Source organism: Saccopteryx bilineata, chromosome 6, assembly GCF_036850765.1.
Source record: "Saccopteryx bilineata isolate mSacBil1 chromosome 6, mSacBil1_pri_phased_curated, whole genome shotgun sequence".
Classification (NCBI taxonomy): domain Eukaryota; kingdom Metazoa; phylum Chordata; class Mammalia; order Chiroptera; family Emballonuridae; genus Saccopteryx; species Saccopteryx bilineata.
Window position 1 is genome coordinate 204,958,083 of NC_089495.1, and position 211,249 is coordinate 205,169,331.

General features: G+C 52.0%; 8 protein-coding genes, 2 long non-coding RNA genes and 1 other non-coding gene across 32 annotated transcripts; 5 read left to right on the forward strand and 6 right to left on the reverse strand.

The window, feature by feature from the left end:
* Positions 1–278: 278 nt before the first annotated feature.
* Positions 279–26,217, reverse strand: XKR7 (XK related 7). The gene is made up of 3 exons (XM_066235677.1): positions 25,637–26,217; positions 2,809–3,011; positions 279–1,600 (listed from the first exon to the last, which is right to left on the reverse strand). The coding sequence occupies exons 1-3, from the start codon at positions 26,215–26,217 to the stop codon at positions 645–647; spliced, it is 1,740 nt and encodes a 579-aa protein (XP_066091774.1). The 3' UTR covers positions 279–644.
* Positions 26,218–28,077: 1,860 nt separating this feature from the next.
* On the reverse strand, positions 28,078–40,703 carry LOC136309227 (uncharacterized). Of its 2 annotated transcripts, none has more exons than XR_010726263.1 (3): positions 40,531–40,703; positions 38,089–38,237; positions 28,078–28,192 (listed from the first exon to the last, which is right to left on the reverse strand). It is a non-coding gene; the product is annotated as an uncharacterized lncRNA (long non-coding RNA). The 2 variants fall into 2 exon arrangements; XR_010726262.1 differs by lacking the exon at positions 28,078–28,192 and adding an exon at positions 34,622–35,001.
* Positions 40,704–40,841: 138 nt separating this feature from the next.
* On the forward strand, positions 40,842–46,185 carry PDRG1 (p53 and DNA damage regulated 1). Of its 2 annotated transcripts, XM_066236836.1 has the most exons (6): positions 40,939–41,001; positions 42,338–42,413; positions 42,973–43,132; positions 43,393–43,467; positions 44,769–44,849; positions 45,380–46,185. In XM_066236836.1, the coding sequence occupies exons 2-6, from the start codon at positions 42,399–42,401 to the stop codon at positions 45,460–45,462; spliced, it is 414 nt and encodes a 137-aa protein (XP_066092933.1). In that variant the 5' UTR covers positions 40,939–41,001; positions 42,338–42,398; the 3' UTR covers positions 45,463–46,185. The 2 variants fall into 2 exon arrangements, with proteins under 2 accessions (XP_066092934.1, XP_066092933.1); XM_066236837.1 differs by lacking the exon at positions 42,973–43,132 and having other exon boundaries at positions 40,842–41,001.
* A 1,874-nt stretch (positions 46,186–48,059) lies between these two features.
* TTLL9 (tubulin tyrosine ligase like 9) lies at positions 48,060–81,364 on the reverse strand. Of its 8 annotated transcripts, XM_066234390.1 has the most exons (16): positions 81,301–81,364; positions 81,053–81,134; positions 80,596–80,818; positions 76,614–76,657; positions 72,910–73,002; positions 68,022–68,133; positions 67,141–67,326; positions 64,196–64,264; positions 62,375–62,465; positions 61,027–61,067; positions 59,720–59,807; positions 57,456–57,514; positions 56,388–56,584; positions 54,958–55,071; positions 53,887–54,011; positions 52,728–53,080 (listed from the first exon to the last, which is right to left on the reverse strand). In XM_066234390.1, the coding sequence occupies exons 3-16, from the start codon at positions 80,611–80,613 to the stop codon at positions 52,962–52,964; spliced, it is 1,356 nt and encodes a 451-aa protein (XP_066090487.1). In that variant the 5' UTR covers positions 80,614–80,818; positions 81,053–81,134; positions 81,301–81,364; the 3' UTR covers positions 52,728–52,961. The 8 variants fall into 8 exon arrangements, with proteins under 8 accessions (XP_066090490.1, XP_066090494.1, XP_066090491.1 ...); XM_066234393.1 differs by lacking the exons at positions 52,728–53,080; positions 81,301–81,364 and adding an exon at positions 48,060–48,736 and having other exon boundaries at positions 81,053–81,292; XM_066234394.1 differs by lacking the exons at positions 52,728–53,080; positions 81,301–81,364 and adding an exon at positions 52,384–52,702 and having other exon boundaries at positions 81,053–81,292.
* Positions 73,572–73,647, forward strand: TRNAT-GGU (transfer RNA threonine (anticodon GGU)). The gene has a single exon. It is a non-coding gene; the product is annotated as a tRNA-Thr (tRNA).
* Positions 81,365–81,467: 103 nt separating the features above from the next.
* DUSP15 (dual specificity phosphatase 15) lies at positions 81,468–90,121 on the forward strand. Its single transcript, XM_066234401.1, has 7 exons — positions 81,468–81,699; positions 82,453–82,486; positions 84,065–84,147; positions 86,300–86,349; positions 87,325–87,399; positions 88,547–88,718; positions 89,583–90,121. Exons 1-7 carry the CDS (start codon positions 81,679–81,681, stop codon positions 89,853–89,855), a joined length of 708 nt encoding a protein of 235 aa, XP_066090498.1. The 5' UTR covers positions 81,468–81,678; the 3' UTR covers positions 89,856–90,121.
* On the reverse strand, positions 83,301–88,637 carry LOC136307710 (uncharacterized). The gene is made up of 3 exons (XR_010725993.1): positions 88,522–88,637; positions 84,745–84,836; positions 83,301–83,437 (listed from the first exon to the last, which is right to left on the reverse strand). It is a non-coding gene; the product is annotated as an uncharacterized lncRNA (long non-coding RNA).
* A 1,473-nt stretch (positions 90,122–91,594) lies between the features above and the next one.
* On the forward strand, positions 91,595–101,449 carry LOC136307707 (interferon regulatory factor 4-like). Of its 2 annotated transcripts, none has more exons than XR_010725992.1 (8): positions 91,595–91,952; positions 95,874–96,063; positions 96,339–96,436; positions 97,239–97,347; positions 97,467–97,532; positions 97,770–98,144; positions 98,767–98,865; positions 99,098–99,234. XR_010725992.1 is itself a non-coding variant. In XM_066234398.1 (8 exons), the coding sequence occupies exons 1-8, from the start codon at positions 91,722–91,724 to the stop codon at positions 99,176–99,178; spliced, it is 1,269 nt and encodes a 422-aa protein (XP_066090495.1). In that variant the 5' UTR covers positions 91,598–91,721; the 3' UTR covers positions 99,179–101,449. The 2 variants fall into 2 exon arrangements, 1 of the variants encoding a protein (XP_066090495.1); XM_066234398.1 differs by having other exon boundaries at positions 91,598–91,952; positions 98,747–98,865; positions 99,098–101,449.
* Positions 101,450–101,464: 15 nt separating this feature from the next.
* On the forward strand, positions 101,465–103,008 carry FOXS1 (forkhead box S1). Its single transcript, XM_066234399.1, has one exon. It carries the CDS (start codon positions 101,666–101,668, stop codon positions 102,761–102,763), a length of 1,098 nt encoding a protein of 365 aa, XP_066090496.1. The 5' UTR covers positions 101,465–101,665; the 3' UTR covers positions 102,764–103,008.
* Positions 103,009–112,279: 9,271 nt separating this feature from the next.
* Positions 112,280–128,584, reverse strand: MYLK2 (myosin light chain kinase 2). 2 transcript variants are annotated; one of them, XM_066236707.1, is made up of 13 exons: positions 128,512–128,584; positions 128,313–128,412; positions 125,666–127,862; positions 124,481–124,758; positions 122,205–122,310; positions 121,647–121,740; positions 119,487–119,596; positions 119,258–119,399; positions 115,526–115,596; positions 115,316–115,444; positions 114,600–114,752; positions 114,319–114,451; positions 112,280–113,212 (listed from the first exon to the last, which is right to left on the reverse strand). In XM_066236707.1, the coding sequence occupies exons 2-13, from the start codon at positions 128,362–128,364 to the stop codon at positions 113,132–113,134; spliced, it is 3,546 nt and encodes a 1,181-aa protein (XP_066092804.1). In that variant the 5' UTR covers positions 128,365–128,412; positions 128,512–128,584; the 3' UTR covers positions 112,280–113,131. The 2 variants fall into 2 exon arrangements, with proteins under 2 accessions (XP_066092804.1, XP_066092805.1); XM_066236708.1 differs by lacking the exons at positions 128,313–128,412; positions 128,512–128,584 and adding an exon at positions 128,124–128,287.
* Positions 128,585–146,218: 17,634 nt separating this feature from the next.
* TPX2 (TPX2 microtubule nucleation factor) lies at positions 146,219–194,626 on the reverse strand. Of its 11 annotated transcripts, none has more exons than XR_010726064.1 (18): positions 194,547–194,626; positions 178,688–178,863; positions 176,393–176,503; positions 174,871–174,997; positions 173,849–173,977; positions 172,435–172,560; positions 170,321–170,442; positions 169,005–169,153; positions 167,828–167,999; positions 165,979–166,120; positions 164,992–165,208; positions 159,242–159,334; positions 157,354–157,527; positions 156,869–157,015; positions 154,142–154,253; positions 152,933–153,120; positions 148,942–151,150; positions 146,219–148,515 (listed from the first exon to the last, which is right to left on the reverse strand). XR_010726064.1 is itself a non-coding variant. In XM_066235387.1 (17 exons), exons 2-17 carry the CDS (start codon positions 178,791–178,793, stop codon positions 151,040–151,042), a joined length of 2,223 nt encoding a protein of 740 aa, XP_066091484.1. In that variant the 5' UTR covers positions 178,794–178,863; positions 194,547–194,626; the 3' UTR covers positions 146,219–151,039. The 11 variants fall into 11 exon arrangements, 8 of the variants coding, with proteins under 8 accessions (XP_066091484.1, XP_066091485.1, XP_066091478.1 ...); XR_010726062.1 differs by having other exon boundaries at positions 146,219–148,805; positions 148,918–151,150; XR_010726063.1 differs by having other exon boundaries at positions 146,219–148,805; positions 148,883–151,150.
* Positions 194,627–211,249: the final 16,623 nt, after the last annotated feature.

Consider the following 211,249-nt stretch of genomic DNA (forward strand, 5'->3'; position numbering starts at 1 on the left):
CAGCCGGCCTGAGCCCCTCAGACGTCTTGGGGGCCTTCCTCCTAACCCAGCCCTCGCACGTCTGCCCGCCCTAACTCTCTCCTTCCATTTCTCTGGCCCAGGCTCCAGGCCCTGGCCCCGTGGGGACTGCGCCCCCTGTCCACCAGACGTGCCCACCTCTACCCCACATCTCTCACGGCCTCCTTTGTCCTCAGAGACCCCCGCCACAGGGGCAGCCCACCGCCCGCACCCCCTCAGGAGCACAGGGCCTCCATCAGGGACTCTAACAGTGCCTCTTCTCTGAGGGTCCACCAGGGCTGACACGTGGGCACCTGCAGGCAGGGAGAGGGTGGGCCCCCAGCACCAGAGGCGGTCTGGAGACCTTCATGAAAGGGGGCAGCTCACGAGGAGTGTAGCACCAGTTAGTTCCCTGGGCCCGGGTTAGGGGCGGGGGGGTTAGAAAATGGGCCACAGGGTGGAGAACAGGGCCGCGAGCTGGAAGCCCCACAGGCTGCGCCCTCCCCTGAAACAACCCAGTGGTGGAGCCGCTCTCCCTTCGGACAAACAGACCCGAAACCTTAGCCTGGTGGCCCTGCAATCCCGGGCTCAACCCTGTGGTCGAGGTGGGGTCAGCCAAGCCCATCCCTTTGGGGGGGAGCTGTGGCCTACACTGTGGTCTCATACTCCAGCAGCTCCTGGGAGGCCCCCACGCTCCGGTACTGCACCCGCGGCGTGACGGGGGAGGAGTACTCCAGGGCCAGGATGGTCTTCCGGAGCCGGCGGTCAATGAAGTGAGCGTCCCACGCGGGGTACTTCTTCCGAGGCAAGTCAATCCGAATGACAGGCGCCTCTGTCCGCAGGGCACGGGCCACTGGTGTGGGAGGCACGCCCGGCCGCACCTGGAAGACGGGCAGGGTGGGGGTCCCGGCACGCTCGCCCCCCAGGGAGGCCCCGTCCCGCTCGGCGCCTGTAGTCCTTGGCAGGGACCTTGGAGGGCTTGTGACAGCGTCGGCCGGCAGGCCACAGGGCTCCGGGGCTTCGGGGCAGATGCAGCCAGGCGCCTGGGGACCCAGCATGGGTCCGTTGGGGTGCAGCAGGCAGTAGTAGACGCACATGAAGAAGATGCCCAGCGCGAAGCTGGAGGCCACCACGCAGACCAGGAGGAGCGAGTGCGGGTCGGGGGAGAAGCCGCGGCCGGCGTACCAGCAGCCGGTGAGCGCCGCGTTCTCCAGCAGCACGATGCCGTAGTAGAGGCTCATGCGGCGGCGGCTGCGGCCCTCCTTGACGTTGAACCAGCAGAAGATGTAGATGATGCCCACCACCATGTTGTAGATGATCTCCTCCCACTTGGACATGCAGAAGTCCGTCTCGCCCTGGATGACCCAGAAGGTCATGACGCACCAGTGGGCCACGATGAAGATGCCGAAGTAGAGCTTGTAGACGCTGGCGAAGAGCGCGAAGGCCAGGCCACGGGCCGCGATGGTGAACAGGTGCCACAGCACCTGGGCCACCGCGCCCTTGTAGGACAGGGGCCGCTTGTCATCTCGTGAGTCCCGCAGCACCTTCTGGTAGGAGGCCAGCGTCCAGGCCAGGGACACGAGGGAGGCAGAAGTGGAGAGGGCTGCGGAGACAGGGCGGGGGCGGGGTGGGCTGGGTTAGGGTTGGGTCTGGGTTGGGGTCTGGGGAGAGGGGAGGGTTCCGGGTCAGGAGCTGGGTTCCGAAGAGGAGTGAGGGGAGGGTCGTCGTAGGTGGTCTTCAGGAGTGGTGAGAGGTGAGGGTGGAGCTGGGTACTTCTGCAGGGGTGGGGCACAAAGGGAGAGGGACGGCTGGTGGGTGGGTCTTCACAGGGGCCCGGCCCAGGCCTCTACTCTGGGACTGTCCGGGTTGAGGGGCTTGGCAAGAAGAAGGGAACTCAGGGTCTAGGACTCTGGGAGTGGAAAAGGAGGTAAAGAATGGGGGGGTCACAATGAGGGCATGGAGGACCAGGAGGGGACTGTTAGAAGCTCTAGGTCACCAGGATGACAGCAGGGTGTGAAGGGGGATATCCTAGCTAGCCCGGCTGAGGGGATGGGACGAAAATCTAGGTTGGCAAGAGTTTTGATGGGGGCTCAGTCTCCTGGGCCAGAGGCGTCCAGGGGGCCCTGAGAGGTGGCGATGGCCTGGCTGGGAGGAGCGGGGGGAGCCCCAGAGAGAGAGGAGCTATGGCCTTTCTCTACCGTGGAAGAGGTCTGCCTCGTCTTGGAGATGCGGAAGGGGCAATGTGGGGTGAGTACATAGGACCCACGCTAGGCCTGGGAGGGGTCCCCACGGGGCTGGCGGGCAGTGAGAGGTGGAAACCGATGGTGACTGGGCAGGTCTTTGAGGCAGGGGGTCCCCAGGGGACACTGTCTGGAGAATGAAGGGGGCAGGGGCGGGCCTGAGGTGTGGCGATGGGGTCCAGGGCCTCTCTGTCCTTAGCAGAAATGGAGTCTGGTCTGCCCTGACGACGGGGAAGGGAGAATGGGGAGCCACCCAGGGGCTCTGAGAGGAGGCCAAGAGTATCTCCTAACGCCGGGTAAGTGCGCCACTGGAGGGGACATGGGGGTCTCCAGAGGCCTGGAGGATGGCGGGAGCAGAAAGGCCAGGGCCTGCGACACCTTGACAGTGAGGGGAGGGTCGAGGGGGTGCACAGGTCATCCTCAGGGGGCCTGAAGCAGGGCGAGTTGACACTAGGCAGTTAGAATACTGACTACCGGAGATGAGTGAGCCCAGGTTGGCGAGGCCGGGATGCGCAGGGCATCCTCCGAGCCCGGAGCGGGAGCCGGGAGGGCGGGGCGGGGTGGGGCTCACCGGGCAGCAGGTCCGGACGGCCGCCGCGGTGCACCAGCAGGCTGAGCTGCAGCACGAGCTGCGGCGCGCTGCGCAGGAAGGTCTCCAGCAGCCGCAGCATGCTCACGTCGGCGCTCTCGAACAGCATCCGCCAGTAGAAGTGGCGCCGGAGCCGCTCCCCGCGCCAGCGGCTCTGCAGCCCCAGGTACACGGTGCGCAGGTACCTGCCGGAGGGACGCGGCGCTCAGGCACCCGCCCCCGACTCAACCCGCGCCGCCCAGCCAGCACAGAGGGCAAGCGCGGACGTGTGCAGCCCTGGGCTAGTCGTCTACCCGGGCGCTGAGCCTATTATCACAACTCCTAAGACGGGCAGTTTGAAAGGACCACTTCCGGGGGCTGTGGTTGGGAAGCTCCCAATGGGCTCTGTCGCTTTAAGCAGTGACACAAAGTAAGGGCTTAATGTGGCATCCTCATCATCCTTGTTCAGGCACACTGGGGTCTGCTTTCTTCACAGGGTGCCTGCCACCCTCGAGTGCCCTGAACTCCCAATAGCCCCATTGTCTCCCCCATTTAATAGATGAGAAATCTGAGACCCAGAGACACATGTCATTTGTCCAAGGTCACATAACTAGGAAGCACAGGAACCAGCATCCACACCCAGGCAGCCTCACGCTCTAACCACTAAGCCACTCTGCCTCTCCCTGTATGCCATAAAGAGTTTGCCCACACAGGAGCAGTTCCGGGTGCCAGCCCCCACCCCCAGCCCCATTCTGTTGCCACCAGCAGCTTCCTGGCCTGTTTCTAGTCCCACCTCTGGGTGCCCGGTTCTCCCCACAGGGCACGGGAAAGCTGCTTAGAGGTCCCCGGGCATTTGAGACCTTGCCCTTCTCCTGTCCCTCTCCCAACAACCTTCATGGCTCCAACCACTCCACACACATCACAGATTCCAGCTCACAATGTCCCCCACCCCTACCCCGGGCTTTTGCAACTGCTATTCTGTCTGCCCGGGACACCCTGCCCCCTCCCCCTGCCGCACGCCAGCCCCCCGCCCTGAATAACTTATTTCATCCCCAAGGCTCAGCGTATGCACGTGGCTTTGTCCGTGTCCACTCTCCACCTGGAGCAGGGGTCTCTGGCAGGCTGCCCTCCGACCCAGCACTGTTCACAGTGGGTTGTGCCTGCCTGCGTATGCATCCATCTCCCCCAGACTGAACTCTGTAGGGAGGATTAGGTCGGCCTGCTCGCTGCTGTATCTTCCGTTCTAAGCACACAATAGATGCTCGACCTGTGTCTCGGCTGAGTGAACGACTGCGGGAATGACTGAAAGCTTGTTGAACTGCATGGAACTCTGGAAGCCCAGCACGGAGCGCAGAAGGGACCCTGAAGTCCCAAGTTCATCTGCTGTGTACCCCTTGAGCAAGAAGACCCTCTCTACACCCTCGTTGATCCCCCCCAAAGTGGCTGTGAGGAAGAGGATGAGAAGACACTTTGCAACTATGAAGTGCAGCGCCCATCGGGTGACAAGGGGCCTGTCCACACAGATCTCCGGGTCTGATTTCCTCCCTCTGCCATGGCACTTTGACCAACCAGTCACACACGCTGGCCCCAGTCCCTCGCTTCTCTGATCCGTGGGGCAGACATGCCCCCTGCGGAAACCGGACAGGTCTCCTCTAGAGAGTGATCTCCTCAGAAGCCAGGAGAGAACATCCCAACAGACTCAGTGACCCTACTGCCTGAGTCAGAAACTGGGGAGCCAGGGATTCCCAGATAGGAAGTGCTGGCATCTTTCAGAACGCTGTCTGGAGGCCAACGGTATTCCACTGCGTGTTCCCAGCCCAGGGAGGAGCCACAACGCTCCCTGGAATTTGGGATCAACTGATAGACCCAGAGATTTTCCAGTGAGTCTTCTGGTCTTAGGGATGGTGTGGCCCTCTCTGGGCCTCAATTTCCCCATCTGCCAACAAGAGGGAAGAGTTTGATGACTTTGGAGATCCCTTAGGAGCTAATGTTCTGGGACCCAAACTTTTCCCTGAAAATGTGGCTGGAAACATCCCATTTAGGGCTCTCCTCCCTGTGGCTGGCCCCTCAGTCTCCCACCCAGTGCTGACGTCCCGTTAGCAATGCCCAGCCCCGTGCATTTACACTCTCCGCTCACACACTTGCATGGCAGGGAGTCCCCACCTCCTATCACAGAAGCGGACGCAGGGCTTTCTGCTTCTGAGCAGCCCCAGACAGATTGTGTTTCTCTGAAAAGCAGAAATTTGTCTCCCTGTATCATTCATTCTCTGGGCCTCTACCTACCTTCCGAATAAGGATCCCTGCAGCCAGAATCATTCATTCACAGAGCAAGTATATTGTGACCGCTAGCTATGCACCATGTCCTATGCCCTTAAGTGTCTCCTACCCCCAGGGGAGAGAGAAAAGATAAGAGCTAAAATAGATGCTCTAAGATGCTGTGGAATCCAGAGAAGAGATGGGTAACTTTGGCTAGGGCAGGTGGGGGTGGGGTCAGGGGAGACTTCTTGGAAGAGGAGACATTTGGTCTCAGTTTTAAAGCACAGGTAGGTGTCTGAAGGCACACAGGAGGTGCAGGGGCATTCCAGGTGGAAGAACCAGTTGAGGAAAGACATAGAGGCATGAGAGACCGTTGCCTTTAAGGGGAGTGGCCAGTGGTTTGCTGACCTGGAGGAGAAGGTTTCATGGACAGGGGCATAAGGGAACTGGAACTGTGAAGGCATCAAATTCTGGACTGAAGAGTTCATATTTTATTCCAAATTTGAATTCTATCCCAGAATCAAGGGTGATGTGATAAGCTCAGTGGCTTAGAAAGCTTGCTCTGGAGGCCGGCTTGGAGGAAAGCCAGGAGAGGCTGGGGTTGGGTCCAGGCCTGCAGTGACAGGGCTGAGCCAAGGCCAGGCACAGAGCAGGGGCGGAGGACAGACCTGGAGACGGCCAGAGGTGGGGGGGGGGGGCAGGAGGGAAGCTTCTAAGAGCCCAGCACACCGACTCCCCTGCCCAGCCTCCTCCTCTCACCCCCCCTCCCCCAATTACCTTCCCCATTCCCACGACTCTGGCTTTGACGAGGAAGGAGAGACCAGCTGGTCCAACGTGGAGGGGCCTGGAGAGCTGGGGGAGGGCGACACCCTGGAAGTTTCTCTCAGGCTGGAAGACCATCTGTTTCCTGGCCCCGGTCAGCATGAGGGAGGCCCCAGCCCAGCCGGCTCCCGTCAGCACCTGACAGGCTGCCTGCCCACCTCTCCGCCCACTCCTGCCAGCTACCAAAGCCCCGCACCCCAGCTCAGCACGGACAAAGGGCGCACCCAGCCCAGGACCAGCATGGGCCGGAGCAGGAAGGGGAAGGAAGAAGACCTCTGAGGCCCCGAACTGCGGGGCCAGCGCGGAGTGCAGGAAGACCACGTCGCAGCCTGGGGACGGAGGGGCCTGGGGCTCAGCACATGTGGCCCGCTTTGGCAACAGAACCGCCCTCTGCGGCTGTCCTTGCCAGCCACACTGCCCGCTTACTGCCAAGGGCCTGCGGGGTTTTTATGGGCCTAGGAAAATGCTTGAGGCCTGGGGGGAAAACACTGGCTCTGAAACACAGGGAAAAATGGCAGAATCAAAATTAATAAATGTTTAATTAAATGTCTGCAAAACAGAACATGGTATCAGCCAGTCAACTTGCAATTTGGCTTTTATCTGCAATTTGGTTATATATAATTTATATTGGATGTTTGATATGGCTGCATTTTAATATATGTGATAGATACGGGGCCCACAAAGGTCTTAAAACATGCGTTCTAATTTCCCTGAACCTCAATTTCCCTTTCTCTAAGAACGGGCCAGCACTCGCCCTCCTGCCGACATCACAGCTCCTGTGGGGAGGATCAGACAGGCAAGATGGCAAATTCTGAGTTTGTGGGCTTGCTGCCCTGCATGCTGTGTGACTTTGGGTAGCCTCTCTGTGTCTCTGGGCCTCATTTTCCTCCTTGTTGTGAGCATCTATAAATGCAGAGTGCTGTGCACATGAGGGGGCGGGGAAGTATATGCTAGACAGAAGCCTCTGGCTCCTCCTTCACCAAGCAACCTCTCTTAAAACCTCCTCCAGGAAGCCAACCCTATTGCACTCTCTTTGGAAAAAAGTTGGAAGAAATTAATCTTTACCACGAACGGGGCTGCCACCCCCCCCCCCCCCCAGAGAGGGAGGCTCCATCTCAGGGAAAGAGTCCAGCCTCGGAGGAGTGCCTCCTCTCACCCCCAAACGCATCCCCAACCTCCTTTCTCTCAACTGCCACCACCCTGGTCCAGGCCACTGTGCTTTAGCCTTTTCAGTGGGCGCCCTACAACCCCATGGCAACCAGCAGTGTATCTTGAAAACCTGTCAGAAACCTTCTCAAAAGCTTCCAGGGGCCACCCATCACACTGGGAACAAAACCCCAGCTCCGCCCCGTGGCTCACAGGCCCTGAACTGCCCGGCTCTGCCTGTGCCTCTCCTCGCAGACGGCTGCTGCGTCTGCTCTCAGTGCTACAGATCTGCCCCCACCCCCAGCTCCTCAGACTCAGCCAGACCGGCCTCAGCCTCAGGGCCCTTGCACTTGCCGCCCGCTCTGCCTGGGACTTCCCTTCCCCGGGTCCTCCTGCGTGTGGCCAGCTCCTCAGCCGACATTGCGTCACCTGCACAGAGAGGCCGCCCAGGTGCCTCTCTCTCTCTCTCTCTCTCTCTCTCTCTCACACACACACACACACATACACACACACACCGCGGCCTCCATGTCAGGCCCTCTGCTCTCATGAATCATTCTAGTCTAGCCCGGGGCCCTCTCGTTTTCTTAACATATACTAGAAAACAACCCCTTTACTCACTTATACATTTATTTTTATTTTTATTTTTTTTGTATTTTTCTGAAGCTGGAAACGGGGAGAGACAGTCAGATAGACTCCGGCATGCGCCCGACCGGGATCCACCCGGCACGCCCACCAGGGGGCGACGCTCTGCTCACCAGGGGGCGATGCTCTGCCCCTCCGGGGCATCGCTCTGTTGCGACCAGAGCCACTCTAGCGCCTGGGGCAGAGGCCAAGGAGCCATCCCCAGCGCCCGGGCCATCTTTGCTCCAATGGAGCCTCGGCTGCGGGAGGGGAAGAGAGAGACAGAGAGGAAGGAGAGGGGGAGGGGTGGAGAAGCAGATGGGCGCTTCTCCTGTGTGCCCTGGCCGGGAATTGAACCCGGGACTTCTGCATGCCAGGCCGACGCTCTACCACTGAGCCAACCGGCCAGGGCCTATACATTTATTTTTTATTTGATCCCCATGGCCCCATGAGGGGAGGGACCCTCTCTGTCTTAGTCACCACTCTGTCCTACATGAGCACAGGCACTTGATGACCGTGTGATGAATGAGTCAAGGGGAGTGTTGGCATGCATCTCCCTCCCGACCTTGGGCCCCGGACTTCTCTGTCTGAGTTTGCATCGGGCCAGGACACCTGGCAGGTGATGCCTGCCCTCACTGACCCGTTTCTGTCCTTTCTCCTCCAGGAAGCTTTTGCTGACGGTCCTCAGCCTGGCTGGGTCTAGCCAACTTTGACAGCTCCCAGCCTTCAACTGCCTAGGGCCAGGCCGTGGCCGGTTGGCTCAGCGGCAGAGCATCAGCCGGCGTATGGAAGTCCCGGGTTCAATTCCCGGCCAGGGCACACAGTTGAAGCTCAAATCTGCCTCTCCACCCTTCTCCCCTCTCCTTCCTCTCTATCTCTCTCTTCCCCTCCCACAGCCAAGGCTCCATTGGAGCAAAGTTGGCCCAGGTGCTAAGGATGGCTCCACGGCCTCCGCCTGAGAGGAGCCTAGAATGGCTCCGATTGCAGCAGACCAACGGTCCAGATGGGCAGAGCATCACCCCCTGGTGGGCATGGCGGGTGGATCCCGGTTGGGCACATGTGGGAGTCTGTCTGTCTGCCTCCCTGCTTCTCACTTCAGAAAAATATAATAAATAAATAAATAACTGCCCGGGGCCAGCGGGAGCCAGGCTCTGACAGGCAGCTTCACCCCCACCGCGCCCCCATTTTCCAGGCGAGGAAACAGGTGCTCAGAGGTTGGTTTTGGACCTAACCCGCCACCTCCCTGCAGCTCAGAGAAGCAGCACGTCTGGGAGGAAACAGAGTGGGTGTGTTGCTGAAGGTGCGGCTGGGGGCCAATTAGACCCCGTCTACAGAGGAAAGGAGAGAAGCCAGCAGTTCGGGTGTGGGGTGCTCCCCTCAGGGGCCCGGGAGGCTGTCACTTCGGAACCCCACTGCCTCTGTGAGCCGGCGGCTGGGGCAAGAAGTGGGCAGAGCCTGTTTTCTCCTCCCAGACGCGGCTGCCCTCCTGACCCAGGGCACCTCCCAGCACCGCCTAGGGCTGAGGGCTCCTCTCTGATGGGAGGGACGAGGAGATTCACCTCCCTGAGAAACCAGGACGCTACAGGGCCCAGCGTCTGGGTCATTCTTTCTCCCACCTGTTCCGTGTTCCTGGGTTGCCCCGAGTGTCTGGGACTAGGTCAGAGTTTCTGGCCCTGACCTTTGTCCCTGTGCAAATGGGCAGACCTGTGTCCGGCTGAACCTGTCCCCTGTCTGCCCTCAGGTCCTCAGCTATGTCTCTTCTGTCCGTGGCTCAGATCGGCCTGGCGTGTTTGGCCCTGAATGCAGGGACAGCCTATGTATCTGTTCCTCAGTTATTGTCAGTCAGCTGATCCATGTGTCTGTCTGCCAGGCTTTCCCTGGGACCCTGAGTCAGTCCGCTGGGCTGTACCTTGGATTACGGGTCACGTTGTCCCTTAGATATTATGTCCGTTTGTTAGTCCCCTGACTTGGGATTATGTGTCAGCCTGTCTGTCTGTCCATAGAGGCCATGGACATCAGTCTGTCTGTTGCCTGGATGTCAGGATAGCCTGTCTGTCCTCTTGGACACCAGTCACCTTTTCAGTCTTTCAGTCTGTCTCATGGATACTGGGCCTGCCTGTTGGTTTGTCTGTCTGTCTCCCGGCTGCTGGGTCCATCTGCTGGTCCGCTGCTCAGCTCACGGCTCAGCGAGCCCCGCTTCCCGGCTGTCCCCGGCCTGCTCCCCCTCGCCCCAATTCCAGGTCCCTCTCTGTCTGCCTGCGTCTCTCACATCCCAGCTCCTCCATCTGTCGGGCTCCGTGTTTCTGAGTGTGTGTTCTCGCCCCTCTCCACTCCCCCTCACACTCTGGGCCCAACACACAGCAGCTCCCAGAGGCGCCCCCGTGCCTGCTCCGTCCAGGAGCCCCCACTCCACCCCGCCTCACCAGGTCCTGGTCTCCGCCAGGGGCCAGGCCGGCAGACCTCTGGCAACGAGCAGGGCGGAGCGGGGAACAGGGGGCTGATGGGAAGGAGCAGGACACCCACCCCAGCCGCCAGCTACTGCTCTGCGGGTCTGTCGGGGAACAGTGTGCAGGTGTTAATAATAATGTTAATAGCTCATATTTACAGAAAGTCAACTGAGTGACAGGCTATGCTAAGCCTTTTTATACCTATCGTCCATTCCCCACAGCAAATCTTTGAGGTGGGTGCTATTAGTACCCGCACGGAACAGCTGAAGAAACTGAGACCCAGAAAGAGACGGGGCTTGTGGGAGGTTACACAGCAGGTTAGTGCCACGCCTGGGACTGAGACATGGGTCTCCACGGCCCCTGCCCCAGAGAGGGCGCTTCAGGCGCATGGAGGTCTCCAGTCCGCATAGTGCCACCGCCCAGGAGGACGCGTGTCAGACGGAGACAGACCTGACAGCTCTGCTTGGGGTTCCGTGGGCTTAGAGGAAACAGCAGGGGAGGTGACCAGTGACTGGACAGTCAGGAGACTCAGGCTCGCGTCTGTCACTGGACACTCTGGGGATGTCCAACCCTGCTGTGAGCCCCAGTCCTCCTCTACAGAATGGGCCCGGGGAGCCCGATTCTTGCCTGCCCCGAGGAGTTCCCATCAGCCCGTCTTCCCACCCCACCAACTCTGATAACGTTAAGGCTCAACATCCGTGTCCTGAGTACAAGCACTTCCTCCACCCGATGTCACCACGTGGGTTCAAGCCAGCCAGCCTCAAGCGGCGGCAGCCTCCGTCCACCCCAGCTGGTGTCCTTCCGTCCATCCCTGCCCTCTTGGAACTTACTCGTCACACGGCAGCCTGGGGGACCCGACAGAATCTTAGACCAGGGCATGCCGCTGCCCACATCTCAGAATAAAAGCTTACCGGGACCTCTGAGGCCCAGTGCCATCTAGCCTGTGTGCACCTCCAGGACCCCTCTCCCTCCGCCCTCCCGACCGTATGCCTCTCCAGCTGCAATGGTCTTGCTGCTTCCTGAAGGCCCCAAGCTCATTCCAGCCTCGGGTCCTCTGCTTAGAAAGGGCTCCACTAACCTCTGACAAATTCTTATTCTTTCCAGCTCAACTCAGTGTCACCTCCTCCAAGAGGCCCCCCTGGATCTCCTTCCAAAGCACTCTACTCACCCCTCTGGCCACTTTCATGTTATTCTGTTTGCCTTTCTTAATACCCTGTTTTCCCGAAAATAAGACATCCCCTGAAAATGAGACCTATTGCAATTTTTTTCAAGCTTAGAAATATAAGGCCTCCCCTGAAAATAAGACCTAGCACGTCCTTAGGAGCAAAAATTAATATAAGACGCTGTCTTATTTTCGGGGAAACCGGGTAACGACACGTATCACACCCTGAAACGACCTAAGGTGCTTGCTTACAGAGATCGTCTGGTTTCTCCAGCGGTGTAGGGACCATGGCTCTCCTGTTCTCTGCTGTGTCCCTCTGCCAGGCACATAGTTGATGTTCAATGTACCTGTGTTTCCTGAATGGGTGGGAGAAGGTGGGAACGTGCTTTACCAGCTCTGCTTTATAAGCTCCCCAAGTACAGGTAGACAAGTGCAGGGGGAAACCACCAAGGCTTGGGAGTCAGGGAGACCCAGCTCAGGCTCTGGACCCACCCGCTGTCTGTGCAGCCCTGGGCCAGCTGCTTCCCTCTCTGAACCCCTCAGCTCAATGCCCCCCCGACGGAGTAGCTGTGAAACCAGGAAGTGGTGATAGAGCCCTGGCCGGGTAGCTCAGTTGGTGAGAGCGTCCTCCTGACCCGCCAGGGTTGCAGGTCAGATCCCCGCCGGGGCACATTCAAGAGCCAACCAGTGGATGCATAAATAAGTGGAACCACAACTCAATATTTATCTCTCTTTCTCTCTCTCAAATAAATTAAAAAAGAAATGGAAAGAAAGGGGTGGTATATGTGAAATGCTGGGAGGCCTTTCGGACCTCGGGGCCCCAGCAGGGAAAGGAGGCCTCCCAGGTCCCGGTGCAGTTTCTGGTGGAGCGAGGCCCACCCCCGGGCTGGCTTTCCCTGGTGCTCGCTGAGTCTGTCCAGAGGGGAGAGGTCAGGGAAGTACTTTCGGGGCAAGTTCACAGGGAAGTGTCTTCTTTGGGGTCTTTGTCCTCCCCCTGAAAATAACTGCCCCTCATCAAAGACCTTTTGCATATACTTTGCTAAAATCCTCATTGCAGCCCGTAAGGTTTCGTGGGCATGATCCCCATTTTCCAGATGAGGAAACTGAGTCTCAGAAAAGAGATTCATCTGACATGGATTCACCCAGCATTTCTGCACACCCACAATGCACAGGAGTGGGGCTACAATGCTGGTGGACACAATGATGAACTAGACAGTGGTAGTCAACCTGGCCCCTACTGCCCACTAGTGGGCGTTCCAGCTTTCATGGTGGGTGATAGCGGAGCAACCGAAGTATAAATAAAAAGATAGATTTAACTATAGTAAGTTGTGTTGTTGTTTTTTTTTTTTACAGGGACAGAGAGAGAGAGTCAGAGAGAAGGATAGATAGGGACAGACAGACAGGAACAGAGAGAGATGAGAAGCATCAATCATCAGTTTTCATTACAACACCTTAGTTGTTCATTGATTGCTTTCTCATATGTGCCTTGACCATAGGCCTTCAGCAGACCGAGTAAGCCCTTGCTCGAGCCAGTGACCTTGGGTCCAAGCTGGTGAGCTTTTTGCTCAAGCCAGATGAGCCGGCGACCTTGGGGTCTCAAACTTGGGTCCTCAGCATCCCAGTCCGATGCTCTATCCACTGCACCACCACCTGATCAGGCTAGTAAGTTGTTTTATAAAGATTTATTCTGCTAAACTTAGCGAAAATCCGACATCAAGTACTTGGTAAGTAATTATTATTATATGCTTTAACTTGCTGTAACTCTGCTTTATAAATTTTATAAAGTAAAGTTACTTTCCTACTTTATAAATCACCCTGACTGTGGAACAGTAGAAAATTTTACTACTAACAGTGATACAAAAGTGGGCGGTAGGTATAGAAAGGTTGACGACCCCTGGACTAGACAGACCCACCCCATCTGGTTGTTGTCTGTGGGGAAACTGGACATGAATTAACTCATCATGGAGACACGGAACCACAAACACATTCCATGGGTTCCAGACCTACTGTAAACAGGCTCCTTGCTCCAGCACTGAGCACAACAGGGCTACCGGAGAAGGCCTGGCTCAGCGTGGGAAAGGCGTGGCAGTCAGGGAAGGCTTTCTGAAGGAGGTGGCCATGATCTGAAGCAGGCGCGGGAGCTAAACCAGGTGAAGTCAGGAGGGAAGGAAGTTTCTGGCAGAGGAACAACATGGGCAAAGGTCCTGAGTGGGGAGGAAGCAGTAAGTGGTTAAAATATGGCTGTTAGAAAGCAAGAGATGAGGTGGGCTGTGGTGAAGGATGTGGTCTTTGTCTTAGAGTGCTGGGAGCCCCAGGGAGGGTTTAGACAAGGGAGAGGTAGGGTTAGATGGGACCCTGCATTTCAGAGAGAGCACTCCAGCTGTGGGGAGCAGACTGGGAGGAGGTGAGGGTGTAAGATGGGAAGGCCAGTCACCAGGTGGGAGGTGAGGATGGCCCCGACCGGAGGCGGTGAACTCCAGTGACACTGAGCAAGGATTTGGAGAAGTCACTTGCCCACAGTCAACAGCCAGAAGCGTCCAAGTTGCACCTGAAATCAGGCTGGTTGACTCCCCATTTGATCAGAGGGTAAATCAAGCTGAGCCTGGCCCCGGGGACCCAGATGCTGCCTGTGGGTTCTCTAGAAAAAGACACCCTACCTTACCTGCCCTGTGGCCCAGGGAGCTCCTGTGCGGAACGGCCCTGCGGCCTCCTCCCTGTCTGCCCACCCCTCGATGCCCAGCGCTCCTGCGTGAATTCTAAATAGGACATTCCCGGGGTTGGCAGCCAAATGAGTCATAAATGCCAGCAGAGAATGTGATTTTACACGCCCGGCTCCCGTTTTGTGTGCGGCTGGGAGCTAGGCCGTCTCTCTCCTCCTTAGCAGCCCCTGGGGAGCCATAGCACCTCTTTCCTCGCTGGGCTGAGGCCAAATACTTTCCAGCCACTAATTTTAGCCTCAGTCAAAAGCTGAGACCCTGTCCCGTCCCACCCACCGCCGGCAGCACCTGGCTGGTGCTCCTCTTTTTTGCTGAACAGCTAAGCAGGCAGTACCTCTCTCGGAAAGCCTTTGGGACCAGGTTCCCACCTCTTCTCTTTCACTGTGTGATGGCGGCTCAATCTCCTGCCCTCTCTGGCCTCACTTTCCCCATCTTTGAAATGGGTGCACAGCAGAGACTAAACCCAGGGCCTCAGACTCTAGCACAAGACTCTTCGTCCCCCTCTTTCTCTCTTCCTGATATCCCGTGCAGAGTTGGGACATCAGGAGCCAGCCAGAGGAGTGAGGGTTGGATTCTACTCTCCTGGTGGCTTTGGTCACCTGAGGGGACTTGGAGAATCAATCAAGGCAGGGAGAAAGCACCCCTCCTCTCTGTCCCTGGTCTGGGCAAGAGATCGTAGATGAGAGAGGGGCCCAGCTGACATCATCATGAAGGACTCAGGGAAAGACTGAGGGCAGCCCTGGTTAAAGCAGCTGGCCGCGGCCCTGGGAGCGTGAGAGCCAAGTGTGGCTGGAATTTTCATTTCTCAAGAATAGCTTGGAGGCCTGACCTGTGATAGCGCAGTGGATAAAGCGTCAACCTGGAAACGCTGAGGTTGCCGGTTCAAAACCCTGGGCTTGCCTGGTCAAGGCACATATGGGAGTTGATACTTCCTGCTCCTCCCCCAGTTCTCTCTCTCTCTCTCTCTCTCTCTCTCTCTCTCTCTCCTCTCTATAATGAATAAATAAAAAAAAAATCTTTAAAAAAAAAAGAATAGCTTGGAAATGAGGATAAATATGCAAAAACATCACCCCAATGTGGGAAGGCTGGCAACTGATTTTTAAAAATATCATATAAATTTTAAAAGAAATTATCATTCCTTTTTTAGGTGTGATCACAATATTAGTTATATTTTTAAAAAGTCTGTCTCTTTAGAGACACACTGAAATATTTATAGACGCAATGATAGGATGTCTGAGATGTGCTTCAAAATAACACGGAAAGAAAAGAACTACTAGACTGAGGCTCTCCAACACCTCTGTGCCCGACACGAGCCACATCCACATACTTAACTTGACATCAGTTACATTATAGTCCCTCCGGCACGCCAGGCACATTTCGGTTGCTCGACAGTCAGGGTGGCTAGGGGCTACTGTATCGGGCAGTGCAAATAGAGCATCTCCATTACTGTGGAAAGTTCTAGTGGCTGGTGCTGGCCTGGATAAAGCAAGGTTGGCTGGGGGGTGGTACATGGGGGCGTCATTATCCTGTTCTCTCTACTTTTATATATTTAATTTGTTTCCATAATAAAACGTCTCATTACACAGCAGGGGAAAATCTACTGCGTGGGCCATGCAAACACATTCTCGGGCTGGATCTGCCCGTTTGCGACTGATTTGCAACCTGTGGCCGGGCTGTCAAGCATCATAAAGCCCCCAGGTGAGATCCACAGACTCTTAAACCTGTAAAGGGCTTTAGAGATCCTCTAGTTTATGCCCCAGGCCCACCCCCCAGAGACCAGCGACAGCTTCCTTGCCAAAGTCAGCCGCTTCTGTCTGCCCGCCTCTGTGATGTGGGGCTCTTGCCCTTGGGAACTGCCCGCCATTTCTGGGCAGCTTGACTGTCAGGGTCTTCTTGCTCCTATTCAAATGGATTCCGCCTCCCTTTAACCTTGGCTTGTCATCTGTCCTCACACCATCTCTGGAGCCACTGAACAAGTCACCTTCCTTGAGGTGGGGGGGTCAGTGGGGAAGAGTTCATGAGCATCAGGACCCCCGATTCCCTTCTCTCGCCCCCCACCTTGTTACTAAGCAAGTAGGATGGGCTGCAACTTGAGCCAATAATAATAGTGACAGTAGTTAACATTTTCTGAGCCTATACGATGCGACAAGCCCCATGCATTTATATTATTTTAACTTTTATTTATTGAGGGCTTTTTTAGAGAGAAAGAAAGGAAGGGAGAGAGAGAAAAACAGAGGGAGCGAAACAGTGATCTGTTGTTCCACCCATCCACACAATTATTGGTTGATCCCTGCATGTGCCCCAACCGAGGACCAAACCCACAACCTTGGTGCATTGGGATGTCGCTCCAACCAACTGAGCAGCCTGGCCAGGGTTTCTCCCAATATTTTTACAAGAACCTTAAGAGGTGGATGCTATCCTCCCCATTTCATAGATGAGGCTGGTGAAGCGACTTGCCCAGGGTCACACAGCTAGGAAGTCCTGGAGCCACGAGCTGCCCCAGGGCCCCAGCCTTCAGCTTCCCTGCTCTCTTGTCTGAGTCCTGGGAAAACTCATCCAGGATCAAGCCCCCTCCTGGACTTTACAGACAGGGTAACTGAACCGCAGCCAGTGAAGTGTGCTTTGCTCAAGATTCTGAACAGTTCACATGAACACTTATTCAGCACTTACTGCATACGAGGAATTTTATTTCCTCCATCTCTTAAGCCAGAACTGCCTCCTGAAAACTCAGCTCGGGGTTGTTCCCTTCACATCATATACAGGTACAAATGCGTTGCCCTTCGCTGGCATTTGTCTGTGACAGTGTGGAAGGCTGTGGGTGCAGGCCTGGCAGACAGACGTCAGTGCCTGTCCGCAAAGGCAAAGGGCTCGCACCCTGCCTGAGCTCCCCCTCCATCAGCCGCAGACGCAAAGCCTTGCTTCCACAGACTTCAAGTTCTAAGAGCCTGCTGCGGACCTTGCCAGAGCCAGCCGGGTGCAAGGCCACCAACAGCAACAGAAGGTCTGCACTGCGCCAATCACCAAGGGGGACAGAGAGGAGACAGGATAAAGCCTCAGTTCCCCAGAGGCTTGGGCTCTGGTAGGAAAACCAGGCAGGTGGGGCAGATGATCACAACAGAAGATGACCGAGACTGTGGGGCTGAGGAGGAATGAGTCACTGTGTCGGGGGGAGGGGGTCTGAGAAGAGGAAGAAGCCAGAATGTTAACAGTGGGTCCTTTATATTGAAATCAAAGTTAAAAATTTGATTAATCATCTTTCTGATTTTTCTTCTTCTTTCCATAGCAATACACGATTAACACACTCAACTACTGGAAGGCTGTATTGCTTGGTGGTTACACACGGGGCTTCAAATCCTAGCTTTGCTACTCACTAACTACGAGGCAGTTAACCTCTCTGTGCCACTAACTCAATGCGTGTTAGCATTATTGGCCCACACTGCAGATGTGGAAGGCACGTTCCACATAGTAATTCAATAAGCCTTCAAATGGCCACTGGTACAGGGATGTCATGATCCCATTTCACAGAGGAGGAAACAGAGGGTAAGTGACTTGCTCAGGGTCAGATAGCTCATCCGTGGCAGAACTAGAGTTTGGGCTCCACAGTCTCTGTTCTTCCCCACATTCTCTACCCAACGGGATTGTGCAGAAGAAGGATCTAATCGGAGTCTCTATAAATGGTAGCTATAATTTTCAGTAATATCTGGCTTTTTAATAACAATTGGATGTGTGCATGTATTTCTTGGTTAATTAAAAACCAGAATAAAATCTTCAAGCCAGGCCCTGGCCGGCTGGCTCAGTGGTAGAGCGTCAGCCTGGCGTGCAGGAGTCCCGGGTTCGATTCCTGGCCAGGGTACATAGGAGAAGCGCCCATCTGCTTCTCCACCCCTCCCCCTCTCCTTCCTCTCTGTCTCTCTCTTCCCCTCCTGCAGCCGAGGCTCCATTGGAGCAAAGGATAGCCCAGGCGCTGGGGATGGCTCCTTGGCCTCTGCCCCAGGCGCTAGAGTGGCTCTGGTCGTGACAGAGCGATGCCCGGGATGGGCAGAGCATCGCCCCCAGGTGGGCGTGCCGGGTGGATCCCGGTCGGGCGCATGCGGGAGTCTGTCTGACTGCCTCCCCATTCCCAGCTTCAGAAAAATACAAAAAAAAAAAAAAAATCTTCAAGCCATACAAGACCTAAGGAGGAGGTAGCACCCTCCTCTGACTTCACCTCTCCACCCCCGGAGATCATGAGCGGAGGGGAGTCTTCTTCAGATCTTTTCTGTGCTGCCTGAGCTTTCAACAAAAGGGTGCTGCTCTTTTACAAACAAAGAAAACAACCAAGCAATTCCCATTTTAGATGAAAAACAACAACAGCACCAACTTTTGCCTGATCACAGGCGCATGTTGGGTTTGCTTGGGGAAAGCTTCTCAGAAGAGGCGGCATTGGAGCGTGGCCTTGAAGGACAGGCAGAATCTCACGGGCAGGGGAGGAGGACAGAAGGGCGGCAGGCAGTGCTCAGGGCTGTGAAGGATGGAGTGTGTGGCTCAGTTTGAGGGAGTGGGGCTGGAGCAATAAGGAGAGGGAAAGAGCAGGAGGATCAGGGCCTGCTGCCAGCCTAGAGCATTTAGACTGGCTTGAGGGGCAGAAGGAGCCAGTGCGGGCCCTCTGGCTTCAAAGTGACATGGTCAGACCTGGGCTCTACCCTTCTGGCCACCGGTGGAGGGGGACAGGGTGGGTGAAGGGGGGAGCTGCAGGCTGAGCGGACTTCCCAGGGGAGGGATTCCTCGGCCCTAACAAAGGCAGGGCAGAGAATGGAGAGACCAGAGTAGATCCCACCCCATCCTCCTTCCTCTCCCTGGGGGTCCTCGCCCTAGCTTTGGGTTCAAAGCCATTTCCTGGCAGCCGTCCCTCCTCCCCCAAAGGCTTCTCCGGTGTGGTCTTCATAGATCAAACAGGGGACGCTGGGCCTCACTGCCGCCACTGTGTCTGTCAGGAGCCGCTCTAATGGCCTGTTGCTGCAGATGGGCCGGGAGAGGGGTCTCGGGGGAGGTGGGCGGAGCGGATTGCCACAACCCGCTTAGTGGGAGCAGGAGGAAACCTGCGGGGAGTCGCCGAGTCCAGGGGCAGCAGGCGTGCGCCAGCGCGGGCCGAACAAAGTCTTAGGTAACCTATCAAAAAGGAGGAACTCGAAGATGCTCAGGTTGAAATGATGGCGCGAGGGTTGAGCCAGACAATTCGAAAACCACTATGGAGTCCAACCCTGTCCCATTTTATAAATAATAATACAAACAGTAATGGCTAATCAGAGTTGAGCACTTCCTGTATTCCAGACGCTGTGCTAAACGCTATAAAATTTAGTTTACGACTCCCCCAAGCCACATGTGATAGGTACTACCATTAGAATGTCCATTTCCCAGATGAGAAAATCAAGGTACACATATTATACCATTCCCCCCAAATCACAGAAAGGGGCAACACAGAATATGGCCCATTCCAGAGCGGGGGTTCTTGACCATGAACCTTTAGCCCCAGGGGGGAAGCTGACCAGGGGAGGGAAGACCTCGGGCCCGAGCTGCCTGAAACAGACCCGCCCGCTGCTACTGCAACCGGCCCAGCTCCCATCATCTCGCAGCTGGACCATCGAGAAGTTTCCTCACGGGTCTCCAGGCTCGCCCTGGCCGCCCTCCAGTCCGTTTCCCGTCCAGCAGCCAGAGGGCACGTGGTGAAATGTTAGATCGAGTCCCCCGCCCGCCTCCCCTGCTCGTGTCCTCGTGGACTCTCCGCTTCACGCAGAGTGAAGGCGCAAGTCCTCCCCGCGGCCTAGGAGGCCCTTGGTGACCCCGCCCAGCCAGCAAGTCCACCGCACTCCACGCTCTCCTCCACTCTCTGCTTCTGCCACAGGGGCCTTCTCCTCACTCCTCTTCTTTCCTTCCCCTGGAAGATCCTTCCAGAGACTTCCATGCAGCCAGCCCTCACCCCGTCCAGCCCTCTGCCCACATGCCGCCGCCTCCCAGAAGCCTGCCCGTCCAGCCCTCTGCCCACATGCCGCCGCCTCCCAGAAGCCTGCCCGTCCAGCCCTCTGCCCACATGCCGCCGCCTCCCAGAAGCCTGCCCGTCCAGCCCTCTGCCCACATGCCGCCGCCTCCCAGAAGCCTGCCTGTCCAGCCCTCTGCCCACATGCCGCCGCCTCCCAGAAGCCTGCCCGCACCTCTTCCCTGGGTCTCTGCAGCCTGCCCTGTTCCACTTAGAATTTTCTCATAGCACTTCCTGCTCTGGACACCGACCCATAATGTTTTTATATTGTGTGTGCTGAATGTGACCAAAGTTTTGTTCCCCAAAATATGCCTTTTGGGATATTGATTTTGAGCTGGTTATTAAGAAACAAAAGCCCCAGAAAGAAACTTTGAGTGCCCCGTCCCCTTTACCTGCCTACAAGGGTTCAGAGAGAAGAATCTGTTGTAGGAAGGGAATTCACCTCAGCACAAATGAACTAAGTTGTTGCAGACTGGGACAGTCCACGCACAGACCTGTTCCCTAGGTTCCCTCTGTGTCCCATTGCTTCCGGGTGGCCCAGCAAGGACTTGTTACCATGTGCTGTCTTCGTGAATTGCCTGTCTTCCCTTCGGAAACCCCAGACCCCTGCCTCCCTCCTCCTTTGTCCAGGATGTGTCTTCACGTCTCCTATCTCACGGGACGCCTGCAGGCACATCTGTAATAAACTTGAGACATTTTCTCCTGTTCATCTGTCTCTGAAATTTGATTATTAGCTCAGCTGGAAGAACTTAGAAGAAGGTAGGAGGAAAGTTTGTTTGGTTTTTTTTGCACCCCACACAACATAATATCGACTATATTTTATTCATATTGTTGCCCCCATGAGACTATTGAGTTCCATGAGAACAGGAACATTGTCTGGTTCACTCCTCTATTCCCAGAGCGGAACTCAGTGCTCGGTATACAGCAGGTGCTCTATAAATATTTACTGAATGAGTGATTGCAGATTACACGAACAGCTGCCGTGCCCTCATGGATTCGGGAGTCTTCAAGGCCCTCTTGCCCTCCTGCCCGTCCCTGGCCACCTGCTCAGTGAACACACCTCCTCCAGCAGGGAACAAAGCCCAGGCTGATGGCACTGATCGCTGCCAACAGCTCTGAACAGTGAACAATGGGGCCCGGGCCTGTGCTACACTGGGCACACATCTCATTAAACCTCACAGCAACCCAAGAGGAATACCATGATGGTCTCTGATTTGCAAGGGGTGAAACTCAGGCACAGAGCTTATAGGCCTTACCAAGGTCACAGACAGGAAGTGACAGCACTGGGATTTGAACTGAGGACATCTGAATTCTGAGTCCGTATTCTTAACCATTATTCTAAGAATATGGCTTCCCAGAGAGGAGACGCAGAGGCTGCCTTTCACACCAAGGAGGTGTGAAACTCATTTCAGGATTTCTCTTGAGTGTGAGGCTCATGAGGAGGCCGAGGGAGCAGTGCTCAGGCCTAGACATAGAGGGGGGTTTAGACGGAGGGCCTTCACACCCAGTCTGCCTCCCTCCCTCCTCATTCCGGGGTCCCCAGGTCCTGACAGCCTGGGAGGAATCCCATGCCAGATCGGCTCCCACTAATTAGCTTAGCAAGCCATGCTTATCTGGGCAAAGCTGGAGCCCAGTGAATTCAAGATTAGGGAAAGCAGGATTCCTGGCTCACGGCTCTGCTGCCACAGGGTCAAAGGAGTCAGGTTTAGGACTTTAATTGGCTTAACAGCCCTGAGTGGCTTAACTGCTCAGAGGGTTAGAGTGGGGGTGCAGGGAGGGATGAAAACACAGGTTGGGGTCCAGCCCACAGCCAGCTTCATGTCCCACCCACCACAGGACCTGTGTGCTGTTCTCTTGGGGGTTCGATCTGTCCCTGTACACAGCCATTGTTCTGGGACCCCACCCCCATGCAGCGGGGGCCATGGTGCCAGGGACAAAGCTTGGGCTTGGGAGTTGGGCAACACTGGGTTGACACCTCACCTCTCCCCACTTTGTTACTTGTTACTTGACTTTTCTGAGGCTCACTTTTTTTTGCCTGGAAAATGGGTATATCAATTGCTCACAGAGGGACAGTTTCAGGGTAAAAAGAGATCTTGTTCCTGGAGCTCATCACGTGGGGCCAGCTAGGACAGAGGGTGTGTGGTGTCCATGAATTCCTTCCCCTCAACTCCCTCCTCGGAGTTCCACTTTGTGTTTAAAATAATAATGCCAACAACACTCACTCTGCAGGGTTGTCTGGGAACAGAACAAGAGAGGACCTTATCAAGTTGGAAGAGCTAGACCAGAGGTCACAAATGTGTTTCCTCTGAGTGACACTATTTTTAAAAAAATCTTAATTAGGAGTTTAAAATTGGAAGAATTCACACACAAAAAAAAATCCCAATTTTCCATTTCTCTTGAGAAACCAAGAATTGAAACACCCCATCCACAATTTCTCATTGCCACCGTCGGCTGGAGCTAGGTGGCAGCTCTCCTCTGGGACACTGCTCACCTCCTGATGCCATCATCTTCACTGGAGCCCACATACTGACACAGGTCTGTGTTACCAGGCTCCTCAAAGCCTCTCAGCTTTTGATCCAGCATTGTACAAGTGTGGGGAGTTGAAAGATTTCTTTGTGAGTCAAACTATTTAATTCAGCATTGGGGGCGTGAGATCGGGAGGTGAATCTGGCCAGTTTCCCAGCTTTGATCCCGGAGGGTCAGACACACTTCTCCTCCTTTACTTCCCCAGGTTCCACCACTCAGAACATCTGCACCAAGTCCTGCTGAACCGGGCGGTTCACTGTGGGAACACTTCATGTGCTAAGCAGACATGTTGTGCCAACAGGCTTAATTTCGAGGAATGCTAGCCCTGCTGGCTTCTCTATACCTTGTCTGGATTTTCCTCCATTTCGCCAGACCTTCAGCCATTTTAGAAGCTAAAGTTTTTGGGACAAGGGCCCAGAGGGTTCAGCGCTGGTAACTAGACCCACAGTCAGAATTACAGAAAAGGGGAGGCTCTTAAGGTCATCAGATCTAATATTCTCACTTGACATACAGGGAAACTGAGGCCCAGATGCAGGAAGAGCCTCGCCCAAGGTCACCTAGCAAGTCAGTTACAAATCCGGAGGGAGACACAGGTCTCCGGATGCCCCGCCCCCCTGCAGTACCTGCCTCATGGTATCCACTGTCTCCTCATCCTTCCCGCATGGTCCAACTCCTGCCCCCCCCCCATTCTTATCAGTGCAGCAGAAGCCTTGACTTTCTATCATCCTGGAATCTCGGGACCTCAGACTCATAATTCTCTGAGCTTGGGGGACACATTAGTGGCAGAAGCACAGGGTAGATAAACTGAACTTGGGCTTTGAAGGCAGAGAGTCTTGAGTCCCAGCTCTCCTACTCCCTTCGCTGTGTGACCTTGGGCAAGGATGCACCCTCTCTGAGCCTCTATTCCCTCATCTGTTAAGTGGACATGACAATACAACCACACCAGAGGTTTCTTAGGTGGGATACAGGAGATGAAACAGGTAAAAAGGCAGACCACAGGCTTGGCACAAAGTGAGTGCTTTATAAAATACTTATTAGAGACCTGTATAAGAGGGCTCTTATGCCCCTTAAAGCATAAGTGAAATGGTGCGTATGTGGTCAAAGGGGATGGAGCTGGACAAATTGGAGCCCACATGCCCTGTCTAAATTGTTACAAGCCAGGTACTGCTCGATTCTTTTTTATTTTTCCAAGAGAAAGTAGGACTTCTGGATTTCTGAAATACTATACGAGCCAAACAAAATACTTCCAAGGGCCATTAGTTTGCCACCTCAACCCCTTTACTTTACATGTTGGGGAGTGGAAACAGATAGCCCTTTACCTAAGAAACTATGGAGCTCAATGGACCCTCAGCTAGCCCCAGCCATTCCCCTGAGGCCCCACTCCACACTCCATAGTCACTTTTTGCCCTATTTGAGGGAAATTCATCTTATGCTCAAGAGAGAAGTATCAGTTTCTTGCAAGCAGATTCTGAACAAGGGGTGGAGGGGGTGTTGAGGTAATCAGTGAGTCGAGGGGCAGCTGGCCCACTTTAGGCTGGAGGAAAGGGGATGAAGGTTTGGCTACCAAGAATAGGAAGTTACCATTTCAGAATCTAAAAATATCTTTCACCATCTGTCCACTCAGGCACAGAATGACAAATGCAGATTAGTTCCTGGATGTCGACATGAATATTTTTTATGTGTCAAGCTGATAATAATAACACCACCTTGTGTGGATACAACTTCACTCCCCCTTTTCCCCCAGGGCAGCTAAATGGAAAACACACATCAATCCAGGCAAAGCACAGATAGGGAAACCAAGGAATAGAGACATTTGGCAACACGACAAGGGTGACACAGCAAGTGAGCAGCTGGGACAAACCCCGGGTGTCCTGTTTGCAATCCTCAGACTAGAACTCAATCTTCTGAGTGAGGTGGAATGTGTTAACAAGTAGCGGAGTAAATATAAGATCAGCAGTCAGAGCCCTTTACCTCTCTCCCGTGACTCTGACTTCTTCCCTGCTTTCCCTGCCTCTGCGATAATCAAAGCCATCTACTACAGCCTTAACACACGGTGCAGTCTGCAGGGCCTTCACCCAGACCCTCTCTCACCTGACGACCCCACCAGGCAACACAGATATGACAGCAAGCCAATGAGACGAGGAGGAGGAATCTCCCCACATCTCACAGGTGAGGGGGCTGTGCCTTGGCGGGAATAGGGGTTTTGCTTGAAACCACAGAGTCAGAAGTTCCTCCTGTCTGTGCTCAGCGCAGTCTAAGTTACCAGAGCAAGCTGGACTCAAGGGGAACCCTAGGTCCTGAACCCCCCCTGGCTACCCTAGTTAGCTCCGCTCTGCTCCGCTCCACTCAGCAGGCACCCCAGTCCTGACCCAGGAAGGACCCTGGAAGGAGGCTGCTTATACAAAGCCTTGGTTTTGTCTTATTGTCCTGGGATTAGAGGACAGTTAGTGGCCATCTAAACTCAGATTCAAGATCCCCAACCCCCCTGGCCCTGCTGGGGTGGTGGCGGGAGGTGGACATGGGGTGGGGGTGGGGACCTAAGAAACAGGAGCCAGACAGCTTCTCAGTCGGGCCCAGCACACCCTTTCCCAAAAGTCTGTAAAGTTTGGGCGGGATATTCACTTAGCCTCCTCAAATCTCATGTTTCTCCTGGGAGGTTGGAAATGGATTGCAAGTCTGAACTGAGGCTCTTTTAGAGCAGGGAGGGACTTCGGAGATCCTCCCTAAAGCCAGGCTCGGCTGGCAGGGAAGCAGGAAGGAAGGCGTGGGTCAGGGCTGGAGGGAGCCCTGGGGCTCTGTTCTAAGCCTCACACTCAACCTCCTCGGCCCAGGGTCCTGAGTCACCCCCTCCCCACCTCCTCCTCTCCCTCCTTGCTCCCTCCCCTGGTCCCTCCATGACCAAATGAGAGGACGGCACTGGGGCTGGTCAGCGTTTGAGGGCAGAGGTCAGGGAGGAGCTGGCAGAGAAGAAATCGGAGCTGCATTAGGGTGGGGCGGGGCGGAGCGGAGGTCCGGACACGAGGGGGACCTGGAGAGGCCAGAGGAGGGCTGGGTCGGGAGGCAGCCCCTCCCCACCCCCACCCTCCTCGGAGTCAGTTCCCGCCACCTGCGCTTCTCCTACCTCCAGACCTGGCCGAGCTGCAGGAGGTGGACGAGGGTCTGCAGCAGCCAGATGCAGAGGCGGCAGCAGCGGCGGCGGTAGGCGCCGGCCGAGGCGGGCGCGGGCCGGGGCAGCTCCCGGCTGCCTCCTTTGGTCCGGAAGGCGACCGCGCTGTCCTTGGTGCTGACGGCGGCCCCGCCGGCCGCGCTGTCCTTGGTGCTGACGGCGGGTCCCGGGGCGCCCGCGGGCTCCGTGTAGTCGTAAACGAACCAGCGGAAGCTGAGCAGCTGCACCACGAGCGAGGGCAGCAGCACGAAGAGCAGCGTGAGGCCGAAGTAGGTCCGCTGACCCTGCAGGTAGTAGGAGGCCGCCAGCCACAGGTCCGTGGCGCCGTCGGAGAAGAACACGAGCAGCGCGCACAGCACCCAGCAGCAGTCCCGCAGCTCGTAGCGCGGCCCCGCGCCGCCCGGCCCGCTCGCCCCGGGGACCCCGGCCGCGGCCGCCGCTTCCCCGCGCCCGCCCGCGCTGCCCCGGGCCCCCCCGGCCGCCCCCTCCGGCCCCGGGCCGGCTGCGGCCGCCGCTCCATCAGACTTCGCGGCCATGTTGGCGGAGCAGGAGGCGGGGAGCGACTTCCGGGAGGCGGAGGGGGTGGGGTGCGGAGTGAGGAGGACCCTATGCGGGTGGCTCCCGCCTCCTCCTCCTCTTCCCTTTTCTCCTCTTCCTCCTCCTCCTCTCCGCTTCAATTATTCATTGCCCTCGGCTCGGCACCACCCTCGGCCCTCCCTCACCCCGCCGCTGGGGCTGTGGCCGTGGCCGGATCGGAAAGCACCCCCTGGGAAGGGAGATGGAGCGGGGAGGGCAGAACATCCCAGGTCACCCTCTCCTTCCGTCCTCAGAAGTGTGGGGTCCCGGCCACATGCTCTCTGCCTTGACCCCCGCCGCACTCCACTTCCTTTCTCTTTTCTTCACCGCGCGCCTTCCATTCATCTCCTCTGTTTACCTCCAGGGGCCTGGGTCTGAGGAGGGTGGAGCACCGGGAACTTACAAGGGGCTGCTTAGGCGGGCACCCCAATAACTCTTTAGCAATCACTCGATGCTAACAAGCCACTTCCTAGTTTCCAGAGTGTTCACGTATTGTTTCATCTCTTCTTTGATCTTGAGAGTTCCTTTTTCTTCTCTTCTTCTTACTGTGTTGAGGCTGAGAAAACTGCAGCCCTTAGAATTGCTGTCTCTTCCTCCTCTCCCCTTTCCCTCCTCAGGGGCTCCCTTCATCTGGCCACGGCCCTGGGAGCTAGGGGCAGGGAAAGGGGCAGGGAAGGCAGCAACCTCAAGGAGGAGGGATGGGAGGAAACACCAGGTGGAGGAAAGAGCTAGTGCAAAGGCCTGGGCGTGTTTTCAAGGAAGTCTGGAGCACAGTTCCAGGGAGGTGGGAAGCTGAGACAGATGGAGCTGGAGAGTTCTGAGGGATGATATCCTAAAGGGCCAGAAGATGGCTTCATCCAGGAAGCAGTGGGGAACTACTACAGAACTGGAAGCACAGGGGTAATGTGATCAAGTCAGGATTTTGAAAGAAGACCCTGCAGCCAGAAGAGAGAAGCGTGCAGAGTGAAGCAGCCCGGGCATGGAGAGACCAGATAGAGAACAGACTAGAAATCCAAGGGAGGTGATAGGGTCCCTCATACATCCTGAATACCCCAGCTCCCCACCTTCTTTGCTCAAAGTGGATATACCAGGGCATTTATACAGACGCTCATGCCCGGGTTGGGTAGCTCTGTTGGTTACAGCATTGTCCTGATACACCAAGGTTGTGAGTTCGATCCCTGGGCAGAGCACATACAAGAAACAACCAATGAAGCCTGACCTGTGGTGGCGTAATGGATAGAGCATCAACCTGGCATGCTGAGGTCGCTGGTTTGAAACCCTGGGCTTGCCTGGTGAAGGTACATGTGGGAGTTGATGCTGCCTGCTCCTCACCCCCCTCCTCTTTCTACTCACTAAAAAAAAAAACCCCAAGAAATAAAACAACCAATGAACACATAAATAAGTGAAATTGATTTCTCTCTCCCCTTTCCTTTTTCTCAAATCAATCAATAAAAAAAAGTTTAAGAACACTCATATAGCTCTCTCTGTTCAGGATTGTTCTAAGTACTGTATAATTACTCATCTTATCCTTACAATTTGTGAGGTAATTTGCATTTTCTTCTATTTTACAGATGAGGAAACCAAGTCACAGAAAAGTTAGATGGTTCATTTGTTTGGAGTCACAGAATAAGTGCTAGAGCCAAATTCAAACCCATAATCTGGCTCCAGACTAGGTTCTGCTATCTCCCAAAGGGAGGATGAGAGTTAGATGAAAAGCAGAGGAAGGAAGAAGGGAGGAGTGGAGGGTTGCAGACCACCCGCCTCAGAGCCTCAGAGCCTCAGAGCGGCAGGAAAGGGGAGCCGAGGGAGACAGTTACCCAGGACCACGGAGGAGCAGCCATCTGCGGCCCTGCGGCCCTGCATCCCTTTCACATCCAGGGACTGTTCTGATCCCAGCAATGCTTGGGAGGTTGGAGAGCCAGCTGTCGCCCTAGGCTGAAAATGGAGGAGGAAAAATGAGGGATTAAGGGGGTTTTCCAGGCTGGATTCCAAGCTGACAGTCCATCCAAGGGCATATGTCAGCTAGTGGGAGTTTTTGTAACTTGAGCTAAAAGAGTCTGCATCCCAATGTGGCAGTGTGATTTATGCAGGAGCAATCTCTTGCTCTCTTTCTCTTTTTTTCCCTCCTACAACTCCAGGCAGGGGGGCCAGGCAGAGGAAGGGGCTGACCCCAGACCCCCTTATGGCCCTGAGCACGTTCTGCATGTGTCTGGATCTCTGCCTCTTCACAGGTCCTAGATGGGGTCTGGCGGAATCAGATTCTCACCTCTGTCACCCCCAGCAATCCCCAGTCCCATGGAGGGATCCCGTCTACCTCCTATGTCTCTCTACATCCCAGGATCAGCCTGTTCAAACAGGTAGTCCAAGATATACATTTATTTCTGAGACTTTGGAGCCAGGAAACCAAGGTTCAAAATCTATTCACCCCTTCCTGGCTCCATGATCTTGAGAAAGCCACTCAATTCCTCTTAAGAGTCAGAGAAGAAAGTAAAATGAATGGGTGGAGGGTAACTAGTGCCTTCCTCCTAGGGCTGTGGTGAGGATAATTAATGTTAATTATTCACTGGGATGCTGCCTCCCACAGGAAGCCCTCCTGGATCCCCCACCCAGCTGTGCCCTGCTCTCCCTCCCTCAGAGAAGTCTCCCTGACGCTCCCCTGTGAAGTGCTTCCATGATACTTTATCTTTTCCTTCTAAACATCAGTTGTTTTATGTTTGCCTGTTTGGAATTGCCTGGGACTTCCATGAGAGTTAAGACCATTAATCTTTTTGCTCTTACCTTTTTTTTTTTTTAAAAGGTTTTATCACCTACAGAGTGGAGGGGGGCTCAGTCTTTCTTAACCCTCAGGAAAGACATTACTCAACTCCTCTCTCATCTTCTTGGTGCGGATGTGTGTCCCCGCCCTTTTCTTTTTTTTGGATGAACCCGAGGTCCTGTTTGTCCCTGCAGACCTTGAGCAGTGCCCTGGCATGCTGCTCACGGGGTGAAGCTCCACGCCTCTCAGACCACGTCCTGTGCAAACGTGGTGTGCTGGGTGGAGTGCCCACGGCGGTGGCTGTGCCCTGGCTTGCTCATGTTCTCATTGACCCTGCGACCCTTGTTGAGGCCCAGAGCCGGGGGCAGAGCCATGTCTGCCGACCCCCCGTGGCTGCTGCCCTGGAAGGGTTCATCTAGTCTCTTCACCAACCGTGATAAGGTGCCAAAGAACTGTAAAACTTAGCACTAGCAACGCCACTTTAAAGAGGAAAAGTCAAGCCTCTTACCCCACCCTTTCTGTGGAGAAAGGAAAGAGAAGAATGCAGGAGCTTCCTGGCTTATAAGGGCAGCTGGGTCATCTAGTCATAGTTTAGCTGATTCCTAGAATTCTCTGAAAGGGTGCTGGGGCCACTTGCCACACAGAGCAGAGAAGATAGAACTTATCTGAAAATTTTAGAAAACAATGTTTATGTACCATAATCAAGAATTCCTATCCTCAGACTCACCCTAACGTCATGAGAGTAACGTATACCTCTAGACAAAGGGATCACAAGCCCCTCCTTACCCAGTCTAACCAGTACTCGATCTTGTATAAAAGCAGGCTTGGAACTGTATTAGGCCCTCCATGATTTGGGATTGTGCCCGTGTAGCTAGCCGGCTAATTAATAGACTCCTAGAAAATTCGTCTGGACTTGGTGTCTTAGTGGAACTCACAGCTTACATTACAACACAGCGACGTGCTGAGCACCCAGTGCTATGCCTGGGGCTTAATAGGCATCCTATAAAAATCACTGATTGAATGAAGGAATGATAAATAAATGAATGAGTGACCAATCTTATGAAATAGGTTCTCTTATTCTCCCCATTTAATAAGCAAGGTAACTGCTTCAGACAAGGGCAGTGTTACTCCCTACTGTGTGTTAGGAGCTTGCTAAGAACTTCACTGATATGACCACATGTTATCTTCAAATCAGTCATTTCGGGGAAGCGAGGCAGTTGGGACTCAGGGCAGCGTTGTTACTTGCCCAACACATTAGTTAGGAAATAGCAGAGCAACTGGGGGAGGTAGCACAGAGGAAGGATTTGACGGGGTACGGGGTACGTCAAGTGTGGGAGTGACCCGCCTGTCGCTGGTACTGTAGAGGGGACTCTGCCCTGAGCAGTCTGCACTGGTGTGTTCTGAGTGGCCTGAGACCAAGGATTCGGATTGGGACTAATAAGCAAGTACAAGCACAGTGTTCCAGTGACGGGGATGGTGCAGAATGGCTCGGGCCAAGGATCCGCAACGGGGTTGAGCCGGAATCATTCAAGGGCTACACACAGGCTGGGTCTGGCTGGTATGGAGGGAGAAGGGGCCACCACAGCTGGTCAGAACTGGACAGGTCCTGTGAGGTCTCATCCAATTCCCCTGAGCTATTCTCTCATTTTACAGATGGGGACACTGAGGCCCAGAGAGAAATCCCATATTCCAGCAAGTGGCAGAAGCAGATCCGGAGCCTTTCCTTAGTTGCCAGGGGCGTGGCCTCTGAGCTTCTCTTGAAATCACTCGGGAACAGCCCTTGTCCCGCTTCCTCAGTTCGCTGAGAGCTCAGTCCGTGCCTCTTGCACCTGCAGCTTGGACCAGTTTCTAACGCTATTCCTTTAGCGCCTCTGCAAACCAGGCACACAACAACTGACGCAATGCTGTTTATAACAGCAAATATTGGGAACAAACCAAATACCCATCAGCAGGGGACTGGCTAAATAAATCACGGACTTTCTGACAATGGAACAGCATGTGGTAATGGAGGAGGTGATGAAGCCCTCTATCTCCTAATTCAGAGAGGCCTCCATGGGGGAAGCAGGGGAGGGAACAGGAGACAGAGCTGGGGGAAAGGGGGAGTAGTTTATATTTGTGTTTATGTCTATTGTATACAGAAACCTTGGAAACGTACACAGAAAACGAGATCACGGAAGGGGACATTGGGCAGAAGGGGGACGAGGATGGGAGGGGGACTTCATTCTATGCCTATACATATATAATTTTTTGGAATCATGTGGTTGTGTATACCTATTAGTAAAATAACATAATAATGGGGACTGCTGAATGTTGTCATATGGGGACAGGCAGTCAGTATGGTCAGATTTTCTAGTTATTCAAGAGAAGCCAGAAATATGGATTATATTGTAAAATGTCTTCATTTTGAAACGCTGGCTCCATTTTTTTTCCCCTCAATTTTTTTTTTCTTTTTTACCAGGGATACAAGGACGTGCATCCCTGGTAAAAGGGTGACTGAATACAGCCCCTCTGGAGAGGAGTGTGGCGGTACTTAGGCAAACACTTTTCAGGCCAAGTAAATAGGTCAGTGGGTCAGATACGGCCTGAAGGCCACCGGTTTTCAGCCTTAGCGCTAATGGCTTTCCGATCCCAGGGCTGGAGTTCTGAGCGCCCCAGGTCTCCGCCACCCCCTCCCCAAGTAGGTAGCTGCAGACAAGACAAGCGTCTTGTTCTGACCCTTTCCTGGCACCTTCCAATCCTTACCCCTTGGGGCTGTGACGTTTAGGGCTTTTAACTCAAGATCTGGACAGCAGAGAGGGGTTATGAACTCTCGGATAATTTCCTCCCAAGGGGCCCTGCAGGTTATCGAGGCCCAGCTGCCTCCGGCTGCCCACCCATCTGTCCCTGGGAGGGGGGGACAGGAGAGGGGCTGGCAGCAATGGCGATGGGAAGGAGATGCCACTCGGAGCCTCAGACACAAAAGGAGAGACTGCGAGCAAAGCCATGCGGGGGCTTGTGCTGAGATAATCCACCAGATTCCGAAACAGCAGAGCTGGACAGGCCCTAGGGGCTGCCTCGCCCACCCCCTTTGCTGCCCAGATGGGGAGACCAACCGCTGTTCCCCATCACAGCACCCCAGGTCCTGCCCTGTCACCTCTCTCCGGAACAGCTGGACCCAGAAGCCTCTTCACTGCACTCCCTGCAGCCTTCGCCTCCCTTCCTCATGCTCCAGCTCCACCATTAGCCAGAGGGGCCTTTTTTAAAAGAGGAAATGTGACCAGGTCCCATGTCTGCTCAGCACCTTCTGGCTACCTCCTACCACACTTTGCGCCCAAGTCCCCAGCCCTGCTTACAGCCTCTCCCGCTCTCCTCTCTGCCCTGGTCCGTCCCAGCCACACTGGCTCTGTGCCATCCCTCGAATGCTTCAGCCTTCTCCCTCCACTGGCCTTTGTTTCTGCTCTTCCCCAGGTGCTCACAGGCTCCTCCTTCCTCTTCTCTAGAACGCTGCCTCTTCAGAAGTGTCTTCCCGACCACTGTCCCTTGACACACTATCCCCTCAGCGGCCTTATTTTTTATCCAAAGCATTGATCACTACATGATGTTATAACACAGATTTATTGGTTTATTTGCTTCTTGTCTAGAATACAAGATCTGTGAAGGTAGCAATCATGCCCACATGATGCCCACCGGGGTGTCCTCAGCACTTGGCAGGGCTTGGCGCAATGGCAGTCCTGAGCCAGCTGTGACAATGGAAAGGTCCAGGTCTACCATTCAGGTGGCAGCCAGTCCTGATTCTGCCATTACCTGCTTAGGTGACCTTGAGCAAGTCACCTCACCTTTCTGGACCTGTTTTCCTCATATGTAAAATGAGGAAGTCACTAATTCAATAAACCAAGATGTCTTCTCTGTTCTGATGTCACTCTCCTCCTTATAGACTCTAAAAGTCCTTTAAACAAACAGTTAATACGTTCACCTGCTTCAAAAGTCAAAGGTACAAAGAGGACACATTTGTCCCTGCTACCTTGCTGACACCCATTTTACAGATAAATCTAGTCACTCAACCCCACTCAAAAGAGAGGAAGTCTTAATACCATATTCTACCCTTTCCAGGGGAATGAGTTCCTCCTGAAAGGTTCCTCTCTGAAAGGTAAAGAAGTAGAGGAGAGAGAGAGACAGACAGGCAGGACTTTACTTCCCTCCCTAAGGTATGCTTAGGTCACAGCCTCACTCAACTGCTCAGCAGACCTCTCCTGAGGCATCTCTGGCCTCACTGGGCTCCCAGGCTGATAAGGAAGCCAAAATCATGGCAAAAAATCGGTCCCAAAGAGGAAAGTGATCGATGCCCAAGGAAAAGGAGGACAGAGATATCTGAGAGGTAGTGACCGTCCTGCGGGGCCAGGTCGGGGAGGGAGTGTCTTCTAGGGAGAGGGACCTTCAGGGAGGAGTAGCGTTCCACAAGTGGAGAAGGCAGGCCCAGGTGATTCCCAGCGGAGGGCGTGGCCAGAGCACAGGCAGAGGAGCGGGAAAGTCAGGGTGTGTTTGGGAGCTCGGGTTCAAGAAAAGCGGAGGAAGATGAGGTGGAGGAGAAGGTGAATTCACAGACAAGCACCAGGAGACGTCCCTGTGGGATCACTGCAGCCGCACCTCCTATAACCGTGAAAGATGGGAAACAACTTCAAGTCCATCCACCGGAGAACGTTCAGTAAATCCAATACTAATGACCACCACACTGGCAAGCTGTAGGGAGGTGAAGAGCGCCTAGTGGTGGCAAGGACGTGCATCCCTGGTAAAAGAGTGACTGAGTACAGCCCCTCTGGAGAGGAGTGTGGCGGTACTTAGGCAAAAGAAGCAGATGCATGGCCTGTGATAAAGGAACAGCACACAAGGGTATTCAGAATGGCCCTGTGTGTGTTGATGAGGATAAAAAGGGGAACTCAAGCATCCACAACCCAAGAGGGAAGGGGAGTTGGAGGGGAGGTAGAAGAAGGTCAAGGGGGTATAATCGGTGTTGGAAAGAGATTTGACTTGGGGCGGTGAACACACAGTACAATATACAGAAGATGTATTATAGAGTTGTACACCTGATACCTGTATAATTTTATTAATCAACGTCACTCCAATAAATTCAATAAAAAGAAAAGAAAGAAAGCATCCACAACGAAGGGAGGGGATAAGCAAAATGCGAGGGAAGCAGTCTGGGTCCCTTCAGGAGTGGCCAGGGGCAAGGAACGAAAGGTACACAGATCAGAGAAACATTGGGATGAGCAACCCCCCCCCCAAAAAAGAAACACCCAAAACTACAGGGAATGAACGCCACTTACAGCACAATGATATTTATGTGCATTAAGAAGATATACCCAGATTATCAGTATCTACTAAAACTGAGTATCCCCAGCAAGCCCATTCCCAGGTATACACACGACAGAAAGGCACAGTCCCGTGCCTGTCCCCAGGGACACATACACGACTGTGCACACTGCACTCCTTGTAGCAGCACAAGCTAGCAACCACCACACGTCCACCAACGGCAGAAGTCATCCCACGGACTGCTCTACGGCATCGAGAGCAGGCGAGCTACAGCCACAAACAACGAGAGGGGTAAATCCGTGACGTGGCGAGGGAAAGAAGTCAGACACAAATGAGCACACACTGTGTGATTCCATTTGTATCAAGGTCAAAAACTAGTAAAGCCAATGTCCGGTGTTAACAGTCAGGGTGTCCCTGGGGCAGTGGTTGGGAGGGCTTGGAGGGGGCCTCCCGAGGGGCTGCTGATGTCCTTGCTGCTTGATCCGAGTGCTTGCACCCATGGGTGTGTCAGTTTCTGAAAGTTCAGGAGCTGTATACACTTACGATTTGTGCACTCTTCTATGTGTGTTATACCTTAGCAAGAAATTTTAAAATACACAGACACATAACGCAACTGCCATGCATTGTGCAGGCAACCTCAAACACTTAAAAACAGACGTCCGACACAGTAGAGAGGGTTTCAATGCGGTCAGACTGTTTGGGGCTATGGGGAAAAGGAGAAAATAATATAAGCAAGAGCAGGTCTTTGCAGACTAATTCATAACCATGTGTTCAGAACTGAGAGGTGGGATTAATTAACCCTCTGCACTTCAGTGCATGCGAGCTAAATGTAAGATTTAATTCAGAAAGTTAGAGAAACAAGTGAACTGTGGTGCTTATGCTACAGAATATTTTGCAGCTGTCAGCAAATAGGAGATGTCTGGCCGGTGGTGGCGCAGTGGACAGAGCCTCGACCTGGAATGCTGACCACCGGTTCGAAACCCTGGGCTTGCCCGGTCAAGGCACATACAACAAGCAACCAATGAACAACTAAAGTGAAGCAACTATGAGATGAAACTTCTCCCCCCCCTCCGCCCTGTAAAATCAATAAATAAAATCTTAAAAAAAAAAAAGAAAGAAAATCGGAGACAGAGAGAAATATACCCATGAAAGATGTCCAGGAGCAAACAGGCTGCAGAATGGTGCGTCTGTGTGCAGAGCCCCCCGCCCTGACCCTGCCACACACATACTGGTCCTACATCTGTTCTCTGGGCTCCTCACTAGTCCTTAAATGAGCATCACAGTTCTGAAAGACACACCCAAACTGGAGCTCTGGGGAACTGAGACGGGGGAAGGGTGTCAGAGGGGAACTTGAGTCTGCTCTGTAATGTTTTCAAGTTAGGTAAGAACCTATTTATGGGATTCAAAATGAGTGGATTTAGTATTAAAGGCAGGGGTAAAGACCAGCTCAGGGAGGCCTGGGCTGTTCTGGGCTTACATTCTCTCTCAGGTCACTTCCCATCTTTTCAAGTCAGGCCTTGGGCCCATCTGTTGCCTGATGAAACTGAGGCGTGGGGAGTTGGAAGACATGTCTCCACCTGCCATCCCCATCTGGCTGCATGACCTTGGGAGGTCCCATCCCCTTTCCGGCCTCAATGTCTTCATCTGCCTAATGGGAATCAGACGTCTGTGCTACCAGGGGACGTGGGAGGATGAAATGAGGGCACGAGGAGAATCCCATGAATATGAGGGATTATTCTCTGGGTCAGGGGGGGCAGGGAGCAGAGGCCTCCCCTCCACCTGCCAAGCCCACAAGGGCACAAGGGAAGTGAAGGGAGGAGCTGGGGACCACCCAGGAGAGCAAACGGCCCATCTGTGGGACAGGGGCAGGTTGTCAGCAGCTGGCCTGGACTGCTGACAGACCAGGGCCTGTGGGGCAGCCACCCAGGCTGCCTGAGAAATGGACAGGAGCCAGCTTCTTGCTGTTCTCAACCTCAGGGCAGTCATGGCCCTGTCACCTCTCCAAGTCCTCCTCATCACCTCCCACCCCAACACACACACACACACACACACACACACACACACACACACACACACACGGCTGTACCACATTTGCCTCTTTTAGCCCATCCTATCTCCAGAGCCAGAAGGCCCTTCCACAAAGTAAACCCCATCACGTCTCACGCTTGCTCAAAACCCTCCCACAGATTCGCATTGATCTGAAAACAAAATCCAGCCCCCTTACTTTAGCCAACAAGGTCTGGCATGACCTGCCGCTCCCACCCCACCTCCAGCATGGGGGTTAAGAGTCCGGCTTCAGAGAGAAGCTGCCTTGGTTAGAATTCTGGCTGTTTGTTTTTTTTCCCCATTCATTCATTCAAAAATGTTTATTGAGAACCTAAGATAGGCCAGGTACCACTGTTCTAGGCATTTAGGATACATCAGTTACAAATGAGACAAAGGTGCCTGGTCTGGTAAAGCAGAGGACGTTGATCAGGAACGCTAGGAGGGGCAGGGGTTGGGTTGCATTTTAAAATAGGGTAGTCGGGAGAAGCCTCATCTAGAAGGTGAAAGTTAAGCAAAGAGGTAGGAGGTGAGGGAAGTAGGCATGTAGACATCAGGGGAAAGTGCAGGCAGAGGAAGCAGCCAGTGCAAAGGCCCTGAGGTGGGATGGTACCTGGCAGGTGTGAGGAACAACAAGGAAGTGGGGAGAGGAATGGGAGACGCCTCAGAGCGGTAAGGCAGCTCATGTGGGGCCTTCTGGGATGCGGGGAGGAGTTTTAACTGCGTGAGATGGGAGCGTTGGAGGGTTCTGACCATAAGGGAGTGGGTGAGGCAGACTGGGAAGGAGAGCAAGCCAAGCAGGGCCGTGGACGTCTCGTGGGTGGCTGCTTCAGCCTGATCCCACTGGGGAACTCGGAGTGTAATTATACTTCAGAGTGATCCACCCACACCCCTGCCAGCAGCCTAGGCAAGGGGGTGGGCTTTCAAACCCCTGAAGCGATGGGGTACAGCTTGTGAGGGGGGTAAGTCACCCAGGAGGCTCCAGACCCTGAGGGCAGTCCACCCCAAGGAAAGAAGCGGGTGCTGGTCACCGAACACTCACCCAAAGGAGGCTCACAGCAATGGTAAAAGGGGGGATGGGTGCAGCATCGTTCTTGTTGGCTCCAGTCCCCCAAACACCACAGCCCCAGCAGCCACGTCCCCTTTGGGGTATGAGACATACCCCAGTGTGACCAGGTAGTTTATCTGGTTAGAAAAGACTTTTAGGGATCCCTCCCACCCAGGACTGTGGAGCAATTCACCCTCTGCCATAATCTGACCGTGCTGCAGTCCAGCCTGGCACACCTTCTGGGGTGGGGAACCACTTCTCCTTCAGTCAGCTCTGTTCATCTTTAGACACTCTGGATTCTGGAAGATTGTGCTTCATGTTCAGTAAACAACAACTAAGCACCTACTGTGCGCCAGGCACCATTCTAGGTTCTGGAGACACAGCCCCAACAACACAGACACGGTCCCTGCCTTGAGGAGCTCCCGCCTGGAGAGGGAGGTAATTAGAGGGAAAAAGATGGTGTGGTACGTGCCACGGCGGGGGAGCCCAGGAAGCTGCGAGGGCCAGGGGGGACCCTTGACCCGGGGGAGGAGGTGACCCTAAGCTGATCAATGGAAGATATGCAGGAGTTACATAGGTACAAAGGTACGGGGAAACATTAATCTGGGCTGGTGCAGAGTGCTTGCAAACTCCCTGAGAATTCCACCAGCACTCGCCATCCCCACTGCGACCCCTGGTCCGGCGACCATCCTGTCTTACCTGGATGACTGCAGTCGTCTCTGGGCTCTTCCACGGAGCAGCAGAGAAGCTGGGGTAGGTAGCCACTAACTCCTTTCTCCTCCTGGTTGAGGGTCACTCCTGTGGGCATTAACTCGCTGCACGCCCCCTCGACGACCGGCATCCACGAGCTGAAAGCAGCAGGAAGCCGCAGGCAAGTGCAGCAGCCGTGTCTGCACGTGACCTCCGGGGACGGCTTTACCAATCAGGGCAGGGGACCTGCAGCCCCTTCTAGAGCCCCCTTCCCCTTTCTGACCTTGTCTCCCTACCTTCTCTCCCTGGCTCACTCAGTCCCACCTGCACGAGCCTTACTGGTCTTCCACTTCTGGCCATTTGCATTCTGTTTCCTCTGCCTGGAATGCTCTTCTCCCAGACACCCACATGGCTCACTCCCTCACCTCCTCCTCCACCTCGTTGCTCAGATGACACCTCTTCAGAGAAGCCCTCCCTGACCACCTTATCTCAAAGAGCCCCACCCCATCACTTCCTCCGCAGCATGCCCTGCTCTGTGTGCTCCAGAGCAACTATCATCACTTAACATGACCTCTTCACTTGTCCATATGTTTACTGTCTGTCTCTCCCACCAGACTGGAAGCTTCTGAGGGCATGGACCATGCCCAGTTTTGCTCATGGCGGAATCTCTAAAATGAGGCCAAGGTAGTCAGTAAATATTTACGAAATTGACGGTTCTGAAACAAGAGTCCTCTCGGGTCTGTCTCAAAGTCTTGGATATGACTACCCAACACCTCCAGCAGAGGAGGTACCCTCTAGGGCAGTGGTCCCCAACCCCCGGGCCACGGACCGGTACCGGTCCGTGGGCCGTTTGGTACCGGTCTGCAGAGAAAGAATAAATAACTTACATTATTTTCATTTTATTTATATTTAAGTCTGAACAATGTTTTATTTTTTAAAAAATGACCAGATTCCCTCTGTTACATCCGTCTAAGACTCACTCTTGACGCTTGTCTCGTAAGTTTGACAATTATATTTAAAAATATCACAGTTTTTACGCTGGTCGCATAATTTTATTTTGTGCATTTATCCGTCCCACCCTAAAGGCTGGTCCGTGAAAATATTTTCTGACATTAAACCGGTCCATGGCCCAAAAAAGGTTGGGGACCACTGCTCTAGGGGACAGTCACAGCCAAGAGGCTGCCAATTTGGGAACCTCCCTCCACTCACCCTTCCCCACCAGGCCCATCTGGCAGGGGCCAGCTCTCTTTGCACCCCATGGCGGAGGAGATCCAGTTCTGGGGTCCAGGCCCCAGAGACGCCTGCTGAGTCATGTTTCTTCTCTGGTAAATGTCTCCCTCCCACCCCCTTTTTTTCCAGGGCTTGTGTGTGCATTTCTGAACCAGAAGGTGTTTACACAAAACATCCTGGGTTTGGCGACAAATTCACCCTCAATGAGAAATCCTTAATGAATCTCCCTTTTCCCCCACACCAGGAGGCTGAAGGGAAAATTAGCTCTACCTCTGGCAGCTGAAGGCAGCAAAAGGCCAGGCAGCGAGAGGGTGTCACTGAGACTCACAGGGCCACCATTTCAGGGAGGGCTTTGTTTCCCCAGGGTTCAGACAGCTGTGGTACGGAGACCAGAGAGCCCCTAGACCCACGTTTTCTCCTGACTGTCTCCTGCGTGACGAGGCATGGCCCTTCTCCCAGCCTTGGTCTGCAGCTCTGAAATGGGCGGGAATAACCCACCCGGAGGAAGGTGGTGAAATTCAAGCAAGGCAAGGGGTGTGAAAGAGCTCGGTAGAAAGCTGGACTCCGGAGGCAGGAGGTCCGAATTCTAGTATCAAGTCTGCCGTGGACGTTTTGAAGATCTGGCCGCTCTCTGAACCTTGGGTTCTCAGGCTGTACGCTGCGGGGTTCGGGCACCCTCTGGTTTTGAAGGGCAGCCACTCTTGGCCTATCTGCCCCTTCCCCGGAGGTCCTGGGACCCTGCGGCCCACACCAATTTGCTGCCCAGCTCTTACAGAACTTCACTGCCCACTGCCCATGGTTTTCCAGCCTCTTCCTTGGGTTGCAGGCAACTACCCCAGACACTGGGCCCAACACAGGGACCGAACAAACAGTGGTCAAACCAAATTGAAAATGGATTCCTGCCTCTCCTAGAGAGATGATGACAGAGATTTCTTTTCACCCCCACTTCATAAATTAGAAACTTAAGGTGTCAGAGGGGAAACGTAAGTCACACTGCCACGTGGGCTTCTTTGGTGCTCCTCGCACAGAACGATTTCTATTTCTCTAGCCCATCTTTGCCTGTCATAGAATGCAATTATTATTATTATTGGTCATTAATTGCCAGCTTTTCCCATAGGGATGACGTTTCAGGAGGGCAGGGGCCTTGTTTCGTTCATTGTTGCACTCAGTTCCTAAAACGGCCTGACACGTAGCGGGTGCTCAAGAAGCACACGGCCTCACCTGGGGTGGCGCAGTGGCTAGGGCGACGACCTGGAAAGCCGATGTCGCGGGTTCAACCCCCGGGCTTGCCTGGTCAAGGCTCACAGGAGAAGCAACTAGGAGTTGATGTTTCCTGGTCCTCTCCCCCTGACTTTCTCTCTCTCCCTCTCTCCTCTCTCTAAAAATCAAGTAACTGGGGACACGGCTCGCTCGGCCTGCAGAGGCGCTCCATCCCCAAGGGTAAACACTGCCTCTCGCGCTCAGCCGACGCGCATGCGTAGCAGCCTGCGCGCCGCCGTTCCTCTTTTAACTGAGCATGCGCGCTGGAAGCGCTGTCAGAGCGGCGCGTGCGCAGGCGGAGCCGCCTCGGAGGCAGAGCTCGTGGAGTCGAGTCTGGGGGGCACCATGCTGTCACCCGATGCGGAGCGGGTGCTGCAGTACCTGGTGGAAGTGGAGGAGCTTGCCGAGGCGGTGCTGGCGGACAAGCGGCAGGTAGGAGCCGCGTCCGCGGCGCGGCGGCCCGGGTTCCGCGGTTGCGGCCTGGTGGTGAGGGGTGAGCGCCGTAGGGAGGTGCGCGGGGTCTGGAGTTCGGCCCCAGCACCGGCCGGCGGTGGTCTCACGGCGGTGACCACAGACATATGGCAGTTGTATGTAATGTGGGCAAAGGCTGGGCACGGCGCCGCGCTTCACCCGCTTCTCCAGCACGTATCAGGGGAGCGCCCGCTCTGTGCGAGCCATCGCCTCTCTTCACCCTTCCTTTGCCCCTTTACTGTGCCCTCCGGTCCCGAACCATTAGCCCCGGAGGGAGAAGAGGAACAGGAAAGAGGTCTGAGGGGGTCTGTGATTGCCGTGGGGTGGGGTGGGGGGACTCGGGAGGAACGTGGGACCCCAGGCATGGCGGGCCTTGTAGACCTGCAACAGGGAGCTGCGGTCTGGTTGTAATGGAAATGCCGAGTGTTTGGAGGGAGTTCAGGGTGGTGGGGAGGGGACGGACGGACGAAGGAGGAGGTAATTGGATTTAGGCTTTAAAAAGATCCTTCTGGCTGCTTTGTGGAGCACAGAATGTAGGAGGGCGAGGGGCCAGCCCGGGAAAGGGATGGGTTTGGACCAGGGTGGTGGTGATGGAGACAGTGGGTGGGTCAGAAATGAGAGCTGGGCTTAGTAGGTCTTGATGATGGTTACAAATAAGGGCAAGGGAGTAGGGGAAGTTAAGAATGATTTATGACTCCTCATCTTCAATTGAATGAGTAGATGGCTGGTTGGTCAGGCACTTCCTGATAGGGGGAAGACTTGGGGAAGAGCCTATTAAACACTGCATCAAGGTGGGGGACGGAATGCATTTGCACATCAGTCCATTTTACATGGGACACTGGAAGTAACGCAGGAAGGATGCCTTGTGGTGTGTGTGTGTTTACAGAGACAGAGAGAGTCAGAGAGAGGGATAGATAGGGACAGACAGACAGGAACGGAAAGAGATGAGAAGCATCAATCATTAGATTTTCGTTGCAACACCCTAGTTGTTCATTGATTGCCTTCTCACATGTGCCTTGACCGTGGGGTACAGCAGACCAGGTAACCCCTTGCTTGAGCCAGCGACCTTGGGTCCAAGCTGGTGAGCTTTGTTCGAACCAGATGAACCCGTGCTCAAGTTGGCGACCTCAGGGTCTCGAACCTGGGTCCTCCACATCCCAGTCTGACACTCTGTCCACTGCGCCACCACCTGGTCAGGCTCTGTGTGGTTTTAATAATAAAGAGAGATGGGTCTGTTGGGAGGTGACAGTCTGGGGCAAGAAGTAGCTGAGTCCCCTCCTGCCCCTGTGTTTTTCAGATTGTGGACCTGGACACCAAAAGGAATCAGAACCGAGAGGGCCTGAGGGCCCTGCAGAAGGATGTCAGCCTCTCTGGTAAGTCACGGCTTCCTCGCTACAGAGCCCAGACTGCCTGTTCAGTTTTCCTAAGGTCTTTGCCTTATCCCTAATAGAGGCAGGAGGCTACAGGTATGTGACACAGGCTGTGGCTCAGGGTTGCAGCTGCTTGTCTCCATGACAGGCCACGAGGGGCTGGCTTTTTGGTGATGGCCCTGAGAAAGTACTGGGGGTATAAAAACTGTGGTTCTGCCTTTGTGCTCTACGAGTGGATAGGACAACATACATACATAACTGGAAATTGTGAGAAAGCTGAAGAAGGGACAAGGCGAGGGAGGGATAGGTGTTGGAAGAGGGGACAGGGTCTTAGAGGCCAAGTGGCTGTGACAGAGTAAGCAAGGGGGGAAGGGCATGTGATGAGGCTGGAAAGATGGGCAGAGGCCAGGCCATAATGAAGGAAAGAAGTCTGAATTTGTGTTTAAAGTGCATTGGGAGGTGACAGGCTGGGGCAAGCCTTCCGGTTGCTTCTCACCTCACCAGGGTAAAATCCAGAGTCCTGCAAGACCCCATGTAAGGCAGACCCCCTTGAACTCTCCAGATTCATCTCGACTCTCCCCGTGACTTATCCTCACTGGCCCCCTTGCTGGACCTGACACCTCAAACACATTACTGGTCTTGGCTGCAGGGCTCCCACTGTCACTTTCTTCCAGTCTGTGTCCAGATGTCACATCATCAGGGAGGCCGTCTCAGATCACCTGGTATAAATAACAAGTTCCTCGGCTTCTCTGGCGTTCTCCACCCCCCTTGCTGTGCTTTAAATTTCTCTGCAGTGCTGAGACCTGTCAGGGTCTGACAGGTGATATCTCTGCCTGTATATTCCCCCTTTCACTGTACTTAGCTCCATGAGTGCGGGCACTTCTGTCGTGTTCTGCTGTGTTCTCAGCATCTAAAACAATGCCTAGCAGGTAGCAGGTGCTCAGAAATAATTTGTTGAGGGAGTGACCATTTGCCATTTCAGAAGATGTGATGGTTTGCTTCGGGAACATGTTTATCAAGATGCCTCACCCTCTGACGAAGGAAATGATTGAGAAAGGTAAGGCCCCCTGGGCATGGGTCAGGGACACAGCTGCCTCCCCCACCAGCCTCTTACATAACACAGAACTGAGAGTCAGGCTTTGGGCAGCTTGATGAGAGGTGGCTGTGTTAAAGGCCGTGTTGAGACTAATGTGGGTTTCAATCCCTGCTCTGCCAGTTACTTCATCATCTCTCAAGGGGGAGGGGTGCATCTGTAGCACAGTTGTTTTGAAGCTAAGAGAAGACAGTGTGTGTGCCTACATGATGCTTGTTTATGAGTGTGGAACAAGTTCGGACACAAGTAACAGAAAATGCAACAAATTGAGGCTTAAGAAAAGTTGTTTGTTTTTCTCATGTAAGAAGTTGTCCAAAGGTCAGCAATCCAGGACTGGCCCAGCCACTCAGCAGTGTCTCATGGTGGTTGTGTCATCATTGCAGGCCTCATGTGCGCATGTCAGGCTGGAGGAAAGGCAAAGGACTTTCTTCGTCTATGGCTGTCCTCCGCAGGGACTTCTGCTGACATCTCTATGGCCAGAACTAAGTCACACGGCCACCCATAGCTGCAAGGGAACCTGGCATAGTGAGCTTTTATTTCTTAAAAGAGATACTGGATTGAAATGGGGGTTGGGAGAGGGAGCCCTAGGGTCTGACACAGCCCAGGCTCTCGACAGATGTGGAAACAGCAGGTAGAGCAAGTTGGGTGACATCAGCCAGTTGCATTATTGAGTTTGGTAGCCTCTACTTCTCATAGTACAGTTTGCTATTAGGAGTAGTCTTTTAAGGTAAGATAACCTTTTCTATTCACTGTGGTTAATTAGGTTTCACTTGAGCATTCAACTTGCCCATGATTGTTGCCATAATCATGCTTTTCTAAAGACCCCTTGATGGACTTGGATTTATGAACTTCCTTAGCCACCTGTTTTCCAGCCATCTTAGGGTAGGCTGGGTGTAGATTCTTCATTTTATTCTTGCAGTTGACTTTTCCCTAATTTCACTGTGGGTGACATAAGATCCTGATGTCGCCTTCCCTGTGTATTGATCTGCCCCAGGTACTTTGCATAATGAAAATGGGTCAGGACTGAGAGTCAGGACTGGTCTGCTCAGCTGATCCTGGGTGCACTCAGGTTGTGGACAGGTCACATTGCTTCTCTAGCCTTTGGTTCCTTCCTCAGTTAATAATCTGAAGTCATCTTTTCCTTCCTGAATGCTAAGGGCCCTTGCTTTCAAAGGGGCTAGGGAGAGGCTGGCCTCCCTGACTCCCTTTGGGTCATTCTGTCTGTGGTTATAACTTCATCCTGTTTGCCCACCTCATTTTTTCAGATCAGGATCATCTGGATAAAGAAATAGAGAAACTCCGGAAACAACTTAGAGTGAAGGTCAACCGCCTCTTGGAGGCCCAAGGTATTGGCCCAGGGGTGTGGGGGTAGGAAACCAGGAGGGGAGAGAACCGTCAACATGGACTTAAAGGCAGGGTTGGGAAGCCCCTCCCAGGTAGACAGTGGCCTGGACAGCCTGGGGGAGGCACGCAGCTGTGGGCGGTGGCAGCGGTTGTCTCTAGCCATCCTGAGATAGAACAGACAAGGAAGTTTGTGGGTCTTCTTCCCGACACAAGTGCTTTCACAAGCTCTAGGATGGCTTGGGGTATCCGTGGTTTGGGGACCAGGATAGCTCTGGCTCAGGCTGGATTTCTAGGTAAACCTGACTCCTCCAGGTTGGTCACAGGGGTGGCCAAAATCTGGAGGTTTCTGGGCAGCAGTCATGATACTGCAGGTTCTCGGTGACTCAGGACTGGGGGTTAATGTGCGTAGTTCAGCACGTTGCAGATGTGAGCATGAATGCAGTGTAAGCTCCCTTCCCAGGCCTGGCTGCAGGCCCAGCAGGTGGGGCAGCAGGAGGTCCGAACTCACTGACTGGTGGTCTTCTCCCCCTAGGCAAACCGGAGCTGAAGGGTTTTAACCTGAACCCCCTTAACCAGGATGAGCTTAAGGCTCTCAAGGTCATCCTGAAAGGATGAACTTCAAGAACCAAAATAGGGGACCTAAGGCCAACACCCCCACCCGCCACCCCAGGGTCATGTGTGATCCAGAACTCTCCAACCTTGAAACCCGCAGGGACAGGATCTACCCTGCAGGGCGACAGACATTGGGAATCTGGCCTGATGTCTGTCCTGAATGCCGCCTCTTTGTCACCCCCAGCCTGCCAGTGTCTGCCGGGCCTGACCATTGGGGCTGGATGGACACAGGACCCATTGACAGGCCCTCGCAGCCCCAGTGGTGGGTGGGGACAGCGCCTGTGGGGGTAGGAGAATGACTGCGACAGACACTTCTCAACAGTGGCCTGCTGTTTAAGCGGCCCGGGCAGGAAGACGGGAGAGCAGTGGGAGCTCCGTTCCGGCATTCCTCAGCACGGCAGACGGACGTTCTCAAGCAGCGTGTGTCACAGAACTGGAATAGAGCTGGAGGCTCCAGGTGGTGTCTGAGCGAAGGAGAGAACCTTGGTGCTCTGTGGCTCGCCACACCCATCTGTGGAGCAGACATACCCCTTCTCCCCGCGCTCCATCGGGGCCGTCTTTCCTGCGTGCTCCCAGACGGAGCCCTGAGTGGGTGCCGCATGCGTTCAGGAGCCCACTCTCGGGGGTCCTGGCCCTCAGTGGTCTCGGATCCAGCGACCGTGCTGAGGGCTGCATGGCAGCTCTCCTGTTCATTGTTGTCTCAATAAATGTAACCAATGAAATGGAGGGCAGCCTCTAGTCTTTCCCTCATATGTTCCTTGAGGGCACTCCGCTTCCGTTAGGATGCCACCTGTGCAGGGGCAGTGGTTCCTCCTTGACGTGACAGCAGGATCAGACAGGTGGCAACGACTGCCAGTCGGAGCGGGCGTGCCGTGCCCCTCGCTCCGCTCTCCTGCCGGTAGTTACGTGGGCACAAGGCTGGCATGGCAGAGCTCACGGTTTCGTCAAAGGAACTAGCAATTTGGATTTTTAACTAGCAATTTTTTCTTTTAAATGTTGCTAACTCATTGAGAAAAATTTTAAAACTTTGGTGTTGGCCAAACAAAACACCCTGCATAAGTCAAATTTGGTTCAGAACTGTGGTGCATCCTCTTGTGATTTTTTAGTAGAAATTTCAAAAGAATAGGGAGATGGAGTTGGGAACTAAATGTCCACAGTGGACTAAAGGAATTGTTGGCCCCGGGTAGTGGGGTACCGCACAGCTATGGTCAAGAATAAGAGCTTTTGAGTACTGATTTGGAGCAAACTCCAAGATTAAGTGAGAAAAGCAAGGGGCAAGACAGGTGTCTAATAAAAGCTGGAGATTTGTACACAATCACCAATGGCTCCCTCAGAACACACTGCGTGGTTGGGGTGGAAGGTGGGACATGTTGCTGTTATATTGCATACTTTCAAATATAAGTTTAAAAGTAGAGAGTAGCAGCATTCACGCTGGTAGCTACTATCTGGTCGGACTGCCTCACTCACAATGTCTGTCTGAACATTGCCCCTACCTGTCTGGCAGGGTAGGTGCTAGGCCAAAAAAAGAGCCAATTGGATTCTGCTGGGAAGGTGGGACCCGTGCCTGGGCTCTGAGCTCGCCTCGGTTGCAGGGATAGAGCAAAATTGCCCACTCGGGAGGCAGGAGGCCCAGCGTGGCCCGGCTTCGGGCCTTCCCAAGGCTAACTGGTTCTTAAATAATTTCTGGTAGAGCTTTATCACTGTGACCTTTCCGACGGCAAGTTACCCTTAAATCTCTTTTCCCAGAAATAGAATTTTGCTTTAAGTTCTGTTAGATTCTGAAAGTAGGTAAAATAGTTGAGGGAAAAGAAAAAGCTAACTAGTTCACTTCTTGGATTTACCAGTATTTTCCTTCCTAAAGCCCTTCCGCTCTCTGAGCAGTCAGATTCTGTTCGTTGCAGCCGAAAGAACTGTCCTGAAGAGGGAGAGGCAGAGGGAGCTGCCTGGGATCCCGCGATAGGACCCCATAGAGCAGCACGCCCGCTTGTAACTCCTATTTAACCAAGAGGAGGCGTAGGAATGTGGAAAATGCAGAAATTCTTACTTGCACCCAACTCCGTAAGCCACCTCTGCCTGTCAGCCAAGACATTTTGGTTTAAAAAGCTCAACTCCCGCCTGACCAGGTGGTGGCGCAGTGGATAGAGCGTCGGACTGGGATGCAGAGGACCCAGGTTCGAGACCCCGAGGTCGCCAGCTTGAATGCGGGCTCATCTGGTTTGAACAAAATCCCACCAGCTTGAACCCAAGGTCACTGGCTCCAGCAAGGGGTTACTCGGTCTGCTGAAGGCCCATGGTCAAGGCACATATGAGAAAGCAATCAGTGAACAACTAAGGTTTTGCAACGTGCAATGAAAACTGATTGATGCTTCTCATCTCTCTCCATTCCTGTCTGTCTGTCCCTGTCTATCCCTCTCTCTGACTCACTCTCTGGCTCTGTAAAAAAATAAAAAGCTCAGCTCCCAACTTCAAGCAGGAAGGCCCAGAGAGGCACCTGTGTCACCCAGATGATTTACACCAGCACACCTTTGTGGGGGCCCTTCCTAAGCCGCTCTGCCTTCCTGGTCCATGTCCATCTGAGAAATGGGGATTCTCTGGCCTGCTGGCTTTCAGCTGGTCAGCAGAGCTCCGTGGCTTCCCTGGACATGCACGGTCAGGGTATTACCAGGAGGGGAGACCCACAGGGCTCAGCCCTCCAAACCCCCAATAAACACAATCTAGTAACTGCTTGCTTTGCAAGCACAGCTTAAGACAAGTTCCCTAGCCCATGAATCCTTGCTCTTGGAGGCCTCTGAGTACTAACCTCCTGAGAGACCTCAGAGGGTCAAAGCCAGGAGGGTGAGGCTGCAGCCGATAGCACCCTGAGCCAGGCCCCTTGCCCAGTAACTACGAGTAGACCTGTGCTCATTTATTGGACGTGATCTCTCTGGGGTAGAACTTGCTGAGTTTTTCTCTTTGGGCCTGTCCACCAAGCCAGCTGGCAGGGTTAACACCTGTCCAGTCCGGGAACTGGCTGTCTCCTGGTGCAGAGATGCCCAGGGGTGGGGTGGGGGAGTTCAGGGGGCCCTGCAAGCAGCAAAGGGCGCTGTGGCCCAGCCAGAGGGAGGGAGGCAGGCGCTCTGAGGTGCTGCTGTGCTGAGTAGAGAGGGGAGGGGACGGGCTGGCATGTCACCTCCCAGAGTCTCTTTCCCAGGGGCTGGGTGCTAGCTGGACACTTTCTTCTGGCCTTGAAGGTTGGAGAACAGCTGCTTCAGCTGCTCTTTTCGGTCATTGACGCAACCTGGAAGGGAAGCGGAGCGTTGGCTGGGCGGGCCTGTCCTTAGAAAGGGCGTTCTGGGGCGTGGAGCGGCCTGTGCCTCCACTCCCCGGTGGGAGCAGGGGACAGCAGCGGTGTGACCGCGACCACTGACGGCTATGGTTTGCGTACTGCACTGCGTGGCCCTGAGGCCGGTCATTGTCCCTCTGGCATCAGCTTTCTTGTCTGTAAACCAGGTGCCTGCCTATGGGCTGCATGCAGGGATCACCAGAGGGCGGCCGCGTTCACTGGGGACTCACCACAGGCACTGCTTCCAGTGTGAATGCGGCAGTTCAAGCTCTCACCAGGAATGATGTGTAGAGGAGAAAACCGAGGTTCAGAGAGGCTAAGTGATTCGTTCTAAATCACACAGTAAGTAGCAGATCTGGGGTTTGAACCCAGACTAATCTAGCTCTAGAGGCCAAGTTTTTAGCCACTGCCCCACACTGCGTTCCTCCTGGCTCGACTCAGTGAATGGGCATTTAAAGCTAGGAATGGGCATACCGCCCAGGACCTAGCAGGTGAAATGCTGGCTTTCTTCCCTTATCCAACCCGTGTGTCGGGCACAGATGGCGAAGGGATGAGTCTCCCACACGCGGCCCCTGCTGTCATGGAAGTCTGTCCCAGGCAGGCCACACCGAGAGGCCAACATGTGCTTCGCAGACCCTCCCCTCCCGGCACATTCGCGGTGCTGCCCACTTCCTGTTTGCTCTCAGAGCTGACCCTGGAAGCAACTCCACGGTCGTTTACTCTGTGCCAGGCACGCTGATGGCACTCACGAATGCTGCGGAGTGACTGAATCCACACAGCCACACCACTGACCTGGGGGTGTCGGCCATCTTTCTTAGCAGCCCAGAGCCCCATTCCTAACTCCTGGGCACACACCCGTCATCTTGGCTGCACTGAGCTAAGAGCCCACTCTGCACCCCCAGGTTCCGTGGAACCCTTGCCTTAACAGTAACTGGCTCATTCCTAACCCCCAAATCTTCGTGTCCAAGGCAGATCTCTTCTTGCAGTTCTAGGTCATCTCTTATTTATCTGCCGATCTTTCCAGCAGGAGACCCCTAGGCACACCCCTAACCCATTCCATCATACTCTTCCCACCCCCAGCCAGCCCTCCTGTACTGAGACATGCCACTGGACACTTGGGAATTATCCTAGAGACTTCTCAAGCAGTGGCTGTCAGGGTCACCTGGGAGATTTAAAAACGACCGATGTCCAGACCAACCGCATCCTTATCTCCAGCAGACAACAGTCTGTTTTAAAGCTCCTGTGTGATTCCAATATGCAGTCAAGGTGGCGAGCACTGGTCTGGATCTTTGCCAAACAGGGTCCAGAGACCAACAGCATCGATAGCTGAGGTGGCTTGTCAGCAAAGAGCTACAACAACCCCTTGCTTTCCTATGTGGGTACCTCTCTGCAAGGTGACTGCATTTCCTCCCAACAGGTGGACGAGTCTGTTTTCTTGCTCTGTGAATCTGGGCTGGACTAGCTTTAATTAATGGATTGTGGCAGAATGACATTGTATGACCTCTAAGCCCAGACTGCAAGAGGCTTTGCTACGTCTTCTCTTGCCTTCCTGTCACCCTGGGGCTGCCACCCTGGAGGACAACTGGCCACCTACAGAGAGAGCCCCAGCTGACAATCAGCATCAACCACCACACGGGTCAGTGAGGCCATCCCAGGCCATCAGATCTCAGTAAATCAGGTGCCTGCAGCCCTGTAAGTGACTCTAGGTGACACCTGAAGAATGCATAGCTCTTAAGAGACTTGTTTAAAGCTGTGAGGTTTGGGGAAGGTTTTTTACACAGTAACAGTTAACCAATAGGGCATCATCCAGGAACTTGTCAGATATGCAGAATTGTAGGCTCTGCTCCAGACCTACTGAATCATAATCTTCATTTTGACCAGATTTCCGGGTGATTGTGTGCACAGCTTGAAAGCACTATGTAGTCATCCTCCAACAACACAATGTGGCAGGCCCCAGGGACCTGCTATGGAAAAGCCATTCAGCGACCTCTTCTCCTTTGCCTTTCTCAAGGCAAACTACTCAACACCCCGGGCTTTCTCACAGCTTGGGTGGCCCTGTGAGCCAGTTCTGATGGATAAGACGTCCCTGGGAGGGCTTCCCTTCTGGAATAAACAGCCAAGGCTTGAAGGAAAAGCTTCAGTCCTTCGGCCTTCCTCCTTTCTTTCTGCCTGGGACCAGGACGTAATGTCTGGAGTTGGAGCAGCCGTTGTGCAACCGTGACACAACAAGCAAGAGCACCCAGGCCACCAGCTAAGTGTGGCAAAGCAAAAAGAGGAAAGAGCTGGGTCCCTGGGAACACCACACTGCCATAGTGTCACCCTGGACCGCCAACCCCCCCCCCCCCCCCCGACTTCCTGTGGCTTGAAACACATTAGTCTCTCTCCGGCTATTAGTTGGCTTTTTTGCTGCTTGCAGCCAAGCCCAACCCTAAATCATACCAAACGCTAGAAAAGATTTAAAACCTTCTTTTCATCAAACAGCAACAACAGCATACCCTCTCCCTCCTGGAAGCACACCAGAGCCAGTCCCTCCCTCCTCTTCTCCCCCCACAGGCGCGAGTCTCCTGAACTCTAAGGGACCTTATGAGACTTGCGACCAGGGGAGCAGTGGGCAGCGGCAGCTCGTCCTGGGCTACACCCCCAAACCTACCCCCAAAGCCCCTTTGCTCTGACTCTCCAGTGGGCTGACAGCAGCCTGCCTGGGCTCACTCCCCTCCCCCCCCAGAGGTTTCTAGAGGCCAGAGCAGCCCCGCCGGGCTTCTCCTGTCTCTGCTTCTAGCCTAAGCCCTTCCTTGTTGCACTGTCCCCGCCTTTAATAAATGTACTTTAAAAAAAAAAAAGATGCCACAAACAACATTTTAAAAGCACATTACGCCCTGGCCGGTTGGCTCAGCGGTAGAGCGTCGGCCTGGCGTGCGGGGGACCTGGGTTCGATTCCCGGCCAGGGCACATAGGAGAAGCGCCTATTTGCTTCTCCACCCGCCCCCCCCATCCTTCCTCTCTGTCTCTCTCTTCCCCTCCTGCAGCCAAGGCTCCATTGGAGCAAAGATGGCCCGGGCGCTGGGGATGACTCCTTGGCCTCTGCCCCAGGCGCTAGAGTGGCTCTGGTCGTGGCAGAGCGACGCCCCGGAGGGGCAGAGCATCGCCCCCTGGTGGGCAGAGCATCGCCCCTGGTGGGCGTGCCAGGTGGATCCCGGCCAGGCGCATGCGGGAGTCTGTCTGACTGTCTCTCCCCGTTTCCAGCTTCGGAAAAATAAAAATAAATAAATAAATAAAGCACATTACAAACTAAGTAAAATGTACACAATGAGCTTGACAGAGAAGTAATATCCTCGACATATTAATATCCAAGGCCTTTATACATTTAGAAAAATGTAATCAACCCACTGAAAAATAGATTGAGGAGGGACAGCTAACAAAAGAATTGCAAATTAAAAAATCCAACACCTCTCCAGGAATCAAGTGAATTACAAGTTACAAGTTGGTAAACTTTTTTTTTATTTTTTTAATTCAGAGCTGGCAAATTTGTGTAATCTTTCTAGAAAGCATTTTGGCTGTAATAAATTCACCTCTCTGACCCAGGGATTATATTTCTAGGAACCTTTCCTAAAGAAACAGATTTTTCTGTTGAGCTTTATGTGAACAAAAGGTTTGTCGTGGCATTATTTATAAAAGTAAAAAATTGAAGTCATGCCATGTGCTCAATTATAAGAAATTGGTTCAGCAAGCCTGGCGTCAATCCAAGCTGGAATCTCTGTAGCTGTACGGTAATTTTGTTTCTCACTGTGCTCAGGGAAAGAAGAGCCTTGCAGTCAAGCATTCGGGTTTGCGAGTCAGACAGATTGGAATCCAAGTCCCGGCTCACCGCTTAGAGCCCAGACCTCAAGCACGTTGCGTAACATCTGGAGACCGTTTCCTCATCTGTAAAATGATAATAAAATCTGCCTAGAGATGTAATGAGACCATGTACGTAAGATATTTAGTCTAGGCCTGACAAGTGTTTCCAAAAGAGAGGCTCTTACTGATGTTGTTGAATGAGGCGGAAAATGCCATGTGGAAAAGTGGGACTCAAACTCCAGCCCTGCCCTGGCTGGTTGGCTCAGTGGTAGGCTGCTCTGGCCTCTAGAAACCTACGGGAGGGAAGTGAGCCCAGGCAGGCTGCTGTCAGCTCGCTGGAGAGTCAGAGAAAAGGGGCTTTAGGGGTAGGTTTGGGGGTGTAGCCCAGGACAAGCTGCTGCTGCCCACTGGTCCCCTGGTTGCAAGTCTCATAAGGTCCCTTAGAGTTCAGGAGACTCGCACCTGTGGGGGAAGAATGTCCTAAGTTCAATTAGTGGTCAGGGCACAGAGGAGAAGCACCCATCTGCTTCTCCACCCCTCCCCCTCTCGCTTCTCTCTTTCTCGTCTCATCGCCTCCTGTAGCCATGGCTCAATTAGAGCAAACTGGCCCCGGGTGCTGAGCATGGCTCCATCAGGCGCTAAAAACTGGCTCTGGAGCAAGGGCCCCAGATGGGCAGAGCATCGCCCCCTAGTGGGCTTGCCGGGTGGATCCCTGTCCAGGCAAGTGCCTCCCCTCCTCTCACTAAAAACAAAACAACAACAAAAACCCTCCGGCCCTATGCCAATTCCGTAAAAGAAAAAAATCTGCATATACGCATCTTTTAAAAGCTGGAAGGAAATACGCCAGATTGTTAAAGATGGTTATGTCTGGATGGTTTTTTATTTCCTTCTTTAGTTTTCAAATATTCTACAATAAGTGTGAATAATTTTTTATAATCAAAGAAAATTTGCAGTTTTTTAAACACCAAGTTTAAAATCAAGTGAAGTGCTTAATTTCTCTTAAGCGAGAGTGTGAGTTTTGTTGTTGCTTGTCTTCCTAAGACTTCTGAAACCTGCGTCCTGACAGATGAATAAAGCCTCTCACTATGTGTCAGACGATGTTCTAGGCACATACCGAGATAGAAACTAATCCCCATTTTACAGACGAGGAGCAAAGAGGCTGAGTCCTTGGCCTGAGGTCATACAGCCGTGCCAACCTACCAGTCCTAGCCGACCTGGCACCTCCCGAGACACATCCCCAGTGCCCGCTCCCCACCTGCCCCACCTACCGAGGTGTGTGTTGGTCACGAAGCTCCCCGCCTCTGACAGGTCAAGAAAGCCCTCTTCTCTGCTGACAGGGCCATCGTTCCACATGAGATCAAAGCCGCCCACTCGCTTCTCCCTTCCCGTGAGCCTGCACAGACAGGGGACACAAAGGGTTAAAGACGGTGCTCCCCGTGGGGCCCAATCAGGTTCCCACGCTGTCAGAATTCCGTCCTTTGTCCACCATTCACTGGCTGTTTCCCAGAGGCCCACACAGGTCTCAGAGGGTCATCCCCCATTTTTGTCCCTTGGCTCCAACACTGGCCCTAAGTACTTCTGCACTGTGGACTAAACTCTGCTGTCTTCCCCGGACCATAAACTCCATGAAGGCAGGGACAGGGTCTGTCCCGTCCTTTACTGTGTCCTCAATGTGTGGCACAGGGCCTGGCACACAGTACAGGCTCAGTGTTTGTTGAATGAATAAGTGGACACCTGAGGTTCCCCTTGCTTAGCATCCGTTTCACGTTCCTTCAGCCTAAGGGAGCCTCTGTTTCTTTCGAGAACATCCTCCCTCTCTCGCTGGGGGGTGGGCACAAGACCGAGACCTGGTCAATCAGAGTCACAGTGATTGGTTCAGAGATGAGAGTGTGGCCCAACCGTGAGCAATGAGAGTCAGCCCTCACACTCTTGCTAGAATAACTGAGAAACTGCTGAGAGAGAGGGAAGAGAGAAGGGGTGAGGGAGACAATGGGAAGGAGGGAGAAACAGACCAACACAGACTGAAGTCAGACCCTGGATTTTTCCATGATATACTCATTGCAATAACAATATATAGTCTCCTATTGAGCTCTTCCTGTAGCTAGGTGCTTGTCAATAAATTATCTCGGTGACTTAACCTAACAATCCTGAGAGGTAGATACAAGTTCCCATTTACAGATGAGGAAACAGGCTCAGAGGCGAAGGGATGGTCCAGGACCCCACAGTCAGGCCAGTGTCTCTGAGGGCTGCTCTGGTCCCGAGGTTCTGAGCTCTTTCCCTCCCTCGGTGGGGGCCCCCACTGTCCTGTCCAGGGGGCATGAGCGAGCCCCCCCCCCCACCTGGCTTCCATATCCACGACGTGCAGTGTGTCTTCCAGGAGACAGCTCTTGAGCTCATAGTCCTCCGGGCTGCTGGCTGTCAGCGATGGGGAGGCGTTGACCTCCAGAAGCCATCTGGGAAAGAAGGGGTGTGGGCCTTAGGGTTACCTGACCCCGGGGGCCCCTGGGATTTCACTCAGAGGCTAGATAGATGGGATGCCTGGGCCCCAACCAGAGCCATTCTCTCCGCTTTCCATTAGAGGAAAGGTTTCGGTGGCTAAAACTTTTCAAAAACGATTGTCACAAATTTGATACCCCCACAGGGGCCAGGCTGCAGTGAACCGGAAAGAGCATTCCACATCTAAAGGATGGCGATGGCCGGCTCCAGGGAGGCCTGTCCCGCAGGACAGTAAGCCCAGAACTGCTACATCATCCGAGCTTTCCAGAAAAGCCAGAAACGCAGAGTTTTCTGTGAACACCCCAAGATTTAGAGACTGTCACTGAATTTCAATGAAAAAGAAACAAAAAACATTCTGAAGTCCAAATTCAAAGTGTCGGCAGGCCAAAAGCTACCCAAGGGCCTTCAGCTCACAGCCTCTTGTTTTGTGCAGGCCGATCGTTTACAGCCAGGGCCCTGGGCACAGAGAGGGGAGGGCACGCCCAGCAGGGCAGTGGGAGACTCGGGCCCCACTTCTCACTATGTGCCGCCTCCTCCAAGCTGTGTCCCCCATCGGTGTCCACTCTACTGCCCATGGCCGCATCTCAACCCAGGGGGCAAAGGGGAGAGACCCGCTGGTACAGAACCGAACCCCATTTCTCTTAAACCTGGGCCCGACTTCAATCTTGCTCTATGACTCCTACTCCTAGCTCAGAGACCCCTCAACACCACACAGTGACCCCGGGGAAGGGCTGGGTCCAGGGGCCGTGGTGCTGGCAGGGGAGCGGCCCAGCCCGGGAACTATGACCCTGGGCCTGGCTCTGCCCTTGACTTACTGTGTGACCTTGAGCCCCCAGAACAACCCCACTGGCATCACAGAAGGGCCACTGCTGTGGTCCCTGCCATCTCAGCTTTGTTCTACGCGTCCACAACCTCATAGACCCTGGCGCAGTGCACCAACTTCCCGAGAGAGCTCAGCATGGTGACAGTTCTCCCCTACACAGCACTAAGCATCCCGAAAGCGCCGAGGCTGGAACCTTCTTGCCTGGCACCAGCGGGAGTGGACCCCTGACTCGGGAGATATTCAGCCAAGGCCTCAGTGCCAGGCATGGGGCTCAGAGCCCTCTACCTCCTTCATTCCTCATAACTGTCCTACTGGCACAGCCACCATTTTACAGATGGGCAGACTGAGACGACAGAAGGTGTGCCCAGCGAAGGGCAGAGCTGAACTCAAAGCCAGAGTCGGGTGCAGAGTCGCCCCTGGCTGTCCGGGGCCACTGGGCCGGCCACTTACGGCTTGAGGTCCTGGTCTACGAGGATGTCATAGCCATACAGCTCGAAGCAGTGCTTGTCACTGATGATCACCTTCTGCACGCTCTGCAGGCTCTTGATGAAGATGTTGTCCATGTCGCTGAAGAGCGTCTCCACCGCCTCTGGCCCATGCTTGGACGCCAGGTACTGTCGGAAGCGCTGCAGCATCCATTTGCAGCCCTGGGACCCAGGCACCCGTGTTGGGAGAGGGAGTGTGGGTTAGCCAGGACCTGGCCTGCCGGGACCCTCCAACAATCACCATCAACCTGGACCTCAGGCTCGGAAAGAGGCGCCCATCCCCGAGTCTGTGATTAGGAGAACCCCACGTGTGTCCCTCCCCTTTGCGGAAAGACTCTGCAAGCCCAAGGGAAGTGCTCGACTAGAGTGCGTGCGCCTCTCTTTCTAGAGCATAGCCTGTGCCCCACAACCCCAGAAGTCCTCGCCCAAATGCCCTGCGCAGGCCTCTCCCCTGGGCTGCCTCCTTGAAGACAGCACTGCCCCTGTGTGCATCCTAAGCCCAAGGAGTGATCAACTGCCATTTGCGGTAGGGCTAGGGGGCATGCAGGAGGCCCCCGCTGTGTGGGTGTGAGCTGGGGACCCGCTCTCCCTGTGCACCTCTGTTCTGGCTTTAACTCCAAGAAGTCCAAGAGTTCTAAATTTGATCCTGGCCTTGCAGGTTATTAGATAGAAGATGAGATACAGAGATAGATAGATAGATAGATAGATAGATAGATAGATAGATAGATAGAAGATAGATAGATAAGGATAGATAGATGATAGGTAGGTAGATGATAAAGACATATCTGTCAATGCAGGAAACACTTTTTGTTAGAGGATGTGTTACTCTGATGAATAACTTAAAGATCCAGACACGATGCATAGGCCTCCATTTGTACTCTTGCCCTGGGCCCAGCAAATGGGAAGGGTGGGCCTGAACTCACTGTGAGTAATGAGCCCAATGCAGGCCTACCCCGGCTCTCTGGCACTCTAACTCGCCACCCCAGCCAGTCCCAGAAGCTGTACCTGGATGGCAGATGCCCAGCTTGCTCACCTTCTCTGGGTGGTAGTCGGGGGACAACTTTTGCACAGCGACATTGGTGAGGTGAACATCTGGCAGAGGTTGGTGGTCAAGGACCGGTGTGGACAAGAAGGGTGAGTCCTGCTCCCAGGAACCAAACTAAGACCCTTCCTCAGGAATTGATGGGGAAGGCTACAAAACAGCCCAGAGGTCACATGTGTGGGCTTCAGAGTCAGATGGGCCAGGTTTCAAATCCTGCCTACATGTTTCCTGGCTGTGGGCACCTGAGCAAGTCACTTAACCTCTCTGAGCCTATTTCTCCCCCTCTTAAACAGGAGTACATAATAGTACATTGGCCTCACAGAGTTATTTGAAAGTTCAGATACCATTCTGTATAGCACCTCTCATAGTGCCTGGCATAGCTGATATTACATTATGATTTTTCAGCTCAAAAGGAGAACATTTTCTAACAAGTAGAGAGACTAAATATCAAACAGCCATCTCAGGACATTCCAAGCCCTCTGTCACTAGAGGGGTTCAGGCTGGGTGGTCACCTTGTAAGTATATTGGGAAATGATCCAGCCTTGGGGTGGGGTCAAGATGGCCTTTGAGGTCCCCACTCTGAGCGTCTGCCTTTTGCTGTCATCACCATCGTGACCCCAGTGAGATCCACCACACGGTAGCTTACAGAGCATGGTCCCGTCTTCTCACTTGTTCCCCAAATTATTCCCAACTCGAAGAGACCTTTGAGGCTCACAGAGGTTAAGGAACAGCCATTCAGAATACCACTTCATTCAACAACCATGGCTAAGGAGGTTGAGTCCTCCCAAACCCCATGAAATGACCATAAGGTGTGACCTTCTCCGGGACTTATTGAGACAGCTCACATATAGGAAAACAGGCTCTCAGTCACTGACCTTAGTCTAATTCTACTAAAACATATGTTGCTCCATGTTTGTAGCATGTTGAACTGGGGAAGGTGGCTTCCACTTCTAGAGAGAGGTGAGTATCTTTTTTAGGATCCTAAAATGTCTTCGTTAAGAGATTTCCAAAGGCTTCCTCCCACACACATTTGTCTGAGAGTTTTTCTAGTCTTAATTTTAAAAGAATAAGCACATAACAAACCACAAAATGAATGGATAAATAAAATGTGTTACATCCACAAAAGGAATGTTACTTGCCAATAAAGAGGAATGAAGTACTGACAAGTGCTACAACACGAATGAGTACTGAAAACGGTAAGCTAAGTGAGCTAAACGAAAAGTTAGACACCAAAGACCCTATACTGTATGAATCCATTCACACTGTATATCCAGAATCCGCAGCAGAGAAACAGAAAGTGTCTGCTCAGGGCTAAGAGCAGGGGCGGGGCTGCTGGCGGGGAGGAAATGGGAAATGACAGCTACCGAGTACAGGGTTTCTTTTGGGGGTGATGAAAATGTCCTAAAATGACAGTGGTGATGGTTGTGCAAATATGATAAAAATCATTGGGTTGTATGCTTTTACGGGGTGGATTGAGTGCTATGTGAATACAGCTCAAAAAAGCTGTTACTAAAAATAGGAAAACAGGAGGTTCAGGCAAAGTGAGTTGCTGGCTCAATGGTTCAAGCAAGTTGGCCCCGGGGCACTGAGGATGGCTCCATGGCCTCCACCTCAGGTGCTAAAAAGAGCTCGGTTGCTGAGCAACAGAGCAATGCCCCAGATGGGCAGAGCATTGCCCCCTAATGGTCTTGCCAGGTGGATCCTGGTCAGGGTACATGCAAGAGTCTGTCTCTCTACCTCCCCTCCTCTCACTGAATAAAAAAAATATGCATATAAGGAAAATACAGATATAATGTTTACCGAAAAACAACAAAAAACTGTACAAACCTGGGAGAATATGCATCAAAATCATAAGCAGTGATCTCTAGAAAACGTGGCTAGACATTTTCTTTTCTTTTTTGTATATTTCTGCACTTTCTGACTTACCTTTAAAGAGCTATAGTATTTTTATCATGAAAGCTATATTCTTTAAATGGCCTAATTTTTATTATCAAAGTAGTGCAAAGCGATTGTAAAAACAATTCGTCATGAAAGGAAATGCGCAAAGTTGAAAACAAATGTTTCCTGACCTGATGCTAATCGCCCGCCGTTTTCAGAGTTGAGAGATAGGGACTATCTTTCATACTTCCTTCTAAACAGAAACAAACTTCCTTAAAAGCAAAAACAGGGTTACCAACACACCACTTCTAGATCTTGCTTTTCACATGATAGTCTTAATAGAGTTCTTCCCATGACAACCAATCAACCCAGGATACACTGGTCGTCGATGCTGCTGAGGGTGAAGCGGGTGTTGGAGAAGCGGGCGAAGCCGTCCCGGTACAGCCAGGCCCGCAGGGGGATGTACTGTCACAGAGGTGGGGCCAAGGAAGAGAAGGGGGGGGAATAAGTGCTCGGGCTTTCACCCTTCCTGCATTTTGCTCCTGCTGTTCCCTCTACCTGGCATGCCCTTCCTTCTTTCCCACATCAGCCTCCTTTGATTCTTCCCCCTCCCTCCTCAGGGTGAGGGTGGGGGCAAGATGCGGAAGAAAACAAAATTAATGGGCTTCTTTTCTGCTCACCCCCACTTCAGGGTGTATCCACAGTTCCCAGTAGACAGTGGGTGGGCCTGCCTCCTTGGGCCCAGCAAAGAGTAGTGTCCCATGAAGGTTTCAATGTTTGTTGAACGAAAGAATGAATGAATGGGTGGAAGGAGCCCAGCACCTCCCTGGCTGAGAGACTAGGTTCTGGGGCTAGGCCGCCAGGACACTAACCCGAGCTCTCACAGCAGTGTGACCTTGGGCAAGTCACTCAACCCCTCTGTATCTGTTTCCTCATCTGGAAAGTGAGTAATAGAACCTACCTCCCCGGTTATTAGAGGACTGATTGAGATAAAACCTGCAAATACCAGGGCCTGGGATTAGTAGGTGCTCGGTAAACGTTAGCTGTGGTTGCCATGGATGACAGAATGAATAAAAAAGGACACGTGTCGGCCTAGCGTGCGGAGGACCCGGGTTCGATTCCCGGCCAGGGCACATAGGAGAAGCGCCCATTTGCTTCTCCACCCCTCTGCCGCGCCTTCTTCTCTGTCTCTCTCTTCCCCTCCCGCAGCCAAGGCTCCATTGGAGCAAAGATGGCCCGGGCGCTGGGGATGGCTCTATGGCCTCTGCCTCAGGCGCTAGAGTGGCTCTGGTCGCAACATGGCGACGCCCAGGATGGGCAGAGCATCGCCCCCTGGTGGGCAGAGCGTTGCCCCTGGTGGGCGTGCCGGGTGGATCCCGGTCGGGCGCATGCGGGAGTCTGTCTGACTGTCTCTCCCTGTTTCCAGCTTCAGAAAAATGCAAAAAAAAAAAAAAAAAAAAAAAGGACACGTGGAGGGCAGACCCAGACACTGGGGTGTCTAAGATGGTAAAACTTAGATCCATTTTCCTGCCCCACCTGCCCTCAGATGTCACCCTGGGCTCTCCCAGGTGGGCAAAGCCAGACAAGTTCACACAGGTGCCCCCAGAATAGGCTCTGCCTCTGTCCCTGAGTCCAGCTGCCCCCGCCCCACCACTGGAGGGGGGCACCCGCCTTAGTTACGCACCGACATCACCAGCACATAGACACGAAGGTCAAACTTGCGGCCTGTGAATCAAGGAAATAAGGAACTCATGTAATGGTGATTGTCAGGCACTGTTCTAGGTCTGGGGGATATGACAGTGGAGCCGCATATGTGAATCCCAGGTGGGGAGGGCTGGGGGTGAGCCAGATGTCGGGGGCAGGACAAGGGCTGGAATTTAGGCGTGTTGGGTTCGAGGTGCCGGGAGATGCCCAGGAGGGGCTGTCGGAGGCTGTGGCACATCAGGATTTGGGGCAAGGTCTCGACAGAAGGCTGGGAGTCACTGGGTGATGTCTAAAGCCACAGAAAGAGGGTGGGGCCACTGGGGAAGGAGGGGGAGGAGAAGAGACCCGAGGACTGCCCCTGGAGAAGGACATCATCCAAGGTGAGAGGAGGCAAGTGAATCAACAGCATTCAGTGCTGCCCCTGCCACCAGCGGGTCCCTCTCAGATGACGAGACCCTCCGGAGTCACGCCCCTTCACACACACACACACACACACACACTGCCACAGGCCTGGGTGTGCAGACCCCATTAAGGAACGGTAGATGTGCAGGCGCCCTGGGGAAATCTGCACAGGCTCCACGGGGAGGGCCCAGGATGTGTGAATAGGATAAACACCACTGGGCTGTGCGCTTCAACTGGGTGAATTGTGCGGTGTATGACTATTAAGCTGTTATTAAAAAAAGGGAAAAGAGGACATTCTGGCAAAGTGAACAAAGTGAAAGCTTCCACGGGTCACATAGCTATTAAGTGGCAAGGTCAGCATCTGAACCCAGGCAGCGTGGCTCTGGAAGCCTGCACCCACTGACGGACCGCGGGCAGATTTCTCTGCCAGCCCCTTGCAGGCCCTAGGCCCTCGCGCTCCCTCTCCCTCCAAATCCACCCACAGGTGGCTCCTAGCTGTCACTCAGCCTTCAGCCTCCCGTCACCTCCCCAGAGAGGCCTCCCTCCCTCTCTGTCCCATCACCCAGCTCCATTTACTTCCTAGCACTCTGGAACGGTCTCATTTCTTTCTAGTTTTTCGCTGTCTGCTTATGTGGGGCATAAACTCCATGACAGCAGGCTGGGCGGCCAGCACCCAGGACAGTGGCTGGCCATGAGTAGGCTCTTTATAAATACCTGTTCGATAACTGCACGAATGAGTTGGTTCTTGAAGAATGAGGGGCATTTTAGTGAACAAGGGAGTGGGACGGGCATGCCAGGCGGAGGAGCTGCACAGGCCACCGCGAGGGGGTGGGAGACCGCAGGACAGATCTCCCTCCATCTCTGCCGCCCTTCACGCCCGGGCAGGCCCCGCCCACAGGTCAGGCCCCGCCCACAGAGCCGCTCACCTCCTATCAGATAGGGATTTTCGATATAACGCTGAGCTACATAGTTCTCCACAGGCATTTCTTCTTTCTGGTCATCCAAAAATTTTGAGTCCTAGTTGTAATAATAATAATTATTGTTAACATTCATTGAGCACATCCTGTGTAGTAGGCATTGTGTTAGGCACTCTCCCTGGGGTATATTGTTCAGTCTTTAAATCAAGCCCATCAGGGAAGTACTAGTGTTATCCCCATTTCACAGATGAGAAACTGAAGCACAGAGAGGGGGAGCCGCCTTCCCAAGGTGACACAGCTAGCCAGTGGTTCAGCGGGAAGTGAACCCACACAGACTGGGGCCGGAACCTGGGCGTTTAACCCAATAAGGTGGCCAATGGCCACATGGGCCATGTGCATTTAACTTCATTAAAAGTGAAATTACATACTACAACATATACGAACCTTGAAGACATAACTGAGTGAAAGAAGCCAGACACGAAAGGACAAATATGGTATGACTCCCCTTAAATGAGGGACCTTGATTAGTCCAATTCATAAGAGACAGAAAATGACACAGTGGCTTCCACAGGCTGGAGGGAGAGGGGTGGGAAGTCAGTGTTTAATGGGGACAGAGTCTCAGCTGGGGGAGATGAGAGGTTCTGAAGATGGACGGTGGTGACAGTCGCACAACAGTGTGAATATAATTAATGTCACAAAACTGTACACTTAACTATGGTTAAAATGGTAAATTTTATGTATATTTTACCACAATTAAAAAAGGAATAAATTAAAAATCCAGCCCTTCAGTCACACCGGCTACATTTCAAAGGCTCAGTGTCAACACGTGGCTAGCGGGCACCACACCAGAAAGCACAGGTGTGCACCATCCCCCACTGTAGAGAGGCCCACTGGTCAGGGCTGCCCAGAGCGCTGCAGAGCCCCCCGGAAGTCCCTCCACCTTCTCTCCGCTAATTCCCAGCTGGCCAGCCCTGCCCGGGAAACTGCGATGGCCTCACAGCCTGTCGCAGCCTGCAAAGGCCCTTCCCGCCCACACTGTTCCCTTCAGAATAACTCGGGGAGGAAACTGAGCCAAAGGCAAGCTCACAAGCTCGGTGAGGTCACATAACTGAACAGTGGCAGGCAGCCCTGGAACTCAGGTCACCTGGCCCCCAGGGTGGAAACTTTGACACCTCCCACCATCCTGCTGCCACAAATATTTTAAGAAAGAGGCAGCCAGGCCTTCCCTTCCTGGGACCCGCTGCCCCCACATGCACTCATGTGGCTGGCAGAGGGCTGGCCGCACCCTGGGCCTGCTGGGCCTCCACGCCAGCGAGCTTCCTCCCAGCGGCGCCCTGACAGTTTCGCGGGAGGAGCAGGACACCCGTGGAAGGAGGAAGCTCGTTCACTGAGCACCTGCTGCGAGCCCACCAGCCTGCTCCTCTCACCCACTGCACCACTGTCATCTCTCAGGGCCAGAGGGGTTCAGCAACCTCCCCAAGACCACATAGCTCCCGAGTGGTGGAGGCAGGACTGGAACCAGGATTTCTACCGCACTGTGTCCTGGGACAGGGCAGAGGCAGGGAGGGGAGGGAGCTGCCTCAGGCTCAGTCCAGGACCTAGCAGAAGTCAGCCAAACTCCGCCCAGGCAGGAGAGCAGGGGCTCCAGGTACCGAAGGCTTCTCAGGTTTAGGCACTAACCCATCGCGTTCTCAGCAGGTACTGCTACTATCCCTTATTTGCTTGAGAGATGAAATCACTTGCCCAAGGTCACAGAGCTAGGAAGTGGCAAGGTCAGAATTTGAACCTAGGCAGTCTGGTTAGGGAGGGAGGGGAGAGAGGCAAGCTCACCTTCCTCCAGTCCATGACGTCCTTCAGCCTCCGGAAGAGGAAGATGCCCTTCCCCTGGGACCCAGACACCTGGGGTGGGGTGGGGTGGAGACAGAACAGAAAGGTCCGCATTCAGCTCTGCTCTCCGTGGCTCCTCATTAACCCCTGTGCCTGGGGCTCCTTCCCGGCACCTGTCTCCATCCCCCTCACGGGCCTCCAGCTATCCCCAGAGGAGTGGCCAGCCCAGCCTCAGGGGCTGGGACAGAGAAGGTGCTGAACCTGGTGGGAGGGAGAGAGAGGCAGAGAGGAAAGCGAGAGACCAGCTTAGCTCACAAAGGCATCAATGGCATGAATAATACAAAAGAGCAGACGATTAAAAATCCATTTCTAACAGTCCTGGGAACATATCATCCAATTCTTTTTTTGGAAATCAATTTGCCTTCCTAATTAGGTTTTCCTTCGGCTAATACTGAAATCAGTCTGCCTTCACGGAATGCCAGCATAGATAATTCATAGCTGCACAGAGAACAGGGGCTGGCGGAATCTTTAATATCACGCAGGCCAGCCAGCACCAAGGCAGTACTTCCTCCTGTGACGGCCTCTCCCACGGTCGGTGGTCGGTCGTCTGCTGGCCTCGCACATCCCCAGTGCCAGGCGCTCACCTGCCCTGCGCCCCGCCACTGCCCGTTTGTTGCAGAACAGCTCTACGAAGCAGTCATCCAGAGGTATACAGTAGGTGTCTACTACATGCTGGGCATCGTGCTAGAGCAATAAAGGAACCAGCAAGGAGGAACCCAGCAAACAACTCTCATTTCTCTCAGTTTCCCTCTGGGCACAGCCCGCGGCCTCCCCTCAGCCCTGCTGAACTTAGGGTGTTAGAAGCATGCTAGCAGCTTCTACCCAGCCTTCCTGTGGGGGTCTGACAGCGCTCTCAGCCCCCTGCTCCCTCCCCTATCCTCTCACAGGCCAAACTCCGGCATCTGTTTCTCAGCGGACCCAGAACAGTTTGTTAACTGTTTTCAATATAGTTGCTTCTCTTTATCATCAGATATACTTTACTGCACGCTTTTATAAACACTGTCCCGTGACAGGGTCTGCAATGCACCAGATGCTAAAGAGCAGAGGCATGGGAACAGTTCAGAACCCCTGCCCTTTTTCAAGCTCCTGGCAGTTGGTGTCTCTGTTATTTGCTGCCCAAAGCATCGGAGCTCCTAGGAAATATCAGTGAGAAGGTGTGAGAAGTTAAGGTTGGGGTAAACTCATAAAACAATATAAAAAAGTGGTTCTTCCTGTCCTGCAGTTTGGAACGAGGCCCCCAAAGCTGAGAACCCAGGCCGCCCAGACTCACACCTGAGTAAAGGATTAGCCTGCTCTGCGGGCACAGAGAGACCGACAGGTGGGGGCCTGACAGCCCAGACCTCACAGCCAGGCACCTGCCCCGGCCACACCAGGGAGGTGGCAGGAGCCAGCGAGCTCCCCACCGTCAGGCCTGGCCCACCTCCCTGCCAACCCAGAGGGCTGGGGGGAAAGGAGGCTTAGATGGAAATGAGGTTTGGATGTGTACACTTTAACTCTACACTGGGCTTTTTTTTTTAATTATTTTTATTTATTTATTTTAGGGAGGGGGAGAGAGAGAGAGAAGGGGGGGGAGGAGCAGGAAGCTTCAACTCCCATATGTGCCTTGACCAGGCAAGGCCAGGGCCTTGAACCGGCAACCTCAGCATACCAGGTCGATGCTTTATCCACTGCGCCACCACAGGTTAGGCTACACTGGGCTTTTAAATTCCATACACAAGGGTTTGTTCCTACATTCCCCGAGAGTAACAGCCTAACTCAGCCCCACAGCAGGGCGGCGGGATCAGACACCGTGGGAGCGGGGTGCTTTTGTAAGTGCTCCAGAAAATTCTGACGCACTCGCAAGGCTGAGAAGAACTCCTGCACTGACTCACGGTGCCAAGTGGGGTCCAGGGACTGGCAGCAACGGCTCGCTCATGAGCTCCATTTTACAGACGAGGAAATGGCCTCAGAGGGGTTGAGTGGCGCTTGGGGTCACACGGCATATCAGTGACAGATACAGTTAGAACCCAGCCTAGTCAGACTAGAAGCACAGTCCCCACGCCCTACACCCAAGGCAGGGTGCCTTGGCCACTCGGCCACTCAGGAGAGACAGGCCTGCACGTTGGAGCGTGCGTGCACACACACACACACACACACACACACACACACAAACATGCAGAAGCCAAGATTCCTCCTCTTAATTACAGCCCTAAAGGCTGTGGGCTCGGAAAGGAATCAACATAATACACGTGGCTCGCTCCCAATTAGCACACATTATCATCTGTCTGAGACGACAATGCCTGCTGGGAGCCAGAGCTGCGGGTGGGCTACAGTCCAAGCCCTCCCACCCAGATCCAAGCCCCCTCACTGTGTCACCCCCTCACTCTGTCACCAGGCAGGGAAGCCAGCCCTCCGGGGAGAGGATCAGGAGGCCTGGGAACCCCTGGCCCAGTCTTCATTCAGAAGTATGTGTGGAAGGCTTGAATAACTAGGTCTTGGGCTCCTAGTCTTTATAACGGGGCTGGTGGGACTGCCTCCCAGGGACCAAGGACCCAGAGACCCCTTCAGGGCCGTGTAGGTTGAGCATGGCCTCCCCTGATGGCAGGGAGAGAGGCAGGGAGCTGAGCCCGGCAAGGCCCGATGCCCTGCCCTGGAGCCCCGAGGGTCAGTAGTTCATCGACTGAACCGACTGAACCGTTAGTGAGCACCTGCTGCGTACTAGTGCTCACAGCCGCTGGGTCCACAGGCTGCCGAGAGGAGATGGTGTGGGCCCCTCAGGGAAGGCAGATGATGCATCCAAGGCGAACCCCCTGGCCCGGTCCTGTCCTGAGATGTACCCGAAGGCTCCCTGCTTCGGTGCCTGGGATGCGCCCTGCCCCCTCCTCCGGTGCTTGGCACTGGGCACTCACAGGCTTCATGATCCAGGTGATTCCCGGGTTTTTGCGAAACTCCTCCACGAACAGGTGGTACTCGCCGGGCATCTCGAAGGTTTTGGGGAAGAAGTCACACTTGGCCGCCTCCAGCTTCCCCGCCTCGCGCTCCAGCTGCTTCCGGAGCCGCTTCAGGTTCTTCACCATGTAGTTCTTGCGGGTCAGCTGGGCAGCAGGACCGGCGGGCGGGCGTCAGCACTCGGCCCCCTGCCCCCACCCACTCTTCCCAGCTGCCCCACAGCCTCCGGTCTCTGGCCCACAAGGTAACAGTAACAGTAAGAGTAACTTTGACTAGGAGAAACATTAGCCTGCTGTTCCGTAATTATCCCCACTTCACAGGAGAGGAAACTGAGGCTCAGAAAGGTTAAGTCAGCTGCCCAGAGCCATCCAGCTAGCGGGAGGCAGGCACAGCCAGGCTTTGACCCCTCTGTCTGACTCCGAAGTTCACATTTCTGACCACTACGCTGCACTAACCTTTGACAACTTCCCATCACTGGCTCCTCCAGTCCCATCTCTGGGGTCCGGTTCCTCCTGGACCTGCCTCCTGTCTCCACACTCCAAACTGCTCAACTTGTCTCTACCCTGAGATCACCACAAGCGCTCAAGTGTCCTGCTGCTTTGGCCCTTGTACCCCCAAGCCACGCTGACCCGCACATCCCGTGCTCAAACGCCCAGCCTGTGACCTCAAACCCCGCCCCAAGCCTGCCAGCCCCTCAGGTCCTAGACCCTTCCTCCCTCTCACTGGTCAGCTCATCACACACCTGGTGCACAGGTCCCTGCCTGCCACGCCCCTCGCACTGGCTCCTGTGTGTTGTCACAGGCAGTGACACAGGCTGGAGGACACAGGCCCCTCAGCTCACCTCGTAGTGGTTTCGGAAGTGACTGATGCGCGTGTGTTCATCCATGTAGGTGTGGTCAAAGTTCTCGCGGAGCCAGCTGATCTCACACCAGTAGAAATCCCACTCCTCTTCACTGTGGGGGCAGGGTGGGACACACGTCGGACCGGAGGACCTCTGCACTGCGGGGGTCTGGGGCCCAGGGAGGCAGAGCTGAGGGGTGAGCGGCAGTGGGTCTCCTAGGAGTCTTGGGAGGTAGCCAAGGGCCGCTGCTGACCACAGCCTGCTTTGTTAGGTTAGAATGAAAATGACAGAAACATTCCTACAAAAATCTAGGCTGGTGGTTTCCAGGGAGCCCAGATAGCTCATGGTAGCTACTGGCCGGACTGAGAGTAGCCGCCCACACCAGCCAACCTCACCTGACCATGTTACCTGACTACGTTGTAGAAGCATCATGGAGCTATCACCCTCCCTCCCCTCCAGCCCACTTGACCAAGCACTGGAATTAGGTAGCATTGAAAGCCCTTCCCAGTTCCAAAGGCCTCCTTCTTATTAATCCTCAGAGCAGCAGCCCTGGAGTGCCGAGGATCACACCTGGGGCCGGAGCGCAAGGAGGAGCTTGCTCACCAAGGACACTGTAGCATGGGATCCGCACCCAGGCCCACCTGACTCCAAATTCCAACCTCATTCCTCACCGCCATGGCAGGGAGAGGGACAGAAACCAGACTAATCCATGAAATCTGATACCAGAGCTGGGGCGGAGGTGCTTGAAAAATATGTGGAATAGCCCGACCAGGCGGTGGCGCGGTGGATAGAGCATCGGACTGGGATGCGGAAGGACCCAGGTTGGAGACCCCGAGGTCACCAGCTTGAGCGCGAGCTCATCTGGCTTGAGCAAAAAGCTCACCAGCTTGGACCCAAGGTCGCTGGCTCCAGCAAGGGGTTACTTGGTCTGCTGAAGGCCCGCGGTCAAGGCACATATGAGAAAGCAATCAATGAACAACTAAGAAGTCGCAATGCGCAACGAGAAACTGATGATTGATGCTTCTCATCTCCGTTCCTGTCTGTCTGTCCCTGTCTATCTCTGCCTCTGTAAAAAAAAAAGTGGAATAATGTCACCATGATTGCTTCTAACTTTTAAGTAAAAAAAAATTAGATATAACTGAAGCCCCTATCTAAAAAATTAGATATAACTGAATCATGTATACTTCTGATTCTTTTTTTAATATTAAAAAAATTTTTTTTTTACTTATTCATTTTAGAGGAGAGAGAGAAGAGAGAAGGAGGGGGAGGAGCAGGAAGCATCAACTCCCATATGTGCTTTGACCGGGCAAGCCCAGGGTTTCGAACCAGCAACCTCAGCGTTCCAGGTCGATGCTTTATTCACTGCACCACCAAAGGTCAGGCTCTACTCCTGCCTGATTCTATCTTCTCTCCTGTCCCAAAGGAAGCCATTAGCCTGAATTTGCTACGTATCTATGAGTGTTTTTACAGCTTTACTATGTATATATGTGTGTATCCATCTACAGCACAAGACACTGTTTGGCATGTTTTTAAACTTTCTAATAGCTAATACTTATTGCTTACCATGTGCCAGACACTGTTCTAAGTACTTTACAAACATGAACTCATTGACCCTCATAGCAATCCTAAGTGTTAGGTTCTATTACTAAGCCCATTGTACAGATGAGGGAACTGAGGCACAGATATGTGAAGGAACTCACCCAAGTTCATACAGCTATTAAGTTGCAGAACAGGATCTGCATTCAGGCCATTAGGCAGGCTTCCAGGTCCAAGCTCTGTGGTTAGAGTGACTGCTGACTATTTCCTTTCACAGCTCTTGCTTTTGTATCAACTTTTTGTTTGGGATGAATGAATCAATAATGGATGAATGAATAAATAATAGATGAAGAAATAAATAATGCAAGAATACAGGAGGAACCAAAACTGGCCAGGTGGTGCGTATTATACCACAGTGAAGATTAACAATAAAGAGGGAAACAAGTAAGTAACTCTGGTAAGGAGGCATTATGAAATGTGCCGTGAGTAATCCAGCAGGCGGCTACGCAGCAGGGAGCTGAGGGACCTGTGCTGGGCCGAGGCCACTGTGTGCAGGAGATAATTTGACTGAGGGCTGGAGGGCAAGGAGGAGCAGCCAGGTCAAGAGCAGGGGGGAAAGGGTCCTGGGAGAGGGAAGGGCAGGAGGTCAGGCCCTGAGGTTGGAAAGGGCACCTTCAGGGACGTGAAGAAAGGCCAGGGTGGAGGGAGAGAGGCCAGGGACGATGCTGAGAGGGGCGGGGCCCAGTCAAGCCGGGCCTTGTTGACCACGGTGCAGGTTTGGTATTCCTTTCCAATTCTGAAAGTTCGTGCATTTAGACCCCATCTTCACGATCATCACAGTCAGGAGCTCTTAAGACCCCCGGGAAGACAGTAAGCTGCCCAACGAGGACGGCAGGGATTCAGGCTCCTTCTACCTTCCCATCCGCCATCCTACGTGTTGTCCTCCTGCTCGCCACTCAGAGTCACAGGATGGTCACTGCAGGTCCAAGTGCCACGTTGGCTTTCTTGGTGGGAAGCAAGGGAAGGGACAGCTCTGGCCACATCAGTGCCAAACTCAGACCTGACCGGCTGATGGTCTGAACTGAGACCTCATTCTCTCCGGAGATACCAGGCCCCAGGCTATGTCCAAGAGGGTGTGTGGGCCTCACACTCATAGAGCCACGTCTAGCATAACGGCCCTGGCCTCTGGCCCTTCCTGATTTGAGTACCCTTGAGGAAATTTGGAATCAGTCACGATGCAAGCTGCTTCATGGACTCCCACATCATCAGCATCAGACAAATGCTCAGAGCTTCTTCCACCTGACTATGGAGCATGGGTAAGGAGGGGCAGGGGACAGGCTGAGGTCACACAGCAAGTCAGGAGAGAGCCCCTTCCTAGACACCCCCCCCCCACTGTCAGTCACCTCTCCCTCCTTTAATGCATCCTCCAACCCCTCCCTCATCCTCCATCACACCAGGCAGTGGGAATCATAGATTCGTCCACAGGATCGTTTGTTCCTTATTCACTGAAAAGCTGCAGAGCAGGGCAGAAATGAGCCTGGGACTCCGCAGACAGACTAGGTACAAATCCCAGGGCAAGCCCTGATAAGCAGAGTGACCTCAAACATGACATTGCTTACTTTTTTTTTTTTTTTTCATTTTAGAGAGGAGAGGGAGAGACAGAGAGAGAGAGAGAGGAGAGACAGAGAGAGAGAGAAGGGGGGGAGGAGCTGGAAGTATCAACTCCCGTATGTGCCTTAACCAGGCAAGCCCAGGGTTTCGAACTGGCGACCTCAGCATTTCCAGGTCAACGCTTTATCCACTGCGCCACCACAGGTCAAGCTGACATTGCTTACTTTTATGTCCAGTTTTGTCATCAGTAAAATGGGGAGAACAATAGCACCTACCCAAAGGTTTGCTGGATAATTCAGAGGTTGTGAGTGTAAAATGCTAAAGAGTGTCTACCAGGCTTTGCTATTGTTAGGCAACAAATATTTATTAAGCACCATGGCAGGGCAGCTGGTCGCCCACACCCCTTGTATCCATCTTCCCTTTTTTTCTGTAGTGGTAGAAATCCCAACAGTTTAACCTGGGCAAATCCCAACATAGATCCATCTACATTTTCCAGATTCCCTTGCAGCTAGGTGTGGCCAAATGGCTAAGTTCTGACCAGTGAAATGGGGCTTCCAGGTTGTGTCCTTCAAGGGCAAGGCATGCCTTTTCTTGCCTCCTCCCTAACTATTTGCCCTTGGGATGTGGACGCAAGGCTGGAGCTCCACCTCAGACCATGGAGGACCAGGGCCTCACTCAAGGGGCAGCAGAGTAGAAAGACAGAAGCATATGGGTCCTACATTTCTATTATCATCTCTGAACATCCTACCTCTGGACTTCAAAGAAAGACATAGTAAACTCCTAGTGGCCTCGTTTACTTTGGGTCTCTGTCACATGCACCCAAACCTTAACTCTAGTAACTCATATTAGCACCTACTATGTATCAGGCACTGTAAGCTTATTCATCTCAGTATTGTCAGGGCTCAGCACAGAAGAAATGTAGGCTTAGGGGGTCAAGTAATTTGTTCAAGGTCACAGAAGTAGTAAGTGGCCAGAGAAGAGCAACCCTGGACCTGGCCCAGATTCAAGCCATCACAGGTCTGTGACGGCTGCCCTCCTTGTTTTTACAGAGGGCCTTGGGACCCTGTTAGGACAGGCAGAGATGAGCCTGAGACTCTGCATGGCTGTGGAATAACTGAACTGGGTTTGAATCCCACTTATGTACCGTGTGACCTTAAGCCAGGGGTCCCCAAACCTTATACACAGGGGGCCAGCTCACTGTCCCTCAGACCGTTGGAGGGCCGGACTATAAAAAAAACTATGAACAAATCTCTATGCACACTGCATATATCTTATTTTAAAGTAAAAAAACAAAACGGGAACAAATACAATATTTAAAATAAAGAACAAGTAAATTTAAATCAACAAACTGACCAGTATTTCAATGGGAACTATGCTCCTCTCACTGACCACCAATGAGAGAGGTGCGCCTTCCGGAAGTGCAGCAGGGGCTGGATAAATGGCCTTGGGGCCGCATGCAGCCCGAGGGCCATAGTTTAGGGACCCCTGGTCTTAAGCAATCTGCTTAACACCTCTGAACATAATCAGATCTTGCTGGATTTGTACAGGGCTTAAAAAGACAGAGATGGCATCAATCATGTGACTGACACATTGTAAGTGCTAAGTAAGTGTTAGCCCCTGTCATAGCCAAATTGGGACAAGTCCCAGTAGCCACCCAGGGGATGGAGAGGAAAAAAAAGGGCGACGAGGACCTGTGAGACAAAGGGATGGAGGGATGAGGGTGGGGGTGGGGGGATCTTACTCCTTCACTTCCACCCATCCTGTCCTGTGGCGAAGAACATCCATGAGGGTGTTCACTGGAGTGGCCTTGAACCGGATTGATGCTCTCTGCTCTCTGAAAGTCAAGGCAACAGAATGCTTGCTGAGAAGAAGCTATTTTGCTAGGATGGTCCAGGGGTGAGACAAAAAGGGGAAGGGAGAAAGGTCAAGCTGCATACTTGTAAATGCCAAAAAAGTAGAATAATTAAATTTCAGAATTTAGAATAGACCATGCAACACTTAAAATAATTAAATTAAGAGTTATAGAATCTTTGAATTTTTGAAAAATAATCACAATCATTTTGTTCATTGCCTGCTGTGTGCCAGGCATGGTCTGGTTACTTTCTGTGTAGCAAGCCTAATCCTTATATTTAATAAGTATTTGCAAATCCTCTTTTCTGGCATTTATCTGGGAAGATGGAACAGATGTACTTTTTCCTATTCCTCCTACTAAAACCCCAGAACATTATATATAAAACAAACAAAAGAAGACATTTAAAGATGGACAGAAGAAGGTAGACCAGCTAGGGACCCTGGGACAGCAGGGTGGTAAATTTTCTGCATGGGTTTTGTTTGTTTGTTTGTTTGTTTGTTTTGCCTCATAGATTCCAGGTGTAAAAACAAAACAGTTAAAAATCAGACAAGGCCCTGGCCAGTTGGCTCAGTGGTAGAGCGTCGGCCTGGTGTGCGGAAGTCCCGGGTTCGATTCCCGGCCAGGGCACACAGGAGAAGCACCCATCTGCTTCTCCACCCCTCTCCCTCTCCTTCCTCTCTGTCTCTCTCTTCCCCTCCTGCAGCTGAGGCTCCGTTGGAGCAAAGGATGGCCCAGGCGCTAAAGGATGGCCCGGGCGCTGGGGATGGCTCCGTGGCCTCTGCCCCAGGCGCTAGAGAGGCTCTGGTCGCGGCAGAGCGACACCCCGGATGGGCAGAGCATCGCCCCCTGGTGGGCGTGCTGGGTGGATCCCGGTCCGGGCACATGCGGGAGTTTGACTGCCTCCCCGTTTCCAGCTTCAGAAAAATACAAAAAAAAAAAAAAATTAGACAAATACCAAGTGTTCATGGGAATGTAGAGAAATGATCATTATTCTGCAATAATCATGGAAACAAAAATTGGATAACACTTGGGGCCCTGGCCGGTTGGCTCAGTGGTAGAGCATCGGCCTGGCGTGCAGGAGTCCCGGGTTCAATTCCTGGCCAGGGCACACAGGAGAAGCGCTCATCTGCTTCTCCACCTCTCCCCCTCTCCTTCCTCTCTGTCTCTCTCTTCCCCTCCCGCAGCCAAGGCTCCACTGGAGCAAAGTTGGCCCAGGCGCTGAGGATGGCTCTGTGGCCTCTGCCTCAGGCGCTAGAATGGCTCTGGTTGCAACAGAGAGACGCCCCAAGGTGGGTGGAGCATCGCCCCCTGGTGGGCATGCCGGGTGGATCCCGGTCGGGCACATGCGGGAGTCTGTATGACTGTCTCCCCATTTCCAACTTCAGAAAAATTAAAAAAAATAAATTGGATAACATTTGAAGACCAATTTGGCATATTAAAATCATCAGATACTATCTTCTACACATCAGACTAGCAAAAATCTCAAAATCCAAGTTTTGGCAACAATGTGCTAACATGGAAATTCCTCCAAAGGCAGTCTTTAGTACAGTGAAATATGAACTTACTCTGCACTTGGCAACTCCATCCGAGCTCTGTACCCTCAGTATTCTACATATGCACCAGGCAATGTACATGTAAGGATGCTCATTTGTAATTGTTACTATGTTGTATGGAACTAACCTGCAGCATACAGTGTTGGTGGTCTGCCCTTTTCCCTTGGGCATTCACCATACCCGTGCATGCCAATCAGAGGGCTTTCCACTGCCAACACCTGCAGATCTTCGCCCAGGGGCTTTTCCTGGCCCTCAGAGCGTGCTCGGCTAGTGCTTGGAGCAGATCTGAAGTACCAGGGAGAAAACTGCGCTCCTCCAACAGCATATACCCAATGATGACTGCAGGTGATAGGTAAGTCCTCCAGTCCTCTCGTCACTCGTTAGGGTAAGTCTGCGCTGTGTTCTCTGTTATCTCCGAGGAATCCCGGTGGGATTAAATCCCCCTTGCCCACAGCAATAACCTGTCAATAATGCACCTCTCATTGCTTTCCTTGCTTTGGCTGTCTCACTTCCCTGCCAGTGCTTACTGGAATCACCTTCCAAACAAACGGCTTGTTCTTACATCCTGGCGTCAGGGTTGGCTTCTGGAGGAAACCAATACCAAGACACAAGCTAAATGCCTTTCAAAAGAAAGACAGATAACTTGTGGTATACAATGGAACACGGGTATGGAGTAAAATGTATCCAACCTTATGAACAAACATGATAAACCCTGAAAATACGATTGTGTGTGAAAAAAAAGCAGGGTATATAATAATCACAGTGTAACACCACATAGGTAACATGTATTCCTTTCAACTCATGCAACTAGGAGTGTCCATGCCACACAGTTCTGGTCAATAAGTTAAACACATAAGACTGCCAAGAAGTGTGGGTTCCTGGAAGTATTGTTTGCTTGTTCTGGGGTGTGATCATGACAGAGGCTGGCGCTGCAGCCACCCCTTGACGTACATAAGGAAAAGGTTCAGACCATCACAGACACACGAGCTCTGACATTGTTGAACCACCGCACCAACCCTCCAGGTTCTTAGTTATGTGAAAGCAAGATATACAATTCTTGAAAGCTGCTACTAGTCGGCTTTCTTGTTACTTGTAACTACACACATTTCTAACTGATATCTGCCCTAATAAAACATATGGGTGGGACCTGTTAACTGAAGTGCTCTTTGTTTTTGGGGGGTAGGAGTGGGTGTATAGATGTAGGGCCAGGATCCGGAACGGAGCTGAATAGCCGAACTGCTCGGCATGAGAGAGTGAGATTTGAAATTGATGGGATACGGTCAGTACGGAGAAAAAGAAGGCAAAGATGGGCACTGCACGAGAGAAGACCACACAGTGGTGATACAGCCAGGGAGGACTTGAGGAAGAACAGAAATGGCTAATGAAATAAAGAACAGACATATCTAAAATGTTTGCCATGGTGCGTACACAATAAATTACCTCTTCTAAGTCCCCACAAACATCTTCAGCAAAGTCTACGTTGCCCATTCCTGCTTTGTGCAAATGGATTCTCTTTAGGAAGTCCACAAAGGTGCTAAGTTCCGCACCCTGGCTATAGATCCAGAGTGGAGCAGAGCATCAGGGTGGAGTTGATATTTAAGTTATCAAGTCAACTTCACATGATTGTTGACAAAGGCGGGAGAGCCTAGTTAGATACAACACGGGCTCTGGAGTCCAGCAAACTCTGCCACTAATTAATCCTATGCTCTTGAGCAAGTTACACAGCCTCTCTGAGCTTCAGTTTCCCCATTTGTAACGTGGACATGATACTAGCATTTACTTGAAAGGTTTGTGGTAAGGATTCAATGAGATAATACAGGTAAAGTGACTAGCCCGTGGCCTGCCACATGGTAAATGCTCAATAATTGTTTATTATTATTATTATTACTAATTCTATTACCATCATCACTATGATTATTAAAGTTAATAAGGAGGAAGCCAGATGGATGAAGGAGAAGGAAGGAAGGAAGGAAGGAAGGAAGGAAGGAAGGAAGGAAGGAATAAATTTCTGTGTTTATTAGGTTGGATGGGACCACTCACCGTTCTTTTGCCTTTGACAATCCATAGCCCTTGTGATTTTGATTCTGCAATGAGAAAAGGAAAGTGATGAAACTAGTTTGGCATATTCACCTTGCTTTCCCAACTCAACTTACTGCACATACTAACATGGTCAGACCATCAGACTCAGCATTCACTGTCCAGGTCCTGAGTCAGTAAAGTCCAGCCTGGCCAAGTTCTCACTGGTCACCATGTGTCCAGGAACTTGGTCCTTGGAATGAATCCCCAAGTATCCAAGGCCTACCTCACTGTAGACTTGCTCCACAGGCATGACCAGTAGAGTGAATACCTAGTTTTCAATGCTCCAAAGGTCCAATCCTGAGCCCTAATTTTGAGAGCTGAGCTCAGCAGTCTCTGTGAGAAGACCTTCTACTCCAACCTTGAATGATTGATTAGATCCACTCGTGAGAGGTGGGACAAGGGATTAAAAAGCAGGTTGGGATGGGGCAAGCTGGATGCTTAGAGTAACTCATTTCCCTTCTTCAGGTCTCACTTTGTGCACTATTAAAATGGGAACGAGCCTGACCAGGTGGTGGCGCAGTGGATAGAGCGTCAAACTGGGATGCGGAAGGACCCAGGTTCGAGACCCCGAGGTCTCCAGCTTGAGCGTGGGCTCATCTGGCTTGAGCAAAGAGCTCACCAGCTTAGACCCAAGGTCGCTGGCTCCAGCACGGGGTTACTCGGTCTGCTGAAGGCCCGCGGTCAAGGCACATGTGAGAAAGCAATCAATGAACAACTAAGAAGTCGCAATGCACAACAAGAAACTGATGATTGATGCTTCTCATCTCTCTCCGTTCCTGTCTGTCTGTCCCTGTCTATCTCTGCCTCTGTTAAAAAAAAAAAAAAAAATTTTAAAAATAAAAAAAAATAATAAAAAAAAAATAAAATGGGAACGATGACTTCGCCCTGATTCACCTGTGTCCTCATCGGCCAGCACTGGGCTTCGCTTGGAAAAGAACTAGTGTTTTTTTTTAGATGGATGGATAGATGGATGGATGGGTAGACAAGCGGGAGTAAGGATGAAAATATCTCTAAGAGCTTTTCCAAATCAGGAAATCCGAAATTCGGAGCTTTCTCCGAAGTCACAGAAATCGCTGAGTCCAGTTCAGAATCCTAGCGTTTTGTTTCCCGCCAAGAAGTCGGGTTCGGCGGCCTGGAGCAGACGCTCCGGCGGCGCGCGGCCTCCTGGCACTCGCGGTCTATTTCTCTGCGTTTATAATTTTTTCCAGTTCTATCCGAGCTCCTCCGCGAGCATCCCAAATTCTGAATCCCTCCGCCGCTCCCTCCCTCTCTTGAGGGCTGATGGAAGCAGCTGGAAGCACGCCTACCTTCGGTCGCGACATGACGCGATTCCCCAGGGCCGGATCCAAACTGCCACCTGGCCTGGCGCGAGCCTGCGCGTCCCGTTACCAAGGCGCCCGGATCCGCCGCTCTGATTGGCTGAGCCGAGAGCACGCCTTCCGCGCAGTGAGCAGAGCCAGGCTGGCCGAGCGCTTCTAGTCGTTCAACGCTTTTTAACTCCCTGCCCCACGCCCCCGCGACTCTGGTGTACCCCGGCCCGGGGGCTGCGCTCAGGCGTTCACTGCCCGGCGCCTCTTCCAGCTTAGCTTCGCCTGACCTAAGACCGCTAAGTCTGAAAAGTTGTCAGCTTTTGGTTAATGCAATGGTTCTAAATCTCCTTCCTCCGGCCCTCACGAAGTCACCTGGTCAGTTTTCAGTTGGTAACGCTGCCAGTGACTTCTGCCTTCTCCCAGTCACTCTTTGTATACTTGAGCACCAACTCTGTGCCAGAACTCACCTCAACACCTGCAGTGGCCACCGACCTGACCAGTGTCCTAGGGACCTCTCTTGCCCTCACATTCCAGTTTGTTCTTTGCACTGCAGCCCACGAGCTCTTTGAAACACAAATCCGATCTTGTCTCTCTCCTGCATGTAATCTCAAGTGGCAATTTATTGGTCCTTGCACTCTGTACTTCCTGTCCCTCCCCTTCCTCACTTCCCCACTAGCCCGGGATCTGTATGCTAATCATAGATGATTAGAATTAATTTTTTTTAATTTTTTTATTGTTTTATAGCAACAAGAATGTTATCTAGGAATATGTCTAACAAAATGTATGTAACATATTTCATTAAACAACAAATTCTTATTAAGTATCACTTTATGCAATGTCCCATTCTTGACTCTGAGGGTCCAGCAGTGAATAAAAATCAAAAAGCATCTGCCCTTGTGGGATTTATAGACTCATAAAGAAAATTACATAACATTTTAAGGACATTAAACAAGTCCTGAATAAAGGAAGGGATATACCATGTACAGGGATGGGAAGACTCAATAGCAACATAAAGAGTATTTTCCCAAATCCAGAAAGGAATTTTGAAAGCTCTTGTCAGACCAAAACAACCAAGTGTTTGTGTTGAGACAGGAGACATTTCCCTGCCTATCCGTCTCAGTATAACACAAGGAGAAGCAAATATCAATGTAATACAGTGGGAATCCTAGAGACAAACACTGTGTGTGTGTGCGTGTGCGTGTGTGTGTGTTAACTTGATGTACAATAAAGGGGGCATCATGGGAAAAGGATGGGGGACTCAGTAAATGGCATCAAGGCACTATTTCCTAGGAATCCATTATTTTGCACACCATGATGAGCCATTGAAGGGTTTTAAGAAGGAAACAAGGAGAGACCTGCATTGTAGTATTTTTTTCTTATTGGTTTTTTGTTTGTTTGGGTTTTTATTTTTTTTATTTTTCTGAAGTTGGAAACGGGGAGGCAGTCAGACAGATTCCTGCATGTGCCCGACCAGGATCCACCCAGCATGCCCACCAGGGGATGATGCTCTGCTCATCTGGGGCATTGCTCTGTTGCAACCAGGGCCATTCTAGCGCCTGAGGCAGAGACCATGGAGTCATCCTCAGCGCCCAGGCCAACTTTGCTCCAGTGGAGTCTTGGCTGCGGGAGAGGAAGAGAGAGACAGAGAGGAAGGAGAGGGGGAGGGGTGGAGAAGCAGATGGGTGCTTCTCCTGTGTGCCCTGGCCGGAATCGAACCTGGGACTCCTGCACGCCAGGCCAATGCTCTACCACTGAGCCAACTGGCCAGGGCCTCTTATTGGTTTTATAAAGCAGTCACTTCATGACTTCTTTATAGCAAACTGGGCTTTGCAGAAATTAATGCTTTCAAAGGATAAACAGTACATATATGTTAAATGTGATCAATCTAATAAGTACGTCTGGGATGTTTTTTGTTTGTTTGTTTGTGTAGTTTCTTGAGGTCTTGTAACCTGCTAGAGAGTTCTTTTGTAATGTGATTGGATTATTTTCCCAACGACCAAATAGGAGTTCAAAGGGCTGTTATAATTTCCCCTTTATAGGTGAGAAAAGAGATCCAGGGGCATTCAATCGCCTTCCTGGGTTCACAGAGCTGCTAAGGCCTGGGCCATGATGAGGGACTATATTTATCAGCATTTCTTTATGTCATCCATGGGGTGGGGCATTATGGGAAATTCAAGTCAGACATCAGCACATCTTTGGTGCAATATTTCAACCGTAATCTGGTGTCTAATAAGCATCTGTTGAATGGATGAATAATCCTGCTTTCACCTCTGTGGCACAGGTGGTGATTTTCAAGGCAGGAAAACCATAATCTCTTGCCTGGGCTGCCACAGTAACCTCACTGGCCTCCCTGCTTTGCTCTTTAATCTACACTCCAGATAGAAGCCAAAGTGATGGACTTAAGATGTAAATTAGATGACAGGACTTCCCTAGTTAAATTTCCCCATTGGCCTCCCATCATACCAAAAACAAAACAAAACAAAACAACTCTAACCCCCCCCCCCTATTGAAGGCCACACATGGTCCGGCATACTCCGCCCCTTCTCTTCTCTCAGCCTCATTCTTACCCCCTTCCTTTGCTTCCTCCCCTCCAGTTCCACTGGCTCTTTCCAAAGGTCAAACGTTCCACCTACCACAGAGCCTTTGCCCATGCTGTTCTCTCTGCTGGAAATCTCTCCACTCTTTAAATAGCTGGGTCCTTGACCCTGGCCAAGTAGCTCAGTCGGTTAGAGCATCATCCTGATACGCCAAGGTTGCAGGTTCGATCTTGGTCAGGGCACACCCAAGAATCAATCAAAGAATGCATAAATAAGTGGAACATCCAATTGATATTTCTCTCTCTCTTTTCCTTGGTCTCTAAAATCAATAAAAAATTTGAATGAGGAACCATCCACATAGAGGTCAAAGTAGATGGGAAGAAGGGAGGGATGGAGGGCGGGAAGAATAGATGGATGGATGGACCACTGAACGGCTTAACTAAAAGATGAGGACAAGTGGTTGTGTGAGTGGGGAAAGAGGATGGTTGGCTGGTAGGGTGCCTGCATGGGGAGTGGGCCAGGACCAGGGGCTACAGAGGAAGGAATTACCCACTTTCCTCGTCTCAGACGAAATCTGAAGAACAGAGGACCCACAGCGGTCGAAGTCCAGTCTCCATCACGTTTCTGCTAGAAAACTGAAGCCAAAGGAGCCAGGTGGTCAGCCCCAGGGCCTGCAGGGAAGTCCAGGCAGAGCGGGACCTGGGATCTGAGTCTCTGTGCCCTGGCTGGGGGCTCTTTCCGCCCTCCCCAATCCGCCCGAGCCTGACGGTGCCAGGGTGAGGGGAGCGCCCTCGCCCCCACCTCCGGAGGTATCAGCCCCACGCGGCCCCAACAAGCTGCCGTTGTCCCGTGGGCCCCGGGCCCGGCACACTGGGGCTTTGTCCAGCCCCCCGCTGCGACCCGCGGGAGGGGGCCCCCACATGACCGAGGGGGTAGGAGGAGCCTGCGGCGGTGGCGGCGGTGGCGGCGGCGGCTCTACCATCACGTCCCTCCCTGGCCGGGGGTCGGCGGGCGGTGACGGCGGCGGCGGCTGGGCAGGGCTGGGCGGGGCCGCGGACGCCAGGCCCCCTGCTCCCAGCCAGGCTGCCCGCGCCGGGCCTGGGCCACCAGGGCAGCTGTGACCCGAGCGCTTTCCGGGCTGCGAGCGAGGGGTGCGCCCGGACCCCCGCCCCAGGGATCATGGGGAATGGCATGACCAAGGTAGGTGGGCGGGGACCTCGCAGCCCGCACCTGCCCGCCCCCAGCCCCGGCCCGGCGCCAGCCTGGGACCGGGTTGCTCCGCCTGCATCTGACCTTCTGGCTCTCGCTGAGTCTCGGTGTGTCTACCTCTCCAGCTCCCTGCGACTCTGAAATCATATCTCGCTGCGTGTCTCTCTGGGGCTGTATCTCTCTAATTCCGTCTCTCTGTGTCTCTTGTCTCTCTCTGACTCTGCCTCTCTCTCTCTGGTTTCTGTCCCCCAGTGTGTCTGTCTCTGCCTGTTTCTGTGACTATTTCTTGCTGTGCGGTTGTGAGGCTCCCTGTCATTCCCAGACTATCTCTGACTCCCTTTCTCTGTCTCTGTCTCCTGTATCTCTGACTCTGTGGACTCTCTGGGGCTGTTTCTCCATTCTTTCCGGCTCTGCCTCCTGTTCCTGCCTTCCTGCCCCCTCCTCCTCAGAACTCCCCACCACCCGCCCCTGCCAGCCCACCTCTCCTCTGCCCTCTCCTCCTGCTCCTCCTACCCCCTCCCCCTAGGTCTTTGTGCCCTCCCTCTTCTTTCCTCCCTGGTGCCCCCTGTCGTGGCTCCCAACCCCTCTCACAGAGCCCAGGCCCACCAGAGACAGGAGAGTGCTCCCTAGCCCTGAGGTTCAGACACCCTTCGTGGGGGGTAGAGAAGGGCTGCGGCCTCCCAGCTGTGGGGGTGGGAAGGCCCAGCTCCCCTAACCCGCTGACTCCGCCTGTCTGTCCTGCAGGTACTTCCTGGACTCTACCTCGGAAACTTCATTGGTGAGCGCTTCCCACTCTGTCCCAAGGCCATGGCACTCTGCCCGCCCCAGGCCCTGGTCCATCGTTCATACTTTAGCCCACTCGCCTTGGAGGCGCTCAGGAATGAGGCTGGGGGCAGGGAAGTGATGCCAGGCTGGGAAGGGAAAAGAGCTGGTGAGGACTAAGGGGTGTGTGGGTGGGAGAGTGTCTCCAGGGCAAAGGGCTCAGAGTGCTGGGTGCCGGGCGGGTGGGCACCTGCTCTGAACCTCAGCCTCCCCCTTAGCACAAGGCCCACTGCCTCTGAAGGCTCCTCTGGCCCTGAGGTTCTGGGTCGAGGTCTGTTTGGTGTTGCTTCTAGCTGGGAAGCTGGGGACCCTTCCCCCCACAACTTCCTCCTCGCTGGACTCTACCTCAGAAACCTTATTGGTCAACACTGCCCACTCTGTCCCAATGCCCTGGTGTTCTGCCTGTCCCAGGCCTCTGTTAAGAGACAGGCTGGTCCAGGGTGTGGGGGACCCAAGGTGAGAAAAGTCATTTCCATCTGCAGAGTCGGAGAAGGCTTCAGAGAGGAAGAGTCCTGTGAACTGAGACAGGGCCTTGCCCATCCACCCTGTCCCCCACTGGCTTCAGTGCTCCACTCTCATAAACCCTCCACCCCTCCCTCCCTGGAGCTACCTTCGCAGCTCACGTCGCATTGCTTTCTGAGTATTTGAGTAATAAGGTCAGAATTCCCAGGAGGGCAGAAGTTGACCCCATACCTCTATGCCCAGTCAAGGCTGCACATAGTAAGCACTCAGAAAGTGTGTTGAATGAGGATGTGGACAAATGGAGATATAGGAGACAGGTGTTCTTTACTCTGGTTATAAAACGCCTTTATACACTGGAGATCCAGCCCCTAGAGATGACCACTGAGAGCAGTGTGGGGCATACGCCTGGGTCATTTTTCTTCTCTCTGTCGATACAGCTACGACACTGAAAACAAAAATGGAAACCTATTTTGCATGTTATTCTGTCACCTGCATTTCCCGTTTAATAACACATTGTGGACATTCTTGGACATCAGTCCATAAAGATCTTTTTAGTGGCTGCATAGTATTCAAAGTATGAATATACTATTTTTTTATCCAGCTCTCTTTTGATGGACATTTAGTTTGTTCCTACTTGTAACTATTTCCGATGTTCTTACTGTTGTAAGCAGCGCTGCAGAAACTATCGTCCTCTACACATGGCCTTTGTGTGAGCAAACCTTTCTGTAGACAGGTTTCCTAGAAGTAGAATTACTTGCGTCAAAGATGTCAGGGGAGGGTGTTCACGATGGAAATACGTGTTTGCATGGAGAAGGCGGGGGTGGGGAGAGATGCCGGGTGTCTTTTGCGGGTGCCCCAGAGACAAGACTGAAACCAAAGGGTGTGGCAGGGCCTGTCATTGCCAGGAGCAGGAAGTGGCGAAGGAGCCAGGAGCTGGCAGAGGGGTCCGCCAAGGTGGAGAGGGTGGGGTGAGGAGGAGAATTGGGCAGGGAGTCTCGCCTCGCTTGTGCTTGGCCGTCAGGAACACATAAGTCATCCTGCCAGATTGGCTCCAGCTTCCTGTTTCTTTCAGATGCCAAAGACCCGGATCAGCTGGGCCGGAATAAGATCACACACATCATCTCCATTCATGAGTCACCCCAGCCTCTGCTACAGGTACTTCTTACCCCCATCCCAGGGTTGTGCACAGATTGGGGAAGGGGACTTCAGACCCCCCCACACACACACACACACACAGCACCCGTTATCATGTCCCTACTATGTGCCAGGTCCTATACTGCCTCCCTGACACAGGCTAATTCATTCAGTCGAAAACTGGCCTGTTCTACATTAGCTTCCCTATTGGATCCTGCAGCTGAGACCCAGAGAGGTAAAGTAATTAGCCTGAAGCCACAAATCCAGGATGCTGAGGAACTGGAATTTGAACACAGGCCATCTGGCCCCTGATGCCTCACACTGAACCATAAAAAGGCTCCAGCTGAATAGGTGACCCCCAGTGGATAATTCTGGGCTCTCTATCTTGCTGTGTGCCCTGGGGCTGTGACTTGGCCTCTCTGGGCCTCTGATCCCTCAGCCCTGTTGCCCCCGAGGGGTTGTTGTAAGGAGGCGAGGGGACTGTGGGATGGCGAAGGTGCCTTGCACACTGTAAAGCATGGCTCCTACTGTCACCGTTGGTGCTGGTGTTATCGAGTCCTGGGGGGACGAGGGTGAGGGCATTTGACCCAGAGGGGGAAAGCAGAGAATCTGGACCACCTGTGCTGGAGTCGGGAGGTTCATCTTCACCACTTATTTTCTCTGTAACCTTGGACATAAGACTTCACCTCTCTGAGCCTCAGTTGCCTGATCTGTAAAGGGAATTTAAAAAAAAAAGTTTATTTATTGATTTTAGTGAGAGAGGAAGGGAGGGAGAGACAGAGACAGATCTGTCCCTGTATGTGTCCTGACCAGGGATCGAACCAGCAGCCTCTAATGCTTTTGAGACAATGCTGTAATCAACTGAACTATCCAGCCGGGGCTGTCAAGGGAATTTTATACCCTGAGTTGTTGAGAGCCAAGTAAAAGGTGCTTAACAAATTATAGCTGATACAATACAAAATTAATCATACTCTTATCCCATAAACAGAGTCCCTTCCTTTTAATCTGTTACAGTCTCTGTCACCCACTGAAGGGAAAGAACTGTGGGTGGGAAGTGGCTTTGGAGACCTGAGGTTCAGACCAAGTTCTGTCACAGACTGGCTGTGTGACCTTGTCCAGGATCCTTCCCCTTTCTGGGCCTTAATTTCCCCATGTGTCTGATTTGATGATTCCAAAGGGCAACCTCTAGTAATCTGTGATTCTCAGTACCATTCAAGGAAGAGATTTCCAGGTCAGTGGAGTCTGAGTTTGCTTTATAGTGCAGGATGGAGTAATTGGAGTATGCATGGGGAAGGTTGTGAAGTCATGAATATATTTACTAATGAAATGACTGCTTGCAAAATGAACCCATGCTCCTACGGTCCCTCCCCTCCCCTCACAAGCCTCTCTCTCGCTCCATCCATCAGTGAATTTACCAGTCAGGGTTTGATTATGCCGTGCAAACATAAGGCCAAATGTGTTGCAAGTGAAATTGCAAACCTTGCAGAAGGTGCAGGATTGAGTGACCTTGGGGGAAGTGAGTTAGAGGAAGGCTGGACTCTCACAGGAAGCCATTAACAAATGATCTGGCCAGGGGTCCCTTAGCCACTGGCCGTGGGTGGGCCAGGCCCCAAAAAGAGCCATTTGAGTATCAAACAATTAAGAGACATCCTTGAGAAAATTGATGTTCTTGGAATGTGAGCAAAAAAATCATCTTTTTGATCTTGTGTGAAGTAAAGGATGTTGGAGCAAGTTTGTTGGAAAAACTACGGACAGTTCTCTCCTTAATTATTTTAATAATTAGTGCAGAGTTTATAAAGCACAATTTATGAAGTGTAACTTATTTTCATAATTTTTGTTTTAAGAAAATAAAATCTGTTTTGCCCTTCTTACTATATAATTTGTAATCCTCATTTGGAGAGGAGTCACTTTAAGTGGTCCTTTCCTGGCTATTAAACGAAAGGCCCTTGGATCCTTTTTTTTATCAAGTTCTCAGAAGGTTCTAGAATCACAGATGATCAGAGCTGGGAAGCCCTCAGAGATGGCGTCTGCCTTCTTTGAACACAGGGAACAGCCATGGTGCAGAGAGGGGCAGGAACTGGTCTGGGGTCAGGAGGAGCTTGGAGGCCCAGGCTGGGTAAGGGGGTACAAGCAAGCCCCCCTCCCACCGCTCCTGTGTGTTTTATACTTTCAGGGCATAACCTACCTTCGCATCCCGGTGGCTGACACCCCCGAGGTTCCCATGTAAGTTCCTGGGGATGGACTGACAGGGCCAGACAGCCCCTTCCTGTGGCCGTGGGAGGGTGGCTGCAGGCGGTCTGAGGGCCGGCAGGCCGGCAAGCTCTCCTGGGACCCCAGCACAGACAGATGGTCACCCAGCCCCAAATTTGACTCTGTCTCAACCACGGCTTTGCCTGTGCCCCCGACCGAGACCGTCAGCCTCCCAGAGCTGAGTCTTTTCGGCTGTGAATTGGAGAAAGCACCCTGTCTCACAGGATCAGCTGCACCAGCAGATTTGAAAAGGTCAGGCTCAGCCGGTTCCTGGCCTTGGAAGGAAGACATCTGGGTTCCAGCCAGGCTTTGCCATTTACTTGCTGTGTGACCTTGGACAAATAGCTTTCCCTCTCTGAGAGGGAAAACGGGGGCACGAGCAGCCTCAAGGAGGCTTGCCAGTATCAGACGGTGTGGATCGGGGGTCTAGGACAGACAGGGCCCGCAATGTAATGGGGGCTCAGAACGTGGGACTTCTTCTGTTCATGTTAGCAGCAGTGTCTCCAGCCTGAGGGGGACCCGGACAGGACACTCTTGCCCCTCTGGAACCTTGATGTCATTCGCTTTGCTGACCACCACTGTCCCTAGATGCTTGATTGCAGACCCCAGTGGAGGGGGACTCCTATGTCTTCTACCCGTTTCCTTAATGGTCAAGATATGTCCCCCCCCCATGAAAATAGAGTCCGCAGGATACACTGGGAGGGGCTCCTGCCTCTGTAGTGGGGTCTGTCATGACTGGCCTCTCTTACCACATGAAGCACCACCATTATTGTTTCACATACACCCCCACCTCCTATCATAATATTGGCCCCCCTACTCACTGTACGTGCTAGCTGACCCAAGGACCCCCAGGGTCTTTGTCTCTTGCCATTCCATAAATGGGGAGGGGGCAACTCCTAGGAAACATGCCTCCCCCAGTGTTCCCTACCCTATTGCTTTCTTCTCTAGCAAAAAGCACTTCAAAGAATGTATCAACTTCATCCACTGTTGCCGCCTCAACGGGGGGAGCTGCCTTGTGCACTGGTGAGTCAAGAGGGAAGTGAGAAGGAAGGAAGGAAGTGGCAGTCCTCCCTCCTGGGCACACACTCATCCTATGGGGAAGGAGGAACGCGTGCCAGCTGTCACAGTGGCTGACAATCCACCATTCATCTGGTGGAGACTGATAGGGGACTCAAGTCGGGGCTGTGTCCTTTACCAGCTGTGTGGCTGTGGCCACACAGCACTGGGACTGACGTTCCCCATCTGTAAAATAGGGTAAAGAATGCTGACGGGATGGGCCACTGGGAAGGACAGGTGAGGCCATGCAGGTAGCCAAATGCCCTCCACTAGTGTGGCTCCCGCCCCTCCTGGCCTTTGAGACGATATAGTGCAGGGCGTTGGAGGACCCCAGGCTGCGAGACAGGACCCCAGAGTCTTCCCAGGAGCCCCTGGCCCATTTGATGCCATTCACGTCATAGCTTCTCACTGAGCACAGCCCTGCGCTGGAGGCCCAGCCACAGAAACAGCTCCGTCCAGCCTGGTCTCTCCCCGCCCCCTCCTTCCCCTGCTCCCAGTGCACTGGCCAGTTCCCTGTTCTTCACATCCACCGGGCTCCTCCCTCGTGGCCTTCCCACAGGCTGCCCAGAACATTCTTTATTAATCCTTACCCCTCTTCCAAGACTCAGCTTGATGTCAGGTCCTTGGGGACACCTTCCCTCATTCTCCCTGTCCCCCCTACTAGATTAATTCCTCTTCCTATCCCCCATCCCCTAGCCCCTGGGCTCATCTTCAAAGTAATTATCACCACCTGAAAGTGTTTCCCTGTCTCCCGTCTGTCTCCCCCAGCCATACTATAAGTACCAGGACGGCAGAGAGCATCTCTGTTTGACTCCCCACTACATCCCCAGGATCTGAAAAATAAGAGAGGAACAGGAAATGTTTGTTGAATGAATGAGTGAATGAAGTAGTGATCTTTCACTCAGGCCTTTGATGTGGGGGAACGCCTGGGGGACCTTCCAGGCAAAGGGGACAGAATAGGCAAAGGCCTGGAGGTGGGAAGATAGGTCCTGGCAGGTTCCTTGTGGTTGGAGCTCAGGAGGCAAGGGTGGGAGAACCGCAGTGGGTATAGGTGGCTGGCGGGGGGACACAGAGGAGACTGGACCTTACCTGAAGCTGGGGGGGGGAATATCAGCTTTGCAGGCATCTCTCGAAGCACCACCATCGTGACAGCATATGTGATGACCGTGACGGGACTAGGCTGGCGGGAAGTGCTTGAAGCCATCAAGTCCACGCGGCCCATTGCCAACCCCAACCCAGGCTTCAGGCAGCAGCTTGAAGAGTTTGGCTGGGGCAATTCCCGGAAGGTAGGGGCTGGGGCAGAGTGGGGGGCTCTTCTTTCCTGCTTGAGCTGAGCACCTGTGGGAAAGAATTTAGCCCGGGCTTCAGACCTGGCAGAAGGTTTTGGGGGGAGGTCTCAAAACTTATGGCCCTTGAGCTAATAATATATAGCCCCTAGGTATATTTGCTTGGATAGCCAGCTGTTTCCTTTCTCTTTTTAATTTAGAATTTGAATGCCTTTGGGCCAGACTATGGACACTTAGATTTGATCAGGTCCCAGAACTGCCTGCTCTAACCGCCTGGAACCTGCAGGCATCTGAGCATTCTGCTCCTTTGGGGAGAAATGCTGGTCTCCTACACAAACGCACACGTGTGTGCACGTGCACACACACGCACATGCGCGCTCTTGATGAGGCCAAAGCAGTCCCTTCTCTTATGCCTGCTGGGCAGATGGCACAGGAAGATGTCAGGAACTGAGGCCTCTCTAGCAACAGGGGGTCCGATACAGAGATGGAGAGAGAAGCAGCAGGTGCAGGAAGGCCTCATCAGGTGACAGGCCGGCACCCAGAGGCTTAGCTGCAAGACTTTAGGGCAGAGGCAAGCAAGGCAGAGGCCCTGTGTGAGGGGGCTTGCTGGGCAGGGGGAGAAATTAGTGTGGTCCCCGCTGCGTAGGCAGGGGGGTCATTTAGCAGGTCCAGAAGATGAAATGTCAAAAGGAAAGTGGGTTGAGGGGGATGGAAACTCCGAGGGGAGGCTGGGAGGATGTTCGGGAAGGCGAGGGGCTTAGCCAGGTGTGGAAAGCGCTCAGAAGGACGGAAGCTATGGGGTTTGTGCAGGGGACCAGTCCGGTGGTCTGGCACCCACCCCGGCCCCCCGACATCCCTCCCCAGCTTCGCCGGCAGCTGGAGGAGCGCTTCGGAGAGAGCCCGTTCCGCGACGAGGTGGAGGTGCGCACGCTGCTGCCGCTGTGCAAGCGCTGCCGGCAGGGCTCCGCGACCTCGGCTGCCTCCCCCGCGCCGCAGGCCTCGGCCTCCGAGGGAACCCTGCAGCGCCTGGTGCCGCGGGCGCCCCGCGAAGCCAACCGGCCGCTGCCGCTGCTGGCGCGCGTCAAGCAGACTTTCTCTTGCCTTCCACGGTGTCTGTCCCGCAAAGGCGGCAAGTGAGGACCCCGCGTCTCTTCCTCCCGACTGGTCCCCTGCAGGGGGGCTGTCTGGGCCCCCCACGGCCTCCAGGAGGGCCCAGAGCCCGTGGAGCCCCCGGCGGCCTGGTCCCCGCGCCTGCCCCCTGTGCCCCGCCCCGCTTGTGTGCAGTAGTGTGTCCTCCGTCTGTGCGTCTCTGTGTCTGGGCCAGCCTGCTGCAGCCACCTGGTGCCTTAGTCCTTGGGCTGGGGGCGGGGGCACCCGGGCCTCCTCTCTTCAAGGCCAGCGAGTGGGAGTGGGTGGGTAGGTGGGTGGGGGTTGGACAGGCCTGGGGGATATTAAAGAGACACAGAAGCTGCCTGTCTGAGTGCCTCCCAGTCATTGGGTCATTTACTGATGGTCGTTATGGGCCCGGCAAGGTGCTAAACATTTTACACGCATCTCATTTCATCCTCTGTGAAGTAGGTGTTGCTATTTAACAGATGGGGGAATTAAGGTTGGTGCCCAAAGTCCACCAGCGAGCAAGTGGTGGGGCCCCGATTTGACACCCGGCAGTCTGGCTATGGACCCCACCCTCCTAATTACCACAACTCTGCCACTCAGGAAAACGAAGGGGTCGTGTGACACGCTGAAGACCTCTGCTCTGATGTAATTATTTTATGTTATTCAGATAGTTTTGTATTTAATCATATGAAATACTTTATGCCCCGTGGGAGCCCTACCAGGCTGAGGCTGAGTCCTGGCTATGGCTACAAGCGTCAGAACTGGGTGGCAGCTGGGACATGGGGACAGAGGACCTCTGTGCAGGTACACGTGAGGGACAGAGCAACCAGCCTCCGGTCAGTGCCGACGGGGCACCCAGCTCTGTACTTGCTGCAGAGAGGCTGGTTTCTCTTCACCTGGAGCCTCAGTTTCCCTAGGTGCACAGCTAGTAGAGCAGTCTGAGCACCGTGACCTCTCTCAGATCACAAACCCCATGTGACGATTGAATGAAAGATACAAACCTTAGAAAAATGCATAGATGTGAAAAATTTGCACGTGCTTTCAGGGAGATCACAGAGCCCAACAGGAGCCCCTAAACTCCAGGTGTAGCTGTTGGGAGGCACCCCGGGGCACTGTTTAGGCTCCTGGGCTCTGGGGACAGAGAGATACAGTGTTACATCTTGCCTCCAACACCCATCAGCCTTGTGACCTTGTTAGAGGGCTTTAACCTCTCTGAGCTTTAGTCTTAACAATAAAATGAGTAATTACACTCATGTGACATACTGTTATGGGAACCAATCTGGCCGCTGCAGGGAAGGCTCTGCCTAGCCAGGCCAGCACTGCGGGAGCATCAGTAAATGGAGACCCCAAGGTTTAAGGCGATAGTTCTCCAAGTGTGGCCCATGGGCCAGCTGGTTCAGAATCGCACAGGGAACCTGGAAAGCTCTGGTTCTGCAGGTCTGGGGTGGAAGCCTCCCAGTTCTGATTGGGACTTAGTTTGAAAAGCACTTCACCTTTCCAGCCTCTACATAGTCCAGGTTCTAAAAAAGGACTGGTAAGTTTCTGGCCAGCTGGGACGAGCAGTAAACAGGTGCAGGGGTGGGGCAAGGGACGCCTCTGCGTGCCCGTCGCCCCCACACACCCCTTACCCCCTATGGGTCTAGGCGTCCCAGGGAGTCTCTAGCCGACCCCTGCAAGGGGCCCAACGCCTTCAAAGCCAGGCTACACGGGGAGGGGCGGAAGGAAAGGGCCTACCAGGAGAGGGAGCAAAATGGAAAGTGAAACCTGCCTGGCCAGACTTTCGCTTTCACCGCCTCCGTGCGCCACACAGGTGGCCGCGATCGCCCATCCTGCTGGGGTCTAACCGCCGCGTGCCCCCGACCTATCCCGCGGATTACTGCATCCTGGATGGCCGGCGACCCCTGGCGGAGGGAGGAAGGGAAGGTTCCCGACGGCAGGCGACCCATGGCTGGGGCCGGGGGTCCCCTGCGCCTCCGTGACTGGCTGGTGGCGCAGATCGAGAGCGGGCGCTACACGGGGTTGCGCTGGGAGGACGAGGGCAAGACCCTGTTCCGCATCCCCTGGAAGCACGCGGCCAAGCAGGGTTACCAGGCGCAGCAGGACGCGGCGCTTTTCAGGGTAAGGGGGCAGGGGCCGGGGACACCGGCCAGGCCCCAGCGCCCAGGGCACAGACCGACCTACGCGCTGGGTGACCTTGGGCCACATGCTTGGCCCTTAGCCTCAGTCGTCTCTAGTGTTTTCCACTTATGGGAGACCCTCAGACACCCTTTTATAACAGAATCACTACAGCTGGGTGACCTGCACTGTCCCCACCTCTCAAGGGCCTCTCCAACCTCTCCACAGTGGGGAAACTAGATGCCATTGATGGGACTCCCTCAACTTCCCACCCCGACACCATGCCAACCCAGCAGCTGGGGACATTTTCTGTGTGACCCACCCCACCAGGAATGTCCCCGTTTCCTCAGTTACTAACTTCCTCCAAACGGGCTCCTCCCCATAACATTTAAACTCCAGTACCTCCTGTAAGCCATGAGTCCTGGAGTCAACCAACCAACCACATAGCAAGCCACCACCAGGGCCCTAGACACCGCCTGTCTCCAGCTCCTGACCCCTGTCCTGGAAGAGTCTCCTGGTTGTCAGCCTCCTCCTCACAGCCCCTCCACTCTTTCTCTCCCTTCCTGACCCCTTCTGGCTTCCGTCCCTCCTGCTGCATTTCTAGGTGCCGAAGCCCAGGATGCCAGCCACCTTGTCTTCTCTGACCCCCGAGGATGAAAGGAGGGAGTCTGAGGCACCCTCCCTCCTCCTTGAAACACACTCACTTGTTTGCCCTCCCTCCACTTCACCCCACCTTCCTGGCCCCTGCTTCTCAGCCTCCAACCCCTCCCCTCCTATGTGGGGCTCTGGGCATCCACTCCTGGACTTCCCTCTCCCTGTCCCAGCCCCCCCCCCCCCGCCCCAAGCCTGCTGCTCTCACAGTTCCCAGACCTGCCACACTCAGCATATCCTCAACACCACGCTCATCAGCTCCCCTCTACTAGCAGCATCTGTTTCCCAACATGGGATACTGCACCTGTTGCCACCAGACCCCAGAGCCCGGCACCTGAGCTCTGGCTGCCACCCTCTCTTCCAATCTCTTTCTGCCCCATTACCAAGACCTGCTGGGGCTTCTCGCTGAGCTCCTGGTCAGTCCACCCACTTGAACCCGTTTTTCAGCCTTTCACCAGGACCACTGCTGTGACCTCACTGAGCTCCCTGCCTCCACCTGTGCCTCAGCTCTGCTCAGTCCTCCAGAGAGATCTTTCTAGATGTAACTCTCGCTCTGCCACTCCCCTACTCAGAGCCCTGGAAGGCTCACCGCCCTTGTGATAAAGTCCCGCTCCTCACCTGGCCTCGTGGCCTCTCAACCTTGCCAGAACTGCTTCTCGGCCACGTTCCCCGAACCCCGCTTCTCCCAGCTTTAGAGCCAGCCTGACAGTTCTTTCAGTTTCGAAATGCTTCATGGTTCTCTCACCGTTGGACCTTTGCACATGTCCTTCCCTCTGCTTGGAACACCCTCTCTCCTCCACATTGACCTGGCCAGGTGTCACTGTGCTCAGCTGAAACATGTCCTTCTCCAGAGCGTCTTCCCTGATGCACTCATTCAATGCCTTTATTAAGCTCCAGCTCAGTCCTTCCCCCAATTCACCCCAGATTCCTCCTGCTCCCCCCACTGAAACAACTTTCCCTGTGAAGTCTAAGTGCCTCGTATGAGTCTGTCCCCTCCAGCTGCAGCTGCTTCGGGGTGGTGACACTGAGCGCAGTGCCTGGCACACAGCAGGTGCTCAGTAACTGTTTCTGTGACCTGTCCCTTAAGACTTCTGTGCTGCTGTTCAGAGGAGAGAGATTCTGTAGGCTGGCACTCCCCATCCTCCTGGCTGCTTTGACTATCCCTCAGCCCACCACCGACACACACACACACACACACACACACACACACACACACACGACTCCCTGGCTTCACCCCTTCCTTGTGCCCAAAGCCCACGGGGTAAAGTTTGGCCTTTAAGGACATTCATGATCAAGCTTTGACCTGTCTTCCTTAATTTCTCTTCCCCTTGCCCCCATCACACACAGTTAGTTGATCCTCCTTATTTGTGGATTCTATATTTGCAAATTGACTTACTTGCTGTAATTTGTAATCCTCAAATCATTACCCAGGGCACTGTTGTGGCCATTCACAGACATGTGCAGAACAGTCTAAAATCTGAGTCGCCGAGAACACGCACATCCCGGCTGAGGGGGAACAGGCGACGTCTGCCTTCTTTTGTCTGCTCTCAGACTATAAATCAATGTCCCTTTCACAGTCTATCTAGTGCTGCATTTTAAATATTTTTGTGCTTTTTGTCGGTGGTTTTACAATTTAAAGTGACCCCCAGACTACGCAGTGCTGAGGTGCCGTCTAGTGGTTCCTACGCACGGAATCCTATGACACACCTTACGGAGAAAATACAGGATTGGGCAAAAGTAGGTTTATGGTCGTTCGTATGGAAAATAATGCAATAATTAATAAATAATACTGCAAGAATAAAATAAACTCTGTGCTTCACATACACCTGTAAATCTACTTTTGCCCCACCATGTCTGTGTGTCAGGGAAGCTCTGTTCAGGCATCCATAGAGTTTTGTTGGCTGTGAGTTCAGTGTCAATGAATCAACAGTTTATATCAGATAAGGCAGGAGTCCCCAAACTACGGCCCACGGGCCACATGCGGTCCCCTGAGGCCCTTTATCTGGCCCCGGCTGCACTTCCGGAAGGGGCACCTCTTTCATTGGTGGTCAGTGAGAGGAACATAGTTCCCATTGAAATACTGGTCAGTTTGTTTATTCAAATTTACTTGTTCTTTATTTTAAATATTGTATTTGTTCCCGTTTTGTTTTTTTACTTTAAAATAAGATATGTGCAGTGTGCATAGGGATTTGTTCATAGTTTTTTTTTATAGTCCGGCCCTCCAACGGTCTGAGGAACAATGAACTGGCCCCCTGTGTAAAAAGTTTGGGGACCCCTGAGAGAAGGTATCCTGCAGAAATACGTATAAAACAAAGTTAGGTATTGATCAGCTACTGAAAGGCTGTAAACAGCCTCGTAGAAACCTAGCTCCATGTTTCTCTAGGAGCAGTGGTTCCGGGTTCGCTCCTTCGGGGGGTGTGTAGATTTTCTAGAACATAACCACCACACATAATGAGGATCCACTGCGCCATCCCCTCAGACAGCAAATCACCACCGTTATTTATTTATTTATTTTTTCTGAAGCTGGAAACGGGGGAGAGACAGTCAGACAGACTCCCGCATGTGCCCGACCAGGATCCACCCGGCACGCCCACCAGGGGCGACGCTCTGCCCACAGGGGGCGACGCTCTGCCCCTCCGGGGCGTCGCTCTGTTGTGACCAGAGCCACTCTAGCGCTGGAGCAGAGGCCAAGAAGCCATCCCCAGCGCCTGGGCCATCTTTGCTCCAATAGAGCCTCGGCTGCGGGAGGGGAAGAGAGAGACAGAGAGGAAGGAGAGGGGGAGGGGTGGAGAAGCAGATGGGTGCTTCTCCTGTGTGCCCTGGCCGGGAATCGAACCCGGGACTTCTGCATGCCAGGCCGACGCTCTACAACTGAGCCAACCGGCCAGGGCCCTACCACCGTTATTTTATATGCCATCATCCCGCGTATTTTTTATATATCACAATCCATGATTTGGAATATAGCTGTTACCAGTGAGCAGCTTGCAGCTGGCTGCTCCCACTAGCCTTGAGTTCCTTGAGAGCAGGGTCCAGGTCCGTCTCGTTCTCCATTCAGTCTCTAACTTGGGCTTGGCACAAAGTAAGAACTCAAAGGAATATGATGTGTCAGATGGAGGGAGGGAAGGAGGAAGAGAGGAAAGGATGGAGAGGTAGAGGGACAGGGTCAGAGGGAGAGAGAGAAGGGTGGGAGGCAAGGCAGCCCCTCATCTGTTTGCATAACACCAGCCCCCCGCCCCGCGCTGTTCCTCCCCAAGTACCCTTGCTCACCCCCAGGCCTGGGCCGTATACAAGGGCAAGCACCTGGAGGGCGCCGACAAGGAGGACCCTTCCGCCTGGAAGACCCGGCTTCGCTGTGCTCTCAACAAGAGCGCTGACTTCTGTGAGGTGCGGGAGCGCAGCCAGCTGAACATCTCCAGCCCCTTCAAGGTCTACCGGCTGGTGTCCAGCGGTGCTCACGGCTCAGGTACCACCCTACCCCTGGTGGCGGCTCTCTGGGCAACGAGGACCTCGCCTTGGACATCTGTAACAATGGGGAACAGTGGACTTATTGAGCTTAAACTCGCGGGCAGGTAAAGAGAGAAGGACCCTTAGGCCACTCAGGTCATCTTCCCATTTGAAAAGGAGGAAACTGAGGCCCAGAGAGAGGTGGGTCTTGCCTGAGATCATGCCATGAACTGGGGTCCTCTTGTCTGGAATCACCTTCGTTGAGGGGGTTCCTGTGTCTCTAATTCCATCCAGTTACCAGCGCTCGTGCCTCCTCTGAAGAGGAGGGCGATCACCAGAGCCAGCGGGAGCCCCCTGGAGGAGAGAGGAAGCCAGCCTGTGGGACAGACCAGGTCAGTGTGTCCTTCCAGCATCTGCAGCCGTGCCAGCTAAGTCTCCTCTCACCCAAGCCACACTCTCTCTGGTCTCCCACACAAGACCCCTCCCCTCCATGCCCACTCCTCCTATCAGCTCTGCCATCATTTTGGGGGTCTATCAGTCTGTTCACTTTGCCTCCATCGTCTCTGGCTCCTTCACTGTTCCCGTCACTGCCATCATCGTCAGTTCCATCACTCTGTCAGCATCTACCCGATTGTCTCCAAATCCACCCTCTGGCCCCTATCATCACTGGGTCCCTCACTCTGTCCCCAGTCACCCGGGGAGATCCAGTTCTACCCACTGGATGCCCTCCACCTTCATCACCTTGAGCTCTCACTGTTGCCATAGCGGCGTCATTTCCATCTCCATCACTATATCGCCCCTCTTCTCTACATCCCGTCACCTCTCCCCATCAGCCGTGGTCCATCGCTCTGTCCCCAGCCCCCCACCAGTCTGGTCCATTCCCCTAATGCCCCTATCAGCATCCATTCCATCACTCTGTCCCCCGATCCCTGTCCCTCCTGTTCCCCATCGCCCCGTTCCCTCCTAGCACCTGTTCCCCCGTCACAGTGGGCTTCAGCTCTGGTCCTAGCAACAACTGACAACAACTCCCTCCACGCTCTTGACCTCTGTGGCAAGAAGGGTCTTGAGCTCCGAAACCTCCCAGCCCCTGTCAATCCCAGCTGGCCTCCAGTCTGCCCCGGCCTCCCTCAACCCGAGGGCAGCCACCCTGGAAACTCCTCTCCCGTCCTCACAACCCTGTCTCCTGATGCTCAGGCTGGCTCTGGATCAGCCACAGAGGATAAGGACAAGGAGCGCCCCAGGCGGGCCTGGCAGGGCTCACTGCCACCAGCAGCCCTGCTCCCAAGCCCTTTGGCTGACCACAGTATGTACTGGGTCTCCTCACCCACCCCTGCCTTTCTCCTGGCTTCCTCAGGGACCTTGATCTAGGGGTCAAGGGACCCAGGGGGAGGTGGTGCCTGACTGCTTCCCCTCCGTCCCCAGGATACCAGGCACAGGACCCCCCACTCCACTGGAGCTCTTTGCCCTTTGAGGACTTCAGCAACCCCGGTAAGGAATCTGATGGCCCCACTGCGCAGGTGGTCCCAGACCCTATGCTTTTGAGATTCAACTACCAGTTCGTTTATACTGGAAGTGGCAATCAGTTACCACCGCCACACACTGCTAAAATTATCACATATCGGGAAGAACCGCCAACATTTCCTTGAGGTGGGGAGGACCTCAGGGTCCCCTGCCCCTTTGCGGGAGGCAGGTGGGAGCTGGCGCCTCCTCTCCCCCTTTCCTCAGACTGCTGGCTGCACGTGCGACTGTTCTATGGCGCCGAGCTGGTGCGCGAGGCCACCGCGCGCACGGCCGAGGGCTGCCGTCTGAGCCCGCGGGCCGCGGTCGCCTCCACCGCGGAAGGCCTGCTGGGGCCGCCACCGCGCATCGCGCAGGTTCGCTTTCCGGAGCCGCCGCCCGGCGCACGCGTGTTGCAGCGCCTGCTCCCGCACCTGGAGCGCGGCGTCCTGCTGTGGGTGGCGCCCGAGGGCGTGTTTGCCAAGCGCCTGTGCCAGGGCCGCGTGTACTGGCGCGGCCCGCTCGCCCCGCACCGCGCGCAGCCCAACAAACTGGAGCGCGAGCGCACGTGCCAGCTGCTCGACACCCGCCGCTTCCTCGCAGGTAAGATGGCGAAGGAGGGGCCGCTGGTGGCGCAAGGCCGAGTGGCTGGACACAGGGGTGGAAGAAGGGACGTGGACAGAGGACAGTGGGCACACGAGGTGTGGGAGCAGGCGAATGGACTTAAGGATGCTGGGCATCGAGTGGATATTGAAACAAAGGACCTGACACAGAAGCACCGGGAGTGGGAACAGATTTGGGCATCAGGAGGGCTGGGCACAGATATTGACAGACATACAGGAGGGATAGTCAAGGAGCAGGCTTGAGGCATGGGCATAGGGCTTGGGCAGATGCATTGGCACAGGCTGTTAAGCATAGGATGGGGAACAGGGGCACTGGGCACGAGATAGGCATAGGTGTGTGGCAACGGGCATGGGTGGGCATAAAGGTGTGGCAGTGAGCATGGCACAAGGCATGGGGCATGAGCACTGGGAGTGGACGCGGATGTAGGACATGAGACAGGCACAGTGATATGGAAGTGGGCATAGGGCATGGGCATATACAGTGGGGATGCAGGCTCACAGGACAATGGGATATGAGCACAAGGTGGGCACCAGGTGGGATGCCCCATCTTGGCCCAGTCCCTACAATCTTAGTGCCCGTAGAACTACGGGCCCACCTGCAGGATGGTTGCCCCGAGCCCGAGTACCAGATTCATCTGTGCTTTGGTGAGGAGTACCCGGGTCCCCCAGACCAGCCCCAGGAGCGGCTCATCATGGCCCACGTGAGTCACTTCCCCCACTCCGTTGGAGAACCACACCCCCCAACCTCCTAAAGTTCCCTCACTGCTCCCTCCGGTCCCAGCTCCGCCCTTGATCTGCTACGTGATCCTCTGGTCCGTGTAACCCTGCCTGTGGAATGCACGTGGGGAGGGGGCTGTCACTAGGGCGGTGGGAACATCGCGGATGGGTTAGGGAGAAAGCTGGCTCATTGCCCCACCTTCTTCCCCCTCGCAGGTGGAGCCAGTCTTCGCCAGAGAGCTCCTCCTGCACTCAAAGTACCACACCCACAGTGCCCGGGCAGTGGCCGCTCCCTAGTTCCTGCATCCCGGATGGCATCACTCGCCTGATGGTGCAGCTGGGTCAGCCCTAAGTAGCCACTTCCTCCTCTCCTACCCTCTATAAAGTCAGCCCCTCACGGGGTGCGGACCCCACGCCAGCTCTGCCCAAACTGAGCCAGTGACCTTGGGGCTTCCCCTCACCCACCACCCAGGTGGGCTGGGGTAGCGGAAGCTGATCGTGGCCTTCGGCCTGTGTGCTGCGGGGACGTAGCCCTGGATCGCGCTGCGTAGGCGGAGGGTCGGCACAGCTGGGCCTGGGGCGGCCGGCGGAAACCGAACTCGGCCTTGCGGTTCCGGAAACAGCAATTCGGGCAGAAGAAACCAGAAAAACTTCATCTGTTTTTTGAGAGCCCAACAGGCCTATAGCGTTTTATCTAAAGCAACCTTGCTTACCTGCCATCGATCCATTATAAAGTTTGCTTTAACTTGAGTTTACCAATAATTAGATCCTCAGGGTTGTTTAGAAGGGGCTCAGAGTTTCGGACCCTTCCCCCCACCTGCCACTAGGGGCATCTGGGGCCCCACCTCTCTTCTTTCTGGGTGTGTGTGGGAGAAGGCCCCGGAACAGAGGATTTGGCCTGAACTTGGGACTTTGGATGCTAACCTCTGAACCCCCAGCACCGGCAACGCTTTCTTTGGAGAATCTGAGGCAGGCCCCCAAATAGAGCCCCAAGGCAGAAGCTAAAGTGGGAGCCAGGAGTCCAGCCCCTCTGTAGCTGCTTCAAACATTGTAGGAAGTTCTTGAGACTTGAGAAGAAGCCCCTCAACCGTGGAGGTGGTTGACCCTGCCCTGTCAGTAAGTTACCATGTTCTGCCCCAGGAATCAGACCTTGCTCCCTTTTCTGATTTCTGACTTTATAGGACTCTTTTTACAGAGGGCAACAAAATAAATCTGCTTTAGGGATACATTAATAAGCCACTTTTATGGGGCGGGGGGACTGTATGACTCAACAAAGTACAGAAGTCAATCAGTGTACTTTTTTTAATTCATTCAACAAATGTTGACTGAGCACCTGTTTGGGGCCAATGCTGGACACTGGGAATAGAGCAAAACTATATGGTACTTACTCTTCTTAGGGTTCATAGCCTGTTTTCCAGGGGTCCCCAGGGACTCTTCTCTTTCCCTGCCTGTCATAGGAGGGGTGATGTTAGGGGATTATAAAATCCTGGGTTAAAATTTTAGCTTTTTCACTCGCTCGCTGTGTGACCTTAAGCAAGTTTCTTAACTTCTCTGAGCCTCAGAGTTCTCATCTATTCAAAAGAACCTATGAAGACTGGGTTGCCTGTAGTTGGGAGAACATGGAGGAGGCTGCCCCACCCTTCAGAAGGCCTGAGTGTCTGCACTGGGTTTTGCTGTTCCCCAGCCCAAGACTGCAGCTGGCAGGGAGCTTCAGTTCAGAGTGACAGTCCTCAGCTATGTCCTACTCTGTGCTAGGCCCTCGGAGGGTGCTGGAGTCCGCATAAGGGGGCCCGTTGCCTTCTCACCACAGCTCGAACAGAGGAGGGGTCACCAGCTCCACTGGAGAGATGGCAAACTGAGGCTCAGCCAGGGTCAGGGACTTGCTTGAGACACCTCTTGGGAAAAGGGACACCTCTGCCCAAATGTCTGTCCTCCCCACATCAGTCACTAGAGGGTGCCAGGGCTCAGCAGACTGGTTTGGCTGGCTTTCATCACTATCCTAGGCACTCCGCCCCACATACACCCTAGTGAGAGGAGGGCAGGGAATAGTGTGACCTCAAAGGCCCTACACTGTGGGGAGCAGTAGACCACAGGCCGGGGAGAAGAGGAGAGGAGAGGAGAAAAGGGAACCGGAGTGGGAGTGTGCGAGGGCCTGGTGGCTCTTCTCATGGAGGCTCCCAGGTCTCCAGCTTAGCCCTTAGACTCCAGGTCTCCCCTCTCTCATCAGAGTGGACTGTCTCTGCCCCTCCCTCTCTCACATCTGTGCTTGCGTGTGTCTCTCTCTGTATCTACCTTTTGCTATCTCTATAGATTTCTTCATTTCTCTATTTCAGTGATTCTAACTTGTCCTGTGTACTCTGTGCATGCGTGTGTACACATGTGTGCAGTTTTTCTCTCTTATCTTTGTCTCTGCCTCTGCCTCTATCTCTCCGTGTGTGTTTCTGTCTCTTCTTATGTCTCTACCTCTTTATCTCTGTCTCTGTCTCTACCCCCTCACTATCTCTGTCTCTTTACATCTCTGCCTCTATCTCTTTCTGTTTCTCTCTTTTTTACCCTCAGTTTGACATCCTGTCCCGCCCCAGCCACCACCACCAGCACACGTGGGCCGAGGGTCTCAGTCCCTTCCCTCCCAACTCCTCACCCCTGGCAGCTGTTCAAAGCTTCCCAATCCTGGCCTCTCCTACCCGCCCCTCTTGGGCCTTGGAAGAGGGGGGCAAGGGAGGAAGGGAGGGCAGCCTGGTGGGCCCACCCCTTTTTGCCTTTCCAGGCTGGGAGGCCGGGCCAATGGGCCTTTTAACCAGCCTGGGCAGGCTGGGCCGGACACCAGCCCTGGACTCTGTGCCTGGCTCGTGTGGTCCCGGCTGCCGCCAGCCCGGCCAGCCGGCCAGCATGCAGCAGCAGCCCCCGCCCGGGCCCCCGGCCCCCGTAGCCGAGCCGACCAAGCCTCCCTACAGCTACATAGCCCTGATTGCCATGGCCATCCAGAGCTCCCCGGGCCAGCGGGCCACGCTCAGCGGCATCTACCGCTACATCATGGGCCGCTTCGCCTTCTACCGCCACAACAGGCCGGGCTGGCAGAACAGCATCCGCCACAATCTGTCGCTCAACGAGTGCTTCGTCAAGGTGCCCCGTGATGACCGCAAGCCAGGCAAGGGCAGCTACTGGACGCTGGACCCCGACTGCCACGACATGTTCGAGCACGGCAGCTTCCTGCGCCGGCGCCGCCGCTTCACCCGCCGGGCGGGTGCCCAGGGCCCCAGGGGCCCTGCCAAGGCCCGCCGAGGGCCCCTCAGACAGACCAGCCACGACCCAGGCGTCTCCCAGACGGCAACCGGCCGGCAGTGCTCATTCCTGCCGGAGCTGCCGGAGCCCAAAGGCCCGAGCTTTGGAGGGTTGGTGGGGTCCCTGCCCGCCAGCCTGTGCCCGGCAACCACCGACGTCAGGCCCCGGCCGTCCACGGAGCCCAAAGACATGCCCACGCCTAAGCCTGTGGGCTCGGGGGAGCTCCCCGTGGCCATCTCGCCGTCTTCGTGCCCGGCGTTCGGCTTTCCTGCCAACTTCTCTGAGGCCGAGGGTTTTAGCAAAGCCCCGACACCCATCTTGACTCCCGAGACGGGCATCGGGGGCAGTTACCAGTGCCGCCTGCAGGCCCTGAATTTCTGCATGGGCACTGACCCAGGCCTTGAGCACCTCCTGGCCTCGGCAGCCCCCACCCCTGCACCTCCCACCCCTCCGGCCTCACTGCGGGCCCCACTCCCCCTGCCCGCTGACCCCAAGGAGCCCTGGGTCTCGGGCAGCCTCCCTGTCCAGGGCGGCTCTGGCTACCCACTGGGGCTGACCCCTTGCCTGTACCGGACGCCAGGAATGTTTTTCTTTGAGTGAAGCCAGCCTGGCCTCGGGCGGTCCCTGCAAGGCCTCTGCCAGAACCCCCCCAGCCCCCAGGCTGAGCCTGCCTCTAGGATCTGGGAAGCTCTCAAAGGACCCAGGTCTGGCAAGCCGACAACAACTGGGACAAGAAGCCAAGATCGGAGTGGTGAACACTCAACCAGCCCCCAGGGCCTCCGGACAGACTTGGGGTGAGGGCAACCAGAGCCCCCGTGGGATTTACTCTGTGCCAATAAAGGCAGTGTGACGATGAGGGTCAGCTTGCTGGATGGTTGGGGGCCGAGGGCCGGGATGCCTGGTTCTGCACGAGGTGACTGTGGTCGTGAGGTTGTGTGGCAGAGGCGAGAGGCTCCAGAGGGAAATATCCCGCAAGAGGACTTCTCCTGCTGGGGACTTTCTCCGGGGAGTTTCCCAGGAAGACAGGATGGGAGGAGCAGGGACTGAGGTGGAGAGAGGAGGGTACCAGGCAGGGAGCGAGGCTAGCCTGGCGTAAGGGGCTGGCTTCCCAACCCGAAACTCCGACCCTGCTGCTCCCATCATGAGTGGTAGGAAGAACTGTGGCCACTTGTGACATTTATCCATCCTGGGTGGGTGCGCGCGCGCGCACACACACACACACACACACACCTCTCACCAGATCCTGTGTGGTACAGAATGACACCCCCATTTCACATGGATGGAAACTGAGGCTCAGAGAATTTAGGGCTCATTGGCTCCAACTCCGGGTGGCACAGGAGTAGCAGAGAGGAAAGCAAAACTAGGTCTGTGTGCTCTGCCCCAGCGCCTGACCTGCAGTTCCAGAGCGAGGATGCAGGGCCCGCGCAGGGTAGACGCGGAGGTGGTGGTGTCCAGGGGGGGGGGGGGCCTTCCCAGGCTCAGAGGGCAGGCGCGGCCCCCTTGCCTTTCCCACGCGAGTAGGGGCCTTCCTGCGTCCCCAGCTCTCTGAGCTCTCCCCGTGACTCTTTAAGAAAGCATTTTTCTCAGGGAAGGAGGAGGGGGTGGCTGTCCTGGGTACACATCAGGAGTGCCAGAGCCCTGACTTTCGGCCTTCTCTAGCTGCCGCCTTGAGGAAGCAGGAGAAATGGGTGTATTTGTGGCCCCCATCAGAGCAGCGGACTTAGGAGCCTGAAACCTCACTGTCTCCATTCCCCTTCATCCCACAGGTCTCCCATCTGGATCATGGGTACCGGGAGCGAAGGGAAGGGGCCAGGGATACGGGGGAACCCCCTTTCTGGTCTTTGGTGTAGTGGCCTGGAGGGTCAGGAAGTGACAGCCAGGGGGCTGGAGACCCCTTTGTGGAACAGGCAGCCCCGTCCCTTCCAGAGGCCGTTCCTGGGCAGGCAGCCACACCGACTTCAGTCTCTGCTGCTCCCCCTCCCTCAGCAGGTCCCCTGGGGCCTGGGAGGAAGCAAGTCCGGCTGGACAGCCCCAACTGTCTGGTTCCCACAGACTCCAGAGCCAGGGTGGAGGGGGGACCTGTGGGGTGGGGGCTCCCTGAGGCCGGAAGAGGTGGGGAAAGGGCCTGGCCAGCTGTGGGGCCCCTCCCCACCATGCCTGCGGGACCCCAGCCTGGAACCCACTGAGGGGAACCAGCGGTAGGGAAAAGGAGAGAGGGTCTGTCCTGTCTCGCTGGGGCGGCCTCGCAGTGAGAGGGGAGGTGAGGGGAGGAGGCTCCCACGTGGGTCTGTACGGTGGGGTGTGCCTGAGGGTCAGGACATCTCAGCGTGTGTGCGCACACGTGGGCCTGCGCGTGTGCGATGCGCACAGACAGACAGTTATAGAGACAAGGCGAGCAGACCTGGGGGAGTGGAGGCTCTTTCTCAGTTGGTCAGGGACAGAGGCCGCTGCCAGGCACTGTTCCCTGTGCTGCATTCCTGTGGAGACCCGATGACCCCAGTTCCTTCCCAGCCTGTGCCCTGAGCCAGTAGGAGGACGGGGAGCCCCTGCACCCTGCCTGGCCCTCCCTCCCTGCAGGAGGTTGAGCTTCTAACCTGGGGTGGGGGAGAAGAACTTGGTATCCCCTGCCCACACTTTGTCCTAGAGAAACATGCCAAAGGGTCACCCACACCCAGGAGGACAGACTGGGCGCTGGGCATGAGCTCCTTGGCCTCATCCCTCTCTGGATCCCAACCTAGTCAAAAAGTGGAGACAGGCCTTCCTCAGCCTCGGTTCCCAAGCAGGACCCTGGGCTCGGTGCCTGCCCTGGACTCGCTGAGACTGGACCAGTGCCCACCTCTCTGGCCTTGATTCCATTCCCTTTGCCCTGGGGGACGTGGGGGAGCAGGGGAGCAGCCTGACTTTGGAGTCTGGGTCCCAGGGGAGGGGGCCAGGCTGGAGGGGATCCCACCCCTGGTGGTGCTGGACCAGGAAGCCCAGACACCATGATCTCATGTTGCCCTCTGCTTACTGCCCAGCCCGAGGACCCCACCCACTGGGCCTTCTGCCTTCACATTCTTTCCATGACCAACAGACACCCTCTGGCTGCTGCCTGGCCACCCCCACCTGGAGGGGTGGACGGTGTTTAGCAGAGATCCAGAATGCCCGAGCCGGGCCAGCCCAGAGAGTGCACCTTGGCATAGATGGCGAGACAGGCCAGAGCAGGGAGGTGACATGCCCAAGGCCACATAGCAAGGCAGGAGCGAGACTGTCTTCTCTGTCGGGCCACGGTTCCCTTCTGCTGCTTTACACTCTTGGTGGGGGGGGGGGAGACACAAGGGCCATCCCCTCTGACTCTGCTTTAAGGACCCTTGTTGCTGGAGACACGTCTGAAACCAGGAGGGGGTCCCAGCCCCCACTCCTCCTCCTGGCATGTCAGAAACAAAACAGGGGGGTACTGAGTCACCTTGCTAAATCAAAATCGAAAAGGGTCAAGTCAGTGTTTTTTCAGAATATTCCAGAGTGTTCAAACACAACAGCTCAGATTCTTGGACTATCAGTTGAGAGGGCGTCCCTGGCTCCCCATCAAGCAGCGCAGGTCACTGGGGCATTCGGGGAAAGGGAGACTCCCCCCACCTCAGAGGCAGCCCCTTCCCTCCCATTTAGTAGCTTCCGAAGGACTGTCGGGAAATTCTTCACCTGCTGACCCTATGGCCTCTGCTCTCCCTGCCCGCAAGAAGGCCACCCCGTGCACAGGGCCGGGCCTTCCTCAGCCAGATTCCTCCACCCTCCACCCTCCACCCTCCACCCTCCGCCCTCCACCCTCCGCCCTCCACATCTTATCTCCGCTCCCTCCCGCTCTCCCGCCCACCCGCCCACCATTTCCTTCCCTGGTTTCTGGCATTCCATTGCCCAGAGTTCAACACCCTTTCCCACACCCCCGGTAGCCCCTGAGCCAGGGGTGGGGGAGACCCTCTCCCTCAGAGGGGGAGGGTGGAACACTCAGAGGCCACCAAGTGATGAGGAAGGCAGAAGGAGGAGGCGGTGTCAGCCGGCCTGGCACATCCGCAGCTGGGAGTGTACAGAACCCAGGAATCCTGGCCTCGGTAGGGCGTCTCCACCCCACACCCCACGCAGCCTCCCATCGTCCCCAGGGCGAGGCTGCCAGGGGCAGGCGGTACTGTGCGGAGGGCAAGAGCCCTGGAGCCCCACTGGCTGGGTCCAGGTACCTGCTGTGTCACTTTCTCGTTGTGTGACCTTGGACAAGTTTGCTGCCCCTCTCTTCCACCCCCTTCTCGGCCCCTCATCCCACCTTTAGTCTGGTGAAGGGATCTTTCAGACCACCTGCGAGCCCAGCTGGGGTTCCTTTGCTGCGTTACAGCCGCTCAATTTGTTGAAATTTCCCGGGGGAAAGATCAGGAGTGTCTCTCACGCTGCCATTACTCTGACGTCAGCTCTGGTTGCTGCCCCCCTTTCTGTGGTTTTCTTATCCGTAAAATATGGACACGAACAGGACCTTACCCCCGTGGGTTTGTTGTTGTGAGGATTCTCTGAGTTAATATTTGCAAAGTGCTTAGAACAGAGTCTAGCACATGGAAACCACAATGTAAGGGTTTGTTAAGTACAGTAAATAAATATTTGGGCCCAAGGGCCATGTCCCCTTAAACTGATTTATCCCCAGGGGAAGGTCAAGCGCCGGTGGAGGTGTCTGCGTCTGTGTTACCTAGACAGGCTCTGGATTTCATTCCTGGCATCTGCTCATCCTTTGCTGTGTGACTTCCAGCAAGTGGGATTCATCTCTCTTGAGTTCCAATTTCTTCATCTGCAAAACTGGGGCGATGATTCCAACCCCCCAGGACTGGTATGTGGGAAACCCGCCCACAATGTGTACAAGTCAGTCAACGAGAACAGGTCTGGAATGTAACACGGCCCCACTGGAGGGCCTCGTGCCCTCAGCCCCCTCCCCTCTGCCCCTTCCTCTGCACCTGCCAAAACCTCCCTCCCAGCAGGTCGTGTTGGAAGCGCCTAATCCTCTACTCCCACCCTGCTGGTAGTTGGCCGGTAACTCGGTAACTCGGGAGGCAAGGCGGCTGGGGGGCTAAACACAAGCTAGCCGGTCAGAGTCCTGCCTGGTGTTCCCTGGAAAGGCCAGGGTCCCCTGCTCCTGACCACAGTCTACGGCAGGGGTCCCCAAACTATGGCCCACGGGCCGCATGCGGCCCCCTGAGGCCATTTATCCGGCCCCCGCCACACTTCTGGAAGAAGCACCTCTTTCATTGGTGGTCACTGAGAGGAGCACATTGACCATCTCATTAGCCAAAAGCAAACCCATAGTTCCCATTGAAATACTGGTCAGTTTGTTGATTTAAATTTACTTGTTCTTTATTTTAAATATTGTATTTGTTCCCGTTTTGTTTTTTTACTTTAAAATAAGATATGTGCAGTGTGCATAGGGGTTTGTTCATAGTTTTTTTTTATAGTCCGGCCCTCCAACGGTCTGAGGGACAGTGAACTGGCCCCCTGTGTAAAAAGTTTGGGGACCCCTGGTCTATGGTGCCCACGGGTCTCTCGAATACAAGTGGGAATCTGAGCCTCCCGCTTCGAGTTGAGACAACCGATTCCAATTCCCTGGTGGGCGCCCTCCCCACCCACCTCTAGGCCTTTGCCTTCACTGTTCCCCCTACGCGGAATGCTCGCTCCCCGCTGGCTGGCTGACTTCTCCACACCCAGAGCCGAAGTGCCTCCGGATGGTTCTCTTTTCCCTGCACCCAGACTGTTTGCTCCACCGGGCACCTATTGCAATGTGGGATTAGGCGTTTCCATGTGTCCGCACTTTCTATTGCGTTTCTGCCTGAGAGTGTGTGGACTTCAGGAGGGATTGAGTCTGTTTTCATCATTGTATCCACATCCTTAACCCAGTGACCGGCACAAAGCAGGCCCTCACTAAAGTTTGCTGAGGGGACGAGTGAAGTCGTGGTCACTCGTTTATTCCTTTGCATGGACTAACCCTCAGAGAAGGCCTCAGGAGTCCCTGTGTGATCTGCCTTTGCCTCCCTTCGCCCTCCCCTCAGTCCAAACAACCTTCACCCTGATCTTCCTTCTGCCTGGAACATTCTTCCAGTGATCCCCTCGGGATCACCCCTTCACGCCCTGCACGTCCTCAGAGAGGCTCTCCCGGACTACACCCCCTCCCCCCCCCATCAATGCATCCTACATTTATCACGGCCCTGCAGACTTCTCCCCAGTAGAATGGAGTTTCACAAGGCCAGAGATTTTTGTCAGCGAACTGCTCGTCGCCCCTCCCCCCCCCCCGAACCTAGGCCAGCGTCCGGCACATAGTAGGCCAGTGTCTGGCACATAGTAGGAGCTGGAGAGACCGCTGGACGAATGAACGTAAGGTCAGCAGCCTGTGCCGGCTCTAGTGACACATCTCATGTAACTTTGGTGCCGATCCTTGAGGCAGGTGCTATTGTTATTACCCCGATGCACAGAGAGGCATCTGAGGCTCAGAGAAGGCAGAATAAACAGATGGGAACCCCGTTCTGTTTGACCTGCGCCCAGGCTCTCTGTCGCCAGCCTGTTTTCCGAGAGGTGTACGAGGTCTGTGTCTCCCTCCTCCGGTCCCGATTCTTACAGCCTCTCAAGCAGACACAGCCCAGCTGCCCTGTGGTCTCCCTGTCTGCAGTCTCGCTCTCCCACTCACTGACCTCCCTGGCTGCAGAGATCCTTCTGAACCACAGATCTGACCATGCACCTTCCTTCGCTCAAAACCCTTCCACAGCTCCCTATTGCCCTGATCCGGCCTGGCCTTGGAGGCCCGGCCAACGCCTCCAGACTTATCTGCAGCTTCATCGTGGGCAAGAGCCCTGCAGAAACGCTCCCAGACGAGCTTGTTCTCAGCTCTGCCTTTGGACATGAGACGCCCTCTGCCTGGAACGTCCTCTTCCCTCGAGCTGGAAAAACCCTGCCTCTCTTTGCTGTCAGCTTGGCCGTCACCCTCACTGGAGAGAGAACAGGGGTTGGTGTCCCCTTCCATGTCCTTCCAGCCCCGCTGTTATCCCAGCCTCTGGTCCACTGGGGTCCCAGATCCTGTGAACTCTTCAAGGGCAGGGACCATGACCGATTCACCCCCAGGCTCTAGCTTGGGGCCAAGCCCAGAACAGGGACTTGACAAATAGCCGTGAGGTGAGTGGATGCACTGGGAGTCAGACTGTTGTCTTTGCATCTGGACTTCCCTCTTTACCCGCTGGGAATCTATGGGCTCATCCATCAGTTCCCTGTGCCTCAGTTTACTCATTGTACAATGCTGCTCATGAAAATGCTCACTCCTAGGGTGGGGCTGAGATGAATTCATACATAGAATCACCTGGTCCAGTGCTTGGTGCTCAGTAAATAACACCCATCGGAGTGAAGGAAGGAGCAGGTGGCAGGCAACTGCATGAGTGGGCGCTTGGCCCAGGTGGACACCTTCTTCAGGACAGCCCTGGCTGCTTCACACCGTCGAGGGAGCCCTGTCGCTGGTTGAATCTTTTCCCACTGCCGCCCTGTTGGGTCCAAGGTGACCAGCGGAATTCGAGGCCATTGGACACAGACAGGAAAAGGCAGCGTCACCAACCCTGGCGTAATCCAAACCAGATGCAGCCTCAGACCCATGGGGTGGTCAGTGTGGGCTTGGCCAAGGCCCAGCGGCAGGAAATAGTCTTGGAGGAACGCTCTCTGGGCTGGGACCAACCACGAGGAGCTGTCCAATCAAGGTTGTTAACCCTTCTTAGCCCACAAAGGGGACCCAGGACACTGGGCAGAGAAAGCTGGTGGCCCTGGCCCCACGAGGCACAGGACACCTTGCAGGAAAGTCAGAGCATCAGTGTTGTGATGGGCACCGTGCAGGAGGAGCCCACATCCCAGGCACCATGGTGGGCAGGGCACACCAAGCCAGGGGGCAGGGGGCAGGGGACAGTCACAGCCTAGCACCCGTGACTTTCAGAAACCCAGACCCAGAGCTTTGGTTGTGCCCCTGGCTCTGACCAGCTCTGACCAGCTCGCTCCCGCCATCCGGGTGGCTCCCAGCCTCTTTCCCCTCACAAGGCTGCCGGGGATGGGATCTCTTCTGACGGGACTGGGGCCACGCCTGCAGGGAGGCAGAGACTCGGCCCCATGTTCGGGCTGTCACCACAGCTGTTTCCTCGCTGTACTGTGTGGCCCTTAAAGGAGCGAAATCTCTGACTCCTCATTTCTCTGTCTACGTTGTTACCTCCAGGGACAAGGGGAGACCCAAAGGATGCGCCCAACGAATCAAAAGAGCTTTCTAAGGTGTACTCCTGGGAGGGGACGGGGGCGGAAGCAGTGGTCAGCCCCATTCTATGGTTCTGGGTGGGCTTCCTGCCCAGGGCATATTAATTTGCTGTGTGGCCTTGGTCAAGTCACTTTCCCTCTCTGAACCTGTTTCCTCACCTGTGAAATATGGTGAATGAGACCCCATCCTCTATCTTGACAGTCCCCATGGCCCTAGGAATAGCAGCAGAGAGCAGAGCTGGGGTCGTCGTATTATAGAGAAGGAGACTGAGGCTTGTGCTAAGAGTCAGGAGACCCGGGTTCAAGGCCCAGCTGCGGCTATCCCTGCTATGGGTGGGTGGGGGGGTGTCTCGTTTTGGCCTCGGTTTCCCCAGCTGGATCCAGACCCTGGATCTCTGCTCTGGCTGGAGTTCACTTCCTCCTCCCCCCACCCCACGGCGGTGACTCACCCCTCATCATCACGCTGTGTGGCCACGGCTCAGCCTGGGTGGGAGCCAGCAAGGCCGAGAACTCAGAGGAAACCGCAGGCCTGGCCCAGCTGGCAGGTGGCAGGCGGGCAGGCGGGGATCCACAGCTATGGGGGCCTTGCCCACAAACACATCTCTCACCGAAAGCCTGGGCCAGGCCCCCCAAGCCCCCTCAGGCCCGGACTGAAAACCCCACCGGGCTCAGACCCCAGGGCCACCCGCCCTACACGGCACCTGCTGCGGCCAAACTCTACACCCCCCTGCTGGACGAGGGCAGGGGCGGCAGTGAGGACCCTGGCCTCCCCCACCAGGCCAGTGTTCACGGAGGGCGAGGAGGGAGAGAACGAACTGGCACGGTCCCGGTCTGTGCTCAGGAGGCTGGCGGGGTAGCACTTCAGAGCATGGGCTCTGGGTAGATTGGGTACAAATCTTGGCTCTGCCACTGACTAGCTCTATGACCCTGATCAAGAGGTTTACTTTCCCTGAGGCTTGGCCTTCCCACCTGAGACACGGACACAACACAAGGCCCGCCGCGCAGGGTCCCCGTGAGCAGCTGATGTGATTGGCTGATGTGATTGGCAACACGCAGAGCTAGGTCGGGTCCAGCGTCCAGCAGGCGCACAGTGCGTGTGAGCTTGTGAGCTGCTGTCGCTGCCACGCCGGCTGGAATGGACCGATATGACCCCCTCCCCCAGCAGGTAGACCAGCCGCCCTGCTTAGCTCAGTCCCACCTCTGACTCAGTGTCCTCACAACCAGAAAGGCTGCACCCTTCTACAGTTCAGCTCTCCCGCCCTGCTCCCCCGCCACAGAGCCCCCTCCTCTGCACTGCAGGCCCAGCAAGGACTCGCTCTGGGCTCACACCCCTCCCTGGGCTCACACCCCGCCCTGGTGAGAAGCCGGTGGGCCCCTGAACAGAACTCTGCTCTGGGAGACAGAGGCAGCCGTGTCAAGCCCCAGCTTCTGACTTGTTGAGTATTCTCCAAGTTTCCTCCCCTCCGTGGGTCTCAGCTTCCCCCTCTGTAATAGGAATAATGATACGTAATATCCACTGCATAACCTTTCTTTGAAGAGTATGAGCGATGTACCCACAAGTGCTTAAATGGAGCCTGGCACAGCATCATCGTTCAATAAATGTTCGCTGGTGCTGGGACCTCCCTCTCACAAACGAGGAAACTGAGGCACAGAGTAGGGAAGCCACGTGCCCAGGTCATGCGCTGGGTGGGCTGGCCCCTGGGGCTGCACTGGTGATCAGTACACTGCGAACGGACAGTGGCCACTAACGTGCGTGGCATACGGGAGTTCTCCACGAATTGGGGGCGTGTCTGTGACTTCACCTGCGTGAATTGAATGCAGAAGGAAGAGGCCACGTCCAACCTGTACATTTATTTACAAGGCACAAGCTAGCGCGGGTTGGGGCCGCCTCACGGCCTTCTCACTCCTCCGCGGCCTGCTGACCTCACCATCTGAGGCCCGTGGGTTACCCCTGGGATGAGGGCCCGGAGTGGCTGGTGTGAGCCTGCTTGGCCCTCAGGCAAGCGTGGGGGTGGTCTCCCATGTCCCCCAAGTCCCTCCCTGCCCTCTGTCAGTGGGCTGGGCGTCCTTGCTCTCACTGAGTTCCTGTGTGTTGGTGGTCGGCAAGCAAGGTGGGCGGGGGCGGGACCTGCCAGATGGTGCACGCTAAGCCTTATCTGTTGGGTGTGGGGAGGGGGTGGGGCACGAAGATCCTCTTTCACAAAGCCTGCTCTGTCTCCTCCGCAGCTGGGCCTCAGGAATCGGCTTTGTGGCCTTCCTGCCCCGCCAAAAGCCTCCCACCACGGCGGCAGGAGCCCCACACACTGGGACCGCCAGCCCTCCCACCTCAGCTAGGAGCAAGCCCAGGCCAGGGATGCCCAGGTGGGGCCGAACCGGGGTCCCCAGGGCAGCAGTTCAGAGACCAGGTGGGGAGGGAGCAGGGGGACCCACCCTTGGAGTCTAGGTCGGGGCTGCTGGGCTGGAGCCCTGTCTGGGAAGGTGTTAGCAGGACGGATTCAGGCCACATCCGAGGCGGCTCTCATCGGGGAAGCAGTCGCTGCGTGGGGGCGTGGGGAGCCCCGAGCCTCCCGGCCTGGCGCAGCCTCGTCCTGGTCAGCCCACCCTGGGGTCTGGCCCGTTGTCTCTGGCCTTCTGGGCCGCGTGGCTTCGGCCCTGGCCACAGTGCGGCTGCATCCAGGCCTCCGTCGCTCCTGGGACTCAGACCCCCAGCGCCATCAATGCCCCTGAGCTGCTGATCTTCTTGAAGCGATTGGCAGCGCTGACCGCAATGAAGTTTTTCTGGAGGGTGAGGGAAAGGGGTCCCAATCAGCCTCAGGGCAAGGGACTGCTAAGCTGTCTCCTAAAGTCTCATTTCTTATGAGTCGACCAGTTGTCAGGGAGGATGCAGTGCCCAAAATGGCCACAGGAGGCACTATGACGCTGAATCCTCCAGGATTCCTTCCTTCATTCAACAGATTTGTCAGCCGGACTCTTGCTCTGCTCAAGACGTTCGAAGTAAAAGATAAACAAACGTCTGGCCATGGAGGATGAGTCCCTCCACACCCTGCCTCCCACTCCTCTCTGAGCTCATCTCCCCCACCCCCTTGATCCTTTCACTCCATCCATACCGGTTGCCCACTGTTCTTTGTTACTTGCCAACCATGCTTCTACCTCAGGGCCTTTGCACTGGCTGTTCCCTCCGTCTGGGACACTCTTCCCCTAGTATCCTCTGGTGCTCTTGACCATCTTTATTTTTTCTAGAGCCCTTCCTATTACCCCTTTTAATATCACCACCACCATCAAAAGTAAGTCCACAGCCTGACCTGTGGTGGCGCAGTGGATAAAGCGTCGAACTGGAAATGCTGAGGTTGCCGGTTCGAAACCCTGGGCTTGCCTGGTCAAGGCACATATGGGAGTTGATGCTTCCAGCTCCTCCCCCCTCCTCTCTCTCTGTCTCTCTCTCCTCTCTCTCTCTTTGTCTCTCGCCCTCTCTCTCTCTCTTCTCTAAAAAAAATGAGTAAATAAAAAAATAAAAAGTTTGAAAACTTAAAAAAAAAAAAAAAAAAGTAAGTCCACAAAGACTGAGACCCTTGTCTCTTCTACCCACGGGTGTATCCCCAGTGCCGAGATGTAGTAGAGGCTTAATAAATATATATAAAATGAAGAAAGGAAGCCTGTGATGAACCCCAACCCCAGATGGACACCCCTCCTTGGGGTTGAGGGGGTGGGTGGAGGGTCAGGAGCCAGTATAGGACAAAGAGAGAAAAGCCAACTCTTGTTTCCCAGACGGGGCCAGGTCTAATCAACAGAACCAGCCAGGCCAGGGCTGGTGGAGCCTGGGGTCCGGTGCCAGGAGCCCTTCCCGCCTTGCAGCCCTCCCTCCACCCACCCCAGCCCAGCAGTACCTTCCAGCGTCTCTTCATGAGGTATTTCTTAAGCAAGATCTGGGACTTGAGGCGCCGATTGCAGCGCTTGGCTTTCTCTGCCAGGTTGTTGAGCCAGGGGTGGGCGAGGCACTGGGCAGCGCTCATGCGGGCCCTGTGGAGAGGGGGCAGCGTGGAGAGGGTAGGTGGCGTGCCCACAAGGCACCAGAGCCCAGCCGGCCTGCAGCCAGTTCCCTCTCCGCCTGCACGTGCACTCCCTGAGCTCACACACACGGGCTCACATCCGGCGGGAGCAGCCTCACCCCTGGTCTTTGACGAGCAGGTTGGAGACAAAGTCCTTGGCCTCATCTGACACAGCCTCAAAGGTCTCCTCGTCAAAGTACCAGTTGCCAGACAGAACATTGTTTAGGGTCTCTGTGTCGTCATCTCCCAGGAAGGGGGAGAGGCCGCTCAGCCTGGAGGAAGGGGATGGCAGGGGGCAGGGAGGTCAGCTTAGAGATGCTAAGTCACCTTGGAGGGTTTAGGGGGTGGGGATAGATCCTAGGAGGCAGCACCAGGTGCTGAAAAGACCCCCAGCCTCTCAAATGGGACAGACCTGAGTTTGAATCTGGCTGGGTGACCTTGGGCAAGTCACTTCCCCTCTCTGAGCCTCACTCTTCTCATCTGTAAAATGGGAATAATCATCCCAGCTTCCCAGGGTTACAGTGAAGAAGAGGAATGGTACGTGCACAAAAAATAAAATAAAAATGTCTACTCCGCCTCTGCCCCCACCCTGAGTCATCAGAGATCTGTGTCCAGAGCCCTGGACCGGGATGCTATGTTTTTAGGGGCCTTGGTTCCTCCACTTATAAAATGGGTACAAAGTCCCCCTTTCCTGGTTCTCCCTAGCACTCCCAACCTCCAGCAAACCCCTGACTGAGCAAGTGGGGAGGTGGGACCACCTTACCAGGACCCCAAGGCCAGTCTTGGCCTCAGCTGCCCACCCAGGTGCCCCAATCCCAGAAACACTGGGGCTCACAGCATGTAGGTGATGACCCCCATACTCCACATGTCTGTCTTGTCAGAGATCTGATCATAGTTCACCACCTCAGGTGACAGGAACTCTGGGGTCCCAAAATTCACCTTCAGCTTCTCGTTGGGGTTATACCTGGGGGTGAGAGCAGATCCTCAGAGCACAGCTCCCAGCCCATTCCCAGGCGCCCTCCACCCCCCACCCCCCAGGTGGTACCTCCGTGCCAGGCCGAAGTCAATGATCTTCACCAAATGGCCCGTGGTGTTGACGCACAGGATGTTCTCTGGCTAAGGAGAAGGGGTGGCCTGGGTTGGCCTCTGACCCAGCTCTCCCTCCTTCCCTCCCTCCCTCCCTCCCTGTCCAGGTCCACCCAAGTCCCAGGTCCAGCCAGAGACCCAGGCTGTCAGAACTGGCAGCCCATCCAAGCCCCCTGGACCCGCCTGTTCCAGGCACAGACGTGGAAGCGGAGGGCCCGAGGGGGACTCGGATGGGGGCCCCGCCGCACAGGCTCCCGGGTGGGTGCAGGTGGCATGTTCCTCCATTTAAGGCCACGAAAGAACCACAGGGTTCTGGAATTCTGAGACTGGAGAAACTGAAGCCCGCAGAAGACAGCGTGCCCCGGTGGGAGGCTAGCTCAGGGCCGCCGCCAGGAACACGGAGCTCCAGAACCCAGGGAAACAGAACACCGGCTCAGGGCTCCCAGAGGATGCCTCTCGGGGACACGGGGGCTTCACACTGCTCCTGGCGCGCTCTGAGATGTGCCGCTCTTGTCCTACCAGTTAGGGATGATGACACCACCTCCCAAATGCCTGTATTAACTCCATGTGTTAGCTCGTCCATCCTCTCAACAGCTCTATGAGGCAGAGACGGTCATTCTCCATCCCCATTTCCCAGCTGAGAAAACTGAGGCTCACGCACAGAAGTGACCTGGTCACAGTCACCCAACAAGTAAGTGACGAAGTCAGGACTTGGCCCCACAACTGTCTGACTCTAACAGCTGGTGCCATGATATCATTGTGCCTGCCGCCAGCCAACAAGGACCCACAGTTGGGGGGGGGCTGGGTGGACAGTACACTCGTGGGTCGGCTCTTCCAGGGAGAAGACAGCCTTCTCCCGCCCCCTTACGCCCCACCCTCAGCGTCTCACACAGACACCCGCAGGTGCCCGGCCACGGCTCCCAGAACCCTGTGCTCCAGGCACCGGTGAGCCCATGAATGACCCATGCTGGGTCTCCATCTCCCCTCCCCCCAACACCAGGGTGCAGGGTGGCTCTGAGTTTACAGGGCAGGAGTATTTTAAGCACATAGTTAACAGCGGCTAAAAGGCAGGGGACTTCGCACACAAACCCCGATTTCCTGATTTTCGGCACCTCCCGAAAGAGCCGGCGCGCGCAAGAGACGTGCTGACAGGAGTCAGCGAAAGTCCTCCCATTCCCTGGTGGCCTCCCCTGTCCTGATGGGCCCTTGAACCCCGTCCTGTGTCCTGCTACTCGTCTGGGCTCTGTGGGCATTTGGTCAGAGGCGCCTAATGACATACTTCCGGAAGGCCCCTTTCCAACCCATGCGTTCACTTAGCGAGGGACACCAGCGGCTTTCAGCGCGCGACCTGGTGTCCCACCAAAACAGTGAAAGGAAAGAAAGGTCCCAGGGGGCACGAACCAGACAGACCCAGACCTTTTAGAGGATGCCGGACTTTCTGAGACACCCCGGCTCACCCGACCTCCTTGACCGTGAAGCACTTTTTTTCATGAAAACTTACTGCTATCCCGAAGAAAGCTCGTTTCAGGGTACAGAGGCTCAACGTGGAGCTTCTGCCCAGGACATTGCGTTTTCCCTGGGGACCCTGCTCGACCCCACAGAAATCGGCTTTCCTTGGAGACATGGCGCCATCCAGAAATGCAGGGGTCACCCTTCCTCTTTCCTTCCTCCCCCTCCCACACCCCATCCAAACCATCAGCAAATCAGAATGCATCCATTGTCTGGCTACCTTCCACCCCCCTAACCCCCCCCCCCCAACTGCCACTGGTGCCAGCCCCGCCATCTCTCTCCTGGCTTATGACACAGCCTCCTAACTTCCCTCTGCCATGTTGGCCCCACTGATCCTGTCTCCTTGGGTCCTTTCTCTCTCTCTTGTGGGGCAGCAGGGAGGATAACAGCGTACCTGACCCAGTGGGCTGGTGGGAGGGGCACGCACCCTGAGTGGCCTCTGACCCCTAGTGAGCACGAGCGGGGACAGGTGCACCAGCAGCCGCAGCAGCAGCAGCTCCCTGGCCAGCTCCGGACCTCCAACACTCTAGCCTCTGCCCGCTTCTCCCCTTCCATCTTGTACACCTCCCCACTGCTCTCACGTGCTTCTGCATAAGGCTTCCGATGGGTTTTAAAAGATCTCTTTCACCCTGACCTGTAGTGGCGCAGTGGATAAAGCGTCGACCTAGAAATGCTGAGGTCGCTGGTTCGAAACCCTGGGCTTGCCTGGTCAAGGCTCATATGGGAGTTGATGCTTCCAGCTCTCCCCCCTTCTCTCTCTCTGTCTCTCTCTCCTCTCTAAAATGAATAAGTAAAATAAAAAATTTTTAAAAAAAGATCTCTTTCTTCAAGGATTATTTTACGGGTGTGTGTTTTGCCCCAGAGCCCGCAGGCTGCGTGGCACAGGGTGTGTCCTTCCTCCTCCCCGTGGCCACGCCCACCCGGGCCTCGGGCAGGGCGGTGGCACGCTAGCAGGTACCCAGCACGTATTCAATCAAATGAACCAATGCAAGCACCATCCGTCCACCTTGCTGATGGACCCGAAACCCACCTCGGTGTGCATGGTCTACCTCTCCTCGCCTGGCCGCTTACCCTACACACATGACCACCCGCCCTAAGGACAGGGACGGGCCGGCTCTCCTGTTGCCCCTGCCTGCACCACGCAGCGGCCAAGAACGCTAAGCCCCGGGTGGCCACTACCCCTTGATCATAAAATCCATCGTTTCCCCTAACCTGCGAAGGGCAAGGTCCCGCCCCAGCAAGGTCAGAAAAGGGAGATACATAGTCATTAAAACTTGCCGTTAGCCTGACCACGTGGTGGCGGAGTGGATAGAGCGTCGGACTGGGATGCGGAAGGACCCAGGTTCGAGACCCCGAGGTGGCCAGCTTGAGCGCGGGCTCATCTGGCTTGAGCAAAGAGCTCACCAGCTTGGACCCAAGGTCCCTGGCTCCAGCAGGGGGTTACTCGGTCTGCTGAAGGCCCGCGGTCAAGGCACATATGAGAGAGCAATCAATGAACAACTAAGAAGTCGCAACGCGCAACGAGAAACTGATGATTGATGCTTCTCATCTCTCTCCGTTCCTGTCTGTCTGTCCCTGTCTATCTCTGCCTCTGTAAAAATAAATAAATAAAAAAAAAAAAATTAAAACTTGCCGTTAGCGCCTACTGCGCGTGCGTGCATCGCGGCAGGGACGCGACCCTTACTGGTTTGTTTTCCTGACTCCCCCTCTGGAACGTAAGCCTCAGGAGGGCGGGCCTTGTGACCTCTTTTGTTGACCCCTTGATCTCCACCAGCTAGAGGAGCACGGCCTGGCGCGGAGTCGACCCTCCGCAATTATTTGCTGGATACAGAAACAAACAACGGCGCGCCTCTCAGGGCCGGCGCACGGAGGTCGGCGCTTCTGCCACACCGATTAGTAAATTCTACCTGGGAGGCACTGAGCTTGGGGTTCGCGAGGCGGCCGAAGACACTGTCAGCAAGTACCCGGTGTTAGACGAGAAGCTGTTAAGAGCCAGGACCAAGCCATTTGTGTGTTGTCTTATTCTCAACTCCTGGTACTTAGTAAGTGCTCAGTAAACCCTCCCTGACTCTACAAGGTGGGAGGACGGATGGAGGGCTGGCTGGTTGCGTCACTGATTCCCAGGGCTCGGCTGCTGCCCCCGACCCCTCCCCGGAGGCCCTGCCTCCGCCCTCCCCCGTACCTTGAGATCCAGGTGCAGAACGTTCATCTTATGCATGAAGAGGATCCCGTCGCAGATCTGCCTGGTAAACACCATGGTGTCCACCTCGGTCAGCTGGTAGTCCTCGTCCACAATCCTCTCGAAGAGCTCGCCGCCCTCGATGCTGCAGGCACAGACCCCTCTGCAGTCTGCCTCTGGGCCTCTGCCCCCTCCAGCCCCCCCATGGCCCACCCCCCACAACGGCACTCACTACTCCAGGAACAAGATGATGTCGTGCGGGGTCTCCATGGCCGCGTAGAGCTGGATCAGGTTGCGGTGGTTCAGCTGGTTCATAACCTCGATCTCAAGCTTTACCATGTCCTGGGGACCATCCAAGAGTCACCATTCCCTGCCCTCCACCTTCCATACCTGCGTCCCAAGCAGACCCTGCCTGGACCACTGCCCAGCCGCCTCCTCCTCACCTTCCAGCCTGTGTCCTCACCACCCCCAGTCCCTGGCGGTCCTTCCCTTCCTCCAGACCCACTGGGATCCTGGGGGCCCAGGTTTCCTCACTCATTAGTCCCCTCCCTACACTGTCCCCCTGGGCATTCTCCACCCAAATGTGATTGCTGTCCAAATACACAGCTCCATCCACCTCTGGGCGCTCCCTTGAACTCCACATACCCATATCTCCCAACTGGCCTTTCCCTTGTATGTCTAACAGGCACCTCTAATCTATCACGTCCAAAAGGAAGCCCTTGGTTCCACCCCTTCCCACAATTCAGTTGCCCTCAGCTTGCTCATTGGCAGGAGGACATCACTCTTCGCCCAGGAGTGCGCGACTGGAAGTTAGGAGCCGTTTCCGACTCTTCTCTTCACCTTGGCTCCTCGCACCCCGCATCCAATCCCTCAGGAGACCTTCCGACTCTGTCTTCAAACTAGATTACGGATCCAGTCCTCTCTCACCTCTCCCATCACTGCCTTCCTAGCCTGAGCCACCATCACCTGTCGCTTTGAGGAAGTTTACAACCCAGTGGTCACATTGGTAGTTTGAAATCAGCTATGGTAGAAATATTTACACCAAGGAAATTGGCCAATCTACAAATCAGGCCTCTCCCTGAAATGTCCCCTCCCTCCCACTCAGAACATCATATCATCGCCCAAATTATTCCATTCCTTCATTCACGTCTCAGTTGACATCCATGCCTCAGAGAGGCCTCGCCTCACCTTCCTCTCTCAGAACATCCCCTGTTCTTCCCTGTTTCCTCCTGCCTTTCTTTTTCTTCCTAGAACTTCTCGGTTCCTGACGCCATGCCTTTTGCTACCTTTGCTTTTTGAGTTGTCTCTTTATTTCTCTCTAACATGTCAGCCCATAAGGGCAGGGACTTCATTTATTTATTTTTTTTAGTTCGCTGCCATTTCCCTCACACTCCGAATAGCATGCACACACAAAAATTGCTTAGTAATTAATTAATCAATAGCTTCTCTCCAGTTAATTTACACAGTACATATGGATGGAGCATCTACGCTGAACCAGGTTCGTAATAGAGGCCTGGGGACCCAGTCATCAATAATATGGATCCAGGCCCTGTCAAGTGGAAGAGGCAGGGAAAGACAGAGTCACACAGAGAACACACGCCTCCCACATGTGCCCGGAGCTGTGACGGGAAGGTCAGGGCCACAGCGCCCCGGAACTGCTTCTCAGACATTTTCCGGGCCTCTCCTGGCCTTTGCACATGCCGTGCTCTCGGCCTGGAATGCCCACAGCCTCACTTCCCAGCTCCCCGGCCTCAACTCAAGGGTCCCCAGCACTTCCCTGCTGTTTCGAGTGCTCAGGCCTCTCCTCCCACGGTCTCCCTTTCTTCAGAGTCCTTGTTAGGGAGGGGGCCACCCCACAGACTGAAACAGGGGCCTGCTCTGCCCCCTCCTCACTACCCCTGCTCAAGTACATGCTCTTGCCACGCCAGGTGGGTGGGTCATCATCACCTCCTCACACACCCGACCCCTTACTCCGTGTGAGCCTCTGCCTGCCTTCCTCCCTCCCACCCTCCCTCCCTTCCTTCCTTCCTTCCTTCCTCAAACCCTGTGCTCGTCCTCCTCTGAACCAGACCTGGGCTGGGTGCTAGAGGCAGAGTTCAGGACGGGGCCGGTTACCCTGGTGCTCCCAGCACAGGGCCTGGCCCAGAGCCTGTACTTCCCAGTATTTGTTGAATTGAACCAAGCAGACGGCATGACTAGCCTATGCCTAGAAGGGGAAGTCCCTGGGATAAGCTCTCTGCCTGGGGAGTCTGGTTCACACTTAGGGGCATCAGGGCCCCAGTGGCAAGGCTGTCCGTCTGTCCATCTGGACAGACACGTGAGTAGAGGGAGGTGAGAGGCCCCCCGACTCCAAGGATCCCCCTTCCACATAGCAAGCTCCCAGCCCGACTACCTTGTCTTTGGGTGTCTGTTTCTTGATGACCTTGGCTGCCAGCTTGAGGCCTGTGGCTTTCTCTGTGCAGGTGCAGACTGTCCCAAACTTGCCGCTGGAGAGAGAAGAGGCTGGGAGTCAGGGGTTCCCCGGGGTGGGGGAGGGGCGGCCCTGCTCTGTGCCTACCTGGACTGCTACCATGAGGCGAGGGCATTCGCCCAGCCAGCCCGATTCCCCCTTAGTGCTTTACGGCAGGTACAATGGCCTGGCCACACAAACTGTGGGCACAGGGAGGGCCGGCTCATCTGAAGGGTGGCCCCCGATGTGATAACTCACAGGCTTGAGGTAGACAGGGGCCCTGGACTCTGGGCCCCAGGTGAGGGGGAAACTTCAGGGCTTTTTACAGGGCAGGGATCCCCTGGAGGGGGTCAGTGTGGTCCCTGAAATGGAGACAACAGGAAATACCGAGTGACCAAAGCTGTGTCTGTGTGAGTGACGGGGGCAGGACCTGCACAGGGAAGGTGTAGAGCCCCTGGGGGCTCGATGCTCTCTGGGGGGGCACAGGGTCTCAGTTCTCACCCGCCCAGAGCCTCCTTGGAGTTCATGGTGAACTGGCTGCTGGCATTCCCGGTCCTCAGCTCCACAATGCGGTGGGGGAAAGGGGCCGGGGGTGGCGGGCAATCGTCTGGAGGCAGAGCAGAGCCGTCACAGTCAGTGCCAGGGCTGCTGAGGGTCCATCCTGGCACAACCCCCACCCCTCCCCCGCCTGGCCTGGGCCCATCCAGGGAGGCTCCCTGAGTGATACTTGGGGGACAGCTGGCTCCAGGACAGGGCCTAGGGGGCCGAGTTTCCAATTTCGGATAAGGATTACTATGTCTGATGGGGTAAGGTGATGATATCTGCCTACCATCCCCTCGGATAACACCACAGCTGGCCCAGCCTGAGGAATGGGTGGCTAACCCAGGGGCAGGGAGGGGCTGGGAGAGGTTGGGCGGATGGGGGAGGGGAGGGAAGGGTGGAATTTTGTAGGGAGGGGCTGCCACCTAGTGGCAACTGTGGGGAATAGGCACCCTGGCCGCTGAATCATCGGGAATGGAAACCTTGTTTATAAATAGCCAGAGGTGGCAGGGAAGCCGGGCTGGTGATAAATTAGACGGCCCTTGGAGGCGGTTCAGGTCCCGTCAGCCCGAGGATGTGATTTCTGGGCGGGGCGGGGCAGAGGTCTCCGGCTGCTCCGGGGAGGAGGCAGGGCTCCTGGCTGCCGCCCAGCCGCCAGGTCCTCCCACCCTGTCTGGGTGGCACTGTGCCGTTCACCAGGCAGGTTGGCAGGTCTCCCGGGGCACCTCAGCCCAGGGGGGGGGGGCGTCAGGACACTCTGGGCTCTCCTGACCCCATCTCACCCCACCCCCAGTCCTGCTGCACCCTTGCCCAGGTCTATTCACCTACTTGTCAAGTTCATGCTTGCTCAGCGGCTACCCGCTGCCCACTGAATCACCCACCGCCTCCTGGTCTGATCGTCAGTTCAGGCCGCGCCACCGTCCTGCCCGTCCCCTGCGCCCAGCTTCCTTGGCCACTGCTTCCACGCACAGTACCTGTGCTCCTCAGCTCATGAGCCAGCCCTCTCTGGCTCCCATGGCCCACCCACCCCATCCGGGTTGTATGTAACACTCAGGCCTGGCACTTTCATCCTTCTACAGGCTGACTTCAAATCCCACTATCGCCTGACCTGTGGTGGCGTAGGGGATAAAGCGTCGACCTGGAAACGCTGAGGTTGCCGGTTCGAAACCCTGGGCTTGCCTGGTCAAGGCACATATGGGAGTCGATGCTCCCAGCTCCTCCCCCCTTCTCTCTCTCCCTCTCCTCTCTACAAATGAATAAATAAATAAAAAATCCCACTGTCGCCTGACCTGTGGTGGCGCAGTGGATAAAGCGTCAACCTGGAAATGCTGAGGTTGCCGGTTCGAAACCCTGGGCTTGCCTGGTCAAGGCACATATGGGAGTTGATGCTTCCAGCTCCTCCCCCCTTCTCTCTCTCTGTTTCTCTCTCTCCCTCTCTCTCTCCTCTCTAAAAATGAATAAATAAAATTAAAAAAAAAAAAAAAAAAAGAAGCAGCTACTACAAGTTGATGCTTCCTGCCCCCCCATTCCTCGCTTTCTCTCTCCTCTCTCTAAAATCAATAAATAAAATCTTAAATTTAAAAAAAAAAAAAAAAAATCCCACTGTCCACACAGTCGGTGTTGCTCCCATAATCTGCTGGACTTTTTTCGAAACCCCATTTTAGCCAAAGTTCTTAAAAGAAAGTCAGAAGTGAACTGTGGCCCGACCAGGTGGTGGCACAGTGGATAGAACGTCGGCCTGGGATGCAGAGGACCCAGGTTCAAAACCCCGAGGTTGCCGGTTTGAGCGTGGGGTCGCTGGCTTGAGCCCTAAAGGTCGCTGGCTTGAGCAAGGGGTTGCAGGCGCAGCTGGAGCCCCCCAGTCCAGGCACACATGAGAAAGCAATCAATGAACAACTAAGGTGCCACAACAAAGAACTTCTCATTTTTCTCTCTTCTGTCTGTCTGTCTCTCTCTCTCCTGATTAGAAAAAAGAAAAGTGAGCGTTGGAGTCGGGCCGCCCTGACAGGTCCACATCCTCTCCCAGCTGTGGACTTGGGGCACTCACTCCGTTTCCTTTTTCCGAGCTCCTGCTTCCCCATCCATCAGAAGGGTCTAGGAGCGTGCTTCCTGCAGCTGACTGACCCTTAGATGTGTTGGCCGGGCTGAGAAACTGCTAACCTGGGAAGGCTTGGGGATTTCCCTTCCCCCTTCTCTGGGCCCCTGGGCAGCCCCACCCACACCTGCCCCTTGCCTACCCAAAATCTGGAAGCAGTCCTCCTCCTTGGCTGTGAGACAAGGGGCCTGCCCCACTTCGGGGCTCTGTGGGGGCACAGCTGGGAACCCAATCCCCAGGGGGATGTCCCCGCACGCCTCAGCCGGGCCTGACGCCTTCTGGACACCTTCCGGGATGCTCTCCCCTCCTTCTGCTGCCTCCGCCGGCTCAGGGTCCATGGGGCCAGGGGTTTCAGATACCCCTTCAAAGATGGGTTCTGATGCCTCATTTGGGGGCTCCTTGGCCAGCAACTCCTCAGGGCTAGAAAGTGAGAACACAGAGGTGAAGCCCTTAGCAGGCGCACCCCCACTGTGACCTCCGGTGGGTCCTCATGCTTCCAAAGTCTCATTGGCTCTCTGGAGCGGATACACCCCACCCCTCACCCCTCATCCCAAATGCAGGGAGCAATGCCTCCGAATCCACTTTGTACAACAATCAAGGGATATTCATGTCATAAATGACTGTGGTCATCATCTTGACTATCAACATACTAATAACAGATCATTAATAGGATTGTGTATGGTTAATCAGTATGTGGATATAACTAGGGAGATTACATAGCTCCTGATTCTTAAAAGCTGTGGCAATGCAATTCATATTAATATAAAATTTAAATGGAGATGATGTTATTATTGTGGTTTACAATAATATATCATTAACAACCTCATGAATACGATTAGCCTTCGGGTAAGTGGATTGGACTGCATCATAAGACTGAGGCTTTTGTATGAAAAGTATTAGCGTTAGTTATAAAAGTATTAGTAAGAATCTACCAACTTATCATTAGTCATCAATGTTACACTGATAATTATATTAAGAAGAGGGATTGTCCTTTCCTCCTGACGTCTCTGCCCCGCCCTTGGCTAGCCCTGAGTTCCAGGAGTAAGGGGAAGTCTGGGCTCCAGGTGCCCAGAGAAGAGGAAAAGTGTTCCACCTGGGTGGCCTCTGGGGACCTCTCCTGCCTGACATCCCAGACTTGCGTGAAATTCCTGGTTCAGGCAAGGGGACAGGGAGATATGGCCAAGACCCAGGACAGAGGTGGTGGGACATCTGAACTACCCAATCCAGCACGGAATGTGACAGCCATAGTCCCTGGGACACAGGACTCAGTGGATCCTTAGGGATGGAGCCCAGTGCCCCCCCCCACTCCCAGGCCGGGGGCACTCACCTAGAGATGGCCGCAGGGCAGCTGGGGCTGTGCAGAAAGGCGGGGGAGGCCCTCCTGGCCGCTGCCTGGCCCTGGGCAGCCTTCTCTCCTGCCTGGGGCGCTCTGGCATCCTGGCTGCCGCTGCCACCGTCGTCCTCAAGCTGCTTGACGCTGGCCTCAGCCGTCCGGGTCTGCTGGGGCAGGGCTGCCGGCTGCCCCGCACTGCCCTCCGCGGGCCCCCCGCCTGAGGCATCTTCCCCCTCGGGGCCCTGGCTGCTGGCTGAAGGCTGGGCCAGGACACCGGCCCCTCTCTCTGGGGTAGAAACTTTGTCACCTTTCTGCAGGGTGAGTGAGCCAGGTTCTCCCTCTGGGCCTGGGGGGGCAGGCTTTTTCTCTGAGCCTGGGGGGGCAGGCTTTTTCTCTGAGCCTGGGAGGGCAGGTTTTTTCTCTGGGCCTGGGGGGGCAGGTTCTTTCTCTGGGCCTGGGGGGGCAGAGTCTTTCTCTGGGCCTGGGGGGGCAGGCTCTTTCTCTGAGCCTGGGGGGGCAGAGTCTTTCTCTGAGCCTGGGGGGGCAGGCTCTTTCTCTGGGCCTGTGGGGGCAGGCTTTTTCTCTGAGCCTAGGGGGGCAGGTTCTTTCTCTGGGCCTGGGGGGGTAGAGTCTTTCTCTGGGCCTGGGGAGGCAGGCTCTTTCTCTGGGCCTGGGGGGACAGAGTCTTTCTCTGGGCCTGGGGGGGCAGAGTCTTTCTCTGGGCCTGGGGGGGCAGGCTCTTTCTCTGGGCCTGGGGGGGCAGAGTCTTTCTCTGGGCCTGTGGGGGCAGGTTCTTTCTCTGGGGCTGGGGGGGCAGAGTCTTTCTCTGGGCCTGGGGGGGTAGAGTCTTTCTCTGGGCCTGGGGAGGCAGGCTCTTTCTCTGGGCCTGGGGGGGCAGGCTCTTTCTCTGGGCCTGAGGGGGCAGATTCTTTCTCTGGGCCTGGGGGGGCAGGCTCTTTCTCTGTGCCTGGGGGGGCAGGCTCTTTCTCTGGGCCTGGGGGGGCAGGCTCTTTCTCTGACCCTGGGGGGGCAGAGTCTTTCTCTGGGCCTGGGGGGGCAGGTTCTTTCCTTGGGCCTGGGGGGCAAGAGTCTTTCTCTGGGCCTGAGGGGGCAGGCTCTTCCTCTGGGCCTGGAAGGGCAGACTCTTCCTCTGGGTGTGGGGGGGCAGTGTTCTTTATTGGGTTTGGGGGGGCAAGTTCTTTATTTCCATCTGGGGGGCCAGGCTCCTTCTTTGGTTTTGGGGGGGCAGATTCCTTTACTGAGCCTGGGGGGGCAGTTTTCTTTATTGGGTTTGGTTCTTTCTTTCCATCTAGGGGGCCAGGCTCCTTCTTTGGTTTTGGGGGGGCAGATTCCTTTACTGAGCCTGGGGGGGCAGTTTTCTTTATTGGGTTTGGTTTTTTCTTTCCATCTGAGGGGCCAGGTTCCTTCTTTGGTTTGGGGGGGTCAGGTTTCTTTACTGAGTCTGGGGGGTCAGTTTTTTTTATTGGGTTTGGGGGTGCAGATTCTTTCTTTCCATCTGCGGGGCCAGGTTCCTTCTTTGGTTCTAGGGGGGCAGTCTCCTTTATTGAGTCTGGGGGGGCAGTATTCTTTATTGGTTCTGGCAGAGAAGGCTCAGAAAGAACCTTCTCTTTTTTTGGTTCTGGGGGGGCAGGCTCCTTCTTTGAGTCTGGGAGGGCGGGACCCTTCACTGGATCTTGGGGGGCAGGATCTTTCATTAGGTCTTGGGGGGCAGTTTCCTTCTTTGAGTCTGGGAGGGCGGGACCCTTCACTGGATCTTGGGGGGCAGGATCTTTCATTAGGTCTTGGGGGGCAGTTTCCTTCTTTGAGTCTGGGAGGGCGGGACCCTTCACTGGATCTTGGGGGGCAGGATCTTTCATTAGGTCTTGGGGGACAGGTTCCTTCTTTGAGTCTGGGAGGGCGGGACCCTTCACTGGATCTTGGGGGGCAGGATCTTTCATTAGGTCTTGGGGGACAGGTTCCTTCTTTGAGTCTGGGAGGGCAGGGTCCTTCACTGAATCTTGGGGGGCAGGATCTTTCATTAGGTCTTGGAGGACAGGTTCCTTCTTTGAGTCTGGGAGGGCAGGCTCTTTCATTGGATCATGGGGGGCAGGGTCTTTCTTTTGATCTGGGGGACCAGGGTCTTCCTCTGCTGCCGGGGCCCCTCCACCTGCTGCGCGATGAGGAGCCTGGTCTGCAGAGGAGGTGAGACACGGGTCAGAATCCCCTCCTCCCCCCCTCTCCCCAGCCAGCTGCTAGAGACCAGCTCTGGGCCCAGGTCCCCACCAAGGCAACAATTTGCAAACGCTTGTCCCACCACTGGATGGGCTCTAGAGAGGGGCTCCCGGGGTCCCAGAGGCCTGCCGGGGCGGGGCGTCTGTCCTCTGGGGGCCCGGACGCCCCGCCATCCCTGCACCCTGTGTTCAGGTGCTGTCTATAGGAACTTCACACTCACATTTTCCTTGTCTCTCCGGGAAGAAATTCCTGTCGGGTCTTGAGCCCACCCTGTGCTACCCGGAGAGGATTCTGACTCCTGAGTCCCCCTTGCATCGTACCCTCAGAACCTCCACTGAGGAACCGACCCCAACCGGGATTCAAACACCCCTTCCCAAGCTCCTCCCTCCGTCTCCGGCCGGCTTGGCACCTGTTGACGAGCTCTGGGTTCCCAGCTCGACTGCTCCGTCTTCTGTCGCCATGAGGTAGGGGGGCGTCTGCTTCTGCTTGTCTAACTCAAGCCTCTCTAGCTGCAGAGAGAAGCGTGAGGCGTGTCGGGCTGTGCTGGATTCCTTGTCTCGTCAGGCCGAGGGGAGGTCAGGGCCCACTGACTGAGGGGACAGGGGCACCTGGAGTAGAGAGGGCCAGCCTGGTGGTGGCCGTCTGTTTTGCAGCGGCCACCCAGGAGCCGTCCCGGGGCAGTTGTAGGAGATGGGGCCGGGTGGGCAGAGGCGGAGGCAGGGGCACAGGCAGGGGAGGCGGGGTCGGAGGAGAGGATCTCTTACACCAGGGGCCATGCCGCTCGGACTGCCAGCACCTGTCACTCTTGGCCCCCATTCAGAGGACACAGCATTCTTCCCACGGACCAACTGGGGGGGGGGAGAGCGGTGTTGGAACAAGCAGGACGAGAAAAAGGCGGGGGCGCCTGGCGCCCCGGGGCCCAGTGTTCTCCCAGGCCGTGGCTTGCCCAGGATCAGGGAGGGGGCCTAGGAGCAGAGGGGATCTCAGGCCAGGCTGAAGGGCAAGCCCATGTCCAGGCTGGGCCCTGGCTCTGCCCACCTGCATGCCGTGTCCCCAGGGGTCCCCCATGACATGGTGAGAGCCACACAGGCCCAGAAATAATCGCCCTGACCGCAGTGCCCAGCTCTGCGGCCACGAGTCCTGCCCTGGGCAACTGGACTTGCTTGGAGAATCTTTGGGTCAGAAATTATCTCGAGTGCACTTGTTCAACATGCTCACACTCCTAAAAGCCTCGACTTTAGAAAATGTCTTTTTCCTGGGCTCCTGGGGAGATGGAGGCTGTCCCAGTGGCTGCGGGGGAGGGGGCCAGCGCTCCAGGCCCCTTCCCCAAGCCACTCTGGGCCTCTCCAAAGGCTCCCCTGGAAGGAAGGGGGCTGATGGAGGATCGTCTCCAAGGACCTTCCACTGTCACGGTGCCCCAGGGGCCGCTCCAGCCGAGGTGTTCCTGCTGAGACGGGATGGGCGGGAGTCCTAGGGGCCTCCCATCAACCAGGGGCTGTCTGCCCCCAGCCTCTCTCCTGACTGTGGTCAGCCTTAGCAAGTCCACCACATGGAGGAGACAACCCCCGAGGGGAAAGAGATGGGGAAGCGACCCGGGAACATGGCACGGCTCCGCCGTGGGAGGTCACGGAGCTGAGACGGAGCAGCCTGCAAAGTGGGGAGAAGATAACGGAGGAGCAAGGTCACGTGTCGAGGACGCCACCGACGGGGCAAAACCACAGACTATAGAACATATACAGTCTGTAGTAATATGTAAGTTTTCACTTTATACACCTGAGAATTGTTCTGGTAGGACAAGCCAACAGGGCGACCAGGGGTGGGAGGGAGATGAACGCCAACCTTTTAACATTTCTATTTGAACCACGAATTATGTGAATAGATGACTATTCAAAGTGAGGGTTTTTTTTTGTTTGTTTATTTGTTTTTAATGAATGAGCAAATACTGGGGAGGTTGGTACAGACTAGAAAAAACAACCAGAGCTGGAGATCCTTCCTCGTTCTGGGTGACGTCTGCTCTTCCGACCTGGCCTTCCCCTCCGCCGTTTCTCCCCTCCGCATCCCATGGACAGCCTGGCCTGCCTCTTTCGGAAGGCGAGAATAATGACCGTGCCTGCCCGGGGCTCCACCATGTGCCCCAGGGCGCGTCCTGAGTGCTCTTGGGTCGATTCACTCATGGGATCTTCAGAACGACCCAATGAGGCAAGGGGAGACTACCGGTGGGGAAACTGAGGTACGGAGAGGTGAAGTGACATGCCCAAAGCCATCCGGTTTGTAAGGGACAGAGCCAGGAGCTGGGGGCCTGAACCCAGGCTCTCCGAAGGGAAGAGAGCTCCCGTTTCTCTGAGTGCCCGCCGTGGTCAGCTTGATTCGTGTTGTCTTAAAACAACATCATCCTGATCAGAGCTCTGTGGGGAGCTCTCATCTTAGTGTCTAGATGAAAACAGGGAGGGTCAAAGGACAGAGTAACTTGCCCAAAGTCACTCCAGAAGGAAGAAATCTGAGCCAGAAATGTCCATCCTCACAGCCCGAAGTTCTCTCTCTGTTGTAAAATCTCCCAGCCGGTGCCTGGCCCCACCTTGCCCCCTGGGGGATCTCACAGCTCTCTGAAGGGTGAGTGCTCCCTGCTCTGCACCTGTGACTGGGGGCTCCTGGCCCTCCATGAAGTCGTCTCCCATAGCAGGTTCCGGTCCAGCTTGCAACGCGGGACCTCCGTCCTCTGATCCCCTTCAACCCCAGGTCGGTCCCCCTGTTGACACTGTCTGGGAGCCCCTGGAGGGCAGGGGCTGGGTGATGCTCATGTGTGTCCCCAGCACAAAGTGTACTTTCCGATCAGTGTTTGAAGAGCGTCCAAGCAGAGTCTGACCCGGGTCTGTGGGATTACCCGACGGCCATGGCCCTTGCTGACATCTCCTTATTACCGTGGCTGTCGACACCGCTATTGAGTGAGTGAGTGCCCGCTAGGGGCCGGGCCTGGCTCTGCCCAAGGCTTCACTCCAGCTCATTGGATCCTCACAAGGGACTCGAGGGGCCAAGCATTAGACCATTTTCATGCTGTGGAAACTGATGCTAAGAGAGAGGGTAAGAGGCTCTTTTCCAAAGTCACACAGTGATTGGGTAGCTTCAAATTACCCAGATTCAAATCCAGAGCGACCTCCAAATGAGACCAAAATCCAGGCGGGGACAACAGATGGGGTTTAATTTGCTACCTTTGACACTGTTATGGTTCCCGAATAATAACTAGCATTTTTTTTTTGAACTCTTACATAACTGGGCCAGACCCTGGTTCCCGTGTTCACGAGGGTCCTGCATTCAGTTCTCAGAATCTGAGAAGTGGTCAGGAGCTCTGGCAGTCGAGCTGAGACTGATTAACTGAAGCCTGTTTCCTCATCTGCAGAAAGAGCTCCTTGCTCACAAGGGTAGGGAGACAAAGCATTATGAACAGACCATAGGTGCACAGCGATTTCACCCCCATTTCGAAGATGTGACAGGAAAACTGAGTCACAGAGCAAACTGACAAGGTGGGGTTTGAACCATCTAATCCAAGGCTCAGCTCATGGCCAAGCCGCCCAGGGCCTCTCTCCTAGGGTAGCTGAGACCATTCCGTGAGCACATGGGGCAGAGCGCTCAGCACTGTAGGCTCTCCGTGAGGCCGTGGAGACCCCAGGCCGAGGGCCCTGCTGTCCCTGCGGGCTCCTCCAGGGTCCTCCTCCCCCACCCCACCCCCCCACCCCGACTGGGACGAGAGGCTGGCCTGGTTTGGGATCCACAGGATCGCCTACAGCTTGCTGCCTGCCCGGGGCTGAGCCCAGCTTGGCCAGCTGCTCCCGGGAGTCCCTGAGCTGCTTCTCAGCGCTCCCTCGGAGGCTGGGGGGAGGGGGCACGAGGAAACCTCCTCCACCCAGCTAGGGGCGGCCAGAGCCCCTGCCCACCCTTTAGGGGCTTCCCCACCATGCACCAGCTGCGCAGACACCCTCCTTGCCTCTGCAGGGGCTGGGCAGGAGGTGGGGCAATGCCAGGACCAATGGAAACTGCCAGGGGAATTAAGGTCAGCAGGATGCAATTATGCCTGTGGGATTTAACAAGGCCAGAGGGAAGGTGTCTGCGGCCAGAATTCGCGGCTCCTTGGGCCTGTTGCCCTGGACGGCTCTGTGCTCCAGAAGCCTAGGCTCCGGGGCCTCGCCCACTCCTGGGAGGTATGTATCCCTGGGAGCGAAGGGGTTACCACCAGCCAGGCACCGCTTCCCCGGCCCCTAGGAGGAAACTAACCCAGCCAAGACGCTTTGAAAAGGACCTGCTCGGAGGAGACATTTCCCGGCCTCCCCCTCTCCCTGCTCGACTGTGATGGAAAATCTGGGGAGTTGAGCCATGACCTTCCGACTCGAGGGCAGCCAAGTCTCCTCACTACTTCCCTCTGGTCCTGGTATGGGAGCCACGAAGGGCTGTTTTCTCCTGCTCTCTCCCGCCTTGGGCCCTAAACCCAGGGCATTGGCAGGACCTCTCGGGCCTCTGGGAAAGCCCTAGGTGAGGCCGTGCCCTTAGGTCAGACCCTCTCCCCAGGCTGGTAAGCAGAGATCTGTGGACCTTCTGTGGACATAGAATTCTCCGGAAGCTCAAATGACACATTATTTCATCCCAGAATTGTAGCATTTTATCGCCAAGATTATTCACTGCGTGGCCCACCCTCCAGCAAGGACTACACCGGTCACTCGGGGGACCGAGAGATGGAGTTGGGGAAAAGCTATCACGTCACCACATCGTGCATTTAGGTGACAGAAAACTGTAAAATCATTCCTGAGTTTGAGATCCTTTTTTGTTGTTGTTGTTAAAGATGTTTATAGAGAAAACATCTAGAGAAATATACCTGTGAACAGGTGCAGAGCACAGACTATTTTTACTCTTTGTCTGGGTTTGGCAAGTGTTTTTGAAATGAGCATTTAGAACAGAGTCGACTTATCAATAATTCCAAACATATCAATATGGACTCAGATTTCTACAATTCGAGACGGAAAATGGTAGGCACTACCCATGAGGTATAAAACACCAGGGGTTTCAGAGGAGGAATCTTTTTTTTATTTTATTTATTTTTTAATGTTTTTTATTTATTCACTTTTAGAGAGGAGAGAGAGAGAGAGAGAGAGAGAGAGAGAGAGAGAGAAAGAGAGAAGGGGGTGAGGAGCAGGAGGCATCAACTCCCATATGTGCCCTGACCTGGCAAGCCCAGGGTTTCGAACTGGCCACCTCAGTGTTCCAGGTCAACACTTTATCCACTGCGCCACCACAGGCCAGGCTCTTTTTTTTATTTTTTAAATGAGAGGTAAGGAGGCAGAGAGACAGGCCCCTGCATGAGCCCGTCTGGGATCCACCCAGAAAAGCCCACCAGGGGGTGATGTTCTGTCCATCTGGGGGCATTGCTCCATTGCTCAGCAACCGAGCTATTTTAGCACCTGAGGTGAGGCCATAGAGCCATCCTCAGTGCCCGGGGCCAACTTTGCTCAAACCATTTGAGCCAAGGCTATGGGAGGGGAAGAGAGTGAGAGAGAAGGGGGAGGGGTGGAGAAGCAAATGGTCGCTTCTGTGTGCCCTGACTGACCGGGAATCGAACTCGGGACATCTATACTCTGGGCTGACGCTCTGTCACTGAGCCAGTCGGCCAGGGCCCAGAGGAGGAATCTTTAGGGCTGTGAGCAGGGATGTTTTCTCAGCCAAAGGCGTGGCAAGCAATGGGCTTTCTCAGTGCCCAGGCCCCGGAGTCTGCTTAAGATGAAGCCTCCTTGGAATCTGACTCTGTCACCAGCGTTTCAGGTGGCTTTCGTGCACACCCAAGTTTGAGAAGCCCCACGCCAGCGGGCCAGCATTGAGGCACCCCGGGGGGCATGCCGTCGGCACAGCCACACGTCCCTCCCTCTGCCTTCCGGCTGTGCCTCTCCAGCCTGCAGTGGGGGGGGCACCTACGCACAGCTCCCCATGCCCGGGCCGCTCCTGAGCTTACACCAATTAGAATGTTTGGTGGTTGAGCCCAGGCTGCGGGTACTTTTTACATCTCCCCAGAAGGTTCTGAGGTGCAGTCAGGGTGGAGAGCCACTGCTCTGAGGCTGGCCTAGGGCCAGGATGCCACTGGGTCTCCCTAGAATACCCCCGGGCAAAGCAGAGCACATGCCGGGGGCTCCATCCTGACTTGTGTGGATGATGCACACTGTCCCAGTATCTGAGGATCTGGGGACACAGATGCCAGCTCAGACGCACAGGGACCACGTCAGTTGACTCTGTCTCCCAAGGACCCTGTACGGCAGGGGTCCCCAAACTACGGCCCGCGGGCCGCATGCGGCCCCCTGAGGCCATTTATCCGGCCCCCACCGCACTTCCTGAAGGGGCACCTCTTTCATTGGTGGTCAGTGAGAGGAGCATAGTTCCCATTGAAATACTGGTCAGTTTGTTGATTTAAATTTACTTGTTCTTTATTTTAAATATTGTATTTGTTCCCATTTTGTTTTTTTTTACTTTAAAATAAGATATGTGCACGGCCTGACCTGTGGTGGCACAGTGGATAAAGCGTCGACCTGGAAATGCTGAGGTCGCCAGTTCTCGAAACCCTGGGCTTGCCTGGTCAAGGCACATATGGGAGTTGATGCTTCCAGCTCCTCCCCCTTCTCTCTCTCTGTCTCTCTCTTCTCTCCCCCTCTCTCTCTCCTTTATAAAATGAATAAAAAAATAAATAAATAAATAAATAAATAAGATATGTGCAGTGTGCATAGGGATTTGTTCATTGTTTTTTTTTATAGTCCGGCCCTCCAACGGTCTGAGGGACAGTGAACTGGCCCCCTGTGTAAAAAGTTTGGGGACCCCTGCTATATAGAAAGCGCTGCTGTTGTCAACAGTAACGGGCCGTTTACATTTACTGTGTCTTTATCATGCGCTAGACACGGATGTTAGCTCCCTCACTCTTCATAGCGACCTTGCGAGGCCGATGCTCTCATCGCTCCCATTTCCAAGAGGAAACTGAGGCACAGAGGAGTAACTTGACTGATGTTTCAGTATTCCTGTGGGGCTGGAGCTTCAGCCCAAGCTGTCTGGCTCAGAGCCCTCACACTCACTGCTCCACACCGCCACGCAGGCATCCTCTGAAAAATAAGTGTGTGAGTGAAGATGACTCTGTCCCCAATTGGGAAGCCCCACCCAGGGCCTGACAGGTAGGGGCTCTGTAAATGTTGACAAGTCAATGCTCCTACTTGGGCCAGGCCCCGGGACCACGGGCACCAAGACCAGGCCCTCCTTCCTTCTTCCTTCCTCTCCCCGGTCTCAGCCCAACTTTCTCTGCAGCATAAACAGCAGAGCCAAAAATAGCCACCTGATGACGTCAGAGGGACAAGTTCATCTGAAAACTGCCTGCGGCCACTGGACACCTCCCTGTAGGATCAAGTAGCAGGAGGGTACCCCAGGCTGGGGCAGCTGTTCCAAGAACAGGAAATGTCCCGGGAGCAGACTCAGGAAGGCAGGCCTCGGGGGGTGCAGGGGACAAACACAGACACGTGTACGCGTGGAGGCAAGACCTGCGTGCACGGAGTGGAGACCTGGGTGTCGAGGGCGATCAGACTCTCTCTGCAGCAGGAGTCCCTCCGTCCCGATTCCAGGAAATGGCTCAAGAAAGCGGGGAAGGCGTGTTCTGTCCCCCGGCTGGCTGGCTGGCGCGGGCCAGCTTCCCCGCCCACCACGGTGCTATTTATAAAACTCCAGGTCCCTTTGCTCAGCCAGGTGGCCGTAAGAACCAGGGGTGCTGGCGAGCTCTGAGGGGGGCCCTGGGAGGAGGGGGCCCCGTGAGGCGTGTCCAAGGAAAGGATGAAGGGTGGGCCGGGCGAGACGCCGCCTTGGCTGCCTGCGGTTGGCACTTTGGCCACCTTGGCTGTCACTTAGGCCTGCTGAGGCTCGTGATTGAATGGACTGGCAGCTAGCACATCCCTGACAGGAAACCAAGCATCCGGAAAGGTCTGAGGAGACGCCTGCTGTGGGAAGCGGAGGAGAGGCCCTGCCTCCCGGCCTCTGAGAGGCTCCGCTGGAGGGGCCAGCGGCAGGGTCAAGAGTTCAGGGCAGGCCCCGGCCCAAACTGCAACCTTCACAGGACACTTGCTCCAAAGACCGGAAGTTCTCTCTCTGTCTCTCTCCTCTCTCTCTCTGTCTCTCCCTCTCCTCTCTAAAATGAATGAATGAATAAATAAATAAATAATTTTTAAAAAGGCCTGACCTGTGGTGGCGCAGTGGATAAAGCGTCGACCTGGAAATGCTGAGGTCGCTGGTTCGAAACCCTGGGCTTGCCTGGTCAAGGCACATATGGGAGTTGATGCTTCCAGCTCCTCCCCCCTTCTCTCTCTCTGTCTCTCCTCTCTCTCTCTCTCTCTCTCTCTCTCTCCGTCTCTTCTCTAAAATGAATAAATAAATTAAAAAAAAAAAAAGACTGGAAGTTGCTGGTCCTGCAGGGTGACAAAAGCAATCTCTTCTTCACCCCGGGGTCTTTGAGCAACAGTCACTTGATTCTAAAAAGAGCCAGGGAGGATCAGGCTCGCACTTAACCCCCTCCTGGAGGAGGGCCCGGCCCCTCTCGCTGGTTAGCTAGTTAGCCCCGTCCTGTCAGGTTGTTCGTTCTGGGTAAACAGCAGGGCCTTCCGGGAGGCCCCTGGTAACAAAGGATGCCCATTCCCTACAGCTGGTTCTGCTCACGGAATGTGATAGAGACCTGGGTTCAAATTCCGACTCTGACACTTATTTAGCATTGTGAATTTTTAGAAAGTAGCTTACCTGTTGCATCTCAGTTTCCTTACCTGTCATATGGCTTATTAGAAGGACTTAGGGAAAAACACTCCATCTTCATTCTTGTCATCAAGTCTTGGTTAAGGAGGCAATAGCTACTCAACAAACTCAGCAGCTCTCCGGTGTGGCATGAGCAGACTGCACAAAGGTGATGCCCCAGGGAGTCCGGGGCAGGGGCAGGCAGTGTTCTTGCCCTCCAGACTGGCTCCTGTCTGGCCCGGGCACCGAGGGTCACCTGAGAGAACAGCTGCTGGCTCCCTGCCCACAGAGCCCTTTGCGTTGGGAGCAGCAGGCCCTTCTCCCAGAGCGTGATCCTCACACATGGGCCCGCGCCACGCTCCCTGGAGGGCTTGTGAACACACCCTGCTACCAGGGTGTCGGGCTAGGCGGGGGCAGGTCTGCGGCAGGGCACAGACTTTGCATTTCTAGTCCCGGTTATGCTGATCTGCTGTCCCCAGACCCCACTGAGGGCCACTGTCTAGGAAGGAAGTTCCCAGCCCAACTCGCCGAGCTTCCAGCCTGCCCACCCCTACCCGTTTTCATGAGGCCTCTGGGTGAGTAGGAGGGTTTGGGTCTGTGCACTCTCAGACCCCGTGATCAGCATAGCTCATGTCTCAAGGAGAGTGTAAGGCCAGTAGTCACAGCCACTATCACAGCTGCCTGGCCCATGCAGGTTCGCATTGGATTCGGACAGTCAGTAAAGAAACAACGGAGCCAAAAACTGATGGGTCATCATCTTTAATACTAGCTTGCACCCGGCGGGCAAGTAAAAAACACATACTGGGCTCCAAAACCCACTCACATTCAGTGCTCACAAAGCTACTGACTTATCCGAGTTTCCTAAAATCAAAGGTTTCTAGCTCACCAGACTTATTCACCTCTGTTCCCCATCTCCTTCCTTCTCCCTGCACAAACTCTGCACAAACTGGCTTCTCACTCAACACTCCGCCATCTTGGCTACTTCTCCTGGCCTCATCCACGTGGCCTTTCTCTGCTCTCTGCTCTCTAACGCTAATCTCAGGAACAAAGAGCAAGCTCCCATTCTGCCCCCACTTTATAGTACAGAAATCAAAACCTTTAATCCAATATACAAAATAGGGAAGTCCCTTGTAAAGCCAGGAGGCACGGCCAGGGCCACCATCAGAGCAGCCCGGCTCATGCAGGTTCGCATTGGATTCGGACAGTCGGTAAAGAAACAACGGAGCCAAGAACTGATGGGCCTTCATCTTTAATCCTAGCTTGCACCCAGCGGGCAAGTAAAAACACACACTGGGCTCCAAAACCCAATCACATTCAGTGCTCACAAAGCTACTGATTTATCCGAGTTTCCTAGAATCAAAGGTTTCTAGCTCACCAGACTTATTCACCTCTGTTCCCCATCTCCTTCCTTCTCCCTGTACAAACTCTGCACAAACTGGCCTCTTACTCAACACTCTGCCATCTTGGCTGCTTCTCCTGCCCACATGGTCTCTTTCTGCTCTCTCCTCTAATGATAATCTCAGGAACCAAGAGCGCAAGCTCCCGTTCTGCCCCTATTTTATACTGTAGCTTCACAACCTTTAATCCAATATACAAAATAAGGAAGTCCCTAATACAAAGTCACTTCTCTGAGGCATGATTGGATTGTACCACCTGCATCAAAAAGGGTGGGAAAGGCTTAGTCTTAAAACCAAGCCCCAGGATACTAGGATCCTGCCTGCCCACAGCCCGCCCCCAACACACATTAATATCACCTGGGCAACGGCTTCCATGTGGGCAGCACCATCTTTAACAAAGTGAGCATAATATATTTTATCTGCCAACAGAGAGGGAGGCGCACAAAAGTTAAGCTGTTTAGCGAAAGGGGGAAGATAGCGGTGGCTCCTCCCAACCTGTGACTGCTCCCTCCGTTGCTTCCGTGTTTGGTTTCTATTCTGCAGTAACAAATTACCAGAGAGAAGAAGTCTAATGAGCAAGTAAGACCAGTGAGCCTGCAGTGTAGACACCAAACTTCCGCCATTAAGAATGAGATTTCTGGCCCTGTCCAGTTGGCTCAGTGATAGAGCATCGGCCCAGCATGTGGATGTCCTGGGTTCAATTCCTAGTCAGGGCACGCCAGAGATGGGCACCCATCTGCTTCTCCGTCCCTCCCCCTCTTGCTTCTCTCTTTCTCTCTCTCTCTCTCTCTCTCTCTCTCCCTTCCCCCTTTCCTGCAGTCATGGCTCTATTGGAGTGAGTTGGCCCCGGGCGCCGAGAATGATTTCATGGCCTGTGCCTTAGGCCCTGGGAAGAGCTTGGTTGCTGAGCAACAGAGCAACGCCCCAAAGATGCTGAGTATCGCCTCCTAGTGGGCTTGCCAAGTGGATCCCTGTCTGGGTGCATGCAAGAGTGTCTCTCTGCCTCCCTTCCTCTCACTTGAATTAAAAAATAATAATAAAAAAATTAAAAAGCAAAAGAATGAGATTTCTACAAGCCCCATTCAATTCCCATGCCTATCCTGCTTGCACAACTCCCAAGGAGCTTCCTGGGAAATCTCCCTGCCCCTTTCGCTGACGGGTAACTAGCAGCTGCTGGCCCTGTCCTGTGAGGCTGTTAGCTTTGAGTCAACAGCAGGGGTGTTGGGCCACCGCTAGTGACACATACCCACTGACAATTAATATACTGCATGTATGACTGGGCCACACTGGCCGACAGGGATGAGTAAGTGTCCCATGTGACACCCATCGCTGCTGCCCAGAGTACATCTGGGTCAGGTGAAAGCTGGGGGCGAACCCTCGTTCACAGGGCTGGAGGCAAGTGTGACGTCACTGTAAGGTCTCAGAGGAGGAGAGGGAGGCCCAGAGAGGCCAAATGGTGTGCTCAAGGTCACCGAGCCAGAAACCATTCTCCCAATTCCCCATCCAGGGCTCATTCCGCTACGTAATTCTGCGTTCCTCCTGCACCCCGTGACATCTATCCCAAAACAATCCCAGTCTGTTGGACCGACCACGAACACTGGAACAGCTGGACTGCGGTGGAGAGAGGCAGCCAGGCAGCCAGGCCGGGCACCGACCTGACCGGGGCGTCCTTACACGGCCTCCAGGGGCAGGAGAACCACCAACGACCAGATAACTTCACACCTTGAAAACCCCAAGGACGGGAGCGGCTCCGGGCCGCAGCCCGCCAGCGTTCACTGAACATTCTGTGCAGCCTTCAACCGGTTCCAAGGTCAAGAGAAACATCAGAAAATATGTGTGTGTGTCAGAGGACATTATTCAGGGATTAGTCCCCTGCGGTGATCTGGGATAGATTTCCACCTCCAGAACAACCCTTGGAAAGTCCTCAACGAGATAGCAAACTGGCCTCCAGCACACTTTGCTGAAGTTCAAACGAAAACCCCGGGGAAGAGGGAGGGGGTGGACAGGAGAGTTTGCCACGGGTGCTGAGCAGCAGGTTAGAGAAAAATATAAACACGAAGGTAGGGGTGGTGTCGTGAAAACAAATTGCCTAGAAAAAGAATTCTGACGCTAATTCAAGCTGGAAAGAGCCTTAGTCATCTTTCTAGTTCAGTCTCCCCCCTTTGACAGAGATGGAAACTGAGGCCCCGAAAAGGGAGGTGACTCATTAAAGAGTCACCTGGCGTGTCACTGAGACAATAGTCCTTGCCCCCAATCTTCCCTGAAGACCCGTACGAGCCCCAGCTAGAGTTAAGACCAAGGGCATGCTCCTTTCAAATCGGACTTGAGGGCCGAGAGGTGACAATTCTGTGTCTGAAGGTGGGGCGTTCCAAGTTCAAAACAGCGTACCCCGAGCCCCCTCCAGAAAGGCCCTGGGGAACGCCAGTGCACTGCTCTGCAGGGCCGGAGTGCCAGTGACACCGAGGTCACATCAGCCAAGAGGAGCTTTCCATTCTGCAAATGGGCATGCCAGAATGATGTCGTTAACTGTGCTTTTTGGGGAGGGCTTTTATTTCCTTTAACTATTTTAATTACAAGGACTAAGTGGTTTGAGACAGTCGTTCGATGTTGACCCGGACATGATACATTAGAGGGAAGGAAATTGAGACAACTCTGTCCTATAAATAGTCCAGGAAAAATCCTTTGCAAAACAAGCATTTTCAACAGAGAGAAGCAAACTTGAGACAAGGGGTCAGCGTGCTGCTGTTAAAATTGGTATTTACGAACCACGTGATAAAACAGGAAAAACATTTGAGTGAACACTATGCGAAGTGTAAAAAAAAACAAAACAACAAAGCAGAATACAAAATACATTTACAGAAAAACCCTACAGTGCAGACTACAGAGAAGAAAAGAGATTATACAAAGAAACATCCGAGTTCAAGGTGGGTGATAGGGCCATGGGTTTTTTTTTTCTCTTCCCTCCGATCACCAGGTATATTCCAAATTGTAGAGAGCTAACAAGAAGCCCCGATTTGAAAACTGAAAATTATAACATTGTGAGATTTTTGCACAGAGCAAATTTAAAATCACTTTCTAGTGACTTGGTGGGCTTTCTCTGTGACCAGAGATCGTGCCCGTTGAGTGGCCAGGAGTGAGTCCGTGGGTATCGGGCTGGCTACCACCCCACCCCCCACCACCGCAGGAACCTGAACCGGGCTGCCCAAGCTGATCTGCATATTACGATTTACGATCCCTGGCTGTTTAACAGCTCCCCAGTTGCAGACTACGTCCCCCACCCACGCTGCTGTCCTGAGGGACCCGAGACAATACCACCGATGCCAAAGCCGGTCTGGGCAGCCGCACTTGGCCGGAGTCCTCAGCACGTTCACACACCTGCCCGTGAGGTCCTGGGATACCAGTGCCAGAGCCACGTGGGTCTCGGCATATCCAGCAGGCCGGGTTTTTATTTCCTTTCCAATAAAAGTTTAAGGGAAAGGGGGAGGGTGATGGCAGCTTCAGGTTAGGCTTCGTCTGTCTGGGGAAATAGTTCCTAAACAGAACCTCGTGCTTCCCAAAGCCCTTCACCCCGGCCTCTCCAACGACGGTTTCGGCGAGTGAGACGCCCGCCGTGGTCAAGCCCTTTCGGGACGCCGACACCTCCAGCACAGAGAAGCCTCTTATTCTCAGGCACGAGAACAGCAAACACCGTCAGACGTTTTCGATGTCGGCAACCTTCACTCCCGCGCTAGGGGAGGCTGGGTCCGCGAGAAGCCAGAGTTGGGTTTGGTCTCCAGGCTTCTTTCTTGTAGCAACCACACTGGCTTCAGCTGGATAACAAACTGTCCTGGCATTCTTGGCGACAGAGCAAACATGTCAACTCCCTGGTGACGCCTCTGTCACGGCTGCAAGCCCCACGCGCTTCCGCCCCCCTGCTCGCTCCACAGGCCTGGGCTTGTCCCGGATCCAGGAAACTTTATAAGTCGTCTAAACCAGGGGTCTCAAACTCAACTCAGCATGTGGGCCGCAGAGCAAGATCACAGCCGTTCAGCAGGCCGCACTAGGTCTACAAAAGGCAACTGTTACGCAACACTTTTCTCACTGCAGTTGAAAACAAAAAAAAATCAGTACAACAAGCACAATCGTACATGCAGTTTACTCAGTGTCACAAAACGACCAGAAACTGTAATTCGCATCACAACTGCTGTTAACTAAGCTAATATCTAGCTAGGATGCTAGAGAAATGAAAAATACAAGTAGGCCCCTAGGCTTACTTAATTTTATCCAAAATATTTTGAACTTCGTGGATTAGTCTGCGGGCCGCACAAAATTGTTCGGCAGGCCGCATGCGGCCCAAGGGCTGCGAGTTTGAGACCCCTGGTCTAAAGTCGCGGAGCATGTCCCGCAGGCCGCAGGGCCGACGGCCGCTCAGGATCCCGAACGCGGCCCCGTGCCCACCTGGACCCACACGGCCAAGCTATCCCTCGGCCTGCCTGTGCGGAAACAGGAGCCCGGCGGCGTGGTTAACGGCGTTTTTAGCTGCTACTCTCAGCAATGAGGAACTTCTCCAGCAGGGAAGAGAAGAGAATGCAAGGTCACGATGTATCTACAGGGAGACACAGGTCTGGCCAGACACACAGGGAGCCTGCGGGCTCAGCTAAGCCAGGAGCTCGAAGACCAGGTGTTGCCGACAGGCCCTCAAGTCCTTGGGGCCTCAGGTCACGAGCCCAGAACCTCACGTAAAGCACTAGACCCTCGGAAGGGGCCTCACACCACGTTTAGTCAGGGTGCATGCCCGGACGTGCCCAAGGCAGCCGTTGAACCACGTCACTCAATGCAGAACGCATGACCAGAGTGAGGTACAGTGGAGGGTCTGACACTCTTCGTGTAAAAATAAGGGGAGGCAGAGGTAGGACTCCATATCTGCAGAAGCCATCTCTGCAAGGGGACACACCTGGCAGCTCTGCCTGGGGAGGGGGGGGGGTTGAGCAGCTGGAGGAAGAAGTGTACAACTTGACCTTGGTGGCTTTTGAACTCTGAACTGTGTGGATGCATAAACCTTTCAAAGAATAAATAAAAATGAAAATGTAGAATGCTAGAATCACATGGCTATAAAAAGAAAAATGCTCTATACATCTTTGTGAACATAAAAAAAAAAAAAGCTTCTGGCCTGACCAGGCGGTGGCACAGTGGATAGAGCAGGGGTCGGGAACCTATGGCTCGCGAGCCAGATGTGGCTCTTTTGATGGCTGCATCTGGCTCGCAGACAAATCTTTAATAAAAAAATAATGTTAAAAATATAAAACATTCTCATGTATTACAATCCATTCATTTCCTACCGCTCATGTTCATGGTTGCGGGTGGCTGGAGCCAATCACAGCTGTCCTCCGGGACACCACCAAATTTTTATTGGATAATGCCTAACGTACACGGGTTGTTGTGAGGTCAGGAAGTGAACTTCCCTCCTTTTAATCAAGTAGTCAGCTAGCTGATTGCAGAAACCCTTTTGATGAAGAAGATGGCTAAAAGAAAAATAGATTAGGGGTATCATACTTTTCAGCAGGAATGGACAGAGGAATTCGCCTTTGTGGAGAGAGCAGGTTCTGCAGTGTGTCTTATATGCAGTGATAAAACTGCATCGATGAAACGGTCAAATATAAAGCGGCACTTTCACCTGACCTGTCGTGGCACAATGGATAAAGTGTCAACCTAGAAACGCTGAGGTCGCCGATTCGAAACCCTGGGCTTGCCTGGTCAAGGCACATATGGGAGTTGATGCTTCATGCTCCTCCCCTCATTTCTCTCTCTTCCTCTCTCTCTCCTCTCTAAAATGAATAAATTAAAAAATATATTAAAAAAAAAAAAAAGCGGCACTTTGACACATGCCATACATTTGCATCAAAATCTCCAGCAGGGGACAGCAGGAAGAAAGCATGTCAGGAGCTACTGTGCAGAGTGCAAGCTAGTCAGCAGCAACTCCGTGTTTAGACCCAACAAGGTGACTGGAATTCGTCTAGCTTTGCTGGTGCTTTAGCAATTGTGAGAAACAGAAAGCCATTCACAGATGGGGAGTATGCCAAAACATTCATGCTTGATGTTGCCAGTGAACTTTTTGACGACTTTTCGGATAAAGACAAGATAATCAAACGAATAAAAGACATGTCAGCAAGAACTGTTCGCGATCGGATCGTACCATCATGATGGCAAATCAAATTGAGGCAACACAAGTGAAGGACATAAATGCAGCACCATTCTTTTCTCCCTCTTTGGATGAGTCAGCAGACGTAAGCCATTTACCCCAGTTCAGCATGATTGCAAGGTATGCTGTCGGTGACACACTACGTGAGGAAAGTCTTGCTGTTTTGCCTATGAGAGAGACAACAAGAGGGGAGGACTTATTCAAGTCTTTCACTGAGTTCGCTAAAGAAAAAAATCTACCGATGGATAAACTTACTTCGGTGTGTACTAATGGTGCTCCGTGCATGGTGGGGAAAAACAGAGGATTTGTAGCGCTTCTTCGTGAACATGAAAAGAGACCCATCCTAAGTTTTCACTGCATCCTACATCAGGAGGCGCTTTGTGCTCAGATGTGTGGCGAGCAGCTTGGTGAGGTGATGTCGCTGGTCATTCGGGTTGTCAACTTTATCGTTGCCCGAGCTTTAAATGATCGCCAGTTTAAAACACTGCTGGATGAAGTTGGGAATAATTATCCTGGTCTGCTTCTGCACAGCAATGTGCGTTGGTTGTCAAGAGGGAAGGTGCTCAGCTGTTTCGCGGCTTGTCTGAGCAAAATCCGGACTTTTCTTGAAATGAGAAATGTCGAGCATCCGGAGTTAGCTAACACTGAGTGGCTCCTGAAGTTCTACTATCTCGTAAACATGACTGAACATCTGAACCAGCTTAATGTGAAAATGCGAGGCATTGGAAATACAGTCTTAGCCCTTCAACAAGCAGGGTTTGCATTTGAAAACAAGCTGGAACTCTTCATCGCAGACATTGAAACAGGTCATTTACTACACTTTGAAAAACTGGGAGAGTTTAAAGATGCATGCACAGCAAGTGACCCTGCTCAACATCTTGATCTCCAGCAGCTAGCGGGCTTCACATCTAATCTTCTGTAGTCATTCAAAGCGCGCTTTGGAGAATTTTGTGAGCACACTCGTCTTTTTAAGTTCATCACCCATCTACACATGTGTGCAGTGGACAGCGCCGACCTGAGTTACATCCCCGGTGTCTCCATCAGAGATTTTGAGCTACAAGCTGCTGACCTGAAGGCCTCAGACATGTGGGTGAATAACTTCAAGTCACTGAATGAAGATTTGGAAAGACTTGCACGACAGCAAGCAGAGTTGGTGAGCAAACACAAGTGGGGAGAAATGAAAAAACTTCAACCCGCGGACCAGCTGATTGTCAAAACTTGGAACGTGCTTCCCGTCACATACCACACACTGCAGCGTGTGAGTATTGCTGTACTGACAATGTTTGGCTCTACGTATGCATGTGAGCAGTCTTTCTCACATCTAAAGAACATTAAGACCAACCTACAATCACATTTAACGGATGGAAGTCTCAACACCTGCATGAAGCTTAACCTCACCCCGTATCAACCAGACTACAAAGCCATCAGCAAAACCATGCAGCACCAGAAGTCGCATTAATGGTGTACTTTATTCATCATTGGTTAGCAACAGCATAACAACATAATTAAAAAGAATTCAGATAGGCCCTGGCCGTTGGCTCAGTGGTAGAGTGTCGGCCTGGCGTGCAGAAGTCCCGGGTTCGATTCCCGGCCGGGGCACACAGGAGAAGCGCCCATTTGCTTCTCCACCCCTCCCCCTCTCCTTTCTCTCTGTCTCTCTCTTCCCCTCCCGCAGCCAAGGCTCCATTGGAGCAAAGATGGCCCGGGCGCTGGGGATGGCTCTGTGGCCTCTGCCTCAGGCGCTAGAGTGGCTCTGGTCGCAACATAGCGACGTCCCGGATGGGCAGAGCGTCGCCCCCTGGTGGGCGTGCCGGGTGGATCCCGGTCGGGCGCATGCGGGAGTCTGTCTGACTGTCTCTCCCCGTTTCCGGCTTCAGAAAAATACAAAAAAAAAAAGAATTTTTTTTTATAGATAAATTTTTATTAATGTTAATGGGGTGACATCAATAAATCAGGGTACATATATTCAAAAAAAAAGAATTCAGACACTTATTGTACTTTAAAAGTGTTGGTCTTATGTAAAATGCACACATTTACTTGTATTTAGTGTTAAACATATTGTATGGCTCTCATGGAATTACATTTTAAAATATGTGGTGTTCATGGCTCTCTCAGCCAAAAAGGTTCCCGACCTCTGGGATAGAGCGTTGGACTTGGATGCAGGGGACCCAGGTTCAAGACCCCGAGGTCACCAGCTTGAGCGTGGGCTCATCTGGTTTGAGCAAGGCTTACCAGCTTGGACCCAAGGTCGCTGGCTTGAGCAAGGGGTTACTCAGTCTGCTGTAGGCCTGTGGTCAAGGCATATATGAGAAAGCAATCAATGAACAACTAAGGCGTTGCAACGAGAAACTGATGATTGATGCTTCTCATCTCTCTCCGTTCCTGTCTGTCTGTCCCTGTCTATCCCTCTGTCTGACTCTCTCTAAAACAAAACAAAACAAAAAAACTGGAAGAACACATAACCGTGAAGTACTACTGGTTACTTCTGGGGAACGGGACTCGGGGGGAGATGTTTGTGTTTTGTTCTATGTAATTAGCATTGTTTTGTTTCCCAAAGGCAGTATTACTTTTGTAGTTTTTACTTAAAGAAATAAAACGAAAGGAAAAACGTCTTTAAGAACTGCAAGGTCTCTTCCCACAGGAACCGTCCTCGGCGCTCGCTCCCGCCAACTCGCACGGCCCAATCTCACCTCCCCGGTGTTGGCACGCACGTGTGCAGGGCTCAGTTCTGCGAGCGAACGAACGAACGGCGCAGCCGCGGCTGCGGCCCGTCCACCCCAGTCCACACTCCTCAGTCCGCTTTCCAGGGACACACTCCACGGAAGAGAACCGCTTCGAACAAAACAGCGCTCGAGACGGCAACACGGCAACCCCATGAGAACCAAGCGACCCACCGAAGTAAGTAAGGGTGGACGGTCACCTTCCGAGTGTGTCATCGGCACAGGCTGAGGAGCGGTGGGAAGCCACAACCCAGTCAAAGCAACACCAGGAATGGAACACCAGGAGTCCTTCCCGGAAACTGCGGGAATTCCGGACTCAGCCAAGCTGCTGGGCAGTGGGACAGGCTTCTGGGAGCTCAGGGGCTCCTACCAGAGGACAGGTTCTTTGCTTGGAGATACTGCCGAGTGACCCCCGTGTGTTGAGAGGCTCCTTCTGGGACGCGGCCTGGAGGGACAAGGAACCTGATTCCTCTGTCAAATCCAAGTGAGAGTCTGACTTCTGGGGGCAATGGGGTGGGGGGTAGGTACTAGAAAAACAGAGGGTCTGTGAGGCAGCCCAGAGAGGACACAAGGCTGGACAGACGACACTGGGCAGACACAGAGAGACCCCTGGAGAACTGAGGAATTCTGGGAAGCAAGAGGCCGTGGGTGTCTGCGTCTCCATTTCCAGCGACTTGCTCTGAAGTAAAGGCAACCCCGCTTTGTCGCCCCTGAAAGACCGTCACACGCCCCCACACTGACGCGGGGGTCCGCAGGAGGAAATCCAGAGAAGCCGATGGGACAAAGCGTCCCATGGACCCGTCATCCTCCACGATGCTCGTTCTAAACCCTCAATCCAAGGGCCAGATTCATTCTCCCACCCGAGACGACCCAAACCAAATAATGGATGGTGAAAAAAATAAAGCTCCCAGATGGAAATGGATGCATGATAGTGACCTGTGAGAGGGGAAAGCCTGGGACACAACAGAGGGGACTAAGAGATGAACAGAGTGAAAGACTAAAGCAAGCAAGGGCGAGCAGGACAAATAAATGAACCCCCCAACCTGCTCCGGGAATCCACAAGAGAGACCAGGACGGGGGTAGAACTGGGTTTCTCAGAGGACAATAGACAGAAGGGACAGACAGCTGTCTCCATTCGGGACGGATGCCTGGGTGCCCTCCCCTCCTTCACTTCCTCCTTCTCTCTCTCCTCTCCCATCTGTTAGCAAGTCCTGCCAGTTACAGCCTCCAAACACATCCAGGATCCAGCCACCCTCCAAACACATCCAGGATCCAGCCACCCTCTAAACACATCCAGGATCCAGCCACCCTCCTAACACATCCAGGATCCAGCCACCCTCCTAACACATCCAGGATCCAGCCACCCTCCTAACACATCCAGGATCCAGCCACCCTCCTAACACATCCAGGATCCAGCCACCCTCCTAACACATCCAGGATCCAGCCACCCTCCAAACACATCCAGGATCCAGCCACCCTCCAAACACATCCAGGATCCAGCCACCCTCCTAACACATCCAGGATCCAGCCACGGCTCCCCTCCAAACACATCCAGGATCCAGCCACCCTCCTAACACATCCAGGATCCAGCCACCCTCCAAACACATCCAGGATCCAGCCACCCTCCTAACACATCCAGGATCCAGCCACCCTCCTAACACATCCAGGATCCAGCCCCGGCTCACTCTCCAAACACATCCAGATTCCAGCTACGGATCACCCTCCAAACACATCCAGATTCCAGCTACGGATCACCCTCCAAACACATCCAGGATCCAGGCCCAGCTCACTCTCCGAACACATCCAGGATCCAGCCACGGCTCACCCTCCTAACACATCCAGGATCCAGCCACGGCTCACCCTCCTAACACATCCAGATTCCAGCCACGGCTCACCCTCTGAACACATCCAGGATCCAGCCACGGCTTACCCTCTGAACACATCCAGGATCCAGCCACGGCTTACCCTCCACTGCTACAGTGCCAGCCCAGGCCGCTCTCAGCCGCCCCGAGACAATGGCAAGAGCCACCTCCGCCTTCCTATTCCACATCTCGCATGGCCCAGGTCCCCCTACCCCGTCCGCTCTCCCCACAGCTGTCAGCCAGGGAAACATGAGCACCAGACAGGACAGGGACTCGCTGTCTCCCCCTTATAAAGAGCAAGCTCCCCAAAGATAGGGTCTTCCATTTCTGTTCACTGCTATATCCCCAGCAATCACTGCCCAGTGACAGAGAGTTGGCTCCAAATTAGCATTTGTTGAGAGAACTCCATGAGCGGTGCTGGACTGTATTCCACCTCCGTCCAGGAAGTGAATAAAGGAACTGTGTTTCACACCGGTCCGTGGGGACCTGCAGGTCCTAGCCGGCTGCATCTGCAGCAGCTGTACATGATGCTCACTGAAGGAGTGAATGGAAGGACTAAACAACAGGGTCACTGTCACCCATGGTGCTGGGACTGGCCCGGGCAGACCAGGCCTGGAAGAGAGCAGTTCATAAATAATGTCAAGTCGAAAAGAAAATAACACTATTGCCCTGGACGGGTTGGCTCAGTGGTAGAGTGTCAGCCTGGCGTGCAGGAGTCCCGAGTTCGATTCCCGGCCAGAGCACACAGGAGAGGCGCCCATCTGCTTTTCCACCCCTCCCCCTCTCCTTCCTCTCTGTCTCTTTCTTCCCCTCCCGCAGCCAAGGCTCCATTGGAGCAAAGTTGGCCCGGGCGCTGAGGATGGCTCTGTGGCCTCTGTCTCAGGCGCTAGAATGGCTCTAGTCGTGGCAGAGCGAGGCCCCAGGTGGGCGGAGCATTGCCCCCTGGCGGGCATGTGGGGTGGATCCCGGTCGGGCACATGCGGGAGTCTGACTGCCTCCCCATTTCCAACTTCAGAAAAATACAAAAAAAAGAAAATAACACTATTTAACACGGACCTAGGCAATTCTGTGCCAGCTACAAGAAATACCGAGGTGACCGAGGTCATTTTAGACATCTGTCTCTTCTAGTCTGTTAACAAGTACAGATAGCTCAGTGGCATGCTTGTTGTACTGGAGGTAAATGCAAGAGACACCCGGGAGGCCCAGACGGCCGAGAGAGGAGTCATGAAGACTGCTGAGCTGAGTCTTCCGAGGACAGCCGACCGGAGGAGAAAAGCCGCTGCGGGGAGACGGCAGTGTGGGCGTAGGCACAGCACCGGCCAGTGGTCAGGGTGGGGGGAGTCGGCAGATGCAGAAGACAGTCTGATACCAGACAGAAGGAAGTTACAAAGCATTTCCCTCCAGAAACAGAGCCTGTGCTTTCAAAAGCTCCTGGACCCTCCTCTCAAAGTACCCATCACCCCAGTAAGACGTGACCTCCGGAGGGGCTCGATACATTCTAAAACATCAAACAACAGAAACAGGGAGGGGAGACAGACAGTCCAGCCCTGGTTACGGGCGACTGAGAGCGGCGGCGGCTTTGCCCGCTGTTTCCAGCCGAGAAGGGAAGTGTGTGCCTCGAGCAGTCTCCTACCCAAAGCGTGCCGACGGCTGCTGGGGGCCCCTGTCCGCATACGGCTCTTCCTCGGGCAGTGAACGAGCCCCCCCCCAGAGCGAAGGGGTCCTCAGTTCTAAATTCATCTCGTGCAGAGAAGAGGACAGACTGATACGCTGACTGTTCCTCATTGAAGCTGTGACTTAAATCCTCTCAGTATTTAACTGTCTTTATTTTCTGACTTAAAATAGACAAAAAAAAAGGGGAGTGAGGGAAGGGATAATACAAATTTCATTGTACTGACAGAAAGACTTCAAATTCTAGTCAAAGTTAAAACACATTTTAAAGGTCACCTGACGGTTCACAGGAAATAAGCACATGGAGTCTGGTCGAGAGCCTTGAGCTGAGCCTTACGGTCAGCCTCACAACGCAGTACAATTCTCAACAAAGTCAGTCCCCCAGGGCCAGGTACGCCCTGCCGGGCACGGGAAGGTCCAAGTCTGAGGAAGGGGCTCTCTCCACGCCCCGTGACAAAGGCAGGCTCCGGGTCTGACGGGAAGAGCAGCCCCGGTTCCTGGTTCCCGGGAGCCGACGCGGCACACCGCGCTCAGCAGTGGAACCGCGTGGAGAACTTGGGTGACACAGGCACGGTCAGGGGCTGGTCGCTGGACTTGATCTCCAAGCCCTGGTACTTGCGTACTGGGTTTGCCTTGTGCACCTGCAAAGGAAGGAAAATCAAGTTACCGCTGACGAAGAGGTTAGAAAAGCACACTTACAGCTGTGTTCTTTTCTCCTTGAGAAAATGTTTGTAGCCTGACCGATGGTGGCAGTGGACAGAGAGTCGACCTGGGACATTGAAGTTCCAGATCAAAACCCCAAGGTTACCAGCTTGAGCGTGGGATCATCAACATTACCCCATGGTCACTGGTTTGAGCCCCAAGGTCACTGGATTGAGCAAGGGATCCCTGGCTCGGGTGGAGCCCCAGCCCGGGTCAAGGCACGTGTGAGAAGCAATCAACGAACAGCTAAAGTAAAGCAACTACGAGTTGGTACTTGTCATCTCTCCTTTCCTGTCTCCCTCGCTAAAAATGTACAGCTTACACTAAAGAATGTCAGACCTATGTCCAGTTTGAGAGATTGTTACTAGAGTGTGAGAGGCTATACTCAATTTCAGCAGAGAAGAAATCCATGTTAAGAACTAGCTAGAATACAGTCTCAAGCTCACTGAGTGTTGATATTCCCCAAAAACACAGACAGGAAAAAAAAAAAACTACAAAGAAAAATACCCCAATAACTAAGAAGGTATGCTAGGAGAAGGCCTGGTCCCATCCATCCTTCTGAGCAGTCTAAAGTCAATCCTACATTAGGCCAAACTAACAGAGCTAACGAGCATCGACAGAACTGTGCCCTCAGCCTGCACGAGACTCGCTGTAACACAAGGCCCCATGAGGGGGACAAGCACGAGAAGCAGGTACCAAGTACTGGAGGAAAATCAAAGACCTGAGGGTGGAAAACAGGCTGGCCCTGGGCATTTATCTGGGGTGGGGACCGTGCTGTTTTCCGTTCAATCGGAAGACGGTAGCTCGCTCTGTGGGGGCGCCAACCCGATGGTTTGTCTCAGGGTCTCCTGTCACCACCGTCGCCCTGCTGGCCGTGTGGCAGCTGCTGGCTCGGCTCTGTCAGACAAAACCCCAACAACTGTGTGTTTCTGTATTCCTTCTTTTATCTATCCTACGAGGTTCCATCTGAAACTGTCTTCTTCCTCCCTGGTGCAGTTATGTGGCTTGCTGTCCTCCCAGTGAAAGGATCCTTCATGCAAACTAAGCTTTCTTTTTGGACAATATTTAAATCATGTTAGTGTCAGAGCACGGGGTTATGTGAACGCTATGTAATCCAACTCCAAGGAATCTAAGTATTCAGAGGAAAATGAAAACATGGTTACTGCCCAATTCTCATGTCCCTCCCTAATTATGTATTCTTGTCTAACAGTGAAATACATCAGTTTTCTGAAGCCTTGAGGAAATAATAAAAATAAGTTAAATAGTGCATCGCTGCGCAGTCACGCCATTCCACGTCCTCCTTAGGAGGCCTGTGGGAGAAATTCTGTCTGAACTCCATACTAAGGGTAAGTATGTTTTTAAAGACCTAGCTTGTCTTTAACTCATGAACACTGTGAGTTTTGTAACTGACAGGTGGGTTCCTAAGAAGGGCCAAAAATATGACCCAAACTCAGCAGCTACAGGGATCACGATGTACACATTCCAAGCCTCGGTCACAGCTCGACTCTGTCACCACCCCTGATTTGTGTGATTTCTGCCCTCACTATCTTTCTGCATCCTTGCAGCCACCTTAGAGCCTTTCTGGAGCAAGACAAGGCACAGGTAAGACAGAGACGCCGCAGGCTGTGGGAGCCCCTGCCGCCCCGGGGAACGGGTAAGACAGAGGCCACACCCGCAATGCAGCGGGCACAGGTAAGACAGATGCCGCCGCCAGCCGTTACCAGCTCCTTCCGCAGCTGGGCCAGCTCTCTCCTCTGCCTCTCCTCCTCCTGCTGCCGCGCCTCCTCCAGCTGCTGCGCCCGCTGCGCCTCCGCCTCGGCCATCTTCCGCTCCAGCTCCTGCCGCTCCTTGGCCCTCTTCTCCGTGGCCAGCTGGAAAGGTTCCTGGACTAGAGAACCAGAAAGGCCCCCTGAGCACAGAAACAGAGACAACGTTGGTACACAGCGGGACTTGCCCTGACCTAGCCCCACAGACCCGGCAGGCTCGCGCAGGCGGGCAGTGGGAGGAGCACGGTGGGGCCCAGCGAGAGAAGGCAGGCGGGCACACCGCGGACAGTCTTAGGACGTTAAGAGTGGGAGGGGATCCCGGAAATCAAATCAACTGCTCAGGAGAAAAGCAAGATGCACGCAGGAGAAGTAACTTGCTCAAAACCATAGTGACTTTGAGACAGACAGATGTAGGACAAAAATCCCATTTTCTGACACCCCGACCAGTGCTTACAGAAGCACATGTTTTGTATCTAAGGCTTGCTTCAGGGTGAAGTCCAGAAGGAGGCCCTGGCTCTCCCTCCCTCACTTACTGCTTACTCTTTAGGTGGGCAGAGCCTACAACTGTTACCAAAATGCCAGCTGCTTCTGCCCAGGCTCCTGCTCTGTGAATCTGGCCCCAATACATTCTGCAACTCAAAAGAGCTGCTGGGTTTAAGGAAAGGCAAAAGGTGGCCCTGGCCAGTTGGCTCAGCGGTAGAGTGTGGGCCTGGTGTGTGGAAGTCCCGGGTTTGATTCCCGACCAGGGCACACAGGAGAGGCGCCCATCTGCTTCTCCACCCCTCCCCCTCTCCTTCCTCTCTGTCTCTCTCTTCCCCTCCCACAGCCAAGGCTCCACTGGAGCAAAGTTGGCCCGGGTGCTGGGGACAGCTCCATGGCCTCCACCTCAGGTGCTAGAATGGCTCCAGCGGCAACACAGCATCACCCCATGGTGGGCAGGCTGGGTGGATCCCGGTTGGGTGCATGCGGGAGTCTTTCTCTGCCTCCCCACTTCTCACTTCGAAAAATACAAACAAAAAAAAAATGAAAGGCAAAGGGCTGGGGCTGGGAGGAGGAAAACTAGACCCTCTCCAGGCAGGTGCCCTGCTGACACAGCTGAGTCCTGAGCATCCCTCCGGGAGTCTGACGGTGTTGCCCAAACCCCCAAACTGCATGTCATACTACCAGTCATGGATTTCTTGTCTTTCTTGGGAACAAAGGGCTCCTGGAATATGACGGTGTTTGCACGAGCCTTGAAGCAAGCCGCTTCTTTCTGCTGTTTCAGCTCCTCCTCCAGCTATGAGAAAGAAAGTCTGTTAGACAACATGCCTTGACCACCACCTCCATAATGCAAGCTCTAGCGTTTCTAACCCCTGCACCAATAAAGACAGCGGATGAGCCTGACCTGTGGTGGCGCAGTGGATAAAGCGTCGACCTGGAAATGCTGAGGTTGCCGGTTCGAAACCCTGGGTTTGCCTGGTCAAGGCACATATGGGAGTTGATGCTTCCAGCTTCTCCCCCCTTCTCTCTCTCTGTCTCTCCTTCCTCTCTCTCTCTCTCTCTCTCTCTCTCTCTCCCCCTCTCCTCTCTAAAATAAACAAATTAAAAAAAAATTAAAAAAAAAAAAAAAAAGACAGCGGATGACTTCATCTAAGCCCAAGTTAAACCCCCCTCACAGGGAGTAAGTCAGACCTACAACATCGAAACCCAGAGAATAGAAAGCACCTTTAAGACAGAGCTGAGCCCTGAAAAACAGAGATTAGGGGCACCAGACATCACAGTTAAAAACCCTCGTATAACTTTTGACTCCTCCCAAACTTACCTACAAATAGCCTACTGTCGGCAAGAAAATTTACTGATAATATAGTCATTTAACACATATTTATTATGTCATCTATATATATACATATACACACTGTATTCTTACAGTAAAGTAAGCTAAAAAAAACAAAATGTTATTAAGAAACAAGGAAGAGAAAATACTTTTACTGTATTTACTGAAATATCTTTGCCTAAGTGGACCCGTGCAGTTCAAAATCCATGCTATTCAAGGGTCAACTATAATTTTAAGGTCTTAACATTCCCCCAGGCATTATATTAATATATACTTCTTGCTCTCCCCCTCCTCATTAAATCAATAAATAAAATCTTTAAAAATAAAATGATGAGAGATTTGGTGATGTGTAAACGTTGACTGTCACCATTATGGGATGGCTGTTAGAAAGTTTTTGCTACAATGATAGTACTGTGGCTATGTTTTTTTGTAGTACTTGTGTTCTAAAGATACATACAGAAGTATTTTTGGATGAAACGAGATTACACCTAGGATACGCTTCAAAGCAATCCTGAGTAGATGGAAGTATCCAGTGTAGAGAATAGAAGAAACAGGATTTTCTATGTTTTGATCACTATAGAACCAGGTACAGGTCCATGCAAGTCATTATACTATTCTACTTTTGTGTATATCACGACATTTTGTGTCACGGTTCTGGAGAGAGATTCGCTAGCACTTCCAACCGTCTTAATTTTCCTAGAAAACACCACCAACGAGGGGCCTCCCCTCAGCCATGTCAGCCATCACATTTCCCGGGCTCCGAGTGGTGACTTCCCAGAGCTCCTTTTGGCCAGAGTCCAAGATAAGTGGCAATATAAAAATACTGACAAACTCAGGGATTCAGGAAAAACCTTTTTTCCCAGGTAGAGAAGAATTAGATTTCAATTAAACCAGCCAACAACCAACCAATCAATTGTTTTTAACTGCCAGTCCTCTCTCCTCTAGGAAGAGCAAATGGGGCACTGTGATGACAAAGGGCACAGCACCCTGAGACCTCCCCCTCATCCTGTTCTCATCAAAGCACCGACAGACATGGTGCGTATTTAATGGACAAGGCTAACAGACGAGACCTTAAGGAAACTCCGGACGCAAAGAAAGCCAGTCAGTCCCCAGACGAGCACCTAAGCAGGGACCAACGACCTCCAGCCAGCTCACAACCTCTTTTTGCACAGCCCTTGAGCTTAGAATGGCTTTCACAGGTTTAAAGAGTTCACACGCACACACTATGACAGAAACCGCAGGTAGCCTAACACACTTAACACTCAGGGGTGGCTAAAGCAGACGCATAGCTGTGAGTACACAAGACAGTTCATTCTTGTATCATTAGTTATTTATTATTAACCTACCTGTGCTCACCTCTGTACTGACTATCTGATTTTTTATAGAAAAGTATGCTGATCCAATTTAAAAACATTTTTCTTAAAAGATTTTATTTACTGATTTTAGAAAGATGGAAAGCGAGTATTAAACTCATAGTTGCTTCACTTTAGTTGTTCATTGCTTGCTTGTCGTATGTGCCCTGACCAGACAAGCCCAGGGTTTTGAACCAGCGACCTCAGCATTCCAGGTCAACGCTCTATCCACTACACCACCACAGGCCAGGCCCGCTGACCTGATTTATTACAGAGACAGAGAGAGAGTCAGAGTGAGGGATAAACAGGGACAGACAGACAGGAATGGAGAGATGAGAAGCATCAATCATTAGTTTTTCGTTGCGCATTGCGACAGCTTAGTTGTTCATTGATTGCTTTCTCATATGTGCCTTGACCGTGGGCCTTCAGCAGACCGAATAACCCCTTGCTCGAGCCAGCAATCTTGGGTCCAAGCTGGCGAGCTTTTTGTTCAAGCCAGATGAACCTGCGCTCAAACTGGCAACCTCGGGGTCTCGAACATGGGTCTTCCGCATCCCAGTCTGACGCTCTATCCACTGCGCCACCACCCGGTCAGGCCCGCTGACCTGATTTAGATGGGAGACTCTGAAATAATCCTGTATGCTGGTTCCCAGATGATTGTCGTGAGCCTGCCCAGTCTTACAAACCAACAGGCCCCACCCGGCGAGCCGCCCGCCCGGCCCTCACCTGGTGCTTCCAGCTCTGGGCCTTCAGGGCGCCTCTCCTGTCGGTCTGCAGGCAGAACGGCTCAGTCTGGGTGGCATTCTTCACCTTCTTCTCTGGCAGGTTGACGGTGTCAAACTGAGGCAAAGGAAGTGCCTTGAACTTGGGCACCTGATAGAAAACATAATATTTAAGATAAGGCCTTCCTAGTCAGAAAGCAACAGCTGCACCAGACTATTGGGATGAATCTAAAGCTAAATAGGAAAGGCCTGTTTGCAAAGCAGCACAGTGTAACGAGGGGCTTCAAAGGAAACTTGGGCTTTCCCCCCAACACTACCAGCAATGGCAACATCAGCTCGGGCAAGTCACTTACCCTCCTCGGGCCAGAAAGGCTGTTAACATGACCTGCCCGTGCATGTGTCATCAAGTTCCGTGAAGGGGTCAGAGGAAGTCAGCGATTTCAGTTACACGCAGCAGCGTAACAGATTATCTTTGAGGGAAACACCTACCTCTACTTTCTGCAGTTCTTTTAATTTCTTCTCCTTCTGTAACTGGTGTTCTTTGTCCCGAGAATCAAAAGAGAAAGGGCATACTTCCACCGTTTTTGCCTCTGGGATGAAGGGCTTAAAAGGCACCCCAAAATGTGGCACGGGCTGAGCCCTGAACACTGCCGACTCCACTTCCTACGAGAAAAGTTGCAGTTCAGGAACAAGGCCGCTCACTCTCACCTCCACAGGACGTGGAGTGAGAAGACAGTCTATGAGAGAAGTCATTAACTAAGCACGTCCCTCCCTCAGCCTCCTCGCTGTCTGTCTCCTGAGTACGGAAGGCACCTACCAATCACAGGGTGAGACCACCATGGGAGGGTTGATAAAGGACCAGCACGATCACGCCTAAAGGGTCTATGGCTTTCACAGGAAGGTTATAGAAACTCAGCAAGACCACCCAGCGTGAAGAGAATGAAGACCAGGAGAGAGGAGACAAGCGAGCACACACCCTGGCCTCCTCGACCCACTTTCTACCCAGACGCCACTGACACACGGGACTGGGAGTTCATGGGAAGCCCAACCACAACAGGACCAAGCGAGGAGTTCGGGTGCAAGCCGGCAGCATAAGATTACTGTGTATTAGAGACTGAGCCAAAGAAGGGGGGCACTCATGGGCATAGAAAACAGTGTGGTAAATGTTGGGGGACAGGAGAGAGGGGGTCTGGGGGACAGAGGGAGGGGAGGAGGGCACAGGGGATGAGGAATAAGTGGTGGAGACGTGACTTGGGGAGGTGAACATACAATATGGTGTACAAGTGACGTGTTGTAGAAATGTGCACCTGAAACCTGTATAATTTTATAACCACTATCATCACCCCAGTAAATTCAATTAAAAAAAAAAGATTGCTGTGTATTTTAGTTCCAAATGAACCTATAAAAAGGCTTATGCTCCTGGCCGGTTGGCTCAGCGGTAGAGCGTCGGCCTAGCGTGCGGAGGACCCGGGTTTGATTCCCGGCCAGGGCACACAGGAGAAGCGCCCATTTGCTTCTCCACCCCTCCGCCGCGCTTTCCCTCTCTGTCTCTCTCTTCCCCTCCCGCAGCCAAGGCTCCATTGGAGCAAAGATGGCCCGGGCGCTGGGGATGGCTCTGTGGCCTCTGCCCCAGGCGCTAGAGTGGCTCTGGTCGCAACATGGTGACGCCCAGGATGGGCAGAGCATCGCCCCCTGGTGGGCAGAGCGTCGCCCCTGGTGGGTGTGCTGGGTGGATCCCGGTCGGGCGCATGCGGGAGTTTGTCTGACTGTCTCTCCCTGTTTCCAGCTTCAGAAAAATGAAAAAAATAAATAAATAAATAAATAAAATAAAAAAATAAAAAATAAAAAGGCTTATGCTTGAGATCGGCTATAACATTACTCTCGCTCGGGGTATTTATCGATAAAATGGAGCTGTAACAAGAAGCCAGCCTGACCAATGACAGTTCCCGGATTCTAGCTCCACGAACAGCCACCACACAGGCATGTCTGCAGCCCTCAGGTTCGTGCGGACAGGACAGGGCAAACCTAACTGCCTGGTGGAAATTTTAAAAGCCCCTCAGTGAATGGTGACAACTGGTCAGGCCAAAAAGAGAACAAAGATCGGCTGCTTTTGACCCATGTTACAATGACAGGCTGATTTTCAATGTCATACAAATGGACAGCTCCAATAGGCTGCAAACGTCACCGCTGCAAGCCAGAAGAGTCACACCCTTACCAACTACTTTGCACGCAGAGGAGCAGAGGTGATGAGCAGACGCTATGCCCCTGCTGAAGACAACTCTGGGGTAACAGTGATCGCCTTAGGCTCCCCCCGTTGTAGGAAGAGTTCTGCTTGGATTGATTATGCAGAGGGAGGGGCCCCCTCCCCAGGAATCACCTCATCGTTGGCAGGCATTCGGGTTCTGTTCTTTAATATAAAGGCCGGTGACTTGGGGACAGTGATCGGAAGTTCTTTCTTTTCAGGAACACCCTGGAAGGAGTAAGCAACTCGTTTAGACATCCCAGAACAATCTCCAGTAATTAAGATAAAATTCCTTCCTTAAAGGGAAGCTCACACACCACGGATCCACACAAAGGCTAGCATTTCAGTGTGTGATGACTCACCAGCTCAGACAAAGACCTGTCAGACCTGCACAGGCACGCCCAAGGCAGACTGTCCGGGCAGGAGAATGGCAGGTGGCGGACCCGTCTGAGTTGTGAATTCAGTAAAAATAGAAGTCATCAAAATCTATTTTGGTATTTATGACAAACGCCACCACAGAAAACAAATGAATATTTTGTTGTTTTTCTTCATTTCTATACCCCCAACCCCTCAAAAACAAAACAAAAAGATGTGCCTCCCATATGCATTTTCTGATTCCCATAGCATTTATACTCTACCATGAACCTGTCAATTAATGCTAATGATAAAATGTCATCTCTTGGGCAGTTTTGAATGAAGTGTGTAGCCAGATCGTTGTAAAATCACCCTCCGCTCACATGCTGATGCTGCCCCGCTCCCTCCTCTGCTTCCTCTCTTCACGGCCACACCCCCAGCCACGCTGTCAACAGCCTACACCACTCCCCTGCCTTCCCTACACCACTCATCCCTCCAATCCATCCCCTGCACAGGCACAAAATTATTTTTCTAAAACATCTGATAATGTTACTTCCTGCCTTAAAATTCTGTAGTGGCTCCTACCGCCTACCTACAACAATGTAACAACTACCAGGGCAGGAAGCGCAAGGCACTTCGTAATATGGTACCGGCCTCTCGCTCACCCTCCTTACTCGTGACCCTCCAGCCACAATGACCCACCGGCAGCCGCCAAGTGGAACACGGGGTTTCGACTCAATACCTTGCCTGTGCTCGCTCTCTCAGCCGCTCAGAAGTACTTAACCCCTTTCAAGCCTCCGCTGAAGCATCTCCTCCTTACGAAGCCCTTTAACAGAACCTACAGAACTGACCCCGTTCTCCCCTGCGATAGTCTACCACAGCACACACGAAACCTCATTGCACTTGTTCATTTAGATGTTCATCTCCTCACGTTGGTCTATCAGTGCTTTGAGAGTGGGGACTGGTATTCCATCAATTCCTAGCACCTAACAAGACCCTGCCAAGTATAAAGCAAAATATTCAGTACATGTTTGTTGAACAGGTATAGTAAGAATAACAGAATTTTTACTTTGGACTCTAAAATTCTTAGACTCTCATTTACATGTTGGGAGACTTCTCCTTAATCCCAACAATGCTGCAACTGCTCAAAACATGTGTGGTATGTCTTTCTTGGAGTGGCTTTCAAAGCCAATTTTGGGGCCATGCAAGGTAGTCACTCAATCTTTTTTACTAAATAAAACTATTTTCAGACCTATTATCTTGGACTGCTCTGAAGTTTTAGTTCCAAATGACTTTAGACTAGCTTCTAAGAGCAAATTAACCTTTGAAATATGAAGATTTGCCATCACTGAAGAGATCCAAAAGACTGTGCCACAAGACCTAAGACAAGCGGCTTTTCCAAAAGGCTCTGCACAATATCAATCATTGGAAAAAATTCACACCCCTGCAAAGCAACCACTATAAAGAAAAATCTCAATCTGCTGTAAAAGTTACCAAATGCTTCCTGAATAAGGTAAGAATCTCTGGCACAGTGAAACCCATCATGGCAGAATTTGCAATCTGAGTGACGAAGCCCATGAAATAGGGTTTTCAAATAATGCTCACCATAAAACAACAAAACCTGTTGTCCTACAACCTCCCGGAGTGGACAGCAGCCTCCTGCTGAGCACTCCCAGGACAGGGGGATAAGAACACGGAGCGGGGAGCCCGAGACTGTCCTCCCCCAGCTCTGGTCCAACTGGGCCAACCCTAGGCACACTGGATAGCCTTCGGCCGCTCCATTTTTGGCATTTTCTTTTCATTAAACAAAATATTAGAAATAAATATTTGAGGACTCATTTTGTCCTAAAATAATGCCTCTTTTCCTGTCCTCAAGCCACCCAGCACAGAGACCAGCACTTTAAAGGGAAAGTGAGAACCTGTCCTGAGAAGCCACCGGAGAGATTCACCAGTGGGGCCCTCCCTATAACGCGGCAGGCGAGGGGAAGGTGACTTATGAAAAGCAAGTTTGCAGCAACAATCTGCCCACACCCCATCTCCCCTGCAGCCAAGGCCAGCTGGGGGCTCAGTCAGAAATACAGAAAAGAAAACTGGGTTTTTAGAAAGAAAAAAGATTTCGTGTTTTAGTGGAGCGCCTGCACTGTGGTCCTGGTTCTGGGGACACAGAAGTGAACAGTACAGACACCCGCGGTCCCTGCTCTCAGGGACTCACATTCCAGTGGGGAAAGAGGATGAAAAAGTAACAGATCACTCATTTCCTGATTTCCACAGGTGCTCTGAAGAAATCTAGCAGAATATGAAACTAAGGTATATAAATGGCAGGATAATCACATCCCCCAAGGCAGGATATGCACCCAAGTCCCCAGGGACAGTTCTCAGGCCTGTCCCAGGCAGTTAGAAAATGACTGAAGCAATGTTATCTCAGGGAGGACCGGAGGATGGGGGCAGGGGGAGGGGGAAGCGTGCTGGTCTCCCCAAGTCATCCCTAAAATATCACTGCTAAAATGACTCACTGCCTCACCAATTCATGTCTACTTCTGAGGTGCCCCTTTTCCCCCCAGATGTGGGCACCAAGTTCACATTTCACACCCCGAGCTCAGATTTTCGTCACCACCCTCTGCCCCGAGAGCCTTACTCATCTCCACCTTGTGGCCCGCAGCCTCCTCACCACCTGCCTACCACAGGCGGGAGGGTACAAGAACCCCGTGAGGTCACAGGACAGCGGGCTTCAGTGCCCAGAGGACATGAGTGGGGACGACCGGGCAGGCAGACAGGCGGCACCTGGGCTCTGGGAGGCAGGCTCTCCTGTGCTACTATGGACATCCAAGGCTAGAAGTTAGGAGACCGAATCTCAGTTCAGTCACCAACTTTCAAACATGGGCAAGTCACATTCCCCTTCCACAGCCTCCCTTTCTTACAAATGAAGACAGTAGATGAGAATCTAATGTCTCCGATGCTTTGCTTCTCTAGAAACCAAGAGTTGAAGTGAAATCACTGGAAATTTAGGAGAGCTGCAAACAGTGTCAAACTCAAAAACTGTTTGCTGAAATAAACGATAACACTATAGGGCAGAAGGCTGGTGCTCCAGAAGGTGCCAGCTCAAATCCTGGTTCTGCAAACTAGACACCTCTTAGTGTCTTTTTCCTTATAAAAATAGACTTGTTGCGAGAAATAAATAAGATAATCTTCATAAAACACGCAGGACAATGTAAGCACACAAAATAGTTATCACCATAAGCAATATGACTGCTTACTCTGTGTGTCCAACACTAAATTCCCCACGGGGCGCTGTCTAATCCATGCTGCACCCGACAAATCACACACCGCAGGGGCGGGGCCCAGGAATCTGTTTACGTAATAAGATCCCGGAGTATTCTGAGAACCAGCGGGATCTGGCAGGTGGTCTCTGCAGAGAGCGCTTCAACCCAGCCGCGCACTCACTAAACCTAGTCCTTCGCTGATCTGTTTATCCAGAATTCTCCTCAAGGCACAGCCTGGGCAACAGACTCTTGGGTCTCACCTCACTCCTAATGAACTCCAGTCACCCTGCCCCACTTAACACTCCTGAGTATTTATTTCCAAAGTGCGACAAACCGCCAAGCCAATTTCCTAAGTTGGTGTTTCTAAAAGTGGACGTCAGGTATGACTAGGGATATGAAAAGGAATACTAGGTGTGATATAAGTTTTGTTTAAATAGGAATATATTTATCAAGAACCTTCTATTTTATTCAAGAATGCTCCAAGAGCACGGACCCTGGCACCATTTTACCTAGACTCACACCGTACCCTCGCGCTGGCTAGTTTGTTGTCTGGGACAGTTGTTTAACCATAAATGGATTGATAATACTGCCCATAGTGTTTTACCACATAGGGTTATAATGAGAATTTAGTAAGCTAATATATAAAGAGTTTAGAATAAAACATGGCACACAATAAGCTTTATGTAAGTAGTTTCTATTCTTATAGCTATTCATGGCAAAAAGTACTGCTTTTCCATTTACATAATGATTTAAATCTTTCAATATTGGTCCTGGCAGGGGAAGAACCAGGAGCTTGGGAGAAAATGGTATTGAGAGCAAGAAGCCCGATGACTAGGACAGGAGCCCTGAGAAAGCCCTCCCTGCCCTGGGCCCTGTTTCCTAGAGTGACAGGAAAACGCGGAGCAAGCCCCTCTGGCCCTCGCAGCTGAAGGTGCACATGAATCGGCATTTCCCTTGTGCTCAGAACACTGCTCACTCCACAGGAGACGACAAAGGTGGCAGAGCTCTTACAAACTAGACACTTGGGTGGAAAGAGCTTTCTTAAAGATTGGCGTAACAGAGTTTGACCTTCTAGTAAATGTGCAGCATGAATAGAAAAGAGGTCTCACATGAAGAAAGCTTTCAGCTGAAAGATACGGGGTGGGAAGAGGGGAATTTCTGAGCATTACCATGCTTTCTAAAGCCTGGAAAACACCACTTCAAATTGCTTCTGACTTCGCGCTAAGAAAACTGAATCACGGAAGGTAAGCACCCAGCCGAAGGTAATACACTGGTGCAGATTCCCCTGAAACCATGGTGACTCCGAAGGCAAGCCAACTACAGGGCAGGAAAACAGCGTTCTCAGTCCCGGAACTTAAGTCATTCCAAGCCGGGGAGGAGGTGCTTCCTCATCGCCTTGGAAATATATCTAAAAACCATCTCTGCACTGATGCGGGCACTGGACTCCTTTCCTTATTCTTAGACTGTGGCACCTCTCCCGTTAAAATAAAGTAACCCACTTCTTAAATCTTGTTTTCAGTTACCCCTCTTGGTATACAGACTTTTCTCCAGCTTCACTGACCACTGACAGTTTCCAAAGCTGTCCCCGTTTTCCACCTTCAGGCATTTTTTATGTCACGCCCACCCTACCGCAGAACGGAGAACGGAGAGGCAGCTGGCATTTAGGGTCATGCCCTCTGGAACCAGCGTGCTGAGCGCTTCTCCTGGCTCCCCCCTTCACTAGCGGAGGGCCTGGACATGCTCCTTCACCTCTCTGTGCTCACCTCTCTGTGCTCACCTGTCGCATCTCAGACTGGGGCAGAGTGAACCACCTGGGGGGCCACGGCTTAACGTACAGAAGGGCTCAGAGCAGTGCCCGGCACTTACTGACAGTGACAGCTTTTAGGACAGTGACTACATGATGATGATGACAAGGACGACTACTACCACACATGATCGAGATCACGTCAAATGCTTCACCCTCCAAAAATCATTCCCTAATTCTTCTTTCTGGAAGAAGTCATTATTGCCTTTGGATTCCCATAGTACTTTTAACTGTCATCTCTCTTAGGACATTCTGTCTCATTTTTTATATTATTTACACATATGTTGTCTCCCCTATTGGATTTTAAGTTTCCTGAGAGTAAAACCAACCCTGATATGTCTCTTTATCACCTACAAGTCCTAATAGAATGCCCTGACCATAGTATCTATTCGAACACGCACAAGTGAGTGGATATTTGGTCATGAGCAGGACAATTCGGCTGGCATTCAGGACTCAACCACTCTTACCACAACATCTTCCAAGATCTTAGTCGGGCAAGGTCTGGAATGAAATTCAAAGTGTTCGTCTTCTGACTTCTTCTTTGACTCACGTTGTTGGATTCTTTTCTCAATTTCCAAGTCAAAGCCAATCGGCTCCGTGGGCGGCTTCACAGGCGGTTTCTTGGGCAAGATGGGCCCGCCTTCGAGAATTCTGGGATCAAGTTCCTGTGCTTTGAATTTATACCTGTGAGAGTTTAAATGACAGTCACAAAAACTTCTTAAAAACAAAATGAAAACTACACAAACAACAAAGTAGGCCAAAACAGAAAGACCATAATCATTGTGCTCAGCCATCATGCAGAGCAAAATCTCTCTCCGTAACCACGACCTCCACCTCCACTGCAGAGGAGAAATGAGAAAGTCCCAACATCCCCCCACTTAAAAAGCTGGGATTTCTCTTCATAGAGGAAGCTCCCCCTTCTCAAAAGAAGTATAAGATGAAATGAACTGGGCTGGCAGCTCAGTTGGTTAGAGCATCGTGCCACTATGCCAAGGCAGCTGGTTTGAGAGCTGGTTAGGGAACATATAATGACCATGAATGCATAAATAAGTGGAACAACAAACCAATGTTTCTTTCTTTCTAAAATCAATAAAAATTAGAAAGAAAAGAAAAACAAAAGGAATGGAAACTGAAGAAGGATTCAGGAGACAAACTCCAGTGCTGCCAATTAAGTTCCAGTTTCCCCCTCCACTCACCCCCGGGGAAGCAGTGAAAGGGAGGGATCGATCTGAACCACGCTCAGAGGACGCTCCTAACTGGAACCACAGGTCAGTTCTCCCACCCCGACCTCTGCAGGGGCTTTTCACCAGTCTATACTAGGGCCTCTCCCTGCTCCCTGCTCTCACAACTTTGAGAGGCAGGGGCACAGCCTACAGAGCCCATAACTCAAATGCCACCGATTCCCATGGCAAGAAAACAGCCAGTGCCCCGGAAACACTGCCTGTGGCACTCACTGCTGCAGCATCGCCAGCTCCTCAGCTTCCTGGTCCGCGGTACTCTTGCAGGTCACAGGACGTGCGCGCTGCTTGGTGAGAAGGATCGGGGTCTGGGGGTCTCTGGAAATCTTGGCCACGGTAGTTTTAGAGGGTAACAGAGCTGTAAACGGAAATCACAGACATTCACCTGGTTCCCCGAGACCCCATTTACCAGGGGTGCTGCCTCAACTTGGCAGCCCAGAGATGCCCAACCACAGGGCGCCCAGCCCTCCACACTCAGCTCAGTGCCTGTCAGTCAACCTGACACTCACTCAGTCTTCTCCTTGTCAGTCTTCACTGAGGGGAACGATGAGGGAACTCTGGGTAAACTCTACTATTATCTTCTGAACTTAAAACCACCCATGTCTGGGCCCTGGCCGGTTGGCTCGGCGGTAGAGCGTCGGTCTGGCGTGCGGGGTACCCGGGTTCGATTCCCGGCCAGGGCACATAAGAGAAGCGCCCATTTGCTTTTCCACCCCCCCCCCTCCTTCCTCTCTGTCTCTCTCTACCCCTCCCGCAGCCGGGGCTCCATTGGAGCAGGGATGGCCCGGGCGCTGGGGATGGCTCCTTGGCCTCTGCCCCAGGCGCTAGAGTGGCTCTGGTCTTGGCAGAGCGACGCCCCGGAGGGGCAGAGCATCGCCCCTGGTGGGCGTGCCGGGTGGATCCCGGTCGGGCGCAGGCGCATGTGGGAGTCTGTCTGACTGTCTCTCCCCATTTCCAGCTTCAAAAAAAGAAAAAAAGAAAAAAAAAAACCACCCATGTCTGCCTAGCCAGGTGGTGGCGCAGTGGACAGAGCATCGGACTGGGACATGGGCTTGAGAAAGGGGTCAATGAATTGGCCTGAGCCCCCCGGTCAAGGCACATTTGAGAAAGAAATCGATGAATAACTAAGGTGCCACAACTACAAGTTGATGCCTTTCATCTCTCTCTTCCTACTCTCTAGTAAAAAATCTAAAAAAACGGAAGAAAAATGCTGCACTTAAAGGAACTTACCTGGCACCCTAACACAGCACTAAACAACGCTTCTGCAGGGAGAAAAAACTGAGGTCTTTGAAGACAAACAACCAGATTCTGTTTTGCCCATAATGCTCGCCTTGTAGTCTGGACAACTGTTCTATTCCACTTCATTTCCCCAACGTCTATACCATCCTTCTTGTCATTACTTTCATAAAAATAGAAGCTATAAGATTATCCTTGAGCCTGACCAGGTGGTGGCGCAGTGGATAGAGCATCGGACTGGGATACGAAAGGACCCAGGTTCGAGACCCCGAGGTCGCCAGCTTGAGCGTGGGCTCATCTGGCTTGAGCAAAGAGCTCACCAGCTTGGACCCACGGTCGCTGGCTCCAGCAGGGGATTACTCGGTCTGCTGAAGGCCCACGGTCAAGGCACATGTGAGAAAGCAATCAATGAACAACTAAGAAGTCACAACGCGCAACGAGAAACTGATGATTGATGTTTCTCATCTCTCTCCGTTCCTGTCTGTTTGTCCCTGTCTATCTCTGCCTCTGTAAAAATAAAAAAATTAAAAAAAAAAAAAGATTATCCTTGATGTGTAGTAACCAACATATCAGGTAACCTTGGCTCCCCTTGGCCGGCTACTGACAGAAGAACTGACCAAGGGGCTGGTGGGCATGGTGGGCAGAGTGGACAGGTGGCTCGGTGGTATGAGAAATGCTCAGTAATACCTTAGCTGTCTGCACAGAGGTACACACCATACTTTAGTTCAAACACTAGGATTTCAACTAAAGGCAAATTTGTGCCTAAGATGGAAGCAAAAGAAATTCTAGGGGAGACTCCAGCCAGCTCTGAACTCGGCAAGAAACTTACCGACATCATCCTTCTTGCTCCTCAAATGGTATCTGTTGGGGGTCCGTTTGTAGAAGGCTTCGACCTGCTGTGCAATGGGCGTGTACGAACAAGCTGCTTCATCGAATGTCCTCTTCCTGCCTTGGGACAGGTTGAAAGGCTTTATAATGGTGCACCCCTTCACCACTCCGGCCTGTAGAGAAATTTGTTCCCACATAAAACATTACGGAAGTGCCAATGTACCAGTCACATGACCAGCAGAGGAGCAAAAGGAAAACCAGCATTATTCTTAAGTCTGTGCATTCTTGAGCACAGGCTATACCCAGTCTAGGCCCAACTTTTTAGAAAAGGAAGAATGGACTAGCACTTAGCAAATTGTCCTACAATAGTACATAAAGTGATTTTTCACAAGTATGTTAGTGTTTTGAAGCAATCAAGAGCAAATCTTCTTAGAATTACAAAGAACAAAAAGTCTAAAAAGGTAACCCTATCCCCAATCTCACTTAAAAAACAAATTGATTGGGTTCCTGGGAGTGGATCAGGTCAGGCAGCTGCCTGAACAAGACCCTCCCACACCCTCCTAAGAACTGATTGATGGAGAGGCCTACTCTTTGAACCATTGACTTTGATTAAATCAGTCTCTGATTAGAAACAAAAATCTTCTGGAACCTACATTTCAATAAAAGAAGCACACCCCAGGGTTAAAACTAAAAGACTGACTTCAACAAATGACGATGATGACTAAAATTGCAAGTACTAGTACTAGATTCTCAGCACTAGATTTTTACTTAAGGTTGTTACTATTTTTGTTAGCGCTTTGGTAACAAAACTGCACGGGATTTGAGAGGTCTGCCCCAACGCCATTTTTCCCATAGATGCTGTTATATTTTGTACACAGCTCGGCAAACACAAGACTTTTTCAAGAATTTTGTAACAGCACAAGTTATAACAAGCCTTTGCCTACAACTTGCCATGCAAAATCTTATGTTTTATGTATATTCTCAATTCCATTCCCACAGCAACTTGGCAAGATGGCTCCCAGAGAGAGTGATTTATCCAAGATCAGAGAGCTAACAGGGGCACAGTGAGGACCCAGATCTCAATTCAATTATAGTACTGTAAGGAGTGACCACAAATGCCACACCTGCGACCCTCACTGACTCAGTAACAGGAACATTCATCGAGTCCATCAACTTACAGGAGACGGGGGGTGCTTCCGCAGCTCAGAGGTGAAGTTCACTTCCTTATACTCCTCCTGGTTCTTGGGCTGTTTGATTCGCTCCTCTGTGCAGAAGTGGAAGTTGACTGACTTGGTCACCTGGCTCGCTGGCGGCTTCACAGGTTGCCCTGAGCAAGGGGCAGAGTAAAGCCCACTGTGACACCAAGTAGGAAGAGAGAACACTGGGAGATCCCCTTCTATCCAGCCCTTTCTGTCCTCCCATTACCACAGCTCTGACTCTGTTCGCTCTCTGCACACGACCCAGTATTTGGGGCAGTCCCCAAGGACACTAATGATCTGTGCCTTATTCAATGAGGGGAGTCCTGCTGGGTGTGAGGCCCTTCGGGGAGATGTAAACTGTCAAGAGCTGGTGCAGGGGAGAAAAATCCCGTCGCCGAGGGGTGGTCACAGCTCTGGAGACGCAGTAACTGGAACACTTTGGACGGTCAGAGCTCTGAAGTGACTTAATTCTACACTAGAGCGAAGCAGCGCAGGCCCGCCTGCTCCTCACCCCCACTTCCCCGCCTTCACTGTGACCGACTCCCTTCAGCTTCCCGTCCCTCTGCCTGGGATCAAGTGGGAAAACAGCAACGAACACTGGCCTGCCCAGTTGTTCTATCTTCTGTCTTAATCCCACTCCCTTTTTTTCTAATACGAAAAAAAAAATTTTAAGAGAAAAAAGGAGGGAGAAATTAATTCTACTTGAAAAAATGAAGAAAATCCTCATGAAAAAAAGCCTCAAAAGAGGGGCATGACTTCTACAGTTAGAGGCAGAGGAACAGCAGGCTTTAAGAAAGGGCCAATGGCCTGACTGGTGGTGGCGCAGTGGATCGAGCATTGACCTGGGACGCTAAGGTCCCAGGTTTGAAACCCCGAGGTCCGGCTTGAGCACAGGTTCATCTGGCTCGAGTGCAGGCTCAATGGCTTGAGCGTGAGATCAGACATGATCCCATGGTCACACTGGCTTGAGCCCAAAGGTTGCCGGCTTGAACAAGGGGTCACTGGTTCGGCTTGAGGCACCCCAGTCAAGGCATATACGAGAAGCAATCAAACAAATAAAGTGCCACAACTACAAGTTGATGTATCTTATCCCTCTCCCTTCCTGTCTCTCTTTCTCTCTCTAAAAGGAAAAATAAATAAATAAAGGGCAAATGCATGTAAAATGTTCTAGGGAATCATCACTGGGATATAAAAAGTATCTATGTCCAGCCTTCTAAATAAACACACAGTTTTCTGCCTACTACCCAAACTACGAGCAGCAGCCCCAGAAAGCAGACTGGGCGAGCTGAACTGACCTGCCCCCGCCAGGGCCACCTTCTTGAACTCCTCGTTCCTCCTGCGCATCTCCATCACCTCCCGCTGCATCCGCAGGCTCTTCTCCAGCTCCTGCTCCTCGCTGCTCTTCAGAACTTTCTGTCTACAGGGCAGATCGGTAAAGGAGGTATGAGAGGAGAGGAGAAGAGAAAAAGGCTCACCGATACAAAATAATGTAAAGGCATCATACACATTGGATTTTTAACCTGAGACAAAATTATCATCCAAACAAAAACTATTATCTCACAGATCAATAGTGACTATGGCAAAGAGAAAATCCAGATGCACAACTTATACCAAAGTATTGAACAAGCTGTCAGAAAATAGCTAAAGCAGACTAGAAGATAGTACCAACACTCCACAAATTTGACTATATAATGATTAGCTTTGTGCCACCAGAAAAACTAAAATTAAAATGCCGGTACAATAGGGAAAATATATGCAACAAATATGGCAAAAGGTTAATAATATGTACAGAATATATAGTAATAAACTGACTTAGGAGTAAAGCCAAGCAGGTTCAAATTCTAGTTTCTTGCCTATGAGATTTTTTTTTTTTTTTTTTCCATTTTTCTGAAGCTGGAAACAGGGAGAGACAGTCAGACAGACTCCCGCATGCGCCCGACCAGGATCCACCTGGCACGCCCACCAGGGGCGATGCTCTGCCCACCAGGGGGCGATGCTCTGCCCATCCTGGGCGTCGCCATGTTGCAACTAGAGCCACTCTAGCGCCTGAGGCAGAGGCCACAGAACCATCCCCAGCGCCCGGGCCATCCTTGCTCCAATGGAGCCTTGGCTGCGGGAGGGGAAGAGAGAGACAGAGAGGAAAGCGCGGCAGAGGGGTGGAGAAGCAAATGGGCGCTTCTCCTGTGTGCCCTGGCCGGGAATCGAACCCAGGTCCTCCGCACGCTAGGCCGACGCTCTACCGCTGAGCCAACCGGCCAGGGCTGAGATCTTTTTTTTTTTTTAACTGGGGTGACACTGGTTAATAAAATTAAATAGGTTTCCGGTGTAAAATTCTATAATCCATCATCTGTATAATGTACTGCTGTGCTCACCACCCACTCAAGTCAGGTCTCCGGCTGAATGATCTTGAGAGGATGACCCAACCTCTCTGAGCCTCAGGGTTTCCCATCTTCACAGAATACTTGTGACTTATTAAATCCAACTTTTCTGAAGTACTCAACACAGTAAAGGTTCCAGCTAGAGTAGCCATATTTAGTAATGAGAACACCCCTAAGATCACTTGTAGATAAAATAAAACAGACAATTCATCCAAGAGGAAATATGGAAAAGATGTTACAATAACAGTAATGCAATGTTATCAGCAATCAAGCAAGTACAAATAAAAATAACTGGATGCTATCAATAATCTATCAATTTCAATGGAAAAACAATTTCTGAAGTAAAAAAAACAAAATGTAATGCAAATGAAACCAGGAAGTAAAAATATTCAAAGCTGACGGCACTGTAAATTCATACGTTCGTTTCAGAAATAAAACTGAGAATAAATATCAACAGCCATCGAACTAGTCATACCCATCCATGAAGGCACCTCTCCTTCCGTACCCGATGTGGCTAATCCAATGAAAAGCTCTGCCATAGAAACATTCGCTGACCACTTACAACAGCGGAAAACCGGAAACAGCATTTTCACAGAAAATGGTGAAATATAATGAAAGAATATTAATCTATCAAAAAAGGGTAAATGTACAGATTTTAAAACAGTACAGAAATAAATTAAAAGTCTCCCGGTGAGTAAACAAAGCAGACATAAAGGTTGTTTACATACTGATCACAAAAATACATTTCACTAGAAGAAAAGACCAGAAGGAAGCTTGGCAAAATAAAAACTGTTTAATTTAGATAATAAGAATCTTTACTTTTTCCTTTTATATTTCTTTTAATTTGCTTTAACAGTATATTTTCCCCAATGCTTAAGATGCGAGCCCCTATCTAGATGTTAAATGACTCACATCACCAGGGTCGGGGCCTTAGGAATATCCTAAGCGCCAAGCACACCAAGCAGACGCAGGTGTACCATCTGTGATGTTACTCTGTTGACTCTCACGTGAAATTCAGGAAAAAAGCGTACCTTAAAGGTGGCACAGAAGACACAGTCTGCTTGCCCCTGGCTTTCTCCGGGAAAGACCCATTCCTTCCAGAAGTGTCTTCAGGAGCACCACCATCTTCCTCTTCTGGCTTCTTTTTAGTGTTAGAACTTGAGGTAAAAAAACAGGAAATATCCTCGTAATTCCCTAAAGCAGAAGCTGCTCTACCTTCCTCCCCAAAGCTACCCCATGACTTAAATTTTTTCACTTTAGAACAACAAGCATGCCTCAAGCACGAGTCATCAGAGCATATGTATACCAATGGCTATAACAGGTCAAGTTTAAGAACCCAAGAAGAGTCAAGGGTAAGTTGCTGGGTGATGGTTCCAGAGGGCAAGAGGGATACCAGCTGCTCATCAAGTGCACAAATAGCAGATGGCTAGTCGCCCATCCCACATCTACTCCATTTTCTTTCTTTCTTTTTTTTTTCAGAGACAGAGAGTCAGAGAGAGGGATAGATAGGGACAGACAGACAGGAATGGAGAGAGATGAGAGGCATCAATCATCATTTTTTCGTTGCGACACCTTAGTTGTTCGTTGATTGCTTTCTCATATGTGCCTTGACCGTGGGGCTACAGCAGACTGAGTAACCCCTTGCTCGAGCCAGCGACCTTGGGTCCAAGCTGATGAGCTTTGCTCAAACCAGATGAGCCCGTGCTCAAGCTGGCGACCTTGGGGTTTTGAACCTGGGTCCTCCACATCCTGGTCCGATGCTCTATCCACTGCACCACCGCCTAGTCAGGCCATTTTCTTTCTTATTAACAGATCTCCAATTGTGTTTGGGGCGACAATACAAAGGCAAAAGTAGTGTTCCTGTATCAATGGCCTCTGCTGCAGCTGGGAGGGAGCCCTGACACAGCTGGGCAACTGAGTGTAATAAGGGTTTCTGAAAGATATTTCACTGTCGTGGCAGGAGTGCTGCCCCTCTTCCTTGGCCGTCTCCTGCTCTTAACATGGATCGGACACTAGAGACACAGCAGCTACCTTCCGGCAGCAAGGCAATGAGCATAGGGAGACGCTAAGAAACACAGAGCAGCCATCCTAAGCAACAAGCAAGAAACAGAAGCTAAGACTCATAGAGAGGCTGCCCTGAACCAAAGCCAACAGCAAACTTCTGTGAAGCAAATAAATTACTATTTACTCTAGCCAAACAGGAACAATACATTCCTAACTGATAAAAATAAGAGCACCATATGGGGGGGGGGGGGGGCAGAGGGAGGTTTACAGTTGTGAGCACACAAAACAGTTTATTCCTGTACTACTATTTGTTAATTAGTGTGTTATCTTCCATACGAACAGCTGTAAACCTCCTTTGCCCCACCTTGTCTTCCACTTGCAACTGACACCGGAGCCAAGCGGGTAAAGCCCATGCCAACGACCGAAGCTGCGGCTACTTACACTTTCATTCTTTTGTTGGGTAGAATGTCACCGGTGATAACAGGAGTAGCACATCTCTTGGCTTTCATTTTTACATTGTGTTTTTCTTTCTGTGCCAAATCTTTCTGCGCAGAGAGTCTAACAGATCTTCTGTGGTAGAGGAATACACAAAATTGATCTGAAATGAATATACCTACTACAGACATATAAATGTTCTTCAGAAATGTGAACATATCTCAAACTACAAAGGGCTAAAAAAAAAAAAAATCGGTGGTATTACCTTTTGTAAAGGATACATTTGGGGGAAAAAAGAAAAATTCAGTGGTATTATTTCCACTCCCAAAATCTAAGCTTTTCTTGACTTACTGATAGTTTTTTGAAATTACATCATAATATATTGGTACTTAAATACACTGTTGTTTGTAAATTGGACCTCAATAAAGCTGATATATTTTTAAGGCACTGGCAACCACCTAGAAGAATTTTCTTCTTTCATAAGAATAAAAGTAAAAATAAATGAGGCGACGTGACCGACCATTATTCTCCTTTTCCCTTTGGCCACACCCCTTTTGTTAAAATATAACACCTACCAAAAAGTACACAAAACAAAAATTAAGTTAGGTGATCACAAAGTGAAAGCTCACGAAATCACCGCCTAGGCTAAGAAACAGGACATCGGCAGCAACCACTATCGTGACGTGTCCCGCAGGAATCACGCCTCTCTCCTTATCATTTTACCACAAAGGCGTGTGTTCCACAATGTGGTCCATGAGTTAGGAAAGGAACAAAAAAACAAACCTTTATATAATGTAATCAGATTGCCGCAACTATTTTTTTTTTCTGCCTGGTTTATTTCATTCAACAACATGTCTGTGAGCCCCGGCCGGGTGGCTCAGTCAGTAGAGCACCATCTGGATACACCACGGTGGCGGGTATCCGGGGAATGCAGAACTAAGGGGACACCAGTAGACAGATGCTCTTTCCAGTAACTACTCTTTGAACACCATTAACTGATCACCACTTTGGACCCCGAACAGACTGACCTCTGAGGCAGGGACGGAGTCTTTCTAGCGGTGGTGCCCTTGCAGTCCCGGGAGGAGCGAGCCTCTGAGGGAACGGACGGAGGCTCCTGGTTCTCCTTTTCCAACTCTTCGTAGGAAGTGTTCTCAACTGCAGGAGAGTCAAGACCGGTCAGCACTCAAACCCCCAGAAAACAAGCTGGAGGTAAGGGGGGGGGCAAAAGTACATTTACAGCTGTTCACATAGAAAATAAAACAATAATAAGTAACACAAGAATAAACTGTTTTGTATATACACAACTGTAAACCTACTTTTGCCCTGCCCTGTATATATGACTCAGTACAGAATTCTAGATTGAAAATTTTACACATTGTGTACATACACAAACAGCCATCCTAAGCAGTAGAACCTTTAGCTCTAGCGAAATGTTCCCCAGAAGACCACTTTATAAAAGCTACTTTTGAAGCAGAAATAAAGTACACAGGGCTCTGCCTGTCTGCTAGCCTAAGGCACTACCTCAGAAAAGAAATCCCAGAAACATCCTTATGACATTTTAAAAGGACAAAATTTGAAAAGCTTCCATAGAGAAAAAGAAACCACCTAAGACGCACAGAAAATAGGAGAAGCAGACTTCCTTGTCAGTGACACAGGATGACAGATCAAAACACTGCCTTCAGAGTAGCAGAAAATGTTGCTAAATCTACGATTCTGTCTTCAAACTTTCAATTGTGTAGGAAGGTTAAATGATGACAGTTTCAGACAGGACAGAACCCCGAGTTCTCTTCTGTACCTAATCGTGGGGCTCCCTGAGGACGGAGTCCAGCAAAATGAAGGACAAATGGAAGAACATAAGAGGCACAGGATCTAGGAAATAAGGCAGCAAACATAGCTGACTTCAAAAAGAGAATCAATGTCAGCCTGACCAGGTAGGTGGTGGTGCACTGGACAGAACGCCGGCCTGGGACACGGAGGACCCAGGTTCAAAACCCCGAGGTCTCTGACTTGAGTGCAGGGTCGCTGGCGTGAGCATGGGATCATAAACATGACCCCATAGTCACTGGCTTGAGCGTCCCCCTGCCCCGTCAAGGCACATATGAGAAAGCAATCAATGAACAACTAAGGTGCCACAATGAAGAATTGATGTTTCTCATCTCTCTTCCTTCCTGTCTGTCTGTCCCTTTCTGCCCCTCTCTGTCTCTCTCACTAAAAAGAAAAAAAAGAAAAAAAAGAAAAAGTCATTTTCAAGGATGTATATGACCTGTTAAAGGCCTCTTTTGTTCTGATCAAATATACAGTATCCTACAGATTTAGTAACCACCATTTTAAATGTCAACCATCTTTTAAAATCAGACACATGACTCAAAGAATTCTCGTATAACATAAAGCGATACATTCTTCTCTACTCCTGGTTCACTCCCCAGCCAGACCCACATGTGACAGCAAACCCAGGAACAGCCTGTCAGCAATTCCCCAGGCTCCTCAGGCTAATACCCCCCCCCCCAACCGTCCTGCCAAGGAGCTTCTGCCTAGTACATTCCCTCTTACCTGGTCTCAAAGGGGTGAGACTAGCTTGCTGAGGCTGAGGCTTTGCCTTTGTCAAAGGAGTCTTGCCCAGAAAAAGCCCTGGAAACTTATTCTCCAAATTGGCCTTCTCTTCTGTGAAAAGGGAAGAGTGTCATCAGCTAAAGAAGCAAAACAAGTCAGTGCCGTGCACTTAAAACAGGGCCTGAAGCCCCCTAGCAGCACACTTCTAACTCAAGTGGCAAGTGCAAGCAGTTCTGTGGTCAAAAGACTGAAGAAGAAGAGCACACGTTCTACGTCACAGATGGAGACTGTAAAAACTATCACCACAGCACGGGCAATGCTGAACAAAGGACCACAGAAAAGTGCAGGCTCTGCGCTGTGAACAGCCCTTGTCTCTCCCTGATTCGCATCGAGGGCCACACAAGCGTGAACTGGCCGTATCTGCCACCTCAGTACATCATGTTCCTCTGCAGTGCAGGGCTTGCAAGGACATCTTACAGTCGGAGAGCCCTCCTCAGTTGGGACGGGGAGAGTGGAGTGTGGGGTGCGTGCGGGAGGAATGCAGCCAGGCCTCTGGGGAGGAACTTTATCTCTGGTTCTGCTGTGCCCAAAAGTCAGCACAAAGCAGTGAGATGCCTGGTCCCCCAACAGCCTCCTGATAGCGTCAGGAAGGTAGGAAGTCCCAGCAACCACACAGTGCTGGTACACTGATTGCAACTGTGTCGAAAGATGTGATTATTTGGAAGAAATTAGAAAATAATGTATTAGAACTAAGATGGGTTTGAAAAAACAATGGGATTAATTCTTTTCTTCCAAACTGTACTTAACAGTATGGTTATACTAGTATTTCCATTTTTTTATTTTAAAAAAAACTTAGAGAAAAAGAGATAGCAGACAACCCAACTAGTTCCTCAGGATTTCAGTGGAGGAAGGGTGTGGGAAGAGCCTCCTGTCCACCTGCCCTCCCACACTGGTTCTAAGAGACCTGTCCTCTCAGGGCCCCCACTGGACACCACTCACGTCCTTTCCCAAGAGAATGGCATGGGCCCTCACATGTGGATTCTGTGTTATCAGCACTAAGCACAGCTGCAATGCACTCATTTTTCCCCCATTAATAGTGATTTTTCTTAATAATAGAAAGGACATGAGAAAGAATAAAATGAAGGAGCCCTAGCAACTGCTATCCTGACATATCACTCACTAGTGTCACATATTATTCCAAAGTAATATAAAAATATCACCATCCTTATTTATTGTTGGCCTGGTATCAGGGTGTGTGCCGTATCACATAACCCGACATTAGGTAATCCTATCTGTTTAGAGACTGGGCTCTGATAGCACAAGTCTTCCATGTAAAAATGAATCGGGCATGACCAGGCAGTGGTGCAGTAGATGGAGCATTGGACTGGGAGGACTGAGACTGGGACACAGAGGACCCAGGTTCAAAACCCCGAGGATGCCAGCTTGAGTGGGGGCTCACCTGGCTTGAGCTCAGGGTTGCCGGCTTGAGTGTGGGATCATAGACATGATCCCATGGTCGCTGGCTTAAGCACAAGGTTGCTGGCTTGAGCAAGGCGTCCCTCACTCTGCTGGAGCCCTCTGGTCAAGGCACATATGAAAAAGCAGTCACTGAACAACTAAGGAGCTGCAATGAAGAATTGATGCTTCTCATTTTTCTCCCTATCTGTCCTTCTTTCTCTCAAAAAAAAAAAAAAAAATTGGGGAGAGAGCCCAGGTGGCTCAGTGGACAGAGCATTCATTGTCCTGGCACGCCAAATCACATGTTCGATTCCAGGTCAGGGCACATATGAGAAGCAACCAATGAGTGCATAGCTAGATGGAATAACTAAGTTAGAATATTGAGTTAATGCTTTTCTCTCGCTCTTTCTCTCTCTCAGTCTCCTCCTTCCCATCTCTCCTCCTCAAGTCAATGGAAAAACTTAAAAAAAAAAATTAATTAGGGAGGGCTAGCAGGACAGAGGGGAGTGGGTTATAAAAGGACGACACAAAAAGGATCCTTGTGATGTAAGAACTGTTCAACATTTTCTTTTTAACTTATTGGTTTTTAGAGAGAGAGGAAGGAAGGGAGAGGAGAAAGAGAGAAACATCGATTAACTGTGAAATAACACTGACTTATCCAGACAGTCCATTCCCAAATGCTGGGTATTTCAGTCATTTCTCTCATATCATGGATGACAAAGTATCTTGGTACAGATAGAATTATATTTTAAGGTATTTTCTTGCAAGCCTTTCTATTTCTTAAAGGTCCTCAGAACAAAGCAACCCACTAACCCTTAAAATGAAGAACACACTTACCGAACCAAGAATCTATGTTTTGAGTTTCTTCCTCATCATTCAAAGATGTAAAATTGATGAAGTCCGCGGGGGCATCATAGGCGTAAGAGGCTTTAACTTGTGACATTGTCCCCACCTTGCCACCTAAGAGATGGTTTTCTCCAATATTGCCGTCACTTTTCTTAACGCGTCACCTGCTAAGTAAAGAAATGGTTCGAAACTTGACTACACATCTTACTTTTCAAATCAAGCTAGGTTAACTGTTCTTTTTTGGTAACTTGAAGATCCCCCTTGAGGTAAATGGTAGAATTAGAAAGTCTGAGTACATACCATGCCACACACTGTTCTAGATGTTTTATATTCATTATTTTATTTCCCCCTCAATCTATTGTTTTCTCATCCAATTTACTATATATCTCTGCCCTGAATAACCCAGTATAATTTATTCTGTCCCACACACCCAGTATCTGAACCACACCAGTAAATTTTATACCCACCAATCAGAATTCTACTCTTCATTCACAGTCCCATTCAATTCTCTACAAACTCTTTCCCAGTTTCTACCAATCATACATAACTGCTGCTCTCCAGGGCCACAGGGCTTCCTTCACCATGCAATTTTACATGAAATAACCAGCCAACCTGTAGTTATTTACATTCCTGGAGACAAAGATGGAGATTACTCATTTGTTGTGTGTATCTCCACCATCAAGGTGCCTAGAATAGCATCTTATACATAGTAAGAACTCAATGCAGTTTTGCCAAGTATAGGTTTTCTTTCCTTATTTTCATGAAAATATTGTTCCTGGGCATGAAGAAAAGAACTTTAATAAATATAAAAGGCACAACAGCCAACTAAGTAGAAGAAGCAGGTCAAAGGCAAAGGCCCATCCTACTCCTATGTACCAAGTTCTCGGCCCTGCCCTGTGGAAACCTGTGTAGGTCTCAGGTCAGCCCCCACTCCAGGCCTGTATGGGTAAGAAAATATATAGCTGGGCCTGGCCTGTGGGGGCGCAGTGGATAGAGCAACGACCTGGAATGCTGAGGTCACCAGTTCAAAACCCTAGGCTTACTGGGTCAAGGCACATGTGACAAGCAAGCAATGAACAACTAAATTGAAGCAACTAGGAGCTGGAACTTCTCACTCCCTACCCTCCTCTCTCTGGTTTTTTTTTTTGTTTTGTTTTGTTTAATCTTTCTGAAGCTGGAAATGGGGACGCAGTCAGACAGACTCCCGCATGCGCCCGACCGGGATCCACCCGGCACGCCCACCAGGGGGCGATGCGCTGCTCATCCGGGGCGTCGCTCTGTCGCGACCAGAGCCACTCTAGCGCCTGGGGCAGAGACCAAGGAGCCATCCCCAGCGCCTGGGCCATCTTTTGCTCCAATGGAGCCTCGGCTGCGGGAGGGGAAGAGAGAGACAGAGAGGAAGGAAAGGGGGAGGGGTGGAGAAGCAGATGGGCACCTCTCCTGTGTGCCCTGGCCAGAAATCGAACCCGGGACTTCCGCACGCCAGGCCAATGCTCTACCACTGAGCCAACCGGCCAGGGCCCTCTCTCTGTAAAATCAATAAAGTTTAAAAAAAAAAGAATTGGAAGTAGACTAAAAAATAGCGTAAAGGCTACACTCACTGGCAAGGAATTTTCTACGAAGCCCAATGAGCCGTTTGTCTTCCTCCCAGAAACAGCACATACTTGAGGTATCCCGTGTCTTGGAAGAGAAGGAGATAGCAGGAACCACTTGTGAACATGTTTATTAAATTAAGTATCTTTCTTTAAGTCCTTATTGTATTATAAAAATACAAGATCATTAAAAATTATACCCGGCCCTGGCCGGTTGGCTCAGCGGTAGAGCATTGGCCTGGCGTGCAGGGGACCCGGGTTCGATTCCCGGCCAGGGCACACAGGAGAAGCACCCATTTGCTTCTCCACCCCCACCCTCTCCTTCCTCTCTGTCTCTCTCTTCCCCTCCCACAGTCAAGGCTCCACTGGAGCAAAGATGGCCTGGGCGCTGGGGATGGCTCCTTGGCCTCTGTCCCAGGCGCTAGAGTGGCTCTGGTCGCGGCAGAGTGACGTCCCAGAGGAGCAGAGCATCGCCCCTGGTGGGCGTGCCGGGTGGATCCCGGTCGGGCACATGCGGGAGTCTGTCTGACTGTCCCCGTTTCCAGCTTCAGAAAAATACAAAAAAAAAAAAAAAAAAATTATACCCTTGCCTGATCTGTGGTGGTGCAGTGGATAAAGCGTCGACCTAGAACACTGAGGTTACCAGTTCAAAACCCTGGGCTTAGCCCTGGCCGGTTGGCTCAGTGGTAGAGCGTTGGCCTGGCGTGCAGAAGTCCCGGGTTCGATTCCCGGCCAGGGCACACAGGAGAGGTGCCCATCTGCTTCTCCACCCCTCCCCCTCTCCTTCCTCTCTGTCTTTCTCTTCCCCTCCCGCAGCAAGGCTCCATTGGAGCAAAGATGGCCCGGGCGCTGGAGATGGCTCCTTGGCCTCTGCCCCAGGCGCTAGAGTGGCTCTGGTTGCAACAGAGCGACGCTCCAGAGGGGCAGAGCGTTGCCCCCTGGTGGGCGTGCCGGGTGGATCCCGGTCGGGCGCATGCGGGAGTCTGACTGTCTCTCCCCGTTTCCAGCTTCAGAAAAAGAAAAAGAAAAAAAAAAAAAAACCTGGGCTTCCTGCTCCTCCCCCTTCTTTCTCTCTCTCTCCTCTAAAATGAATAAATAAATTAAAATAATTTTAAAAAATTATACCCTGGCCAGTTGTCTCAGTGGATAGAGTGCCAGCTCAGCCTGCAGACAACCTAGGTTCAATCCCCAGACTGGGCACACATGAGAAGTGACCATCTGCTTCTCTTCCCCTCCGTCTCCCCCTTCTCTCTCTCTCTTCCCTTCCTGAAGCCAGGGGCTTGGTTGGTCTGAGCATTGGCCCCCAGATAGGGGTTGCCAGGCAGACCCCAGTCGGGGTGCAAACAGGAGTCTGTTTATCTCCCCTCCTCTAACTTAAAAAGAAAAATATATATATTAGCAACCACCCACCTCTAGATAGTAATGCGTTGTTGTTGTTTTTTACAGAGACAGAGAGTCAGAGAGAGGGATAGATAGGGACAGACAGACAGGAACAGAGAGAGATGAGAAGCATCAATCATTAGTTTTTGTGCGACACCTTAGTTGTTCATCGATTGATTTCTCATATGTGCCTTGACTGCGGGCCTTCAGCAGACCGAGTAACCCCTTGCTCGAGCCAGCAACCTTGGGCCCAAGCTGGTGAGCTTTGCTCAAACCAGATGAGCCCACATTCAAGCTGGCGACCTCAGGGTCTCGAACATGGGTCCTTGGCACCCCAGTCCGACGCTCTATCCACTGTGCTACCGCCTGGTCAGGCAGTAATGCTTTTTTTGTATAAGCTAATACAGTTACATTTTCTGTCACTTATAGCCAAAAATTGTCCCAATAAGCACAGACGTCCAGAATTCTAGCCCTGTCTCTGGCATTTACTAGATGCATATGGCAACGGGCACATCACTCTACCTTTCTGCCTACCCACTTCCCATAAACAAACGAGAAGGCACTTCAAGGGCTAAGCAGCATACCGCCACAAGATATCAGCACTGCCCCTGACCTGCTGTTACCTTTCCTCTTCTGGACCACACTTCTGTTCCAAGGTCCCTCCCTGAAAGATTCTCCAGTGCCTGACAGTGGTTAAATCCCGCTTCTACAGGGAGGAAGTTTCCCTGTTCTTGTGACAAACATGCTGGAAGACATGGGAAAATCTTGGATTCCCATGATCTTAATGCCTAACTCAGGTCACTGGGAACACTTCCCAGGCAGGAATGTAATGAAGGCAACTAAAGCGGGGGGGAGGGAAGAAACAGGAATGTAATTTACAGCAACCCTACTTAGCCTCCTAAAAGACATGATCCCACCAAAGCATGTAGCTGAAAACCACCTGGAAAGTATTCAAACGGAACCCCTCACCCCATTTTCTTTTTATTTTTTGGGGGGGCAGTTATGAAGCTACACTGCTAGCCTCCTTAAGGGCAATTTGCATATCTCTTTTTCAGAGATCTTAAACATAAAAATCTATCTTGCAAATATTTATTTATGCATATCTGTGAGTATGAGAAAGTTCACTGTAAAATTGTGCATAAAAGCTAAATACCCAAATTCTACCAATAAGAGATCTGTTGAATAAATTATGGAACAAATGCATAATAAAATATTAATTAACTTTAGTATTAGGTAACTTTACATACAATTACACGTGTAGAATGAGCTCAAAGAGCGATTAAATGAGAAAAGCAAAATGCAGACATATGTGCTCCCATTCATGTTAAAAAAGAGAGAAAAGGATAACATACATTCATTTATTCCTTTGTACATAAACTATTGCGGAAGGAGATTCAAAAACGCTAACAGTGTTTGGTCTGGAAAGAGTTGTGAGTTCTAGTTCAGAAGATTTTGTTATAAGAGCTTTCATACTGTAATATGTTTTATTATATAAATGCATACCTTTTCAGTTTAAAGAAGTAGTTAAGCAGTATTTCCCCCTAAATCTATGATTATAGGGCTTTCTGGAATTTTGATTAAATATTTTTTGTGTGTGTGATAGAGAGAGAGAGACAGACAGACAGAGAGAGGGACAAACATTAAGGGAGAGAGATGAGAAGCATCAATTCTTCATTGAGGCTCCTTAGTTATTCAATGATTACTTTTTCATATGTGCCTTGACTGAGGGTTACAGCAGACTGAGTGACACCTTGCTCAAGCCAGCAACCTTGGGCTCAAGCCAGTGATTATGGGGTCATGTCTATGATCCCATGCTCAAGCCAGCGACCTCACACTCAAGCTGGCGACATCGGGTTTCGAACCTAGGTCCTCTGCGTCCCAGTCTGACACTCTATCAACTGCGACACGGCCTGGTCAGGCTGATTAAATATTACTAAATCCATATTAAAACTCTTGATTTTTGGAAATAATGCTTCCCATGTATAAACTGGTCACTAACTTTCACATATCCAAATGTTACACATTCTCTATCTCCTGTAATGTTTCTGTATAAAAACAAAATGTTCCTGGGTATTGAGTTAATAAAAAGGTATGTAAGCTTGGGAAAAGGTAAAAATAATAACAGCTATTAATTACTGAGTACTGACAACATGCCAGGCACTGCTGGCCATGTTTCACTAGGTCACTAAATCCTCACAATTTCCCTGTGAAGCAGAAGTAGAAACTGAGGCAGCGAGATATTTACTATGTGCTCACTTCAGAACACAGTAAGCAGTAGAGCAGATCCTACAGGGCACACACTTAGCTCCTGCACCACCCACTGCCTCTCGTATTATCTAAAAGTAGATATTTGTACAGATCAACATCAGACGTCAAAGAGCCAGAGACAAAACCATATATAAGTAATAATAAATACAGGCCAAGCACGTCACATAAATCATCTCATTTAAAGTGAATTTACACAAAAATGAAAAAAAGGCAAGAAAAAAGTAATTTAAAAAAATTTATAAAGTAGAAAAAAAAGGAATTAACTATAGAGATAATAGATATCATCATCACCACCCTCTTACAAATAAGGAAACTGACTCAGGGAAGTTAAGCTGCTCCAATTACCAACTAGCACAGCCATGTTGAGTTTTAGGACCAGGTCCACAGGATTTCAAAATCTGGAAACATTATAACATACAGGGTTTTCCTATAAATATTCCTTCAGAAATGAGGTCGGTAACCAAATCTTAGTAATCTATTAGGCAAGAAATAAATTCTACTCTAAACAAAGACTAAACACTCCCTGACAAGTTGTTCATAAAGAACACTGGCAAATGAAAAACCTTGTTCTAATTACACCAGAAATGGCTTGACCTGTGGGGGCGCAATGGATAAAGCATCAACCTGGAATGCTGAGGTCGCTGGTTCAAAACCCCAGGCTTGCCTAGTCAAGGCACATATGGGAGTTGATGCTTCTTGCTCCTCCCCCTTTCTCTCTCTCTTTGTCTCCTCTCTAAAATGAATAAATAAAATCTAAAAAAATTAAAAAGTTGATAATTACACTAGAAATGCTCTGAGCCGACTCTTCCTATAAAGTAAAACATCACCCCTTAACTTCTAAGTTGTACTCTTGTATATAAAGTTTTTGCCAGATGTAAGACGGAGGTTAGCATGAACCTCTCCTTGGATATTCTAGAATACAAGAGACTATGAAGAGGGTATTCAAACATCAGAAGAGGAATGTCCTGTGAGGTCTCAGATGGCATTTAATTGGTGGGGGTTAAAAGTACTCAAACCTACATACACCTAATCTTTATTTAGGTAAAATTTTAAAACCAAATTACTAATTTTAACATGACCTCCTTTTAAAAAAGCTTCTTTTGAGCTATCCTTTGATGTAGCAAGGCCCACTCAGGAGACAATCCCTGCATCCACCAAAGAAGGGAACAAATGCATCTGCATTGAGAAGTCCGCCTCTCCTCAATGAAGGGTGATAGTAACTCCAGGGTTCTGCCAGTTTCACCGCACTGCCTCCCCGTAAATAATAAATATTAGGACGTAAAACCTTCAAAAATTACAGCGCACACAAGGCCTACGGGAAATGGAGCAGGCCCAGACTAAAGCCAACTGCTCAAATGAGAGAACCTCACGCGTTGTGGGAACTGGACGCCTTCCTGCACCCCTTAATCAAGATTGAGTTTCTGTCAACAGGTCTCACTTAAAAAAAAAAAAAAAGGGCACATGCGTCAACCACATTCCCCCAAACAAATTATTCTGCCAAGCGAGAGAATCAGCATCACATTTCAAAATTATCTAAATCCATCAGAGCTGCAGGCTCTTCCAAATCTAGAAACATTGTAAGTGAAAAAAAAAATAGCTCTTGCTGACCAGTAAGCCTACAATAGATGTAGGGAAATAAGCCCCCCCATAAGTTGTGAACTCGTTTCCTTTTAAAAACTGTGTATCAAGTGCCACCCATCATACCATATGGCTTATTTTTGTTTCCAAAAGACAAAGACAGAAAAGGGTTTTGTTTTTGTTTTTTGTTTTTTTTTTACAGAGACAAAGAGAGGGATAGATAGGGACAGAGAGACGGGAACGGAGAAACATGAGAAGCATCAATCATCAGTTTTTCGTTACGACACCCTAGTTGTTCATTGATTGCTTTCTCATATGTGCCTTGACCATGGGGCTACAGCAGATCGAGTAACCCCTTGCTCGAGCTAGCGACCTTGGGTCCAAGCTGGTGAGCTTTTTGCTCAAACCAGATGAGCCTGTGTTCAAGCTGGCGGCCTCGGGGTCTCGAACCTGCGTCCTCCGCATCCCAGTCCAACGCTCTATCCACTGCGCCACTGCCTGGTCAGGCCAGAAAAGGTATTTATAAAATCCTCTCCCATAAGGAACTCACAGTTAAATGGAGAATACACTGATGAGACAGGGTGATCCTTGCGATAACAGGGGATGACCAAGGACGACTAGGGATCGACTGTGGAAGAGCAGAGCAAGGGGACAGAGTGAAGGGGGTCAGCGCAGGCTTCCTGGAGGCAGTGAGACCTACAGGATACAGAAAGACGCAGAGTTCTATTAGCGGAGGACGGACGTGGACTTTGTCTAGGGAAGAGATAAATAGAGAAGGCTGAGGAAGACTGCAGAAGAGGCATGTGACCTGTTTCCACAGTCACCTGAAATTAACCTCTATCACCTCCTGTCTCTCTTCACGCTCAAACCAAAAATAACTAGCCCTGACAAGCTCTATAAATCAAAGGGTGCAGGTTCAAAGCAGGTGGGGGAAGTGGCAGAGGGTGCCTTCTAAGCAAGGCTGAAACAGTGGACTAGCAGCTTCCAAGCAAAACAGACTTTGGTGTGATAGGTGCTCCCAGTTGAGAACCCCCCTATCCGACTTTCAAGCTGCGTCCTGCCTGTTTCCACTGCAGGAAAAATCATGAGTTAAACGATTGGCAATGTCCAAAGAGTAAACAGAGCAACTCAAGACTTCACTGGAAGTGTAGTTAGTTAAGATGGTCCCATCCCAGGTAGTGCCATTTCCCCGGGGACACCCTCTCCTACTTTCACAAGAGATAAGAGATCCTGTTACAGTACCACAAGCTAAACAGTGTTATTTTCATCGTACCCAGGGAGAGAACACCTGCTTTTCCTTTTTCTTTTTTTTTGTACAAAAGCGATCTGTAGGAGTCAGTAAATGGCAACGTAACCCAGCATGCAACTTTAATTCTTAATCTAAGTAACAAACTAAGTCTGAAGGAAGTCAATGGACTTCGCGCGTTTCCACACTTATGTTTGTTAACTTCTGCGTTGAAATCGGATCTGTTTACAGAAACAGATCTATGAAGCTTCCAAAATTGGGTCAATTTAAAATCCCTCAAAGTCCAAGCACTCAGGAGTCAGCACAGGACACATGGACACTTGTTCTAACCAAGGAGTAGTCAACCTTTATATACCTACCACCCACTTTTGTATCTCTATTAGTAGTAAAATTTTCTAACCGCCCACCAGTTCCACAGTAATGGTGATTTATAAAGTAAGGAAGTAACTTTACTTTATAAAATTTATAAAGCAGAGTTACAGCAAGTTAAAGCATATAATAATAATTACTTACCAAGTACTTTATGTTGGATTTTCGCTAAGTTTGGCAGAATAAATCTTTACAAAACAATTTACTATAGCTAAATCTATCTTTTTATTTAGGCTTTGGTTGCTGCGCTACAGCCCACCATGAAAGATGGAACGCCCACTAGTGGGCGGTAGGGACCAGGTTGACTACCACTGTTCTAATTCATCATTGTCCAGAAACCTTAAGCAAATATATTTTTCTATCATTTCTCTCCCAAACTTGTGAGTTTCCTATCACTCCCTCTGGAAGAATTACAAACTCAGTTCTGCTTTACTGAATTTATCCATAGACTATAAATTATAACCCACCCTTCTATGACTAAGAGGACCTGGATAGAAATCAACGATGTCATTGACCCTTAGGCCAAAAAATGACACATATCTTTGTAGGTTACAATCCTCAGCAACGCTCACTCACTCAGTCTTATAGAGTTACATAGGGAAGTAGACACACACATACATCCAAGAACCTAATTAAAGTGATTATCTATAGGGTGGCAGAGAGTAGGCCGATACTGACAGGGATGGAAGACTACTCTAAATCTCTGCACAATGCAAACGTATTACATATTTTTGTAAAATATAAATTTGTGCCTGTGTGAATATGCACTGTCAGTGGGTATGTAAATCAGCATAATTTTCCTATGAGGAATTTGGTGTTACGTACCAAGGTCTTAAAAATATGCATTCTTTTGACCAATGATTTCACTGGGTAAAATACTACCCAGTAGAAAAATATAATGGAATATCACATAACCATTAAAATTATGTTCCACAAAATCTTTTTTTATTTTATTTTTTTGTGACAGAGACAGAGAAAGGAACAGATGGGGACAGACAGGACGGGAGAGAGATGAGAAGCATCAATTATTTGTTGCAGCACCTTAGTTGTTCATTGACTGCTTTCTCATATGTGCCTTGATCATGAGGGGGAGGCTACAGCAGAGCTAGTGACCCCTTGCTCAAGCCAGTGACCTTGGGCTAAAGCTAGCAAGCCTTGCTCAAACCAGATGAGCCCACGCTCACGCCGGTGACCTACGGATTTCAAACCTGGGTCCTCCACATCCCAGTCCGATGCTCTGTCCATTGTGCCACCGCCTGGTCAAATTGTTCTACAAAATCTTAATGGCATGAAAAAATGTTCACAACTATTAAGTGAGGAAAAAAACAAAGGTTTTCAATGCATGATTTTTTTTAACCAATGGATAGAAATCTATCAAAATGTTCACCATAGTTTATGATAGGCGGACTAATAGGTTACATTGCTTTCTTTTGCTTTCGCAATATTAAATAAATTTTCTTCCAAAATGTTATTTTATAAAGATACATTAAACTCATCTAAACACTTTAACTTGTATGAGTTTATTTGATCCAAACTGACAATTGACAGGAAGCAAAATTTCAAAAGATTGAGAAAATGTTCCCCAAAACGGTAGTTTCACCACTTATTTTATAAATCAGAATCAAAGGAGAAGACACAAGGAAGTAACATGAAATCTGGTGGCAGATTAGAAAGGCAGAGGAAAGCAAAGCACAGAAATCTCTGCGATTGGATGGAAAGTAAAGACGGATAGACACATACTTCTTTTATATTGGTGGGTACAAAAGAGTTCACAGTTAGCCCTGGCCGGTTGGCTCAGCGGTAGAGCGTCGGCCTAGCGTGCGGAGGACCCGGGTTCGATTCCCGGCCAGGGCACACAGGAGAAGCGCCCATTTGCTTCTCCACTCCTCCGCCGCGCTTTCCTCTCTCTCTCTTCCCCTCCCGCAGCCGAGGCTCCATTGGAGCAAAGATGGCCCGGGCGCTGGGGATGGTTCTGTGGCCTCTGCCTCAGGCGCTAGAGTGGCTCTGGTCGCAATATGGCGACGCCCAGGATGGGCAGAGCATCGCCCCCTGGTGGGCAGAGCGGTCGCCCCTGGTGGGCGTGCCGGGTGGATCCCGGTCGGGCGCATGCGGGAGTCTGTCTGACTGTCTCTCCCTGTTTCCAGCTTCAGAAAAAATGGAAAAAAAAAAAAAAAAAAAGAGTTCACAGTTAACACTGACAGTACACAGAAATGTCAACGTAAGAAATGTCCAAACCTGTACAAATTGGTATGAGTTTATTTGAGCCAAACTGATCATTGCTAGGAAGAAAAAAATCTCAGAGTTGAGAAAATGCTCCCTAAACACTTTTGAAGCTAATATATTAATGTTCTCCTTATTTTTTCATACTGTAATTCATTGTGGACATCCCTTACCTGTGGTTTAATCGTCAGTCCAATCAAAATTATAATATATTTTCACCCCTCTTCTGAAATCTTGAAGTCGTACTTCTTGTCAAGAACCTGGAAGCAGCCTGACCAGGCGGTGGCGCAGTGGATAGAGCGTTAGACTGGGATGTGGAGGACCCAGGTTCGAGACCCTGAGGTCACCAGCTTAAACATGGGCTCATCTGGTCTGAGCAAAGCTCACCAGCTTGGACCCAAGGTTGCTGGCTCTGGCAGGGGGTTACTCGGTCTGCTGAAGGCCCATGGTCAAGGCACATATGAGAAAGCAATCAATGAACAACTAAAGTGCCCCAATGAAAAACTGATGATTGATGCTTCTCATCTCTCCGTTCCTATCTGTCTGTCCCTGTCTGTCCCTGTCTCTGACTCTCGCTCTGTCTCTGTAAAAAAAATAAAAAATAAATAAAATAAAAATAATAAAAATTAAAAATAAAAAAAAATTAAAGAACCTGGAAGCAGAAAGATGATGAAATAGGTTCAACTTCTCTAGAGTAAAAAAAAATTGGCCTAGCCTGACCAGGCGGTGGCGCAGTGGATAGATCCTCAGACTAGGATGCCGAGGACCCAGGTTCGAGACCCCGAGGTTGCCAGCTTGAACACGGGCTCATCTGGTTTGAGCAAAAAAAACTTCACCAGCTTGAACCCAAGATCGCTGGCTCGAGCAAGGGGTTACTCAGTCTGTTGAAGGCCCGTGGTCAAGGCACATATGAGAAAGCAATCAATGAACAACTAAGGTGTGGCAACGAAAAACTAATGATTGATGCTTCTCACCTCTCTCTGTTCCTGTCTGTCTGTCCCTATCTATCTATCCCTCTCTCTGACTCTCTGACCCTGTGTAAAAAAAAAAAGATTGGCCCGACCTATGGTGGCGCAGTAGATAAAGCATCAACCTGGAACGCTGAGGTTGCTGGTTCAAAACCCTGGTCTTGCCTGGTCAAGACACATATGGGAGTTGATGCTTCCAGCTTCTTCCCGCTTCTTTGTTTCTCTTTCTAAAAATGAATAAATAAAATCTACACAAAAAAATTGTGTTTAAAAAAAAAATTAACAGAGAATAGGAAGGAACTATGAGACCAAAGATATCCCTCTCAAAACCAAGTGCCCTAACAGTTAAGGTCTAAATATCATGGACTTCGCCCTGGCCGGTTGGCTCAGCGGTAGAGCGTCGGCCTAGCGTGCGGAGGACCTGGGTTCGATTCCCGGCCAGGGCACATAGGAGAAGCGCCCGTTTGCTTCTCCACCCCTCCGCTGCGCTTTCCTCTCTGTCTCTCTCTTCCCCTCCCGCAGCCAAGGCTCCATTGGAGCAAAGATGGCCCGGGCGCTGGGCATGGCTCTGTGGCCTCTGCCTCAGGCGCTAGAGTGGCTCTGGTCGCAATATGGCGACGCCCAGGATGGGCAGAGCATCGCCCCCTGGGGGGCAGAGCGGTCGCCCCTGGTGGGCGTGCTGGGTGGATCCCGGTCGGGCGCATGCGGGAGTCTGTCTCACTGTCTCTCCCTGTTTCCAGCTTCAGAAAAATGTAAAAAAATAAATAAATAAAAATAAAAAAAAATAAAAAAATAAATATCATGGACTTCCTCAAATGCTAAACTTCTTATAACAGACTTGTTTCATCAGTGTGAGTATTCTTAAATTTTTAAAGGGTATTTCTGCTGTCTCCTGGTGTCTTTCATATTACCTATACCTATTCCCATTTTAAAGAAAACTTGCCAAAACCTACAATTCAGTAACTCTGACACAAAAGAGTGGCACACATCTATCTTATTCAAACAGGTCAAATAGTAGGCACACTTAAAATATGAAAAAGCTTGCCTGACTGGTGGTGATGCAGCAGATAAGAACATCGACCTGGGATCTTGAAGTCCCAGGTTCGAAACCCTGAGGTCGCCAGCTTGAGCACAGGATCATCGGCATGATTCCATGGTCACTGACTTGAGCCCAAAGGTCACTAGCTTGAGCAAGGGGTCACTGGCTTGGTTTGAGGCTGTCCCCCCCACCACCCGTCAAGGCACATATGAGAAGCAATCAATGAACAACTAAATGACGCAACTACCAGTTGATGCTTCTCATCTCTCTCCCTTCCTGTCTCTCTATCTAAAAAAGAAAAAACTTTTACTAACAGCCTTGGCCAGGTGTTCAGTTTGTTAGATCACTGTCCAGTTATGTCAAGGTTGCAGGTTCAATCCCTGGTCAGGGCAGATATAAGAATCAACCAATACAAAAAAAAAAAAAAAGAATCAACCAATGAATGCATAATAAGCGGAAAAACAAATCAATGTTTCCCTATCTCTCTCTCTCTCACAATTTTTTAAAAGTTTTATTATTTTTTTTATTTTAAAAAGTAGAAATAGTATTTTTTTTTAATTTTCCAAAGTAAGCTCCTACATATAATTTTATGCCTTTCTCACTAATCTTTAAACTTCCCCTAATCAAGTGCATCCATGCAAACAGACAAAAAGTTATCTATACCTTTCCCACAGAGTACCTTGGGCCACTAATCTCTCTGTCCCTGTCTAAACACGAAATCTATTCAGAGGATTGCTTGGGCTGTTCAAGCTCCTTGTGGCAAAGAAAATTAAGCTTGCCAAGGGGTATCTGAGTCTCTCCTCGTTTCTTCCCCAGCAATTCAAAAAGAATTAGGGAAGAGACCCAGAAAAGGCGGTAGAAAAAAATATATAGGGAATATAGAAGAATTTTAGGAACCATAAATATTAAAAATATAAAACAAAAATGATAATTATCAGTTAATGAAAAAATAAATAAACAACTCTGAACCTCTAAACCAGTGGTTCTCAACCTTTCTAATGCCATGACCCCGCAATACAGTTCCTCATGTTGCGGTGACCCCAAACCAAAAAATAATTTTAGTGGCTACTTCATATCTGTAATTTTGCTACAGTTATGATTTGGAATGTAAATACCTGATATGCATTATGTATTTTCTGATGGCTTTAGGCGCCGCTGGTCTAATCCCATCTCCTGGAGAAGCTTAATAGCAACTGTAGGATGAATGAATTAACTTTAGGGTTAGAATACACAGACTTAAGCATAAGGCCAGCCAAAGTAACCCTCTTTTGTTTATATAATTTGAAAGTTTAAACAAATTTACCAACGTAGCTGAATAAGTCCAACTTTTTATACCTGCAATTTTGTAGTCAATTTAGATAATGCCCTCCTGCCTATCCAATTCAACAGAAATTAGGTGGGTGATTTCTATGTACCAAGACTACCAAGACTATGTTAGTTCCTGTCTCACAAACTTGGCTTAGCAAGAGCCAGTGGGAGTCCCACCTGCTTCACAAGGCCACTCATCTATTTTTTTTTTGGGGGGGGGTGACAGAGAGAGAGTTAGAGAGAGGGACAGATAGGGAGAGAGATGAGAAGCATCAACTCTTCGTTGCAGCACCTTAGTTGTTCATTGATTGCTGTCTCATATGTGCCTTGACCCAAGAGGCTCCAGCAGACTGACTGACCCCTTGCTCAAGCCGGCGACCTCGGGGTTTCGAACCTGGTTCCTCTGCGTCCCAGTCCGATGCTCTATCCACTGAGCCACCACCTGGTCAGCCCCCTCTCTATTTTTAGACTTCACTGATCTCCCTCACCTCTAATTGCCAGGCCACTTAATATGCAAAACAACAGAGCACTCAGATGATGCCTTAACCTGCTCTGGTTGTCACTTGTCAATGTGTTTCAGTCTTTTGTCCTCAAGCATACCAGAAAACTCTTTGAGTACCTCACACCACGTAGGTATTTCTACAGCGTCCACCACCATCCGGAGCATACAGTACCTTCAAAGGTCAATTAATTAGCTAGATGAACTGGGAACTACAGTCATTTTGATCCCACAAGTGACAACTGAATACTGAGCTGACCCACTCAACAGTGCTATTCCTACACCAGCAAGGGTGATGATATAGGGGTAGCTTAACCAGGGGAGTGAAACACGAAGCCACAACACAAAATATCCTTATTATAACAGTCAATAGTTCCATTTTTGACATCTGATGAGACAAGGTAAGGCTGAGCCAGCGAGTACACCAAGCAATGGCCTTAAAGCTAAGTCAGTAGAGCGCTCGGATGCGTCTTGTCTTAAGCAGGGCTGATTGGGGGAGGGGGGGGGTTCTTGGTACTCCATTACTAGAAAACTGTATGTAAGAAGAAGAAACCACATATCAAGAAAAAGGGGGCAAACCAATCCTGCATTATAGAGGCTGGTTCACGCTTCTTCCTCCTCCTAGCTATCAGTGTTCTAGGGCAAGCTACCTATAAAAGGGGCAGGGAGCGCTGGGCAAATACGGATAAAACAATTCATGGAAAATCCCAAATAGAAAACACGGAACTCCACGCGGAATTCAACTTTCCCTCCTGTACGTCCTCACCCCACCTCATTTCTCTATCTCACACAATAGCTCTGAAACGCAGTAGCTGTTGTTGTTTCGGATCACGTCTGTTTGGCTCCACCCAATGCCACACTCCTGGAGGGCGGGGCTGCTGTTTCACCCCTTTCTCCACGTTTATCTAGGCCGTGAGCCTCAGTTTCCTCCTCTAGAAAGTGGGGCTTAAGAACAGCACCTACTGCCTCGGCTCCACGCGAACACTCAATGAGAAAAGCGCACGCGGAGGGCTCAGCCCAGCAAATGCTTATTTCCTCCGGGCGTGGTCATGACAACCGTGGTGACCGTGGACTCAGCCTACAGCTTCTCGCAACTACCTTCCCCCTCTGCCCCACGGCCGGCTTCAACCTCTACCTGCACATACCGCCCTCCAGACTCGGCCCAGACGGACTTCTCGGGACCAGCCTGTGACCAAGAGAAGGGCGGCCGGAAGCCCGGCTCCCGTTCCGCCCCGGCCGGGAAGGCGCCCCGAATCAAAAGCTTCCGAAGCCCGGGCCTCGCGGACCGAACTGGGAGCTTGGAGGCGACGGCCAGCCCCTGGAAAATCTGGGGGAGAGTCCCCATCGTGCCCCAGCTGCTCCCCTCTTCTCCCTAGAGCTCACCGCGTCTCAGCAATAACAGCGTCCAGCCGGCAGGAACCGCCGAGCGACTCATTTAGTACCGTTGAAAATTTGAACCCAGGCTCCCGGTCGAATGCACCAATCAGACTACAGGGACCTAGCAATCCCGCCTCCCGATTGGCCCGAGAGCTCGTAGAACGCCGGAAGTCAGGATGAGGGAAGAGCGAACAACCTGCCCATAAGGCCGCTGGGAAATGTAGTCTCAAGCAACTGCATAAGCCCATTAGATAAGGAATCCTTTATAAATTGGATTTATTAGGGTGACACTGGTTAAAAAAAAACCTATACGGGTTTCTCGCCTGACCTGTGGTGGCGAAGTGGATAGAGCATCGACCACTGAGGTTTGAAATTGAGGGTATGAAACACTGGGCTTGCGGGGGACCTTGGGTTCTCCGGGACCCTGGGCTTGCCCCGTCAAGGCACATATGACAAGCAACAATGAATAACTAAAGTGAAGCAACTATGCGTCCATATTTCTCTCTTCGCCCTCTTTAAAAGAAAATTATACAGGTTTCAGGCGCACAATTCTACAACACACATCTTCTATACACTGTAGTGTGCCTTCACCCTCCCAAATCAAGCCTGTCCATCACCATTTATCCCTCCCAATACTCTCCTTCATCTTCACCTTCACCTCCTCAACCCCTCCACCACCACCACCAATCTCGCAATCACCACACTGTTGTCGGTGTAGGAATTTACTACAAAGCCCAGAATGCTCCACTCCAAACTGTTTGGGGAAAGGTGGTACCAAAAAAAAAAAAGTGGTACCTATTGAAGAGATGGGGGGGTCATTTAGACAACAGACCAGTGGTCATCCTGGAACTCCCCAAAATACTCCTGGGAGAAAATTCTAATTTTATTGTCCCTGTAGTCAAAATTGTGCCTGAATATTCATAGGAATTCACTTTGTTTTAATATAGAATCCTCTGCATGCAACATAGACTCACCCTCGGCTTCTCTGTCAATGAAGGAGTCTCTCAAATTCTCCCCCCCCCCCCCCCCCCCCCGTCCACGTCCTGATATTACTGGTTTAAAACCGCAGTTTGTTGGATGCGTCTTCTTTCATTTAATTCCAAGTTCATTGATAGCGTTGCTATCCTTGCATTGTAGAAAAGACAACACAGGTTTCAAGTGTACAACTCAACAAAAAGTCATCTGAACCCTGCATCCTGCACCCATCACCCCATGTGAAGTCTCCTTCCATCCCCACCTAAACCCCCCTTAAATTTTTAAAATTTTATAAGAACATGTTGATGGCGTTGTAGTGGGAAATTTTTAAGTAAGACATAGGGAAAAACTTATGACAAGGAAAGACCAACCAAATCAAAATTTTAAAATTCTGTCTGACAGAAGAAAAACAAAGACTGAAGAGTGAAATATTTCCAACACATATAACAAAGGATTAGGTGACCTGTGGTGGCTCAGTGGATAAAGCATCGACCTGGAACGCTAAAGTCAGAGGTTCGAAACCCTGGGCTTGCCCGGTCAAGGCACATATGGGAGTTGATGCTTCCTGCTCCTCCATGCCTTCTCCCTGCTCCCCCCTCTAAAAATGAATAAATAAAATCTAAAAAAAAAAAGTTATTAAAAAAAGGCTTAGAACCCAGAGTGTCAACCAACAAAAAGTCTTCTATGAATCTCCTGAGAAAAAGACAAAAAATATTCTACAGGAAAAAAGTGGGGGAAATAGCCTATTTTTAGAAGAAGAAACAAAACTGGCCATTAAAGACATGAAAAGGTGCTTGGCCTCACAGTATGAGAAAGTTAAGCAAAGGGGTACCATTTTTCACCCGTCAGATTGACCAAAATTAGAAGTTGGAAAGTATCAAGGATTTGTAAGGCAACTCAACAGGTGGGAGAATGTATGGGTTCCCCTGCCTTCGAGGGCAACTTGGCAACATCTATTAAAATGACAAACATGTCTGCCCTGTGACCAAGGATTTCTATTTCTAGGTTTAGCTCCAAGAGACATACTCATCCACTGTCACACTGAGGCCCAGTCAATGCCGCATTGCTGAGGGCCTACCCCGTGTCCGTCACTGTGCTCAGTGTGAAGACGCAGTGGTGAACAGACAGACAAAATCTCTGTCCTGAGGGAGCTGACATTCTAGTGAAGAAAACAGACATTAAATAAGGATAAAGTAAATATATGATATAGTGCGTTACAAGGTGATAAATGCAAAGTCATTTGCCACCAGTCCCTGAAGGGTAGATGACAATAAGAGAAGAAAGGGGGAACTGGACAGAGAAAAAAGGAGGGCCAGAGTCTGCCTGGGTTCCCCACTGTTAGCAAACACATCACCCAAGCACCAGGTACCTACAGGGCCACAGAGAAGCAAGGCCTGGTGTGAGGGTGGAGGCATAGATAGCTCGCTTTCTATCAGGAGGGAGAGGGCGTCAGACCTGTGCTGTCTGCAGAGCCTACCAGGCAGACGTTGCTCCGTGAGTCAGCGAGCGAGTGAATAAGACACTGTCAGGAGGCCAGGGCGTGTGCAAGAATCTCCAAAATCCTTCCAGATTAACAAGAGGTAAGCCTGGTCCAAGGACTTCCTCTCTTGTCATTCCTTCTGCGTCGGTTACATTCTAGGCTGAGTCTCAAGTTCCCATTCTTCATGAATGGCAGACTGCAAGGTCTGAAATCGCCATAGCAGAATTTGAGAGCTGGACACATCTGGTCCCCTCTGTGCTCAATTTCGGTCATCACTGTGCTGGCCTTATCTAATATATGTAAAAGGGTTTTGCAATTTTTAATAACGTAGATCAGGACTGACCTGTGGTGGCGCAGTGGATAAAGCTTCGACCTGGAAATGCTGAGGTCGCCGGTTTGAAACCCTGGGCTTGCCTGGTCAAGGCACATATGGGAGTTGATGCTTCCAGCTCCTCCCCCCTGTCTCTCTCTCCTCTCTCTCTCTCTCTCCCTCTCTCTCTTCTCTAAAATGAATAAATAAAATTAAATTAAAAAAAAATAGATCTGGCCCTGACCGGTTGGCTCAGTGGTAGAGCGTCGGCCTGGCATGCGGGGGACCCGGGTTCAATTCCCGGCCAGGGCACATAGGAGAAGCACCCATTTGCTTCTCCACCCCCCCCTTCCTCTCTGTCTCTCTCTTCCCCTCCCGCAGCCAAGGCTCCATTGGAGCAAAGATGGCCCGGGCGCTGGGGATGGCTCCTTGGCCTCTGTCCCAGGTGCTAGAGTGGCTCTGGTTGCGGCAGAGCGACATCCCGGAGGGGCAGAGCATCGCCCCCTGGTGGGCAGAGCATCGCCCCTGGTGGGCGTGCCGGGTGGATCCCGGTCAGGCGCATGCGGGAGTCTGTCTGACTGTCTCTCCCCGTTTCCAGCTTCAGAAAAATACCAAAAAAAAAAAAAAAAAATAGATCGGGGACATTTGGGCACAGACCTGCAGAAGGCGAAGGAGTGAGTCATGCAAACAACTGAAAGGAAGAGCATTCCAGGCACAGGAAACAGCAAGTGCAAAGGCAGGAGCAAAGCAGGCATGTTTTAGAAATAGCAAGGAAGTCAAGGTGGCTGGGTCAAATTGACAAGGAGGAGAGTGTCAGCAGATGTGGCCGATGATATTCTGTGGTCAAGATGCAGACCAACTAGGCCATTAGAAAGACTGCGATTGCCTGACCTGTGGTGGCGCAGTGGATAAAGCGTCGACCTGGAAATGCTGAGGTCGCCGGTTCGAAACCCTGGGCTTGCCTGGTCACGGCACATATGGGAGTTGATGCTTCTAGCTCCTCCCCGCTTCTCTCTCTCTGTCTCTCTCTCCTCTCCCTCTCTCTCCTTTCTATGAATGAATAAATAAAATAATAAAATAAGTTAAAAAATATTAGGACATTTAAAAAAAAAAAAAGACTGTGATTTTTACTCTGAATGAATTGGGAGCCCTGTGAGGGTTTAGAGCAGGGGTCCCCAAACTACAGCCCACGGGCCACATGTGGCTCCCTGAGGCCATTTATCCGGCCCCCGCCGCACTTTCGGAAGGGGCACCTCTTTCATTGGTGGTCAGTGAGAGAGCACAGGATGCATCCTGTGTGCTGTATGTGGTGGCGCCACAAAGCACAGCAATGCGGGACGCACGTATCAGGGCTCCGGAAGCGCGTCATATCACTTGTTACGGCTAGCATTGACAAATATGGAACCAGACATTGACCATCTCATTAGCCAAAAGCAGGCCCATAGTTCCCATTGAAATATTGGTCAGTTTGTTGATTTAAATTTACCTGTTCTTTATTTTAAATATTGTATTTGTTCCTGTTTTGTTTTTTTACTTTAAAATAAGATATGTGCAGTGTGCTTAGGGATTTGTTCATAGTTTTTTTATAGTCTGGCCCTCCAATGGTCTGAGGGACAGTGAACTGGCCCCCTGTGTAAAAAGTTTGGGGACCCCTGGTTTAGAGCATTGATTTACTCTCCACTTTTTTTTAATTGATTTGAGAGGAGGGGGGGAAGGAAGAGAGAGAGAGAGAAGCATCAACTCGCTGTTTCACTTAGTTGTTCCACTTAATTGTCCACTGACTAATTGCTTCTCCTACGTGCCCTGACAGGGGTCAAACCATAAGCTCCGGCATGCCAGGACAATGCTTTATCCATTGAGCCACCCAGCCAGAGCCAATTTCTCCCTGCTTTTAATGAAATAACTCTGGCTGCTGTGCTGAAAACAGAGGGAAAGGGAACAAGAGTGGAAAGAGGGAAATCAATTAGCTGTTGCATTGTAGTGGTGAGAAACTGGAAACCACCTAAATGTCCATACATAAGGGGTTATTTCAATAAGTTGTCTATAGAATGGAATACTAAGCTAAGCATCTGTTCAAAAAGAGTTCCATAGATCTGGACTGAAAGAGAAGTATCTTTGAAACATATTTTTGAGCTGAAAAACAAATTGTTGATTGATATAGATCAGTGATTTTCAACCTTTTTATCTCATGGCACACATAAACTAATTACTAAACTTCTGTGACACACCAAAAAGTTATATTTTTCTCTGATCTGACAAAAGAAAGGTATAATTTTGACTCATTCACACCAGATGGCTATTGTTGTGTTGGCTGCTGTCATTCTCTTTACTCGACAATCTAAGGGAACAGAGGTCAGTGCCTCTGACTAAATAGTCGAGTATTGTATGTTTTAAAAATTCTTGCAGAGCCTGACCAGGTGGTGGCGCAGTGGATAGAGCGTCAGACTGGGATGTGGAAGACCCAGGTTCGAGACCCCGAGGTCGCCAGCTTGAGCGTGGGTTCATCTGGTTTGAGCAAAAATCCACCAGCTTGGACCCAAGGTCGCTGGCTCAAGCAAGGGGTTGCTCGGTCTGCTGAAGGCCCATGGTCGAGGCACATGTGAGAGAGCAATCAATGAACAATTAAGGTGTCGCAATGGACAACGAAAAACTAATGATTGATGCTTCTCATCTCTCTGTTCCTGTCTGTCTGTCCCTGTCTATCCCTCTCTCTGACTCTCTCTCTGTCTTTGTAAAAAAATAAAATTTAAAAATTAAAAAAAAAATTCTTGCAGAACAGTGGTTGAAAATCACTGATATACATGCATTATGAAACTATTATGTTTTTTAAAAATATGCAAAACGGCTTGACCTATACTGGAGCAGTGGATAAAGTGTCGACCTGGGATGCAGGCATATACGAGAAACAACTAGTACAGTTGATGCTTCTCACTCTTCCCCTTTCTCTCTCTCTCCTCTCTCCAAAATCAATAAATAAAATCTTAAAAAAAAATAAAAAGAAACCTAAGGTGTTTTTTTTATTTTTTTGTATTTTTCCAAAGTGAGAAATGGGGGGCAGCAGACAGACAGACTCCCACATGCACCTGACCAGGATCCACCGGCATGCTCACCAGGTGGTGATGCTCTGCTCATCTGGATCGTTGCTCTGCTGCAATTGGAGCCATTCTAGTGCCTGAGGTAGAGGCCATGGAGCCATCCTCAGCACCCGGGCCAACTTTGCTCCAATGGAGCCTTGGCTGCGGGAGGGGAAGAGAGAGACAGAGAGAAAGGAGAGGGGGAGGGGTGGAGAAGTAGATGGGTGCTTCTCCTGTGTGCCCTGACCAGGAATCAAACCCGGGACCTCTACATGCCGGGCTGACGCTCTACCACTGACCCAACTGGCCAGGGCCGCGTGTTGGTTTTTTTTTTGGTTTTTTGTTTATTTTATTTTTTTACAGAGACAGAGAGAGAGTCAGAGAGAGGGATAGACAGGGACAGACAGACAGGAATGGAGAGAGATGAGAAGCACCAATCATTAGTTTTTCATTGCGTGTTGCAACACCTTAGTTGTTCATTGATTGCTTTCTCATATGTGCCTTAACTGCAGGCCTTCAGCAGACCGAGTAACCCCTTGCTGGAGCCAGCGACCTTGGGTTCAAGCTGGTGGGATTTTGCTCAAACCAGATGAGCCCACGCTCAAGCTGGCGACCTCGGGGTCTCGAACCTGGGTCCTCTGCATCCCAGTCCAACGCTCTATCCACTGCGCCGCTGCCCGGTCAGGCCGTGGTGGGGTTTTTTTTGTTTTTTTTTTAATATGCAAAACAATGTTCCACTTTTTCCTCAAGCATGTATAAGTAATAACATCTAGCACCTGCCACGTGCCAGGCACTGTTTAAAGTACTTTACACCTAGGAATCCGTTCCTTTTTTTTTTTTTTTTTTTTTTAATTCATTTTTAGAGAGGAGAAAGAGAGAGAGAGAGGAGAGAGAGACAGTGAGAGAGAAGGGGAGGAGCTGGAAGCATCAACTCCCATATGTGCCTTGACCAGGCAAGCCCAGGGTTTCGAACAGGCGACCTCAGCATTTCCAGGTCGACGCTTTATCCACTGCGCCACCACAGGTCAGGCCGTTCCTTTTTAATAATAACCCTGAGGTAGATATGTTCCCATTTTATAGAGTGAGGAAATTGAGGCCCGGAGAGGTTAAACAACTTCTCCATGGTCACACAATGTGCATGTGACACAGCCAAGATTTGAGCCCAAGAAAGCCAGCTCTAGAGACCAAACCCCTGACCTAGTGCTCATACTGCCCTTCCTAACATGAATATAGAGAGAAAGGTATGGAAGAATGCAGGACAAACTGACAAGTGTGGGAACTTCAGAGGGGAGGAACAACTGGACATGTGGACAGAAAGGACAGGTAAGACCTGGCCAAGTAGCTCAGTTGGTTAAAGCATTAATCCAAAGCGCAGAGGTTGCCGGTTCAGTTCCCAGTCAGGGCACATACACAACAGATCTGTGTGCCTCTCTTTCTTTTCCTAAAATCAATAAAATAAAACATTAAAAGGAAGATAAGCCCTGGCCAGTTGGCTCAGTGGTAGAGCGTCGGCCTGGCGTGCAGGAGTCCCAGGTTCGATTACCGGCCAGGGCACACAGGAGAAGCGCCCATTTGCTTCCCCACCCCTCCCCCTCTCCTTCCTCTCTGTCTCTCTCTTCCCCTCCCACAGCCGAGGCTCCACTGGAGCAGGGTTTGCCTGGGCACTGAGGATGGCTCTGTGGCCTCTGTCTCAGGCGCTAGAATGGCTCTGATTGCGGCAGAGCGACGCCCCAAGATGGGCAGAGCATCGCCCCCTGGTGGGCATGCCGGGTGGATCCCGGTGGGGCGCATGCGGGAGTCTGTCTGACTGACTCCCTGTTTCCAGCTTCGGGGGGGGGGGGAAGGAAGATAAGTAATTTGAGCACTATATTTTAATTAAAAAAATAATGTAGCCATGTATTATTTGTGTGGTTTGAATTTATTGTTTATAATGGGAGTCTGGTAGGAGAGAGAAGGCTGCCGAGGAGAAAGGAGAAGGAGCTGGTGGGGTGGAAAGGTATTCAGGTTCTTCGGACTGTATTTTTTAAAGAGTGAGAGAGAAAGAGACAACTTCTGCTCCTGCCCCTTCCAAATCTGCTCCTACCTTCTGTGCCTATCCCTCCTTCCACCATCTAACCAGGCCGGAAACTGGACTTTCCTTCTAGTTCCAAAGAGGCATCTGACTTCATGTAGAACAGAACCAGCCAGTCATTGGCTCTGGACGGTGATGTAACTGCCAGACACCTCCAGGCAAGGTCACTGTGATCCATCGGTGTGAGCCATTGGTGACAGCCATCAGAAGGATCCCTTGCATATGTGGGAAATTATTTTCAAAAATGTAAAGGAATAATAAACTTAAAATTCAAGATAGTCATTGCACATAATAGGGGCGTCTACAAAGTAAACCAGGGAACAGGATAGAATTGGGAGCTTGAAAGGTCAGGGAAGTGTTCATATGAAATTGAATTGCATATATGTACACAGAATTTATTGCCTCATTATTCTTTATACCTTTCATTCATTTTACATATATGTGTGTGTAAATTTATATTTATATATATATACTAGGCAGTATCTAATAAAATCAATTTATTTTATTTTATTTTTTTACAGAGACAGAGAGAGTCAGAGAGAGGGATAGATAGGGACAGACAGACAGGAACGGAGAGAGATGAGAAGCATCAATCAGAGTTTTTCATTGTGACACCTTAGTTGTTCATTGATTGCTTTCTCATATGTGCCTTGACCGTGGGCCTTCAGCAGACCAAGAAACCCCTTGCTCGACCTTGGGTCCAAGCTGGTGAGCTTTGCTCAAACCAGATGAGCCCACGCTCAAGCTGGCGACCTCGGGGTCTCGAACCTGGGTCCTCTGCATCCCAGTCCGATGCTCTATCCACTGCGCCACCACCTGGTCAGGCTAAAATCAATTTTTAAAAGATAAAAGGAAATATACTAAAATGTTAATAGTGGACATGTTGCCTCTAAAGTCTAGGTTATAGTTATTTTTTCTTTCTTCTTTATTATTTTCAACATTTTCCAGGTATTAACAATAAAAAAGCATTACTTTAAAAACAAGAAATATAAAAATGTATAAAAAAACACATATATAATCTCTCACATACACACATATTCTTGTATTAGTTATCTATTGCTGCAGAAAAGATTAACCTCAAATTTAGCAGCTTGAAATTACAAACCATGCATTCATTATCTCATTTAGTTTTGGAGAGTCAGGCATCCAGCTTATCAGAGCAGTTCTGGTTCAGGGTCTCAAATAAGGTCATAGTCAAGCTGTTGGCTATCATCACCTGAAGGCTCGACTGGGGCAAGAAGATCCTTCCCCGACTGTGTGCAGGAAGCTTCATATCCTCACCACACGTGGGTCTCTCCATAGGGCTGCTCACCCTCAGGGAGTGATGAGAGGGAGGATGGCAGGGGGAAAGGGGTGTAACCTAGTCTTGGAAGTGACATACCATCGTCTCTGCCATTAGCTACCAGCCGCACAGAACAACTTTGGTACAATGTGGGAGGAAACTACACAAGGGTGTGACTACCTGGAGGCAGGGATCTTTGGGGGCCACCTTGGAGAAGGCTGGCTACCACAAACCTTCAATGGTATGTTGCTTAGTTTTGCCTGTTTTCAAACAATATATAAATTGGAATTATACTGCATTATATATCGTGTTTCAGAGATCTGGTCACGCTCTGTGTAGCTAAATTCACTTAATTTCTCACTATATCATATTACTATGTATATAAATATACTGCTGTTTGTTTAACCACTTTGCTATCATAGGCATTTGGGTACTTTCCCAATTTTTGTAATTACCAGTAGTGAGGCAATAAATGTTCTTGTACCTTTGACTTGCACATATGCAAGAGTTATTTTAGGTCATATATCAAAGAATAGAGTTGCTGGGTCATGGGTCATGAACATCTTCAACTCTAGTAGGTAACGGTAAAATTTTTTTCAAAGTTATTCCACATTCTTGACCCACACTTGATTCAGATTTTCTCACTTTTGCCCATCTAGTGGGTGTGAAGTGGTATCATATGGTGCATTTAATTTGCATTTTTCAGCACCTTAGTTGTTTATTGATTGCTTTCTCATATGTGCCTTGATTGAGGGGCTACAGCAGAGCAAGTGACCCTTTGCTCAAGTCAGCAACCTTGGGCTCAAGCCAGCGACTTTGAACTTCAAGCCAGCAACCTTTGGGCTCAAGCCAGTGACCATGGGGTTGTGTCTATGATTCCGCGCCCAAACTGGCAACCTTGGGCTTTGGAACCTGGGTCCTCTGCATCCCAGTCCAATGCTCTATCCACTGCGCCACTGCCTGGTCAGGCTCATTTTGCAGACTTTTATTTTCATTTCACATTACATTTTCTCATCATCTAAATCTCAGCAAACAAGTTTATTTTTTAAAAAAATTAATTAATTAATTAATTTTTTATTTATTCATTTTAGAGAGGGGGGAGAGAGAGAGACAGAGAGAGGAGAGACAGAGAGAGAGAGAAGGGGGGGAGGAGCTGGAAGCATCAACTCCCATATGTGCCTTGACCAGGCAAGCCCAGGGTTTCGAACTGGCGACCTCAGCATTTCCAGGTCGATGTTTTATCCCCTGCGCCACCACAGGTCAGGCAACAAGATTCTTTTTTTAAGTGTTTTTTTATTTTAAACAGCCCAGCTGGCTCTTCTGATGCCTGTTTAGTACCCTGCACACTTGAATACACATTTTCATTCAGTCTCCTCCACTGCCATGCTCCTCTTAGCCACCCCAATTTATTTCGGGAACACACCATGGGCTCCTATGTTAGACCTCCTTGACTTTTCTCAGGCAGTGACTTCCACTTAAAATGCCCCCATACCGCCTGACCAGGCGGTGGCGAAGTGAATAGAGCGTCAAACTAGGATGCAGAAGGACCCAGGTTCGAGATCCCGAGCTGTCCAGCTTGAGTGCGGACTCATCTGGTTTGAGCAAGGCTCACCAGCTTGAGCCCAAGGTCGCTGGCTTGAGCAAGGGGTCACTCGGTCTGCTGTAGCCCCGGTGGTCAAGGCACATATGAGAAAGCAATCAATGAACAACTAAGGAACCGCAACGAAGAATTGATGTTTCTCATCTCTCTCCCTTCCTGTCTGTCTGTCCCTATCTGTTCCTCTCTCTGTCTCTGCCAAAAAAAAAAAAAATTAAAATTAAAAAAAAAAATTAAAATGTTAAAAAAAAACGCCCCCATACCTCCTTCTCTCCAAGGGTCAGTTCACTAAATCCCCCGTCTCTGGGCAGAGCTCACCTGCCCTCTGCTGGGCTCCTGAAGCACTTCCTACGTATCCACGATGTTAATTCTCCCATCGAAGTCATTGTGACACCGCAGGTTTCAAGAATAGAAGCAGATCTGTCCTACCTCTCAGTTCAAAACCCTTCCATGGAACATAATGGAACGTTCAGAAATGGACCCAATTAGACTTGGGAATGTAGATTATGATAAGGGAGACATTTCAAATGAGTGTGGGAAAGATGGTAATATTGGGATAACTGGGTAGTCATTTGGAAAAAATATTTTGGATGTCTGCTTCCCACCATACACCAAAGTGAATTTATGATGAAACAAGGATTTAAAGTTAAAATACAACACTATATAAAAACTAGAACACAGAATTTTTTTTTTATAATATCAAACTGGAGGAGGTCATTCTTTTTTTTTTTTTAAATGGTGGTCCGTTTCGTTTATTTTTTTTAAAGATTTTATTTATTCATTATAGAGAGGAGAGAGAGAGAGAGAGAGAGAAAGAGAGAGAGAAGGGGGGAGGAGCTGGAAGCATCAACTCCCATATGTGCCTTGACCAGGCAAGGCCAGGGCTTTGAACCGGCAACCTCAGCGTTTCCAGGTCAACGCTTTATCCACTGCGCCACCACAGATCAGGCCCATGGAGGAGGTCATTCTTAAGAATGACATAGAGCCTGACTGGGCGGTGGTGCAGTGGATAGAGCATCGGACTGGGATGTGGAGAACCCAGGTTCAAAGCCCTGAGGTCGCCAGCTTGAGTGTGGGCTCATCTAGTTTGAGAAAGCTCACCAGCTTGAGCCAAGGTCACTGGCTTGAGGAAGGGGTCACTCGGTCTGCTATAGCTTCCTGGTCAAGGCACATATGAGAAAGCAGTCAATGAACAACTAAGGTGCCACAACAAAGAATTGATGCTTCTCATCTCTCCCTGTCTGTCTGTCCCTCTCTCTGTCTCTCTGTCTCTGTCTCTCTGTCTCTGTCTCTCTCTCACACACACACACACACACACACACACACACACACACGGAATGACATAGAACCTGGAAGCCACAAAAAGAAAGACCAAGAAATTAAAAAATTAAAATACATTCAAAATTAAAATGTCTCCATGGTAATAAGTAATAAACTGGAAAAAATATTTTCAACTTATATGTAGAAAAGGTAAAAATTCCTATAAATGAACGAGGAAAAATGTTCAACAGAAGACCCACCAGAAAAAGGGCAAATGGCATGAATAGAGAATTCACCAGAACAAGATTCACCCCACTAAAAAAAATTCATAAATATGAAAAATTGCTCAACTTCACTCTTACTAAAAAGAAATAACAGGCCCTGGCCAATTGGCTCAACGGTAGAGTGTCAGCCTGGCGTGCAGGAGTCCCGGGTTCGATTCCCGGCCAGGGCACACAGGAAAAGCGCCCATCTGCTTGTCCACCCCTCCCCCTCTCCTTCCTCTCTGTCTCTCTCTTCCCCTCCCACAGCCAAGGCTCCACTGGAGCAAAGATGGCCCGGGCGCTGGGGATGGCTCTGTGGCCTCTGCCTCAGGCGCTAGAATGGCTCTGGATGCAACAGAGCAATGCCCCAGAGGGGCAGAACATTGCCCCCTGGTGGGCGTGCCGGGTGGATCCTGGTCGGGCACATGCGGGAGTCTGTCTGACTGCCTCCCCATTTCCAGCTTCGGAAAAATGAAAAAAAACAAAACAAAAATAAATTAAAAAAAAAAGAAATAACATATAAAAGTGCCTCTTGGTTTTTATTTATCTGATCAGCAAGAATAAAAAGGTTTTCTTTTTTTTTTTCTGAAGTGAGAAGTGGAGAGGCAGTCAGACAGACTCCCGCATGTGCCTGACAGGGATCCACTCAGCATGCCCACCAGGGGGTGATGCTCTGACCATCTCGGCTGTTGCAACCTGAGCCATTCTAGCACCTGAGGCATAGGCCATGGAGCTGTCCTCAGAGCCCCCACAGTGCCCGGGGCCAACTTTGCTCCAATGGAGCCTTGGCTGCCAGAGGGGAAGGGAGAGACAGAGAGAAAGGGGACAGGAAACAGTGGAGAGGCAGATGGGCACTTCTCTGTGTCCTGGCCAGGAATCGAACCCAGGACTTCCACACGCCAGACTGATGCTCTACTGCTGAGCCAACTGGCCAGGGTCTGATAAAAAGGTTTGATAACATTGTGTAAGTTCCGGATGTGAGGCATAGGCACTTTTGTTGATGGGAGACACGCTGGTACAATTGCTACGGAGAGCACCTTGCCAATATCCATCCAACCCAAAAACAAATCCATATACTCGTTTACTGATAAGTCCAGTTCCAGGAATTTACCTAACAGATAAACTCCCTCATACGCAAGGTAACAAATGGACAGGCTATATAGCATTGTTTGTCACAGAAAAGGGTTGGAAACTACCTAAGTGTTCCAAAATAAGGGATTGGGCAAGTAAATTATGACATGTCTTTATAAAGTCGTTGTTCATTTAAAAAAAACTGAGGCAGACCCAAAATGTAGAGCCTAGCAGGAAAAGCAAGATGTGGAAGTGTTTGTGTAAAACATCTACACCTATAAATTTGCTTGTGAATACAATGACCATCTCTGAAAGGCTACAGAGGACAGGGGTTAAAAGTGATAACCTCTATGAGGGGAACTGGGGTCAAGAAAGCAGGTTGAGAAGAAAACTTACTTTTTAATTCTATGCTGTTGGGTAGATTTTTTTTTTAATGTTTGTTTTATTGATTTGAGAGAGAGAGAGAGAGAGAGAGAGAGGAACATCGATCTGTCCCCGCATGTGTCCTGACCGGGAATTGAACTAGCAACCTCTGTGCTTTGGGATGATGCCAGGGCTGTTGGGTAGATTTTTAACATTCAGTTTTCTTGTATACCTAATTTTTTTTTCATTTTTCCGAAGCTGGAAACGGGGAGGCAGTCAGACTCCCGCATGCGCCCGACCGGGATCCACCCAGCACGCCCACCAGGGGGCGATGCTCTGCCCATCTGAGGCGTCACTCTGTTGCAACCAGAGCCATTCTAGCGCCTGAGGCAGAGGCCATGGAGCCATCCTCAGCGTCCGGGCCAACTTTGCTCCAATGGAGCCTCAGCTAGGGGAGGGGAAGAGAGAGACAGAGAGGAAGGAGAGGGAGAGGGTGGAGAAGCAGATGGGTGCTTCTCCTGTGTGCCCTGGCTTGGAATCAAACCCGGGACTCCTACATGCCAGGCCGATGCTCTACCACCGAGCCAACCGGCCAGGGCCGTATACCTAATTTTTAATCAATTAAATTAACACAAAATAAAACACCTTTTAATGTTTAGAATCAAGTCCAACTTACTTCCACGATCAACTTGCCAACCTCCCTCCACACCACATTTGCCCTCTCTCACTACCTTCCAGTCACATGGCTCTGTTGCAGGAAAGCGACCCGACCCAACGGAGGACAGACACTCAGATAACTTTATAAGTGTAAGAATGAGACAGCACTGCATCACCAGATGTGCAGGCTTTATTAGAGGAGAAAGACCTGCCAGGGCACTCCTCCAGAAGTGCACCGGGTTACAGACTAGGGGCGAGTTATATAGTGTTTGGGAGAGCCTGAGGGGATACTGAGGCAAAAGTCCTGGTATGTCCGGAATGCTCCTCCTTGGGGGCTTTGAGCATGTGGGGGTTGAATCAAAAGTCCTGGTATGTCCGGAGCCCCTACTTGGGGCGGCTTGTCAGCTTTTTGGAATTCCTTTGTCTCAGGGGCGATAGTCCAGTAAGGGTGAGGTCTGACAGATAAGCGGAACATCAAGAGGGCAGTTTGGAATACACAGATCTATCAATAAGAGGAAGAGGATCTATTAGAAAGCTGGCGGAGCACGCGGGGCTAGTGGCTCCAAAGACACATGCTCCTCCGAAGTTAGATTTCTTTCTTTCTTTTCTTTCTTTCTTTCTTTCTTTCTTTCTTTCTTTCTTTCTTTCTTTCTTTCTCTCTTTCTCTTTCTTTCTTTCTTTCTTAGATTTTATTTATTCTTTTTTAGAGAATGAGAGAGAGGAAAGAGAGAGAACAGAGGGAGGAGCAGGAAGAATCAACTCCCATATGTGCCTTGACCAGGCAAGCCCAGGGTTTTGAACCATTGACCTCAGCATTCCAGGTGAACAGTTTAACCACTGCGCCACCACAGGTCAGGCCAAAGTTAGATTTCTTACATCTTATATACCCTTTTACAGAACACAAGTTCACATACAAGGGTATGCATGTCAATCAATTGATTTCAGGATGGGAGGTTTTTGTTTTTTTTTTAAAGATTTTATTTATTCATTTTAGAGAGGGGAAGAGGAGAGTGAGAGAGAGAAGGGGGAGGAGCAGGAAGCATCAACTCCCATATGTGCCTTGATCCAGCAAGCCCAGGGTTTCGAACTGGTGACCTCAGTGTTTCCAGGTCCACACCCTATCCACTGAGCCACCACAGGTCAGGCAGGATGGGAGGGGTTTTAAATGATGTCAGAGAATAAGCCTTGGAAATTGTCCATTAAGGTCTTCAAACTTTTCAGAAAAGGGAGAAGGAAGGGGCTACTTAGATCTCCCTCCCCCCCTTCATTTCTCATTGCTTCTCTTCTTCCTCAGTGACTGGGGGGGGGGGGGCCTGATTTCTCCTCCCCTCTTTCTTTCAAACTTTCTAGTACCAAAACCTCTCCATTAGCAAAATAAAAGCCCTACTCAAGCAGGAAGGCAAACTGTAACTTCACTGACCACTTTTAGCTGGTGTTGCCTAGTCCTCATTGTAAATCACACACAAGTATAAAAATAATATTTTACAAACTTATTTGGCCAACATTTTACCCCTTTTGCTTGCTTTGCTATCTACACCATAGGCATTCCAACGCAGGGAATGAAGTACATTACAGTAACAGTACAGGTCATACAATTACAAAGGTGTCCTTTACAAAATCTCTCTGAACGCTCGGCCTAAAGCATAAAATGTCCTTGAAGCTTCTTGGTTTGGGGAGGTGGGGCTTCCTTCCTTAGCTCCTCCTCCGGCCTCTGGAGCACACCCAAGTCTTCCTGCCTCTGGACGTTTTTCACAAGCTTAGGTCGATGCTTTCCTCTGCTTAGGTCGATGTTCTTTCTCTAGACTCTTCCGATAGGCTGGCATTTACTTATACTTTAAGTCTTGGCATCTATGTTATCTCTTCGAAGAGGACATCTCTAGCCACCCTGCCTAAACAATTGTTGAATAAATATCTCTCTCCCTCATGGGGTTTACATCCCTGACCACCCAGTCTAAAGTAGCACCTCTCGCTTTCACTCTTGTCACTATTTGAAATGATCTGTCTGCATAGTTTCTTAGTTGTTTACCGTCTCTCCATCTAAAGGGTTTTAAAAGTCCCCATGAAAACAGGGACCATGTCTTATCTTGTTCCCAAACAATAGGCATTTGATGACTGAGATTATGCAGCACGTACTATGGACCATACATACCCTGTTCTACGGACTTTACAAATAACAACTCTTTCAATCCTCACAGTAACTCAAGGATTGAGGTTGATCTTTACCCATTTTACAGTTAAGGAAACTGAGGCACAGGGCTGTTGAGGAACGTGTCCAACAGGAGTTGTAAACTCAAACAGTGTTCTTA

Coding starts and splice junctions, on each gene's coding strand:
- XKR7 (XM_066235677.1), bottom strand. CDS start 26,217: ATGGCCGCGAAGTCTGATGGAGCGGCGGCCGCAGCCGGCCCGGGGCCG. Junction 3,012..25,636: donor CAGCTCGGCCAGGTCTGGAG/GTAGGAGAAGCG, acceptor TCCCTCCGGCAG/GTACCTGCGCACCGTGTACC. Junction 1,601..2,808: donor CCGTCCGGACCTGCTGCCCG/GTGAGCCCCACC, acceptor CTGTCTCCGCAG/CCCTCTCCACTTCTGCCTCC.
- PDRG1 (XM_066236836.1), top strand. Junction 43,468..44,768: donor GAAGGAAATGATTGAGAAAG/GTAAGGCCCCCT, acceptor TCATTTTTTCAG/ATCAGGATCATCTGGATAAA. Junction 44,850..45,379: donor CCGCCTCTTGGAGGCCCAAG/GTATTGGCCCAG, acceptor TTCTCCCCCTAG/GCAAACCGGAGCTGAAGGGT.
- TTLL9 (XM_066234390.1), bottom strand. Junction 56,585..57,455: donor CCGACTACCACCCAGAGAAG/GTGAGCAAGCTG, acceptor CCTGGGTCCCAG/GGCTGCAAATGGATGCTGCA. Junction 55,072..56,387: donor GTAGACCAGGACCTCAAGCC/GTAAGTGGCCGG, acceptor CTTCTTTCCCAG/ATGGCTTCTGGAGGTCAACG.
- DUSP15 (XM_066234401.1), top strand. CDS start 81,679: ATGGGGAATGGCATGACCAAG. Junction 87,400..88,546: donor GGGAGCTGCCTTGTGCACTG/GTGAGTCAAGAG, acceptor GGGGAATATCAG/CTTTGCAGGCATCTCTCGAA. Junction 88,719..89,582: donor GCTGGGGCAATTCCCGGAAG/GTAGGGGCTGGG, acceptor ATCCCTCCCCAG/CTTCGCCGGCAGCTGGAGGA.
- LOC136307707 (XM_066234398.1), top strand. CDS start 91,722: ATGGCCGGCGACCCCTGGCGGAGGGAGGAAGGGAAGGTTCCCGACGGC. Junction 96,064..96,338: donor CAGCGGTGCTCACGGCTCAG/GTACCACCCTAC, acceptor AATTCCATCCAG/TTACCAGCGCTCGTGCCTCC. Junction 96,437..97,238: donor CAGCCTGTGGGACAGACCAG/GTCAGTGTGTCC, acceptor CCTGATGCTCAG/GCTGGCTCTGGATCAGCCAC.
- FOXS1 (XM_066234399.1), top strand. CDS start 101,666: ATGGGCCTTTTAACCAGCCTGGGCAGGCTGGGCCGGACACCAGCCCTG.
- MYLK2 (XM_066236707.1), bottom strand. CDS start 128,364: ATGGCGACAGAAGACGGAGCAGTCGAGCTGGGAACCCAGAGCTCGTCA. Junction 114,753..115,315: donor GGGGTCATCACCTACATGCT/GTGAGCCCCAGT, acceptor CCCTTCCTCCAG/GCTGAGCGGCCTCTCCCCCT. Junction 114,452..114,599: donor CTGCTCGTCAAAGACCAGGG/GTGAGGCTGCTC, acceptor CCCTCTCCACAG/GGCCCGCATGAGCGCTGCCC.
- TPX2 (XM_066235381.1), bottom strand. CDS start 178,793: ATGTCACAAGTTAAAGCCTCTTACGCCTATGATGCCCCCGCGGACTTC. Junction 172,561..173,848: donor CCCAACAAAAGAATGAAAGT/GTAAGTAGCCGC, acceptor TTTTACCTCAAG/TTCTAACACTAAAAAGAAGC. Junction 169,154..170,320: donor GGTGGCCCTGGCGGGGGCAG/GTCAGTTCAGCT, acceptor CCCCTTGCTCAG/GGCAACCTGTGAAGCCGCCA.